Raw genomic sequence first — 288,024 nt, forward strand, 5'->3', positions numbered from 1 at the left:
GGTTTCTTGAACATGACAATGAGTTCACTGTACAAAAATGGCCCCCACAGTCACCAGAGCATCTTTGGGATGTGGTGGAACGGGAGCTTCATGCCCTGGATGTGCATCCCTCAAATCTCCATCAACTGCAAGATGCTATCCTATCAATATGGGCCAACATTTCTAAAGAATGCTATCAGCACCTTGTTGAATCAATGCCACGTAGAATTAAGGCAGTTCTGAAGGCAAAAGTGGGTCCAACACCGTATTAGTATGGTGTTCCTAATAATTCTTTAGGTGAGTGTATATTTTTTATATGGAAATCTGGAAGGGAAGAGATGGACAAATTTTTTGAGGAGATCAATTTGAACACTTTTAACCTTAGATTTTCGGGAGCCATAACTAATGAAAGACTGGAGTTTTTAGATCTAAATATTTTGGTGGAGACTAATAAGTTAAAATGTTGTACATACACTAAACCCTCGACTAGAAACAGTTATATCTTATACAGCAGCTGTCATCTCCCGAGTTGGCTCATTAATATACCTCAGGGCCAGTTTCGAAGGATAGAACGCAACTGCACTCTAAATGACCAGTTCGAAAAGGAAGTAGAAGGAATGAAAAAAGAATTTTTAGAGAAAGATTACCGCATGGAGCTTTTAGATGGAGCACTTAGTAAAGTAAGAGACATGAAAAGGGAAAACTTCTTTAAGGAAGGGGAGGAAGTGGATAAAGAACAGAAGGAAGGAGAATTACGTATAATCTTACCTTTTAATAGTGAATACAAAAGGATTCAAAGGATAATACACAAATAGTGGCACCTAATAAAAAAAGACAAAACATTGGGCCCTATTATCTCAACAAACTCCCTTATCACATTCACAAAAGCATCGTGTTTAAGCGGCCCCAACGATTAAGAAAGAAGTTAATCAGATATGTTCAGTCCAAAGTTGGGCGAACATTAATGTTTTTTTTCAATGCGGACAATGTGGAAATTGTAAGATTACAGATTTTCCACGTAGAACTAATAAAATCATTTCTACCACAAATAAGCATAAACACACGATAAGAGAGTTCTTATCGTGTAACTCGATAGATGTGATCTACATCATAGAATGTCCCTGTGGTAGACAATATGTGGGGAGGACAAAAAGGATATTGAAAAAAACGCATCTTGGAACATGTCAAGATTACAAACACAACGTATTTTTTAACTGAAAAGAGCAACAATATAAATGTGTCTGTAGTATTTATAAGAAGAATCGCAACGGAACTGCAGCAATACTGCATAGGTTCTGATGCGTTTTTTAGTGTGACAGAACCAATAGGTAATGATACAAAGAGATATATTAGGATTTTTAAATATAGAGTTGCGTTAATGTTTTTAATAATTTTTTATAGTTTTTTATGATATGTATATGCATTATAAGTAGATTGTACTTAACATGGCTTTCAAATTAATATTAGAAATAGATAAGGTATTGTAGTACGAAGATTTGATCGTGAAGCTTTGGAAAATAATAATAAATGGAAGGATAAGACATTTGCCCAAAAAAGATCCACGTCAGGTTTTTTGGATTACCTTACTCACTATATAAGAAAGGAGTCTATGGGGGACTGGTAGCTACTGAGGAAGGGGGTGACCGGATACGCATCTAGCTAGAACAGAACCCCCAAGTCTGTAACCACTTGAGAAGCTTGAATATCTTGCCGGATTCGCACAGAGATATTGTCCGATATTGCCGCGCGAATCATAGTCTTGAAAAATACTGAGCAAGACCTGAAACCATAGTGAAGGTCTGGCTGCACGTGCCAAACATTTGCCAGCGTGGGAAGTCAGGACGAACACCGCTCGTAGAATATTGGTCTCTACACACACAGGACCACCTTACAGAGTGACTTTGTGATGCGAACAAGTGATGAGGTAAGACCGTTCGAATTTTTTTCCGGCAGAACTTTTATAAAACTCGCAGTGAAAATATTCCAGTGGGATGCCGCTGGTATTTGTATATAGCGGGACGCCGCTACTTCTTGCTTGCACATACTTTACTATTGTGGGACATAGAAACATTTGATTTTATATTTACCAATATATCGCATTGGGCATATTTCAGGACATTGCTAATATTGCTGCTACTATTTATCTTCGGGACTATTTTGCATTGGAATTTAGGAACACGATCCACTTTAATCGATGCCAGCCTAATAGACTGTGATATCGACCTTCCATTTATACATTGTACCTACTGTAGTCCATTTTATGCTGATTATTTGAGTGATTACTGCTTCATGGTATAACCACTAGTCTATGTATATTAGCTGCGCCATTTTTCATCTTAGGTTGTGTATATGCTACTATTTTATTGATTGCTATTGATTTAGATTTTTTTATATATTGCACCATTGAACTATATATTTCAATATGTGTTAATACATTTCCGTATGATTCAGATATCGTTAGAGTGCCCAGTTCTTTTTTGATATACTCAGTTTCTATTTTGGAGTGGACAGGGTGAGTTCGCTTTACTGAATGCACCTCTACTGGTTATTAGTTACTCCTGTGCGCCACATTAACTACTTGTAATTGATTTTTCCAACTCTAGCCTCCTTCCAACCTTATTTCTTTCCCGTGGCCCCCATTCAGAGTGTGCGTGGTTATCCATTCACTGGGAAGCATGGCCACTTCTCTGTTCACGCTACTTTGCTGTTTTTTTATTTTCTTTCCTTCTGTGATTTCTTTTTTCATTTATGTTTTCATTTCTCAGTCACTTTTTTGTTTTCTTCACTTCTCACTTCCCTCTGCAGCCACCTAGTCACATGCCATGGCCCCCCATTTACTCTATTTTCACCTTTGTCCCCCTTGGAATATCCTGGAACCCACAGGGGGCCATATGCCCCCTGGTTTAGATATGTTGGCCTAGACAACCTAATTGAAGTACAGTAGTCCCTTATGTTACAATATTTATTGGTTTCAGGATGACCATTGTATATTGAAACCAGTTGAGTATTCAGTTCCAAAGCCCCAAAACGTCACCCAAGATAAGAGAAAATGAAGATTTAAGAAAAATAAGCTGATAACTAAGACATATAAAACAAATCCTTACATGTAAAGCTGTCACGGCCAATTTAGGTTTGACCGTGACGCTGTTGCGTGCAGACTGGTTGCCGGGGCAACGTGTAGGTTTCTGTTTGCACATACACTTTTCCTTTATTTGGTGCTTTTCCCGTTTTTGGTTGTCACAGGGTTAATTTAGGTGTGTCTGCTAGGTGTGGTGGGTGTGACCTCAGGCCTCTTTATAAGATGGTGTGTTGGAGCCTGTGGTCATTCTTATTTTGTTGTCTGCCTGTGTAGGAGCTCTGCTCCCTGGCAGTATGTCTTTGTGTCTGTGTGAGTCACCCTTATTTATTATATTGTTTCCTTACCCTGGCTGTGTGTCCCCTCCGGTGTGTCTCTGTTTTCCTCCCCCACCTGGTGTATGTTGTATTGGTGTGGTTGGTGTATGGAGGTTTTCTGGTGGTGTCTCTGCTCCGGAAGGGGCGTGCTTTCCCGGAGGGGTTAAGCGAATGCAAGACCGTGGGTTTCCCAGCCTGGAGCCTCCGTCCATCTTGGCTGCGGCAGGTAAGAGTAGATAACATTGTTATTTTGCTGTGTGACTTACCTGCCGTACTGCTTTACCCATGTTCTTGTCTCCTATCTGCCACTGGGTCTCTGGAGACACCTTTTCATCCATTGTGTAGGATGAATGGGTGGTCTCTGCCCTGTCATCAGGCCTAGGGCGTAGCAGGGATAGCAGGGTCCTAGGTTGGTGAGCATGAGCCCCCTTACCTTATGAGGCGGCTCATGTGCTAGGAGTCTAGGGAGAGCGTTTAGGGTTACGTGAGGAGGTGACCTGCTCCCTGTTCCCTGCTATCTGGCGTAGCAGCCTCAGCAATTGCACGGTGGGGGGTTTTCACCACTCCCCGCCGTGACATTATAATAAATAAAGGCTCCGCAGTCGCAGAGCCTTCGGAAGAGGGTGCAGCATGTATGGCCTGCCGTTTGGGGCATACATGCGCGTTCTCCGGAGGGAGAGCGTTATAGGGGATCACCGTTAACGGCACGGTTGGTGGCTTTTTCCCCGCCACCTAGCTAACCGTTGTCCGTGTTGGTGACCCCTCATCCCTCTCAGGGTTCCTATCTCTGGTCGTCTGCTGGCAGCTTTCCTTTGGTGTTCCGGCGGTGTGCTGGTTGGGGAGTGGCTGCTGGCAGCGACCTGGAGTGGGAGCGTTCCCCGAGTCGGATGCGGTGTCCAGTGTTCCTCCTCCAGACTGCTTTGTTGGCTGGCGGCCTGGGACTGTTGTGTACGGTCCAGGTTTGTTGGCGGCAGTTCTGGAGGGAGATACGGTCACCTGTCTGGCAGTGCCTCCAGTTGTTCTTCTCTTCCAGTCTGCTTTGTTGGCTGGCGACCTGGGACTGTTGTGTACGGTCCAGGTTTGTTGGCGGCAGTTCTGGAGGGAGACACTGGTGGTAATCAGGCATTGCCCCTCCCCCCCTCCCTGTTGTTTGGCCCCACCAGCTTCCCCTTTTCGGTTGGAGGGGGCTTTGAGGGGTGGGAGTGTCACGGCCAATTTAGGTTTGACCGTGACGCTGTTGCGTGCAGACTGGTTGCCGGGGCAACGTGTAGGTTTCTGTTTGCACATACACTTTTCCTTTATTTGGTGCTTTCCCCGTTTTGGTTGTCACAGGGTTAATTTAGGTGTGTCTGCTAGGTGTGGTGGGTGTGACCTCAGGCCTCTTTATAAGATGGTGTGTTGGAGCCTGTGGTCATTCTTATTTTGTTGTCTGCCTGTGTAGGAGCTCTGCTCCCTGGCAGTATGTCTTTGTGTCTGTGTGAGTCACCCTTATTTATTATATTGTTTCCTTACCCTGGCTGTGTGTCCCCTCCGGTGTGTCTCTGTTTTCCTCCCCCACCTGGTGTATGTTGTATTGGTGTGGTTGGTGTATGGAGGTTTTCTGGTGGTGTCTCTGCTCCGGAAGGGGCGTGCTTTCCCGGAGGGGTTAAGCGAAGGCAAGACCGTGGGTTTCCCAGCCTGGAGCCTCCGTCCATCTTGGCTGCGGCAGGTAAGAGTAGATAACATTGTTATTTTGCTGTGTGACTTACCTGCCGTACTGCTTTACCCATGTTCTTGTCTCCTATCTGCCACTGGGTCTCTGGAGACACCTTTTCATCCGTTGTGTAGGATGAATGGGTGGTCTCTGCCCTGTCATCAGGCCTAGGGCGTAGCAGGGATAGCAGGGTCCTAGGTTGGTGACCATGAGCCCCCTTACCTTATGAGGCGGCTCATGCGCTAGGAGTCTAGGGAGAGCGTTTAGGGTTACGTGAGGAGGTGACCTGCTCCCTGTTCCCTGCTATCTGGCGTAGCAGCCTCAGCAATTGCACGGTGGGGGGTTTTCCCCAATCCCCGCCGTGACAAAAGCCTCTTGCACATGAACGTTGTGTGCCCGTGGCCGTATTGTGGGTCGGCAATCACAGAGATGCGGAATGGAAGCATGGATCGGCGCCCCATGGAAGCACTACAGAGTGGGGTTTCTGTCCGTGCCTCCGCATGGGTCTTGATCCATCCCAGCCTTAGGCCTCTTGCACAACGTTTGTGTGCAAGAGGCCTAAGGCTGAGTTCACATCAGCGTTCAGCCTTTCTGTTCTTCTGCTCCGTTATAAGGCAGGAGAACGGAAAGGATGGATTCGGCACATAACTGAGCTGAACGTAGCCTATGGACCTCATAGACTATAATGGGGTTCGTTAGGTTTCCGCTCAGAGGAAGATTTTTGAAGCGGAGACAAAAGTTGTGCGTGCAGAACTTTTGTCTCCACTTCAAAAATCTTCCTCTGACCTTGAGAAAGGTTCCATGGAGTGAACCAAAAGGTTGCGCCTAATTGGTGAATAAAGCATGTCACTTTATTGGCGGTGCCGCCGTATCTTTTATTTTTTACTGTATGTACGAGTGGTGGGACCGCCGCCTTAACCGCTGGCACTCCGACTTCACCTCGGTTCGGTAGTACTGCCCAGGAGCTTTCATTTTTTAGCATCTAATACAGCTACTTTACCAGAGAAGTGGCCTTGATTGGATCTGAGACTGAGGCATTGCATGTTGAGTTCAACTTACGATGGGTCAGAAAAGACCATTGTATAATGAAAATATTGTATCCTGAAGGATCATTGTAACTGCATTTCTGACTCTGGAGATTCTAAATGAATTAACATTTTAATTCATTACTTCTGCTTATGATTTTTTGGGGATTTTTCTTCTGGTTTCCCATAGTGCAAATACAAATAATGTAATGCTTGTGTGGTTGATATCATATATCTTGTGTTTGTTGTACATTTTTTGTGACTGTTGTTGCACTGGATTGAAGAGTCTTGAGAACGACAAGTGTGTGACGATCAAGCCCTCTGACAAGGGGGGCAACATCGTGGTCCTCGACACCCCACAGTATCGGGAGATGTGTCTGAGACTTCTATCGGATCGTGAAACCTACGAAAAGTTGAAGTATAACCCAACCCAAAAGTATCAGACACAACTCCATCTGATACTGAGGGAAGCGAGAGATCAAGATCTTATTTCCCTAGATGAACTGGCTTTTTTGAAATGTCGACACCCACAAGTCGCTACATTCTATTCCTTACCAAAAATTCATAAGGGTACTGTGCCCCTGAAGGGACGCCCCATTGTTTCTGGTAATAATAGTCTTAACCAGAATGTGGGTGTGTACGTGGACCGGATGTTGGCCCCCTTTGTCAGAGCGCTGCCGTCGTACACAAGAGACACCAGCGACCTTCTAGGTAGACTAGAAGGTATCACTTTGGAGGATGATTGCCTCCTAGGCTCCATTGACGTGGAGGCCTTGTATTCATCCATTCCACATGGTCTTGGTATGGGGGCAGTATCAGAATTCTTGGCCACGAGAGGCTGTCAGTTCTCCAAACATAATGCCTTTGTTATGAAGCTATTGCAGTTCACATTGACCTGCAACTATTTCGTCTTTGACGGGTCCTTTTACCACCAGCTCAGGGGCACCGCAATGGGGAGTCCTTGTGCCCCATCGTATGCTAACCTGTTCCTGGGCTGGTGGGAGAGGGAACTGGTGTTCACCGCCCCCCCTAGCCCGCTCACCACACCTGTGGTGATGTGGGCCAGATATATTGATGATATGTTTATTATCTGGCGGGGGTCGGAGGGCACCTTCCGAGATCTGGTGGACACTCTCAATGTTAACCACCTTGGATTACGGTTCACATATGAGATGTCCCCCGGCTCCCTGCCTTTCCTTGACATTCGGATCGATAAGGGACCGGAGGGTGAACTCCTCACACAGACCTACAGAAAACCCACGGCTACAAACTCCTTATTGGAGTGGGAGAGTTTTCACCCCGGCCCTTTGAAGCGAGGTATCCCTACAGGTCAATACCTGAGGATGCGAAGGAACTGTTCCTCCATCCGGCAGTTCAAGGAACAGGCGGGGGACCTCCGCAAAATATTTTTGGATAAGGGGTTTCCTGACTACGTCCTGAGAAAAGCCTACCAGAGGGCACTTGCCTCTGATCGTACAGGGCTGCTACATCCACAGAGATCTAGAAGTGATGACAAAATGATACGGTTGATAGGTACCTTCGACATGGGGGCGGAAGAGGTAAAGGAGATTCTCAAGAAAAACTGGAGTACTCTCCTGCTCGACCCAGATATTGAAAAAATGGTGGCCCCATTTGCCCAAGTCACGTATCGTAGGGGGCGCAACATCAAAGATCATGTGGTACGTAGCCATTACTCGGGTGCCGGCACCGCATCGATTGGATGGCTGAGAGCCCCAATTGGCTCCTACCATTGCAGTGGGTGTCCCACCCCCAAATAGGGAAGGCAATTGGGACCAAAAGATCCTACAAAGAGAGACCTGGTGGATCTTTCAATTAAAAACTGTTCACCCACAGGGTCTGAATGAGCAGCTTTCATTCAGCTGTTTCATCTGAGTTTATCTCCTACCTCCTGCGCAGTCTTATTTATCTCTTATTTATCTCTGCTCACTATTAGGGTCATATACTGTCACTATGTGACCCGCTGGACATTATGTCATATACTTCAGGGACGTTACTCTGAACCACTATATGGGTAACTGGAGTATATGGGGGTCCAAAATTATGGACATATGTTTATTACATCTCTTCTGGCCAAAATACTCTAAGAAGTGACGCTGCGCCACTTGGTTTGTGGTTTATAGCTGCGCACTATTCATCTGAATGAACATGGAATTTCATTCACTATGGTGGGGACTCCCCTATCCCTGTAGGGCACCCCCACACAATTTCTCCGTCCCAGACTTATGGACTCAATTCTAGTTACCCCATGAGGTCTAAATACAGTGGGTTAGCGATTGTGTTTGACATACAGTAAGCACACTTGTATACTTTAAAAACCAGCTGTTGATGTCGCCCCATCTCACTATGGTCGCAGGACCTGCGATCATGTGATGCCCCACGTGACCATGATGTTGCGGTCACGTGATGGGTCACATGACGGCGCAGATGGGCGGAGCTTAGATGACGCCGATGGCTCAAATGGTGCAGCTGAGCCGGCGTCTCTTGCTGCACTGCCACACGCGGGATCCAGCACACAGACTGTGTAGGAATAGGAACCAGTCTGCATCGCAGGGACAGGTCCACTGACCGGTGACTCCTGACGAGCTAAGTACCTCCTTTCACTCCCATTTGTGACTGCGGCTTGTTGTTATAATGCCACACTATGGGTTTTTTTTTGAAAGAAACATGATACATATCAGCTGTTAATAACCGTTGCTGTCTACAATTTAATTGTCATTTGGTGAACTGTCCCAACTGGTGGACAAGTCACCCCTACTGTTGCTGATATCCTTTTCTTTGGGCCCCTGACGAACTGTAATACAACAGGAAAACGCGTCGGGCCATTCATGGTTATTGAGCTTCTCAGCATCATCAATAATTTATATGTGTGGGGTGTTCAACCTTGACACCCACACATACATTGTTTTCAGGACACTTATCCTCACAGGTCAAGTGTACCATTGGCGATCGCCTCCAGGGACCTGGTGGCGTATCTGCAGGTGGTGGTGTACAACAATTACGTCTAGGGAAATCCTCCCCCCTCACTTGCTCCTTGTCAGGACGAAGCTGGGCAGTCAGAGCACTGCTTAGGGAGAACTGAGGGTTTTTGTTAGGAGGCTGTGGAGTACGGGAATAGGGCTCCTTTCAATAGGGCGCTATTAGGGGCTGAGACCCAGCATCCCTTCCCCCCCTTCCTCCCTCCCTCCCTAGAGTTTTAGTATACTCACCAAGAGTAGGGTGGATTTCCACCCTGCTCCTATATTTTTTCTGCACCTTATCTTAGGGCATTTATTTTATCACTAATACTATTAAAAGTTATATATTAAAGGTGACCATTATTCCAAATTTGCTTACCCTGGCTGTGTGTCCCCTCCGGTGTGTCTCTGTTTTCCTCCCCCACCTGGTGTATGTTGTATTGGTGTGGTTGGTGTATGGAGGTTTTCTGGTGGTGTCTCTGCTCCGGAAGGGGCGTGCTTTCCCGGAGGGGTTAAGCGAAGGCAAGACCGTGGGTTTCCCAGCCTGGAGCCTCCGTCCATCTTGGCTGCGGCAGGTAAGAGTAGATAACATTGTTATTTTGCTGTGTGACTTACCTGCCGTACTGCTTTACCCATGTTCTTGTCTCCTATCTGCCACTGGGTCTCTGGAGACACCTTTTCATCCGTTGTGTAGGATGAATGGGTGGTCTCTGCCCTGTCATCAGGCCTAGGGCGTAGCAGGGATAGCAGGGTCCTAGGTTGGTGACCATGAGCCCCCTTACCTTATGAGGCGGCTCATGCGCTAGGAGTCTAGGGAGAGCGTTTAGGGTTACGTGAGGAGGTGACCTGCTCCCTGTTCCCTGCTATCTGGCGTAGCAGCCTCAGCAATTGCACGGTGGGGGGTTTTCCCCACTCCCCGCCGTGACAAAAGCCTCTTGCACATGAACGTTGTGTGCCCGTGGCCGTATTGCGGGTTGGCAATCACAGAGATGCGGACTGGAAGCATGGATCGGCGCCCCATGGAAGCACTACAGAGTGGGGTTTCTGTCCGTGCCTCCGCATGGGTCTTGATCCATCGCAGCCTTAGGCCTCTTGCACAACGTTTGTGTGCAAGAGGCCTAAGGCTGAGTTCACATCAGCGTTCAGCCTTTCTGTTCTTCTGCTCCGTTATAAGGCAGGAGAACGGAAAGGATGGATTCGGCACATAACTGAGCTGAACGTAGCCTATGGACCTCATAGACTATAATGGGGTTCGTTAGGTTTCCGCTCAGAGGAAGATTTTTGAAGCGGAGACAAAAGTTGTGCGTGCAGAACTTTTGTCTCCACTTCAAAAATCTTCCTCTGACCTTGAGAAAGGTTCCATGGAGTGAACCAAAAGGTTGCGCCTAATTGGTGAATAAAGCATGTCACTTTATTGGAGGTGCCGCCGTATCTTTTATTTTTTACTGTATGTACGAGTGGTGGGACCGCCGCCTTAACCGCTGGCACTCCGACTTCACCTCGGTTCGGTAGTACTGCCCAGGAGCTTTCATTTTTTAGCATCTAATACAGCTACTTTACCAGAGAAGTGGCCTTGATTGGATCTGAGACTGAGGCATTGCATGTTGAGTTCAACTTACGATGGGTCAGAAAAGACCATTGTATAATGAAAATATTGTATCCTGAAGGATCATTGTAACTACATTTCTGACTCTGGAGATTCTAAATGAATTAACATTTTAATTCATTACTTCTGCTTATGATTTTTTGGGGATTTTTCTTCTGGTTTCCCATAGTGCAAATACAAATAATGTAATGCTTGTGTGGTTGATATCATATATCTTGTGTTTGTTGTACATTTTTTGTGACTGTTGTTGCACTGGATATAGTTTCACTTCCAGGTGACTGTGGTAACATCTTAAGGACATGGCTAATTTTAATTTTTCGTTTTATTTTGTTCCTCCCCACCTTCCAAGAGCCATAACTTTTTTTAAATTTCCATTCACATATTCATATTCACCATATGAAGGCTTATTTTTTGCAAGACAAGATTGATTTTGTTGTAATGGCAACATTTAATTAACTATACCTTGTACTGAAAAATGGGAAATAAATTATTTGTAGGGTGAAATTACAAAACAAACCACAATTCTGCCATTGTTTTTTGGGTTTTGTATTTAGTGTTCACTGTGCTTGAAACATGACATGACAGCCCTATTCTCCAAGTCAGTATGACTACGTGATACCAAATTTATATACTATAGTTTTATTATATTTTACTAATTCCATTTTTTTTTACCTTTCAATGTTTCCCGTGATCTGTAACAGACTTGGCTGAGCTGGTATTATCACTAATGTCAGCTGCCAATACACTACCCACAGTGTCTGGAGCTGGAATGGCAGAAGTGGAAGCATGCATTGTCAACTGCTGATTTTGTTATTTTGTTTTTTTGTTTTTATAAATTATGCAAAAAAATATATAAACAAATTAGGCATTGATTCTGCTCTGTTTACAAGCTTCCTTGGCTCCATGATAAATGTGCTGAATATTGGTGAATCATGAACGTTAAAGGAAATGTCTTTTCTTTTTTTTTGGGGTATTTGTGTCATGTGGTACAAAAGCATTGTGTTTAAAAATAAAAATAAATAAAATATCAGCAATGTTTTGAAGATATAAATAAATAAGTGCCCTACTGGGGGCTTCCACATCTAAAGGCACCTGGTGTAGTGTGTCACTGCATGACACACACACAGATGCGGTACAGCACAGAAAGTCCATGGACAAATGACGACCCTATATTCTAACATTGGGCTCAACTATCTCTGACCTGCGCATTCTCTTTGTCATGCGCAGTATACTGTAATGTATACTGAATGTTCCCTCACTACTAAATGTCTACTGTACACTGATTGTCCCTTCACTGCTGAATGTCTACTGTACGTTCCCTCACTGCTGACTGTATACTTCACGTCCCCTCACTACTATATAATGTATAATGTGTTTGCAACTGATGGTGAGAATTTCGCACCCATGAAAACTCCAGATATTTGGAGAGAAAAAAAATCTCCATTAAACATAAAAAAATAATGCTTTAATAAAAAATCAAGTGCCACACAAAGAAAATCCTGTAGTTCATTGCTATAATTACTGTAGGTAGCCAAAAACCAGCGCATGGACTCAACTGCAAAATGATGAGGAATATTGGTGTAAAGTGATACAATATCAGCCGTAATCCAAACATGTTCCCTGGTCCATGTGAAGCCTTCAAAGGACTGTAACACAGTCCGTGTGTCCCTTAAAAAGCCTGGCATATGAGGGACCAGTTGTTGGAGTGAATCCACCCACTCCGATAGCCGTTCAGAAAATGAGCCAGTTGCCACCCGTACGGGAATGACCTGGACAGTCCGGGTTTGTAATCCTGTGCCCGGGTACAAGCCTTTCTCGGACTGATATCCTGTCTGCTTGGCCCATTCCTCAGTTACAGCTTGCGCTCCACAGCTGGACCCACTTCCGGCCTGTGGAACGCAACATCCGGTGTTCCACCCGTGTTCGGGTTTGGCTAGAAGAAAAGGTGGCAACCCTAGTCCCAGTGCTGGACACGCCAACAGGAGACCTCCATACAACCTCTATAACTGACAGACCTGTAGACCTCTACCTATGTCACCTGTCAGCTTTCTTATGAATCCATCAAGGATTCATTGCAGCATGTTCCATCAGACGCTGAACTAGACATATTGTGTGCTCTAAGGATTTCTTCTGTAATGCGGCGTCCAAGGACTGCATGTGGCCATTTACAGCCTCCAGGACATACAGTCCCTCTGCCAAGTGCACAAAGTCTTCACTGTAAAACTGTATTATCCAATAACCACAGTGGTGGTGGCAATTTTGTGGCATGAGATAGGGCAAGGGGTCATGGAAGACAAACTCCCCTTTATTGCAAGATCAAGCATAACACAAAATGACAGCCTCTAGATCAGGGATCAGCAACCTCTGGCACTCCAGCTGTTCTGAAACTACAACTCCCAGTATCCTCCTTTCACTTCTTGGGAGTTACAAGAACACCTGAACAAGTGTGCATGATGAGAGTTGTAGTTTCACAGCAGAGCTGGAGTGCCAAAGGTTGCTACACCCTAGATCAGTGATTATTACTGCATGATGGCATCATCCAGATCCACAACATGTGACTGTGGCGGTGCAAGGTATGTGCCCGGGTCTTTCGCTTGTTCCCTTGGCACCAGCATTCACCACCATCCATTATGCCTGTGTCCTGCTCTGCCAGTGCCTCAGGTCTCTTCAGAGTCTACCAACAGCCCCGGTGGCACGACATACCCACCTGAGAGCTCATCTACAAGGATGTAACTTTGGTGGGCAGCAATGGCCACGTGATGGATGGCATACCCCAGTGACCAGCGGCACAGAAACAGCAGCATAAATGTAAGGGATTGTCCCAAGATCAACACTATTTACCTATCCATACTTGACCCAGAGACACTAGAACATGGTAACCAAGGTGGGACCCCCAGCGATCATGTACTTGAAGTGACATGTCTGTTTTAGTAGTGACTTGCATTTCCCATGCAATAACAATTCTGGGGAGTCAATTATTGTGACTATATTGTAATTCCTCTACTATTCCTACTAGAACTTATGAACGAATTGCTAGTAGTATGCAATAAAGGTCCAGCTGGCTGGTTGTTACCAGTTGACAGCACTGATTGAATAGTGTCAGGTTGTGCAGGGATACCACCATCTGGACCTTCACTGCAAACTGCCAGAAAGTCATTTATTACTAATAACAGGAATAGAAACATAGAATGTGTCGGCAGATAAGAACCATTTGGCCCATCTAGTCTGCCCAATATACTAAGTACTATGGATAGCCCCTGGCCCTATCTTATATGAAGGATGGCCTTATGCCTATCCCATGCATGCTTAAACTCCTCCACTGTATTTGCAGCTACCACTTCTGCAGGAAGGCTATTCCATGCATCCACTACTCTCTCAGTAAAGTAATACTTCCTGATATTACTTTTAACCCTATGTCCTCTTGTAGCAGTTTTTCTTCTTTTAAATATTCTCTCCTCTTTTACCTTGTTGATTCCCTTTATGTATTTAAAAGTTTCTATCATATCCCCTCTGTCTCGTCTTTCTTCCAAGCTATACATGTTAAGGTCCTTTCATCTTTCCTGGTAAGTTTTATCCTGCAATCCATGTACCAGTTTAGTAGCTCTTCTCTGCTCTCTCTAAAGTATCAATATCCTTCTGGAGATATGGTCTCCAGTACTGCGCACAATACTCCAAATGAGGTCTAACTAGTGCTCTGTAGAGCGGCATGAGCACCTCCATCTTTCTACTGGTAATGGCTCTCCCTATACACCCAAGCATTCTGCTAGCATTTCCTGCTGCTCTGACATTGTCTGCCTACCTTTAAGTCTTCTGAATAACAGAGGAATTGTGCAACATAAGGTCATAAGAATAGATGCTCCAGGATTGTTATTACATGGGGAGGGGGCAAGTAGTTACCAAAACAGACAAATCAGGAGAGGTGAGGGGTCGACAGGTTAAAAATATCGATCGACAAACCCTTTAAACCTCATAAAATCACTGCAACGGTGACCTTAGTGGTGCCGACCCCTCAGCGCAACAGTGACCTCAGTAGTACTGACCCCCTCAAAGCAACCGTGACCTTAGTGGTGCCGACCCCTCAGCGCAACAGTGACCTCAGTGGTACCGACCCCCTCAGAGCAACAGTGACCTCAGTGGTACCGACCCCCTCAGAGCAACAGTGACCTCAGTAGTACCGACCCCCTCAGAGCAACAGTGACCTCAGTGGTACCGACCCCCTCAGAGCAACAGTGACTTCAGAGGTGCCGACCCCTCAGAGCAACAGTGACCTCAATGGTGCCGACCCCCCTCAGAGCAAAAGTGACCTCAGTGGTACCGACCCCCTCAGAGCAACAGTGACCTCAGTGGTGCCGACCACTCAGAACAACAATGACCTCAGTGGTACCGAATCCCTCAGAGCAACAGTGACCTCAGTGGTGACGACACCTCAGAGCAACAGTGACCTCAGTTGGTACCGACCCCCTCAGAGCAACAGTGACTTCAGTGGTACCGACCCCCTCAGATTAACCTTAGTGATACCGACCCCCTCAGAGCAACAGTAACCTCAGTGGTGCTGACCCCCTCAGAGCAACAGTGACCTCAGTGGTACTGAACTCCTCAGAGCAACAGTGACCTCAGTGGTACAGACCCCTCAGTGTAATAGTGACCTCAGTGGTACTGAACTCCTCAGAGCAACAGTGACCTCAGTGGTGCCGACCCCTCAGAGCAGCAGTGATCTCAGTGGTACCGACACCCTCAGAGCAACAGTGACCTCAGTGGTGCCGACCCCTCAGAGCAGCAGTGACCTCAGTGGTGCCGACCCCTCAGAGCAGCAGTGACCTCAGTGGTACTGAACTCCTCAGAGCAACAGTGACCTCAGTGGTACAGACCCCTCAGTGTAATAGTGACCTCAGTGGTACTGAACTCCTCAGAGCAACAGTGACCTCAGTGGTGCCGACCCCTCAGAGCAGCAGTGATCTCAGTGGTACCGACACCCTCAGAGCAACAGTGACCTCAGTGGTGCCGACCCCTCAGAGCAGCAGTGATCTCAGTGGTACCGACCCCCTCAGAGCAACAGTGACCTCAGTGGTGCCGACCCCTCAGAGCAGCAGTGACCTCAGTGGTGCCGACCCCTCAGAGCAGCAGTGACCTCAGTGGTACCGACCCCTCAGAGCAACAGTGACCTCAGTGGTGCCGACCCCTCAGAGCAGCAGTGATCTCAGTGGTACCGACCCCCTCAGAGCAACAGTGACCTCAGTGGTACCGACCCCTCAAAGCAGCAGTGATCTCAGTGGTACTGAACTCCTCAAAGCAACAGTGATCTCAGCTAAATTTAAAATTGTCTAAATTTGCTATTTATGCATGGAAGACAGTTCTAGAGTACTAGTAATGGTTTCCCTGCATGAATAGCAACCCCTTAATGTTATGTAGGCCTTCGTATTAACTATTTGAATTACTGTAACTTTCGTACTCATCGGCTAAAAATACCCTTCAAATTGGTAAGAGGAGTATTTTTACTCTTCCAGAAAAAATGTAGCGCGACCTCTGCTCACTACTAACAGTATACTGTGCACTCAACGTCCCCTCACTGACTGTATACTGAAAGTCTCCACACTACTGACTGTAAACTAAACGTCCCCTCACTACTGACTATACTTATACACTATATGTATACTTATGTTTTTATAGTGTTTATTTATAAAAAGCATTTTAACTTTACAAAACTTCTCTAAATTCCAAAAGGGATACAGAAACAAAGACAGCCAGACAACAAGTCTGAAGACCCGTACTCATACAAGAAGTACCTCAGAATAAGTCAATGACAAAATGTTGCTAAACAAATGAGGAGTCCCGTAATACATCATGGCATATTTACGAGTACAGGACCCAACAACCATTCACACACACACTTATTCATCCTGGAGTCCCAGAACCTGGCACCTAAGCTCAAATAGTACCCTGTGTTCATAACCAGGGTCCCCAAATCTAATCGAATCTGTCAGGATTCCCCCTTGCTGCAAAAGTCAGTTTGTACATCTGCAGGTCGGCGTTTATCAGTTGGATCCAAGAACCAAGGGTAGGGGTCTTTGGTGGTTTCCAATGCAAAAGGATTATTTTCCTCCCATAAAACATAAGTAAATGGAGCAACTTCCTTCTATATTTAGTAGGATCTATTTCTGACACTAACCCTAATAGGCACACTATAGGAGAGAGTATCCCCGGGAGTCCCAGCTTTGAGGAGATAAAATCACAAATCTCACTCCAGAACTTCCGCACAACAGGACAAGTTCATACCATAAGATGTAAGGAACCTCTCGGCTCTCCACACCTAGTACAAGAGGGGTCTGGGAGCCTACGCATATGATGCAGATGCACTGGAGTGAGATAAACCCTGTGTACCCACTTAAGTTGAATGAGCTGGTCACGAGAGCTTATTACTGTGTTCTTCCAGAGAGAGCTCAGTTCCTCCAGGTGAGACGCCTCCAGATCTGGGATATCAACCATCCAACGCTCAAAGGAGCGACAGAGCGGCGAATCCTGCATTTTCATAATTTCTATATAGAATTATGAAATAGGTTTATAAGGTTGTTTCACCCGAGCCACAGATTCAATGGGGACACATTTGAAAGACAAGGATAAGGATTTAAATTGGGCCTCACAGGCGTGTCTCAGCTGGAGGTACCGATTGAAACACGTACGGGGCAAATTTTATTCACTACGAAGGCTCTCAAATGAACAGAAGACCCCAATCACATACAATTGAGTGAGGTATTTCACACCCCTCTGAGGCCAAAATTCATAATCAGATAAGTGAAGCAGATCTTGCAGCTGCTTATTGCGCCACAATGCTATGTACGGAGACCAAGTATCACATCCCTCACTCTCAATGTGTGTCACCACAAACTGCTTCCAAGCCATTGCTTCAGTGTAATGCAAGACTGAAGTTGCTCCCTCCCGATATACTAAGTTGGCCAATGCCTCATAGGAGCCCACCAGAGCCGCCTCTAATACCACTGCCAGGTCTTATCTGCCCTAATCCACCAAGAGGCATACACTAATTGGGCAGCGATGTAGTACACATACATGTCTGGTAGTCTCAACCCCCCCTGATTATATAAGGCTTTCAAAGACTTCCTAGCAATGTGAGGGGACTGATGCTTCCACAAAAAGGGGAAACAATCTTATCTAAGGAGCTAAAGTGGATATGGGGGATCTTTATAGGAGCTGCTCTGTAAAGATATAGATTTTTTTATCATAATGTATACTAAATGTCCTCTGACTGCTGACTGTATACTGAACGTTCTCTCACTACTGACTATATACTGTATAGTGAACATCCCCTCACTAATGACTGTATACTGTACGTCCTCTCACTACTGACTGTATATTGTATACTGTAAATCCCCTCACTACTGACTGTACACTGTATAATGTAAATCCCCTCACTACTGAGTGTATACTGTATGTCCCTTAACTACTGACTGTACACTGTATAATGTAAATCCCCTCACTAATGAGTGTATACTATATGTCCCCTCACTACTGACTGTACACTGTATAATGTAAATCCCCAAACTACTGACTGTATACTATATGTCCCCTCACTACTGACTGTATAATGTAAATCCCCTCACTACTGACTGTATACTGTATGTCCCCTCACTACTGACTGTACACTGTATAATGGAAGTACCCGTACATTATGGAGGGGGACGCATGGCCATACTGGCATTGCCTGATGGCTGTCTTGTCCCTGGGGTTGAGATAGTTTCTGCCCGGTGATAAGAAGATTATTTCAGGAGCTGAATTTTGGAGGGAAAAGGTTTCCCGCTCTTGTGGGATCACTGGGCAGAAGTTTAATTCTGCCCGGTGATTTGCCCTCAATTGGCTGGGCAGGTGGCCTATGATGTCCCCAGGGTCTCGGGTAAGGTTACTCGAGCCCTGGAGACAGTAGATGATTGGTGGATGTGGGAGGTTTTAGGGCTATAAGTGTCCGAGCTCCACAGGCTGGGCTTGCCTTTGATCTGCACCTTGCCTATGGAGCCGGATTCTTTGTGCCCGCATCACCTGGATTCGCTGCTGTACCGTATTATGGATGTCCTGATGGATGAACTCTCCTCCCGTGTTTCTGAAGTTGGTGCCCGGCGTGGTTCCAGGAATGCCTACTTCAACTTTGTGCCCCCCTTTTCCATCCGGCGGATGTTCCATCGGATACAACAATCGGGTTGCCCCAGGATGTTGGAGAAGCTGTTGGCGGTGTCCCGGTAGGAGCAGTGCTGAGCGGAGGTCCGGAGGTCGCATGGAGGTAGTGACATCGGGATCCCGCAAGAGAAGCCGAAGACAGAGGAACCAGAAGAGGAAGGTCGGGTCAAGGTTCAGCAGCTGAAGGGGACATCAGGAGGAACAGTGCACCGGTTTCTGACCCCTCCCTGCGGACCTGTGGTATTGGGTCGCAGGGCTTGGGGGGGACCGATTGGACATGATGGGAGCATTCTTCAGGGACATCAAGATTTCTCGTCCGGATCGTGGGATGGAGCTTCTTCAACTGCTGCTGCAGCACCTCAGCCTGGACCGGTTCCTATGTCGGGTGAGAGGTCGGCTGCACAGCTTGCCCCTGTAATGTCTTCTTTGTCTAAAGTTTTGTCCTTGCTTGAGCTGCTCAGGTCTCTGCTTCTGAGCCTGTTCTGCATAATGTTGCTTCTGCTTGGCTCACAGCTGAGGGGGCTGGGGGTGGGGAGGCTGACAGCATTATTGAGCCGCTTTCAGTACAATGTTTACCAGTTTTAGCAGTTTTAGACAAAGTAAAAGGTATTGCTGAGAACTGTTTTAAAGAAGTTCTACCTTGTGCCGTGTCTCCGGTTTTCATTTATCTGCAGCTGTCAAAGAGAAAATCTGGAATAGTGATTATGTCAATATCTTATCTCTCCTCCCGGCCTCTAAGGAATTTGTTTTAAAATTGGAGTGCAAGGATGAGAGATTGGAGGAGGATAGGCGCCGTCCGATTCCTCGCTCTTTTAATAACTAGCTGCAAGAATTCCGTATTTTTGCAGGTGTTTTAGGAGAGCGATGTCCTGAGAAATGCTCTGGGCTTTTTCAGCACATGGATATAGTGTTAGAAGCTTATCGGAGTTTTTGAGTTTTAGGTTTCAGTGTGACTGGAATTTCAGGCAGAAATTGGCGGTTTATCCGCAGTTACAATGGGGCACCAAGGATGTTGGCTTGTGGCTGAATCTATTGATGCCCCAGAAGCTGCCGGTGGCCAGTCAAAGAGTGTCTCCTGCTGGTCGTGCCATGAAAAGGGGTACTGCCAACAACAACCCCTCCGATTTCCCCCAGAGGACTCCGAGGCTGAGGCACCCCCGGACCCTCCACGAAAGGGCTGAGGACCCCCCCTCGGCGCCACCATCAACCGCATCCACAGACCAATATCCTTGTGGTCCCAACGAATGCTAGGCCTGACCACCTTCCGCTGCCGGAACTGCTCGTCATACCGAAGCCACGCCACACCCCCATACGTCCGATGCGCCTCACCAATAGCATCCATATAACAGAAGAGAGCAGAGCAGTGCTCAGGCGCCTTCTCCCCAACCACACTGGCCAAAATTGCAAAGGTTTGAAGCCAATTTTGAAAGGTACGCAGAATCAGCCTATACTGCCTCCTCTCCTCTTCCTCCTTCCTACTCTTGTCCGGCTTACCCCTTTCCAAATTAAACTTTTCCAATGGAAGCAACGAAAAAATTTCCACATACTCGTCCTTCCATATCTTTTCTCTAATCTCCTGCTTCAAGTGAGCCCCCAGCGGCCCCTCAAAACACACATAAATCTCCCCTTTAGCCGTATCCGCCAACCGCACACCATGTGCAGCATACGGGTAGGCTACCCGACACTGCTAGATTGGAATGTGTATTTCCCTTTAAGCCAGTCAGGCCGGTTACCGGCAATCCTTGTCACAGCCAGCAGAAGGAGCCCCCAGTTCAGTATAAATAGGCTAGGGCCTAGCTCAGGAAGGCAGAAGTTTCTAGACTCAGTGCTGAGAGGGTAGAGTAAGCCCTGTAACCGGATTCCAGATCCGAGGAGAAGGTTCCCCTCCTGAGTCTGTATTCGTAGAAGCAAGAAGGGCATAGTTAAACAGCCTGAAGACCCAGAATAAAACAGAAGGCGAGTCTAATCAGCAAGAGGTACTCAAGGTAACAGAGGAGGTACTTGATAAAGACAGATTCAAGGATACGCCAGAGCTAGGGCATCAGACCTTGGAGAATAAGTCACATGTTTCAGGATCAGTCAGGAATAGAGTGCAAGCCTCCTGTACTACAAGTCCTGTGTTTAACCCTCTGAAAATCACCTTGCTATTTCCGGCCTGTCTGTAACTTATGCAAACCCACTGTCTTCATATGCAAATCAACTGTCTTCCATGGAACTGCGTTTCCACCTATGTCCATGCATGATTACTACTGAAAACCAGTAAAGTTCCAGTTTTGGTTGGCTATCACATGGTTACTCCATTATTCCACATAACATTACACGGCGGCATACCTAAAGCTACACTACTGACCCCCTGGGACACTGCATCGCTCTTTTTGGCGTCACGAACAGGATCCGCATACTTCTGAAGTGCAGAGAAGTGTGAACTGTGTGCTTTAACTATTCCACCACCGTATTGCGAGGACTGTACCCTTTATTTCCAAGTCGGTGGATTACAATTGTGCCTGGGAGAAATCGGAGGCGCTGTGCTGTGTTGCGCTACCCCCAGGAAAAGAAAATCGTGGTTGTGGATTATAATTCATTAACTCCTCAACAACCCTGCTTGCTGTCAGGGAATGGTGATCAAGATGGCCACCGGCCGCCTGGAGTAAAGTTTCCCGCGCTGCTAAGGACCTTTGTGGGCGGATCCCTTCAAAGACACCGAAAATCCCGCCCCTCTTCATCATCGCACCGCCGCGGCCCTGTTTCCTCTACGTCACCGCGGTCGCAGGAAGTCCGGAGTCTCTCGAGATTTGGCCTGCTTCACACCCGGCGATACCGGTAAGAACTTGTATCCGGAGGGAAGGGGATTGTTCTGGCCCTTTTAGTCGCCAGCGGCCGCATCTTATTAAACTAACATGTCAGATCCGGGAGTTGCCGAGCGGCCGGACCCGGGAGAGCTTGCGGCTCCTAATCATCCTATAGCCCCCAGCGTGATGCCCTTTACCATGCCTTACTATTTTGGGGCCCCATGGTTTCCCCGCTATAACGGAGAGGCCCATACCCTAAGAGACTTTAAAGAAAAGTTGCTGGCCTTATTCAAACTGTACCCCATAAATGCCGATCAGCAAATGGAAATCTTGCTAGCGCAACTGGAAGGGGCTTCCCGCAGAGAGGTATTATCCTGGCCTGCTGCGGAACGGAGTACTCTAGAGCAGATATTCACCCGCCTCAGGGCCACTTTTGAAACGAGGACTGCCTCAGAGATAAAGATGCACTTCTTTGGCAAGAAACAGAAGTCCGGTGAGTCCCTCCGTGACTATGCCCTATCACTTCAGGAGGCTTTGGGGGCTGTAATCCAGATAGATCCCAAGGAAGCTGATAACCAGGATCAGACCCTGAGGGAAAAATTTATTACCGGAGTGTCTAGTGAGCAAATAAGGACCCAATTAAAGATGCTGTCCGCCCAACACCCTAACAGTACCTTTCTGGACTTTAAAGAACTGGCTATAAAAATTCTGGGGTCAGCAATATCTACAGAGTTGAGCACACCACCTGAGTTATCAGCCTGCAGGTCAAAACCGTTTATCATTAACCGAGCTGAGGCCGGTCAAGCTGTTCAAGCTACAGCTACCGATACTATCGCCATGCTGACAGAGCAAGTAAATCACCTCACTAAAAGCCTAGAGAGAGTGTGCAGAAGAATGGAGGAATGGGAAAAACCTATGATGTCAGAAGAAGAGTTCCTGTCACCTCCTAAGCCGTTCCCACCTCCATACCAAGAGACTCACCCCAGGGATCCTGGGAGGCGCAATAGGGATCGCAAGCGGCCCGTGTGTACATACTGCAAAAAGGTGGGACACACAGAATCCACGTGCTGGCAGTTAAACGGGCAACCCCTGAGGCTGAGGACCACCCCTCGGGAGGTAGAACACTAGGTCCAAAAGATCCAAATTGGATGCCACGGTATGTAGGATCCCATCCTAAAATCAATGTAGAGATTAACGGGGTCCCCTTTGAAGCCCTATTAGATACTGGGTCTCAGGTCACTACTATTCAGCTGCCCGCCTTTGAAAGATTCTGGGACACCAACCAATTGACCCAGCCGCCTGAATCCTGGGTAGAGATTATCGCCAGCAATGGCAAACCGGTAAAGATTCATGGATACTGGGAACCCACCCTGCAGGTGGGAGAAGTAACCTTGCCTCAACAGGGGGTGATAGTAGTACAGGCCGGCGACAGAGGAGGACATCCTGTCATTCTAGGCACCAATGTCTTCAAAAACTGTTATGCAGAAATACTTGCCGTATTACACCAGACTCTGCCCACCGCTTCCTCTGCATCCAAGAGGGTGATTCAAAAGCTATCACTGTGTTAAGTGCCCAGCAGAGGTTTGCTAACGGGAAAGGAGAAATTTGTACTGCCAGGATTCGTGATAATAAGCCTGTGACTTTGCCTCCTAATTCCCAAACTCTGTTATGGTGTCGTGCTGTCCTGGGAGTCCAAGGCCGAGATTATCCGGCCCTGGTGGAACCAATCCAGATGGAGAATTACCCTTATGTGAGAGCTGCCAAGTGCCTGGTGAACGTCTCCCAAGGTAAAGTACCTGTCCGTCTGATTAACCTGAGTGACCATCCTGTTGCGCTTCCTAAGCATTACCCTGTTGCCCAGCTTTCTCAGGTGTTCTTCCAAGACATCATCCGTCTTCCAGTGACAGAAAAGCCGCCAGCTGCAGTCAGCGGATGTCCGCCGGTGCCCCAGTCACAAGTACCCTGGTGGGAAGAGCTACATGTCGGGGACGAGACTACCCCCCAACGTCAACAAGAAGGGATACTACAGCTTGTCAAAGAGCACCACCAGGCCTTCAGTAAACATGCTACTGATTATGGAGAGGTTAGTGCCATACAACACACCATACCTACTGGCTCTCATCCTCCTATCAAGGAGAGATACAGACCCTTACCGCCTACTTCATATCAGACTGTAAAAGAAATGATCCAAGAGATGAAAGACTCTAATGTAATCCGGGACAGTCGTAGCCCGTGAGCAGCACTCCTGGTCCTTGTAAAGAAGAAGGATGGTGGTATCCGTTTCTGCGTGGACTATAGAAAAATTAATCAAATAACCCACAAAGACGCGTACCCACTGCCCCGCATTGAGGAGTCACTAACTGCTCTGGGCTCCGCTGCCTATTTCTCCACATTGGACTTGACCAGTGGCTACTGGCAAGTACCCATGGCCCCGGCAGATAGGGAAAAGACTGCTTTCACCACTCCCATGGGCCTGTTCGAATTCAATTGTATGCCGTTCGGGTTATGTAATGCCCCAGGAACTTTCCAGAGACTAATGGAGCGGTGTTTGGGTCACAAAAACTTCGAAACAGTGCTGCTGTATCTAGATGACGTCATTGTGTACTCAAAAACATATGAAGACCATCTGAAACACTTAGCAGAGGTCTTTGAAATCCTTATCAAATATGGCCTGAAGGTAAAGCCATCCAAGTGCCACTTGCTCAAACCTGCGGTAAAATACCTGGGGCATGTGGTAAGCGGAGAGGGCGTACAACCTGACCCTGATAAATTAGCGGCTGTCCGTAACTGGCCGGTCCCCACTACCGTCAAAGAGGTGAGGGGTTTCCTTGGTTTTGCCGGCTACTATAGACGTTTTATCCCCCATTTTGCTCAAATAGCCGATCCTATCCAGGAACTCTTGAGGGGGCAGCCCAAGAAAAGTCCTAGAACTCCAGTGCCCATTGAGTGGAATGAAGAAAGAGAGATAGCGTTCCAGTTGTTAAAAAATAAACTGACCGAGCCTCCCGTGTTAGGTTATCCAGACTACAGCAAGCCCTTCCATCTGTATACTGATGCTAGCAAGCGAGGCCTGGGGGCTGTGTTAGCCCAGATCCAAGAGGGAAAAGAAAGAGTGATAGCTTATGCAAGCCGCTCCCTGAAAGGAGCTGAGAAAAATGACCAGAATTATAGTTCCTTCAAACTAGAGTTCCTGGCATTAGTGTGGGCAGTGACGGAGAAATTCAAAGATTATCTAGCCGCTACCCCATTCATTGCATTCACTGATAATAACCCTCTGGCACATCTAAATACAGCTAAATTGGGGGCTTTGGAGCAAAGATGGGCCTCTTGCCTCGCCAACTATGATTTCTCTGTAAAATATCGTGCTGGACGTACTAATGACAATGCTGATGCTTTATCCAGGCTTCCCACAGAGACAGCTCCTGATGATGTGCGAGATGCTTGGGAAGATGTAGAAATGCCGGCCTTCTACCATAAATTTGCTCAACAGGATCAGGCTCGGGCTACCAGTGACAGAGCTGCAGTTCCTTCACCCTCCAGTAGGCCTGAACTCAAAGAAGAAAGGTGGGTGAAACTACAGTCTGAAAGTAGAGTGCTGGGTGAATTGTTGGACTTCATTACCAGTGGCAGAGCCCCTGAGAGGATTCGGCGTAAGAGTACAGATCCTGAGCTCATCAAACTGTGGAGACAGCGCCATCAGCTCTTCATACAAAAGGGCCTGTTGCTACGGAGAAGCCTAGACCCAGTGTCCAATGAAAGAGTGCATCAGATTCTCATACCTCGACGAGATGCAGGTATGGTGTTGGAGATGTACCACAATCAATCCGGTCACTTTGGGGTCCAAAAGACTGAGGCAAATATCCGCCAGCGGTTTTACTGGGTGGGCATGAGAGAAGACATGGAGAAGTGGTGTCAGGAGTGTGTAGCCTGTGCCTTGAAACGAGGTGAACACCATGATCAGAGGGCACCACTGACACCCATTGTAAGTACTCGTCCTCTTGAACTTGTCGCCATCGACCATGTGAAACTGGAGCCTAGTCGCTCAGGGTATGTGTACGCTATGACTATTATTGACCATTTCACTAAGTTTGTTGTAGCGGTGCCTGTGAGAGACCAGATGGCCAAGACTACAGCCGAACTGTTCTGGAAACACTTCCTCCTGCCCTACAGTTGTCCAGAAAAGATCCTCACCGATCAAGGTCCTGCTTTTGAGTCCCATCTGTTCCATGAACTGTGCCGCCTGCACAACTGTAAGAAGATCCGGACGACGGCCTACCATCCGCAAGGTAATGGATTATGTGAAAAAATGAATCAGACCTTGATAGAGATGCTGAGGACCGTGCCTCCTGAAACCAGGGGAGATTGGCCGAATCTGTTGCCACAGCTCATGTTCACGTACAATCATACCATACACTGTTCCACCGGGTATACCCCCTTTTATTTGATGTTTGGGCGCCAAGGGTTATTGCCTGCTGATCACTCCTTGGACGTACTCGTACCTGATTGCATCAACCCATTACCTAATACCGACTGGGTTGCTGAACACCAAAGGCGATTGAATACGGCCCAAGCTATTGTTCAGGAACGTATGGACTATGCTAGAGACCGGCAGCAGAGAGACTATGACCAAGCAGCCCATGCAGAACCCTTGACAATAGGGGCTGTGGTATGGTTAAAAAATAACCGCCGTACCAGTAAACTGGACAGTAAATGGGAGCAAAGTCCCTATGTTGTCACTGCAATCCAAAATGTTGGAACTCACACTTATGAGATCACCCGGGAATGCAGGGTATCCCAAATTGTACACCGAAACCGGTTAAAGCTCTGCCTGACACCAGAACCCAGTGCCGAGAGTTCTATATCTGAACCCCCTGTGTCAGAGTCATCAATACAGCCCGAGGATCCTATGCAGGCTGTCCGTAATCTAAGGTATGACGCTGATCCCATGCATTGGCTTCTGACACCATGGTTGAACTTGTTGGTGCCCGCTCCGGCACCTACTGTACCTCTACTTCCAGAAGAGCCGGTTCAAGATGCCCCGGATCCAGTTCCCCCTCAAGGTCTCACGGATGGAGATCCTCCTGTTGCTACTCTCTCTTCTACCTCGGTGCTAAGGGAAGAGGAAACCCCTGTGTTGAGAAGGTCCACCCGGATGACCAGGGGACGTCCGCCAGTCCATTTAGGAGACTTTGACTATGCTGGTGGTGTCTCCTCCCGAACAGTTGTTACTAGAAATAGCCTGCTTGACGTGTGTGCGCAAGAATGGACTCCTCCACGTGAGCCCTTGCCTGTTCTACACCCGCAGGAAAATCCTGTGTAGTTCTTTATTATACTTCAGTCAAGGAAAAAAAATAGACTAACCTGGTTCACCTTAAGTCCGCTGTGCCAGGTCAGCGGCCGTGCCTAAGAAGAAAGAAGACGCCCTTTTTCTTGCGTCATTTGTTCATCAAGTCGAAAATGTTATATTTTTGTGTGAAATAGTTGTTTATCATATTTATAATGTAATGTTTAAATTATGCATCAGCTTATGTTGGTTCAGGCCTGTGTGTGAGTACGAGGCCTTACTCACTTTAAAGTCTGGGGGTGTGCAGCATACGGGTAGGCTACCCGACACTGCTAGATTGGAATGTGTATTTCCCTTTAAGCCAGTCAGGCCGGTTACCGGCAATCCTTGTCACAGCCAGCAGAAGGAGCCCCCAGTTCAGTATAAATAGGCTAGGGCCTAGCTCAGGAAGGCAGAAGTTTCTAGACTCAGTGCTGAGAGGGTAGAGTAAGCCCTGTAACCGGATTCCAGATCCGAGGAGAAGGTTCCCCTCCTGAGTCTGTATTCGTAGAAGCAAGAAGGGCATAGTTAAACAGCCTGAAGACCCAGAATAAAACAGAAGGCGAGTCTAATCAGCAAGAGGTACTCAAGGTAACAGAGGAGGTACTTGATAAAGACAGATTCAAGGATACGCCAGAGCTAGGGCATCAGACCTTGGAGAATAAGTCACATGTTTCAGGATCAGTCAGGAATAGAGTGCAAGCCTCCTGTACTACAAGTCCTGTGTTTAACCCTCTGAAAATCACCTTGCTATTTCCGGCCTGTCTGTAACTTATGCAAACCCACTGTCTTCATATGCAAATCAACTGTCTTCCATGGAACTGCGTTTCCACCTATGTCCATGCATGATTACTACTGAAAACCAGTAAAGTTCCAGTTTTGGTTGGCTATCACATGGTTACTCCATTATTCCACATAACATTACACGGCGTGTCACCGTTCAATTGACACTGGCGTCACGAACATTTATGAACTGCCTGTTCCAGTCGCTGCCCAGATTGAAGACGACAGTGAATCCCAGGTTAGTGGGTTGCCCTGCACTACAAAGCCCAGCATACCTAAAGCTACACTACTGACCCCCTGGGACACTGCAGATCACCCACATCACCCCCAACACTTGCCGCTACCCCCGACCGCGCAGCCCGGGTACCCCCCACAATGCCATCCTCACCAGCCCCCACAAAACCCCGCGCCGACCCCCATTCTTGCGCCAATGCCGGTACCAGAGCCCAGACTGGCACCGGAGACGCAGCGGACCCAGCACCCAACTGTGACAACAAGGACAACATTCCCGACAATACATCCCGCACCAAAACATCAGCTCCTCCCAGTCGTCCTCAGAGGCGTAGTCAATCTGCACGGCACAGCTTCATTCCCCAGAGGGACGTCCATAGCGTCTGCCGCAGAATCATCACAAGGCTCGACCTCCCCTTCCTCCAATGGTGAAAGCTCCCCGTCACCCTGCAAATGCAGGAGACCCTCATCCAGCAATTCTCCAGCCACACCGGCCTCCACACAGGGCCGCACACTCGCTCCCTCCAACATCCTAATCAACCCAGGCTCTCCAGCATGGGTGCTGCAAGCCGCGTCAGGCTGTAATATGTCAGGGGGCGGAGCCACTGCCACAGTCTCTTCCACACTGCTATGTCGCCGGCCCACTGCCAGGGGCCGCGACGCACTCACTTCCCCTCCATCTCTTCTGCGCTCAGCAGTCCCAGAGCGCTTGAGCCGCCGACCGTAAGCCGCCGGCCGCGGCGCAGGAGACCTCGCCTCCCTGCTTGCTGGAAGACCCAGGCTGCCAGACAGCCCGACCGCACTGCCCCTCCGATCCGAAGGTAAGGCCGCAAGGGTTCGCTCCCCACACCTGCCCGCCCTGGGGGAGACACCCGCAGACGCACGATCCCTGCCTCTAGCCGCCCGGGAGACGGGACCGGGGATAGTCCGGCCCATGCTCCTGCACTGCAGCCCTGACCGCAACCAAAAGCTCCTCCAGCGACAACATCTTGCCCCTAAAACACACTGCCTTCCACTGACGACTGCCTCACAAACCACTCCCCCAAACCCTATATACTGCCCGCGAAAATACTACTCCCCCCAGCAAGCTTCCTGAACTTAACCCCTTCCTAGCCTGAGGTCTTCCCCCCCAAGTCAATGCGCACTCCACTATGTCTGCGCCTCGCTCCGTTGCTGTTAGGATTTTTTGTAGGCAGTTGGCTTTGAAGGATTGCGGAATCCATGTTTACACATAACGCTGGACAGGAGGTTAAAGGATGATTTATTAGTTTGGTTGAGTTTTTTGCAGGAGTTTATTGGTAGGTTGCTGTGGCAGGAGGAGTTTGTGGATGCGGCCCATTTGAATCTGTTTACGGACACGGCAGGAAGTGTGGGTTTTGGCGCATTCTGGGACGGTCATTGGTGTGCAGAGGAGTGGCATGAGTCATGGGTTGCAAACTCTGTGTTGTTTAATTTAGTTTTGCTAGAACTTTTTCCAGTAGTGGTAGCATTGGTGCTTTGGGGGCATTTTTTTCAGAACAGAAGCATTTGCTTGCATACGGATAACAAGGCTCTCAACTGTTTATCTTCAATGTGTCGGTTACTGATCAAATTATTGAAGCATTTAGTATTGTTGTGTTTGAAGATGAATGTTTGGATCAAGGCGGTTCATATCCCGGGGATTAATAATGATGTGGCTGATGCTTTGTCCCGTTTGCAGATGTTTCACAGTTTGGCGCCATCGGCCGACGCTTTCGAAACTTCTTATCCGGAGCACCTGTGGGGGCTGATCTGGAGTTAACTCTGAACCTGCTGAGTCGTTCTGTGGCAGCTTCAACATGGCAAGGTTACCTGTCTGCGTGGCTGCATTGGGAACGGTTTGCATTGGGCCTATCGGTATCATCGCTGGCGTTGTTGTTTTGTTTGCACTTGTTTGAGGAGAAATTGGCGCACAGCTCGGTGTGTCGGATTTTGGCAAGTGTGTTGTTTTTTATTAAATTGTTTTGGACAGGGTCTTTTTCAGATTACTTCCTGATTAAGCAGTTTCTGAAGGGTTATAGGTCATTGGGTCATTTGCCTGATGGGAGGTGTCCCATTTCCCCAGAATTGCTAGTGAGGTTGTGTGGGGCTACGAAGTCAGTTTGTTTTTCGCAGTTTGAGGCGTCCCTAATTTGTACAGCGTTTATTGTGTTATTTTTTGGGTCTTTGCGGATCGGTGAGTTGTTACCTCGTTCTCGTTGGGCAAAAGCGGGTTTAGCTTTGAGGCAGTGTCGTTATTTATTGAGAGATCTATTGGGGGATAAGAGGATCTGTCCGGTGGCAGCAGTGTTACAGTATTGGGCTATTCGCCCTGAGGGGAATGTGGATTGTTTTCTTGCTCATCATGACTTGTCCCCCCTGTCGCAGTTTCAGTTTAGAGCGGTGCTAGCTAAATGGTTGGATGAATTGGGTCTAAGTGCAAAGTTCTTTTCTTCCCATTCGTTCCAGATCGGAGCTGCGACTGCATTAGCTTATAGCAGTGATAGGCAAACTGCGGCTCTCCAGCTGTTGCAAAACTACAACTCCCACCATGCCCTGCTGTAGGCTGAAAGCTGTAGGCAGTCTTTGCATGCTGGGAGTTGTAGTTCTGCAACAGCTGGAGAGCCGCAGTTTGCCTATCACTGGCTTATAGCATTAGCAATGCGCCGCACAGACCTATGAGAAGAAGGAGCGCCCGGCGGCCACGGCGCACGTGAGTATAATGCTGCTCACTAACATACAATGATTAATACTGGGGAGGGGGGCGCACTGCCCACTGCCACCAATGCAGAGACTGAAGAACATTACCGGCACCCGACCTCTGAGAGGACGCTGTGATCCGCGCAATTAACCCCTAAGGTGCCACACCTGAGGGGTTAATTGCGCGGATCACAGTGTCCTCTCAGAGGTTGGGTGCCGGTAATGCGAGTCACAGAATTCCTTTCCCCACGCCGAACTGCTGAGAGCGCCGCCGCAAGCGGCCAGCAGGTATCGGCAGTGGTATCGGGGACATTTGCACGAGTACAAGTACTCGTGCAAATGTCCAGTATCGGTCCCGATATCAATACTGGTATCGGTATCGGGACATCCCTAGATGTAAGGATAGTCATCCCGTGATGGGATGGACTCTGATTGATATAATTATGGTTATTGGAGTCTGAGTTTATGACTAGACTCTTAAATGTTTTCAGTAAGGTTGTATTGGTTGGTTTTAATAAATCAGGCCTTGGCCGTTTTACCTCCACTCTTTAGTCGGTGTCTTTTATTAAGGGTATACATGTATTATTGTGTTTGTTGTAAGGTAGGCATAATATGCCATGTATTGCCATGTAAATCTCCTCACTACTGACTGTATATTGTATACTGTAAATCCCCTCACTACTGACTGTATACTGTATATCCCCTCACTACTGACTGTACACTGTATAATGTAAATCCCCTCACTACTGACTGTATACTGAACGTTCTCTCACTACTGACTGTATACTGTACATTCCCTCACTACAGACAGTACACTGAATGTCCCCTCACTGCTGACTGCATACTGTATAATGTAAATCCCCTAACTACTGACTGTATACTATATGTCCCCTCACTACTGACTGTACACTGTATAATGTAAATCCCCTAACTACTGACTGTATACTATATGTCCCCTCACTACTGACTGTATAATGTAAATCCCCTCACTACTGACTGCATACTGAACGTTCTCTCACTACTGACTGTATACTGTACATTCCCTCACTACAGACAGTACACTGAATGTCCCCTCACTGCTGACTGTATACTGTATAATATAAATCCCCTCACTACTGACTGTATACTATATGTCCCCTCACTACTGACTGTACACTGTATAATGTAAATCCCCTAACTACTGACTCTATACTATATGTCCCCTCACTACTGACTGTATACTGTAAATCCCCTCACTACTGACTGTATACTGTATGTCCCCTCACTACTGACTGTACACTGTATAATGTAAATCCCCTCACTACTGACTGCATACTGAACGTTCTCTCACTACTGACTGTATACTGTACATTCCCTCACTACAGACAGTACACTGAATGTCCCCTCACTGCTGACTGCATACTGTATAATGTAAATCCCCTAACTACTGACTGTATACTATATGTCCCCTCACTACTGACTGTACACTGTATAATGTAAATCCCCTAACTACTGACTGTATACTATATGTCCCCTCACTACTGACTGTATACTGTAAATCCCCTCACTACTGACTGTATGTCCCCTCACTACTGACTGTACACTGTATAATGTAAATCCCCTAACTACTGACTCTATACTATATGTCCCCTCACTACTGACTGTATACTGTAAATCCCCTCACTACTGACTGTATACTGTATGTCCCCTCACTACTGACTGTACACTGTATAATGTAAATCCCCTCACTACTGACTGTATACTGAACGTTCTCTCACTACTGACTGTATACTGTACATTCCCTCACTACAGACAGTACACTGAATGTCCCCTCACTGCTGACTGCATACTGTATAATGTAAATCCCCTAACTACTGACTGTATACTATATGTCCCCTCACTACTGACTGTACACTGTATAATGTAAATCCCCTAACTACTGACTCTATACTATATGTCCCCTCACTACTGACTGTATACTGTAAATCCCCTCACTACTGACTGTATGTCCCCTCACTACTGACTGTACACTGTATAATGTAAATCCCCTAACTACTGACTCTATACTATATGTCCCCTCACTACTGACTGTATACTGTAAATCCCCTCACTACTGACTGTATACTGTATGTCCCCTCACTACTGACTGTACACTGTATAATGTAAATCCCCTCACTACTGACTGCATACTGAACGTTCTCTCACTACTGACTGTATACTGTACATTCCCTCACTACAGACAGTACACTGAATGTCCCCTCACTGCTGACTGCATACTGTATAATGTAAATCCCCTAACTACTGACTGTATACTATATGTCCCCTCACTACTGACTGTACACTGTATAATGTAAATCCCCTAACTACTGACTGTATACTATATGTCCCCTCACTACTGACTGTATACTGTAAATCCCCTCACTACTGACTGTATGTCCCCTCACTACTGACTGTACACTGTATAATGTAAATCCCCTAACTACTGACTCTATACTATATGTCCCCTCACTACTGACTGTATACTGTAAATCCCCTCACTACTGACTGTATACTGTATGTCCCCTCACTACTGACTGTACACTGTATAATGTAAATCCCCTCACTACTGACTGTATACTGAACGTTCTCTCACTACTGACTGTATACTGTACATTCCCTCACTACAGACAGTACACTGAATGTCCCCTCACTGCTGACTGCATACTGTATAATGTAAATCCCCTAACTACTGACTGTATACTATATGTCCCCTCACTACTGACTGTACACTGTATAATGTAAATCCCCTAACTACTGACTCTATACTATATGTCCCCTCACTACTGACTGTATACTGTAAATCCCCTCACTACTGACTGTATGTCCCCTCACTACTGACTGTACACTGTATAATGTAAATCCCCTAACTACTGACTCTATACTATATGTCCCCTCACTACTGACTGTATACTGTAAATCCCCTCACTACTGACTGTATACTGTATGTCCCCTCACTACTGACTGTACACTGTATAATGTAAATCCCCTCACTACTGACTGCATACTGAACGTTCTCTCACTACTGACTGTATACTGTACATTCCCTCACTACAGACAGTACACTGAATGTCCCCTCACTGCTGACTGCATACTGTATAATGTAAATCCCCTAACTACTGACTGTATACTATATGTCCCCTCACTACTGACTGTACACTGTATAATGTAAATCCCCTAACTACTGACTGTATACTATATGTCCCCTCACTACTGACTGTATACTGTAAATCCCCTCACTACTGACTGTATGTCCCCTCACTACTGACTGTACACTGTATAATGTAAATCCCCTAACTACTGACTCTATACTATATGTCCCCTCACTACTGACTGTATACTGTAAATCCCCTCACTACTGACTGTATACTGTATGTCCCCTCACTACTGACTGTACACTGTATAATGTAAATCCCCTCACTACTGACTGCATACTGAACGTTCTCTCACTACTGACTGTATACTGTACATTCCCTCACTACAGACAGTACACTGAATGTCCCCTCACTGCTGACTGCATACTGTATAATGTAAATCCCCTAACTACTGACTGTATACTATATGTCCCCTCACTACTGACTGTACACTGTATAATGTAAATCCCCTAACTACTGACTGTATACTATATGTCCCCTCACTACTGACTGTATACTGTAAATCCCCTCACTACTGACTGTATGTCCCCTCACTACTGACTGTACACTGTATAATGTAAATCCCCTAACTACTGACTCTATACTATATGTCCCCTCACTACTGACTGTATACTGTAAATCCCCTCACTACTGACTGTATACTGTATGTCCCCTCACTACTGACTGTACACTGTATAATGTAAATCCCCTCACTACTGACTGTATACTGAACGTTCTCTCACTACTGACTGTATACTGTACATTCCCTCACTACAGACAGTACACTGAATGTCCCCTCACTGCTGACTGCATACTGTATAATGTAAATCCCCTAACTACTGACTGTATACTATATGTCCCCTCACTACTGACTGTACACTGTATAATGTAAATCCCCTAACTACTGACTGTATACTATATGTCCCCTCACTACTGACTGTATACTGTAAATCCCCTCACTACTGACTGTATGTCCCCTCACTACTGACTGTACACTGTATAATGTAAATCCCCTAACTACTGACTCTATACTATATGTCCCCTCACTACTGACTGTATACTGTAAATCCCCTCACTACTGACTGTATGTCCCCTCACTACTGACTGTACACTGTATAATGTAAATCCCCTCACTACTGACTGCATACTGAACGTTCTCTCACTACTGACTGTATACTGTACATTCCCTCACTACAGACAGTACACTGAATGTCCCCTCACTGCTGACTGCATACTGTATAATGTAAATCCCCTAACTACTGACTGTATACTATATGTCCCCTCACTACTGACTGTACACTGTATAATGTAAATCCCCTAACTACTGACTGTATACTATATGTCCCCTCACTACTGACTGTATAATGTAAATCCCCTCACTACTGACTGTATACTGTATGTCCCCTCACTACTGACTGTACACTGTATAATGTAAATCCCCTCACTACTGACTGTATACTGTACATTCTTTCACTACAAACAGTACACTGAATGTCCCCTCACTGCTGACTGTATACTGTACGTCCCTATACTGTACGTTGCTATAGCTACTAGAGATGGGTCGTCTTGGAATGTAATAATATTACAGGCTATAGCTACTAGAGAGGGGTCGTTGATCCAGGGAGTTATTCTGATTGCCTGATTGGAGTTGGGAAGGAATTTTTTCCCCCTTTTTCCCCCTTATCATGTGGATATTTGATTATAATCTAACTAATTATATACAATCATTAACTACTAAAAAGTACCTTGGATGTATTCACTTACTGGTGTGACAGATGGTTACCTCATAATATACACACAGAGGCAGGGGCGTAGCTATGGGCTCATGGGCCCTGGTGCTAGAGTTCAGCTTGGGCCCCCCCTTCCCTCAGTGCTTTGTGGCCAGGGGCAGGGAAGCACATAGCCTTCGTGCTGCCTGAGGCTAAAACCTCACCCTTACCCCTGACATGCCAAATTCTTGGCCTAACCCCTTCCCTCCAGCCAGAGGGGTAACTTGACCAGCATGCACTTTCTATAATGCCAGTGTCTTTTTATGCGGCATAAGGGTCTTTGGGCCCCTTCAGGCTCCTTGGCCCGGTAGCGACTGCTACCTCTGCACCCCCTATAGCTACGCCCCTGCACAGAGGTGCTCAGAAAGTCAGAGCTGCTTCAAAATGCGGAAATTCACATTTTTGTACCATAGTTTGTAAACGCTATAACTTTTACCCAAACCATTTTTTTTACCCAAACATTTTTTTTATCAAAGACATGTAGAACAATAAATTTAGATAGAAATGTAGTTTTATTTGAAAAATTTTACAACTGAAAGTGAAAGTCATTTTTTTGCAAAAAAACCCAGTAAATTTCGATTAATAACAAAAAATTTAAAAATGTCAGCAGCACTGAAATACCACCAAATTAAATCTCTATTAGTGAGAAGAAAAGGAGGTAAAATTCATTTGGGTGGTAAGTTGTATGACCGAGCAATAAACCGTGAAAGTAGTGTAGTGCAGAAGTGTAAAAAGTGGTCTGGTCATTAAGGGGGTTTAAGCTAGGGAGCTGAGGTGGTTAAAGAAAGTGACCCAGCATTTTGCTAAGAGAATCAGTCACTTATTTATGTTGCCCTTAATTAGGACACCATAAAACTGGTGACAGGTTCCCTTTAAGTGGGGAAAATTGGCTTCTACTTCACAGTTTTTATTTTGCCTTCCCCTGGATCAACTTGCAGGATAACAGGCCGAACTGGATAGACAGATGTCTTTTTTCGGCCTTATATACCATGTTACTTTGTCTTCTCACTACTGACTGTATACTGAACTTCCCCTCACAGCTGACTGTATGCTATACAGCTCACTACTGACTAAACTGTACATTCTGTCACTACTGACTGTATACTGTATGTCCTCTCACTAATGACTGTATACTGTACGCCCCACCACTACTGACTGTATACTGAATGTCCCCTTACAACTTACTGTATACTGAACGTCCTCTCACAACTGACTGTATACTGTATATCTCACTACTAACTGTATACTGTACACTGAAAGTCCCCTCACTGCTGACTGTATACTGTACGTGCCATTACTACTGACTGTATACTGAACGTCCTCTCATAACTGACTGTATACTGTACATCCCCTCACTACCTAAAGAAGACCTTTCATCTGTTTTACTCATAGGAGCTAAATACCTGTACTTGCGGGGTACCCCACGCTGATGCTGCCATCCGTTTTATTTTATTTTTTTAAACATCACCCACGCCCCCTGCCCCCTCCTGAAGTTTTCATGCTCAGTATGTAAATACTGAGCATCAGTACAGGGAGAAAGAGACGCCAGGGTTTTTCAATGGGCGTCTCCGTCTCCCACTGGGAAACCCTCCTCTCTGTTTCGATGCTCAGTATTTACATACTGAACACGAAAACATCAGGCGAGTGCGTAGGGGCGATGTTTAAAACAAAAAACGGGTGGCAGAATCACCGGGGGGTACCCCGCAAGTACAGGTATTTAGCTCCTATAAGTAAAACAGATGAAAGGTCCTCTTAATGTATAATGTACACTAAATGTCCCCTTCCTATTTACTGTATACTGTACATCCCCCCACTCCTCACTGTGTAATGAACGTCCCCTCACTTTTGACTATAAACTGTATAATGTACGTCTCCTCACTATTGACTAGGAGAAGGGGCCAAGCCAATTTTGCAGCAACTAGATTATAATGACTGTGTCACTTATTCAACACTTTTTCTTGCTATCTCCCTCTGCTGGTCACCAGTGGGAAATACAAAATATTATTTAATTTTTCATTATTCTGGACAAGTGGGGGAAAAAAAACATTTGGAAAAATATCAGTTGTGACGGTAGTTAATTTGGGCAGAACGGGATTAGGGCAGCCCAGGGCCTATAGACTACTTAATCCGCCACTGAGAATAGAGATGATATCAGCAATTGTTCCACTAATCTCTTAGCAGGCACAGATCGTAGTCTGTTCTTAGCACTGCATTGGCAAATGGGGGCCTCAATGGTTGCTTTGCATAATGCCCACACGTCCATGTTTAGTGCATCTGTCCAAAATAGGTGCATTATGTTCAGAGAGTTTATGAGAAAATGCATTTGTGAAGCATCTTTATTTTAAAACTTCCAAGCCAAAGGCTTTACATGTCTATGTACAGTATACAAGTGAAAGCAGGAAATTAAACAGCTCTTTACGTGCAGCCTTTAAATCCGGATATGAAATGTGCTGAAATAAAAAAACAAAAATATTGGATCAATTATATTTACAATTTATATTACAAAATCAGTAAAAAGGCTTTGCTCACAATACTGTAATACTTTCTGTGATTAACAGAGTAATTCATCATGGTTTAATGTTTAAGGGGATTCCAAGGAATCAGAAGGATCCAACTGATGTACTGTGTAATGAGGATCATTAGGTTTCCAATGTGCTTGATCAGTGTCGGACTGGGGTACCTAGGGCCCACCAATTAAATTTATTTTGGGGGCCCACCGTACGGACACATTCAAATATAATAAATAATTTAACAAGTTTTTTACATGAACATAGGCTGGTTGAGGTGCTGTACGTTGAATATACTGTATGTATGTAGTGCAGTAAGTCTACTGTGTTATGTGCCACTTGTGCAGGGGGCAGGAGACTAGGGGCCCACCTTGCTCAGGGGCCCACCGGGGGTTTCCCCTGTACCCTGGTGGGCCAGTCCGAGCCTGTGCTTGATGGCAAGACTGACAGAAGACTATACTGTGCAGCATAGTTACGAACATGCTATTTGTCAATGTACAGGCTTCCCCTGCACAAATAACAGCAACAATAATAATGAATAGTGATGAGCGGCATAGGCAATATTTGAATTTGCGATATTTTGCAAATTTTTGGCTGAATATTCGCCATAAATTCGTGAATTCGAGATCTCCAGTCATTGTTTATTTGATTGCGAAAATCGGCAATGTAATATATTCATGATAAATTCGCTATAAATTTGCAATTAGAATATTTAACACTATTCGCAAATACGAATATATAGCACTATAGTCTAAATATTAGCAAATTCTCGAAGTGGAGATATTCGCGATTAAAATTAGCGATTCCAATATTCACGCTCAACACTAATAATGAATAGAATAGACTGAGCTATAAAGCCAGGCCTCCATGCTCTATTTTTCTGAATGTATGTATGTATGACAATCTGGGGTGTCTCCGAGCCCAGAAAAATTATGTGAAGATCTTTTAAAGCAAAAATCCTGAAGAGATGCATAGTGATATCATTTCAGGTTTTATAAACTGATGGATAAAAGTGGAGTAAAGTTTAATACAAACAATTTATGTCATTTAGAATTTGAAGTCCTAGAAACTTTAGGAATTGGGGTGGTCATTTGAAAGGAATTTTAAATTGTATTTGCTTAATTAGATGTGAAGGCTTCAAAGGCAGATTTTTCTAGATGAATTTTAACCCCTTACCGCTCAGTGCTGTAACAGTGATGGTGCAGGCTCAGCTGTATTATACAGCTGGCACCCTGCACTCATTGCTTGAATTGTTAATAACTCTGATCCTGGCAGTTTAACTCCTCAGATGCTGCTGTAAATAGCCACTGTGACATCTGAGCAGTTAGACAGAGGGGACTCCCTCTGTCCTCCGATCAGCACCTTTGAAACACAATCATGGGGTGCTGAGCAGTTATTATGGATCCAGGTGCTTTCTAAAGTCCCCCAGTCCTGCTACGTTACTGCCTTTTTTATACCTTGCCTCTTCTGGGATGTAACAGGATCCAGGTCAAAATCCCTATACACTGTAAGACAGAAGGTGTTGCACTATACATCTATTAAACTCATAATTGTACAACACGTCTAGTGTGATTTCTGGTACCTGAGAAAGTCTGGTGCTCTCACGATCATGTGCTGGAAATCTTCCAATGATAGCTTTCCATCATTATCTACATCAGCCTCATCTATCACCTTCTCACAAACTAGACACACTTCCTCTGGTGTTAACTCATTCCGGGTGAGCTTATTCAGTGTTTTTTCCAGGTCTGATTTACATATATAATCATCATTATTGAAATCTAGGAAAATAGATTGGAAACAAAAAGAAATGTAATGGAGAAGTTGAAACAAAATGAAAATTACATTTTGACAGCAGAGAGATTCAACTTATGCTGTGGATTTCATAATTTGCATTGCAAATTTGTAGCAAAATCTGCATTAAAAACAGGCAATTCCACAGCAAAACGACAATCTTAAATCGGTTGTGCAGTGGCTTAATGACTAATCTATCGATCTCATATCTATCTGCAGTACCCCAGAACATGGTACTTACAAAATATTTTACATTATGTAATGTTGTTTAATATGTTAATGCCTTGTAATGTACCAGCATATCTCTGTATGGATCAGTTGGGGTTAATAATACTGCACCTGCATGAAGTTAGGAGATGGTCTTGGATCTGCCCATAGCTCAGTTAGTTGTGTGTTAGTGAGGAAGTGATAGGGCTCACTTCTCAGACAACTAGACCTGGACTCCAGAGAACCACTATCTCTGGGAGATATACCATCTATATTTGAAAGTATTCCAGAAAAAAGGGAAAAGAATTAGAAGGTCCAGAATCTGCAGTCAGTCAGTATAAGTATTTGAGTTAGGGTCCATTCACACGTCTGCAAAATGGGTCCGCATCCGTTCCGCAATTTTGCGGAACCGGTGTGGACCCATTCATTTTCAAAGGGGCCGGAATGTGCTGTCCGTATCCGCATTTGCGGATCCGCACTTCCAGATCCACACTGTTCCGCCTAAAAATTTAACATGTCCTATTCTTGCAGTCAAGAATAGGCATTTTCTATGAGACTGCCAGTGAAATGTGTTGCACAAAATGTGGAACGCCCATTGCTGGTGTCTGTGTTTTGCGGATCCGCAAAACACATACAGACGTGTGAATGGACCCTTAGTCTGTAAGGTATTTACTATTAGGCTAATAGAGACTTTACTGCAGTAAGAGTGACATTGCTAATACACCCTTTACACTTGGACACTGTCTGGGCCACCGTATCTTACTCCTGTACCCCTCAGCTGGGAGTTACAGCCACATTATGCAGAAAGAGACTTTGGAGAGATAGAGGGAAGGAGTACTATAATCCCCATCCTGGTCTATATGCATACATTGCTATCTGGGAAGATTTGAACAGAGAATTGTTTGGAACTGTGTTTTGATACCTTTGGATGTACTACAACTTCCATTCTACGCTTTAGTAAAGGGAGATGTTTATCTTCTACAACTGGCCTGGTTACTGACTCCAGCACCATCCACATCTCCAACCTTGTACCTGCACCAAACCCACAACACAAGAGCACCCCAACTAGAACCAGACAGGAGCCCTAACATGAGGATGTGCTCTGAAAGGAAAAAGGGTGCACTCTGCTATCATTGCCCGGGCCAAAGGGAGCATCAGTGTGAGGATTGCCCCTGTGATTAACTGTTGCATCCAGAGCCAGTACTACTACCATCCTCCCCTTCTCCATGGCTTGTGGCATATCTGTCTATCTACTACTAACCAAGTAAACAAATAGAATGATTCACACCAATTTTCAATAGCAAAGGCGGACACGGACAGCCCCGTGCAATAAGCATGTTTGAGAGCATCATACCTCCGATGGAAAAGCTAGAAAAAGAAAAAAATCCATACATAAACACACATTATAAAGAAGCCACCCACACATAGGACACATGACGCACAAAAGCCACTGACACACAGGACACATGACATGCACACTCCAATTGTATATAAGAGAGGTAACGCATACACACCACTCACATATAGGACACATGAAACAAAAATACAGTAATATATGATCTCTGGCACGGAATGTTCTCCTGTTCAGATCTTCCCATTTATAGTCATTCAAGGAGTTGGCCATTATCTATCACTAGCTGTACATGTGTTGGGAACAACACATACATGCAGCTTGTAAGAACATGGAGCTTGAGAGGACTTTGTCTGAGAGGCAGAGTAATCCAATGAGGAGTGCAACATATTATAATATGTTCTTATTTGTTTATCTCTCTGTTCATGAGAAAGGGATCATCCCAATCCTTTTTTGACAATTATCTTATGACATGAATATAGTTACATACCTGAAAGTGAAAGAATGCGTGTGGTACCACATCTATTAAACATGTTTGGTCTTATCACTGTTCAGCACAATGCACAATGCACCCTCAACTACTCCCTCGTATATTGTAAATTAGATGAGAGTGCCCCCCAAACCGAAAAAGTGAAGTAATGAGTATTTGGGGTTTAGACATAAATGTTGTAGTGTCTTGGTCCATGTTCTCCATGCTGTCATAATAAGGGGATTTACTTTAAAGGTCTTCTGGAGTATCTGACTATAGAGTATGCGGAAGACAGGTCAGTGAAGTATCTGGGAAGAACTGTTGCTCAAGAAGGTAGTCTGTGAAACTAGAACTGTTATCCCCACCACCCTAAGTTGGGCTGTCTAATTGTACAAACTAAGGTATCAGAGGAAATTCTCCTTAGTACAATGTTGTTGCAAGACACTTGGGGCTGCCAATAGCTCCATGTGACACCAGTGGTTGAAAGACCAGTAATATGCTTAACATCTCATAAATATGTAAGTAAAGATTGCAGTAAATATAAACAAGTTGGAAAGACTATCATTTTCAAAAGGTTCACAATTCTCAAGGAATGTGTAGAAGTGGTATTTCAGGTATGTCACAAATGGACATATTATGCCTATAAAGATGAGGGGCCCTTCAGAAACAAGGCTTCCAATTTGTTCTAATTGACCTGAATACCTGACCAGGGGCCATACTGCATGATAGGAAGGAGAAAAATGGGAGATATATATATTGTAAGAAGGTACTTGCAATCATCGTGGATGGAAGGTATGTGTCACCGAGGTTCTTGGCCTCTGTGAAGTAAGGTATTTTATGTGTCAGCAGCAGCTATTGCTAATTGACACTGTGAGATTTAGCATGGCTAATCCGGGACGATTCTTACTGGGAGTAGTCAAAGTGCTGGGTGGGTGACTATTCCCCATATTCCAGGCCGGGTTTTGTCAGGCATAAAAGCCAGCCAGCACTGCCAGGTGTGGTGAATTTACCTCCCCTGGACAGTGGGGCTCAGGAGTCTGTGTGCTGTGAACTGAGGACTGTGCTGAGATTTGAGGTTTGAGCCGGGCTGGAGGACTTGGGCCCCTCTAAAGGTAAACAGGCTGCCTATGGACTTGATGAGGCTGAACTGCTAACAGGGTGTGAATTAACATCCAGGAGAAAAGGTGACTTTTATTGTTTATGGACTTGTGTGTGAACAAACACCAAGCCACCTGCGTTTTGTGATACACCTTATCTACATTTTGTTATACACCAATATGTGAATAAACACCGCTGTTTGATTCAAGAACTGTGAACTTTGCCTCTATACTGCATCCGCTAGTCCTAACTACTAGAGTGAATCCCCACAATATATATATATATATATATATATATATATATATGTATAGATGAAAACGGACAGCACATCCAGTAGAAAAAAGGTAGAAATTTATTCAACCACGGTGGCACAGTGAGGCGACGTTTCGGCTCAAAACACAGAGCCTTTGTTTTGAGCTGAAACATTGCCTCACTGTGCCACCGTGGTTAAATAAATTTCTACCTTTTTTCTACTGGATGTGCTGTCCGTTTTCATCTACATTTTCATGGGTAAGCAGTGACAACCCTGGACATAGCACCCGCTACGCCTTTTTGTGAATTGGTGCTGCCACACTTTTCCTTATTATATATATATATATATATATATATATATATATAGAGAGAGAGAGAGAGAGAGAGAGAGAGGGGGAGAGAGAGAGGGGGAGAGAGAGAGAGAGAGAGAGAGAGAGAAAGAAAGACAGTAAAACATCATCCACAAATGTGTATAATTTAAGCTGTTAAGACCCAATTTGAATCATTGATAGGGGCTTATAAGCTGCACATGTTGGAGATAAAGATCCAGGGTCAAATTAAAAAACAAGATGAGACAAGTTCACTGAGCAATAGAAATAGGAGAGGAGTTAAGCCCATTAATTGAAATAGACTACTCTGAGGAGAGACCATCAGGTTTTGGTGTCTTGTTATTAGGTAATTCTGCAAAGATCTGCCTCACCTCCATCTTCATATCCCTAACAGATCTCTCTCCACTAGAGGTTGTCCCAGTAAGTTTAGGTTAGACAAGAAAGTCTAATGGGGTCATTTATCAAACTGGTGTAAAGTAGAACTGGTTTAGTTGCCCATAGCAACCAGATTCCACCTTTCATTTTTGTCAGCTCCTTTGGAAAATGAAAGGTGGAATCTAATTTGTTGCTATGCGCAACTAAGCCAGTTCTACTTTACACCAGTTTGTTAAATGACCCCATACGTTTTCACTGAGTCATGTGGAGCAGCTCAATAAAAAGAACTGCTTATGTTCAGAGGATCAAAAATATGCTTCTATTTAGTGGGATGTGTCCAATTAATAGCCTCATGAGAGGAGCAATTTGGCTTGTGTATCCTAGCAATTAGGGTACCAAATCTGCTACTCCACCTACATTATTACATGATTTACTTCTCATTGGGCTTGTTCCTGTATGTATGTGTGCAATACAGATTTTGCTGTTGCAGTACCCCTGAGAAGGGGTTATCTGCAAATGGTTCTTTGATGTAATGTTATTAACTATCATGCTTTGTAATGTTCTGCCATGCATTGCAAACACTATAGCCATGCATGGATGGAATAGCCAAGAGTTAATAATCCTTGCTTAGCCCTTCCAAGTTGTTAGGTGGTGGCTGGCTCCACACCTACCTCTAGGGAGTGTACAGTCAGTTTAGACTGGAGTTCAGAAAGGAAGGAAGCAGTGACCTATGCTCCCTCTTTTTAGGCCCCAAAAAACTACAGAGAGTAACAGATCTCTGCAAAAAGAGAGAGAAGACAGAAAGAGATGGAGAGAGAATGAGGAGAACTTGGAATCAGCATAAGAGTCAGTAAGGTAATCTACTGTACCCTACTGCTGTTAAGCACACAGTTAAAACACCTTTTGCACCTGGACACGTGCTGGCCAGACTTGCCTTAAAAACCCTGTATTCTGCAGTAGATAATACAGCCATTATGGCCAAGGTATTGTTGCCTAAATCCATATATTGATTACCGGGAGAGAATTGCACTGTGAACAGTTAGTACTGTGTTTTTGTATAGTTGGATGTACTAAAACTCCCATTTGGCACTACAGTGAAGAGATGTTTATTATTTTACCTCTGGCCTGGTTTTCTGACTGCTACACCTTACACTGGAAATTGCACTCTACACACCCTTGCACCCATTCAAACATCTAAGATCAAGGGCAAAACAGCTACCAACAGACAGGAGCCCTAGAATCAGGGTGTGCAACAAGGTTAGAAAGGTTGCTCCCTCCTTTCAATGCACGGCCCTAGGGAGCAACGGTGTGAGGACACCCACCGTGATTGACTGTGACAGCCAGAGCCACTGGTCAGCATCAAAGGGAACCTGTCATCGGGATTTTGGGTATAGAGCTGAGGACTTGGTTTGCTAGATGTCGGCTAGCACATCCGCAATACCCAGTCCCCATAGTTCTGTGTGCTTTTATTGTGTAAAAATAAGATTTTATACATATGCAAATTAACCTGAGATGAGTCCTGTACGTGAGATGAGTCAGGGACAGGACTCATCTCAGGTTAATTTGCATATGTATCAAATCGTGTTTTTTTTACACAATAGAAGCACACAGAGCTATGGGGACTGGGTATTGCGGGTGTGCTAGCGGACATCTAGACAGGTTCCCTTTAAGATCCTGAAATCATTTCTGGTATTCCTTTTTCTTGTATTTGATATAAGAGATTACATGACCTCTCATCATGTCCTTAGGTGGAAGCCATCTACAGCTCCCAAATGATTTATATTGTCACCAGTATATTGGGACCAATTTGTAGACAAATGGTTACAAAAAAACTCTGTAGTGGACTGATGCCAGAAATTGACTGATGTTTCTCCTATTTACACTATAGTTTTTTAATGTGAGCACAATCAGGGGCTTTCTTTTTTGCAGTGTCAGAAAAATGGAGTGTGGTTTTGTAGTCACATGAAGTGTACTCTGTATGGAAAATAAATTCTAGGCCAGTATGAGTAAAATATACTCATACTGAACCCAAGACACATTCAAAGAAACCTTACTTATATTACTGCAAATTGTATTCCATGAAAACATTTTCTCTATGATTTGTTCCTAGCGATATGCTGACAATGTGTAAGATGGTCTAACCCCTTTAACCGCCTCCGGACCGCCTAACGCAGATGTGCGGTCCGGAGGCGGCAACGCTGCGCACAACGACGCATATACGCGTCATCTCGCGAGACGCGAGATGACGCGCTATGCGGCCCGCGCATGCGCAGTTCGGGCCGGCATTTCGTCAGGGACCATTTCGTCATCAGCTTGCCAGCCAATGATCGCAGCTGGCAAGCTGATGATTTTAAAAAAAAACAATCACAGAGCCATATATCAGATCATATTTGTAAATATGATCTGTTATATGGCTGCCTGCTCCTCTGCTGGTTCTTTTCGTCGGTTGGATCCAGCAGAGGAGCAGGCTACACAGTGAGTACACCAAACAGCACACTTTAGCCCCAGATCACCCCCCTGAACCCCAATTAACCCTTTGATCACCCCTGTCAATCACAAGTGAAAGGAAAAAAGTGATCAGTGTAAACTGTCACTTTTTTTTTCACTGGTATTGACCGTTAGGTTTTAGGTATAGTTTAGGCCCCTTGGTTAGGTAGTTAGCGATCAGTTAGCGCCCAGCCCACCGCACCGCAGTCCGTTATTCGCTGATTAGCGTATCGCTAATCAGCATTTGTACTTTTATAGTATCTGGAAGTGATCAAAACTGATCACGGTCAGATCTATAATTGTATTAGTGTCACTTTAGTTCGCCCTCCACCCAAAACGCAGTGTTTGCCCAATCAGGCCTGATCGGTCGCCCACACGTGCGTTCACCCACGCCCGCCCCACCGCAGTGACAAAAAAAATTTTTTTTTTGATCACTGCACAATCACTTTACACACACTGCGGCGATAAAAAAATCAGTTTTGATATTTTTTATCAACCGCAGCAGCCTCCGGTACTTCGCTAGCCTCCCATTTGTAAGACAGGCTTGCTTTTTTTTTCTTGGGTAGTCTCAGGGAATACCCCGAAATTTAGTTGCCCACATGTCTAACAGGGGGTATTCTTCTGAAGAGGCCTACAGGCTTCTGACCCAGTCGGATGAGGAGTGGGAACCCTCATCTGATGAATCCAGCGGGTCAGAATACGAACCTGTAGAAAGCAGTGGCTCTCTGACCCAAAGTTCGGACGAGGAGGCTGAGGTCCCTGATACCACCAGGCGTACCCGGCCCCGTGTCGCTAGACCACAGGTTGCGCAGGATCCGCTTCAAGAGCAGCAGAGTGGGGCTGGTGCTGTCGGATTACGTGGTGAGGCATACACCAGCAGCCCAGCCCTCCCTGGACCTAGTACCAGCACTGCCGTACAACCTGGTGAAGTAGCGAGCACCAGAAGGGCAGTTGAAGCTGGTACGGTGGCACGTGCAGTAGTGACCCCGTCGCAGCCACCGCAAAGACGTGCCCGTGGAGCCCCTAGAATCCCTGAGGTGCTGGCAAACCCTGATTGGCAGTCCCCAACTTCAGCCGCACCTGTAGTTTTCCCTTTCACTGCCCAGTCTGGAGTTCGGGTTGAGACAGCTCAGATCGGTTCGGCCCTGGGATTTTTTGAGCTGTTCTTGACTGCGGAGCTCTTAGACATAGTTGTGGCCGAAACAAACAGGTATGCCACACAATTTATCACCGCTAACCCAAGAAGCTTTTATGCCCAGCCTTTCCGGTGGAAACCAGTCCAAGTTTCCGAAATTAAAACTTTTCTGGGCCTCCTCCTCAACATGGGCCTGACAAAAAAGCATGAATTGCGGTCATATTGGTCCACGAACCCAATTCATCACATGCCCATGTTCTCTGCTGCTATGTCCAGGGCACGTTTTGAGGCCATCCTGCGTTTCCTGCACTTTAGTGACAACACTGCCTCCCGTCCCAGAGGCCACCCTGCTTTTGACCGGCTCCACAAAATTCGGCCCCTCATAGACCATTTCAACCAGAAATTTGCAGATTTGTATACCCCAGAGCAAAACATCTGCGTAGACGAGTCCCTGATACATTTTACCGGGCGCCTTGGCTTCAAACAATACATCCCAAGCAAGCGCGCCCGGTATGGGGTCAAATTGTATAAGCTCTGTGAAAGGGCCACAGGCTATACCCACAAATTTCGGATCTATGAGGGAAAAGATCAGACCCTGGAGCCGGTCGGTTGCCCTGACTACCTGGGGAGCAGTGGGAAGACAGTTTGGGACTTGGTGTCACCCTTATTCGGCAAGGGGTACCATCTTTATGTGGACAATTTTTACACAAGTGTGGCCCTCTTTAGGCATTTGTTTCTAGAACGGATTGGCGCCTGCGGGCTTCCCCCAACGGCTCATTACCACCCGTCTTGCAAGGGGGCAGAGGGCCGCACTGTGTAACGAAGAACTGCTCGCGGTGAAATGGAGAGACAAGCGTGACGTTTACATGCTCTCCTCCATTCACGCAGACACGACAATACAAATTGAGCGAGCAACCCGTGTCATTGAAAAGCCCCTCTCAGTCCACGACTATAACCTTCACATGACCAGATGTTGTCTCCGTATTTAGTTTCCCGCAGAACCAGACGCTGGTATAAGAAGGTGTCTGTATATTTAATTCAATTGGCTCTGTATAATAGTTTTGTTCTCTACAGTAAGGCTGGGAGAACTGGATCCTTGCTCAAATTTCAGGAAGAGATCATCGAGAACCTCCTGTACCCAGGAGGTTCCGTGGCCCCATCCACCAGTGTAGTTAGCCGTCTACACGAGCGACATTTCCCCAATGTCGTTCCTGGTACCTCAACCCAACCGTCACCCCGAAAAAGATGTCGTATCTGTAGCAGGAGTGGAATAAGGCGTGACACCCGCTATTTCTGTCCTGACTGTCCTGACCACCCTGCCCTATGCTTTGGAGAGTGTTTCCGGAAGTACCACTCACAGGTACACTATTAGCATAGGGATCATCTCACCAGGACAGGCACACAGGGCTATTAGGGCCCATTCACTCACACAGCTGCTGCAAACGTCTCCTTTCACATGGGACAAAGTGCATAACGCACTTCGCCACATCTTTGGGCGATTTGCGATTTGCACATTGACCCATGGGGAAGGAGAGGTTTGTTCTATAAAGGTAAAAAAAAAAAAAAAAAACACCAGTAAGCAAAAAGGTTAATGTTCAGTTAAAAAAGTTAAAGTTTATATGTTCTGTTGCAAAGTTAATAAAATTATTGCGTTGCGGCCTGGTTTTTTAATTTTTTTTTTTTTCTTTTTTTACCTTCCAGGTGGACCAACCGATCGATTAGCTGCAGCACTGATGTGCATTCTGACAGAAGCATTGCGCTGCTGTCAGATTACACGCAAGTCGGTGTATGCGGCGCTGCAAGACCAGATTTCTCCTCTGCAGTAACAGATACGTTTGCCGAGGCATACGAGCTGAGGAGGAGGCGGCGTTCCTATGCTTTGGCAAACACTTTGTATATATATAAAAAAAATAAAAAATCCCGGCAATGATTTATTCATCCACATCGATTGATGTGAATGGAGAAATCTGGTTTGCCAGGGCATACGAGCTAAGTGGGTATGGATGTAGGGCGGAGCTCCTATGTCCTGGCAGACGCCTTTCCCCTCCATTTTTTTTTTTGGCAGAGATTTTTTAATCCACATTGATCGATGCGAATGAAGAAATCTGTGCCGTTCATTTTTTTCTTTCAGCCCAGAGGCTGAATGGAAAAAAAAATCTCATTACCTGTATGCTCAATATAAGGAGAATAGCAGAAACTCCTAATGCTGGCCATACATGTAATGATTGCGGAGACCCTCAAATGCCAGGGCAGTACAAACACCCCACAACTGACCCCATTTTGGAAAGAAGACACCCCAAGGTATTTGCTGAGGGGCATATTGAGTCCATGAAAGATTTAAATTTTTAATCAATTTCCGCTAACTTATGCGAAAAAATTTTTTTCGATGAACTTGCCAGGCCCCTCATTGGATACCTTGGGGTGTCTTCTTTCCAAAGTGGGGTCACATGTTGGGTATTTATACTGCCCTGGCTTTTTAGGGGCCCTAAAGCGTGAGAAGAAGTCTGGGATCCAAATGTCTAAAAATGCCCTCCTAAAAGGAATTTGGGCACCTTTGCGCATCTAGGCTGCAAAAAAGTGTCACACATCTGGTATCGCCGTACTCAGGAGAAGTTGGGGAATGTGTTTTGGGGTGTCATTTTACATATACCCATGCTGGGTGAGATAAACATCTTGATCAAATGCCAACTTTGTATAAAAAAATTGGAAAAGTTGTCTTTTGCCAGGATATTTCTCTCACCCAGCATGGGTATATGTAAAATGACACCCCAAAACACATTCCCCAACTTCTCCTGAGTATGGCGATACCAGATGTGTGACACTTTTTTGATGCCAAGGTGGGCAAAGGGGCACATATTCCAAAGTGCACCTTTCGGATTTAACCGGTCATTTTTTTACAGATTTTGATTGCAAAGTACTTCTCACACATATGGGCCCCTAAATTGCCAGGGCAGTATAACTACGCCACAAGTGACCCCATTTTGGAAAGAAGACACCCCAAGGTATTCCGTGAGGGGCATGGCGAGTTCCTAGAATTTTTTTCTATTTTTTGTCGCAAGTTAGTGGAATATGAGACTTTGTAAGGAAAAAAGAGGAAAAAAAAATCATCATTTTCCGCTAATTTGTGACAAAAATAAATAAATTCTAGGAACTCGCAGTGCCCCTCACGGAATACCTTGGGGTGTCTTCTTTCCAAAATGGGGTCACTTGTGGCGTAGTTATACTGCCCTGGCAATTTAGGGGCCCAAATGTGTGAGAAGTACCTTGCAATCAAAATGCGTAAAAAATGGCCTGCAAAATCCGAAAGGTGCACTTTGGAATATGTGCCCCTTTGCCCACCTTGGCAGCAAAAAAGTGTGACACATCTGGTATCGCCGTACTCAGGAGAAGTTGGGGAATGTGTTTTGGGGTGTCATTTTACATATACCCATGCTGGGTGAGAAAAATATCTTGGTCAAATGCCAACTTTGTATAAAAAAATGGGAAAAGTTGTCTTTTGCCAAGATATTTCTCTCACCCAGCATGGGTATATGTAAAATGACACCCCAAAACACATTCCCCAACTTCTCCTGAGTACGGCGATACCAGATGTGTCACACTTTTTTGCTGCCAAGGTGGGCAAAGGGGCACATATTCCAAAGTGCACCTTTCGGATTTCACCGGTCATTTTTTACACATTTTGATTGCAAAGTTCTTCTCACACATTTGGGCCCCTAAATTGCCAGGGCAGTATAACTACCCCACAAGTGACCCCATTTTGGAAAGAAGACACCCCAAGGTATTCTGTGAGGGGCATGGTGAGTTCCTAGAATTTTTAATTTTTTGTCGCAAGTTAGTGGAATATGAGACTTTGTAAGAAAAAAAAAAAAAAAAAAAATCATCATCATTTTCCGCTAACTTGTGACAAAAAATAAAAAGTTCTATGAACTCACTATGCCCATCAGCGAATACCTTAGGGTGTTTACTTTCTGAAATGGGGTCATTTGTGGGGTTTTTCTACTGTTTGGGCATTGTAGAACCTCAGGAATCATGACAGGTGCTCAGAAAATCAGAGCTGTTTCAAAAAGCGGAAATTCACATTTTTGTACCATAGTGTGTAAACGCTATAACTTTTGCCCAAACATTTTTTTTATCAAAGACATGTAGAACAATAAATTTGGCGAAAAATTTATATATAGATGTCGGTTTTTTTGCAAAATTTTACAGCTGAAAGTGAAAAATGTCATTTTTTTTGCAAAAAAATCGTTACATTTTGATTAATAACAAAAAAAGTAAAAATGTCAGCAGCAATAAAATACCACCAAATGAAAGCTCTATTAGTGAGAAGAAAAGGAGGTAAAATTCATTTGGGTGGTAAGTTGCATGACCGAGCGATAAACGGTGAAAGGAGTGTAGTGCCGAAGTGTAAAAAGTGCTCTGGTCATGAAGGGGGTTTCACCTAGCGGGGCTGAAGTGGTTAAATATAGATATCTAAAAACAGTGGTCTGTGGCTAGCAAAATTCTTCCCTCAAAATGACAAACAAAGTAGGCCCAGCAGAGTCCAAAGGCCTGGCAAAGTCTCTGGATGCCAAATTTCCACCAAAACTGTAAACCTAATCCCTTATTCACAGATCAGTGTTTTGGCCAGTGATTTCCATCAGTGATTGTGAGCCAAAACCAGGACTGGAGCCTCCATAGACATAAGGTACAGTCCTGATCAAAAGTTTAAGACCACTTGAAAAATGGCAAAAAATCATATTTAGCATGGCTGGATCTTAACAAGGTTCCAAGTAGAGCTTCAACATGCAACAAGAAGAAATGGGAGTGAGACAAAACATTTTTGAGCATTCAATTTAATGAAAACAACGAATAAACTGAAACAGGCTGTTTTTCAGCTGATCAAAAATTTAGGACCACATACCTTTAAAAGGCCAAATCTGTGCAAAGATGTGAATTCATTGTCATTCTCTGTCAGGTAGTCACACGTTGTGATGGCAAAGGCAAAAAACTCTCCCTTTTTTAACGTGGTCGGGTTGTTGAACTGCATAAGCAGGGTCTCTCACAGCGCGCCATCGCTGCTGAGGTGGGACGCAGTAAGACAGTCATTTGGAATTTCTTAAATGATTCTGAGGGTTATGGAACAAAAAAGTCAAGTGGAAGACACCAAAAAATTTCATCAGCACTGAGCTGGAGGATCCAATTGGCTGTCCGTCAAGACACTGGACGATCCTCCACCCAAATTAAGGCCCTTACTGGTGCTGACTGCAGCCCCATAACCATCAGACGGCATCTGAGACTGAAGGGCTTCAAAAACAAAAAACCTCTTCAAAGACCTCGTCTCCTTGAACGCCACAGAACTGCTTGTTTGGACTTTGCAAGAGAGTACCAAACATGGGACATTCAAAGGTGGAAGAAAGTTTTATTCTCTGATGAGAAAAAATTTAACCTTGATGGTCCTGATGGTTTCCAACGTTACTGGCATGACAAGCAGATCCCACCTAAAATGTTTTCTACGCGCCACAGTGGAGGGGGCGCCATAATGTTCTGGGGTGCTTTTTCCTTCAGTGGAACAATGGAGCGTCAGGAAGTGCAGGGGCGTCAAACGGCCGCTGGCTATGTCCAGATGTTGCAGAGAGCATTTCTCATGACTGAGGGCCCTCGTCTGTGTGGCAACGACTGGGTTTTTTAACAGGACAACGCTACAGTACACAATGCCCGCAGGACAAGGGACTTCTTCCAGGAGAACAACATCACTCTTTTGGCCCATCCTGCGTGTTCCCCTGATCTAAATCCAATTGAGAACCTTTGGAGATGGATGGCAAGGGAAGTTTACAAAAATGGACAACAGTTCCAGACAGTAGATGGCCTTCGTGCGGCCGTCTTCACCACTTGGAGAAATGTACCCACTCACCTCATGGAAACGCTTGCATCAAGCATGCCGAAACAAATTTTTGAAGTGATAAACAATAAAAGCGGAGCTCCTCATTACTGAATTCATGTTTGGAAGTTGGATTTGTGTTTTGGGGGGGCTTATTTTTTTTTTTTTTGTGGTCCTAAACTTTTGATCAGCTGAAAAACAGTCTGTTTCAGTTTATTCATCCTTTTCATTAAATTGAATGCTCAAAAAATGTTTTGTCTCACTCCCATTTCTCCTTGTTGCATGTTGAAGCTCTACTTGGAACCTTGTTAAGATCCAGCCATGCTAAATATGATTTTTTGCCATTTTTCAAGTGGTCTTAAACTTTTGATCAGGACTGTATAAGGGAAAGATATGCACCTGTTCTGTGTTTAAAGCTGCACCTGGTTTTGGCTCTAAATCACTGACCAAAACACTGACATGTGAATGAGGCATAAGTCTGGCCTAAATCTCGATGCTTAAAAAATAGGGGGGAATTTATCATTTGGTCTACTTTGATTAAAATACACTGAGGATTGTGACTGCAAAAGTCACACATAATAAATGCGCCATAAAATAGATCTAAACACAAGTGGCAAAGTGTGGCATAGGTGGGTTAACATCACAGGTTATTGCCCAAAAAATGTGCACCAAAACACTTGATAAAAGAGTCGCACTAAGATTGATACGTGACCCCCACAGTTTTTAGAAAGTGGTGTCAACATAGTGCACTCCAAAATCCCAAACATCCTTCTCAAGAAACCCATACCCAGTGCTGCCTACAATAACCAAGTTGTCCTGCTTCTAAAAGTAAAAAAAAAAAAGACATTAAAGGGAACCTGTCATCATCTTTATGCTGCCCATACTAACGGCAGAATAAAGTAGAGACAGGTGAGTTGATTTCAGCGGTCTGTCATTTATAAGTTAAAAGTAAGTCGTTGTCAAGAACCAACATCACAATCATTGCAGACTGGGCCTGGAAAAGTCACGGCCACCTGAGAAGCGTCATGGTTATTCATGAATTCCTACTCTCCCTGTGCACCTGCTGATGACTGACAGTCTTCTACCTAGTTTTCTCTCTTTCTGTCTAGGAGAGAACTGCCAATCATCAGCAGATGGGTGAGAGTGCAGGAGATTATGAATAACCAGGACTCTTCTCAGGTAGATTTGACTCTTTTCAAGGTCTGTGATGCAATGATTATGATGCTGGTTCTCACCAACCACTTACTTTTAGCTCATGAGTAACATACCGCTGAAATCAGCATTTCTGTCACTATTTTATGCTGCCCTCAATGTATACAGAAAATATTGGTTCAAAATATTACTATACCCAAAAAACTAACTGGCGAGCCAAAAAATAATAAAATTAGACACTGCCTTCCATTTCACTGGGCCACTGTATATAACAGGGCAAGTCTAGGTCTACCCCTTTTCCGAATAAGATTGGTAAGAAGAGTGTCTAATGTCTTCAATGTCTTTAAAGGAATCTATACCGGACTATTAGCACAGAAAATGAGAGGAAGAACGTTAAGATGGATGTACTGCCTAACATCTCGTGAACACCTAATCAGGTGACCAAAGGATCAATAATCCTGAAGAGGGTGTGTAGAGAGCGGGGGCCAGAGCAAAACATCATGTTAATCACAGGAAAAATGGAAAATGTAGAGCAAGAATATAAATATTTGACTTACCCTCAACCATTAATAAAACTTACCATATATTTTGAATGCATAGTAAGCTTTAAGATCACGAGGAGCCATTTCACTGAGTACTGAAAACATGTCTAAAAAATCATCCAAAGTCATGTTTCCATCCCCATCTTCAGAAAACACTTCAGCTATTCTTTGTCGGAAGGGATTATCCTGAAACAGATTTAATTGGTTAGCTCGCAAAATCAATATTAAACCATCGATAATTTATATGCAAATCATATTTCCCCATGAAGAATGCTGACGGGCACTGCATATGTGCATGTTGTAAACAGCACTGTGATTATGCTCCCATCTGCTGGCTAAGTGTGTTATTTCTATTGGATGTGCACAGAAACACTGCTTTTGGAGACAGATCCAGCCATAGTCTGCTAGGATGTGGATGTGTTAGGTATTAGTCATAAAGGTACTCCACCCCAGAGCAGATAGGGCCACAGATCAACTGAGCATCGCAGTGTCTCTGACTGCTTCAGTGTGTGGGAGCTAGGAAGTGCAAATCAGATACTCCTGTTCCAGTCTCTCCCTCGCTACTGCGATGCCCAGATGCTCTATGCCTTTAGATGGTTCACTCTTATGAATAGTACCTCACACTTCCACTTAATAGCTAACTAAAATGCAAAAGTTTGACTGGATCTGTCTCCAGCTGCAGCCTTTCCCCAGCACACACTTTAGGGGCCATTTATTATACTGAAATACGAGTATTTCAGGCGCAGATGGCGGCGCAACGGTTAGTTGCACCTCTACTTGCAACTTCTCCCCACTCATGCCAAGTCTAAAATTGTGGGCATGACGTGGGCGGGGACGGGCCAGTAGGCCCGTCTTATTCATTATTTTCTGCGCCTGTTTTAGGCATGGAAAATGGTCTACATGTAAGACAGCTAGAAAGCTGTCGTACATTTAGAACTGGTGCTGGATACGCCGCAGTTATGGAGAGGTCTGCACCTCTTCATAAATTCGGCGGATCCTTCATCAGCTTTTGGTTTTATTAAGACCAGTGTCTAAAACACTGGTCTAAATAAATGCCCCTTTCTCTCTGTCTGCATAGTACTGACATAAGGTCTGCAGGGTACTATTTATGATCTCATGAGTACTCAGGACAGATAAAAAACTGAGAACTCCTTCAAGCTTGTTGCCCCATGTGAGATTGCAATCACTAAGCCTGATGCCTTTAATATGACTGTAGTAACCGCCAAACTTGTTGCCTCAACTGTGATCAGTAAAAGCTGTTGCCAGGTCATCAGTATAAGGCCTCTTTCACACTACAGTATGTTGCATTCAGTGTTTTGCGTTCCGTTTTTCACGGATCCGTTGTTCCGTTTTTTGCTTCCGTTGTGGTTCCGTATCCGTTCCGTTGTTCCGTTCCGTTTTTCCGTATGGCAAATACAGTATACAGTAATTTCATATTAAAAATTGGGCTGGGCATAACATTTTCAATTGATGGTTCCGCAAAAAACGGAACGGATACGGAAGACATACGGATGCATTTCCGTATGTGTTCCGTTTTTTTTGCGGCCCCATTGACTTGAATGGAGCCACGGACTGTGATTCTCGGCCAAATATAGGACATGTTCTATCTTTTCAACGGAACGGAAAAACGGAAATACGGAAACGGAATGCATACGGAACACATTCCGTTTTTTTGCGGAACCATTGAAATGTATGGTTCCGTATACGGACCGTATACGGAACGCAAAAAACGGACCGTATACGGAACGCAAAAAACTGTAGTGTGAAAGAGGCCTAAAAGTCTTGGAAAACCCTTTTAAAGGCATGTGTAGAGCACAGACTGATAACATGCAAGAAGCATATCCCTTATGGTTAAGATTAGATATGAGTAAAGTTTTCAAAAATTTGATTCGGTCAATTCGTCAAATTTTTCCTAAAAAATCATTTGTCATGAAACATGTTAAATCAGGTCTATCCTGGCCTGCAGTTAAACTTTAAGGAGACTGTATTGTGGTGTACATCACTACGCAGTGCAGCAACATGCACAGCTGGTCCATTCTGGTAGCGAAACAGTTAGGGCTAATGCACACAACCGTATGTATTTTGCGGTCCGTAAAAAACGGATCCACAAAAGAAATCGGATGATGACCATGTCCATTCCGTATTATGCTAAACGGAACAGCTTGCCCCTAATAGAACAGTCCTATCCTTATCCGTAATGCAGACAATAATAAAAAAAGTTTTATTTTTCTGCGGAATGGACATATTTTTTTTTTGCAGACCCATTGAAATAAATGGTTCCGCATACAGTCCGCCAAAAAACTAAAAATAAACTGTCCGTCACAGGCAGGTAACATATGGATGCGCGCATCACCTGGCAGGCCACCAACATTCCTAGCTCACCCCTAGCTAAACAAAAAAATAAAAATTAGGACATGGAGGCAGTGCCAAAAAACGGAAACATGTATACATTTCAATAATCAAATAAAGTTGTTTGGATTTCTTTTAAAAAATAAAAATAAAAATTTGCTATGTGTTTCCAGGAACGGATTCCGCAAAAAACGGAAGACATACGGAATGACATCCGAATGTCTTCCGTTTTTTGCGGAACCATTGACTTTGCATTGTACCAGGATCCGATTTTTCAGGAACATAATAGGACATGTTTTATATTTAAACGGACATGCGGAACGGAACAACGGAAACGGACAGCACACATTGTGCTGTCCGATTTTTTCCAGGACCCATTGAAAATGAATGGGTCCTGATCTGGTCCTGATCTGTTCCGCAAAAAACGGAACAGATCAGGAAAGAAAAAACCGACGTGTGAATGGACCCTTACCCTAAGTTCACACTTGAGCGTTTTACAGCGCGTTCCTACGCGCTGTAAAACGCGCAACACATGAAAACCAATGCTTCCCTATGGGGCTGGTTCACATTTTCGCATTTTACAGCGCGTTTGAACGCGCTGTAAAACGCCCGACGCTCAAACAAGTACAGGAGCTTTTTTCGGCTCGTTTGACGCGTGTTTGGGCCATAGACTCTTTGGACAACACTGCTGTCAATCACCTAAACGCGCGTCAAACGCGCGTTCACTATTACAAAAAACGCGCATAAAAACGCGCGACAAAAACGCGCATAGAAACGCGCGTTTCAGAAATGCTTAGGTGTGAAACCAGGGTTAGGCCTCATGCACACGACCGTGGTGTGTTTTGCGGTCCACAAATCGCAGATCCACAAAACATGGATGGCGTCCGTGTGCGTTTTGCAATTTGCGGAACGGCACGGACAGCCTTTAATATAAATGCCTAAGAATAGGACATTTTATATTTTTTTTGCGGGGCCAGGGAACGGAGCAACGGATGCGGACAGCACACGGAGTGCTGTCCGCATCTTTTGCGGCCCTATTGAAGTGAATGGGTCGTATCCGTGCCGCCAAAACGGCGGCTCGGATGCGGACCCAAACAACGGCCGTGTGCATGAGGCCTTAAATGTAGAATGACTGGTTCACACTTCACTTATTTGGTCAATTATTGTCAGCCCAAAGCAGGTGCGGGTGAAACCCCCCCAAAAAAAGGGACAGATCTATTTATGATACCTAATCCGAGAGAAGGCTTGGCTCTTAAATTTACCTCTCAATAAGTGATGGAAATAACTGACCAATGTTAGCATCAGGTCTAATTTATCAGCGTGGACTTAACCGTGCAGTAGCCCAAAATTCAAGTAGCGGCCCCATGCCAGTGGGGAGGCCGTCAGCAGTACATATTTGCATGTAGGTCCAGCAAATAATATTTTCTCTGCCACAACCAACGGAAACTGCTGAACTGAAGGCAAATTCTTTACCATCACGCATCCCTGTCCAGAGAAAGGAGGCAACACAAATCCCTCAGCGAAACCCTTGGTTACCAAATCAGCTATCTGCCGATTTGGGAACATGCTTAGCCAGGGAAGCATTCTGAGCCTGTTCTGCACAGATGATATACATACAAAAAACAACACATACACCCTACCCTATCATATAGGGCCTATTGGTGGGCTGTGTATACACCCCTAGTGCTGAGGTAATACAGCTACCTAGGTACACAGTACACCATCAGATATACGTCATTCAAAATACCCCGACGCGTTTCCCCCACTTTATGGGATCATCAGGGGGTCAGTAGGATTTGGGTGACGGATATCAGTATGGATAGTGAGATATCCATAGTTATATATATATATGATACCCAGAAGATAGAGAAGGGGACCATTTGTCAGTGGCTGGAGGGGATCTCAATCACTCTGACTCAGTACAGACAGTTTAGTTAGAACACCAGGACCGTTGTATAGTTTAGCCGGAGTTCATTGCAGGCATCTGTGGAAGAGAAATATGTGGTAGAGGACAAATCATATCCTGTACAAAGCCTCCACCAATGCCCAAAACAGTAGAATAGAACTCACAGTCTCTGTACATTCACTTCAAACATCATAGGTCCAGTGGTTAATGAGTAGCTTCAATGAGCATAGATGACCCGTACTGCAGAGAACAAATGCTCATGATCAACAATCGTGGTCATGTTAGTAAAGACAAAAGGGAAGTGAATTCCCCAACTTACAGTCTGTTGTCCGTCTCAGGATCCGATCGTCCCAAGCTCCTTATTCAGCCCATCCCTGTGTTCACCAGGTGCGACCTATTTATATGCTCACCACATTCAAATTTACCACCATGCATCGATGAGACGCGACTACGTCATTTCCGTGGTTATGTCACTTCCAGTCAGCAGATGTATTCATTTCCGGCTGGTGGAATGCAACTCAGCGCTCAATTAAGAGCGCGCAGTTCTGGTCACATGCTTCTGGCCGGTGGAACGCAGGCACGTGATCGGATCAAGACGGTTTCTATGCCATCTGAGACATATAACGGAAGGACAGGATGCCACAATTCGCTACATAGTACTCTCTGTCTGCATGTTCGCCAACCTCCTATATAGGTCAGACCTCTAGGGGCTCAGAGTGTATACGGACAAATGTATGATCGCAATTAACCCAACAGGGTGAGGCATATAGATACCCAATTAGAGCATCCAGAGATGATTACATAACTATGGGTAGAAGGATACATGGTGGGAAAGAGACTAAAATATATTGATGAGATGTGGTGATTTTTTAAACCTTCACCACATACCATCAAAACAGCCTAGAAATTATATAAAGGATGTTTATATTATCCAAGGAAAATGTCATATTAATTGGTTATAATGATATTAAAAATCAGATGCTTCCTGCATCTGGCCAGTTAAAGGGTATTGAAAATTACATCGGGCCCGACAATATATGACAGAGGACATTCCAAAAAAAGGCACCAATTAATAAAACCATGGCAATCAAAGGAAACAAGAAAATGTCAATCTCTCATTAATCCCGAGGGGGGACAGGGATCGGAACCGATGTATTCATTCACATTCCTTCTGAAGGATCTTCCTATACCAGTCACCCCCCGGGGGGAGGGTGGCAGCAGCTCCAGAATTGAAAACCTCAAGCATCTCGGGTATCCCCCATGAAATTCATTGACATGTAATGCCACTGGTGTGACATTCTTTTTAACTACATCATTAATATGTTCACAGACCCTGTCCTAACCTCTCTCACTGTTTTCCCTATGTAGTCCATTGGACACGTACACTGGTAGATGTAGATTGCACCTTTACTTCTACAGTTTACAAAGTCTCTGACCTGAAAGATCTGTTTGGTTACAGAACACGTGATGGCCTTGGAGGTTGAAATATATTCACATGCCTTACACGAACCACATTTAAAGGGAACCTGTCACCAGGATTTTGGGTATAGAGCTGAGGCCATGGGTTGCTAGATGGCCGCTAGCACATCTGCAATACCCAGTCCCCATAGCTCTATGTGCTTTTATTGTGGGAAAAAAAAAAGATTTTATACATATGCAAATTAACCTAAAAGAGTCATATCTTACTTGTGTTACCAGAGAAGAGTCATATTTTCAAGCTCTGACTCATCTTAGGTTAATTTGCATATGTATCAAATCGTTTTTTATACACAATAAAAGCACACAGAGCTATAGGGACTGGGTATTGCGGATGTGCTAGCGGCGATCTAGCAACCCATGTCCTCAGCTCTATACCCAAAATCCGAGTGACAGGTTCCCTTTAAAGACACCTATAGGTTTACGGTCCAGCCATGTGCCCATCTTTACTGGAGGTGTAAAATGGCTATGGACTAGACGGTCCTTTATACTTTTCCCGCGACGGTAAGTGACAGTAGGATAATCAGTAAGAATATTGGAAAAATCAGAGTTCATACGCAATATAGGCCAATATCTCTTCAAGACAGTCATCACTTGATGATTGGCTGCATCGAAGGTAGAGATGATCCGCAGAGGTTGATGTTTATCTACAGCCCTACGTCTCGGTATACACTATATAGCAGGTTGGCAAATATGCGGACGGAGAGTAATATGTAGCGAATTGTGGCATCCTGTACTTCCGTTATATGTCTTAGATGGCATAGAAACCTTCTTGATCCGATCACGTGACTGCGTTCCAGTGCGTTCCACCGGCCAGAAGCATGTGACCGGAACTGCGCGCTCTTAATTGAGCGCTGAGTTGCATTCCACCGGCCGGAAATGAATACATCTGATGACCGGAAGTGACAGAACCACAGAAATGACGTAGTCGCGTCTCATCGTGGTGGTAAATTTGAATGTGGTGAGCATATAAATAGGGGGCACCTGGGGAACACGGGGATGGGCTGAATGAGGAGCTTGGGACGATCAGATCCTGAGACGGACAACAGACTAAGTTGGGGAATTCACTTCCCTTTTGTCTTTACTAACATGACCGCGATTGTTGATCATGAGCATTTGTTCTCTGCAGTATGGGTCATCTATGCTCATTGAAGCTACTCATTAACCACTGGACCTATGATGTTTGAAGTGAATGTACAGAGACTGTGAGTTCTATTCTACTGTTTTGGGCATTGGTGGAGGCTTTGTACAGGATATGATTTGTCCTCTACCACATAGTTCTCTTCCACAGATGCCTGCAATGAACTCCGGCTAAACTATACAATGGTCCTGGTGTTTTAACTAAACTGTCTGTACTGAGTCAGAGTGATTGAGATCCCCTCCAGCCACTGACAAATGGTCCCCTTCTCTATCTTCTGGGTATCATATATATATATAACTATGGATATCTCACTATCCATACTGATATCCGTCACCCAAATCCTACTGACCCCCTGATGACCCCATAAAGTGGGGGAAACGCATTGGAGTATTTTGAATGACGTACTGCATACCTAGGTAGCTGTATTACCTCAGCACTAGGGGTGTATACAAAGCCCATTAATAGGCCCTATATGATAGGGTAAGGTGTATGTGTTGTTTTTTGTATGTATATCATCTGTCTATCTTTAAGCACCTATCTAGGATATCATATATTTTCATACCCTCTAATACCACCCTGCTAGGGTTGTGTGAGGGCTGGAATAGCCTAGGTTCGAGGACAGGGAGTCCCCACTATCAGGGGTCGTCCCTGGGTTGAGGAATAGACCAGGTTGAGACAACAAAGACAGTTTCCCAACATCCCCTGGTACCTTAAAGGTGCTTACTGTGGACTTATCTGAGTGGACCCTCAGTGATTACCGTTCGTTCTTTTTGTTTATTGACTTTTCGATTTTAAAGGTTTGAAATTAAATATATGAATTTTAAGGGTTATATTATTTGCTGGACCTAGATTTATGTTGATTAACCCAGAGAGACGTTATTTACCTAACTGCTGGATTAGTAGTACATATTTGCATGTCTTGTGTTTTGGACCCACTTCTGCTCCATGGCTTCCAAATCATGATCAAATCCTGATGCAAAATACTGACTGTGTGATAGAGGCCTTATGCTCAATTTGCATGAGTTTTGGCCATTATTCGAAATCGGCCCTATTCAGATGGAAATGTAGTCCTCAATGCAGGACTTTAATGTCCTCTATCACACGGTCAGTATTTGATCAGTTTTTTGCATCAGTATTTCATCATTATTGGTAAGGCTAAAACAGGAGTGGGTCCAAATCATAGATAACATGTGATGGAAATATTTGCATGTGTTCTGTATCTTGGACCCACTCCTGTGTTCGGATTCCAAACCATGATCAAATCCAGATGCAAAGTACTGACCGTGTGATAGAGACTGGGTGTACAAACGACAGAACATTTTGTTTTTCTGTTCCTCTGATGGACGGTGATGTCAACATGGCCAAGCAGGGACAGTAGACTGGAAAGGGTGAAAACAGCATGAAGATTCACAATAGTGGCCCCGAGACAGTGTAGGGAAGGAAAGCAACAGCAGTGGCAGTAACAGCACAAGATGGTGAGAGATCACAGTAGGGGCAGATGGCAGTAGAACTAACTTGCGACAAAAAATAAAAAATTCTAGGAACTCGCCATGCCCCTCACGGAATACCTTGGGGTGTCTTCTTTCCAAAATGGGGTCACTTGTGGCGTAGTTATACTGCCCTGGCAATTTAGGGGCCCATATGTGTGAGAAGTACTTTGCAATCAAAATCTGTAAAAAATGACCAGTGAAATCCGAAAGGTGCACTTTGGAATATGTGCCCCTTTGCCCACCTTGGCATCAAAAAAGTGTCACACATCTGGTATCGCCGTACTCAGGAGAAGTTGGGGAATGTGTTTTGGGGTGTCATTTTACATATACCCATGCTGGGTGAGAGAAATATCTTGGCAAAAGACAACTTTTCCCATTTTTTTATACAAAGTTGGCATTTGACCAAGATATTTTTCTCACCCAGCATGGGTATATGTAAAATGACACCCCAAAACACATTGCCCAACTTCTCCTGAGTACGGCGATACCAGATGTGTCACACTTTTTTGCTGCCAAGGTGGGCAAAGGGGCACATATTCCAAAGTGCACCTTTCGGATTTTGCAGGGCATTTTTTACACATTTTGATTGCAAAGTTCTTCTCACACATTTGGGCCCCTAAATTGCCAGGGCAGTATAACTACGCCACAAGTGACCCCATTTTGGAAAGAAGACACCCCAAGGTATTCCGTGAGGGGCATGGCGAGTTCCTAGAATTTTTTGTCGCAAGTTAGTGGAATATGAGACTTTGTAAGGAAAAAAGAAAAAAAAAGAAAAATCATCATTTTCCGCTAACTTGTGACAAAAAATAAAAAATTCTAGGAACTCGCCGTGCCCCTCACGGAATACCTTGGGGTGTCTTCTTTCCAAAATGGGGTCACTTGTGGCGTAGTTATACTGCCCTGGCAATTTAGGGGCCCAAATGTGTAAGAAGTACCTTGCAATCAAAATGTGTAAAAAATGGCCTGTGAAATCCGAAAGGTGCACTTTGGAATATGTGCCCCTTTGCCCACCTTGGCTGCAAAAAAGTGTCACACATGTGGTATCGCCGTACTCAGGAGAAGTTGGGCAATGTGTTTTGGGGGGTCATTTTACATATACCCATGCTGGGTGAGAGAAATATCTTGGCAAAAGACAACTTTTCCCATTTTTTTATACAAAGTTGGCATTTGACCAAGATATTTTTCTCACCCAGCATGGGTATATGTAAAATGACACCCCAAAACACATTCCCCAACTTCTCCTGAGTACGGCGATACCACATGTGTGACACTTTTTTGCAGCCTAGATGCGCAAAGGGGCCCAAATTCCTTTTAGGAGGGCATTTTTAGACATTTGGATCCCAGACTTCTTCTCACACTTTCGGGCCCCTAAAAAGCCAGGGCAGTATAAATACCCCACATGTGACCCCACTTTGGAAAGAAGACACCCCAAGGTATTTAATGAGGGTCATGGCGAGTTCCTAGAATTTTTTTTTTTTTTGCATAAGTTAGCGGATATTGTTTTTTTTTTGTTTTTTTCTCACAAAGTCTCACTTTCCGCTAACTTAGGACAAAAATTTCAATCTTTCATGGACTCAATATGCCCCTCACGGAATACATTGGGGTGTCTTCTTTCCGAAATGGGGTCACATGTGGGGTATTTATACTGCCCTGGCTTTTTAGGGGCCCTAAAGCGTGAGAAGAAGTCTGGAATATAAATGTCTAAAAATGTTTACGCATTTGGATTCCGTGAGGGGTATTGTGCGTCCATGTGAGATTTTATTTTTTGACACAAGTTAGTAGAATATGAGACTTTGTAATAAAAAATAAAAAATAAAACAAACAAAAAATTTCCGCTAACTTGTGCCAAATAAAATGTCTGAATGGAGCCTTACCGGGGGGGTGATCAATGACAGGGGGGTGATCAATGACAGGGGGGTGATCAATGACAGGGGGGTGATCACCCATATAGACTCCCTGATCACCCCCCTGTCATTGATCACCCCCCTGTAAGGCTCCATTCAGACGTCCGTATAATTTTTACGGATCCATGGATCGGATCCGCAAAACACATGCGGACGTCTGAATGGAGCCTTACAGGGGGGTTATCAATGACAGGGGGTGTTCAGGGTGATCACCCCCCTGTCACTGATCACCCCCCCTGTAAGGCTCCATTCATACATCCGCATGATTTTTACGGATCCATGGATACATGGATCGGATCCACAAAACACATGCGGACGTCTGAATGGAGCCTTACAGGGGGGGTTATCTATGACAGGGGGTGATATGGGTGATCACCCCCCTGTCACTGATCACCCCCCCTGTAAGGCTCCATTCAGACATCCGCATGATTTTTTACGGATCCATGGATACATGGATCGGATCCACAAAACACATGCGGACGTCTGAATGGAGCCTTACAGGGGGGTTATCAATGACAGGGGGTGATCAGGGTGATCACCCCCCTGTCAATGATCACCCCCCCTGTAAGGTTCCATTCAGACATCCGCATGATTTTTTACGGATCCATGGATACATGGATCGGATCCACAAAACACATGCGGATGTCTGAATGGAGCCTTACAGGGGGGTTATCAATGACAGGGGGTGATCAGGGTGATCACCCCCCTGTCACTGATCACCCCCCCTGTAAGGCTCCATTCAGACATCCGCATGATTTTTTACGGATCCATGTATACATGGATCGGATCCACAAAACACATGCGGACGTCTGAATGGAGCCTTACAGGGGGGTTATCAATGACAGGGGGTGATCAGGGTGATCACCCCCCTGTCAATGATCACCCCCCCTGTAAGGCTCCATTCAGACATCCGCATGATTTTTTACGGATCCATGGATACATGGATCGGATCCACAAAACACATGCGGACGTCTGAATGGAGCCTTACAGGGGGGTTATCAATGACAGGGGGTGATCAGGGTGATCAGGGTGATCACCCCCCTGTCACTGATCACCCCCCTGTAAGGCTCCATTCAGACATCCGCATGATTTTTTACGGATCCATGGATACATGGATCGGATCCACAAAACACATGCGGACGTCTGAATGGAGCCTTACAGGGGGGTTATCAATGACAGGGGGTGATCAGGGTGATCACCCCCCTGTCACTGATCACACCCCCTGTAAGGCTCCATTCAGACATCCGCATGATTTTTTACGGATCCATGGATACATGGATCGGATCCACAAAACACATGCGGACGTCTGAATGGAGCCTTACAGGGGGGTTATCAATGACAGGGGGTGATCAGGGTGATCACCCCCCTGTCACTGATCACCCCCCCTGTAAGGCTCCATTCAGACATCCGCATGATTTTTACGGATCCATGGATAGGATCCACAAAAGACATGCGGACGTCTGAATGGAGCCTTACAGGGGGGTGATCAGGGAGTGTATATGGGTGATCACCCGCCTGTCATTGATCACCCCCTGTAAGGCTCCATTCAGACGTCCACATGTGTTTTGCGGATCCGATCCATGTATCCATGGATCCGTAAAAATCATGCGGACGTCTGAATGGAGCCTTACAGGGGGGTGATCAATGACAGGGGGGTGATCAATGACAGGGGGTGATCAGGGAGTGTATATGGGTGATCACCCGCCTGTCATTGATCACCCCCCTGTAAGGCTCCATTCAGACGTCCGCATGATTTTTACGGATCCATGGATACATGGATCGGATCCACAAAACACATGCGGACGTCTGAATGGAGCCTTACAGGGGGGTTATCAATGACAGGGGGGTGATCAGGGAGTGTATATGGGTGATCACCCGCCTGTCATTGATCACCCCCTGTAAGGCTCCATTCAGACGTCCGCATGTGTTTTGCGGATCTGATCCATGTATCCGTAAAAATCATGCGGACGTCTGAATGGAGCCTTACAGGGGGGTGATCAATGACAGGGGGGTGATCAATGACAGGGGGTGATCAGGGAGTGTATATGGGTGATCACCCGCCTGTCATTGATCACCCCCCTGTAAGGCTCCATTCAGACGTCCGTATGCTTTTTGCGGATCCGATCCATGTATCCGTGGATCCGTAAAAATCATACGGACGTCTGAACGGAGCCTGACAGGGGGGTGATCAATGACAGGGCGGTGATCAATGACAGGGGGGTGATCAGGGAGTTTATATGGGGTGATCATGGGTGATCAGGGGTTTATAAGGGGTTAATAAGTGACGGGGGGGGTGTAGTGTAGTGTGGTGTTTGGTGCGACTGTACTGACCTACCTGAGTCCTCTGGTGGTCGATCCTAACAAAAGGGACCACCAGAGCACCAGGTAGGAGGTATATTAGACGCTGTTATGAAAACAGCGTCTAATATACCTGTTAGGGGTTACAAAATTCGGATCTCCAGCCTGCCAGCGAGCGATCGCCGCTGGCAGGCTGGAGATCCAGTCGCTTACCTTCCGTTCCTGTGAGCGCGCGCGCCTGTGTGCGCGCGTTCACAGGAAATCTCGCGTCTCGCGAGATGACGCGTATATGCGTCCAGGAGGAGTAAAGCAACCACCTCCCGGACGCATATCTGCGTACAGCGGTCGGGAGGTGGTTAATATCAAAGCTGAATATTTTTGGAAGTAGTTTTTAGTTTGTTTTTAGTTTTAGCTATTTTAGGGGGATATCTGTGTGTGCAGGTGACTATTACTGTACATAATTATTAGGCAACTTAACAAAAAATAAATATATACCCATTTCAATTATTTATTTTTACCAGTGAAACCAATATAACATCTCAACATTCACAAATATACATTTCTGACATTGAAAAACAAAACAAAAACAAATCAGTGACCAATATAGCCACCTTTCTTTGCAAGGACACTCAAAAGCCTGCCATCCATGGATTCTGTCAGTGTTTTGATCTGTTCACCATCAACATTGCGTGCAGCAGCAACCACAGCCTCCCAGACACTGTTCAGAGAGGTGTACTGTTTTCCCTCCTTGTAAATCTCACATTTGATGATGGACCACAGGTTCTCAATGGGGTTCAGATCAGGTGAACAAGGAGGCCATGTCATTAGATTTTCTTCTTTTATACCCTTTCTTGCCAGCCACGTTGTGGAGTACTTGGACGCGTGTGATGGAGCATTGTCCTGCATGAAAATCATGTTTTTCTTACCTTGCAGACTTCTTCCTGTACCACTGCTTGAAGAAGGTGTCTTCCAGAAACTGGCAGTAGGACTGGGAGTTGAGCTTGACTCCATCCTCAACCCGAAAAGGCCCCACAAGCTCAGCTTTGATGATACCAGCCCAAACCAGTACTCCACCTCCACCTTGCTGGCGTCTGAGTCGGACTGGAGCTCTCTGCCCTTTACCAATCCAGCCATCTGGCCCATCAAGACTCACTCTCATTTCATCAGTCCATAAAACCTTAGAAAAATCAGTCTTGAGATATTTCTTGGCCCAGTCTTGACGTTTCAGCTTGTGTGTCTTGTTCAGTGGTGGTCGTCTTTCAGCCTTTCTTACCTTGGCCATGTCTCTGAGTATTGCACACCTTGTGCTTTTGGGCACTCCAGTGATGTTGCAGCTCTGAAATATGGCCAAACTGGTGGCAAGTGGCATCTTGGCAGCTGCACGCTTGACTTTTCTCAGTTCATGGGCAGTTATTTTGCGCCTTGGTTTTTCCACATGCTTCTTGCGACCCTGTTGACTATTTTGAATGAAACGCTTGATTGTTCGATGATCACGCTTCAGAAGCTTTGCAATTTTAAGAGTGCTGCATCCCTCTGCAAGATATCTCACTATTTTTGACTTTTCTGAGCCTGTCAAGTCCTTTTTTTGACCCATTTTGCCAAAGGAAAGGAAGTTGCCTAATAATTATGCACACCTGATATAGGGTGTTGATGTCATTAGACCACACCCCTTCTCATTACAGAGATGCACATCACCTAATATGCTTAATTGGTAGTAGGCTTTCGAGCCTATACAGCTTGGAGTAAGACAACATGCATAAAGAGGATGATGTGGTCAAAATACTCATTTGCCTAATAATTCTGCACGTAGTGTATACAGTATTATTCCAAAGTTTTGAACGAAGCAACTTCAGATTAAGTATCCGAAACTTGCTTTGCTCAACTCAAGCAGTGACCAAAAGACTAAAAAAGGATGTCTCAATAGTAGTTGAGTTTTTCATCCCTTTCATAAAGTGTTAAAAAGGCCCCCATTTTGGACCAGTAGTGAGAGTCTAACATTGTGGAGAGCTAGTAGTCATCCCTCTGCCGAATGGTCATAATGCGGCTGTCACTACGCAAGCAATTAAGGATCCATCTGGCCATTTTCTCTCTCCGTCTATCTCCACTGCATACTGCCACGGTCTGTCGGGGTTGCTGCACTGTCGCCCTGTACTTCCTCCTGCTCCCGTTGCTTGGGCAGATAAACCACCTAGTTCTGTATAAAATTCCTAGGCGTTTATGTCTTCCTCCTTTTGTGCCAGTTCAGCCTCCACAGGCTCAGATGGCCATAAAATGTAGGCGCCGCGTCTTCTGTCCCCTCGACAGTCAGATTTATCAGCATCCCCTCCAGAACGTGAAGGAGTGGAATGACATCACTCATACTATAGTCCTGGTGACTGACAAATAAAGAGGCCTCCTGAGCAAACAGCAGGTGTCATGCATGAGCTGCCACTGTCTAACATCAAAGTTACACTGGGCAGTAGTCCTGCCCATCTGCATCATCAAGAAATCGGTCACGGGTTTCCTTTGCTCATACAGTCGGTCCAACATTTGGAGGGTGCAGTTCCAACGTGTACAAACGTTGCATATGAGGCAATGCAGGGGAACACCATTCTGCTGGCAAAGTTTCTGGTGTGCCTGGGCCAGAACCATTTACCCAGTGGGCTATAAAGGACATATATTGCCCTTGCTTATAGTTACAGCTCCACACTGAATTGTAAAGTGGTAGGACTATGTTCTCATCACGGGCATCTATGCCCCTTTTGATGCAACCCATTATCTTATTGGCCTTGGCAGCAGCTGCCTGACACTTTATTGCTTAGTTTGCTGTTTATTTAAATTCCTAGGTCCTTTTCCATGTCAGTGTTACCGAGTGTTTTACCATTTAGTATGGACAAGTGATTTGCATTATTCCTTCCCATGTGCATAACCTTACATTTGTCAGTGTTAAACCTCATCTGCCACTTCTCTGCCCAAGCCTCTAATCTATCCAGATTCATCTGTAGCAGTGTATTGTCCTCTTAAGTGTTAATTTAGTTTAGTGTCATTGGCAAAAATTTATATTTTACTGTGCAAGCCTTCTACAAGATAATTAATAAATATATTGAAGAGAATAGGGCCCAATACTGACCCCTGAGGTACTCCACTAGTGACAGTGGCCCAATCTGAGTGTGTACCGTTAATAACCATCCTCTGTTTGCTATCACTGATCCTGTTACTTACCCATATACAGACATTTTCACCCAGTCGGAGCATTCTCATTTTATATATGTGTGCAGGGCTGGTACAGCTTTTTTAGAGAAGTAATGACGGCTTGGGATTCTCCACCTTTGGTTTCCTGACAGGTAGGCTCCCCCCGAGATTATAGTGAGAGAGTGGGCGACGCTCCGTTCGCACCCTGTGGCCTGGTTAACTTCTCCCGCACTGTATGGAGAGAAGAAACTCCCAGGGAGAAACAGGGCAGACTCCTCCCTGGTGTTCCAATAGTAGCAATTACCATACAACGCAGAAGAAGGTAACGGGGCCACAGCGGGCAAACGGAGCGGCGCCCAGGGATAATAGTAAGTGCAGTGAGATCCCTGGGAGCCATGCTATATATACAGATAGTTATCTTACAATGTTTGAACCCATTAAAGGTCCTCTTTAATCTTACTGCCGGCCAGCCAGAATCAAGCCGGCGTAGTTCTAATTTGGCCCGACCACCAAGTTCTGGGCACGGGAACTGGAAGTCCGGAACAGAGGAGTGCTGCGCGGGAGTCCGGACAGGGACGTGACCTCACGGGTTGTGGACAAATGCGGCAGTGCCAGTGACAGTCTGTGCCCCTCCCAAGACCAGGCTCTGGGTCCGCCACTGCCCCAGATAATGATGATGCCCCCTTTTGACTCGGCTCTCACATGCGATCGGCTACATATTCATCCACTACTGTCAGTTCGTCACTTACGGGTCACCACCAGATCTTTGAGAAGTTCTGATAGATGCTCTTCAGTACCTCCTGCATGATGTTCTTTTGTTTTGCTTTCGTTTTGACATCTCTCCTCCCTCTCCCAGCTGTCATCTATTAGCAGTGATTGCCTCCCTATATATCTCCTCCCCATACTGCCTCACCTTGCGGTTTATACAACTTCCTGGAGTGTGCTCATGCTGAAAACTGCAACTGATGCTTCTACAGATAGGTCTGTTCATTTATTTGTGTTTTCCTGTTGCCTTGATCCTATGTGACCCTGACTCCCTCCGTATTAAGTGTAGGGAGCCGGTGGTCATGCCCCCTCACTATTATAGGGTGTTCAGGTGTCATACAGTCGAGGCACGAGGGCATGCAATTTTCTATCATAGAGATCTTTGCTTGGGCTGAGAAGACAGGGAGAGTTTCAGGGCTTAAATAGGGGTCACCCTATTGTTCCTTAGTTTCGGATCAAGCCAGTCGGATCCTTATTTGTAACTTCTTGTTTTCTGTTACACCATCCGTGACATTATGTCTCCCTAACCAGTCTCATGGCCACGTCCCTGACCGCTCGCAACATGTGCTTTCACCGGACCGTCATCATAGTAATTAGTTGCACGGCTAAGGGAGGACGCAGCAGACCTCTCCTCCAAGTCTGTGCTGGCAACTTTCCTCATCCTCGCTGAAAAGCAGAGCAGAGCCAGCAGCATGCATTATTTCCTGAGCAGAAAAAGAGAGAGACAGGTGAGGGTATGGAGGTGGTTCCTGCGCCATGGCAACTAAGTGTGGTGTCAGAGGAACCCACCGATGCCTGGCTCAATGTATCTGCTAACACCTGAGATGATGTTGAAGAGCAAGTCAACCATTCTGGTACAGCTGGATTGTTGTTCAAAACACGACCGCTGTGTCATCAGGTGGGTAGGAATGCAGCAACCAACTTTTGCATGGAACTACACAAACTGTCTTTGTTTTATTTATTGTGCACACATTCTGGCTTTTAATTAATTTTGAGTTAGGAGTCAGGAAAATCAATTTAAATGAGACTAGTGTTCCTTAAGTAACATTACAGCAGGGGGGGCCCTGTGGCGGCTGCAGCACGGCAAACATGCGGCCGGAATAAAACTAGATGTCGTAGTTTTAATCCAGCCGCCTCTCTGCATGTTTTCCGTGCTGTGACTGGACCTCGTGCACTTGCGGCAGCACGGTGCACTGTGACCGCGTGCACTAGCGGCAGCACGGATTCAGCAGGCTGTTCACCCACTGGAACAGCCTGCAGATAATGTGAAAGTAGACTAAGAAAGTTTCACATGTGTGGCTGTCCTCTCTGAAAGGCTGTTCCATGTAGTGGTTTTTGCCTGGCCAATATTTGCTAGCTAATGCCGGGCAAGTGGCAGTATCCAGCAATGCCTGGCACTAGTGTAAAGATATTCTACCATCTTTATCATCTTTAGTTTCGGCCAAAAAGGACAGCACACACAAAGCGTGCAAGGAGGATAAAAAAAAAATATATATTTTAAAGCAGCAATTAGTGATCCACAGCCAAATTTATTCATGACAAAACGCGTTAAACAGCTATTTCCTGGCTGCTGACACCCTATGTAGCAGTATAGAACACTGTGCATTGCAGAAACATGCATAGGGAGTCCACTGTGCTAGTGAAACAGTACTGTAATACAGTATGACACACAAATGGCAGGCGTCACTCTTAGAATCACTTCCCACTTCACCTATTTGGTCAGTTATGGGGCCAAAACTCACCAAATAACTTGTGTGAACTCAGCCTTACAGGTCAATGTTAGCGTCAGGTATAAAGACCAGTGCAGTGGCCCAAGATTCTACTATAGAGTGAAAGAGCGCACCCCTTTTACACCATCATCAGCTGATTCCACACTGTCAGGAGTAAGTTTGTGTTGACGTCACTATTTTGCCTTTCTTCTCATTTGTCAAAAGAACAACCTTCAAAAAACGGATCCTGTTTTTTGAGCATCCTCCTTTGCATTTGGTCAGTAATCCATTGTTATTGCTAAGAAAAAAAAAGGAAAAAAAAAGAAAGAAAAAGGGAGTGGATCCAAAACAGAGATGACACGTGAATGGAATATTTGCAAGTCTTCTTTGTTTTGTACCCACTCTTGCTTTTGGCTTCCAAATCATGATCCAATCCTGATGCAAGATAGGGACCATGTGATACAGGTCTTACAGCTGCTCCAAAGACAGGATCTGTTGTGGTTCTCATTTGTCCGTCCTTCTGACAGATCAGAAGAACGGTAAAATAAATGGTGATGTCAACAAGGCCAAACAAACAATAGCAGCCCCGTCATAGAGTGGTGATGTGGCAACAGCATGAGGAGTCAACACACTGGCAATAACAGCACAATGGTGGGCGGCAGTAGGAGCACAGGGATGAAGGTGTGTGGCAACATACGAATAGTGGCTGAAGCAGGTGGCCAGAAGAAACGGGGTTCTTTTGACAAAGTTTGGTGTGGCACTCAGATGTAATGACCGGTGTCACGCACAGGGAGGAAAACAGGGAAAGCCCTGCCTAAGGGAGAGGGAAAGGTGGTGACCCCTAACTCACCTTGCGGCTGGCACCTGACTGCCCTGACGTCCCTAGACGGGTTCCTCACCCGTGCGGCGATCACGTGTCTAAACCCTGGCTTTCCCTGAAATGAGCCCTAGATAGTGAACGGGCCGGTGGGATTGCTAGTCCTCACCACTGCACTAAGAGGGAAACACCAGGGAGAGGACAGACAAACACAGACAAACACAAACACCCAGGTGGACGACAACAACTGTCCACAAAGGTCCAACAGGGATCCGGAGGGTAGCGTTCTGAATCAACAGTCAGAGAACGCAGCAACACAGCTCCAGTGGGTCAGGATAGATGTCCAGGCAGGAAGCTCTATCTCTGGCAACCAGAGAAGTGTGAGAGAGGAATATAAGGAGGTTTGGGAGGGCTGGACAAGGAACAGCTGAGGAGAAGGAGCTACGGATCCCTGAGTGAGCCAAAAGGGTTTGCAAAGCAAACCCAGAAAGCTACCATAAGGAAAAAAGCCCTATCTTAAATAGAGCGTGCAGCCAACCGCTGCGACTTCCTGACCCCGGGTATAACGGAGTCAGGCGTGGTTCTCGATACCCTCGTGACATCAGAATAATCTAGTCTGATGCATCAGGCACTGGCGTGTGGAAATCCTGGCTGATCCATGCCTGATTCATCTTGTCAAAGGTCAGTCTCTCCACATTTTGGGTGGAAAGGAGAGTTCTCCTTGGGGTAACTATGCCCCAGCTGCACTAAACACCCGCTCTGATGCCACACTACTGGCCAGGCATGAAAGTTTGTCCATGGCAAACTCGGCCAGTTGCGGCTACAAATCAAGTTTGTCTGACCAGTAGTCTAAGGGATCTTCCATGTGGGATGGCATGGTGCAGTTCATGTATGCCACCACCTGCTGGTTCAGGTTCTGCTCTATGTCTTGCTGCTGCTGGGTGGTTTCTTCACTAGGCAGGTGAAGAAAGGTGCTCATCAGAGACTTTAGACTTAAGTTGGTGCTGATGGAACTGTCACGGTGGAGAGTGGGGGCAACCCCCCCACCGTACAATATCAGGGAATTTGGGAAAGCAACTAGGCCTGGATGCTGGGATCAGGGGAAGGTCACCTCCTATAGCGTCCCTAATCCTCGCCCTAACTCCTCACCGTATGAGCGGACCTGGATGGTAGGACGGCTAATACCACGTAAACCTAGGGCCCTGAGTTGCCCTGACAATCCCTCACATAGGAGCAGGGGAGAGACAACCTGTTCTTCCAAGACACGGATGAACAGGAGTCTCAACCGGCCTAGTAGCAGTGAAAAGTAGAAACCATATACAGCAACTGGATCGTCAGGTAAGAAGACCAGACACACTTACCTGCCGCCACGACTGGAACCCATGCATACGTACAGGAGCCCACACACCAAACACATACATGAGTCCAGCACACCAGTTACTGCCTAGACCCCCATGCAGAAAGATGCACGGCAGCCCCAGGCAGCGCTGCATACAGGCATGTGGAAAACCAGGAGACTTGCCTTCATGCTGGACAAACCACACCAAAATACCAGACATGAAACAACAAATGTACTGTACACCACACTCAGAACATAAACCCACACCAAACTTAAACACAGGTAAGGTAGAAAACATGGATGAAACAAGGAAGACATCGATGTCCCACTAGGTGGCCCACACACTGCAAGATCGAAAATCCAGACCAAGAGCATAACTCCAGCATACACCAAGGCTGGAGTACAACTGACTCCTGGTCTTTAGCCACAGGTATAAGAAGCACCTAGTGACCACACCCAGCAAGGTAATTAACCCCTCCAGCACCAGACAGAGGAGGACCCAGGAGAAGGGGAGGAAAGCACATGCTGACAACCATGCATTGCCCCTGGCAACCGGCATGTATGGCAAACATGTCACAGCGCACAACACAGAGGCCGTGACACTCCCACCGCTCAAAGCCCCACCAACTGAAAAACAGGAAACTAAACGGAACACCCAAACAGGGTAAAAAAAAAAAGTTATAGATCAGAGTCAGCACCAACAAGTCTCCCTAAGACTGCCGCCATCACACCCGAACCAACGACAAGGAAACAGGCAGCCAGCCAACAAACAGCACAGAGAGACCGCACTGAACTCTGCATCCACACTCAGGCACAGTTTAGACACCAGGTAGCAGCCAGCAAACATCCCCGAACCAGCATACACCACAGCCAGTACAACTGGAATGCAGCCAGCCACCACAGCACCAGCAACATGAACCACTAAAAAGTGGACGAGGGGACATACAAACACGAGTAACGGTCCACACACTGCAACACTGTCACAGAGAACCGCACTGTTAACAGAAGCCCCCTTTCACCCTCCCTCCGGAGGACATGCGCACCAGGAATGGCAGGAGGTAAATGCTGGAACCTCTTTCGAAGGTGCAGACAGAGGAGCCCAAATGGGACATACTGTCACAATGGAGAGTGGGGGAAACCCCCCACCATGTAATGTCAGGGAATTTGCGAAAGCAACTATGCCTGGATGCCGGGATCAGGTAGCAGGTCACCTCCTATAGCGTCCCTAATCCTCGCCCTAACTCCTCACCGTATGAGCAGACCTGGATGGTATTACAGCTCCTAATCCGGAAACCTAGGGCCCTGAATCGCCCTGATAATCCCTCACATAGGAGCAGGGGAGAGATGACCTGTTCTTCCAAGACACGGATGAACAGGAGTCTTAACCAGCCTAGTAGCAGTGAAAAGTAGAAACCATATACAGCAACTGAATCGGTAGGTAAGAACACCGGACAACACACTTATCTTCCGCTGCCGCCACGACTGGAACCCGTGCATACGTACAGGAGCCCACACACCAAACAGGACACCATACAAACAATAACACATACAGGAATCCAGCACAACAGTTATTGCCTGGACCCCCATGCAGAAAGATGCATGGCGGCCCCAGGCAGTGCTGCATACAGGCATGTGGTTCACCCCTCCGGAAAACCATGAGACCCCTTCCGGAGGCCACAACAGACAGGGAAACGACTTGCATTCATGCTGGACAAACCACACCAAAATATCAGACATGAAACAACAAGACGTACACCACACCCAGATCATAAACCAGACGCCTTTAAAGAGGGACAGCTAATTTAACCCTAGAACCTTTAATGGACAGACAACTCAGATCTATAAAAAAAAACAGCTCCACCAGTATCAGCTGATGGATATTCTTGTCATTCAATGGTGCATAACGCCTACACTAGAATTTACTATTTCCTTACCCCACATGTCAACCTAGAAAAAGTTCTCTTATGGTAGTATACATCAGATCATGCACCTATGTTCCTAGAATTGATTTTAGAAGACCAACAGACAAACCGAGGTTCTTGGTGTCTCAATGACTCACTACTGAAACTAGATAAGGACATTGACTATATAGGTAATCATATTAGGCAGTTTTTTCAATCAAGAAAACCTGAATGGAATGTCATGCAATGCGAAACTGTGGAAAACGCATAAAGCAGTGGTAAGGGGTCTGTTAATTCAACTTGGAGTTAGGAAAAAAAGGAAAGAAAAGAAAAATTATCTAAAATTACATCCATTTTACAGAAATGTAGGCGGCTTGAGACTGCACAAAGTCACTCAACAAAACAAAAACATGCCAGAATTAACATCTTTAAGGGGTGAGCTGGGGAAACTTTTGAATGAGAAACTTGAGAGATTTTTCTTTATGAACCACTACAAGAATGATCTAGAAGCTAATGTGTGGAATGAGATTAACGAGGCTAGAACAAAATAGGAGAAACAAAGTACACATATCTAAAATAAAAGATGAACATAACAGAGCATTTTAAAACAAAAGACATAGCTTCAACTGTCACGGTCCCTCAGGTGACTGATGTCAGGAAATCAAGGAGATTGGCTGAGCGTGGAGGAATCTAACAGCCTCCTTGATTTCTCTTGATTCAGTGTTGATAGGGTTAATGACCACTTCCCTTTTCTCAGCTGTTGCTCAGTGGTCATCACTTCTACCCTTTATAGTATGACCCCACCCTTCTGACTATGCAGTAGATAGCTTCATTTGGGTTTGGCTGAGCTTGTGTGAGGTCATCTCTGGTGTTCTTGTTCTTCCATCTCTACAGAAGTTAAGTGTCGCGTTTGTTTGTATTTGTCATATTCCCTGTTGTTGTATCTGGGCCTGAGACAGAGACTTCCATTCGTCCATCTTGAGAGGAATGGGTTGTCTCTGGTCCTAAACCTATTCCAGGGCCTTATAGGGAAATCAGGGCCTAGGTATTCTGTATATGAATATTCCTACCTTCAAGGTCTATTCATATTGATAGGTAGTCAGGGCTCGGATGTGGGTTGTCTAGGAGGTGACCTGTTTCTTCCCTAGTTTCCAGGCCCAGTTACTGTTCCCCTTCCCTCATGTGTTCAGTGTCCCCCCCCACTGATTATGACATCAATGTTCTGTAGATTTTATAAAAGACTATATAACATTGAAAATACCCTCGCAGACAAAGCTATTCTAAAGAGGAACATTAAACACTACCTTAACAGGGTTAATATACCTAGTCTTGCAGCATCACAGAAACCAATGCTAGAAAAACCTTCTACTAAGGAAGAGATTCAAGAAGCGTTAAAGCAGATACCGAGTAAATACCCTGGCCCTGATGGACTTTCTATTATTATAAAAAATGTGCAAACATTTTGACCCTCACTTGACTGAATACTTGATGATATTAAGATATACACCAAGGTAATCGCAATTAGATTACAGCCTATTGTACCCAAATTAATTCATGAGGCTAAGGTAGGATTTATTCCCGGAAGGGAGGGTAAAAACAACGTAATTAGAGCCCTTCATGCTATGTTTTTGTCACGAGGGTGTCAAGAGCCACGTCTGACTCCGTTATACCCGGGGTCAGGAAGTCGCAGCGGGTGGCTGCGCGCTCTATGTCTAAAGATCACGTTGTTTCTTAATGATAGTTTTCTGTTTTTGCCTTGCAATCCTTTTTGTCTCACTCAGGGATCCGTAGCTTCTCCTCCGGATCCCTGTTGGGCTTTTTGTTGTCTTCTGTTGTCGCCCACCTGGGATTATATGTTTAGTCTGTATTGTCTGTCCTCCCCTTGGTGTTTTCCTTTAGAGCTAGTGGTGCGGACTAGTGTTCCCACCTTCCTATTCACTATCTAGGGCTCATCTAAGGGAAAGCCAGGGTTTTAGGCACGTGATCGGCGTACGGGTGAGGAACCCGTCTAGGGACGTCAGGTGCCAGCCTCAAGGTGAGATAGGGGTCACCACCTTTCCCTCTCCCTTGGACAGGGCCTTCCTCTTTCCCTCCCTCTGTGTCACGTATGTGATAGGCACGCTGGTCGTGATAGTTTTATGCCAATAAGTCCAACTTAGTCTGTTTTCGTGTCAACAGACACGGAAAAAGCATTTGACAGACTAGGATTGCCTTTTCTAGAGGCAATGCTATATATAATTTAGAAATACTGCCGTGAGCGGCAGGGCCCAGTGTAAGAGTACAGTGACTGCACCGGGCCCCGCCGCAAGTTCCTGGACTCCAGCCCCTCCTCCCTCCTGCAGCATTGCAGACTGCGATGTAAAATGGCAGCATTCGCCCCCCGACGCTCACAGGAGCACATTTATAAACTAATCAGTAACTTTAATAATTTAATCATTGACATTGCTGATCTCTTTACTTGGATTGGATTTGGATATCTTACTCTGTCTTAGCTCTGGCAACGGTAACAGCAGGCGGTGCGGGCGGGCGGCGCTCACTCACTGACATCACGCGCCTGCGCCGCCTAGTGGGAGGATCAAGCGCGTGACGTCAGTGAGTGAGCGCCGCCTGCCTGCACTGCCTGCTGTTACCGTTGCCGGAGCTAAGACAGAGTAAGATATCCAAATCCAATCCAAGTAAAGAGATCATCATCAGCGATGTCAATGATTAAATTAAAGTTACTGATTAGTTTATAAATGTGCTCCTGTGAGCGGCGTGGCCCTGTATATTCTAACCCCCAGGCAAGCGTCCCTGTCACCATGGGAACGCTCTCACTGAGAGCAAGAAAACTCAGATCCGATGGTATATTCTAACCAGGCAAGCGAACCTGTCACCATGGGGGTTAGAATATGATCGGATCTTCTGAGTTACTCAGTGGCCTGGCTGGAGCCTCCCCAGCCTCTGTGGCGGCCCGGCCCTGCGTGCGCCCTGCTCCAGTCCTAACTCCTTCTCCCCAGCCAGGCCCAAGCCGCGGACCGCCCGCTCCCCGCCCACTACACTAGTGTAGTCGGCGGGTGGTCCACGGCTCGGGCCTGGCTGCCTGTGAGTGTGTGTAAATAAAATTAACCACTGCTATGGTTGCTATGGCGATCCCTACGCCACTGCAGAGGAGGTTTGTAACTCTGCAGTCAGCAGAACATTGGTGACTTTTAAGCACTATGCAACTTATGTTACATTTCATGGCTGAGCAGCTATGGCTCCTAAATACTTCCACTTTGTAATAATATGACTCACAGCTGATCATAGACATGTTGAAACTTTGGTATCCTATTCCAGTACTATGCTCAAATTCATTGAGTTCTTCAGAACGACCCATTCTTTCACAAATGTATGACAAGGGGCTGAATTCTATACACCTGTGGCAATGGGTTTGAAACAAACACCTGAGTTCAATGATTAAGACGTGAGTCCCAATATTTTGTCTATATGGTGTAGTGAACAATTAGGAGACATGAGGTGTTTTTACAGAAGACAATTCTGATTACTTAGACTGAAGTGCTGGCTCCACTTGGGTTAAATGATCGCAATGACATGAATGGATTTTTATTGTACATGGTATTCCATTACACTGTAAACTAGAGATGGGATGGGGGATTCGTCGAATCCACGAATCCCTCTAATCTTGCTGAATTTGTGGACTCGAATCCCGACGTAATTTACCGGATACGAATCCGACGAATCCCGGTGGGGCCCAGACTGGTGGCGGCAGGGCACAGCAGGAGATGAGCGCTTCGCTGCTGTGGCAGGGGAGGGAGAGGTGTCTCCTTTCCCTTTTCCTCTGATAGGCTGCTGGCACAAGGCCCGCAGCCTAGCAGAGGCTGGTGCAGGTGGCGCAATGAAGTCATTGCACCGCCTGAGCCGTACAGTGTGGGACACAGGCCAGAAGAGGCCTGCATCGCAGCGAAGGTAAGTAAAAGTGTTTTTTTATCTGTTACTGGCACATTGGGGGGGGGGAGGCACTATGATACTACTGGCACGTTGGGGGAGGCACTATGATACTACTGGCACATTGGGGGGGAGGCACTATGATACTGGCACATTGGGGGGGAGAAGGCACTATGATACTGGCACATTGGGGGGGAGATTGTACTATGATACTGGCACATTATGGGAGGAGATGGCACTATAATACTGGCACATTGGGGGGGAGATGGCACTATGATACTGGCACATTGGGGGGGGAGATGGCATTATGATACTGCCACATTATGGGAGGAAATGGCACTATGATACTGGCACATTATGGGGGAGATGTCACTATGATACTGGCACATTATGGAGAGGAGATGGCACTATAATACTAGCACATTATGGGGGGAGATGGCACTATAATACTGGCACATTGGGGGTGGAGATGGCACTATTATACTGGCACATTGGGGGGAGATGGCACTATGATACTGGCACATTATGGGGGGAGATGGCACTATGATACTGGCACATTGGGGGGTGGCACTATGATACTGGCACATTATGGCGGAGATGACACTATGATACTGGCACATTGGGGTGGAGATGGCACTATGATACTACAAACCGGATTCCAAAAAAGTTGGGACATTATACAAATCGTGAATAAAAACTGAATGCAATGATGTGGAGGTGCTATTTTATTCAGAATAGAACATAAATCACGGAACAAAAGTTTTAACTGAGAAAATGTACCATTTTAAGGGAAAAATATGTTGAATCAGAATTTGATGGTGTCAACAAATCCCAAAAAAGTTGGGACAAGGCCATTTTGACCACTGTGTGGCATCTCCCCTTCTTCTTACAACACTCAACAGACGTCTGGGGACCGAGGAGACCAGTTTCTCAAGTTTAGAAATAGGAATGCTCTCCCATTCTTGTCTAATACAGACCTCTAACTGTTCAATCGTCTTGGGCCTTCTTTGTTGCACCTTCCTCTTTATGATGCGCCAAATGTTCTCTATAGGTGAAAGATCTGGACTGCAGACTGGCCATTTCAGTACCCAGATCCTTCTACTACGCAGCCATATTGTTGTGATTGATGCAGATTGTGGTCTGGCATTATCTTGTTGAAAAATGCAGGGTCTTCCCTGAAAGATATGAGAGTCTGGATGAGAGCATATGTTGTTCTAGAACCTGAATATATTTTTCTGCATTGATGGTGCCTTTCCAGACATGCAAGCTGCCCATGCCACACGCACTCATGCAACCCCATACCATCAGAGATGCAGGCTTCGGAACTGAGCGTTGATAACAACTTGGGTTATCCTTGTCCTCTTTGGTCCGGATGACATGGCGTCCCAGAATTCCAAAAAGAACTTCGAATCATGACTCGTCTGACCACAGAACAGAACAGTCTTCCATTTTGCCACACTCCATTTTAAATGATCCCTGGCCCAGTGAAAACGCCTGAGCTTGTGAATCTTGCTTAGAAATGGCTTCTTCTTTGCACTGTAGAGTTTCAGCTGGCAACGGCGGATGGCACGGTGGATTGTGTTCACTGACAATGGTTTCTGTAAGTATTCCTGAGCCCATTCTGTGATTTCCTTTACAGTAGCATTCCTGTTTGTGGTGCAGTGTCGTTTAAGGGCCCGGAGATCACGGGCATCCAATATGGTTTTACGGCCTTGACCCTACGCACAGAGATTGTTCCAGATTCTCTGAATGTTCGGATGATGTTATGCACAGTTGATGATGATAGATGCAAAGTCTTTGCAATTTTTCGCTGGGTAACACCTTTCTGATATTGCTCCACTATCTTTCTGCGCAACATTGTGGGAATTGGTGCTCCTCTACCCATCTTGGCTTCTAAGAGACACTGCCACTCTGAGAAGCTCTTTTTATACCCAATCATGTTGCCAATTGACCTAATTAGTGTTAATTGGTCTTCCAGCTCTTCGTTATGCTCAAATTTACTTTTTCCAGCCTCTTATTGCTACTTGTGGCAACTTTTTGGGGATTTGTTGACACCGTGAAAATTTGAATCAACATATTTTTCCTTTAAAATGATACATTTACTCGGATTAAACGTTTGATCTGTCATCTACGTTCTATTACAAATAAAATATTGACATTTGCCATCTCCACATCATTGCATTCAGTTTTTATTCACAATTTGTTTAGTGTCCCAACTTTTTTGGAATCCGGTTTGTAGCACATTATGAGGGGAGATGGCACCATAATACTGGCACATTGAGGGGGGGGGGGACTATGATACTGGCACATTGGGGGGGGGAGATGGCACTATGATACTGGCACATTATGGGGGGAGATGGCACTATGATACTGGCACATTATGGGGGGAAATGACACTATGATACTGGCATATTGGGGTGGAGATGGCACTATGATACTGGCACATTGGGGGGGGAGATGGCACTATGATACCAGCACATGGGGGGGGAGGAGAGAGGCACTCCGCACTTGGTACTGCCACATGTGGGGGGGGGAGAGAGGCACTTGATACTGGCACACTATGGGGGCATCTATTGAGGCCACAAAGAAGGGGTATTTTATATGGGGGTCTCTGTGTGGTACTAGTATTATCAGGGGTATTATCTGTTTCTGCAGTATAGTATTGGGGAGCACAGCGGCACAGTATTGGGGGTGGTAGGATGATTTGTCCAGAAGATGGGAGGATGATGGAAAACTAGTAAATTAAGATTTTTTTGGGGTCAAACTGCAGAGACGAAAAATGACTGAAAAATGGTGGTCTGGTCTGAAGGTCTGAAAGGAGAAGATGTGGAAAGAGACCATGTACATCAAAGGAGACGTCACTGGATGTAAGAGGTATGGGGTGCTGTATTACCCTGTATTTCTGTAGTGATAGGAGTAGGGGCGTAATGATCGCTGTCATAGAGGGTGCAACCGTGACTGGGGGGTGGAGGCAGAGGTTCAGACAAACGCAGTCTGACTTTGTTTCTTACACCATTCACACAATTCTTATGCACATGATTTGTAGGATTCGAGATTCGAAAGATTTGATATATTCAAGAACCTTTTCGGATTCGGATTTGAAAAAAATTGGATTTGTCCCACCTCTACTGTAAACTATAATTAGACCGTTGTTTTTAAATTTGTACAATTGCTGCTGTTTCTCTTTATATTAGTCTAAGGGCTCATTCACATGACTATATGATCACCATGCTAGTGCTGGGACCGCAAATAGTGGCCCGCAATGCCCGGGCACCAGCCATGTGAATGCGTGCTGTGGATGTGGACCCATTGGTCCGCAGCATGGCGTTCACATTGCCGGTGCCCATGTTTTGAAGACCCGCTGTTTGCAGTCTGCAACACAGGTATGGTGACCATATGGTTGTGTAAAAGAGCCCTACATAATAGATCACCTGAGGCACCTAAATGATATGTAAACGTTGTGATGGGTCTTGGAGAGGCTATAGCCCTATTGATTTAAAGTGCCTTATGATTTATGGATTCATGTGAATAAAGGAATTAAGAAGGGTGATGAATGCCGTGTTGATACATATTTCCGGACAAAATATAATAAATTGAGTGTTTACTGTGCATAATAACACTGAGCACCACAGGCACTAAACCTGTTGATCGCTGGAACCACATACACTCACTCACTCACTATGCCTGCTCTGTGGTACCAGTATGGGAAGATGTATTTTTTATTTCAGAGTGTTTGCTACTGTACTTAACATCAGGTCAGTTATTACTTTGTATTGTATGTAATTTCGAACAATTAACATTGTTTGGTTTCACTCTGAGAGGTGAAGCAGAGTGCAGTTTAGCTCAAAATGCGTAACTGAGAGGGACTTAAAGAACTTTGATCTTTGCTGTGTATTATGTTAGGCATCAGTTATCTTCCAAGTCCTGCCAATTAGCACATGATAAATTATGAATGAAGAATTGGATTAGAGTGACACCTGGCAAGCTTTGCAGGTATTCCTTCTTTTATGCTTTACCTTGAGTTCTGGCATGCTGCCTATGAGCTCATAAGGAATCCTCACATCTGGTTTATTTGTGTAATCATCTGGAACAAGTTGTGGTGCCAGGTCTCTATATCTATGGAAAAGCCTGGAAGGTAAAAAAAAAATAACATTTTCAATTCAAATTTAATATATAAAAATAGGTTTTACATTTTAAACATATCAATCTTAATTTCTTTACTTGACCATTACTGGCCATTTCTGTATTAAGACGCACAAGAAAAAAGTGATGATGTAAGAGGGGTAGCAGTTGCAACAGGGCTTCTTAAGGTACTATTGCACGGAGCGAATATCGTACAGATTCTCGTGCATGTGAGCAAAAATGGATGGGAATCCATTGTCCATTGTGATATTTCAGCATGCTATAAAATTATCATTCGTCGTAAATCCGTTCGTATAATATGTAGTCGTCTAGTTGCTAATGATCCACTGCATGGCTTGGGGGAGTAGCAATAGGAGTATCTTTGAAATGTACATGTTTTTTTTCCATTGGCTACTTTAAAACAGAAATATCTTACTGGATGGGGAATGGGACATACAGTGGATGGTACAGTAGGTAACATCTTGACCAAACGTCTGTCCACCAACGAACGATTTAAAAGCGAACAAGGGACAACCACAGGTCCGAAACGATTATCAATGCATATAATGAAACAAAAGTTTTGTTGCTAATAAGTCACTACATCTTCAATCGTTTATCGTGATCTGTAGGACATTGGCTAGTGTAACAGTACCTTTACTGGGGAGGTATGGGCTGAATGAACTGGATCAAGTCTGGCTGCTGGGGCTGTCGGGATGGGGCTGCCATGGGCTGCTTGGCTGCTGCTCCAGGCTCTGCTGCGCCAGGCCCTCTCTCATGCGCAATGTCTGGACTTCAAGCCCCCGTTCCGCCTGTCGCACACTCTCACCTTCTGTGTCCAGTACAAGGATCGTGGCTGCTGCGACTCTTGTGATCCCGTGAGACCCAGAGCTGAGGTCACGGGTCTCGCAGGATCATCTCAGCAAGAGGCGCAGGGTATGGGTGAGGGTGGGGCGCTGCCTGCCTGGACTGGCCATAAAATCACCTGCCGGGCCCGATGGCGGTCGCACCCTCTGAGACTGTGATTGTTACGCCCCTGATCATATGCCTTTTGTATTATGTACTGATTTTTAGAATAAAGGAGGATTTAGACGAGCCAAGGAGCAGCAGATTGTCACAAAGGAAGCATTCCTGCCCAACAGTAGGCTGCTAATTAAGTGGAGATGAAGCTCCTCATTTACATGCAGTGAACAGCTCCACAGTAAGAGAACGAGCGGTCAGTATTGCGAAAGCTCATCCTCATACAGCTGCACTGTTTATGGGCAGAAGATCACTGTTTAGACAGTATGGTCTGCTGCCCAGAAACTATAATTTAGGTGTCTACTCGAACGACTGTTTCACTCAATAAACGGGAGTTTCGTTTGTTCATCGGATGGTTGGCTGCACCTTTAGACGAGCAGATTGTCCGGAACGAGTGTTTGCGGGAACGTTCGTTCCCGATTATTGCCCTGTCTAAATCTACCTTAACAGTGCTATTATGTCTGGAAAACTGTGTGGGGAATACACATTCCCTGGTGTAATCCAATTAGACTCAGACTGTTAAAGGCGAGCTACTGTAAGCGAAGGAGCCTCATTTTTGAACTGCTAAATGAGATGCATCCTGTTCTTTATACTCAAACCCATAGGAATGCATGAAACCTTAGACACAGTGGCTGTAGGCCCCAGTGGGTGGTCTAGGAGTAATTAGATTACAAACAAGAATATGAGTAAATGTATCATAAACTGTAGCTCCTTTCTGATAAAACCTACAGATTAATAACTTTAATCATTGTACTTGTCATAATGTGGTCATCACAGGAAGTCTAAACATCCCACATTTGGCAACTTGCTTGCCCACGTTAAGAAGAATATTCTGGGACACATACATTTATTACCTAAACGGCTGGCATAATGGAACATGAATTATGAAAACAGACTATTCTGTTTTTATCTATTTTTTATTTTCATAACTCTTGTGCACCTGTCTGTATACTCCTTTTTTTGTAGCTAAGTACTGTAAATTTTTCCACAGTACATTAAAGTCTAACTTTAATGGTTTCCCTTGTGCTCTTACCAACTTAGCAGTTGTTGGGGTTCTTATTGGCCCCTAATTCATGTTATTAATTTGCATGTAATAGGTTGTTGGCAGTGTGTTTTGGGGTGCATGGAAGAGTGTGCTGAGGTGTGGTTTATCTTCAATTTGCCGTCTGTGTGTCAGGGCATGCAATATTGAGTGTTGAATAAATCAACACATGGCAGTTGCACCCGGTCACATGACAGGGTGGTTAAGTACGTAACACCTCTATATTCGAACCAGACCATCATAGGATCCCAAACAGAACCTGTATTCCTCACTAAAGATGATACGGTTCCAGTCCACAGCAGTCCAGGTTTCTTGTCCACAACACCAAATGAAGGCTGCGGTTACTGGCAGTCAATGGAACTATACGTAATGGGTGCTATGAGACCAAATTTACTTCTGCTAAAGGCCTCAAAATGGTCAGAGCAGAGATGGGTCTGTAATGAAGATGCCACTTGTGTCTTGATGGTGGGCAACATAACAGTGGGAGCTGCTTTTTCTTGATCAAACAATCCTCTCTACTGGTGGTCAGTCTGGGCCACATAGAGCCCATCTGCTGTGTGTGCACGTGCCCTCATGGAACCACCTCCTGACAGCTAGGTCAGAAAAGTCTATATGGCGGGGAATCCGTGCATCCTACTTCTCAGGCCAATGATGTGCCCCCGTCAGTCAACTGGGCAAAATGTCTTTGAGTGCATAACAAAAAAGTGTGAAACAACTGAAAATATGTCATATTCTAGGTTCTTCAAAGTAGCCACCTTTTGCTTTGATGACTGCTTTGCACACTCTTGGCATTCTCTTGATGAGCTTCAAGAGGTAGTCACCTGAAATGGTCTTCCAAAAGTCTTGAAGGAGTTCCCAGAGATGCTTAGCACTTGTTGGCGCTTTTACCTTCACTCTGCGGTCCAGCTCACCCCAAACCATCTCGATTGGGTTCAGGTCCGGTGACTGTGGAGGCCAGGTCATCTGGCACAGCACCCCATCACTCTCCTTCATGGTCAAATACTCCTTACACAGCCTGGAGGTGTGTTTGGGGTCGTTGTTCTGTTGAAAAATAAATGATGGTCCAACTAAACGCAAACCGGATGGAATAGCATGCCGCTGCAAGATGCTGTGGTAGCCATGCTGGTTCAGTATGCCTTCAATTTTGAATAAATCCCCAACAGTGTCAACAGAAAAGCACCCCCACAACATCACACCTCCTCCTCCATGCTTCACGGTGGGAACCAGGCATGTAGAGTCCATCCGTTCACCTTTTCTGCGTCGCACAAAGACACGGTGGTTGGAACCAAAGATCTCAAATTTGGACTCATCGGACCAAAGCACAGATTTCCACTGGTCTAATGTCCATTCCTTGTGTTCTTTAACCCAAACAAGTCTCTTCTGCTTGTTGCCTGTCCTTAGCAGTGTTTTCCTAGCAGATATTCTACCATGATGGCCTGATTCACACAGTCTCCTCTTAACAGTTGTTCTAGAGAGGTGTCTGCTGCTAGAACTCTGTGTGGCATTGACCTGGTCTCTAATCTGAGCTGCTGTTAACCTGCGATTTCTGAGGCTGGTGACTCAGATGAACTTATCCTCTGCAGCAGAGGTGACTCTTGGTCTTCCTTTCCTGGGGCGGTCCGCATGTGAGCCAGTTTCTTTGTAGCGCTTGATGGGTTTTGTGACTGCACTTGGGACACTTTCAAAGTTTTCCCAATTTTTCGGACTGACTGACCTTCATTTCTTAAAGTAATGATGGCCACTCGTTTTTATTTACTTAGCTGCTTTTTTCTTGCCATAATACAAATTCTAACAGTCTATTCAGTAGGACTATCAGCTGTGTATCCACCTGACTTCTCCACAACGCAACTGATGGTCCCAAACCCATTTATAAGGCAAGAAATCCCACTTATTAAACCTGACAGGGCACACCTGTGAAGTGAAAACCATTTCAGGTGACTACCTCTTGAAGCTCATCAAGGGAATGCCAAGAGTGTGCAAAGCAGTAATCAAAGCAAAAGGTGGCTATTTTGAAGAACCTAGAATATGACATATTTTCAGTTGTTTCACACTTTTTTGTTATGTATATAATCCCACATGTGTTAATTCATAGTTTTGATGCCTTCAGTGTGAATCTACAATTTTCATAGTCATGAAAATAAAGAAAACTCTTTGAATGAGAAGGTGTGTCCAACCTTTTGGTCTGTACTGTATATATATATTATTTTTTTTTAAATATGATAGCCATCATCTAATGGAGCTAAACAAAGGTCTAAGGTTTCCCGAGAAAAATAATATCAAATACATGTAGTTTGGCTTAGAAATGAATCAGTTATTTGCAGTTAGATAGACGCATTGCTACAACTGAAAAAATTGTCTGGTTAGAAGGGGGATAAACACTTCGGTTATGAAGTGGTTAATAGAGGATGGATCATCTATATATAGTGAGCTACCCTTGGCGGTGGCTGCAAGCAGCCAGAATTTTTTGATTTATAGTGATTTGGGCAGCAAAGGCTTTCCCCTTAACTTACAGGCAAATCAATGCCATGCACTGAAGAAGCCAGTTATCTGGCGAAACATTTTGGGGGGCAGATTTTTAAGCCAGTAATCCACTCCACTGACAATTGGCTAATAGTAGTCCGGCTGGCCTACTTATCAAGGGTTGAATAGATCAGCAGTGCGATACGGCACTGAAAACGTTATATGCCACATGCGATGTGCACCATTTTAGAGATAGACAAATAGTAATAGGTGTATGGTGCCGTCAAGGTGATGCGCATACCTATTTAGTAGGATGAACGCATCCAGTTTCCCTAATTCAGTTCAGTTGTAGGCACAATCGCATGCGTCATATAGGCATTGATTTGCCTGTAAGTTAAGGGGAGAGAGTTAGTGCACGGATTTTCCCTCCTTACTAATCAGTATCAATCGATTGCTCATAGGAGTGGTTATTGTATTTTCTAAATTTTGTATTTTGGTTCGCAAAAATTTAAAATTAAACAAATAAAGTTATATAAAGCACATTTTTAAATTAAAACTAATAAAAGTGAAGTATTAAAAATTTCTATCTGGGGCAAGATAGGTTCCACACCTGTTTAGGCATCTGTAAATAAATTAAATATTTGATAAACCTTACCCAGGATAGGTCCTGTTATGTTTAATAATTTGCCAAAAAGCGCATTAACTGGCCTAACGAGACATTTTGTGGACTGATGAAAGTAAGATTGGGCCCGTGCAAACTACTGGCACCGGCTTCAACGAGTCAACAGTGCATGCGCCGGCTCTCTGCGCACTACGCTGGCACCGGAAAAGGGAGCCAGCGCATGCACAGTTGACTAGTCGAAGGCGGTGCCAGTAGTCCGCACGGGTGCAGACTACAGTGTCCACTGTGCCTGTGCAAGACTACGACACTGAGTAGAAATTATGTCGGGGCAAGTGGAGTGAATAAATTAAGTGGTATGCGGTGCTGGGCTCCGGATCAATGTGTGCGGCTGGGCTCCAACAGATGTGGGACAACCCCTTGGGCTCCTGACCAAGGCAATTTACATATCAATAAGATAGTTTTTTATAAGAATCTAACACACACAGAGCAGTAACAGTGGGATCATTTTAAACACAGCAAGGAGACTGATAGGCACATATAAATATCACTATAGCGTTAATCCTGGTGACAGAATCCCTTTAAGTGATTCAAAGGAAAGCAAAATCTTCAAACATTTTTCAGTTTATATAGTGAATGTTTGCATTTGTAAAGAATAATACAAAAATTTTTTTAGAGGAGCAACACAAATTTGATATATTTTTCTCCATGTTTTGATTTGGAATAGAATGTGTAGTGTTCCCAATGCATTTGTGTGTATGGAAATAAAAGCTATTAGAAGGATTTTGAGCTTTATTCACTTTTTTAAACACACTGCTATTATTTTAAACACAACTGTACAGGTCTGCAGTGTTCCAGTAAGGACCATGGCTGCATCATTATTTACCCAGGAACACTAAAGTAAATCAAAGTAAAAGGGGCTGAGCTGCGCCCAGGACATGTGACATAGTGGTGACACAACTGAAAGTGCCGCTGCCTTCTCAAACAGTTGATCATGGGGGTCATTAGTGTCGGATCCCGACTGATCAGATACTGATGACCTATCCAAAGGATAGATTATCAGTAAGAAAAAAAAAAGTAAAGGACCCCTTTAAAAATGAAGGACTAGCATCTTGCTGGACTACAGCAGCCTGCTTCTTATCCTTTCCTTTTTCTGCTTTCCTGGTATCCTGGTGTCTTCCAGAGCAGTGTTGGATGGCATCTTTATTTGACATCACCCTTCTGTAGCTGCCGAGCAGGGTATTTGCTTAGCACAGTCTCTGCTTGGGGTTCCAATCCTGACACACTTCCGGCATGCGGCCAATTGTGCACACATAATTTTCAGGGGGTGAGTGACCCCAAATCAAGGCCTATTTAATTTGGGCTGAGGAGCCTGACCACAGGACTTTTTGCCTGAGCAGCCTTTTTCTTGACCTTATACGGTACTTATTTATGTTGCTTGATCATACCTCTTATTCTGCATGTTTTGGCTGATTGTTGTTCATCTGGATCTGAAAATATTCTTTATATTTGAGACCTAATGAGTGTTTTTCTTGCAGATATTAAGCCACTCTAGAATCCTTGAGAAAAGGAAGCAAAACTCAGGAATAGAAGCCTAATCTGCCAGCAACCATTACCTGATGACACGCTAGCAGATATTTGTGCTCTTTCTGAGGTGAATTCATATGGGAAGTAGGAGATGTCAATCCATCAAAAAGAAAAGTCTGCTCATATGAAACACTGGTATATAGTGTATTCAACTGCTCTCTGGTGACAACTCCTCTGACACAGGAAAGACTGTGCACCTCCAGATGAAAATGTACTACTTAAGCAGCAAACATTAACATTTTTAAACAGTTAAAGTTGAATAAATCCTTATCCTCTAAGTCATCTGATTTTCAGACTCTTCTGCTTTTGAAGTGTCTATTTTAGAGTAAAACTTCCTTTTAAAAAAAATAGAACGCTGAGATATTGAATAAGGAAGTCAAGAAAATTATGGAGTCTACAAACTGAAGACATCTACTCGAGATAGAGAAAGTGTGTTTTACTTCATCATCAGGAAAGCAAAAGCTATGCGGGTTCATCATGTCTTAAATTATATCATGGACAAGGAGCGGAAGGCTCCTGTTAAAAATAGACATTGGTTCCAGATTCAAAACAGTTTGCAGGCTTGACCCTATAGAATTGGAAGTATGGGAAGAGACAGCTAAATCAACAAGATGTTCATATTTTCCATCAGATGATTTTACGCTTTTAAAAGAATCCATGGACAGAAAGGCTGACTCTTTGTTAAAAATATCATATAAAAACCTGTCAGCTCTCAATAAAGCAGCCGTGGCCTCTGCACTGATGTCCAGGCCTGGAAAGTCTGGGTCATGACATTAAAGAGGGAGTCCCAAAAGAGAACTTGTTGAATAACCTGTCTCTTCTCAAACTGGCTGCAGAGTTTTTATGTGATTTTTTTATGTGATTAGATGTTTCAATACTTGTCTCCAAAAATCTGGCTTTCACTAACTATATGATACATGCAGTTTGACCTGCGGTATGGCTGTTTGAAACACGTTTAGATAAAATACTTAAAGCTAATAAAGTTGGGAAGGGGCTTGTCTTTCCCCAGTTTCTCAAAATTATCCAAGCACATTTTGTTGTTGTAGAGAAGCAATTCCTATTTCAGGCATTACAATAGAAAATGGGTCAGAAGAAGAAATCGTGGGTCAGAAGAAGAAAAGTGGAGGTTTTGAGGACAAAATGAAAGGAAAACACAATGGAAGTCCTGTTAAAGTTCTGACTTTCATAGATTAAAAGCTCTGCTTTTCCCTGCTACATTAAATGGGCTTGTTCCATTACAACCACTTATTCCATATCCACAGGATAGGGTATAGGTGATTGATCGACAGGGTTCTGACCGCCTGGGCCCCTGCCGATCACTATGCTCCCCAGAATTAATGGACTGGCAGACATGCATAGACGCTAAGGGACCACTGGCAATAACTGAGTACAAGTACCAGGGATATGGTCCCTGGTGCATGTCCCTGTTATTTTTTTGTACAACACATTAAAATCAATGGGTACATGTGCCATCCATGGAAAATGCAGATAGAAAATGTCACAATTTTTTTTTTATGTGAATGAGGCTTAATACGGCTCTGTGATTGAAAAACTAAAAATGTTATAGCTCTTGGAAGGCGGGAAGTAAAAACTAAAGCACAAAAATGAAAATTGATTCAGTCTTTATGGGGTTTAATACATTTAATGACTTACCTTAGTATTTCTTTTCTTGTAAAGAACGTGCAGTCCTGAAAATAAATATTGCATAATGACTTATTAGACAGCTTGACAAATCAGGCAAAATTTTATTAAAACAAGCTTGATCAACTTTGCAGGCTGTACTGTATCGATGGGTGTCTTCTTTAAGCCTTATAAGCTATGTTACTATGTTACAGAATTTTCAGGGTTCCAGCTTCCTGTAATGACAATAAAGTATTTGGGAAACCCTCGTATGTAATCTGAAATATTAAATTCACATATAGAGATTGCGGAGTAGGATTTGTTATTAAAAGGGGTTTCAGTATCTAAGGAATGTCTGATTTCTAGGAATCCCACTGAAGCCAAACACTGTCACCAGGGGCGTAGCTAAAGGCTCATAGACCCTGGTGCAAGAGTTCAGCCTGAGCCCCCCTTTCCCTTAGTGCTTTGTGGCAAGTGGCAGGGGTGCACCTCTCCTTTCTGCTGCCTGAGGCAAAGATTGTAATGGCATAATGGCACCCCCCATGTGAAATTCTTGACCTAACATAACCCCTTCCCGACCGCCATTTGGCCATTTACGTCGGCAGTCGGGACTTTAAAGATGAGCGGAGCTATGGTTGCAGGGTGCCTGCTATTTCATACAGCAGGCACCCTTGGCTAACCCTAAAGATGCTGTGGTCAATCCTGACCCTGGGCATCTGAATACTGAATATGCGCACGCTTCCAGGTTTGCTTTGGCTCCCACCAGCAGGGATCGGGGGAGCCGGAGTGCGTTGTCAGCAGCCCGTCCTCCTGTGAGACAGGAGACTGCTGCTTAGTAATTTGTATGGAGCCCTTGTCTGTAGCAGATGCATTGGAGTCTATGAGAAAAGCAATCCAATGATTCCCTAAAAACTTTTTTTTCAAGTATTTTTATTATTTTTTTCAGTATAAAAATGCTATAAAAAATATACATATGTGATATTGCTGGATTTCTACTAACCTGGAGAATGAAAGTAACTGGTCAGTTTTATGTTATAGGGAACACCGTAAAAACAAAACCCAACAAACTGTTGTGCAATTGCACTTCCCACAACATTGTATGCAACTGTAAATAGTGCCATTAGAAAGGGCATCTTGTCCCGCAAAAAAAACAAGCCCTCATACAGCTATGTGAACAGAAAAATAAAAAAGTTATGGCTTTGGAATGGCTGGGAGTAAAAAAACTAAAACACAGAAAATTGCCAGGTCATGAAAGGGTTAAAGACATTGTGAGGCCTGTAATTGTGTGGCCTGTAATCGTACCATGTAATTTGTCTATTGGGTACTTTTCGTGGGTTTGGTGTCTGGAGATAATTAAGTTATACAGTGTCTGGACTAATTATCTCCAGGCAGACAAAGGGGGAGACCTGTATGAGGTATGCATATTGTGTGGCCTGTAATTGTACCATGTAATTTGTCTATGGGGTAATTTTCATGGGTTTATTGTCTGGAGACAATAAGTGGCAATTTTCTAAAACACAGAAAATTGCCAGGTCATGAAAGGGTTAAAGACATTGTGAAGATATGCGTATTGTGTGGCCTGTAATCGTACCATGTAATTTGTCTATTGGGTACTTTCGTGGGTTTGGTGTCTGGAGATAATTAAGTTATACAGTGTCTGGACTAATTATCTCCAGGCAGACAAAGGGGGAGACCTGTATGAGGTATGCATATTGTGTGGCCTGTAATTGTACCATGTAATTTGTCTATGGGGTAATTTTCATGGGTTTATGAAAACCCCCTTTTCAGGGGGGTACAGTATAAATACAAGTTCGGGTCAATAAAAACAGACTCTTCTTACACCCTTCATCACGTTTCGGCTGTTGTTTGGGTACCTGTGATGTGTGTGGGAGTGATATCGCTGGCAGTTACACCTTGGGAATCTACCGAACCAGCACCGAATGGAGGGCTATACTCACTGCGTGCTTCTCCGTTCAGGTAAACCAGACGAAACAGACGCTACTACTAACGGGGTTTGTTACAATTGGTGGCAAGCAGAGGGATGTCGTATCCCGAAGGGACGTCCCGGACAGGAGAATAAGTGAATGGCTCAGCAGTACGAGCTACTAAAGAGAACCACATTAAAAGACCTGCTGGAAGCTCGAGGCATTGCGGCAAGTAACAAGTCGAAAGCTACACTAATTGCCGAACTAACGCAGAGTGACGGAGCCAGCAATATGGAGAGAGTGAATACGGAACCAGATGAGCTGGAAAAGAAACTGCAGATGTTTATTCGTCTGCTAGGACCAAATCCCTCGGAAGGGGCTGTGGTACAGGTGATTGCGGATGCCCACAGTGCACATATAGCGCAGCAATCCAGAACCGGGTCAATGCTAGGGGACTCGCTACATTCCCCTGGATTTACAAATGGATAAAGGTAAATCATGCTGCTTTTAAAAATTTGGATGACAGCGGAGCAGATATTGACGGCTTTTTAAAAGACTTTGAACGCCAATGCATGTTAGAGGGAATGAAGGAAGAAAGATGGGTCTCAGTAGTCAGCAGCAAGTTAACTGGGCGGGCAGCAGAGGCTTATAGAGCAGTAACGGACGAGGACATTCAGAATTATTAAAAGATAAAGAAGGTACTGTTGTCCCAATTTTCCGTCACCCCAGAGGCGTATCGCCTGAAATTCAGAGAATTTCAGCAGGTTAAAGAGGGCAGCACACAACTGGCTGCAGGGATCCCAAGCTTCAGCATTGGAGGATGCTTTGCAGCTCCTCACGTTGGAACAATTCTATGATGATCTGGAGAAGGATCTCAGACATTGGATGAGAGAGTAAAAAAAACAGTAGAAGAAGCAGCAAAATTGGTGGATGAGTATCAGGACACCAGATGGTCGGAAGTCAAAGAGGTACGAGCCAGCTCCAAACAGTTTGTCCCTTTTTCCCCAATACAAAAGCCCGTACCCTACCAAGCAACTACAAACCCCAGGCATCAACCCAAAGTGTGTTTTCTGTGCAACCAACCTGGGCACATAAAGCCCCATTGTCCACTCAGAAACAGAGGGGGCTCACCAGCTGCACATCCTTACAAGGCCACCGCTCACTGTTATCAGCATGAGCCTAATGTCCACCCTGTGTCCAGTGAAGAACAGTGGAACATTTTGTACGAGGCCAATACGGCACAGGCGGAAACTGACAACCGGAATCATCACCGACAGTGGGTTACCGTAGATGGGGAGGAGGCCGAAGCTCTACAAGACACTGGGGCCACAATTACACTCATTCAGCCGCACAAAATTTGGCAGTCTGCCCGCACCAACCGCACTGTGGCAGTTTGAGTAGCAGGGGGAGCTATCCACAAGCTTCCTACATCGAGGGTGCTTTTGAATTGGGGCACTGGCAGTAAACAGATGGATGTGGGCATTATGCAAACTTTGCCGGCCAAAGTATTGTTGGGGAATGATGTGGGTTGACTTACATCCCATTTGGCTGGCCAATCTCCAATTGAAGGGTTACCCGTTACTACCAGTGCTCAAGCATGGAGGGGAGAACCTGCGCACCCGGAGGAACCTCAGGTAGGACATTCGTCCCTATTGCCCCCCTTGACCCCTACTCCCTTTTGGGATACCCCAGCAGGGTTTGAGCAGGCTCAGAGGGGGGATTCCACCTTAGCAGGTTACAGGAGGGAGGCAGAGAAACCCATGGAAGAGCAGGGGGAAGAATGGTTTAGTTGGGAAAAGGGGCTGTTGTATAGGATAATGGGGGGAGTCGGGAAGGGAGATACCCAAGTAGTTAAGCGACAACTAGTAGTACCCTGGAAGTATAGAGCAGAACTGTTAAAGCTTAGCCACGATATTCCATTGGCTGGGCATTTAGGAGTGACCAAAACGAAGGATCGGTTAACGCAGACCTTCTTTTGGCCCAAAATTTCTCAAGACATTAAACTATACTGTAGGACATGTGAGATATGTCAGCGGACAGGTAGGAGGGTGGATCGCCAGAGGGCTAAACTTCACCCTTTCCCTATGATTAAAGAACCCTTTAGCAGGGTAGCCATTGATTTAGTAGGGCCGCTCCACAAATAGGCCACATCTGGAAAGAGCTACATCCTCACGGAGGTAGATTTTGATACTCGGTATCCGGAGGCTGTGGCTCTGTCCAATATAGAGGCTGAAACCGTGGCAGAAGCTCTAGTAAGGATCTTCACCCGAGTAGGATTCCCGAGGAAAATTCTATCGGACAGAGGGACGCAATTCACGTCCCATCTGACCCAACAATTATGGAAAAGTTGTGGCGTGAAACTCCTGTTCAGTACACCCTATCACACGCAGACGAATGGACTCTGTGAACGGTTCAATGGCACTCTGAAACAGATGCTACGAACCTTCACAGCGTCCAATCCTCACTGGGAAAGATTCCTACCTCACCTTCTGTTTGCTTACCGGGAAGTGCCCCAGGCATCCATGGGGTTCTCCCCCCTCGAACTTCTTTATGGAAGAAGAGTCCGAGGACCCCTGGATCTCATACGGGAGCACTGGGAGGGCAATACGGGGGAGGAGGGGGTACCGATCGTCCACTATGTGCTGGAGTTTCGGGATCGGCTGCGGGCGCTAACCGAATCTGTACGGGAACACCTGCAGATGGCTCAGACACGCCAAAAGAGATGGTACGATAGGGGTGCCAGAGATAGGGTCTTTGACATAGGTCAGCAAGTCTGGGCTCTGAAGCCGGTTAAGCAGGACAAGTTACAGGCATCTTGGCAAGGCCCTTTTAAGGTAGTATAGAAGCTAAGCGACACTACGTACATAGTGTGCAAGAGTTCAGATGAGAGGTTCAGACTTGCCTTTCATGTGAACATGTTAAAACCCTATTACGAACGGGCAGAGGATATAGCAGCGGTGTGTGCGCCAGCAGGGGAAGATAGTGAAAACCTACCCCTGCCAGATTTACTCACCACTGACCCTATCTCTATAGATCAAGTGCAAATAGGCGAGGGGTTAAACCCAGAGGAGAAACAGACAGCCTCTCAATTTCTACAGGGATACAAGGAGATGTCTTCTGCTGTCCCAGGGTATACCTCTGCTGCAGTCCACCGAGTAGAGACTCAGGGAGACACCCCCCTGCGACAGCAGCCTTACCGTATCCCTGTAGCCGTTCGAGATAATATGTTAGCGGAGATACAAGAGATGCTGCAGCTAGGGGTGATAGAGCCATCCTAAAGTCCTTGGGCCTCTCCGGTAGTACTGGTGCCAAAGTGAGACGGTACAACTCGATTTTGCGTAGACTACCGGAAGCTCAACGACCGCACTATAACAGACGCATACCCCATGCCTAGAATTGACGAGTTACTGGATAAGATGGCTGGGGGTCATTACCTAACCACGCTAGATTTATGCAAAGGCTACTGGCAAATCCCTCTGGAGCCAGCAGCCATTCCCAAGTCGGCATTCGTCACTCCATTCGGGCTATACTAATTCAAGGTTATGCCCTTTGGAATGAAGAATGCGCCGGCTACCTTTCAGAGAATGGCTGACAGACTTCTGGAGGGGTTTTCAGGACTTCACATGTGCGTACTTGGATGACATTGCCATTTATAGTCGCACATGGGAATCCCATCTAGAACACGTAGCCAGGGTCTTAGATCGCCTCCAGACCGCCGAACTAACGTTGAAACCGGACAAATGCCATCTAGGAATGGCAGAGGTCCAATATTTAGGGCATAGAGTGGGGACAGGTAAGCAGCGTCCCGAGCCGGCCAAAGTAGAGGCCATTGATAATTGGCCCCATCCTACTACCAAGACTCAAGTATTAGCGTTCTTAGGGACATTGGGGTATTACCGGAAATTTGTCCCAGAATATAGTGCCCTGGCCAAACCCCTGACCGACCTAACAAAAAAATCCCTTCCCAAGTTCGTAACCTGGTCTCCGGAGTGCGCAGAAGCGTTCCAGCAACTAAAGTTAGCCCTCAGCAAGGCACCTGTGCTGGCAGCACCAGACTATAACAAAACCTTTCTTGTGCACACAGATGCCTCCATGTATGGACTGGGAGCTGTGCTGAGCCAGGTGGGAGAAGATGGTTTGGAGCACCCAGTGACGTATCTCAGCAGGAAACTGTTACCCCGGGAGGTCAGCTACGCCACTGTGGAAAAAGAATGCTTAGCTATGGTGTGGGCCTTAAAGAGGCTCCAAGCCTATTTGTATGGTTGCCCCTTTACGTTAATGACGGACCACAATCCGCTTGTCTGGTTGAACCGCGTCTCAGGGGACAATCCAAGACTATTACGCTGGAGCCTTGCCTTACAACCGTACAATTTTACTATGCAGTACAGGCCAGGCAAACAACATGGGAATGCGGACGGATTGTCCCGTCAACCGGACTTGGACACATAAAAACTTTCGTTCTTCGGACATCTCTGAGCCAACCCGACAGGGTCTAGGCGGATATGCCGACCCATGGACTTAGGGGGAGCCATGTGAAGATATGCGTATTGTGTGGCCTGTAATTGTACCATGTAATTTGTCTATTGGGTACTTTTCGTGGGTTTGGTGTCTGGAGATAATTAAGTTATACAGTGTCTGGACTAATTATCTCCAGGCAGACAAAGGGGGAGACCTGTGAAGGTATGCATATTGTGTGGCCTGTAATTGTACCATGTAATTTGTCTATGGGGTAATTTTCATGGGTTTATTGTCTGGAGATAGTTAGTTTATACAGTGTCTGGACTAATTGTTTCCAGGCAAACAAAGGGAGGAACCAAACTGTAACGCATGTACTATTGGTTGTTTCTTGCCTCCCCCGGGAAGGCTCCCTTCCTTTTCAGGGGGTACAGTATAAATACAAGTTCAGGTCGATAAAAACAGACTCTTCTTACACCCTTCATCACATTTCGGCTGTTATTTGGGTACCTGTGATGTGTGTGGGAGTGATACCGCTGGCAGTTACACCTTGGGAATCTACCGAACCAGCACCGAACAGAGGGCTATACTCACTGTGTGCTTCTCCGTTCGGGTAAACCAGACGAACTAGACGCTACTACTAACGGGGTTAGTTACAGACATACTTAGAAAACATTACATACAGCGCTACAAAACATACAGGGTAATACAGTGCCACATACCTCTTACATCCAGTGATGTCTCATCTGATGTCCCCATTCTAATACTGTGATCACTGTGCTCCCCAATACTATACTGCAGAAACAGTCCCCCTGAAAATACTAATACCACACAGATAGTGCCCCTTCAATAATTATTGAGCCCTAAGTAAAGAGTAATAGCAATTAGTGTCCCTGACCCTAAAAGTATAAACATAATGTCCCCCAAAAATAAATGTGCTAAGCTGATACTGGGGCAGGGTGCCTCCACAGTTTTAGTGCTCTTCAAAGTCCAATATAAATAATTATCTGCTAGAGTGCATAATGTTAACAGTGCCCCCAATAGTAATAATGCCCCCATTGTGCCCATACTAGTAATCATTTTCTCTGTGATTCCCCAGTAGTAACAATACGCTTTATAATGTGTGCCTGTCAGTCTGTATTGAAGCCATTTGAGAGCTGGATTCATACAAGCAGGCAAACGTGAGTTTGTGAGCGTTAGCGTGTATGATTTAAAGTGTGTGCATTAAGTGTGTGACTTTAGATTAAGCGACTTCAGATTCAGGGACTTTAGGAGGGGACTACAGTAAATCAGTTTCTTATCACTGCATTGTATTTTTCTCTTTTCTTGCGTAATCCTCATTAGTCCAGCAGTCTAGTGCACATCTTGTGTAAGGCTACTTTCACACTAGCGTTTTTGCTGGATCCGGCAGGGTTCAGCAAAAACGCTTCCGTTACTGAAAATACAACCATCTGCATCTGTTATGAACAGATCCGGTTGTATTATCTTTAACATTCCTAAGACGGATCATTCATGAACTCCATTGAAAGTCAATGGGGGACGGATCCGTTTTCTATTGTGTCTGAGAAAACTGATCCATGCTGCATGCTGCAGTTTGCTCTCTAGTATCATAATGGAACGGAATGCGTTTTGGAGCATTCGGTTCTGTTCAGTTACGTTTTGTCCCCCTTGACAATGAATGGGGACAAAACGGATACTTTTTTCCCGGTTTTTAGACCCTATGACAGGTCTCAGTACCGGAAAATATTAACGCTAGTGTGAAAGTAACCTAATGTATGCAGTCCTGGAACAACTTTTGTTCAAAATGTGAGCAAATTACCCGTTTGGAATCGCACATCGTGTATCTAACCGGGCAAGTTTCAACACTGAGAAACTTTGGTAAATTGGAACAGAGTTTGCTGCTCACTGAGCAAGCACCATATGGGGTAGATGTGGAGGAGAGTGGTAGCATGGTGGCTCAGGTAAGTGAGGTAGTTAGCTGGGTAACAGAAAGTGGGGTAGAGGGAAGAGTACCAGGTAGGCTAGCTCTGATCTGACACGCCCCAACAAGTTTGCAAGGTTGGCAGATGAGGGGAATGTCAGTCCAGGGACGGCACTGCTGCAGCCGGACACTTTCTCTGCCATTCAGGGGAATGTCAGCTCCAGTAAACAGGGGACCGGGAGTGCAGGGCAGGCAAGACAGGTTCTAGTAGTGGGAGAATTATTACGGGTAGAGAAAGGGCGATCTGTCACAAAGACCGGGATCGTTGAACAGTGTGTTGTCTTCATGGCGCTCAAGTTCGACACATCGCGGATCGGGTTGACAGATTACTGGGAGGGGCTGGAGAAGATCCAGCAGTCATGGTCCATATCGGAACCAGTGGCAAAGTTAGAGGTAGGTGGAGTGTCCTTAAAAATTATTTTAGGGATTTAGGTCACAAGCTAATGGCAAAGACCTCAAAGGTATGGTTTACCTAAATACTACCTGTACCACGAGCCACACAAGAAAGGCAGAGGGAGATTAGGGAGGTAACAAGTGGCTCAAGAATTTGTGTAGGAAGGAGGGCTTTGGGTTCCTGGAGAACTGGTCCGACTTCTCTGTCGGCTACAAGGCTCTATCGTAGGGATGGGCTGCAGCTTAATGGGGAAGGGGCAGCCATCTTGGGGGAGAAGATGGCTAGAAGGTTGGAGGAGTGTTTAAACTAGGGACTGGGGGGGTAAATATTGAAGGCTGCTTGCAGCCTGTAATTGTGGGAGGAGCGCACTTACCCTATTTAAACCCCCTCCTACAAGCAGGAGGGCGCCCGTTTCCAGCATCAGCGCCTGACGTCACTTCCGGTCACGTCTTCCGTCGTTTCGTCACCCCGCATCCCGGTTCGTGCAGCCAGCCGCGTCGCCTCCTGTAAGTATTACCGCTCTGCAGCCCGGGCGGACGCGTCTGCCACCGGCACCTCGTGTTCCCCGATTCAGGCCGGCCTGAAGCTCCGCTGGGTCCCGCCGTCGCGACTACTGCCGGAGCGTGCATATAGCGACGCCTCCCCCCCTCAAGGTACCGGGCCCTCTGGCGCATGCGCCGCAAGTTGGGGCGGCGTGCCTCACTGAGAGTGAAGGGGGCAAGCGGGGACGGCTCCATAAGCATGCATATCGGGCCATGGTTCATTCAAGCCAAGGGGTGTTCACATTTTATTTATGTTAGCAACGCAACCATCCATGCCGTCTTCCTGCCATTTTCCCAGTGCGGGGGTCCCGAGCGCCAGGACTAGCAGCGCAGCAGCCCTGCCTCCAGGGGGCACCGTTCTCCTATGAACGAGTCGCCGGCTGACTGCCGGCTGTTGGCCTGCTGCCCGTTAACCCCCGCACTTCTGTGATAAAAAGAAAAGAAAGGGAATCTTTGATTTGATGCCAGGCTGGGCTCCTGCCAGCCACGCCATTACTTCACCCCCTGGGTGACTGAGGGCAGTCGTTCCTTGAGGTCAGGGGTCTGCTACCTGGGCCTCGCGGCTGGTGCGGCTGCCCTTAAGTCACCCAGGGGTTCTGCTTTCCCTGATTCGCTCAGGTTAACGTCATTCGTGGTACCGCCCCTGAATCGCTCAGGTACAATGTCCAAGTATGACATGTTTCCCGATCCGCACAGTTGTCATGTCATCCCTGCAACCACCAGGTGTCATTTGTTCCCTGAATCGCTCAGGTGTAATGTCATCCCCAAATTCGCCCAGGTATAATGTACTCCCTGAATCGCTCAGGTATAAGTAGTCCCTGATTCGCTCGAATGAAATGATGTCCCCAACCGCTCTATTGCAATGTTTCCCTATATCATCCAGGTGTCATGTCTTCCCTGAATCGCTCAGGTGTGAGGGTCTCCCCTGAAACGCTCAGGTGTAAATGACTTCCTGATTCTCACTGGTGTAAATGTCTTCCCTGAATCGCTCAGGTATAATGTCTTCCCTGAATCGCTCAGGTATAATGTCTTCCCTGAATCGCTCAGGTATAATGTCTTCCCTGAATCGCTCAAGTGTAATGTCTTCCCTGAATCGCTCAGGTGTAATGTCTCCCTGAATCGCTCAGGTGTAATGTCTCCCTGAATCGCTCAGGTGTAATGCCTCCCTGAATCGCTCAGGTGTAATGCCTCCCTGAATCGCTCAGGTGTAATGTCTCCCTTAATCACCCAGGTGTAATGTCTCCCTGAAACGCTCAGGTGTAATGTCTTCTCTGGTTCTCTCAGGTGTAGTTCTGCCCTGAATCGCTCAGGTGTAATGTCTCCCTGATTCGCTCAGGTGTAATGTCTTCCCTGAATCGCTCTGGCGTTAATGTCTTCCCTGAATCGCTCTGGCGTTAATGTCTTGTTTTCCCTCAAGTCGTTCAGGTGCGATGTCCGCCCGGCTTCATGTGGTGTTACGTGTTCACTGGGTCACTCGGGGGTCATGTGTCCCTTGTTCATTCGGGGGACATGTGTTCCCTGTTCGCTCGGGTACCATGGGTCCCCTTGGTTGGCCGGGCATCTTGGGTTTCCTGTGCATTCAGGGGTCATGGGTTCCCTGTTCATTCAGGGGTCATGTGTTCCCCGTGTTGGTCAGGTGTCATGTGCAATGTAAACCCGGGTGTCATGTGTTCCCTGAATCACTCAGGCATGGTATTCCCTGAGTCACTCGGGCACGGTTCCGGTCCAGGTTCGCATGGGTCAGGGTCACGCACCCTTTCGCTGCATGAGGGACTAGCTGGTCGCATCCCTCGCCGGGTATCGGTCGAAACACAGCTTATTTCTTCATGTAAACAGGCCTTGGCCACCAGAGCTGCAAGCAAGCCACTATCGTTGCGCCAAGTTCCTCCTTGTCCAGGTAAGATCCAGCCACGAGGCTGCTGTTACACCCTGTCCCTGAGTTAAGTATTTGTCTTCACGAGCTCCCGTTCATAGGTCTTCATCTCACTGCAGAAGTCAGTAGCGTGGTTCGTTTCATTCCAGGTAAGTAGCGAACCTCTCTATGCGGTCAAACCCGTCCTCCTGCAGCTCTTGTTCGGTCGTCTGGGGGGAGGGGGAAGAAAATCTCATCTGTTGCCTTCATACCTCCTCCATGCAGCTTGAAGATGTCGCAGGCCCCGGAATCGGATGATAGCCTGTCTTTACCCGGGACCTCCGTGTCAGGGCGCGCCAGCAACCCCTCTCTGCGGAGCTGGACCGTCCCGAAGCTCGTTGCAGAGCTCAACAGGAGAGGAATTCGCTATCCTGCCTCCGCGAGAAAAGCGGAGCTGTATCGTCTCTTAATGACGGAGCCCTCGTGCTCAAGTGACCAGCCCTCTCTCTCCTCAATCCAGCTATCCCTGCTGCAGTTGCAGGCCACCATCGGCAGTCTGGCAGGGTCGGTAGCGGATATCCAAACCAGGATGGGGGAATTGGAGTCCTGGCCTCCGGTGGCACCACCTTCCCCAGCCCTTCCGGCCTTACCTTCTACGTCCCAGGATGCGGCGCCAGGATATCCTGGCGGGGAGGGACGTCAACCTGGCGTCCATTCTCATTGCGTCGCAGGACGTATCTGAGAACAAGGTTGTTAATTGCGGGGAGGTCTCGGTGGTTCTTCGGGCCAAGGATGCCCGCCTGAACCGTAAGCTGTCGATCCCCGAGTTTGTCCTTGCGTTCAGCCTCTACCGGGATACCATCTGCGGCGTCCAGCCACACAGGCGTGAGGAGCTGGACTACTATTTGTACCGGGTCACCGACTTAGGATACAAGTACGGCGGAACCAACTTCTATGATTATCATCGGTCATTTTTGGCCAAGGTGGCCGCCACCCTCGCCCAGTTCCAATTCATCACGGACTGGGCGAACCTGGACATGGAGCTGTTCTGTCGCCATTTGCCGGGTTGCAGGCTCCCACGTGCGCAGCGTGTCAGTCCATACAGCACACGGCCGACTGATGTCCCAACCTCCCCACCCCGGCCTGGGAGGGCCCCCTGCCAGGCCCCTCTGGCACACAGCGGTTCCAAGGTTCCACCGACAAGCTGGGCAGGCCCATTACTTACTTAGGGCAGAGTCAAGTCTGCAACAACTTCAACGCCGGGGGTTTTGGTTTCAATAGTTGTAGAGCCTTGCATGTTTGCTCCCTCTGCTTCAGGGCCCACCCCCGCTCCAGCTGCCCAAAGAGACAACGTAAGAATCTATGACTAGCCGACATTAACATCGAGCTCTTGGACGTCCTGTTGCGAGACCACCCAGATCGCCAGTCAGTAGAGTTCCTTCTCACCGGATTCGAGGGGGGCTTCAATACAGGCTTCGTTGCCCTCCCTCAAGTGTCCTGGGAGGGAAGGAACCTACAGTCGGCTAGTCAGGACCCGGAGGCGGTAGCCACCCTGTTGCAGGACGAGGTTCGAAAGGGATTCCTGCTGGGCCCGTTCAAATCGATCCCCTTTGCCACTTGGAGGATAAATCCCATCGGTCTGGTCTCCAAGCAGGCCTCTAATAAAAAATGTCTGATATACGACTTGTCGGCTCCACACATGTCGCCGATCCCCAGCCTTAACTCCCTGATCCCGTCAGAGGAATTCTCAATGTCCTACGCGTCCATCGACGAGGCCATCCAGTACATCCTGCTGGCCGGAGAGGGGGGCTTGGTTGGCCAAGGCCGACATCGCGGACGCCTTCAAGCTGCTCCCCATCCTTCCCCGGTTATGGCAATATTATGGGTTGCATTGGGCGGACGGGTTCTATTTTGCTAACCGGCTCACCTTTGGGTCAAAAAGCAGCCCGTGGCTGTTCGACAGGTTCGCCTGTGTGCTGCACTGGATCCTTGTCCATCATGGGGGTCTGGACATGGTCATACATTATTTGGATGACTTCCTGATCGTCGAGAGGCCCCCCCTCGGGGTTGGCGAGCTTGCTCCAGCTGTTCGCCGGTCTCGAGGTCCCCGTTGCGTCCGCCAAGACAGAGGGTCCAGGCACCGGGGTTACCTTCTTGGGCATCACCCTGGATTCGGTCCGCATGGAGGCCAGCCTCCCCGCGGCCAAGCTGGCTAAGATCAAGGCCGCCGTTTCCTCCGCGGCCTCTTCCGGAGTCTTGTCCAAGCGGGAGCTCCAGTCCCTGCTAGGGTTCCTTACCTGTGCGTTCAAAATCATGCCACAGGGCAGGTCCTTCACTTCCCGGCTCCTCAATCTCCTCCCGGCTGCTCCGGATCAGGACTCCACCGTCCGGCTGGACGGTCACGCCATGGCGGATCTTCAGATGTGGCAAGCTTTCCTGACCGGGTGGAATGGCATCTCCTTGTTTGTACCATCCCCGGATGCAGCATCCCCCACGGTTTTCACCGACGCCGCGGCCTCCCGCGGGTTTGCAGCCATCTTCTATCCGCACTGGTTGGTCGGCAGTTGGCCGGTGGAGCTCCTGTCCGAGGCTGAGGCTATGAGGTCCTCGCCGCTCTTGGAGTTATACCCCATAGTGGCGGCTGCCCACGTTTGGGGTCCGCTCTGGGTGAACAAGTCAGTCATCTTCAGGACGGACAGTCAGGTCCTGGTAGAGGTAATCTCCAAGGGGAGGGCCAAATCTCTCAGGATCATGTCCCTGCTACGTAAGCTTGTCTGGCTGTCCTTAAAGTTCAACTTCCATGTCTTCGCTTTCCATATCCAGTGAGCACAGAACGTGGCGGCCGACGCCCTGTCTCGTTTTACAAGGTACATTCCGAATCCACGGGCTGAGATATCCAGAGCCTTTTGTTCTTTGGCATTGTAGGTCACACAATGCTTCAATAAATGCTTCATACCTTGCAACGTGCCAGTTCTCTTTTTGCCCACTTATTCAGGCCTTACCTCGTCACTGGCGCCGGGCACACTCCAGCCAGTTAGGTCAGGACAGTACGTAGGCATGCCTATTCTGTTCCTCGCTCAGCTTCTCCCACAAATATTGAAGGCTGCTTGCAGCCTGTAATTGTGGGAGGAGCGCACTTACCCCATTTAAACCCCCTCCTACAAGCAGGAGGGCGCCCGTTTCTTGCCCCTCCCATCCCCTTTCTCATGCTCTCCTCCTGGGTGGCCCACTTATTCAGGCCTTACCTCGTCACTGGCGCCGGGCACACTCCAGCCAGTTAGGTCAGGACAGTACGTAGGCATGCCTATTCTGTTCCTCGCTCAGCTCCTCCCACAATTACATTATAGGAGGGGAAGATAGTGCAAATAGAGACTTTTGGCGAGGAAATGGAACTGGGAAGGAATATAAGGAGGGACTAGAACAGTTCAGAAGGAAAGGTGTAGGGTAAAAAAAATACACAAGCCTCTCAATTGTATGTATACTACTGCCAGAATCCTGACTAATAAAACTGGTGAAATAAGTGATGTGTGAGGAGAACTATGACATAGTGGGAATAACTGAGACATGGCTGGATGATAGCTATATACAAATGATGGCTGGTACTCTACTGAGTATATTTTTCTTCAGTGCTCAATGATGGAGATTATCCCCGCAACAGTATTATAAATTAATTCACGTATAAATTAATTCATGTTTTGCCCGTATGTGGATGTGTAAATGTTTTCCCTTTCATAACATGAGTACATTGTGTCTTAATGGAATTCTCTCGGGGCCAATATCTGCTTTTATAAGGGTGTCATGTAAGTTTCTTGGGCGTTTATAGTACATCCTGACGGGACTATTAAATTCCCTTATTTCTGGATAAAATCTACCTAGTAGCGGCCAATTTTTCTGTATAATACATTGGATTTTTGGTACAAAAGGGTGATATGTCACCACTAGTGGTAGTCTAGGTGAGGATTGTTGCAGTTGTAGGGATTTCGGTTTGAGTTTGCCCTGAGTGATCAAGTTGATCTCTTTTTGCAAGAGGCCCCGTGGATAACCACGTGCTTCAAACTTATCAGACATTTCCATCAATCGTTGTTGTTTTACTATGGGGTCGCTTACAATTCTTGATACCCTATCGAATTGTGACCGAGGTAATGATATTTTAGTATTCTTAGGGTGGCAACTGGAATATAGAAGTAACGTATTCCGATCCGTCGGTTTTGTATAAATGTCTATTTTAAGGGAGCCAATAGAGTCCTTGGACAGCGAAGTATCAAGGAAATTAATAGTGGTGTCATCAATATTGGCAGTAAACTGTAAGTCATCAATCACATGATTAAGATATGTATAGAAGTTGTGAAAAGATTTCCTATTTCCTGTCCAGATACAAAAAAACGTTGTCGATAAATCTACGCCATGTTGGTGCATAGGCTCAAAATAATGGATGTGGGTATATGTAGTCCTCTTCAAACTGTGCCATGAAGAGATTGGCATATGGGGGGCCACATTTGCCCCCATCGTTTTCTAAAGTTTTTTCAGATGTCTATTACTGGACATCTGGCCGTTTTTCGACCTGTGTATTGTGGTCATAATCTGGCTATAAACTCTGATATCTTTTGACTCCTTTTGATCACTTTATGATAACCCCAATGTTTTTCTGCTTTGCTATCTTTATAGTTATTCCTATGGTGACTACCCCATGATCAGAATATGTATCTTTACATTTGTATGCAGACGGAGATATAGTATATTGTGTATATATGTACATATCTATATATTTGCCTCTATATGGTTTTGTTTTATTTTTGATGTTCTGTCTTATATTTATTTAGTGTTATTATAATTAACAGGCCGTGAATAAGGTCCGGGAGGACCAAAACGTTGGTTAAATAAACTGACAACTACTGGTGGCATTTCAAATAAAAACCATTAACTTTATTCGCATCAACTTGAGTGCCGTGAATTAATTTATAATATGGATGATTGCTATGACTGGGCAGTTAACGTACAGTGTTACAGTTTGTTTAGAAAGGATAGTCAAAACCGGAGAGAGGGAAGGGTTTGCCTTTATGTAAAGTCCTGTCTAAAGCCCACACTCCAGCAAGATATAAGTGAGGGACATGAACAGGTGGAGTCACTGTGGGTAGAAATACATGAAAAAAATATATATATACTATTAGTCCACAGAAAATCTTCTTCTAAATGAAATAGAAGAGGTGGAAAATCATAATGAGTTCGTTATTATGGGGGACTTCAACTACCCAGATATAGACTGATAAACTGAAACCTGTACATCTCATAAAGGAAACAGGTTTATGGCAATAACCAAAGAAAATTACCTTTCCCAACTGGTTCAGGACCCGACTAGAGGGATGGCCACACTGGACTTAGTATTAACCATTAGACCTGACAGAACAGATGTGCAGGTGGGGGGACACCTGGGAAATAGTAATCATAAAGTACTGACCTTCCAATTGTCATTCAAAGGAGTGTTTCTTCAGGGAGGAACAAAAATACCAAATGTCAATAAAGCAAAATTTAGCCAACTAAGAGAGGCCATAGGACTAACTAACTGGGACAAAGTCCTCAAAAATAAAAATACAGCTACAAAATGGGATATTTTTAAAAGTATCCAAAAATCTAATTGTAAGAGGTACATACTTTATGGGAATAAAAGGTTACGGAACAAGAAAAAAAAAAACAATGTTGATAAATAGAAATGTAAAGAAATCAATAAATGACAGTAAGGAAGCATTGAAAAACTATAAGAAAAAAAATATGTAAAAGAAATAAAAGCTGCCAACTTAGATACTGAGAGATTAATTGCCAAAGAGTAAAACTAACCCTAAAATGTTCTTCAAATATATAAATGGTAAAAAGTTAAAATCTGAAGGTATCGGCCCTTTACAGAGTAATGAGGGGGGAGTTGCAGAGAGCGATGAGAAGAAACAAAAGCTATAAAACATTTTTTCTACACTGTATTCACTGAAGAAAATAAACTGTCAAATGAAATGCAGAATGTAAAAGTAAATTCTCCATTAAAAGTGCCCTGTCTGACCCAGGAAGAAGTACAGCGATGTCTTGAAAAAATAAAATAGACAAATTGCCAGGACCAGATGGCATACACCTCCGTATCCTAAAAGAATTAAGTAATGTCATAGCCAGACCTTTATTTCGGATATTTAAAGGGAACCTGTCACCTCCCAAAACCATCCCAAGCTGCCAGCAGTGTGTTTCTGATGATGCATTTCTTCCTGAAGGCAGATGCAGCAAAAGTACTAAAAACGCTGTTTTATCCCCTACCGGCGCGCTTCTCCAAACATGCTTGAAGTAAAGGAGGCAGCGGCCAACTTGCTTGAAGTCACGGTAACCACACCCCCTTCCCTGCCCCTTCGCTATGACTGACAGCCGGCAGTTCGACTGGCTGTGCCGAACTCTCTGCATAAGCGTTGTCAGTCACAGCGAAGGGGCAGGGAAAGGGGCGTGGTTACTGTGACTTGAAGCAAGGAGGCCGCTGCCTTCTTGACTTCAAGCATGTGTATAGAAGCGCACCGGCAGGGGATAAAACAACGTTTTTAGTACTATTGCTGCATCTGCGTTCAGGAAGAAAGGCATCATCAAAAAATTGTGACTTATCAGAGGACTCCTGACGACTGTTATTTAAAGCAAACTCAGCAAGGGACAAAAAAGAACACCAATCCTCCTGATTCTCCGCCACAAAACAGCGCAGATATGTCTCCAGATTCTGATTGACGCGCTCTGTCTGGCCATTCGACTGCGGGTGGAAAGCAGAAGAGAATAACAACCGAACCCCCAAGCGAGAACAGAAAGCCTTCCAGAATCTGGAAACAAACTGCGTGCCCCTATCAGAGACTATGTCTGAAGGAATACCATGCAATTTGACAATGGGATCAATAAATGCCTGCGCCAGCGTCTTAGCATTGGGCAAGCCAGGAAAAGGGATGAAATGCACCATTTTGCTAAAAAGGTCCACCACCACCAGAATCACAGTCTTCCCCGAGGAACGAGGCAGGACGTAATGAAGTCCATGGACAGATGTGTCCAAGGACGGGAAGGAATGGGTAAGGGAAGGAGAGGACCTGATGGCCGAGAATGAGGGACTTTGGCACGAGCGCAGGTCTCGCAGGCTGCCACAAAACCCTCAACCGACTTACGAAGCGCAGGCCACCAGAATCTCCGAGCGATGAGATCCACTGTGGCTCTTGCCCCCAGGTGCCCAGCAAGGACAGTATCGTGGTGTTCCTTAAAAATCTTGTGTCTTAAAGCGAGAGGCACAAACAACCTCCCAGGAGGACAAAGATCAGGAGCCTCTGACTGGGCTACCTGAACCTCTGCCTCCAATTCAGGATAAAGAGCAGAGACCACCACACCTTCAGCCAAAATGGGACCCGGGTCTTCAAAATTCCCACCTCCCGGAAAACAACGTGACAGGGCATCCGCCTTCACATTCTTAACACCAGGGCGGAACGTGACAACAAAATTAAACCTGGAAAAGAACAAAGACCATCTGGCCTGTCTCGGGTTCAGACGCTTGGCTGACTCCAAGTAGGCCAGATTCTTATGGTCCGTAAACACGGTAATAGGGTGTCTGGCTCCCTCTAGCCAATGGCGCCATTCCTCAAAAGCCAACTTAATGGCCAACAACTCCCTATCTCCCACATCGTAATTTCTCTCCGCAGAGGAGAGTTTCTTCGAGAAAAAGGCACACGGTCGCTATTTGGCAGGAGAGGGACCCTGAGACAAGACCGCACCCACACCCACCTCAGAAGCATCAACCTCAACTATGAAGGGTAGGGAAATATCAGGTTGTACCAAGATAGGAGCGGAAGCAAAACTCTCCTTGATATTAGAAAAGGCCTTACGCGCCTCTACCGACCAGGAGGAAAAATCTACCCCCTTTCTAGTCATATCAGTGAGTTGTTTAACAACAGAGGAATAATTCAAAATAAACTTCCTGTAATAATTGGCAAAGCCCAAAAAACGCATCAGCGCCTTCTGATTCTCAGGAAGCTCCCACTCAAGCACAGCGCGGACCTTCTCGGGATCCATGCGAAAACCAGAAGCGGAGAGAAGAAACCCCAGAAATTGAATTTCTGGAACTGCAAACACACATTTTTCGTTTTCAGTTTAGCGTACAATTTATTCTCCCGCAAGATGAGCAAGACCTGACGTAAGTGTTCCTTATGAGTTTTGAAATCAGGAGAAAAAATCTAAATGTCATCTAGATACACTAATACAAATTTCCCCATTAAATGATAAAAAATGCTGTTCACAAAATGCTGAAAAACGGCTGGAGCATTCATCAAAACAAAAGGCATAACCAAATTCTCAAAATGGCCCTCAGGGGTATTGAAGGCCGTCTTCCATTCGTCTCCTTCTCTGACCCTGACCAGGTTGTATGCCCCTCTTAGATCGAACTTGGAAAAAACTTTAGCCCCAACAATCTGGTTAAACAGGTCCGGGATCAGAGGAAGCGGATAAGGGTCACGAATTGTGATACTGTTCAGCTCCCTGAAATCCAGACATGGTCTTAAAGAACCATCTTTTTTCTTAACAAAGAAAAAACCAGCGGCAACAGGTGACTTCGAGAGACGTATGTGTCCCTTTCTCAGACTCTCAGAGATATAAGCACGCATAGCGACCCTTTCAGGTTGGGAGAGATTGTATAAACGAGATTTAGGCAGCTTGGCGCCTGGGGTGAGATTAATAGGGCAATCGTACTCCCTGTGCGGGGGCAAGTCCTGAACACCACTCTTAGAGAAGACATCCGAAAATTCAGAGAGAAAAGATGGTACAGTCTTAGTAGAAACCTCAGAAACAGATGTCTCTGCAAAAGTCACTCCAACCATTTATTTGCCTCGCTTGCCAATCAATGGTGGGGTTATGTTTAGTGAGCCAGGGTAGCCCCAACACTAGAGGGGTAGGCAAACCGCTAAGGACGAAACATGACACATCCTCAACATGAGTATCACTCACAATCAAACGGATATTGTGAACTATGCCCTTTAACGATTTCTGAGAAAGTGGAGCGGAATCAATAGCAAAAACAGGTATATCCTTTCCCAAAGTGCATACCTGGAAACCATGAGTTATAGCAAACTGATTATCAATGAGATTGACAGCTGCTCCACTATCTACAAAAATCTCACAAAAAATGTTCTTGCTCTCTAGCACCACCCTGGCAGGTAGGACAAAACAGGAACTACAAGCAAACAGAAAACCTTCAATTTCCGCATCAACCTTGCCAATAGTAACAGATGGAACGTTTTTAGAGGATTTTTTCCTTTTTGTTACTTTATTACTCTAAAAAAACTGTCTGAATCTCCTAGAGGGACAAACATTTGCCAAATGATTTATACCCCCACAACAGAAACAAACCTTCCTATGAGGACTGAATCTTCCACTGTCAGAGGCAATCAAACCGAGCTGCATGGGCTCCTGCTCAGAAGGGATTGAGAGCGAATGAGACCACCGCACTGTCCTGGGACTGAGTATGACAGGAAGGAGTGATCTCTCCTCTCTCTCTAAGACGCCTGTCAATACGAACGGCCCGAGACATGGCAGAGTCCAAGGAGGTAGGTCTCTCATGAAAGGCAAATGTATCTTTCAATCCCTCTGAAAGACCATGGCAAAATTGACTTCGGAGTGCAGCATCATTCCAACCAGTATCAGCAGCCCATCTCTGAAATTCTGAGCAGTATATCTCTGCGGATTGTTTACCCTGACATAAAAGACGTAGTCTAGACTCAGCCAGAGCAATACGATCCGGATCATCATATATCTGACCCAGGGCTAAAAAGAATTCATCCACTGAATGGAGGGGCCGTGCCCCCACCGGCAGCAAAAAGGGCCAGGACTGAGCGTTATCCCTGAGCAGCGAGATGATGATCCCCACCCTCCGTTCCTCATCACCAGAGGAATGGGGAAGTAGGCGAAAATGGAGTTTGCAAGCCTCTCTAAAACAAACAAAATTCTCACTACCCCCAGAGAACGTATCCGGGAGCGAGATCTTAGGCTCAGAACAAACTCCATGAACGCAAGCAGAAACGGTCACCTCAAACTGAGAGACAGTTTTCCGGAGATCTGCTACCTCCAGTGAAAGACCCTGCATGCGGTCAATCAAGGTTGAAACCGGATTCATGCTTGAGACGGTTTTGGCGGTTTATAATGTCACGGGAGGTGTGCAGGAAACTAGAAAACACAAAATGAATATACGACTGACTGGATCCAAAACTAAGGAACAAAAAGGGAGAGTCCTGCATCAGACCTGGCTCTCTCCCTGGCTGCTCAGCCTATGCGAAAATCCCAATGATAGAGAATCGCATATCCTCGTACCTCGACTGTATAACACCTGAACACCCTATAATAGTGAGGGGACACGACCACCGGCTCCCTACACTAGATACGGAGGGAGTCAGGGTCACCTGGGATCCAGCAAACAGAAAAACACAAATGAATGAACAAAACTTATCTTGTAGAAGACTCAGAAGTAGGAACAGCATGCACACACTCCAGGAAGGAATATAAACCGCAAAGTGATGCACTATGGGAAAGGATTTAAAGGGATGCAATCAGTGCAACTACATGACAGCTGAGAGAGGCTAACGAGATGAGAAAATGAAAGCAAAAACAAATGAACCTCAAGGAGGAGGTTGTAGACGTCTGTCAGAGCTTCTCAGATGTCTGGTGGTGACAGAAACACACTGCAGGCTACTAGCAGGTACTGCTGGCGGCTTGGGAGGGTTTCGGGAAGTGACAGGTTCCCTTTAAGGACTCTATACTGACAGAGAGTGTTCCACAGGATTGGCGCATAGCTAATATGGTGGCAATATTCAAAAATGGTCCAAAAACAGAGCCCAGAAACAATAGGCTGGTAAGTTTTACATCGGTCGTGGGTAAACTGTTTGAAGGTTTTCGAAGAGATGCTATCTTGGAGTACCTCAGTGAAAATAAGCAAATAACATCATATCAGCATGGCTTCATGAGGGATAGGTCATGTCCCACTAATTTAATTAGTTTCTATGAGGAGGTAAGTTCTCGACTTGACTGCGGCGAATGAATTGATGTCGTATATCTGGACTTCTCCAAAGCATTTGACACTGTACCACAAAAAAGGTTAGTATATAAAATGAGAATGCTTGGACTGGGGAAAAATTTCTGAATGTGGGTAAGTAACTGTCTCAGATTGGGTCACTGTCACTAGTGGGGTACCACAGGGGTCAGTATTGGATCCTATTCTCTTCAATATATTTATTAATGATCTTGTAGAAGGCTTGTACAGTAAAATATCAATTTTTGCAGATGACACTAAATTGTGTAAAGTAATTAACACAGAAGAGGGTAGTATACTGCTACAGATTGATCTGGATAAATTGGAGGCTTGGGCAGAGAAGTGGCAGATGAGGATTATCACTGACAAATGTAAGGTTATGCACATGGGAAGGAATAATGCAAGTCACCAGTACATACCAAATGGTAAAACACCGGGTAACACTGACATGAAAAAAAGACTTAGGGATTTTAGTGAAAAGAAAACTAAGCTGCGGAAACCAGTGTCAGACAGCTGCTGCCAAGGCCAATAAGATAATGGGTTGCATCAAAAGGGGCATAGATGACCGTGATGAGAACATAGTCCCACCACTTTACAAATCACTAACACACAAAAAAAATAATTAACTACGGCTCCACCATGTAAGTAAATAGAAAATGCTTTATTCAATAAACATTAGACAGACGTTATGATATGTAAAATCAGCAGTAAAAAGACATACTTCAGTGAGGAATAAAAAACCTTTAGAGGGGACTGGGGGATCGACACACAATGGCATCCAGAGTCAAAAGAAAAAGCCACACATAGAACAAACAAGGAAACAAGTGGCCCCCGGACATGAAGGTTCAAATAAGGATGTTGGTAAACTAAATGTGGAAGAACAAGCAATGGTAAATACCCCAAGAGTGCGCACCGATCTATCAGCCGTCTCCTACCAACATCGTTTCGCCAGTGGACTGGCTTCTTCAAGGGATCACTAGTCAAACCACACATGGAAAATTGTGTACAGTTCTGGACTCCTGTGAACAAGGCAGACATAGTAGCGCTGGAGAGGGTTCAGAGGAGAGCAACTAAAGTAATAACTGGAATGGGTGGACTACAGTACCCAGAAAGATTAACACAATTAGGGTTATTTATTTTCAAAAAAAGACGGCTCTATGTATAATTATAACTACCTACAAAGCAATACCAGACTGCTTACAAATCAATATACATTTCATTACATGATTCAATACATAATTGAAAAACATTAGTGCAGGGAAAAGCGACATCAACTGGAGGAAGACACAGCGGATACGAAGTTCAAAAAGTGTCCACATACTTATATAAAGAAACAATAGAATAAAGTGCAAGTGCAAAAATTGTATCAAACACATACAAAGGACCAAGAACAATTACCCATGCTGTGTCTCCACCGAGATGGTGCCAGCCCCGACGCACATTTCGGCGAACCTTTGTCTGAAGAAGATTCTTTATGGTAAGAGCAGTGAGACTATGGAACTCTCTGCCTGAGGAGGTGGTGATGGTGAGTTTTCTAAAAAGAGTTCAAGAGAGGCCTGATGTATTTCTGGAGTGTAATAATATTACAGGTTACAGTTACTAGAGATGGGTTGTTGATCAAGCACCAAAGTGCTCGGGTCGGACACCTCAGCACAATGGAAGTCAATAGAAGAACCCGAGCATTAAACCAGGCACCCCCTGCTCTGAAGAGGGCAGGGTGTCTGGTTCATGGGAAAAGGTCAGAAATTGATGGAAACACAACCAAAATGGTTCTGGAACCGCATTGGGGGGAATGTCTGGATGCATCTTGGACTCCCAGGCCGCTGTTGGGAATAATGTCGTCCGAGTAGTTGTACACCACTTTTACAGACTGACAATAATACGCACAAAACCAAAGATAAAATCGATTTTAGAGGAAAAATTGTTAGAAAACATGCTTTCCTGTATATTTACTTGTATATAAAGTGCAAGTGCTGCCAATGATAACAAGGAAGAGACACTCCGATACAACCTGTATATCACATAATGGAGGGCCTCATTCACATTGTGCTACAATTTTTCAGGTAGTGGGACTCCAACACTTATAAAGCCTATGCACTAAGTGAAAGGGCTTCCAAAAATTTCAAGGAACCAGCACTCCAATACACCCTTTATTACACATAAAGGAGGGCATTATACACCCTTAAAAAATTATGATTGATGGCCTGCTGGTGACCATCTAAAAAATTACTGGTGTGGGCCTGCTGCTGAGCTGACCATCTAAAACATTAAGGGTGAGGGTCTGCTGCAGAGCTGACTCTCTAAAACATTAGGGGCGAGTGCCTGCTGCTGATCTGAGCATCGAAAAAATTATGGGCAACTGCCTGCTGCTTAGCTGTGATCTGACCCTGTAAAACATTATGGTTGAAGGCCTGCTGGTGAGCAGACCCTAAAAACATTATATGCGAGGGCCTGCAGGTGAGCTGACCCTATTAGGAGCGAGGGCAGACTAATAAGCATGTTGATATAATGGAAGAGAAGGTGGAGGACAAGAAAAGGAAGATTGAACCATATACCCTTTTTTTGTGGTGGACATTTAAAGTGCCTTTATGTTCAGCCACTTTCCTCTGGTGGAGTAGAGAAGTCAGGGCAATCCAGGCCTTGTTCATTTTTATAAGAGTCAACCTGTCAGCATTTTCAGTTGACAGGCAGAGGCGCTTATCAGTTATTATGCCCCCAGCAGCACTAAATACCTGCTTTGACAAAATGCTGGCGGCATGGCAGGCCAGCACCTCCAAGGCGTAGAGTGCCACGTGTCCAGGTTGGACACCCAGTAGTTGTAAGGCACAGAGGGATCATGGAGGACGCTGGCACGGTCTGCTACGTACTCCTTCACCATCTTCCAAAAATTTTCCCTCCTTGTGACACTAGGCCACGCATCAGGGTGAAGGTGCTGGGGGGTGTCATGAAACTGTCACTGGCTTTGGAGAGTGTTGCCCTGCCTCTGTTGGAACTGCTGTGTGTTCCCCTTGTCTCCCCTCCTCGGTTGCCCAAGGAACTACGTACTCTGCCGCCAACGTTGTCAGCTGGTAATTTTTGGAGCAATTTTTCCACAAGTACCTTCTGGTATTGCACCATTTTACTCGTCCTCTCTGCCACAAGAATGAGAGATGAGAGGTTCTCTTTGTAGCGGGGGTCGAGAAGGGTGAACAACCAGTAATCGGTGTTGTCCAAAATGCATAAAACGCGTGGGTTACCAGAAAAGCAGCCTAACATAAAGTCAGCCATGTGTGCCAGAGTCCCAACAGGCAAGACTTCGCTGTCATCATCAGGAGGATGACTCTAAATCTCCTCATCCTCTTCCTCCTCTTCTGCCCATCCACGCTGAACAGATGGAATTAAACTTCCATGGGTACTACCCACTGTAGTGGAGGCAACCGTCTCCTGCTCCTCCTCATCATCCAATTTGCGCTGAGAAGACAAACTGACGGTGGTCTGGCTATCAGCCTGTGTAATGTCTTCCCCCATTTCCACCTCTTCCACATACAAAGCGTCGGCCTTAATTGAGAGAAGTGAGCGTTTGAGTAGACACAGAAGTGGGATGATGACGCTGATAATAGCGTTATCACCGCTCACTATCTGTGTTGATTCTTTAAAGTTGCGTAAAACCTCATAGAGGTCAGACATCCATGCTCACTCCTCGCTTGTAAAGAGCGGAAGCTGACTGGAAAGGCGACGACCAAGTTGCAGCTGGTATTCCACTACTGCCCTCTGTTGCTCACAAAGCCTGGCCAACATGTGAAACGTCGAGTTCCAGTGCGTTCTCACGTTGCACAACAGTCGGTGAGCTGGCAATTATAAGTGCTACTGCAGCGTTGACAGGCTGGCGGAAGCTGTCGATGACTTGCAGAAATGGGCACACACGCGGCGCACCTTCACAAGTAGCTCAGGCAAATTGGGGTAGGTCTTGAGAAACCGCTGAACCACTAAGTTGAAGACGTGGGCTAGGCATAGGATGTGTGTGAGCTTGCCGAGCTCCAAAGCCGCCACCAAGTTACACCCATTATCAGACACAACCATGCCTGGTTCTAGGTTAAGTGGCGAGAGCCACAGCTCAGTCTGGTCTCTTATCTCCTGCCACAGCTCTGTGGCGGTGTTCTGTTTGTCACCTAAGAAGATCAACGGCCTGTTGACGCTTCCCCACTGCAGTGCTACACTGCTTCCAGCTACCGACTGATGGCTGACTGGTGCTGCAAGAGGATAATTCTGAGGTGGAAGTGGAGGAGAAGGCGGAGGAGGAGAAGTGGGGGTTGGAACCACTAACGTAAGTAGTGGCGGAAACCCTGATGGAATTAGGGCCCGCAATCCTTGGCGTCGGTAGCACCTGTGCTGTCCCAGGGTAGGACTCACTCCCGGCCTCCACGTTTACTCAGTGTGCCATCAGGGAAATGTAGTGTCCCTGGCTGAAAGCACTTGTCCATGTGTCAGTGGTTAAGTGAATCTTCCCAGTAACTGCGGTGGTCAGGGCACGGGCGATGTTACAGGACACATGCTGGTGTAAGGCGGGCACGGCACACCGTGAAAAATAGTGGTGGCTGAGGACTGCGTAACAAGGGACGGCTGCCGACATCAGGCTGCGGAAGGCCTCAGTGTCCACAAGCCTAAATGGCAACATTTCCAGGGCCAGTAATTTGAAAAGTTGTGCATTTAGTGCTATGGCCTGTGGGTGGGTGGCTGGGTTTTTGCGCTTGCGTTCAAATGCCTGGGGTAAGGACATTTGTACACTGCACTGGGACACGGAAGTGGATGTGATCGCTGATGGTGCTTGCGGAGGTCCTGGTGCAGGGCGGGAGGCATCCGGTGCTGCGCCTTCAACAGGGGATTGACCAGCACGTAACACAGGGGAAGAGGAGGCAGTGGTGTGACCTGCAGACACAGGTTGTGGACCCAGGCGTTCGGCCCACCTATTACGATGCTTTGATGCCATGTGGCGGATCATGCTGGTGGTGGTGCGGTTGCTAGTGTTAACGTCCCTGCTCATTTTTGTATGGCACAGGTTGGAAATTACAATTATTTTGTTGTCCGCACTTTCCTCAAAAAAGCACCAGACTGCGGACTGCGGAACACCTACTCCGTGGCTAGGGAGATAGGGAGATTTCCGCAAGGGTGTGCTCCAAGGAACAGTGGTGGGCCTGTTTGGTGTGGCCCGCCTTCTCCCTTTTGCCACCCTACTGCCTTTTCCAGCCTGTTGCGGTGCTGCGGATCCCTCCCCCTCTGTACTGCTGTCCTTGCTCGGCTTGCCACCTTCCCAGGTTGGGTCAGTGACTTCATCGACTACCACCTCCACTTCCACTTCCTCATTCTGCTCATCCTCCTGACTTGTTGACCTAACAACAACCTCAGTTATTGACAACTGTGTCTCATCCTCATCATCAACCACTTAAGACACTAATTGACGTTGACTTTTTGGCAACTGTCTCATCATCATCATCCACCTCGTGAAACACTAATTGCCGTTCCCCACCGTCATCTTCTTGTGACTGTGGATGCTCAAGTGTTTGGGAATTAGGGCAAAAGATCTCATGTCCCCCTTCAAGTGAACTTGTCGAGAGGCCCAAATGAAGGAATGTCGCTGAAAATAGCTTCTTGGAATATCCGAGTGTGGGATCACTTGTTTCGCAAGACTCTCCAAGGTGGGAGGAAGGAGGATCAGGGTGAGGATTGTGTTGACCAGACTCTTGGCTACTGAGACTGGACTTGGTGGAAGACAGGGTCGTGACTTTAAGAGCATTGTCCTGCGCCACCCTGCAAACATGAAGCTAGGTTTCGTAGATGATTGTTTTTCTTGTGCTCTGGCAGCAGGCACAGTTTCAAAACGCCCAGGGCCACGGCCTCTGTGTGCACCATCAGCACCACAGCCACTTCCCTGTCCCTTTCTGTTTGCCTTCTTTATATTAAATCTTATATATGCTTGAATGTATGTTACACGTACAGTAGCGTAGGATTTGTAAGTGTATGCGCAAAAAAAATTAAAAAAGTATTTGGGATGTGGAAACGTCACACAGGAGATAATACTGCAGATAATGTCGCTGATATCAGCAGCAGCTAATATAAAATGACTGGGAATGTCACAGGTATTTGGGATCTGGAAATGCTACACAGCAGATATACCGCAGATAATGTCGCTGATGTCACCAGCAGCTGATAAAAAATTACAGGGAATGTCACAGGTATTTGGGATGTGGAAACGTTCCACAGGAGATATACCGATGATAATGTCAATGCTGTCACCAGCAGCTAATGAAAAATTACAGGTAATGTCACAGGTATGTGGGATGTGGAAACGTTACAGGGGAGAAATACTGCAGATAATGTTGCTGATGTCAGCAGCGGCTAATATAAGTTACAAGGAATGTCACAGATATTTGGTATGTGGAAACGTTACACAGGAGAAATACCGCAGATAATGTCGCTGATGTCACCAGCGGCTGATAAAAAATTACAGGGAATGTCACAGGTATTTGGGATGTGGAAACGTTCCACAGGAGATATACCGATGATAATGTCAATGCTGTCACCAGCGGCTAATGAAAAATTACAGGGAATGTCACAGGTATTTGGGATGTGGAAATGTTACACAGGAGAAATACCGCAGATAATGTCGCTGATGTCAGCAGCGACTAATATAAAATTACAGGGAATGTCACAGGTATTTGGGATGTGGAAACGTTACACAGGAGAAATACTGCAGATAATGTCGCTGATGTCACAGCGGCTAATAAAAAATTACAGGGAATGTCACAGGTATTTGGGATGTGGAAACGTTGCACAGGAGATATACCTCAGGTAACGTCACTGTCCGCAGCGGACACCGTCTCCGGAGAAAGTACACTGGATGTCATTGATATCTTTTGGATGTGCACACGTTACACGGGAGATGTAGTGCAGCTAATGTCACTGTCCGCAGCGGACACCATCTACGGAAAAAGTACACTGGATGTCACAGATATTTTTGGGATGCGCAGGCATTAAACAGTAGATGTAGCACAGATAATGTCGATGACAGCAGGTGCCTAACTATTGCATGCTATTTTTATAAAAATATATATTGCTGCCACACACAATAGTCCTTAAAAGGACTTTTGGGTCTGTAAAGTTTTAGCAATTTAGCACAGGTTGCGCTAAAACGATATATTGCTGCTGCCACACACAACAATAGTCCTTAAAAGGACTTTGGGGTCTCTGACAAGTTTTTCAAGTCCCTACACTATCTTTCCCTTCTTCAGCACAGCTCTCCCTGACTAACACTGTGCCGAACACGTGTCTCGTGTCATCGATGACGAATTCCGGCCAGCCAATCACTGTAATGCCAGTAACCAACATGACTATGGCATTACAGTGAAGGGCAGTACTTACCTGCATGTTTATTGGCTGCGTAGCAGCCAACAAACATGCGGGGAGGAGACTCGAGCATTGCGCTCGAGCACATGTGGCATTCGGCCGAATACTGCCATGTGCAGAGCATCGAGATGCTCGAGCCAAACTGGTGTTCGGCCGAGCATGCTCGATCAACACTTCTAGGGAGTTATTCTGATTGCCTGAGAAGAGTCGGGAAGGAATTTTTTTCCACTAAAGTGGGGAAAATTGGCTTCTACCCCACAGTTTTTTTTTTTGCCTGTCTCTGGATCAACTTGCAGGATAAGAAGCTGAACTGAATGGATAGATGTCTTTTTCAGCCTTAAGAACTATGTTACTAGATGAGGCCTAACAGCCACTCTATCCATTTCCTACAGTGCCACTGTATATAATGTAATTGTATAATACAGTTGAGGCGGCCAGACAAAATCTTGTAGTCCTCCTCCTGTATTGGCCCCTTCTGATTTTGGGCCCTAAAGCATCAGCTTTCTCTGCTTTCCCTATAGCTACGCCCCTGTTGCTAGCAAACAAATACCCCCTCATAATGTGCACCATTACAAAATATACCACCATACAATGTGTGCCAGTACAAAAAATACCACCTTATGTGTGCCCTGTCAGTGGCAGTGCATTTCTGTGGGCGCCCCCTGGCTTAGAGGCCAGGTTGCAATTGCGACCGCTGCGACCTCTATGGCTACACCACTGACTGTCACTCTCAATTAAACAGGATGAGAGATACAAAAATATAAAAACAGACAAGTAGAAAATAGGGTTGAGCGAACCCTTTCAGTAAAAGTTTGGGTTCGGGTTCGGTGTTCGGCGCTTTCTTGGCGCTTTTTGAAAGGCTGCAGAGCAGCCAATCAACAAGCAGTTAACTGTCTGACCTTAGAAGCCATCACAGCCATGCCTACTAATGGCATTGCTGTGATTGGCCAGTGTAGCACGTGACCCAGCCCCTATATAAGCTGCTGCTGGTGATTTCAGGGAGAGAATAGGACTGAATCTTTGCTCACAATCTGAATCTAACTCAGCGATCTACATACATTGTGTTTTGTGGGTGCAGGGCACAATTTTTTTATCCTGCCCTGAGCCCAGTGACTGAAAAAAAATAACTTTAATAAGTCAGTTAGGTGGGCGGCGGCGGCGGCCATTTTATGCAAGCTCCGTGCACTAGCACTGCATCTGAGCTTTTGGGACATTGAAAATCCCAATTTTTTGGGCAATTTACAACATCTAATGCATTTGCAGGCTTAGTCAGTGTTCAATTTAAGCTAGAAATACAGCCATCATTTTCTGGGTTTTTGAAAACACACTCTTTGTGCCAAAAAACACTATTTTCCAGATCTGCAAGTGTTAAATTCAAGTTTAATATATACAGCTTTCATATTCTGTTACCAAAAAAAAAAAAAACTTTTTTGCCAAAAACCACTATTTTCCAGATCTGCAAGTGTTAAATTTAAGTTTAATATATACAGATTTTATATTCTGTTACCAAAAAAATACACTTTTTTGGCAATATACATCTGGATTAGTCAGTGTGCAATTTAAGCTAGAAATACAGCCATCATTTTCTTGATTTTTAAAAACTTTTTTTTTTTTGCCAGATTCCACTATTCTTCAGGTCTTGCAGCATCAGCACATGTGAAATTCCAGGGTTACGGTATATACTGCTGTCAAATTCAGTTATTAAACAAACAGCCATTTGGGAAAAAAAAAAATAGTTGGCAGCCTTTGCTGCAGATGTCATTGTGAGATACCGCCTTTACATACTGTCTTTCTATTCAGTTATTTGAAATACAGCCATTTTGGGCACAATTCTTTGATAGCGTCCTAGTGTGGATCAGGGCGTGTGAGATACACCCTTTAAATACAGGGGTTCTATTCACGTATTTGAAATACAACCATTTTGGGCCAACAAATTTAATTGCGGCCTAGTGTGGATCAGGGAGTGTAAGATACACCCTGTATATACAGGGGTTATATTCAGATATTTGAAATACCGCCATTTGGTGCACAAATTTTTAATTCAGGCCTACTGTGGGTCAGGCCGTGTGAGATACACCCTGTATATACAGGGCTTTTATTCTTTTATTAATAAAACACCTTTTTGGAGGCAAAATACACAATATTTCAGGCCTTGCAGCATCTTGATGTTTGAAATTCCAGGGTTATATACTGCTGTCATATTCAGTTATTAAACAAACACCAATTTGGGCAAAAAAAGTTTATTTGGCAGCCTTTGCTGCATATGTCATTGTGAGATACACCCTTTAAACATTTGGGTTATATTCCGATATTTGAAATACCGCCATTTGGTGCACAAATCTTTAATTCAGGTCTACTGTGGGTCAGGCCGTGAGAGATACACCCTTTAAATACAGGGGTTTGATTCAGGTATTTGAAATACAGCCATTTTTGGCAAACAAATCTTTAATTGAGGCCTAGTCTGGTCCAGGCAGTGTGAGATACACCCTTTACATACAGGGTTTTGATTTAGGTATTTGAAATACAGCCATTTGGGGCAAACAAATCTGTAATTGAGGCCTAGTATGGTTCAGGCCATGTGAGATACACCCATTACATACTGTTGTTCTATTCTACTATTAATTAAACACCCATTTAGGGCAAGATCCTAAATTCGAGAAATATGAGTAGAGCGTCAAATAAGGGACGTGGCCCAGGTCATGGTGCTGCTGGTGGAGCTTCTGTTGCAGGGAGAGGACGTGGTCGATCTGTGCGAGCTACACGCACAAGTGAAAACTCTTCCTCAGGTGCGAGTAGGTGACAGAACCTGCAGCGGTATTTGGTCGGGCCTAATGCGGCTCTACGAATGGTGAGGCCTGAACAAGTACAGGGGATAGTAGATTGGGTTGCTGACAGTGGATCCAGTTCCGTCACATTGTCTCCCACCCAGTCTCCTGCTGAAAGACCACAGTTGGCACCTGCAGCCGATGTCCATCAGTCTTTCACCTCACCCCCTTGCAAATCAGCCAAGCAGTCTGAGCCCCAAGTCATGCAGCAGTCTCTTCTGCTTTTTGATGACTCTGTTAGCAGGGTTTCCCAGGGCCATCCACCTAGCCCTGCCCCAAAAGTGGAAGAGATTGAGTGCACCGATGCCCAACCACTTATCTTTCAAGATGAGTACATGGGAGGACCATCGCAGCACGTCTCGGATGATGACGAAACACAGGTGCCAACACTGGGGCTTTCGAAAGTGTGCAGACCGACATGGAAGGCAGGGGTGAAGACTGGGTGGAAGATAATGTGGAGGACAATCAGGTCCTCGACCCCACATGGAATCAAGGTCATGTGAGTATATATATAGTTCAGAGGAAGAGGTGGTGGTCGCACAGAGCCACCAGCACAGCAGATGAGGGAAAAGGGTGCAAAAGCGGAGAGGCCGTCCTCTAGACAGTACGCCTGCTACTGCCCACCACAGCAAGTGACCGAGAACACCAAAGCCAGCTCCAAGGAGTTCCCTGGTGTGGCAGTTCTTCAGACAATGTGCTGACAAGACACGAGTGGTTTGCACGCTGTGCAATCAGAGCCTTAAGCGAGGCATAAACGTTCTCAACCTGAGCACAACCTGCATGACCAGGCATTTAAGTGTAAAGCACGAGCTGCAGTGGAGTAGACACCTCAAAAACCAAGAAAGGTCTCTGGCTCCTCCTGCTTCCTCTTCTGCTGCAGTCTCGGCCTCTTCATCCACCTCTGGAGTGACAGTGCCACCTGCCACCCCGCAAACAGAGGATCTGCCAGCAACACCAACACCTGGGTCACCAAGCATCTCCACAATGTCCCACGGAAGCGTTCAGCTCTCCCAAACGCTGGAGAGGAAGAGGAAGTACCCCCCTACCCACCTGCGATCGCTAGCCCTGAATGCCAGCATTTCTTAATTACTGGCCTTTGAAATGCTGTCATTCTGTCTGGTAGAGACGGATAGTTTTATAGGCCTTATGGCGGTGGCTGTTTCAGAGTACGTCGTGCCCAGCCGCCACTACTTTTCCAGGAGAGCCACCCCTTTCCTGCACAACCAAGTAGGAGACAAAATCAGGTGTGCACTGCGCAAATGCCATCTGTGGCAAGGTGCATCTCACTACGGATACGTGGACCAGTAAACACAGTCAGGGACGTTATATCTCCATAACAGCACACTGGATAAATGCAGTGGCGGCTGGGCCTGAGGCGGCTAGCAGTTTGGCGCATGTCCTTCCACCACCGAGGATTGCAGGGCGCTTCAGTTTGCCTCCTGTTGCTTCCTCCTCCTACTCTGCTTCCTCATCCTCTACCAGCATCTCATCCGGTCAGCGTAACACCTTCACCACCAACTTCAGCACAGCCAGGGGTAAACAACAGCAGGCAGTTTCAAAACGTATCTGTTTGGGGGACAAACCCCACACCGCACAGGAGCTGTGGACGGGCCTTGAACAACAGACCGATGAGTAGTTTGTGCCAGTCAGGATCAAGCCCAACCTGGTGGTGTGCGATAATGGTCGAAATCTCGGAGCAGCTCTGGGACTAGCCGGTATGACGCACATCCCTTGCCGGGGTGGCACCCAGACCAGCTTATGGTCATCACTGGTGCGTGGCTGGGGGGATACAGAGGACACAGACGATACACCTCCCACAGAGGACAGCTTTTCGTTGCCTCTGGGCAGCCTGGCACACATGAGCGATTACATGCTGCAGTGTCTCCGCAACGACCGCCAAGTTGCCCACATTCTAACTTGTGCTGATTACTGGGTGGCCACGTTGCTGGATCCCCGTTACAAGGACAACATACCGTCCTTAATTCCCTCACTGGAGCGTAATCGTAAGATGCGCGAGTACAAGCGCATGCTGGTAGACGCGCTGCTGGTGGCATTCCCACCTGACAGCGGGGGCACAGTGGAAGCACAAGGCGAAGGCAGAGGAAGAGGTCGCCAACGCAGCTGGGGCATGGCCGAAATGTGGGAAAGCTTTGTCAGCACGCCACAACAACCAGCACCACAAGCTGATATGGAACGTCTTAGCAGAAGGCAGCATTTTACCAACATGGTGTGGCAGTATGTGTGCACACGCCTACACGTACTGAATGACGGGTCTGCCCACTTCAACTTCTGGGTCTCAAAATTGGGCACATGTCCTGAGCTTGCCCTTTACGCCTTGGAGGTGCTGGCCTGCCCTACAGCCAGTGTATTATCTGAACGTGTGTTTAGCACGGCAGGGGGCATCATCACAGACAAGCGCAGCCAATGTGAACCAGCTCACGTTTATTAAAATGAACCAGGCATGGATCCCTCGGGACTTGTCCGTACCTTGTGCAGAATAGACATGTATACCGGCACTAACCATCCATTGTAATACTGCAGCGCAATTGCTCATTCCCTTATTTTGGATATTTTACACTCTTTCAGAGAGTACCCTAATTTAAAAAAATTAAATTCAAACCAAAAACCTGTGTTGGCTACCTCGTCCTCCTCCACCGCCGCTTCCACCTACACCGCTACGTCCACCGCCTCCTCAAACTCCTACTCCATATGGAACTCCACCTCATAAATCAATATATATATTTTTTATTGTACGTATTTTATTTTATATCATTTCACTACTTTGTCAGTTACATTTTCTGGTAAATTCACCAATTTTTGGGTGTATAGTACCACTGCTATATACCTAGTAAACAGGTAAAAAATAATAATTCAAATTGTCATTTACATTTTCTGGTGAAATTCACCAATTTTTGGGTGTGAAGTACCACTGCTATACCTAGTAGACAGGTTAAACAATAAAATAAATTGTCAGTTACATTTTCAGTTGAAATTCAAAAATTTTTGGGTGTGAAGCACCACTGCTATACCTAGTAGACCAGTAAAAAAAAAAAAAAAAAACATTTGTCAGTTACATTTTAGGGTCAAATTCACCAATTTTTGGGTGTAATATACCCCTCCTCTACCTAGTTGACAGCTTAATAAATTTCAATAATTTTCATTTTACATTTTCGGGTGACAATAAAAAAAATTTTCTGTCATAGACCCCTGCTCTACCAAGTAGACAGGTTAATACATCTCTGTAATTTTTCTGTTACATTCTTGGGTTGACACTATACAATTTTAGACGTGAATAAACCCCTGCTCTGCATAGGTGACAGGGAATAAAATTTCTGAAATGCTTCTTTAACCGCCACCGGACCGCCTAACGCAGGATCGCGGTCCGGAGGCCGCAGTCTCAGGCAGAGTTACGCATATACGCGTCATCTCGCAAGACGCGAGATGACGCTCACAACCGGCCCGCGCATGCGTATCGCGGGCCGGCAAAAGTTCGAGGGGGGTTACATCATCAGCCTGCCAGCCAATGATCATCACTGGCAGGCTGATGATTTTTTTTAAAACTAATCACAGGCCATTTAACACTTTATATTTATAAATATAAGGTGTTAAATGGCTGCTGTGCTCCTCTGCTGATTCTTTTCGTCGGTTGGTCTCAGCAGAGGAGCACAGTTCACAGTGAGTACAACAAACACTTCACTTAGCCCCCAGATCACCTCCATCACCCCAATTAATCCCTTGATCGCCCCTGTCAATCACCTAGTGAAAGGGAAAAAAGTGATCAGTGTAAACTGTCACTTTTTTTTTTCACTGGTATTGACTGATAGGTTTTAGGATAGTTTAGGCCCCTTGGTTAGGTACTTAGCAATTGGTTACGCCCAGCCCACCGCACCGCAGTCACTGATTCGCTGATTAGCGTATCGCTAATCAGCATTTGTACTTTTATAGTATCTGGAGGGATCAAAACTGATCACAGTCAGATCTATAATAGTATTAGTGTCACTTTAGCTCGCCCTCCACCCAAAACGCAGTGTTTGCCCGATCAGGCCTGATCAGTCGCCCACACGTGCGTTCACCCAAACCCGCCCCGCCGCAGTGATAAAAATGTATTTATTTTTTTATCACTGCACAATCACTTTCCAAGCGCTGCGGCGATAAAAAAAATCAGTTTTGATATTTTTTATCAATCGCAGCGGCCTCCGGTACTTCGCTAGCCTCCCATTTGTAAGACAGGCTTGCTTTTTTTCTTGGGTAGTCTCAGGGAATAACCCCTAAATTTAGTAGTCCAAATGTCAAACAAGGGGTATTCTTCTGAAGAGGCCTACAGGATTCTGACCAGTCGGATGAGGAATGGGAACCCTCATCTGACGAATCCAGCGGGTCAGAATATGAACCTGTAGAGAGCAGTGGCAGTCTGACCCAAAGTTCGGACTAGGAGGTTGAGGTCCCTGATACCAACAGGCGTACCCGGCCCCGTGTTGCTACACCACAGGTTGCGCAGGATCCGCTTCAAGGGCAGCAGAGTGGGGCTGACTCTGTCGGATTACGTGGTGAGGCATACACCAGCAGCGCAGCCCACTTTGGACCTAGTACCAGCACTGCTGTACAACATGGTGAAGTGGCGAGCACCAGAAGGGCAGTTGAAGCTGGTACGGTGGCACATGCAATAGTTACCCCGGTGCACAGACAGGCCCGTAGATCCCCTAGAGTCCCTGAGGTGCTGGCAAACCCTGATTGGCAGTCCCCAACTTCAGCCGCACCATTAGTTCCCCCTTTCACCACCCAGTCTGGAGTTCGGGTTGAGACAGTTCAGATCGGTTCGGCCCTGGGATTTTTTGAGCTGTTCTTGACTGCGGAGCTCTTGGACATAGTCGTGGCAGAAACAAATCGGTATGCCACTCAATTTATAGCCGCCAACCCGGGAAGCTATTATGCCCAGCCTTTCCAGTGGAAACCTGTCCAAGTTTCCGAATAAAAAAAAAATTCTGGGCCTTCTCCTCAACATGGGTCTAACCAAAAAACATGAATTGCGGTCATATTGGTCCACGAACCCAATTCATCACATGCCCATGTTCTCTGCTGCCATGTCCAGGGCACGATTTGAGGCCAGCCTGCGTTTCCTGCACTTTAGCGATAACACCACCTCCCGTCCCAGAGGCCACCCAGCTTTTGACCGGCTCCACAAAATTCAGCCCCTCATAGACCACTTCAACAACAAATTTGCAGATTTGTATACCCCTGAGCAAAACAGCTGCGTAGACGAGTCCCTTATACATTTTACTGGGCGCCTTGGCTTCAAACAATACATCCCAAACAAGCGCGCCCGGTATGGGGTCAAATTGTATAAGCTCTGTGAAAGGGCCACAGGCTATACACACAAATTTCGGATCTATGAGGGTAAAGATCAGACCCTGGAGCTGGTCGGTTGCCCTGACTACCTGGGGAGCAGTGGGAAGACAGTCTGGGACTTGGTGTCACCCTTATTTGGCAAGGGGTACCATCTTTATGTGGACAATTTCTACACAAGTGTGCCCCTCTTCAGGCATTTGTTCCTAGAATAGATTGGCTGCTGTGGCACCGTGCGACCTAGTCGCAGGGGCTTCCCCCAACTGCTCGTTACCACCCGTCTTGCAAGGGGGGAGAGGGCTGCCTTGTGTAATGAAGAACTGCTCGCGGTGAAATGGAGAGACAAGGGTGACGTTTACATGCTCTCCTTTTTTCACGCAGACACGACAATACAAATTGAATGAGCAACCAGTGTCATTGAAAAGCCCCTCTGTGTCCACGACTATAATTCGCTCATGGGAGGGGTGGACTTCAATGACCAGATGTTGGCTCCCTATTTAGTTTCCCGACGCACCAGACACTGGTATAAGAAGGTGTCTGTATATTTAATTCAATTGGCTGCATATAATAGTTTTGTTCTCTACAGTAAGGCTGGGAGAACAGGATCCTTCCTCAAATTTCAGGAAGAGATCATCGAGAACCTCCTGTATCCAGGAGGTTCTGTGGCCCCATCCACCAGTGTATTGAGCCGTCTACACGAGCGACATTTCCCCAATGTCGTTGCTGGTACCTCAACCCAACCGTCACCCCGAAAAAGATGTTGTGTCTGTAGCAGGAGTGGACTAAGGTGTGACACCCTCTATTTCTGTCCTGACTGCCCTGACCACCCTGCCCTATGCTTTGGGGAGTGTTTCCGGAAGTACCACACACAGGTACACTTAGCATAGGGATTGCATCTCACAGGACAGGCACACAGGGCTATTAGGGCCCATTCACACAGAGCTGCTGCAAACCTCTCCTTTCACCTGGGACAAAGTGCATAATGTACTTCACCACATCTTTGGGCGATTTGCGCTTTGCACATTGTCCCATGGGGAAGGAGAGGTTTGTCCTATAAACATTTTTTTTTTTATCAAAGACATGCAGAACAATAAATTTAGCGAAAAATGTATATACAGTATATACAATATATTTGTTAAATTTCGATTAATAACAAATAAAGTAAAAATGTCAGCAGCAATGAAATACCACCAAATGAAAGCTCTATTAGTGAGAAGAAAAGGATGTAAAATTCATTTGGGTGATAAGTTGCATGACCGAGCAATAAATGGTGAAAGTAGTGTAGTGCAGAATTGTAAAAAGTGGTCTGGTCATTAAGGGTGTTTAAGCTAGGGGGGCTGAGGTGGTTAATTAATGCGCGCCACCTCGTTTGATTCAATGCTTAAACTTAAACAAGTTGAACCACATATGCACTTCAATAATTTGTCCCACATTTCCGCTCTATAATTTAAAATTTAAAAAAATTAATCCTCCCTTGGATGTGGTCTCTCTTTCTCACGCTCCCTCTCCGGCCTGGAACCCTGATTCCCCGCCACCCGTGATCACCATGGTAGGCGCATAAAAGAACATCGAAAGTTGATAGAGCAGATATCAAATTGGATCGTGAACATCATGGGGACGTGCGACATGGTGGGGCAGTAAGTGTGCTCATGCCTACACAAACTGACTGACAAGGGTCAGCACCTGCAACTTCTGGGTCTCCAAATTGGGCACATGGCCTGAGCTTGCCCTTTACCCCTTGGAGGTGCTGGCCTGCCATGCAGCCAGTGTATTGTCTGAACGTGTATTTAGCACGACTAGAGGGTTATATTTCCCAATGTTTTAGGGTGTACCCTAATTAAAAAAAATATAAATAAATTTTAAACCAAAAAGCAGTGTAGGATACCTCCTCCTCCTCCACCGCCACTTCCACCTACACCACCACATTCAACGCCTCCTCAACCTCCTACTCCATATGGACCTCGTCCTCCTAGATCAAGATTTTTTATTTATTTTTTACGTATTTTATGTTATTTAAAGTCATTTCCCTATCCACATTTGTTTGCAGAGCACTTGTGTCACGAGGGTGTCAAGAACCACGCCTGACTCCGTTATACCCGGGGTCAGGAAGTCGCAGCGGTTGGCTGCACGCTCTATGTAAGATAGGGCTGTTTCCTTATGGTAGCTTTCTGGGTTTAATTTGCAACCCTTTTTGGCTCACTCAGGGATCCATAGCTCCTTCTCCTCAGCACTCCCAACCTCCTTATATTCTCCTCTCACACTTCTCTGGTTGCCAGATATAGAGCTTTCTGCCTGGACTTCTATACTGACCCACTGGAGCTGTGTTGCTGCGTTCTCTGGTTGTTGGTCCAGAACGTTTCCCTCCGGATCCCTGTTGGACCTTTGTGGTCTGCTGTGGTCGCCCACCTGGGTCTATGTGTTTGTCTGTATTGCCTGTCCTCTCCCTGGTGTTTCCCTCTTAGTGTCAGTGGTGCGGACTAGCGATCCCACCGGCCCATTCACTATCTAGGGCTCATTTTAGGGAAAGCCAGGGTTTAGGCACGTGATCGCCGCACGGGTGAGGAACCCGTCTAGGGACGTCAGGGCAGTCAGGTGCCAGCCGCAAGGTGAGTCAGGGGTCACCACCTTTCCCTCTCCCTTGGGCAGGGCTTTCCCTTTTCCCTCCCTGTGCGTGACGCCGGTCATTACATTATATCTGGCCCTTATTTTGTGTAGGTAAAAAAAAATTAAAAAAAATATTTTTTTTTACCTACTTAGAATCCAGTATGGATCCAATTGCTGCTCTGTCCAAACAATTTCATGGCCTGTCTTTGGAGGTGGCAGGATTAAAGGCGTCGGTCCTCCAGCAACAGCAGCAATTACAACTGACCGCAAGCCCAGAGGTTGCTACTGGTAACCAGGTTGTTACAGAACCCAAGGTCCCTCTCCCTGACAGATTTTCTGGGGGAAGGGACAGGTTTTTGACATTCCCTGAGGCCTGTAAATTATATTTTAAACTGCGCCCTTACTCCTCTGGTTCCCAGGCTCTCCGGTCAGTGGATGAGTTTTTCGGGGCCTTGGGTCTCATATATGACAACCCTGACCGAGTTGCACTGGCTGAATCAAGTTACGGAGACTCCTATAAGGAGAGCGGCCGGTAGAGGAGTATTGCTCTGACTTCCGTAGAGGGGTCAATTCATTAATGTCTGTCCTTCTTTCCTCAGAAACAAAAGACCGTCGGAAAACTACTAACCCCAGGTTGTGTAGAGGATGTCAGCCGGGGGGGAATATGTTTCCTCCATACGTACATCGCAATTTGTGTTGCCAGCGGTTATTGTTTTTGGTGTTAAGACGGAGACTATTTCTTTCTTTCTAGACAGTGGAGCAGGGGTAAATTTGATATATGGCCATTTTGCCCGCACTATGGGTTTGTCTCTCTGTACGCTACAGAGACCTATTCCCATATTCGCTATTGATTCTGCTCCTCTGTCTCAGAGAAACCTCACCCACATTGTTCATAATTTACACCTTCGGGTAGGGGACCACCATAACTAGATGCTTTCATGTTATGTTCTGGAGGGGCTTCCCACTCCAGTAGTGCTGGGCCTTCCCTGGTTGGTAGCACACAATCCAGTGGTGGATTGGCAGGCCAGGGAGATATCGGAGTGAAGTGAGCATTGCAGAGAAAATTGCTTAAATAGCAATTGCTTAGTCGCCTCCATAACTACCCTACCTACATTTATTTCGGATTTTGAGGACGTTTTTTTCTGAAAAGGGTTGTCAGAAGTTACCACCTCACCTTCCTTATGATTGCCCGGTTAACCTTATTCCCGGCGCAAAATTACCCAAGACCAGGTTATATAATCTTTCGGGTCCAGAGAGACAAGCCATGAAAGATTATATCTCCGAGAGCTTGGCTAAGGGACACATCAGACCCTCTTCTTCACCCGTGGCTGCAGGGTTTTTCTTCGTTAAAAAGAAAGATGGGGGTCTGCGTCCTTGCCTAGATTTTCGCGAATTAAATCGGATAACCATCCGAGACCCATACCCTCTTCCTCTCATTCCTGACCTGTTTAACCAGATTGCGGGTGCTAGGTGGTTCTCCAAACTTGATCTTAGGGGGGCCTACAATCTGATTCGTATCAAGGAGAGGGATGAGTGGAAGACAGCTTTTAACACCCCTGAGGGGCATTATGAAAATCTAGTTATGCCTTTCGGTCTGACCAATGCTCCCGCTGTCTTTCAACATTTCGTTAATGAAATTTTTAGTCATCTAATCGGCAGGTTTGTGGTAATATACCTAGATGATATTTTAATTTATTTGTCTGATCTGAGAACACATGAGGTGCATGTAAGACAAGTACTGCAGGTCCTACGGACGAATAAATTATATGCTAAAATTGAAAAGTGTGTCTTCGCCGTTCAGGAGATACAATTCCTAGGTTATTTTTTATCTGCTTCAGGTTTCCGTATGGATCCTAGGAAGGTCCAGGCAATTTTAGATTGGGATCTTCCTGAGAACCTCAAAGCACTGCAACGGTTCTTGGGCTTCGCGAATTTCTATAGGAAATTCATTAAAAATTATTCAGTTATTCCATAAAAAGGGTAGAGAGCATAGAATTCTGAGATCCATGCACAATACATGGTGGAAAGCCAGAGAGATTCTAGGCATAAAAGGGTATTCGGATCTTACTCATATCTGGCCGAACTTTATGTATAGGGAAGTGGACAAAGTTGATGGAGTTCAGGTGTGGGAGGCAAAGGGGCTTAAATACATGAGGCAGCTGTTCGATAATAATACCCTTAAGGAATTCAGTCAATTACAGCAGGAATTTGGATTGCTAAAGTCGCAATTCTACTTATATCTGCAACTCAGACATGCACTGCGGGCTCAAGGACAGGAAGAGGTGGTGGGACCTGCAAAGAAAAACTCAGTAATAGATCTGGTGAAAACCAGTGGGGGTACAACGGGGTGATATCACTAAATTATGCTTGCCTTATGGAAGCGCAGTTTAAAAAACAGGATTTCCCACTGTATGAGAAATGGAGGAAGGACGCTCCGGATCTTACAGAGGAGCAGTGGGATACTGTCTTAGAGGATTTTACTAAGGTGGCGGTGAGTGAAGCCCATAGAGTGTCTCAATTCCTGTTACTGCATCAGGTATATAAGACACCGGTCCTGTTAAAGAAGATGGGGTACAGAATAGACGACTGTTGCCCAAGGTGCGACGTGGCAAACGCTGATCTTGTACACCTAATGTGGAATTGCCCCAGGTTGAGGAGATATTAGAGGGGAGTAGAGGAGATAATAAAGAATATATTGCTCTTGCCTTGAAGGGGAATGTTGGAGGGGTGGTTTGGGCGTGATGACACCTATTGTATTGTATTGAAAAATTGCAAATAAAAATGATCTGATTTAAAAAAAAAAATGTATTCAGTTATTGTAAAAACCCCTTACTGACATGACTAGGAAGGGGACTGATTTTTCTAAATGGTCTGACGCAGCTAAAGTAGCTTTTTCCTCTCTAAAAGAGAGGTTTACCTTGGCACCTGTACTAGTCCAACCTGATGTCTCTCAGCCTTTTATTGTTGAAGTCGATGCGTCAGAGGTGGGAGTGGGGGCGGTGCTGTCTCAGGGTCCGTTTCCTGGCAAATGGCGTCCTTGTGCTTTCTTTTCTAAAAAACTATCTGCAGCAGAAAAGAACTACGATATTGGCAATAGGAAACTATTAGCTATTAAACTAGCATTTGAAGAATGGCGTCACTATTTTGGAGGGGGCAGTCCACCCCGTCACTGTGATTACGGACCACAAAAATCTTCTGTACCTCGAATCAGCTAAGCGTCTCACTCCTAGACAAGCTAGGTGGTCGCTATTTTTTACCAGGTTTAACTTTGTTTTTACCTATCGTCCTGGGGCAAAAAATACCATGGCTGATGCACTATCTCGTTGTTTCCCTGGAGGGGGTAATGTGAGTGATCCGGTATCCATTCTTCAAAGAGGAGTGGTTGTTTCTGCGGTACACTCTGCTCTGGAGGGGAAGGTGTTAGAGGCCCAGGGGGACGCCCCGGTCTCTTGCCCCTCAGAGAAATTGTTTGTACCGTTGAACCTGCGTTTCGAATTATTAAAGGAACATCATAATTCGGCACTTGCTGGGCACCCGGGTAGTAAAGCAACCTTGGAGCTATTGTCTCGTCGTTTTTGGTGGCCAAGGTTGCGTCAGGATGTATTGGATTTTGTGTCTTCTTGTTCTACCTGTGCGCGTGCAAAAATTTTGCATACACGTCCTGCAGGGTCTCTATTACCACTCGTCATTCCCAATAGACCATGGACACATCTGTCAATGGATTTTATCACTGACTTACCTTTGTCTGCGGGTAAAACAGTTATTTTGGTAGTAGTGGACAGGTTTAGCAAAATGGTACACTTCATTGCGTTACCCGCACTACCTAATGCTAAGACTCTTGCTCAGGTATTCATCAGTGAAATCGTGAAGCTTCACGGGGTCCCTTCCGATGTTGTTTCGGATCGGGGTACCCAGTTTATTTCTAAATTTTGGAAAGCTTTTTGTTCCCGTTTGGGGGTACACTTGTCGTTTTCCTCAGCTTTCCATCCTCAGTCAAATGGACAGACTGAGCGTACCAACGAAAACCTTGAGACATATCTAAGATGTTTTGTGTCTGAAAACCAAGAGTTGTGGTCATCATATTTACCGTTAGCTGAGTTTGCCATAAATAATCGTCGTCAGGAATCCACTGGCAAGTCACCATTTCTTGGTGCATATGGTTTTCATCCCCAATTCTGTACTTTCAAAGAGGGGGGGTCTTCTGGGGTTCCCGAAGAGGAACGGTTTTCGTCATCTCTTTCATCGGTATGGCAGAAGGTGCAAGCTAACTTGAAAAATATGGGAGGTAAATACAAATGCATGGCTGATAAGAGACGGTCGCCAGGTCCAGACCTAGGAGTGAATGACTATGTGTGGTTGTCTACTAGGAATATTAAATTAAAGGTTCCCTCTTGGAAACTGGGTCCTAGGTTCATTGGCCCTTACAAAATTGTAGCCATCATCAACCCCGTGGCTTTTCGCCTGGAGCTACCTCAGACTTTTAAAATCCATAACGTCTTTCATAAGTCGTTACTCAAAAAATATGTTCCACCTCTAGAACCGTCACCGCTGCCACCCCCTCCTGTTGTTGTGGATGGCAATCTAGAGTTTCAGATATCCAAAATTGTCAATTCTCGTCGGGTCCGCCGCTCTCTTCAATATCTGGTGCAGAGGTTACGGTCCAGAGGAAAGAATGTGGGTTCCTGCGTCTGAGGTAAACGCCGACAGGCTAGTTCGGGCTTTTCATGCCTCTCATCCTGAGAGACCTGGTCCTGAGTTTCCGGAGGCCCCTCGTAGAGAGGGGGGTACTGTCACGAGGGTGTCAAGAACCACGCCTGACTCCGTTATACCCGGGGTCAGGAAGTCGCAGCGGTTGGCTGCGCGCTCTATGTAAGATAGGGCTGTTTCCTTATGGTAGCTTTCTGGGTTTGCTTTGCAACCCTTTTTGGCTCACTCAGGGATCCGTAGCTCCTTCTCCTCAGCTGTTCCTTGTCCAGCACTCCCAACCTCCTTATATTCCCCTCTCACACTTCTCTGGTTGCTAGATATAGAGCTTTCTACCTGGACTTCTATACTGACCCACTGGAGCTGTGTTGCTGCGTTCTCTGGTTGTTGGTCCAGAACGTTTCCCTCCGGATCCCTGTTGGACCTTTGTGGTCTGCTGTGGTCGCCCACCTGGGTCTATGTGTTTGTCTGTATTGCCTGTCCTCTCCCTGGTGTTTCCCTCTTAGTGTCAGTGGTGCGGACTAGCGATCCCACCGGCCCGTTCACTATCTAGGGCTCATTTTAGGGAAAGCCAGGGTTTAGGCACGTGATCGCCGCACGGGTGAGGAACCCGTCTAGGGACGTCAGGGCAGTCGGGTGCCAGCCGCAAGGTAGGACGTCAGGGCAGTCAGGGGTCACCACCTTTCCCTCTCCCTTGGGCAGGGCTTTCCCTTTTCCCTCCCTGTGCGTGACGCCGGTCATTACAACTTGCCATGCTTTTAACCACATTTTGATTACATTTTTACAGCCATTTTAGTGCTCAAAAGTTTGGATCCCCATTGACTTCAATAGGGTTTGGGTTCGAGGTCAAGTTCGGGTCCCGAACTCGAACTTTTTTCTGAAGTTCGGCCGAACCCATCAAACTCGAACATCCAGGTGTCCGCTCAACTCTAGTAGAAAACATGAGTTCTGCCAAATGACAACGATCACTATAGTTGCCAATCTCAGCTCAGCTATATTATATCTGTTAACGATTTCTTCAAAATGTTCTCTTTTCTACAATGTTGTCTTTAGTACTATATGAAGGTTGGAGTGAAGTGCATTATAAAAAATTACTTTATGATAATGAGAAGGCAGCCACGATGTCTAAGTAAGGCATCAGGCTGCCTTTCCTGCCATCAGGCCCCCGTCACAGCAGCGAGGAGACCCGATGGACACCCTGCACCTGGCAGGATACGGCACGTGCCGTGGTCAGCACCGACCACGGCAGTGCAATGGTTAATGCGCCGTGATCTGTGTTTTTAACTATGCCGGCATATGCAGCAGGGACCAGGCTGTCAGTGACTGCCAGGTCCATACCGCTGATCGGGCGGGCGCAACTGCCCGATCAGCATGACGTACATGTACGTCACTGGACCTTAAGTCACATCCAGATATTTCAGGTCCTTAAGGGGTTAATTCTAAAAATGAAATCTGTACATTGCACTGTAACTATGGGATCTATACTTTACATGCTCAAAAATCAAAGTCATGCAGTGCCAATGAAAGCTGAAGAAGCAGTGCTTCTACCCCTTTGCGTCTTTTTTTTTTAAACAAAGGTTTGGGTACGCTTTAAAGGCCTGTATAATGTGTAAATAACATATTAAAGGAGTAATCTAACAAATGTAAAACTTTTTTAAATTAATTAGGCCTCCTGCACACGACTGTAGGTGTCCCGTTGCCGTATTGCGGACCTCATTTGTGGATCCGCAATAAACGTGCACCGTTCCACGTGCATTCCGCATCACGGAATGGTGTGGAACGGAAGCACGGAACGGAATCCCACGGAAGCATTATGGAGTGCTTCCGTGGGGTTTCGTCCCATACTTCCGTTCCGCAAAAAGACAGAACATGGATGACTTTATCCGCTTTAAAGAGTCATGCAAGCTGTATCCAATCATATCCCTGCTTAAAGGGGACGCACAATCCTGGACCTTTTCTCTGCTGTCCGGTTCTCTGGCCCTCCGGTCGGTGGAAGAATTTTTTAAAGCCTCGGGATTCATTTATGATGGTCCAGATCGGGTCTCGGAGGAATCTAAATTGCGTAATTTATTACAAGGTGAACATACTGCAGAGGCTTACTGCGTTGAGTTTAGGAGATGGGCTACTGAGTCAGAGTGGAATGACCCCGCATTACGTAGTCAGTTTTATCAGAGGTTATCTAAGAGATTGTTGCTTTTCATGAGTCCCAGGATACATTGGAGAATGCTATGTCTTTGGCAGTACGGTTAGATAGACGTATTAGAGAGAGGTGTAAGGTTCCCTCCAAGGGATCCCTTCTGTGAGTGGTTTCATCTCACCTGCTCCCCAGGGTGATATGACATGTAACTCTGGGGTAGGGGAGGAACCCATGCAGCTGGGTCAGATGTCTATCCGTTCAGGTAGTAGGAACTTTAGGAGGTTGCATAAACTATGTTATTACTGTGGGAAAAGTGGTAATTTTATTTTTGCTTGTCCTTTTGTTAAACGCATGTTGCTGAGAAAGAATAACAAAAAGGTTTACTTAAAGAAAAAGAAAAAAACATCTCTGACTCCCTGTAATACTCGTTTTCTCCTTCCAGCTATGGTGGCGCTAGACTCAAGAAAATGTATTATTGAAGTATTCATTGACTGTGGTGCTGGGGTAAACCTTATTGATTTTCTTTTCCTTAAAAATCTGGGTCTTGCACTTTAGAAAGAGAGATTCCGGTTTTCGCAATTGATTCTTCCCCTCTTTCTCAAAGGAGTCTCACTCATATTGCTCATGGTATTCAGTTAAGGGTGGGTGATTCACATGTTGAGATCATGTCTTGTTTTGTCATGAAGGACTTGCCGACTCCTATAGTCTTAGGTTTACCGTGGTTGACAAAACATAACTCAATCATAGATTGGCAAGCATGACAGATCATTGGTTGGAGTGAATTTTGTTCGGACAATTGTCTTGGCACATCTATCTCTGGTGTGTCTACTACGGCTTTGCCTCAGTATCTCTCAGATTTTGCGGATGTCTTTTCGGAGGGTGGGGCTCAGGAATTGCCCCCTCATCGTGACTATGATTGTCCAGTTAATCTCATCCCAGGGGCTAAATTGCCAAAGTCTCGGCTTTACAATCTTTCTTAACCTGAAAGAGAGGTTATGCGGAAGTATATTGCCGAGAGTTTGGCAAAAGGTCATATTAGGCCATCTAAGTTTCCGGTTGCAGTTGGTTTATTTTTTGTAAAGAAAAAGGATGGATCGCTGAGACCTTGTTTGGATTTACGGGAATTGAACCGTATTACGGTCCGTGATCCGTATCCCCTTCCTTTGATCTCCGATCTTTTTGATCAAATTGTTGGAGCCAAGGTGTTCTCTAAGTTGGATTTAAGAGGGGCCTACAATCTGATAATAATTAAGGAAGGGGATGAGTGGAAAACGGCCTTCAACACGCACGAGGGTCATTTCGAGAATCTGGTTATGCCTTTTGGGTTAACTAACGCGCCAGCGGTATTTCAGTGATTCGTCAATGACATTTTCCATCATTTTGTGGGGAGGTTTGTGTTAGTTTACTTGGATGACATTCTAATTTACTCTCCTGATCTGAAGACCCATCAGGATCACGTGAGACAGGTTCTGTCGATCCTTCGGGAGAATAAATTATATGCCAAATTGGAGAAATGTGTGTGTTTTCTGTGCAGGAGCTTCCGTTTCTGGGATATCTGCTTTCTGACTCTGGTTTTCGTATGGACCCCGAAAAGGTCCGGGCGGTTCTGGAATGGGACCGACCGGAGAATCAGAAAGCTTTGATGCGGTTTTTGGGGTTTACTAATTATTATAGAAAATTTATCTTGAACTATTCTACCATTGTAAAACCTCTGACCGATATGACTAAGAAGGGCGTCGACGTCTCTGTCTGGTCGGATGAGGCATTGCAGGCCTTTTCGGCTATTAAGGAATTTTTTGCGTCTACTCCCATTCTGGTGCAGCCCGATGTGTCTCAGCCATTCGTGGTGGAGGTTGATGCATTAGAAGTGGGGGTTGGAGCAGTGCTGTCGCAGGGTTCATCTCCTGGCAAATGGGTTCCGTGTGCTTTTTTTTCCAAGAAGCTCTCGGAACTATGATGTAGGAGATAGGGAATTGCTGGCCATCAAATTGGCCTTTGAGGAATGGCGTCACTGGTTGGAGGGTGCGTCTCATCCCATTACGGTATATACTGATCATAAGAATTTGGCTAACCTGCAATCTGCCAAGCATCTGAATACTAGACAGGCTAGATGGTCACTGTTCTTTACCAGGTTCAATTTTGTGGTTACTTTTCGCCCGGGGGTTAAAAACGTCAAGGCAGATGCGTTGTCTCGCAGTTTTCCTGGGGGATGTGATTCAGAGGATCCTGCTCCGATTTTGGCTGATGGGGTGGTGGTCTCCGCTCTGTACCCCGAGTTGGAGATGGAGGTGTTGGGAGCCCAGGAGGGGGCTCCTGGTTCTTGTCCCCCAGGGAGGTTGTTTGTTCCTGGTGGACTGCGATACAAGGTATTCAAGGAATATCACGATACTGTCCTTGCTGGACATCTTGGTGGTAAGTCCACCTTTTGATCTTGTGTCCCGGAGGTTCAGGTTGCCCGGGTTACGTAAGAGTGTTGAGGATTACGTAGCAGCTTGTGAAAACTGTGCACGGTCAAAGGTTGCTCACACTCGACCTTCTGGTTCACTTCTTCCTTTGTCTATTCCGTCTCGTCCTTGGACACACTTGTCTATGGACTTTATTACGGATCTGCCGAGTTCCTCCGGGAAAACAGTAATTTTAGCGGTTGTTGACTGTTTTAGTAAAATGGCTCACTTTGTATCGTTAGCTAGTCTGCCCAATGCCAAGACACTTGCTCAAAATTTTGTTGATAATATTGTGAAATTACATGGCATTCCCTCGGATGTGGTTTCTGATAGGGGCACGCAGTTTGTCTCCAGGTTTTGGAGGGCGTTCTGCTCTCGGCTTGGCATTCAACTTTCGTTCTCTTCGGCTTTTTATCCACAGTCGAATGGCCAGACAGAGCGTACTAATCAAAACCTGGAGACCTACTTGAGGTGCTTTGTGGCTGAGAATCAGGAGGACTGGTCCTCATTCTTATCCCTAGCAGAGTTTGCTTTGAATAACCATAGGCAGGAGTCCACGGGTAAGTCACCATTTTTTGGCGCATACGGTTTTCATCCTCAGTTTGGTACCGTTTCTGGGACTAGTTCCTCTGGGATGCCAGAGGAGGAGAGATTTTCTTCTGCCTTGTCTTCTATCTGGTGGAGGATCCAAGTGAATTTGGAGAAGATGGGTGAGCGGTATAAGCGAATGGCTGACAAGAGATGTATGACTGGTCCGGACCTGTGTGTGGGTGATCTGGTGTGGTTATCTACTAAAAATATTGTCCAGCGTGACAAGTGTACCGCAGAGGATTTTGAGCCCGTGATTCGTGACTTTGTTGGCCATTGAGGAATCCAGATTCCCACAGTGGGCTTCACTGAATATGACTTTTTTAGTTTTTTTTTCAGTGACCATTTTGTGAATCTGATGGTAGAGCAAACATACTTGTTCACCCAACAGTTCATTGCTCAACACCCAGGCTTCATTTTGGCTAGGTACGGTGGCTGGACTCCAGTCAGTGCAGCCCCGAGATGAGGACCTTTTGGGGCCTTGTGCTACACATGGGCCTAGTCAAAAAACCCAGTGTCAGGCAGTACTGGAGTGGGGACGTCCTCTACCAGACCCCACTCTACTGTATGGCAATGACACGTTCCCGTTTTGAGGCTATTCGGAAATGCCTGCATTATGCAGATAATGCAGCATGTCGGGGCTACATTTTTGGAGGCCTATGTACCTGGAAGGTAGGTCGCTGCTGATGAGTCTCTCATTGCTTTCAAGGGGAGACTCATTTTCCGCCAGTATATTCCCTCTAAGTGGCGAGGTATGGCGTGAAGCTGTACAAACTTTGTGAGAGTACCTCAGGGTACACTTACAAGTTTTGTGTGTACGAGGGGCGAGATTCCCGTATTCAACACCCAGAATGTCCCCCCACTCTGGATATTAGCGGGAAACTTGTGTGGGACCTTATGCACCCACTGCTAGATAAGGGTTACCACCTGTACGTGGATAACTTTTATACTAGTATCCCCTTGTTCCAGTCTCTCGCCGCCAGATCCACGTCCGCTTGTGGGACCATGTGGAAAAATCAAGGCGGCCTCCCTACCCACCCCCTCAAGGTACCTATCCCCAGGGGTGAGACCCATGCCCTTACCAGTGGAAACCTGTTGTTGGTCAGATATAAGGACAAGAGGGATGTCCTTGTACTGTCCACAATTCACAGTAACGGCATCACCCCTGTCCCTGTGCGAGGTACCGCGGTAATAATCCTCAAGCCTGATTGTATCGTGGACTACAATCGGTATATGGGAGGAGTTGATCTCTCTGATCAAATCCTCAAGCCATATAACGCCATGCGCAAAACCCGGGCATGGTGCAAAAAAGTTGCGGTCTACTTGGTACAGGTTGCCTTGTACAACTCTTTTGTGCTGTCCCAGAGTGCTGGCAACACAGGGAACTTAGTGCGGTTCTAGTTGAGGCAGTCCTCAAGGCCCTGACTGGGAAAAAGCAGGCCGCAGTACCTCGGGAACTGGAGGCGCCTTGCTCGTCCCTGGCCAACACTTTCCAGGTGTGATCCCCCATACTGGAAAGAAGGGACGGTCCCCAAAAAAGTGCAGAGTTTGTCCCAGGAGGGGGATATGGAAGGACACCACCACTCAGTGTGACACGTGCCTCGATCATCAGGCCTCTGCATTGACGGTTGCTTCAGGGAGTACCACACTTTCATGAAGTACTACATTTATAATCCCCCTCTCCAATTTTATTTCTATTTGGCCACAGACAATTGCCCAGAAAAAAATAAAAACTATGGCTCTCAGACTTTGGAGACACTAAAAAAAATAAAACAAAATAAAAAATGATATTATTTTGTAAAACTAAAATAAATAAAAAAAAGTATACATATTAGGTACTGCCATGTCCGTAAGAAACTGAACTATAAAAATACCCCATGACCTAACCGCTCAGATGAACACAGTCAAAAAAATAAAATAAAAACGGTGTAAATAATGGCTTTTTTCATGCCGTTTTTGTTAAATTCTTTTGACTGTGTTCATCTGAGGGGTTATGTCATGTGGTATTTTTATAGAGCAGATTCTTACAGACGTGGCAATATCTAATATTTTTACATGTATTTAGGTTTTACACTATAATACCCTTTTTAAACAAAAAAAAACATTTTTGTATCTCCATAGTCCTTTCATCCCACAAAAAATGAGTCCCTACCTAAGACAATCGGCAAAAAAATAAAATAGAGATACTATAATGTTTTTTATTTTTGTTTAAAAAAGGATAATATCTGCTCTATGAATATAACACATGACCTAACCCCTTAAATGAACACAGTAAAAAAAAAAAAAAAACTGTGCCAAAACAGCTATTTTTTGCCAAATTTTTATCCATTTTTTCTGTTAACAAAGCAAGGGTTAACAGTCAAACAAAACTCTATATTTATTGCCCTGACTCTGTAGTTTTCAGAAACACCCCATATGTGGTCATAAAATAACTGTATGTCCAAATGGCAGGGTGCACAAGGAAAGGAGCTCCATATGGCTTTTGAAGGCAGATTTAGCTGGACTGTTTTTTTGACACCATGTCCCATTTTAAGCCCCCCTGATGCACCCCTAGAGTAGAAACTCCATAAAAGTGACTCCATCTAAGAAACTACGCCCCTCAAGGTATTCAAAACTGATTTTACAAACTTTGGTAACCCTTTAGGTTGTTCCACAAGAGTTATTGGCAAATAGATATAACATTTCAGAATTTCAATTTTTTGCAACCAAAAATCATATATACCCTAAAAAAAAGTCTGAACAAAACTGCCATCTTATCCCGTAGTTTCCAAAATGGGGTCACTTTTGGGGAGTTTCTACTCTAGGGTTGCATCAGGGGGGCTTCAAATGGGACATGGTGTAAATAAACCAGTCCAGCAAAATCTGCCTTCCAGAAACCATATGGTGTTCCTTTCCTTCTGCGCCCTGCCGCGTGCCCGTGCAGTAGTTTACGACCACATATGGGGTTTTTCTATAAACTACAGAATCAGGGCAATAAATATTGAGTTTTGTTTGGCTGTTAACTGTTGCTTTGTTACTGAAAAAAAAATTGACTAATATGGAAAATTTGCCAAAAAATAGAAATTCTGAAATTTCAGCTCCATTTGCCAAACACTTTTGTGGAACACCTAAAGGGTTAACAAAGTTTGTAAAATAAATAAATATAGTAAATGGCGGCTCACCCTACACAACTAGTGGACCCAGGTGCTCTTGTGCCAGGACTGCGCCACAGTCCTTTAACCCCTTCAGGACACAGCCTTATTTCACCTTAAGGACCAGGCCATTTTTTGCAAATCTGACCAGTGTCAGATAGTGCTGATAACTTTAAAACGCTTTGACTTAACCAGGCCATTCTGGGATTGTTTTTCGTCACATATTGTACTTCATGACACTGGTAAAATGAAGTTAAAAAAAAAAACCATTTTTATTTATAAAAAAATACCAAATTTATAAAAAAAAAAAAAAAATAGCAAATTTCCAAGTTTCAATTTCTCTCCTTCTATAATACATAGTAATACCTCCAAAAATAGTTATTACTTTACATTCCCCATATGTCTACTTCATGTTTGGATCATTTAGAAACGACCCAGAAATTACCCCATTCTAGAAACTACACTCCTCAAGGTAGTTTTAGTGTTTCCATAGTCTGAGAGACATAATTTTTTCAGTTTTTGGGCGATTACCTTGGGTAGGGTATGATTTTTGCCGGATGAGATGACGGTTTTATTGGCACTATTTTGGGGTGCATATGACTTTTTGATCTCTTGCTATAACACTTTTTGTGATGTAAGGTGACAAAAAATGGTTTATTTAGCACAGTTTTAATTTTTACAGTGTTCATCTGAGGGATTAGGTCATGTGATATATTTATAGAGCTGGTCGATACGGACGCGGCGATACCTAATATGTATACTTTTTTTTATTTATGTAAGTTTTACACAATAACAGCTTTTTTAAAACAAAAAAAAATATGTTTTAGTGTCTCCATATTCTAAGCCATATTTTTTTTTTTTTTTTGGGCGATTGTCTCAGGTAGGGGCTAAGTTTTTGTGGGATGAGGTAACGGTTAGATTGGTACTATTTTGGTGGGCAAATGCCTTTTTGATCGCTTGCTGTTACACTTTTTGTGATGTAAGGTAACCCAAAAATTGTTTATTTAGCACATATATTTTTTTTACGGTGTACGGTGGGAAAAAATACATTTTTGTTTATTTTTACTTGCAACTTTTCATTTTTTGGGGGAAAAGTTTATTTTTTCAACTTTATTTTTTCACTTTATTTTTTGTCCCACTTTGGGACTTGAACTTTTGGGGATCTAATCCTTTACAATGCATTTCAATACTTCTGTATTGGAATGCATTGGCTGTATGAGTAATACTGTGTGTATTACTCATACAGCTTCCGGCCTGTGAGATCCAGGGGGCTGGATCTCACAGGCATATCACAGGAAGGCAGCGGCGATGCCTCAGGAAGGCATCGCGCTGCCTTCCATGCCATCGGGTCCCCCCTACAGCCGCATGGGGACCCGATGGCACGCCAGATCGCCGCCGCAAACCGCAGGTAAAGCCGCAAACTGCAGGTAAAGCCGGTTTGCAGCGATCGCCGACACGGGGGGGGGGGGGGGGGGACGCATTTAGCCGAGGTGCCTGCTCAATTATTTGAGCAGGCATCGGGTTCCGATCACCGCCTGCCGGAAATACACAGGACATACCCGTACACCCTGTGTCCTTAAGTACCAGGACATCAGGGCGTACCGGTACGCCCTGTGTCCTGAAGAGGTTAAGGAGATATATCAGGTAAGTGTATGAGGTGGAACAGGCAAAGTTTGTAAAATCAGTTTTGAATACCTTGAGGGGGTGTAGTTTCCTAAATGGGGTCATTTTGGGGTAGTTTCTATTATGTAAGCCTCACAAAGTGAATTCAGACCTGAACTAGTCCTTAAAAAGTGGGTTTGGGAAAATTTCAGAAAAATTTCAAGATTTGCTTCTAAACTTCTAAGCCTTGTAACGTCCCCAAAAAATAAAATGGCGTTCCCAAAATGATTCAAACATGAAGTAGACATATGGGGAATGTAAATTAGTAACTATTTTTGGAGGTATTACTATGTATTATAGAAGTAGAGAAATTGAAACTTGGAAATTTTCCAAATTTTCCAAATTTTTGGTAAATTTGGTCTTTTTTTTATTAATAAAATGAATCATTTTGACTCCATTTTAACGGTGAATATAAAGTCCAAAAGGTCAGCACTGCTGGTTAGGTAGTTTGTGGTGCTCGCATCCTAGGATTGGCATCCCATAAAGCAAGAACAGTAAGGATCGTCACTCACTGAAATAGTCTGCAAAACTCTTGTTTATTGTCACATAATCAAATATCCTGTGACGCGTTTCGACACTCGCAGGTGTCTTTGTCAAACAGCAATACACATATTACAAAAAAAACACCATTAAATAGCCCAGCCCCTCATTAAGGTGTGCATATCACATGATCGTGATGTCGTAAGACACAGCTCATAAAAATAGGTGTAGACACACACTTTAAACAAATATTCATTTAAACAAAATAATACATCTCAGCTTGAATCTGGTCTTCTCCTGTTTGTATCCTTAACCCTAAGTTCACACCTGAGCGTTTTACAGCGCGTTCAAACGCGCTGTAAAACGCTCAACACATGAAAACCAATGCTTCCCTATGGGAATGGTTCTCACCTGGGCGTTTTACAGCGCGTACGATCGCGCTGTAAAACGCCTGACGCATAATCAAGTACTTGAGCTTCTTTGGGGCGTTTTGACGCGCGTTTGTGGCCATAGGACACTGCAGTCAATCACACAAACGCGCGTCAAACGCGCGTTTACTATTACAAAAAACGCGCATAAAAACGCGCGACAAAAACTTGCGGAAAACGCGCGTTTGAGAAACGCTCAGGTGTGAACCCAGGGTAAAGGGATTCTGTCATCAGAAATGAGCTCTATAAGCTAAACATATGGCGATGTCCCTTGTAAAACACAGAATCCTAAAGTGAGAAAGGTGCCCGGCTGCAGCCATGTCGTTTAGGTGCCCAGCACCGCCTTCTGTAGTGAAATAGCCGTCCTCCCTTTCATGTGATCCGCCTACCTCACGTCATCACTGCTTCTCTAACCACCGCTCGCTTCATCCAGATCCCGCACGTGCGCACTAGGTATATCCTGATGCGCCCATGCGGACTACTGGCAGCGGCCTCGTATAGCGAAGTGCTCATGTGCCGGCCGGCGCACTTCGCTCAAACCTCCACTGACTTCCCTATTACAGCCCATCCCAGCCATCCAACCTAGTGCGCACGAGCGGGATCTGGATGAAGCGAGCGGTGGTTAGAGAAGCAGTGATGACGTGAGGTAGGCTGATCGCATGAAAGGGAGGGGGGCTATTTGACTACAGAAGGCGGCGCTGGGCACCTAAACGACATGGCTGCAGCCGGGCACCTTTCACCAGGAGGCGTCCCCTTGGACACATTTTGAATTGATTGGCAGGTAATATAAACGTCTTTTTTATGACTATAGAGCCACAGGGGCATTAGATAAAGTCACTTTAGGATTCTGTGTTTTACAAGGGACATTGCCATATGTTTAGCTTATAGGGCTCATTTCTGATGACAGAATCCCATTAACCACCTCCGGACCGCCTAACGCAGATGTGCGGTCCGGAGGTGGCAGCGCTGCGCACAGTCACGCATATACGCGTCATCTCGCGAGACGCGAGATGACGCGACTATGCGCGCGCGCATGCGCAGTTCGCGCCGGCATTTCGCACAGAAGTATTTCGTCAGCAACCTGCCAGCCAATGATCGTGGCTGGCAGGTTGCTGATTTTTAAAAAATCCAATCAAAGTGCCAGATATCAGATCATATTAGTAAATATGATCTGTTATATGGCTGCCTGCTCCTCTGCTGGTTCTTTTCGTCGGTTGGATCCAGCAGAGGAGCAGGCTTCACAGTGAGTACACCAAACACTACACTATAGCCCCTGATCACCCCCCTGAACCCCAATACCTTAACCCTTTGATCACCCCTTTGATCACCCCTGTCAATCACAAGTGAAAAGAAAAAAGTGATCAGTGCAAACTGTCACTTTTTTTTTTCACTGTTATTGACCGTTAGGTTTTAGGTATAGTTTAGGTCCCTTGGTTAGGTAGTTAGCGATCAGTTAGCGCCCAGCCCACCGCACTGCAGTCCGTTATTCGCTGATTAGCGTATCGCTAATCAGCATTTGTACTTTTATAGTATCTGGAAGTGATCAAAACTGATCACGGTCAGATCTATAATAGTACTAGTGTCACTTTAGTTCGCCCTCCACCCAAAACGCAGTGTTTGCCCGATCAGGCCTGATCGCTCGCCCACACGTGCGTTCGCCCACACCCGCCCCACCGCAGTGACAAAAAAAATTTTTTTTTTGATCACTGCACATTCACTTTACACGCACTGCGGCGATAAAAAAATCAGTTTTGATATTTTTTATCAACCGCAGCGGCCTCCGGTACTTCGCTAGCCTCCCCTTTGTAAGACAGGCTTGCTTTTTTTTTTCTTGGGTAGTCTCAGGGAATACCCCTAAATTTAGTTGCCCACATGTCTAAAGGGCTTTTGTCAAGCCCCAAACATCAATTTTCATTTTTTGACTTAATATATTTGCTAATATTTACAGATTCGATATATACCCCTCTTACCTCAGGCTGTGGTGTAATTTCAGTAAAAATCGGACTTTAGTGATATGTAAATTTCTTCACTACCAGCAAGTTGGGCGGATTTGCTGGTAGCCGCCGCATCCTCTGTTTGAAAAAAACGCCCCCTCCTCCACTTGATTGACAGGGCCAGCGAGCGCTCTCATCCTCCAGCTGGCCCTTGCTGCAGCTCAAATCCCACGCCGGCGCCGTACCAGTCGTCATTCGGCGCAGGCGCTCTGAGAGAAGGATGCTCGCTTGGCTGCTTCTTCCTCAGTGCGCCTGCGCCGATGACGTCAGCCCTACACCCAGAAAAGAAGACTTCCTCTGAATCATATCAGAGCATACTATTCACTGATAATATGCCAATAGTGATTCTCAATAAATCCTACTATGTTGCAGAGATTATGAAACAATTACAGAGTGGGGACACATACCGTGCCTTACAGTCAGATCCCACAGGACATATTAAACGCATGCTCTTACAGGTTGTGGAACAATATAGAGAGAATGGAACGATAGACACCAAATTGGCCGAATTTTTAATTAATCAACATCCGATCACTGGTGTTTTATACGTTGCCTAAAGTTCATAAATCTATGACTCATCCACCAGGTCGCCCCATTGTGGCTGCTACCGATTCGATTCCCTCTGCCCCAGCTATGCTCTAAGATAAGGTACTAACTCCCCTGATCAGAACAGCACCTTCATATTTGCGGGATACTCAACACTTTTTGTCTGAGGTAAAATCAATACAGCTTGATGCGGATTGCATCTTGGCTACATTCGATGTCTATAGTCTTTACACGTCGATCACACATACAAAAGGTTTGGATGCAGTGCGGGATATACTAGAGGGTAGCACATACAAAAAAGAAGAAAGGGATTTTTTTTGTCTCTCTCCTCACTATAGTATTGGAACAGAATAATTTTTTGTTCCAAGACACATTTTACCAACAGAAATGCAGTACTGCGATGGGGTCGAATGTCGCAACGCCATATGCAAATTGCTGTATGGTGCGATTTGAACGCAATTTTATTTATTCGCATTCATTATATATACAGCATTGCATTTTTGGGCGTCGATTTATCGACGATGTGTTTTGTATATGGCGGTGCGACATATCGACTATTAAGCAATTTTCTGAGTCCATCAATTCAGTGTGGCCTGAACTTCAATTTACTTTACAATTTGATGGTAGCAGGATCTCCTTCCTGGATACGTGGGTGATTAAAAATGCTGAAAATAGGATTGTAACTGACCTATATACAAAGGACACAGATCGCAATAGTTGTTTTACACCAGCAATCATCCCACTAATACAAAAAGGGCATTACCTTATTCTCAGTACCAACGGGTGAGACGTATTGTGGGGGATCCCGAACAATGTGAAATCAGACTAAATGAAATGTCAGCCAGGTTTGCAGAAAGAGGATATCCCTCACATTTACTTAAACAACAAAAAATAGAATCCCACAGACTAAAGAAGGGAAAATAAAAAAGCCGTTTATCCCTTTAGTGGTAAAGTATCATCCATGGACACAGAAAGTTCACACTATAGTGAATAAGCATTGGCATATTATCAATGAATCGTATCCTCTGATAGAGGAATTCCAACAACGGCCGATGGTATGTTATAAAAGAACAAAAAATATTTGCGATAAAATATAATGTAAGGGCCGACATTGGGAGTGATGAAAGGGAGCTGAAACAGAAGACGCTTGCGTCTCCAAGACAGGGTACTTTTCCTTGCCTAGGGTGTGTACACTGTTCGAGTGTCATCAAAAGCCCTTACATCACTCATCCTAGATCAGGGGAGCATATCCCTATTAAAGGCTTCTTTACATGCGATAAAAATTACGTCTTATACATTTTAAAATGTCCATGCGGTCTTTTGTATGTAGGGGAAACGTCCACAAGAGTGAAAGATCGATTCAGTAAGCACAAGTCTACGATCAGGAAGGCTAATCTGCTACTACCAATACCACGCCATTTTCATCAAGCGAAACACAATATATCGAAGTTGCGATTTCAGATCATTGAGGGGTTAAACAACCCAGGAGAGGTGGTGACAGAAACTTAATATTGAGAAAAAGGGAGGCTTATTGGATCCATAGGCTCCAAACTTTGGAACCTATGGGTCTAAACCGTGACTATGAACTAAACAGCTTTTTATGAAAGGATTGTCTTTGAATAGATGTTTTTTTCTTTAGTTTTTTTTCAACAGTTCTCATATTTTCGTATGTGGTCTTGCGATTTAAAATGATCGAATTGAGCTGCTACCAATATTCGCATGAAAATATGGATGAATTCTATGATGATCATATTGATACATGCTTCTCTGTAGGTGAGAGGATGCGATGTTATGTGGCAACTTATGGATACGAACAGGAGAAGACCAGATTCAACCTGAGATGTATTATTTTGTTTAAATGAATATTTGTTTAAAGTGCGTGTCTACACCTGTTTTTAGGAGGTGTGTCTTACGACATCACGATCATGTGATGTGTACACCTTAATGAGGGGCTGGGCTATTTAATGGTGTTTTAAAAAAAAATATGTATATAGCTGTTTGACAAAGACACCTGCGAGTGTCGAAACGCGTCACAGGATATTTGATTATGTGACAATAAACAAGAGTTTTGCAGATGACTTCAGTGAGTGCCGATCCTTACTGTTCTTTCTTCCATTTTAACAGTGTCATAAAGTACAATATGAACGAAAAAACAATCTCAGAATGGCCTGGATAAGTAAAAGCATTACAAACATAAAGTGACACTGGTCAGATTTGCAAAATATGGAATGGTTCTGAAAGTGAAAATGAGTCCGGTCCTTAAAGGGTTAAGGGGTTTGATATAACTGCTTCCACCAAATATTGATTTAGGCCTGCGATATATCTGATACCACAAAATACTGATTAAGGGGATTGATGTACCTGCTTCCACCAAATATCGATTGATGCCTGCGAGATACCTGCTTTCATAAAATACTGAGCAAGGGGTTTGATATACCTGTTTCCACCAAATACTGATTGAGTCCTACGATATACCTGCTTGCACAAAATGCTGAGTAAGGGGTTTGCTATACCTGCTTCCACAAAATACTGATTGAAACCTGCGATAAACCTGCTTCCACCAAATACTGATTAAGGGGCTTGATATACCTGCTTCCACCAAATACTGATTGAGGCCTGCAATACACCTGCTTCCACAAAATACTGATTAAGGGGCTTGATATACTTGCTTACACCAAATATTGATTGACGCCTGCGATACACCTGCTTCCACAAAATACTGATTAAGGGGTTTGATATACCTGCTTCCACCAAATATTGATTGAGGCCTGTGAGATACCTGCTTTCACAAAATACTGAAAAGGGGACTGATATACCTGCTTCCACAAAATATTGATTGAAGCCTGCAATGCACCTGCTACCACAAAATAATGATTAAGAGGTTTGATATACCTGCTTCCAGAAAATACTGATTGAAACCTGCGATAAACCTGCTTCAACAAAATACTGATTAAGGGGATTGATATACCTGCTTTCACCAAATATTGATTGATGCCTGCAATACACCTGCTTCCACAAAATACTGAGTAAGGGGTTTGATATACCTGCTTCCACCAAATACTGATTAAGGGGTTTGATATACCCGCTTCCACCAAATACTCATTGAGGGTTTTGATATACTTGCTTCCACCAAATATTGATTGAGGCCTGTGATACACCTACTTCCACAAAATACTGATTAAGGGGATTGATATACCTGCTTCCACCAAATATTGAATGAGGCCTGCAATACACCTGCTTCTACAAAATACTGTGTAAGGGGTTTGATATACCTGCTTCCATCAAATACTGATTAAGGGGTTTGATATACCTGCTTCCACCAAATATTGATTGACGCATGTGATACACTTGCTTCCACAAAATACTGATTAAAGGGTTTTATATACCTGCTTCTACCAAATAATGATTGAGGCCTGTGATATACCTGCTTCCACAAAATACAGATTAAAGGGTTCGATATACCTACTTTCACCAAATATTGATTGACGCCTGCGATACACCTGCTTCCACAAAATACTGATTAAGGGGATTGATATACCTGCTTCCACAAAATACTGAGTAAGGGGTTTAATATAACTGCTTCCACCAAATATTGATTGAGGCCTGCGATATACCTGCTTCCACAAAATACTGAGTAAGGGTTTTGATATACCTGCTTCCATCAAATACTCATTAAGGAGTTTGATATACCCGCTTCCATCAAATACTCATTAAGGGTTTTGATATACCTGCTTCCACCAAATATTGATTGAGGCCTGCGATACACCTGCTTCCACAAAATAATGATGAAGGAGATTGATATATCTCTTCCACCAAATATTGATTGATGCCTGCAATACACTTGCTTCCACAAAATACTGAGTAAGTGGTTTGATATACCTGCTTCAGCCAAATACTGATTAAGGGGCTTGATATACCTGCTTCCACCAAATACTGATTAAGGGGCTTGATATACCTGCTTCCACCAAATACTGATTAAGGGGTTTGATATACCTGTTTCCACCAAATACTAATTAAGGGGATTGATATACCTCTTCCACCAAATATTGATTGATGCCTGCAATACACCTGCTTCCACCAAATACTAAGGGGTTTTATATAACTGCTTCCACCAAATAATGATTGACGCCTGTGATATACCTGCTTCCACATAATACTGATTAAAGGGTTCGATATACCTGCTTCCACCAAATATTGATTGACGCCTACGATACACTTGCTTCCACAAAATACTGATTAAAGGGATTGATATACCTGCTTCCACCAAATATTGATTGACGCCTGCTATACACCTGCTTCCACAAAATACTGAGTAAGGGGTTTGTCATACCTGCTTCCACCAAATACTGATTAAGGGGTTTGATATAACTGCTTCCACCAAATATTGATTGAGGCCTGCGATACACCTGCTACCACAAAATAGTGACTAAGGAGATTGATATACCTCTTCCACCAAATATTGATTGATGCCTGCAATACACTTGCTTCCACAAAATACTAAGTAAGTGGTTTGATATACCTGCTTCCACCAAATACTGATTAAGGGATTGATATACCTGCTTTCACCAAATATTGATTGATGCCTGCAATACACCTGCTTCCACAAAATACTGAGTAAGGGGTTTTATAATAACTGCTTCCACCAAATAATGATTGAGGCCTGTGATATACCTGCTTCCACAAAATACTGATTAAAGGGTTCGATATACCTGCTTCCACCAAATATTGATTGACGCCTACGATACACCTGCTTCCACAAAATACTGAGTAAGGGGTTTGATATACCTGCCTCCACAAAATACTGAGTAAGGGGTTTGATATAACTGCTTCCACCAAATATTGATTGAGGCCTGCGATACACCTGCTACCACAAAATACTTATTATGGGGTTTAGATATACCTGCTTCCACCAAATACTGATTAAGGGGTTTGATATACCTGCTTTGACAAAATAGTGATTAAGGAGATTGATATACCTCTTCCACCAAATATTGATTGATGTCTGCAATACACCTGCTTCCACAAAATACTGATTAAGGGGTTTTATATACCTGCTTCCACCAAATACTGATTAAGGCCTGCGATATATCTGCTTCCACAAAATACTGATTAAGGGGTTCCATATGCCTGTTTCCACCAAATATTGAGAGTAAAAAGTTGATGACGCTGGATAACCCTCTTGCCCAACGGCTGACCGCTGGCTTGTCGGAACCGCTAGACCTGCCAACTACCGCCATATAAACTGGTGGACTTGGAGGCCTTTAGAAAATTTGTGGCCATTGGCACACCGCAATGGAAGGTCCCCGGAAGGAAATATTTCTCCCAGAAGGGCCTCCCAGAGCTATATGGCCACGTTCAGCAGCAAGTGAATATATATCTGGCACACAGTGTCTGTGCCAAGAATTATCTGACCACAGACATGTGATCTAGCAAACACGGGCAGGAAAGGTACATAACATTTACTGCCCCCTGAGTGAACCTTCTGACGGCCGTCAAGCATGTAACTCGTGGCTCCCGTGTGAATTTTGTGTTGCCGCCACAGATTGCATGCAGGCATGCCTCTTCTTCTCCTCCACCTACTCCATCCTCTGTCTCCTCCTCAGAAAATAGGGCATGTAATATGCGCGTATTTGCATATGAGCAATTCTGGCTTATCCTAGTTTTGCTACCTTTTTCAAACTGCGGGAAGCTTGCAGAGAATGGAAAAGATGGTGGGCAGCAATTTTTCGCGACGGTGAGGAAGAACTCATGATCACTGTAAGTAATGTTACATTACAGCACTGTATTTGATTACATTTCGCATGCATTGCAGAACAATGGCTTTATATGCAGATAGAGTGTTCCAAAATATTTGTGATATTGTATTTGCAATACATACAACATCACATTTTATCAGGTCTGACTACATATTACTGATTGGTGCACTAATTATTGTTGTGACATCACAGCACTATGTCTGTAGCATGTATGTATGGACAGCAGAGAAATATCTCTCAAATTCACATTGCACATCCATTTTCCTGCCACACACTATATACCACACACACACACACACAGTCTATAGATTAGAGTTTGTGTCCTGTTGGTCAGGAGAAGCTTTCTTTGTCTGACTGCCAGTATTTTCTGGTTTATTTAGCGTTACCCAGGGTGCACCACAGGGAGGTGAAACAGCTGTATACGCCATTCCATACCGTCACTTCACTACACAAGTACATCTCTGCTTAGCTGGCCAATATCCGATTGCTCAGACCCCACACACATACAATTGCAATACAATCCGATCTTATAACTTAACATTAAATCTAATATTTCCCCTTCAAACACTTAAATTGTTTTGGCTGCGTTGTTGATGACATTATTTTCAATACTTGTATTAAAAAAATTTGGGATTATATGCTTGCATCTTTATCCTGCAGTGCATGTTGGGGGGGGGGGGGGGTACGACAGGAAGCAGGTCAAGGATAAAAAAACAGCAGATCGTGAGGGATCTAAGGAAGGAGCTTAGGAGGGAGTATAAAAAGCATAGTGCGATTGCCATCATAAAACATTGGTCAGATTTGAAGAGGAGGCACATTGGCTGGATCACAGAGATCCGCAACAAAAAATGCCCAGGTACAATGCTTACATTACTTTTGTATCTCTCGCCTACACTCTGTAATGTATATATACAGTTATGCAAATAAGCATTTCATCCCTTTACAAATGATTATTTAGTACCTGGTGTGACACGTAGCAAATCAGTAGTTTACATCATACATCTCTACATCGCTGTGAGTGTATTGTAAGGGGGCAGCAGGTAAAGTGTTAAATGACGTATATATTCCACCTAGGTTTCTCACCTATACATGGTGAGGGGCTCTGTTCCTAGCCCTGGAACAACTTAGGCTACTTTCACACCTGTGTTCAGTGCGGATCTGTCTTGTATCTGCACAGACAGATCCGCACCGATAATGCAAACGCTTGTATCCGTTGTAAGGGATCGTTTACTTTTAGGGGGTTACTTCACCAGACAAGGGTAGAATGTCCAAATTCGTGTTTTATTCCAGACGTTTTAGCAAAACAGGTTATGAAGTCGCAGCTTCAACTTATTACGTGTGACATCCACACAAAATAACAAACCCTTGCCCGGCTAGGCTCTAACTAAACACATAAGCGCATCCCTGACTCACCTAGAGAGCCCTGTTCACACATGGAACATAAATGCGGCTTTACTCAGCTATTCAGTCCAGCAACCTCCAGGCTGTGACACTTCAAAACCTTTTGGGGGATTGTGGCCCAGTAGTCCTCCCGACTCTGGCCTCGTGATCCTTGTTTCACAGGCATCACCGTATCCCCCAAAGTTCGGGCTATCGCCTAGTCTCGTGGCCCCTCAGCCCACCCGGCTGAGACCACTCACACAGAGCCTCACCAGGACTCTGCTTCACCAAACACTCCCGAGTGAGCCACACCCAAGATCCAGTAGCAGGATTAAATTGGATCTCTGGACATGAGCATGTCCTAAGTCCCAGACTGGAGCATAGGGAACAGGCATCCATCCCACACATTGCCTGTTCCCAGTAAAAGCCCGCCCTGAAATAGCTGAACCAGCTACACTATCTATATGGTGTCCACCAACTACTTTAGTGGACACCTGAACTAGGGCTTTTACTCCACCAAGGGCCCCTTGGTGACACGCCTCCAGTGCACACAACACCCCTTTTATCCTGCTTCCCTGGGACTTTACTGCACACCGCGATGTTCACATTGCTACACCGTTCAGAACAGATCCGTTTGCATTATTCTTTTAAAAAAAAAGTCAAAATGGATCCGTCCTGACATTGTCACGACTGTCACGGCTGAGGATGGGGGAAACCTTCAGCCGCATGATGCCAGATGATGTTATGGCTACTCGGCCATAAGAACAGGATAGGGAGCAGGTCACCTCCTCAAGCATCCCTAACCTGACCCTAACTCCTACCTGCATGGGCCAACCTTTAAGGTAGGAGGACCCATGCGCAGGAACCTCGGAGCCCTGACTTACCCTCCGCAGATCCCTGAGCTAGGAGCTGGATAAGACGACCTACTCCTCCAAAGTACGGAGGAGCAGGAGTCTCCATGGTCAAGCTGCTGGGACAAGGGGAACTCATACAGCCTTACGGGAATGACAGGCGAACTATTAGTTCCACCAACATGCCACAGCCTTGCTGACTGGATCCCTGCGCAAACAGGAATCCAGAACCGTAAGCTGCACCAAAACACATAAGAAGGTCCCAACAGAACATAACATACAACATCACACACAGCAAGACATAAACATAACGACAATATCTTTATGACCACAGGGGTGGCTCTCACTGGCAGGTAATATGCACAGGAGGCTGCTCCAGCCAAGCATGACTGAAGCAACCTACTGAGCCATGCCAAACACCAAGGTTATATAGGCCAAGAAGCCACACCCCACAGTCAGACACACCCAGTGACAACATACACACACTGGGAAGGGAGTTAACCCTTCCAGCACCACAGAAGGGAAACACACATAAAAGGAAAAGTGTCCAACAGTAGCACACACTGTGGTTGTTGCCGCTGGCAACGACATGGGTGTCAACCGTGTCCTGGGAGATGGCCCAGAGGCCGGGACACTGCCACCACATGTACAGACAGCCAAACGTTGCCACGGGCAACCACAGTGCAGGAAGAGTGTCAGTGCACACCACACATACTACACAGTGAACACAATACTCACACACACCTAACATAGAGGTTGCTAGGTGCAACCGCATGCACAGCAGGGAAGCTGCCACATACATCGCGTTGTCAGCGGCAACCACAGGTGAGGCAAATACCACTGCCCTCACCTGTGATTGACAACAAAACCAAACCGCTGACAATTGCATGCGGTTGAAGAGTCACGGTCATAGCCATGGCCGTGACAGACATACATTGAAAGTCAATGGGGGACGGATCGGTTTTCAATTGCATATTGTGTCAGTGAAAACGGATCCGTCCCAATTGACTTACTGTCACAACCAGACAGCTGAGAAGCTCTGACAGAAGCCTTTCAGAACCTCCTCCTTGAGTTTTCCTTGTTGTGGTGTTCAGTTCCTCATCTCGTTAGCCTCTCTCAGCTGTCATGTAGTTGGACTGATTGCTTCCCTTTAAATTCCTCCCCATAATGCATTACTGGGCGGCTTATACTTCTTCCTGGAGTGTGTGTGCATGCTGATCCTATTTCCCAGTCTGCTACTAAGTTAAGTGCTATACATTTATCTGTTATTTTCTGTTTGCTGGATCCCAGGTGACCCTGACTCCCTCCGTGTCTGGTGTAGGGAGCCGGTGGTCGTGTCCCCTCACTATTGTAGGGTGTTCAGGTGTTATATAGTCGAGGTACGTGGATATGCAACCATCCACCTTTGGGATTTTTGCATAGGCTGAGCAGCCAGGGAAAGTGCCAGGTCTTGTGCAGGGGTCTCCCTTTTGGTTCCTTAGCTTTGGATCCAGTGAGTCATACAGTGGCGGAAATAATTATTTGACCCCTCACTGATTTTGTAAGTTTGTCCAATGACAAAGAAATGAAAAGTCTCAGAACAGTATCATTTCAATGGTAGGTTTATTGTAACAGTGGCAGATAGCACATCAAAAGGAAAATCGAAAAAATAACTTTAAATAAAAGATAGCAACTGATTTGCATTTCATTGAGTGAAATAAGTATTTGAACCCCTACCAACCATTAAGAGTTCTGGCTCCCACAGAGTGGTTAGACACTTCTACTCAATTAGTCACCCTCATTAAGGACACCTGTCTTAACTAGTCACCTGTATAAAAGACACCTGTCCACAGAATCAATCAATCAAGCAGACTCCAAACTCTCCAACATGGGAAAGACCAAAGAGCTGTCCAAGGATGTCAGAGACAAAATTGTAGACCTGCACAAGGCTGGAATGGGCTACAAAACCATTAGCAAGAAGCTGGGAGAGAAGGTGACAACTGTTGGTGCGATTGTTCGAAAATGGAAGGAGCACCAAATGACCATCAATCGACCTCGCTCTGGGGCTCCACGCAAGATCTCACCTCGTGGGGTGTCAATGGTTCTGAGAAAGGTGAAAAAGCATCCTAGAACTACACGGGAGGAGTTAGTTAATGACCTCAAATTAGCAGGGACCACAGTCACCAAGAAAACCATTGGAAACACATTACACCGCAATGGATTAAAATCCTGCAGGGCTCGCAAGGTCCCCCTGCTCAGGAAGGCACATGTGCAGGCCCGTCTGAAGTTTGCCAATGAACACCTGAATGATTCAGAGAGTGACTGGGAGAAGGTGCTGTGGTCTGATGAGACCAAAATAGAGCTCTTTGGCATTAACTCAACTCGCTGTGTTTGGAGGAAGAAAAATGCTGCCTATGACCCCCAAAACACCGTCCCCACCGTCAAGCATGGGGGTGGAAACATTTTGCTTTGGGTGTGATTTTCTGCTAAGGGCACAGGACAACTTATTCGCATAAACGGGAAAATGGACGGAGCCATGTATCGTGAAATCCTGAGCGACAACCTCCTTCCCTCTGCCAGGAAACTGAAAATGGGTCGTGGATGGGTGTTCCAGCACGACAATGACCCAAAACATACAGCAAAGGCAACAAAGGAGTGGCTCAAGAAGAAGCACATTAAGGTCATGGAGTGGCCTAGTCAGTCTCCGGACCTTAATCCAATCGAAAACCTATGGAGGGAGCTCAAGCTCAGAGTTGCACAGAGACAGCCTCGAAACCTTAGGGATTTAGAGATGATCTGCAAAGAGGAGTGGACCAACATTCCTCCTAAAATGTGCGCAAACTTGGTCATCAATTACAAGAAACGTTTGACCTCTGTGCTTGCAAACAAGGGTTTTTCCACCAAGTATTAAGTCTTTTTTTGTTAGAGGGTTCAAATACTTATTTCACTCAATGAAATGCAAATCAGTTGCTATCTTTTATTTAAAGTTATTTTTTCGATTTTCCTTTTGATGTGCTATCTGCCACTGTTACAATAAACCTACCATTGAAATGATACTGTTCTGACTTTTCATTTCTTTGTCATTGGACAAACTTACAAAATCAGTGAGGGGTCAAATAATTATTTCCTCCACTGTATATGCATGTTGCATTGTCTTGTTTCCTGTACACCGTCCGTGACATTATAAGCCGCCAAAACCGTCTCAAGCATGGATCCGGTTTCACTTTTGGCTGAACGCTTCCAGGGTCTTTCATTGGAGGTAGCTGATCTCCGTTAGACTCTTTCTCAGTTTCAAGTGACCGGTTCAGCTTGCATTCATGGAGTTTGTTCTGAGCCTAAGATCTCGCTCCCGGATACGTTCTCCGGGGGTAGTGACAATTTTGTGCGTTTTAGAGAGGCTTGCAAACTCCATTTTCGCCTTTTTCCCCATTCCTCTGGTGATGAGGAACGGAGGGTGGGGATCATTATATCGCTGCTCAGGGGTAACGCTCAGTCTTGGGCCTTTTCACTGCCGGAGGGGGCACGGCCTCTCCGTTCAGTGGATGAATTCTTTTTAGCCCTGGGTCAGATATATGATGATCCGGATCGTATTGCTCTGGCTGAGTCTAGACTACGTCTATTATGCCAGGGTAAACAATCCGCAGAGATTTACTGCTCAGAATTTCAGAGATGGGCAGCTGATACTGGTTGGAATGATGCTGCACTCCGAAGTCAATTTTGCCATGGTCTTTCAGAGGGATTGAAAGATGCATTTTCCTTTCATGAGAGGCCTATTTCCTTAGACTCTGCTATGTCTCAGGCCGTTCGTATTGACAGGCGTCTTAGAGAGAGAGGAGAGATATCTCCTTCCTGTCATACTCAGTCCCAGGACAGTGCAGCAGTCTCATTCTGTGCGCAGGGGTCTCGGTCGCTGTCAGCCCCTTCTGAGCAGGAGCCCATGCAGCTGGGGTTGATTGCTTCTGACAATAGAAGATTCAGCTCGCATGGGAGGGTTTGTTTTTGTTGTGGAGGTATAAATCATTTGGCAAATGTCCCTCTAGGAGATTCAGGCAGTTTTCTGGGAGTAATAAAGAAACAAACAGGAAAAAATATTTTAAAAATGTTCCGTCTGTTACTATTGGCAGGGTTGAGGCGGAAATTGAAGGTTTTCCGTTTGCTTGTAGTTCCCGTTTTGTCCTGCCTGCTAGGGTGGCGCTAGAGAGCAAGCGCATTTTTTGTGAGATTTTTGTGGATAGTGGAGCAGCTGTCAATCTCATTGATAATCAATTTGCAATAACTCATGGTTTCCAGGTGCGCACTTTGGGAAAGGATATTCCTGTTTTTGCTATTGATTCCGCTCCACTTTCTCAGAAATCATTAAAGGGCATAGTTCACAATATCCGTTTAATTGTGAGTGATGCTCATGTTGAGGATGTGTCTTGTTTCGTCCTTAGTGGTTTGCCTAATCCTCTAGTGTTGGGGCTACCCTGGCTCACTAAACATAACCCCACCATTGATTGGCAAGCGAGGCAAATAAATGGTTGGAGTGACTTTTGCAGAGAGAATTGCCTCACGACATCTGTTTCTGAGGTTGCTACTAAGACTGTACCATCTTTTCTCTCAGAATTTTCGGATGTCTTCTCTGAGAGTGGAGTTCAGGATTTGCCCCCGCACAGGGAGTACGATTGCCCTATTAATCTCATCCCAGGCGCCAAGCTGCCTAAATCTTGTTTATACAATCTTTCCCAACCTGAGAGGATCGCTATGCGTGCTTATATCTCTGAGAGTCTGAGAAAAGGACACATACGACCCTCGAAGTCACCTGTTGCCGCTGTTTTTTTCTTTGTTAAGAAAAAAGATGGTTCTTTAAGACCTTGTCTGGATTTCAGGGAGCTGAACAGTATCACTATTCGTGACCCTTATCCGCTTCCTCTGATCCCGGACCTGTTTAACCAGGTTGTTGGGGCTAAAGTCTATTCCAAATTAGATCTAAGAGGGGCATACAACCTGGTCAGGGTCAGAGAAGGAGACGAATGGAAGACGGCCTTCAATACCCCTGAGGGCCATTTTGAGAATTTGGTTATGCCTTTTGGTTTGATGAATGCCCCAGCCGTTTTTCAGCATTTCGTGAACAGCATTTTTTATCATTTGATGGGAAAATTTGTATTAGTGTATTTGGATGACATTTTGATTTTTTCTCCTGATTTCAAAACTCATGAGGAACATTTACGTCAGGTCTTGCTCATCCTGCGGGAGAATAAATTATATGCGAAACTGGAAAAATGTGTGTTTGCGGTTCCAGAAATTCAATTTCTGGGGTTTCTTCTCTCCGCTTCTGGTTTTCGCATGGACCCCGAGAAGGTCCGCGCTGTGCTTGAGTGGGAGCTTCCTGAGAATCAGAAGGCCCTGATGCGTTTTTTGGGCTTTGCCAATTATTACAGGAAGTTTATTTTGAATTATTCCTCTATTGTTAAACCACTCACTAATATGACCAGAAAGGGGGTAGATTTTTCTTCTTGGTCAGTAGAGGCGCGTAAGGCTTTTTCTAATATCAAGGAGAGTTTTGCTTCCGCTCCCATCTTTGTGCAACCTGATATTTCTTTACCCTTCATAGTTGAGGTTGATGCTTCTGAGGTGGGTGTGGGGGCGGTCTTGTCTCAGGGTTCCTCTCCTGCCAAATGGCGACCATGTGCCTTTTTCTCGAAAAAACTCTCCTCCGCAGAGAGAAATTACGATGTGGGAGATAGGGAATTGTTGGCCATCAAGTTGGCTTTTGAGGAATGGCGCCATTGGCTAGAGGGAGCCAGACACCCTATTACCGTATTTACTGACCATAAAAATCTGGCCTACTCGGAGTCAGCCAAGCGTCTGAACCCGAGACAGGTCAGATGGTCTTTGTTCTTTTCTAGGTTTAATTTTGTTGTCACGTTCCGCCCTGGAGTTAAGAATATGAAGGCAGATGCCCTGTCACGTTGTTTTCCGGGAGGCGGGAATTTTGAAGACCCGGGTCCCATTTTGGCTGAAGGTGTGGTGGTCTCTGCTCTTTTTTCTGAATTGGAGGCAGAGTTGCAGGCAGCCCAGTCAGAGGCTCCTGATCTTTGTCCTTCTGGGAGGTTGTTTGTGCCTCTCGCTTTAAGATTTTTAAGGAACACCACGATACGGTCCTTGCTGGGCACCCGGGGGCAAGAGCCACACTGGATCTCATCGCTCAGAGATTCTGGTGGCCTGCGCTTCATAAGTCGGTTGAGGGTTTTGTGGCAGCCTGCGAGACTTGCGCTCGTGCCAAAGTCCCTCATTCAAGGCCATCAGGTCCTCTCCTTCCCTTACCCATTCCTTCCCGTCCTTGGACACATCTGTCCATGGACTTCATAATGGACCTGCCTCGTTCCTCGGGGAAGACTGTGATTCTGGTGGTGGTGGACCGTTTTAGCAAAATGGTGCATTTCATCCCTTTTCCTGGTTTGCCCAATGCTAAGACGCTGGCGCAGGCATTTATTGATCACATTGTCAAATTGCACGGTATTCCTTCAGACATAGTCTCTGATAGGGGCACGCAGTTTGTTTCCAGATTCTGGAAGGCTTTCTGTTCTCGCTTGGGGGTTCGGTTGTCATTCTCTTCTGCTTTCCACCCGCAGTCGAATGGCCAGACAGAGCGCGTCAATCAGAATCTGGAGACTTATCTGCGCTGTTTTGTGGCGGAGAATCAAGAGGATTGGTGTTCTTTTTTGTCCCTTGCTGAGTTTGCTTTAAATAACTGTCGTCAGGAGTCCTCTGATAAGTCACCATTTTTTGGTGCATATGGGTTTCATCCACAGTTTGGGACTTTCTCGGGAGAGGGGTCTTCTGGTTTACCTGATGAGGACAGATTCTCCTCGTCTTTGTCATCTATTTGGCAAAAGATTCAGGATAATCTAAAGAGCATGAGTGAGAGATATAAGCGTGTGGCAGATAAGAGACGTGTGCTTGGTCCGGACCTGAATGTTGGTGATCTGGTGTGGTTGTCTACCAAGAATATCAAATTGAAGGTTTCCTCCTGGAAGTTGGGTCCTAGGTTTATTGGGCCTTACAAAATCCTGTCTGTCATCAATCCTGTTGCCTATCGTCTTGATCTTCCTCCGACTTGGAAGATCCATAATGTTTTTCATAAGTCCTTATTGAAACCTTATGTTCAACCCATTGTACCCTCGCCTTTGCCTCCTCCTCCGATTATGGTTGATGGGAATCTTGAATTTCAGGTCTCTAGGATTGTGGATTCTCGTCTTGTCCACGGTTCTCTTCAGTACCTTGTTCATTGGGAGGGTTATGGTCCTGAGGAGAGGATGTGGGTCCCAGTGACGGACATTAAGGCCTCTCGTCTCATCAGGGCTTTCCATAGGTCCCATCCTGAGAAGGTGGGCTCTGAGTGTCCGGAGTCCACTCGTAGAGGGAGGGGTACTGTCACAACCAGTCAGCTGAGAAGCTCTGACAGAGGCCTTTCAGAACCTCCTCCTTGAGTTTTCTTTGTTGTGGTGTTCAGTTCCTCATCTCGTTAGCCTCTCTCAGCTGTCATGTAGTTGGACTGATGGCTTCCCTTTAAATTCCTCCCCATAATGTATTACTGGGCGGCTTATACTTCTTCCTGGAGTGTGTGTGCATGCTGATCCTATTTCCCAGTCTGCTACTAAGTTAAGTGCTATACATTTATCTGTTATTTTCTGTTTGCTGGATCCCAGGTGACCCTGACTCCCTCCGTGTCTGGTGTAGGGAGCCGGTGGTCGTGTCCCCTCACTATTGTAGGGTGTTCAGGTGTTATATAGTCGAGGTACGTGGATATGCAACCATCCACCTTTGGGATTTTTGCATAGGCTGAGCAGCCAGGGAAAGTGCCAGGTCTTGTGCAGGGTTCTCCCTTTTGGTTCCTTATCTTTGGATCCAGTGAGTCATATATGCATGTTGCATTGTCTTGTTTCCTGTACACCGTCCGTGACACTTACATTGTAAGTCAGGAAGGATCTGTTTGACTCCGTATCGTCAGGCGGACACCAAAACGCTGCAAGCAGCGTTTTGGTGTCCACCTCCAGAAGGAATGGAGGTAGAACGGAGCCAACTGATGCATTCTGAATGGATCCTTATCCATTCAGAATGCATTGGGGCTGAACTGATCAGTTTTGGGCCGCTTGTGAGAGCCCTAAAACGGATCTCACAAGCGGACCCAGAAACGCCAGTGTGAAAGTAGCCTTAGGCCGAATGCACATGGCCGTGTTACACGGCCGTGTACGGTCCGTGGTATGCCGGCCTGGATTGGTTGCTATGACGCTGTGCGCTTCATGCCGCCACTGCACTACAGTAATACACTCGTATGATCTATACAAGTGTATTACTGTAGTGCAAAGGCGGCATGAAGCGCACGGCGTCATAACAACCAATGACGCCGTGCACTCCTGCTGTCAGCAGGAATCCAGGTCGGCATACCACGGACCGCTCACGGCTGCGTGCATTCGGCCTTACTCTGCAGCCACTTGATTAATGCAGCTGGGCTGAGACCTACTTAAAAGAGCCAGACTGCATTATGTGAGAGAGAGACAAACAGGGTGGTTGCTCTGTGTGAGCAGAAGGTACAGGTTGCTGTTACTCTGTGTTATTTGGGACAGTCAGGTACATTACTGTCTTTTTTTTATATATAAACATACTGTCTATGTTTTCTTTTTGAACCGTGCATCCTGTACATGTGCTGCCTGTTTACGCTGACAATAAATGCTGGAAAGGACCGCGCTTTAAAACCTTAAAGCGAACCTTTCACCTCATTTTCACTATATAAACTAGCAACAGTACCTTATAGATTATCTTCAGTGTGTTCTTCTACATGTTAGAGCCGCTTTCCTGCGCTGTTTATTCTTGTAAAAATCGACTTATAAAGTTCTCATTTCCTGCTCCTGAAGTCACGCTACAAGTCAAGGGGGTTGCCCTTCCCTCACCTCTGGCCGTACCTCCCCTGCCCTAACGCCGCCTCTATGCGCTGTAATTGACAGCCGGCACAGTCGCCGGGACCGCGCTTGTGAATCCTGCGCATGCGCCGTCCTCCTCCTTCGCCGTCCGCGATCCCTGCCTGTCTGCTCTCCTGTCTGCGCTCCCTCTCATGCTCGCGCTCCGCTATCTTCAGGCTCCAAGTGGCGAAGGAGGAGGACGGCGCATGCGCAGGATTCACAAGCGCGGTCCCGGCGACTGTGCCGGCTGTCAATTACAGCGCATAGAGGCGGCGTTAGGGCAGGGGAGGTACGGCCAGAGGTGAGGGAAGGGCTACCCCCTTGACTTGTAGCGTGACTTCAGGAGCAGGAAATGAGAACTTTATAAGTCGATTTTTACAAGAATAAACAGCGCAGGAAAGCGGCTCTAACATGTAGAAGAGCACACTGAAGATAATCTATAAGGTACTGTTGCTAGTTTATATAGTGAAAATGAGGTGAAAGGTTCGCTTTAAAGTTTTTCTGGGTCTCTATAGCATTGGACTTGCTCGGACCAGTGAGCTAACTAAAAAAGTCCACAGTACAGGTCCTTCTCAAAAAATTAGCATATTGTGATAAAGTTCATTATTTTCTGTAATGTACTGATAAACATTAGACTTTCATATATTTTAGATTCATTACACACCAACTGAAGTAGTTCAAGCCTTTTATTGTTTTAATATTGATGATTTTGGCATACAGCTCATGAAAACCCAAATTTACTATCTCAAAAAATTAGCATATTTCATCCGACCAATAAAAGAAAAGTGTTTTTAATACAAAAAAAGTCAACCTTCAAATAATTATGTTCAGTTATGCACTCAATACTTGGTCGGGAATCCTTTTGCAGAAATGACTGCTTCAATGCGGCGTGGCATGGAGGCAATCAGCCTGTGGCACTGCTGAGGTGTTATGGAGGCCCAGGATGCTTCGATAGCGGCCTTAAGCTCATCCAGAGTGTTGGGTCTTGCGTCTCTCAACTTTCTCTTCCCAATATCCCACAGATTCTCTATGGGGTTCAGGTCAGGAGAGTTGGCAGGCCAATTGAGCACAGTAATACCATGGTCAGTAAACCATTTACCAGTGGTTTTGGCACTGTGAGCAGGTCCCAGGTCGTGCTGAAAAATGAAATCTTCATCTCCATAAAGCTTTTCAGCAGAAGGAAGCATGAAGTGCTCCAAAATCTCCTGATAGCTAGCTGCATTGACCCTGCCCTTGATAAAACACAGTGGACCAACACCAGCAGCTGACATGGCACCCCAGACCATCACTGACTGTGGGTACTTGACACTGGACTTCAGGCATTTTGGCATTTCCCTCTCCCCAGTCTTCCTCCAGACTCTGGCACCTTGATTTCCGAATGACATGCAAAATTTGCTTTCATCCGAAAAAAGTACAGGTCAGGCGCTTCTGCCGCTGTTTCTGGTTCAAAAGTGGCTTGACCTGGGGAATGTGGCACCTGTAGCCCATTTCCTGCACACGCCTGTACACGGTGGCTCTGGATGTTTCTACTCCAGACTCAGTCCACTGCTTCCTCAGGTCCCCCAAGGTCTGGAATCGGTCCTTCTCCACAATCTTCCTCAGGGTCCGGTCACCTCTTCTCGTTGTGCAGCGTTTTCTGCCACACTTTTTCCTTCCCACAGACTTCCCACTGAGGTGCCTTGATACAGCACTCTGGGAACAGCCTATTCGTTCAGAAATTTCTTTCTGTGTCTTACCCTCTTGCTTGAGGGTGTCAATGATGGCCTTCTGGACAGCAGTCAGGTCGGCAGTCTTACCCATGATTGCGGTTTTGAGTAATGAACTAGGCTGGGAGTTTTTAAAAGCCTCAGGAATCTTTTGCAGGTGTTTAGAGTTAATTAGTTGATTCAGATGATTAGGTTAATAGCTCGTTTAGAGAACCTTTTCATTATATGCTAATTTTTTGAGATAGGAATTTTGGGTTTTCATGAGCTGTATGCCAAAATCATCAATATTAAAACAATAAAAGGCTTGAACTACTTCAGTTGGTGTGTAATGAATCTAAAATATATGAAAGTCTAATGTTTATCAGTACATTACAGAAAATAATGAACTTTATCACAATATGCTAATTTTTTGAGAAGGACCTGTATATACAGTCAGGTCCATAAATATTGGGACATCGACACAATTCTAAAATTTCTGGCTCTATACACCACCACAATGGATTTGAAATTAAATGAACAAGATGTGCTTTAACTGCAGACTGGCAGCTTTAATTTGAGGGTATTTACATCCAAATCAGGTGAACGGTGTAGGAATTACAACACTTTGCATATATGCCTCCCGCTTCTTAAGGGACCAAAAGTAATGGAACAGAATAATAATCATAAATCAAACTTTCACTTTTTAATACTTGGTTGCAAATCCTTTGCAGTCAATTACAGCCTGAAGTCTGGAATGCATAGACATCACCAGATGCTGGGTTTCATCCCTGGTGATGCTCTGCCAGGCCTCTACTGCAACTGTCTTCAGTTCCTGCTTGTTCTTGGGGCATTTTCCCTTCAGTTTTGTCTTCAGCAAGTGAAATGCATGGTCAATCGGATTCAGGTCAGGTGATTGACTTGGCCATTGCATAACATTCCACTTCTTTCCCTTAAAAAACTCTTTGGTTGCTTTTGCAGTATGCTTTGGGTCATTGTCCAACTGCACTGTGAAGCTCCGTCCAATGAGTTCTGATAAGCATTTGGCTGAACATGAGCAGATAATATTGCCTGAAACACTCCAGAATTCATCCTGCTGCTTTTGTCAGCAGTCACATCATCAATAAATACAAGAGAACCAGTTCCATTGGCAGCCATACATGCCCACACCATGACACTACCACCACCATGCTTCACTGATGAGGTGGTATGCTTAGGATCATGAGCAGTTCCTTTCCTTCTCCATACTCTTCTCTTCCCATCACTCTAGTACAAGTTGATCTTGGTCTCATCTGTCCATAGGATGTTGTTCCAGAACTGTGAAGGCTTTTTTAGAGGTCATTTGGCAAACTGTAATCTGGCCTTCCTGTTTTTGAGGCTCACCAATGGTTTACATCCTGTGGTGAATCCTCTGCATTCACTCTGGTGAAGTCTTCTCTTGATTGTTGACTTTGACACACATACACCTACCTCATGGAGAGTATTCTTGATCTGGCCAACTGTTGTGAAGGGTGTTTTCTTCACCAGGGAAATAATTCTACCACACTTGTTTTCGGTGGTCTTCCGGGTCTTTTGGTGTTGCTGAGCTCACGATGCGTTCCTTCTTTTTAAGAATGTTCCAAACAGTTGTTTTGGCCACACCTAATGTTTTTGCTATCTCTCTGATAGGTTTGTTTTTGTTTTTTTCAGCCTAATGATGGCTTGCTTCACTGATAGTGACAGCTCTTTGGATCTCATCTTGAGAGTTGACAGCAACAGATTCCAAATGCAAATAGCACACTTGAAAATAACTCTGGACCTTTTATCTGCTCATTGTAATTGGGATAATGAGGGGATAACACACACCTGGCCATGGAACAGCTGAGAAGCCAATTGTCCCATTACTTTTGGTCCCTTAACAAGTGGGAGGCACATATGCAAACTGTTGTAATTCCTACACCGTTCACCTGACAGTCTGCAGTTAAAGCATATCTTGTTAGTTTCATTTCAAATCCATTGTGGTGGTGTATAGAGCCAAAAAATTTTGAATTTTGTCAATGTTCCAATATTTATGGAGCTGACTGTATATGTATATTATACACACAACGAGGTAGGCATGTATGATATAACCGGCTGATTTTGCACATTTCACACACACAGAAATATATATATATATGTGTGTGTGTATATATACATAAGCTGCAATGATCATTCTGTATTCCAGTAAAAGGCCCATCCATCATTACATTAGATACATCCCCCACTTAATTTGTTATGAGTTCTGAGTTGTTTGTCAAAATTATGAAAATTGTATGATTACAGCAGTTCCCGTTCCCTCAGTCCGCCGCAGCCGTTCCACAAAGGATTTGGAGGTGGTGGAAGTCTCCGTAGAGGAGGAGGGAGAGCTGGCAGGACCCTCCAAGAATGTGGATGCCTCTCCCACACCTGACGTTGGCGAAGTGGTGGAGGTGGCGGAAGAGGCCGGACCCTCACATCAGCCGGATTTCCCCCCCAGCTCATGATGAGGATGTCACCAGCCCCCGCCAGGAGGATAAATATGTGCACACAGCAATATAATTCTGTACACAACATATTCAGAAACATTAACCCTTTCTACCCCAGGCCAGTTTTCAACTTCCTGCTCAGGACATTTTTTGCAAATCTGACAGGTCACTTTATGTGGTAATAACTTATAAAAGCTTTTACTTATCCAGGCCATTGTGAGATTTTCTCATCACATATTGTAATTCATGATAGTGATAAAATTGATAAAAATAAAAAAAATTGTATTCATGAAATAATACCTAATTTCAATTTCTCTTCTTTTATAATAGATAGTGATACCTCCAAAAATAGTTATTACTTTACATTTTTTGGGGGACGTTAGAAGGCTTGGAAGTTTTGAATCAAATTTTAAAATTTTTAAGAACTGTTCCAAACCCCAATTTTTTTCAGGACCAGTTCAGTTATGAAATCACTTTCTGGGGCTTACATTGTGGAAACCACCCATAAATCACCCCATTTTAAAAATGACACCCCTCAAGCTAATCAAAACTGATTCTACATACTTTGTTAACCTTTTATGTGGCCCACGAGAATGAAATAAAAATGGGAATGAAATAAAAAAAAACACTTATTTTAGCAGATTTAAAATTTTAATCGATTTTTCTGAAACACATCAAGGGTTAACAGCCAAACAAAACTCAAAATCTATTACCCTGAATCTGGAGTTTACAAAAACACCCCATGTGTGCTCAAAAACTGATGCATGGCCGCACAGCAGGCTTCAGAGTGGAAGGAGCACCATATGGCGTTAGGAGAGAGGATTTAGCTGGAATGGTAATTGGGAGCTATGTCACATGTGAAGACACCCTGAGGTGGTCCTACAGTGGCAAACCCCAAAAAGTGACTCTATTCCGGAAACTACACCCCTCAAGGAATATACTGAGCACTTTGACCCATCAGGCATTTCACAGAATTAGGAAAGCTTGGCTGTAAAAAATAAAAATACATTTTTTTTCCATTTCTTTTCTGTCAGGTGAATGCCTAATTTTTGGGGCCTGTATTCCAGTGGCATACAGTAAAAACAATTACCGATGCCCGCCTAATGTACCTCCAGGCACATCATCACAAGTTCTTTTCTGTCAGGTGAATGCCTCATTTTTGTGGGCTGTACTCCTGTGGCCTAAGGGGTGGCCTAAGATAAAAAATTTCTAGGCTCCAGTAGGGCACGTTTTTGAGAGTTTCCCTTTAAGACGCATAAAAATGGCCCCTGATTAAAATACATATTTTTTGTGGGAATTTTTGCCAATGATCCCCCTCTGGTATGTTACTGTCCATGTTGTCAGTAATCCAAATCAACAGCTCACGTTCCTATTTCGGCTACACGGGAAAAGGGGAAGGATCCCCACACAAAATCCAATAAAAAAAATTCCCAGCTGCCTTGCTTGCTTTAATCTTGTATCTTTATTTATCAAACAGTAGTCCTCTAACAGGACGCGTTTCGGCACATATTGCCTTCCTCAGCCAAGGCAATATGTGCCTAAACGCGTCTCGTTAGAGGACTACTGTTTGATAAATAAAAATACAAGATTGACGCAAGCAAGGCAGCTGGGAATTTTTGGAACTGTCCATGTTGTGGGATTTTTTTTGTGCACTTCTAGTAAGTATTTGGTGGCTGCAAATATGACCTGAAGGTTTTTCAGGTTCGTCTGCCATTAAAGTGAATGGGGTCCGCTGCGAAAGCCGATGTTTGTCCATCACTACTTAGCATGGCTTTCTTTTTAGTTCAGTATCATAAGTGTCTCTCAGTGCATAACTCAATACTAATGAGATTTGGCTGGCTCTGATTGGCTTGCTAATGCCATAATGACTGATTGAAGCATCAGTATCTAAATAATGCGTACAAACTAGTAAATGGAAACGCATAACAAAATACCCATCAGCAGAAGCTAGTCTGCTTATTGATGTTCATGTAGCAAGAAGTTGCATAACTTATTACACTTTACCTAGATTTTTAAACTCCACTGACGAAGGCCTTGTGCATGTGGCCAGGTCTGATTTTCCATAGGTAAGAAACTTTTCAGCTTTTGTGTGAAGTCACTTTTTTGTCTGACTCCCATCAGTAGAAGGGGCTGTCTTGAAGGGCAAAAACGGACAAAAGGATCTGTTGTGAGATTTTTGGACTGAGCACACGGATGTGTGAATAGCCCTATTCAATCAGATCCATCTGTTTAAAAAAAAAAATATCGTACACTGAAGTAATATCCAGTTGTGTAAATAACTTGAGGATGAACTGCATGAACTTTTACAATAATATGTAAAAATAGCAATATAGACAATAAAGGTATAAAACAAAGATGCTAGATCTTACATTTACAATCTATAAAAATTAATCACAGGAGGCGTTTCACTATGCTAAAACATGAAACTTCAGGAAAACGGGGGTATACACACATTTTATGTTCAGGACATATACATTAAACTGTCTAGAATGGTGTACAGTAATATATTTAAATTACTTAAGTAAAAAACAGCTTTTAATTGGGTGTTGCCACCATCGTAGTTTTGCATATCAATAAGATATTCCATAAATGCGTGATCGGTTAGAGTCCACTTGCTGAGACCGCCACTGATCCTGTGCCCCCAACCTCCCGTTTGCGGAGGTGAGCTAGACGCACATGTGGTTATACTTTATCAGAAATAAACAGATGGTGAATAATTTACTTTCTTCTAATTTGCAATTGTTTTACCAGTTCTTTATGCTTTTGCTGAAATAATAATTGGAACTAAATGTTTTGTCCTATGTTAAGTAACATCTTCTGCATCTTTTGAAAAGCATAGGCACTTGTTTAAGGGGATTAAAAGCGAAGAGTCTACAGAATATTAAGGTCGATCATCATCTGCCTAGAAAAATGTCCTCATATTAAAACCAAATGTGTCCTTGACTAATATAAAATTGTATCTTTGAGGTATCACAGAATCCTAATATAGAGAACACATATAGTAATGTTGAAGATAAATATCATGCAGGTATAGAACTGGCAAGGACAAAAAAGGTTCAAGCATATGATATTCTCTTGTAAAAATGAATGGTGTCGTTTTGAATTTTTTTTAGATGTACGATACTATAAAAGTAGAGACCTCTGGAGTGTGGACATAAACTATGCACACTTCTCTGCACAATCAGTTTGTTATACGTTGCAGGACTTTTTGACAATATATCATTACATTCTATTCCGATCACTAATAAAACAGTACATAAGGCTTTTCTTTGCCACAGTCATATATAAAATACAAGTTTTCAAAAGGGTTCATGCACTACTGTCCTACAGATTCAAATCAGAATTGAGTGACTGAGATAAATAATATCTGTGTATTGACTGCTTAAAAATACAGATACAATTATATTACAATCCCTATAGGAATTTAGCAAAAAGATATTGTCATCTGCCTAGATATGACCATGGCTTGCAACTTACTTGATATGTATCAAGCTGTTCTGGAGTAAAAATTGTTTGCTTGTTTCCCATGGCTGTAGGTGTCTTCTGCTTCAAGCCTCCCTGACATCCTTTTGTTTGCAAGCTTTTATACCAACTCTGAATATTGTGATATTAAAAGCTGCGGGAACATCGGGGTCAGGCACAGGGGAGGATCACATGTCACCATCCCATTCTTCCAGTATTTCAGATTCATAATAGGAGCATTTCATCAAATCTTTGATCTGAATAAAGAAGTCTGGCACATGTAGCTTCCATTCAGCATCATTCATGAGCATATAAATAAGCTGCTATAATTACACCACTTGTTTCATGTCCAACATATACTCATATTACACCATTTAGCATGTCTACTGCTAAAGAAGTCATTTGTTTGTTTTCAAAGGTGAGTTACAGGCAAACCCGCATTGGGTTAAATGCTTATATGTACAAAAGCAAGTGTTATTTTTCAAGTTAACAATAATTTAGTTGTTTCCTCACTAACTTAAACCTTATATTAAAAAATAATTATTTTAGACAAATAAAATAGCTAAAGAAAATTTCTAGCAAACAACTGAAATTTTACCATCCGCCCTCCGTGCCCCTAGTCTAATTCTTCCCCAAGACAAACCTTTTCAATTGAACCCCATTTTAACCTCACTCCTAGCTGCCATATTACTTGCAAAACTTGTCTACAGGAAAGAGACATGGTTGTTAATAGCCATGTTATCAACAAGCAGCAGATCACACTGTGTTATGGAGATGCCAAGGCACACATCTTAATCCTAAAACCAGAAGTCATACTGGCTTCTGACACTGAATGAAAGCGTGAAAGCTTAGTATCCCTTTGAGGCTGGGTTCAAACCTGAGCGTTCGCGATGGAGCGCTCTGTATGCGCGATTGTATGGGCGTTTGCAATCGCGCATACAGAGACAAGCAAACGCCCATTGTCACGCGTTCCCGCTGAAGTCTATGTACGGGAACGCGCGACAAGACGCCCCAAAGAAGCTCATGTACTTCTTGGGGCGTCGGGCGTTTTACAGCGCGATCGTACGCGCTGTAAAACGCTCCGGTGAGAACCATTCTCATAGTAAATCATTGTATCCTGCCTGTTGAGCGTTTTACAGCGCGTAGGAACGCTCTGTAAAACGCTCAGGTGTGAATCCAGCCTAAGGCAATATACACTGTTTGCTCCACCAGCTATAAACATGAATAGGTTTAAAGGGGTAGTCCAGCAAAGTCCATGGCCTGCATATGGTGAAAAATAATAACAAAACCCACATTTACCTCACTCATTCGCTGCCACTGCTATTTTGATAGTCCTGGGTTTCCTGCTACACTATACTTCCTGCTGATGTTTTGACACAGCAGGAAATGGCTGTGAATATTACTCAGCCAGTCAGTGATCAACCCCCTCCCCCTTCAACTAGTGATTGGCTGAAAAAATATGGTGCATCTCAGGTTCAAAGGTTCATGCACCAAAAACTGAACTCTATGCCAGGTAGGAGCTATATACGTTTCAGGTGTAATTTATGTCAAAATACAATGCAACAGCACTCTGCAAAACAAATAAAGTACAAAAAAGTGTTCTAATGCTATGCTTATTATGTAAATTAGAGATGCTTGGCAACTATATTTTGTACAAGGCGATCTCTGTAAGATGAGAACCTAACACTAAATTCTACCTGTTATGTGCCATGATGGCTACCATACAATTCAGGGAGTGTAGGTTCTTCAGCTATGGCAGCGTGCTCCTGCGCATTGGGATGTGCTGACTGACCCCCTTTTTCTTTGCAGTTTGTAATGGAGGTGTGGCGGACACTTCAGTCGTGCACTCCCGACCAGCCTGTCCGCCCCATAGGCTGATTTGAATTAGTGTGAGTATAAAGCTTGGCTTGCTCGCCCTCACTCACTGGAAGCCATTTGGCACCAGGAGAGGTATAGGGTGGACTCTCATTGCATTTAATGGTGGCCATTTGGCACCAGGAGAGGTGTGAAGTGGGCTCAGCATGCATGTTGGTAACTGCATTCCCTGGATTTAACGGATGCCATTTTGGCACCAAAGATGACAAAAATTATGGTGGGCCCAGCATGCATGTGGAACCTACAGTCCCTGAATTGTATGGTAGCCGTCATGGCACATAACAAGTAGAATTTAGTGTTAGGTTCCCGTCTTGCAGAGATCGCCTTGACGTATGGCAGACGGGCCCAAATAATTTTGTACAAAATGTCTTTGCCAAGCATCTCTAAATTACATAATAAGCATAGCATTAGAATTCTTTTTTTGTACTTTATTTGGTTTGCAGATAGCTGTTGCATTGTATTTTTTACTTTGTGTTTTCAGCCAAGGCAGCGTGCACCTGCGCATTGGGATGTGCTGACTGACCCCCCCTTTTTTTCTTTGCAGTTTGTATTGGAGGTGTGGCTGACACTTCAGTCGTGCACTCTTGACCAGCCTGTTTGCCCCATAGGCTGATTTTAACCTCTTCCGGACACATGACGTACTTAAGGACACATGATGTACCGGTACGTCATGTATAGTTCCGATCACCGCCAAATCATTGAGCAGGCACCATTTGAACTCCCCACCCCCCCCCATGTCGGCGATCGCCGCAAACCGCAGGTCAATTCAGACCTGCGGTTTGCGGCTCTTACCTGTGGTTGCAGCGGTGATCGGGCATGCCATCGGGTCCCCATGCGGCTGCATAGAAGGCAGCGCGATGCCTTCCTTAGGCATCTGCGCTGCCTTCCAGAGACGATCTTGTGAGATCCAGCCCCCTGGATCTTACAGGCAGGAAGCTGTATGAGTAATATACACTGCATTACTCATACAACCAAAACATTCCAATACAGAAGTATTTTCATTGCATTGTAAAAGGATTAGACCCCCAAAAGTTGAAGTCTCAAAGTGGGAAAAAAATAAAGTGAAAAGAAAAGTTGAAAAAATAAAATTGGTTTCCCCCCCAAAAAAATTAAAGTTTCAAGTAAAAATAAACAAAAACTTAATTTTCCGCAAATAAAGTTTTAAAAAATTGGTACAAAATAAGGGGGGAAAAAAAGTATACATATTAGGTATCGCCGCGTCCTTATCGACCGGCTCTAAAAAACTTCTCACATGACCTAACCCCTCAGATGAACACCATAAAAAATAAAAACTGTGCTAAATAAACCTTTTTTTGTCACCTTACATCACAAAAGGTACAACAGCAAGCGATCAAAAAGGCGTTTGCCCACCAAAATAGTACCAATCTAACCGTCACCTCATCCCGCAAAAAATGAACCCCTACCTGAGACAATCGCCCAAAAAATAAAAATAAATGGCTCAGAATATGGAGACACTAAAACATTTTTATATTTTTTTTAAAAGCTGTTATTGTGAAAAACTTACATTAAAAAAAGATGCATATTAGGTATCGCCGCGTCCGTATCGACTGGCTTTATAAAAATATCACATCACCTAACCCCTCAGATGAACACTGTAAAAAGTAAAAAATAAAAACTGTGCTAAGTAAACTATTTTTTGTCACCTTACATCACAAAAAGTGTAATAGCAAGCGATCAAAAAGTCATATGTACCCCAAAATAGTGCCAATCAAACCATCATCTCATCCCGCAAAAAATGAGACCCTATCTGAGACAATCGCCCAAAAACTGAAAACCTATGGCTCTCAGAATATGGAGACACTAAAACATGATTTATTTATTTTTGTTTCAAAAATGATATTATTGTGTAAAACTTACATAAATAAAAATATATACATATTAGGTATCGCCGCGTCTGTATCGACCGGCTCTATAAAAATATCACATGACCTTACCCCTCAGATGAACACCGTAAATTTTTTAAAATAAAAACTGTGCTAAATAAACAATTTTTTGTCACCTTACATCACAAAAAGTGTAATAGCAAGCGATCAAAAAGTCACACGCACCCCAAAATAGTGCCAAACCGTCATCTCATACCGCAAAAATCATACCCTAACCAAGATAATCGCCAAAACTGAAAAAATTATGGCTCTCAGACTATGGATACACTAAAATATGATTTTTTTTGCTCCAAAAATGAAATCATTGTGTAAAACTTACATAAATAAAAGAAAAGTATACATATTAGGTATCGCCGTGTCTGTGACAACCTGGTCTATAAAAATATCACATGATCTAACCTGTCAGATGAATGTTGCAAATAACAAAAAATTCAAACGGTACCAAAACAGCTATTTCTTGTTACCTTGCCTCACAAAAAGTGTAATATAGAGCAACCAACAATCATATGTACCCTAAACTAGTACCAACAAAACTGCCTCCCTATCCCGTAGTTTCTAAAATGTTTTTTTTTTTAGTTTCTACTTTTGGGGTGCATCAGGGGGGCTTCAAATGGGACATGGTGTAAATAAACCAGTCCAGCAAAATCTGCCTTCCAAATCACACGCCGTACCTTTCCCTCTACGCCATACCGTATGCCCGTACAGCAGTTTTCGACCACATATCAGGTGTTTCTGTAAACTACAGAATCAGGGCCATAAATATTGAGTTTTGTTTGGCTGTTAATCCTTGCTTTGCAACTGGAAAAAAAAAATATTGAAATGGAAAATCTGCCAAAAAAGTTACATTTTGAAATTGTATCTCTATTTTCCATGAATTCTTGTAGAACACCTAAAGGGTTAACAAAGTTTGTAAAATCAGTTTTGAATACCTTGAGGGGTGTAGTTTCTAGAATAGGGTGGGCATTTTTGGGTGATTTCTATTATGTAAGCCTCACAAAGTGACTTCAGACCTGAAATGGTCCATAAAAAGTTGTTTTTTGAAAATTTCAGAGAAATTTCAAGATTTGCTTCTAAACTTCTAAGCCTTGTAACGTCCCCCAAAAATAAAATGTAATTCCCAAAATGATCCTAACATGAAGTAGACGTATGGGGAATGTAAAGGAATAACTTTTTGTAGGTATTACTATGTATTATAGAAGTAGAGAAATTGAAACTTGGAAATTTGCAAATTTTTCAAACTTTTTGGCAAATTTGGTATTTTTTTAATAAATAAAATTGAATTTTTGGGACTCCATTTTACCAGTGTCATGAAGTACAATATGTGACAAAAAAAACTATCTCAGAATGGCCTGGATAAGTCAAAGCGTTTTAAAGTTATCACCACATAAAGTGACACTGGTCAGATTTGCAAAAAATGGCCTGGTCACTAAGTGGTTAAGTGCACAAATAGGCAGGCCCATTCCCCACTTGCTTCCTCTGCCAGCCCCTCCCTCTTGATTGACAGGGTCAAGCGGGATGACCACGCAAAACCTGGTCCTGTCAATCAAAAAGGAGAGGGAGGTGATGGTAGAGTAAGGGATCATGCATACGACCATATTTTCTTTCTGTGTCCAATCTGTTTGTTTTTTTTTGCAGCCTGTGCTTGGAACCATTCACTTCACTGGGCCCACAAAAAAGCCGGAAATGACTCCACAAGTCCATTGCATTAAAAAATAGAACGCGTCCTATTCTTGTCTGTTTTGCGGACAAAGACAGGCATAGTCACAGTGGACCTGCATGAGCCCTAAGGAAGAGGATCAAGGCTTGAGCCCACTCAGTGCACTTAACTGCTCATTTGCATATGGAATAAAAGTACTTTTTCTTGAAAATGACGCTATGGACTGCTGTTAAATGTATCATTACATTCGGCTGAGCTAGCGCTACAAGGCATTGTGCTTGGTTTACTAGTGACTTTCCTGGTGACAGATTTGCTTTAAACTATTTTTTTTTATGTCATATTTAAACTATACAGTATATAGTAACAAGGATTTTCATTTCTCAATTTCTCTTAAAGCCAAATCACCTTAAACAAAACATAGCCAAATGTTTCAAGAATAAGTGAAAGGACGTCAATGTAAATGACATAGTGCACAATATAAATGACATAGTGCATTAATAATTTAAAGCATTATTGTAGGGAAAAAGTGAAACAAAGGTTAGGAGCAGAATGCCAGACATCAGGATGCAATGAGGAGAGGTCAGACTAATGGCGATCAGCAGACCATAGCTGGTTTACAGATGCCTGTTTTCCTGACTAACATTACATAGACTTGGAACACAAAACGCTCATTGAACTCCACCTCAATGTCATCAGTAGCATTTATATGTGCAGACCTATCTATATCAACACTTCCGTTTTGTCTCCATTCATTGCCAATGGGGACAAAACGTAACTGAACAGAATGGAATGCTCCAAAATGCATTCCGTTCCGTTCTCATACCGGAGAGCAAACCACAGCATGCTGCAGCTTGCTTTCTGTTCTGGGATGCGGAACAAGACGGATTCGTCATGACCCACAATGCAAGTCAATGGGGACGGATCTGTTTTCTCTGACACAATAGAAAACAGATCTATCCTCCATTGACTTTTAATGGAGTTCATGACGGATCCGTCTTGGCTTTTTCAAAGATAATACAACCGTATCCGTTCATATCGGATGCAGATTTTTGTATTATCAGCGTTTTTGCTGAACCCTGAAAATCGCTAGCGTGAAAGTAGCCTATGTCGGTCTACAGTGGCTTCTCTGCATAAATAAACTTTCAGGTGCTGCACATCTCGGATCTTCACAGCATATGCGATATGAGATGTGCAGCACCTGAAACTACGGATACTGGAAGCCTGTGCTAGCATTTCTCCTGCGGTGTTGCTATCGGTGTGTGAAGAGTGGGAGAAGAGGGTTGCATTGACAATCCAACACAATGGGCAGCACATTGAACACATTTTATAAGTGGTCAGAAACTTGTAAATAACTCATGAAAGAATAAAGTTGCGTTAATACCAAGCACACATTGTTTTTCTTGTGAAATTCCAAATAAGTTTGATGTGTCACATGACCCTCTTCCTATTGAAAAAACAAAAGTTGAATTCAAAATGGCCGCCATGGTCCCCACCCATCTTGAAAAGTTTCCCCCCTCACATATACTAATGTGTCACAAACAGGAAGTTAATATAACCAACCATTCCCGTTTTATTAAGGTGTATCCATATAAATGGCCCACCCTGTACAATGCACTGGCACCTTTCTATCATAGCCAGCATTAACTTTACAGTAGCACTTCTGTGGAATCACTCCAAATGGAATATCCTTTGCTCCCCACCCAAAATCAATGAGCTTTGGACACTGGAGCACTTGATAGGTATCAATCACTGCTTTGTAGAAATTCAATGGACAAAGACTAAATTAACTCACTACCATGCTGGGTTCTCATCTGTTTAAGCAGTGTATAGAGTTTTTACATGATGTACCGAAATGGTCTCCAGCACCATATACCAATCAAATCCAAACTTAAATAGACCGTTGTATCTTACACCTATCACTAAATACACTACCACAGCCAGACTATGCATTGGCCACACTGGTTAGCAGAATCTAAGGGACCACAGGCATATACCCTTTAACCCCTATAGAAGGATTAGGACTTCGCTTTTGCAATTCCCCAGGTTGTGTCTGCAGAGTAGTCGCCAACTGGTGTAGCAAACAGAGTGTAGTGTAATCACACCAAGCCATGCGTCAACTTTAGGAAAAAAAACATCAAAGCTAGATGGAATCCAAATAGAGACTCTGGGGTCTAGCAGAGCCAAACTACAAGTGACAAAAGGGCGTGCAAAAGTCCAAGTAAACACCAGTAGTGGTAAGGAAGGGTCCACAAGAGTAGTCTATGGAAGCCGGGCCAGAAAACAGAAATCCAATATAAATAAAAATCTTCACAGGCGCACCTATCCCACAAAACGTGTAGTGCAGTACAGCAACCTGTGGAATCAGAAAAGGTTACTGAAATAATGTTGGCGATGCGGTTCTCTCTTTGCTACTACACCTTAGGCCTCATGCACACGACCGTTGTGTGCATCCGTGGCCGTTGTTCCGTTCGACGTGTTTTTCTGCGGTTCCATTGACTTTCAATGGGTCCGTTGAAAACTCGGCTTCTACACCGTTTTTACACCGCGCCCGTGACCCGTGTTTCCTGGCCGTGAAAAAAATATAACCTGTCCTATTTTTTTCACAGCTAACGGTTCGCGGCCCTATTCAAGTCAATGGGGCCGTTAAAAACGCGGTTGCACACCCGTTCGACATCCGCGTCCGCGGCCGTTTTATTTCTTTCATTTGCCATGGGCAATCTGTCTGGCAAAAGTTGTGCCAATAAATTGAAAAAAAAATATATGTACAGGAAGTTTAGGGTCACAGGTTATGCTAATTTCTAGCCACCTGTGTCTGGAAGCTTCTGTGTGTGGTGAGGCAGCCATTACATTCATTTTCCAGCCAAAATGCCTAGGTGGAACGTGGATAAATTAATAACCCTGGTCCAGGAGAGGCCAGAGATCTGGATTACCCGCAGTAATCTATATTTGGACCGTGCCAGAAAGGATGCTGCGTGGGAGCAGCTGGCCCGTAGCCTGCGCAGAAACGAATGGGCCAAAGCAGATAGCAGAGGCCGTGCCGAATTAGGTAAGTGAGAGCAATGTAGTTGTGCTGTCCGTGCCCTCTGGGTGGCAACCAGATGTGTTTTTTTTATCCCTGAGTTCCCAATAGTGTTTTTTTGGTGGTCCAGCTTTATTTTCCATAAAGGGCTGAACATGGTTTGTTAAAGTGACGTCTATTACATACCATACAACACCATTTCTATATCTAAATGGCTGTCCCTCCCTTTGCTCCAGCATACAGTTCTCATGTTTATGATCACATGTTTGTGCCCTTTTTTTTTCCAGACACATGTCCTTGTATTTGAGTATCTTAGAGTTGTCACCTACACATATTGTTTTTTTTTTAAGGCCACAGGGCTTACACGACTAGTCTCCTCCATCTTGTTCGTCTGCATTAGTATCCAGACACCTGCTGGACTGTACCATGTGCTGTTTATTCTGTCCTTTTTTGTTGGTAACTTGTTTTTCCCTTTTTGTTCCCTTTTTTGTAAAATGTCATTTTTAGTATTTTTATTCGGGTCCTTTTTAATTTGGTGCACAATTAGTTTTTTTGTCATTTATGAACAGTGAAACAAACTAAAACACGGTGGGCCAGTTGCCGGGACCAATTTCGTCGTGAGGTGTCCAGTAAGGGCCGTAGTGGAGAGGGTACCTCCAGGAAGAGACCATACATATACACTGCACAGTTGCAGTTTTTAAAACCCGTTATGGACTTGATGCCGTAAGTAAATTTTGATTTGTTGTTCCATTTCTCATTGTCCTTAAACTTACGTTTGTCTATGGCTCACCTAATGTGTACAGGAAAGTAATGGGTTCATTTGTGTTGTACTATTGAAGGCATATACTTTTTGGGGGCCTGCCATGTACAAAATGACTCAATCCTGTTTTTTTTTTAGTTAAACGCCAAGCATGCCTGAATAGCTGTAAGTTAACCACTCCTGCTTGGAGTTGTCGTTGTGCATCAGATGGTGGGCAACAGTTTGTACATGCCTGGTGTTGGTTGTGTCCATCATTTTATTATGTGGAAGAGTCACACCAGTCAATCCCGCTGATGAGCTGTATGATGAGACGACACGTGTAGTGCGCATATAGCACACCCCCCCCCCCCCCCCCCCCCTCTGTTTTGTTCCTGCTGCACCAATTTTGGGCCGGTCCAGGAACATAAAGATGTTTTCAATCTGAAACACGTGCACGTATTATCTCATCATACAGATGTTCTGCGTGTTTGTCGCCTGTTGGTCATACACCAAGAAAATCTTTGGAACATTTCATAGGGATAGGTCATTTCTACCTCAAAATGTGCATGTCTCCCGTTTTTATGGGAGTCCAGATTAGTATATCATTTTTGCCTTTAGCGGGTGCTGTTATAGTTCCCATATAGATACCTTTTTTTTTTATGACGAGTAGGAATTTGATACCCATTCGGTATTGCCCATGTCATTTATATTGGTTTAAATGTATGGCACCAGGCACAACATTGATTCCTTGGATTGTTCGTCTAAAATGACAAACACAGAATCCTATGATAATGGTTTTAAATTATGTTCCTTCTAGGCTTGACCAGCCGTCTCAGAACGACTACTCTCATCATGCTCAATTGGGGCCCAGTACATGTTAATTGTTAGCCGTAAAAGAAGTTCAACAAGTTAAACACTACGTCTTGTATGTTGGTATGGTTGAAGCAGGCCAGATACTGGTGAGATGGCGTCAATATCCGCACTGGTTTGGGGCCTGGAATGAGTATTCCTCTTCTGTCGCAGGACAGCTCCAACCAGCAAACAATGTTTTACCATTACATTACCATTAGCCCTTTACCAGTTTTGACCCATCTTGCCATTTATATTGGAATTACATTAGGAATTGCACTCTTCACATAGATGCTTGTGTTTATTGTGTAATCTCTTTTTTTATGTGGTATGGAGCCACTCCGTATATATATTGTATGTACACGGCTGATAACACCTAATATCAATGTTGAAATTCAGAAAAGTTTAAAATGAAATATCTAATTGAGTTTTTTTTATTCTTTGCAAAACAGTACTGTGGACAGTCTGGAACCCTCTGAGGAGTCTGATTCGGCTGGAAGTGAAACTCCGGCTGTTTTTTCTCCCGAAAGAAGTCCTGCACCGACGCCGGCAGAGGACCCTGAGGATTCTTCACAGGCCTGGCCCCACAACCACTCTTCAGTACACCCCGTGTAATCCAGCCGAAGCCAAGACGACGACGCCAAGTCCCTCCCTCCACCTCTGTGCCAGAGAGTCGTGAGGTTATTGACCCACGCGTCATTGATTTTCTTGCCCAGAGGTGGAGTGATGGAGTTGAGGAAAAGATGCTCAGGGGATTAGGGCTCCTGATGAAGAAAGTGCCAGAAAATGAGCACAATGAATGCGTGGCTTCCATTGCGGTCGTCATGAAGATGTTCGCGCTGCCTAATCATGGGGACATTCTGGGGAAATTAAATACCTGAAAGAAGGATCTTGAAAGTGAGGGGCAGCCCCAAATACCAGGACACTTTGCATTAGAAAGGCAACCTACCCATGCGCCTTCTTTTGCACCACACCCCCAGTACGGCCCACTCCCTGCCCAAATACAAGGTGCAGCACAGGGCATTTACCCGGGCAGTTTGCAAACTGTCCCACCACAGCACGCTCAGGGAAGGCCACGGTCCTCCTTTCCTACGGGGTCTTTTACTCAGGACCTTCTTGATTTGTGAATTGTGTGTTTTGTTTTTGTTTTTAAGTGTTAAAATTGTTTGTTGTGTCATGGGCAAAGCAATGTCCTACCTTACCTTTTTTGGTGCAGAATAGTTATGTAAAAAATTCATTTGTGCACCCAAAATGTGTCTGCTTTTTATTTTCGACATTCCACAAAACATTTACCTTATAAAATTGTCTTCTATGCAAAAAAACACACGCACAGTATCTCCCAAAGCAACACTTTATTATAATGCACCACACCTTTAATTTTCAATACTTTCATGATGAGGTATTAGAAAATTTTATGGACAAAAGACTAGAAGTCTAAAGATGTTATAGTCTAATTACATTTAGACAAAAGCATCATTTAAATTAATTTGTAGATAGAATAAAATATGTGATGTCCACAAAATCTCAGCCCGCAAGCCCACGTCAAGGGTCCTCATTATCTTGAGAGTCCCTACACTCCACTAATACAATAAATTCAAGTAATCTATCTATAAAATAACAAAAAACTAAAGAGCCCAGAAGATTTCAAAAACTGCCACGAATAGCGTCCCTCTGCCATGGCAAGGACCCTTCTGGGCTGTGAAAGTAGTCTGCATAGAGTTCACAAACTGAAATGCCTGCAGTCCCTGGTCGTCTATGCAGGGTCCTTTCCAAGCCCAAATCTGAAGACGTTGGAAGATCTTCCAAGTCTACAGAAGAGGAAGCCTTGTGAATCCTGGTGAAGTTGTGCAGAACAACACAAGCTTTAATCACCAGGGCAGCATTCTCCGGATCCATCTGTATGGATGACAAAAACACCCTCCACTTGCTAGAGAGTATCCCGAAAGCGCACTCCACATACCAACGGGCACAAGTCAACCGGTAGTTGAAGATACGCCTCCTGACATCCAAACCATGCTTTGGAAAGGGCCGCATAACATGTGGAGTCAATGCACTTCATCCGCCACAATGACAAATGGAGCCGGCGGACCTGCATATCCGGGCAGTCTTCTGGACTCGGGCAGGGCAAGCTGGTTGGCATGAAGCCGCTCATCCATTCTAGAAGCACTAAAGATGCGTGCATCCGCAGTGCTTCCATAGGCGCCGATATCTACCATTATAAACCAGTAATGACTGTCAGCAACTGCCATCAGCACTACCGAAAAATATTGTTTATAATTGAAGTACCGGCTCCCAGAGTGTGGCGGCTTGTTCACACGGATGTGCTTGCCATCCATTGCCCCAATGCAGTTTGGGAACTGCGCAGAATTTTGGAAGCCCTCAGCGATCCAAAGCCAATCGTCCACCTTGGGCTGCGGCATCACCGTCTCTCGGAGTTGCTGCCACAAGACATGGCAAGTGTGTCGTACAATTCTCGAGATCGTTGAGGTTCCTAATAGAAACTCAAAATGCAGGGATGCAAAAGAGTTCCCAGTGGCAAGGAATCTGTGGAGAAAAAATATAAAAAAAGTAAGGGAACAACAGAGTCTGGATTCATGAACAATGTTCTATACACTACATGATTGTAACCACACTATGTCTAGTGGTGCGTAACCTATGGGACAGGTGCCAGAGGCGGCACTCAAGGCCCTCTGTGTGTGCGCCCACACCCATTGTAAATTCGAGGGTTAACAAATATACACCCTTGACTTTACAGAGCATTCATCAGCAGAAGGCACACAATTCAAACGACAGGCAGCATGGAATTGAATCACACATTGGCTACCAAATGCTTAAAAACGAAAAGGCACAACTATATTGTACTACAGTATTCCTGCAAAATTGTCTTGTGTGCATTTTGCAGTAAACTAGACAAATGTGGGATGACCAGTCGCAACTCTGTCTGAAAACGGCTTGCCATCACTGCACCATGTCCATGGTTGATTAAACTAAATAAAATATGAAAAGGTGAATACAAACCATACAAAAACATCATTTGGGGTGGGGTCAGTACTAAAACAACTTTTTAACTAAAACTGTGTTTAGACCCTTTGAAAAATGCAGATAGTCATGTGCAAAGTTAAAAATCTGAGAGCAATAGGCATTATGAGGACGTTATACGGAAATCTCAGGGGTTGGCAGCAGCACAATCCCCCAAAAAAGTGAACAGACTGGGATATAGACTTCTAATAGGGTGGTACACGCCGATAGAGAACTGGACAGAGTGACCCAATTCTTTCACACACTCCAAAACACAAACGCATACACCTGTAATTGAGGATAATTGCCAAAAAAAACAAAAAAGACAGGCATGTTACAGCCTGCAGTAACATGGCTGACTGACTGAATAAAAACAACATTTTAACCAAACTACAACCGAATGCAGAGGAATCATGGAGTGTCTGGAGCCCCTTAGATGAACACACGTTTTAAACAAGCCAAAATAAACAAAACAAAAAAAAAATGAATCATATGTTGCAGGTATTCAAGAGGTAAAACAAAAAACAACACACCCCAATAAAAAAATATAATAAAAATTAGGTTACTTCAGGAAACAGTAGCACATGTTTCACAGCAGCCATTTTCAAGCACATGTTACTCCGGACACAAGCAGTGCACATTACTGGTGAAACTTTACAAGTACTATACTGCTTACCTCAACGTGACGATGAGCCTTTCCTCAGGAGTAATGCTGCGCCTCATATTGGTGTCCATAAAGGTAAGGACAGTACGTAGAGATGACAGCAAGCGATCAAATGTACCCACTGACATCCGACAGAAGGAAAAGAACTTCTCTGGATGCTGCCGAAGATCTTGGTGTAGGGTATGGAAGTGTCCTTTCCGGTAGCGTTGCGAAACAATCAGATGGACCCAAAAACGTTGCCTTCTAGTCGGTTCCTCATTCAACAAAGGAGGGCGCGGACCCCATTGCCGAGAAACGAGCCAATGCAGTAAGACCTCTTCCTCTGAATCAGACATGGTGATACAGCAAAGAGAAGCAGCCAAAATAACCTCTGTACTCTGGAAAGACTACAGAAAATGGCTACAAAACCAAACTCAGGTGCCCTTCATTTATACCAGTATCCTTGGTGGAGATATTAAAATGCCATTTTTTTTAACCATTCCAGGATTTCTGACGGGCCGCAAAAAAAATGGAAACACGGACACACGGAAGCACAACGGAAGCAAAAACGGCCACGGATCACGGAACAACGGAACCACGTTAAAAAATACTGTTGTGTGCATGAGGCCTTATACAGATGCCTCTGTGCCTTACAAAGGAGGAACTACAATGGATATTCATAAGTAAAGCTATCCCAACACTTCAAAAGCCAAATAGTCCCAACTCTATTCAAGCCATCTATTCCTGACTGTTATGTGCAAGGACCTGCTTTATCTAGCTTAGCTATCTGCTTATTTTTTAAATCTTTATTTTCTCTTAATTTGGGATGACAATTTTGAGTTTTGGAACCAACTGTCAGTGGTTGTCCCGGAACCAATGAATATTGTAACTTCAGGGACCACTGGATAGGGAAAATTTAAACCGCTCCAAATTGCCTTACGTATATACAGGTCCTTCTAAAAAAATTAGCATATTGTGATAAAGTTCATTATTTTCTGTAATGTACTGATAAACATTAGACTTTCATATATTTTAGATTCATTACACACCAACTGAAGTAGTTCAAGCCTTTTATTGTTTTAATATTATTGATTTTGGCATACAGCTCATGAAAACCCAAATTTCCTATCTAAAAAAATTAGCATATTTCATCCAACCAATAAAAGAAAAGTGTTTTTAATACAAAAAAGAGTCAACCTTCAAATAATTATGTTCAGTTATGCACTCAGTACTTGGTCGGGAATCCTTTTGCAGAAATGACTGCTTCAATGCGGCGTGGCATGGAGGCAATCAGCCTGTGGCACTGCTGAGGTGTTATGGAGGCCCAGGATGCTTCGATAGCGGCCTTAAGCTCATCCAGAGTGTTGGGTCTTGCGTCTCTCAACTTTCTCTTCCCAATATCCCACAGATTCTCTATGGGGTTCAGGTCAGGAGAGTTGGCAGGCCAATTGAGCACAGTAATACCATGGTCAGTAAACCATTTACCAGTGGTTTTGGCACTGTGAGCAGGTGCCAGGTCGTGCTGAAAAATGAAATCTTCATCTCCATAAAGCTTTTCAGCAGATGGAAGCATGAAGTGCTCCAAAATCTCCTGATAGCTAGCTGCATTGACCCTGCCCTTGATAAAACACAGTGGACCAACACCAGCAGCTGACATGGCACCCCAGACCATCACTGACTGTGGGTACTTGACACTAGACTTCAGGCATTTTGGCATTTCACTCTCCCCAGTCTTCCTCCAGACTCTGGCACCTTGATTTCCGAATGACATGCAACAGTCCAGTGCTGCTTCTCTGTAGCCAAGGTCAGGCGCTTCTGCTGCTGTTTCTGGTTCAAAAGTGGCTTGACCTGGGGAATGCGGCACCTGTAGCCCATATCCTGCACACGCCTGTACACGGTGGCTCTGGATGTTTCTACTCCAGACTCAGTCCACTGCTTCCGCAGGTCCCCCAAGGTCTGGAATCGGTCCTTCTCCACAATCTACCTCAGGGTCCGGTCACCTCTTCTCGTTGTGCAGCGTTTTCTGCCACACTTTTTCCTTCCCACAGACTTCCCACTGAGGTGCCTTGATACAGCACTCTGGGAACAGCCTATTCGTTCAGAAATTTCTTTCTGTGTCTTACCCTCTTGCTTGAGGGTGTCAATGATGGCCTTCTGGACTTCAGAGTAATGAACCAGGCTGGGAGTTTTTAAAAGCCTCAGGAATCTTTTGCAGGTGATTAGAGTTAATTAGTTGATTCAGATGATTAGGTTAATAGCTCGTTTAGAGAACCTTTACATGATATGCTAATTTTTTTAGATAGGAATTTTGGGTTTTCATGAGCTGTATGCCAAAATCATCAATATTAAAACAATAAAAGGCTTGAACTACTTCAGTTGGTGTATAATGAATCTAAAATATATGAAAGTCTAATGTTTATCAGTACATTACAGAAAATAATGAACTTTATCACAATATGCCAATTTTTTTAGAAGGACCTGTATACACTGCCGGCATATATGGTGTCCGCTCGCACTTGCATAGCCGCTGGGCGCCTGCTGTATACAACTGGCGGTAATGCTGATCATGAACTTTCAACCCTTCAGATGCCGTGGTCAAATGTGACCGCGGTATCTGGAGGTGCAAAAACCGGGAAGCACATGCAGCAGCCCCTGTCTTCCTTTGTGATAGGGTGCTGCTGCACATTTGTGCTCGGATCGGCTATCAGAAAGGTGTCCCTAACCTATCTAACCCTATCTTGCAACAAGCAGTAGAATTGTGCCATAACTGCTGCGATAGGGCAGCCTAAAGGGGGCCGCCCCTATATGAAGTGACTGTAAGATGGCGTGGGTGGGTGGGTGAAATCAGCTGAATCGTCATCAGCCTAGGCCTGCAGGAGCCTATAAATAGCCTAGTACCCACCCAGCCTGGCCTCACAGGTGCAAGTAAGTAGCCGTGTAATCAGCCTCTCCTCTCACAAATACAGCAAAATACTTTTGCTTAACACTTGTTCCTATGAAGCTCCTGCCTGTGACAGGGCTCTATAGGAACATAGTATATTTTTCATAAACGTCAATGCTAATGCTTTGGACTCTTGCTATAGTGTTAAAAAATAAAAATAAATTATATATTCAAATCACCCTCTTTTTCCCAAAATTAAAAGTACAGATCCCCCCGAAAAAAAATTATCCCTCACACAGCTCCATATACAAAAATAAAAAGTTATGGGGGTAAGAATATGGTGATGCAAAGAAAAAAATTGTTTTTTCCATTTTTTTTTTTAGCAGTATTAAAATACAAGAAAACTAAACATGTTGGGTTTCGTTGTAATCATACTGACCCAGAGAATGAAAGTTACATGTCAGTTTTACTGTATATGAAACACTGTAAAAACAAAAGCCATAAAACTGTGGCAAAATTGTGTTTAAAAAAAATAAATAAATCACACCCCATTTGGAATTTGTTTTCCCGCGTCCCACTACATTGGTGCTATTAGAACATACAACTTGTCCTGCAAAAAACAAGCCCTCATATGGCTATGTGAATGGAAAAAATGAAAAAAGTTATGGCTTTGAGTAAAAAAAAAAAAATGGAAAAAAAAAAGATACAAATTTATATTTCCCGGTCATTGTTGTGACCGGTCATCACAACTGCCCCTTAATTTATCCACTGACTGACCAGCCAGCAGGACCAACTGATTGGATGAACAACTGAGTGTTACTGTTGACCTGGCTATGCATTTTGGATCACTCAACAAAGATCCTTATTCAAAGCAGAATCTGAAGGCAACTTATACTAGTATGCCCCTTTAACAAAGAGGTTTTGAGTCCTACTTACCTACTGTAATTAAAAAGGTTATCCCTCAAAAACTATTACTATGCAATGGATGGAGGACTGTAAACCCTTCCTGGCATCCGTCATACATGCACGGTGGATGCCAAGACTGTGCTTCAGAAAGGAGTTTACCTCATCCCGTACCCGGAGACCGAAGGGTAGGAATGAGGACCAGACGCGTTGTTGTGGGGGAAGAGCATCATTAGAAAACACTTCAGCCTGCGTGTACGGGATGAGGGAAACTCTTTTCTGAAGCACAGGGACACAGCGGAGCAGTTATATATACAGCTTCACAGTGCTGAGACCGGCAGACTTTACATAGGGTTCTGTTCTCTGCTTTCTCAAACCGGCTGTCCTGCAGTGTCATGAGAAGGACGGATTTTATGATCATAAATCCAAGAGCTGCCATTTTAGCTACTTGACTGATTGTTCCCTAGACTAAAGGAGCCATTATAAATAAAGACATTTAAGAGTTTATTTATAATTACATGTTTTTTCAGTATTTTCATTATCATCTTTCTCGGAGAACCCCTTTAATAGAAACCATAAACTGCCCCTGGGAGGGGCTAAAATGTAATTTAATTTTTTAATATAAAAAATAAGCAAAAAGAATTGAACTTTCAAATCACCCCATTTTACATATAAAATAAACAATAAAAATAAACAATTGTTGTCACTACGTCTGACAGCATTATTACAATAATGCACACGACCGAATGTATTTTGCAGTCTACAAAACACGGATCCACAAAAAATACGGATGACGTCCGTGTGCATTCCACATTTTGCAGAACGGAACAGCTGTCCCCTAATCGAACAGTCCTATCCTTGTCTGTAATGCAGACAATAATAGGAAATGTTCTGATTTTTTGCAGAACAAACATACAGACTGTAAAGGGGGAATATTAATCACCAATATTTATGCAAATATTGATAATTAATATTCATAAATAGGAGGAGCCGTTTATTGATGACTCCGCCTATTTATACCTTTATATTAATAACACTACTTTCACTTTGCCTTACACTAATCACTAACTAGCTGAGTGCGCCTTACTGAACTGACTATCGCCAATAACTACACGTTACACAGATAGTTGCAAGTAAAACAAGATATTATTTATTAATACCTAGTACACAACACACGCAATGCACTAACAATACAGCACTAAATATACAGTACTAAACTACACTACACGGTTCCCAAATTCCACCCACAAACTACCTATACAATACACTCAGACAAACATTAGCAGCCCACCCCCCTGGCTACTTACTGTCCCTATGGGGTACGACGAGGGTTAACGGTGGCGCTGCAGGGACGAATGCAGGCCACAGACACAGATCCAGTAATGCAAGTGATAGGGGATACAGAGAGGGGGAGTAAATAGGCAGGTTGTGGGTGTTAGGGGTGAGGTACAGTGGGGGTGTTTAGGGCTGTACAGCAATGCAAGGGTTAATACCCTGCAAGTGTACAGAGAGGGGGTATGTTGTTGGTGGGATAGTGGTAGGGGATCAGGGGTACAAATAACAGGGATGATGTGGGTAGGTACAATCAGGGGATCAGGGTTTATGGGGGGAGTAGGGGTTTGGAATACAGGGGTTTAAGGGTTAAATAGGGGGGAAATCGTTGATGGTATAGCAGTAGGGGATCAGGGGTGTCAGGGTTAACAAGGGGGGAAATCGTTGGTGGGGTAGAAGGGTTAAATAAGGGGAGATACTCAGGCTTAGTTGCTCGTTCGTCCAGGGGTTTGCTAGTTCATCCAAGGGTGGTCTTCTTATGGGGGCGGCACGGCTCTTACTTCCCCAGTACAGGGGCCGCCGGATATTTATGTCCGGCGGCCTGCACACCATCAGAGACATCGGGCCGCGCTATATGCTAACAGGCGGGAGAACCCTTTGATCTCCCGCCTGTAGCATTTGCCATTCCGGACAGCGTGATGGTAATCGCGCTGCCGGAATGCGCATAATAGAAGGAGGGGAGGCTTCTTCCTTCCTTCTATCATGCATAATTATCTCCAGCAGCGCTGGAGATAATTACAACAAAGAGCCCAGATTCTGTTGAATCTGAGTCCTTTGTAGTCATCAGGATGACCGTCCGGTCATTCTGAGGCAATCAACCAGATTGCATCTGTGTGAATGCTTGGGGCACATTCACACCGATGCACCTGGTTTCAGGTATATGGGGGGATATATTATACATATTATAAGGCACAGATGATGTTATATATATATATATATATATATATCATAGAGGGGGCACAGCTATATATTCTAAGGGGGCACAGTCTAAAGTGGGCACAGATGATTATATATATATATAGATTATCATAAGGGGCCACAGCTATATTCTAAGGGGGCACAGTCTAAAGGAGGCACATATTTCCCACAGGGGCCACCATGAGCCCCTGTGGGCCACCATGGGCAGACGTGCGCAGATGCTGGGCACATCTGCGCACATCATCCCATGATATGGTGGTCAATGTATGCATATATACCATACATGCATGCACGTGTTTGCATGCATGTGTGGATATATATGCATACGTCTCAACCCTTCCTCAACATAGACATACAGAAACGGAATGCACATGGAGTAACTTTTTTTTGCAAACCCATTGAAATAAATGGTTCTGCACATGGCAGAAAAAAAATAAAAATGGAACGGACATGGAAATAAAATCCGTTCGTTTGCATGAGCCTTAACAGGAAAAAAATCAAGATGGCCAAATCCTTTTTTTGAACAAAAAAATCATACATACCCCACAATGGTATCAATACAAACTTTATTTTTTCCAATTCCTCCCCGTTTTTGTTATACTTTGGGTTTCTTTTTCCTCTGTTACCTCTTGTAAAAATTAAACATTTGAAGCTAAACTAAATATAATTTAAAAAAAATGTCATGTCCCAATTTAAAGGGAACCTGTCATCAACTTTATGCTGACCTCACTGAGGGCACCATAAATTAGTGAAATAAATGCTGATTTCAGCGGTGTGTTACTCATGAGCTAAAAGTAAGTGGTTGCTGAGAACCAGCATCATAATCATTACAGCCCAGGCCTTGAAAAGAGTCAAATCTACTTGAGAAGAGTCATGGTTATTCATAATCTCCTGCACTCTCACCCATCTGCTGATGAATAGCAGTTCTCTCCTAGAGAGAAAGAGAGAAAACTAGGTAGAAGACTGTCAATCATCAGCAGGTGGGCAGGGAGAGCAGGGATTTATAAATAACCATGACTCTTCTGAGGTGGCCTTGACTCTTTTCCAGGCCTAGTCTGCAATGATTGTGATGTTGATTCTTGGCAACCACTTACTTTTAACTTTGAAATAACTGAAATCAACTCACCTGTCTCTACTTTATGCTGCCGTTAGTATGGGCAGCATAAAGGTGATGACAGGTTTCCTTTAAAAAAAAAAAAAATCTATGAAATACACATGGGGTCAAAGTGCTCACTACATCCCTAGATACATTCCTCGAGGGATGTAGATTCCAAAATGGTGTCACTATTCCAGTGAAATCTGCCCTCCAAAAGCCAAAAAGCCAAATGGCTCTTCTTCCCTTCTGAGCCCTGCTGTGTGCCGTATTCAGGAGGAAATGGGTAAGAAATTCTGGTATTTTTTCCTATGCTTTTGGAAAAAATATATCATTTTTCATTTTCATAGCTCCCTAGCCAAAGTGTTTCTAAATTATATTAAACTCCAGTTGGGTCAAAGCGCTCACTTTACTTCTCTAAAAAATACTTGAGGGGTGTAGTTTCCAGAATGTGGTCACATTTTTAGGGTTTTCACTGTAGGGGTACCTCAGGGTCTCTTCAAATACAACAGGGCGCCTGAAAATCTTTACAGAAAAGCCAGCTGGTGCTCCTTCCCAGTCTTATGTGCCCATATAACAGTTTACTACTAGTGCTGTGTGCGAATATTCAAATCGCGAATTTTAATTGCAAATATCGCCACTTCGAGAATTCACGAAGATTTAAAACATAGTGCTATATATTCGTAATCGGAAATATTCTAGATTTTTATTTCATCAGTAAGCTCCCTTCTTGCTTGTGGGCCAATGAGAAGGCTGCAATGTCTTTGTCTGAGCTTAGCAATATATCCCTAGCAACCAATAGGAAAGTTGCCTACCCCTTACTTTATAAGAACCTCCCCAGTAGCCATTTTCTGTAGTTTTATGGAGTTCTGAGAGAGATAGCAGTGTCATTGCTGTGCTCTGTGCTTTACTGTTCAATTACATTAGATAGTTAGTTAGCTTATATATATAATACAGATAGTTAGGGGGAGATAGTCAGTGTAGGTTAGATCGTGAAAAAGTGTAGCTGATAGGTTCCAGTGCAGGGTGCTAGGTAGTGTGATAGGTTCTGCTGTCCATACATACATGCTACAAACATAGTGCTGTGATGTCACAAGTTCACAACAATACTTAGTGCGCCAATCAGTAATATGTAGTCAGACCTGCTAAAATGTGAAGTTGCACGTATTGGGCAAAAATATGCACATCATTAATTGCCGATTTGTGCAATCGCAAATATATTGGAGAACTCTATCTGCATATAAAGCTATTGTAATGTTTTCCGTGGCAACCATTTTCTCCAGTCTCAGGAAACTTCTAGCAGCTTAAAAAAGGAAGCAACAGTGACCCTCGCCTGTATTGCGTGCGCAATACGCGCATATTACACAAATGGGGTGTTTCTATAAACTGCAGGATCACAGTAATAAATATTGAGGTTTGTTTTGCTGTTAACCCTTGCTCTGTTACAGGGAAAACCATGGATTACAAAGGAAATTCTGCACAAAAAAAAAGTTAAATTTCACATCCATTTAGCTTCAATTCTTGTGGAACACCTAAAGGGTTAACAAAGCATGTATGGGATTTTTTTTTTTACACTTACTGGTAATTGGATTTTCCAGAACCCATGACAGCACCATAGAGAGATGGATCTGCCCCCACAATTGGACAGGAAGCCTCAGAGCAATCAAAAAGGGAACACCCACTTCCTCCCTCAGTGTTGATTCCAGAGTAGATCAGTAGGAGCGGTACAAATATAATTCCTATAACGTCATTCTTCCTTCTTCTTATTATTTTTTACTTGAAAGACAGAAACAATTCACATCAACCATAAGCACCAGGGAGGGAATTAGAGGGGTGCTGTCATGGGTTCTGGAAAATCCAATTACCGGTAAGTGTAATTATCATTTTTATACTATAAAGGCAATCCTTAAATCATATGAATGTAAATAAAACATAACTTTTACTAATGGTAATCAATTAATAGAAATGGCCCTTAAGATCATAATAAATAACAAACAAAAAGACAGAGGAGATGTGGTAAGGATTATGGTGCACGGCGGCACCCATCAGAAAATAGATATAATAAACTGTTTGTCCTACCACTCCCCCAGTATGTTCCGGGAATCTTTGATCGTCCAACAAGTAGCAGGAAAAAATGTCCCCCGAATTATGTGGCAAAGATATAAATGTGAAGTAAATAACACCGCCTACTCATATCCATAAATAAATAGTTTGGCCAAAAAAAGACTAAACTAAGAACTAGATTTAAGATATAAATGTAGTTCTATAAGGTGGAGGGTGGTGGCGGATCCATGCCCCACTCCTCCATCCACAGGGGCCTGATGTAGCCTGCAAGCAGATGATGGCCTAATAAGACCATTGTGCCCACTTGTATTTGAACGCTGAGCCGCCTCAGAACGAGCCCTGGCTCATGGCGTCATGACGCTGATGATGTCATCCCGTCAAAATGTGCGAGGTGAGAGCGCAGACCTGGGAAACAGCGTTGCCGGGCAACTGGGATGCATTCCCGGCTCTTGTAACCAGCAAGGTTCTGGATAGAGGGCCTCACCGACAAAGCAATAGCATTATTGGCGCAACTTTTTTTTTTAAATCAAAGTTTATTTATCATTTTCTTCTTCTCATTAAAACAAGAAAAACATAGATAAGAGAATAGCCATTACAAAAAGCACAGATATACATCCTCATATTTAACAAGAGCATACCCTAACAGCTTTTCCCCCTTCTTATTAATTATACCATAATCCTAAAAAAAGAAAGAAAGCTTTCCCCCTCCCCTCCCATCCCCACACCCACCCTCCCCTCCCTCCTCCCCCCTACCCACTTGGTTGTCTTGGGAGTGTCCTCAGGGTATTTTGTTTCAATGGCCTCTTTTCTAATAACTTATATCTATATTTCCCCCTCCTTACTCCTCATTTAATTACCCATCAGTTTCACCTGCCTGGCTTTCTCATAGCTCGTCACTCTTTCATATAGATTTTTCCATTCTACCACTCTTGGCGGGCGGTCCGCTCCCCATCCTCTGGCCAACACAACACGTGCCAGCATTAGCCCTTTTTCCCATTTCCTTTTGCTTTCTCTATCTCCCCCCATTATTCTAATGTCTCCCAAGACTGCCGTACTAATCCCCAGAGGTACAGGTCTCCCTGTTTCTCTCTCAAGGTCCTCAAAAACTTTAACCCAATACCCCTGTACAGTCGGGCAGGACCAAATCAGATGCACAAAATCAGCCCTTTCCTCTCCACATTTCCAACATTTTGCCTCTCCTGTTCTGTACATCTTACTCAATACCATGGGGGTAATATAGGTCCGGTGAAGGATAAAAAACTGCGTCAGTCGGAAGCCACTGGAGATTGTACTCCTTTTAACATTTTTATATATACTTCTCCAATCTAAAATTGCGGGTTCGACCTCTCGTGCCCATTTTTTTTCACTATTAAATCTAATCACCCCTCCCAGTCCCTTCTTTATTTTTTTATAAATCTGTGAGATTGACACTTTACTCCCTATTCCCTGATAACAAAATTCAACAAAATCTGAGTGCTTCGTGATAAAGTATTCTCTATTCTCCGTTTTATCGAAAGCATGTTTTAATCTAGCATATCTAAACCATGTGAGACAGTCTTTATCTATATTAAGACCCATTTCCTCTGGTGTCTTCAACTTTCCTTCCACCACCATCTGGTGCACAAACCTAATACCCTTTTTATCCCAAAATACAAAGTCTTCAAACTTCCAAAATTCCTTCAAATTTATGTTTCCCCAAATGGGGGAAATCTCTAGTGAGTGATTTATTCCTAGTAATTTTTTAACATTAACCCAAATTAAGTGTATCATATTATTGATTGGGCACTGCCTACCCTTTATTTTTATCATTCCTGTTTCTAAAGTACTAATGATATTATATTGGAGACCCTTCAGTTCCCCCTCCAAAAAGCGGCGCAGTCTGTCATCCTCCATCATTAACCACTGAAGCTGGGATGCAAAGTAATAACCCCTAAAGCATGGGACGGACAGGCCGCCATCTTCCTCATCTAGCCATAAATATTTTTGTTTCAGTCTGACCCTTTTTTTCCCCCAGATAAGGTCATTTATCACTCCTTCTAGTGCATTAAAAAAGTGATCCCCTATCCAGACTGGGCAGGATGATATAATATACAAGATCTGTGGTAATAAGACCATCTTTATTATTGCTATTCGGTCCGCTTGTCGTATCAGCAATTTTTGCCAGGTACTTGTTTTTTCCTTGACTCTTTTTAAAAGAGGCTCAATATTAAGTTCTAAATACTCCTGTATCCTTGAGCTAACTTTAATGCCCAGGTATTCAAACGACTCCGTGGGTTTCAGAATTTTGACCTTAATTTCCTCTGGCCCAATTTCCTGGCCAATTGGAAGTAATACCGACTTTGTCCAGTTCACCCTAAGGCCGGAGATAAGGCCGAACTGATTTACTATTTCCATCAAGTACAGTACCATTGGTACCCCTCCATCCACAAAAAACAGAATATCATCAGCATAGAGGCATATTTTATCTAATACACCATTTCCCCCAAACCCCCTTATTTTTTCATCTGCCCGGACCTTACAGGCCAATGGTTCCACAAATATGGCAAACAATAATGGGGAGAGAGGGCACCCCTGACGAGTACCCCTCTGCAAAGGTATTGGCTCTGAAATTTCTCCATTAATTTTTATCCTAACTTTCGAGTTCTTATATAAAAGCTGTACCCATTTGATAAATTTTTCTCCCAAATTAAACTCGTACATGACCTTCCATAGGTATGCCCATTCCACCCTGTCAAACGCTTTCTCAGCGTCCAAGGACAGGATGGAATGGGCACCCTCTCCTCCCATCTGCATGTTCAGTAATGTCCGTCGAATGTTGGTCTGAGCCTGGCGTTTGGGTATAAACCCTGATTGGTCTGGGTGTATTAACTTCACGATAACTTTTCCTAGGCGGTTTGCAAGTAATTTAGCACATATTTTAAAATCGGTGTTGAGAAGAGAGATGGGGCGATACGAATCCACCTTTTTCTCGTCCTTACCCTTTTTACCTATTAAACTTATTACCGCTTCCGAGAGGGAGGGCGGGAGTTCGCCTCTATCCATTGACTCGTTTAGGACCAGGATTATTGGCGCAACTTAATTGAGTATATTCTCAAGAGGTAACCCTAAAACTGAAGATTACTGCTGAACACCAATTACTTTACAGAATATATTGTGAGACAGATGCTTTGATCCAAGATCCACTGGAGGCCCTTTGTTACATTTTCAAGAAGAACTTCAGACGACAAAATCTAAAAATTTCCTCGCAATCTGGCATCCATGACGGATCCGTCTTCAAAATGATTTCAGTGTTACTATGGCAGCCAAGACACTATTAAAGTCCTGGTTGCCATAGTAGTAGTGGGGAGCGGGGGAGCGGTATACTTACAGTCCGTGCGGCTCCCGGGGCGCTCCAGAATGACGTTAGAGCGCCCCATGCGCATGGATGACGTGCCATGCGATCACGTGATCCATGCGCTTGGGGCGCCCTGACGTCACTCTGGAGCGCCCCGGGAGCCACACGGACGGTAAGTATACTGCTCCCCCGCTCCCCACTACACTTTACCATGGCTGCCAGGACTTTAGCGTCCCGGAAGCCATGGTAACCATTCAGAAAAAGCTAAACGTCGGATCAGGCAATGCGCCGAAACGACGTTTAGCTTAAGGCCGGATCCGGATTGTTACGCTGAGCGCTCAGGGTCCCCTGCTGGCCTCGGAGCGCTCACAGCGTATGCCCCCAGGCAGCACTCCAGCGTCTCGGCGTGTGCGTCCTCGCTCTCTAGGGCGCGTGCGCGCCGGGACTCCTAGATTCAAAGGGCCAGTGCACCAGTGATTGGTGCCTGGTCCAAAGGGGTTATTAAGGGTTAAGGTTTATGAGAGGCAGTGCTGACTTAATTAGGCTGCACCTGTGCACTGCCCATATATACTGTCACAACCAGACAGCTGAGAAGCTCTGACAGAGGCCTTTCAGAACCTCCTCCTTGAGTTTTCTTTGTTGTGGTATTCAGTTCCTCATCTCGTTAGCCTCTCTCAGCTGTCATGTAGTTGGACTGATTGCTTCCCTTTAAATTCCTCCCCATGATGCATTACTGGGCGGCTTATACTTCTTCCTGGAGTGTGTGTGCATGCTGATCCTATTTCCCCGTCTGCTACTAAGTTAAGTGCTGTACATTTATCTGTTATTTTCTGTTTGCTGGATCCCAGGTGACCCTGACTCCCTCCGTGTCTGCTGTAGGGAGCCGGTGGTCGTGTCCCCTCACTATTGTAGGGTGTTCAGGTGTTATATAGTTGAGGTACGTGGATATGCAACCATCCACCTTTGGGATTTTTGCATAGGCTGAGCAGCCAGGGAAAGTGCCAGCTCTTGTGCAGGGGTCTCCCTTTTGGTTCCTTAGCTTTGGATCCAGTGAGCCATATATGCATGTTGCATTGTCTTGTTTCCTGTACACCGTCCGTGACATATACCTTCTCCTCCCACAGCTTTCTGCCGGATCTTTGTGCCTTGTGCCTCAGAGAAAGCGTTCCCTACTGTGTTAGTTTGCCTTGCCTGTTGCCGAACCCGTTGCTACCGTCTATTCGCCTTTGAACCTTTGCCGCCTGCCCTGACCTCTGCTACGTCCGACTACGCTCTTGCCTTCTCCCTGTGTACCACGCCTTATCAGCTGCCAGAGAGGTCGAGTTGTTACTAGGGGACACGACCTGGTAGTTACCGCCGCAGCAAATCCATCCCGCTTTGCGGCGGGCTCTGGTGAAGGCCAGTAACTGCTTAGAACCGGTCTTTTAGTACAACCCGCGCCATCGCCTCTCTGGTCCAGAGGATCCACTACCTGTCCTGCCGGTACGTGACACGGATCAATGCCTTTCAATGGGCATTCATTCCGGATCCGGCCTTGCGGCAAGTCTTCAGGACTTTTGGCCGGAGCAAAAAGCGCAGCATGCTGCGGTATTTTCTCCGGCCAAAAAACGTTCCGGTCCGGAACTGAAGACATCCTGATGCATCCTTAACGGATTTCTCTCCATTCAGAATGCATTAGGATAAAACTGATCAGGATTCTTCCGGCATAGAGCCCCGACGACGGAACTCTATGCCGGAAGAAAAGAACGCAGGTTTGAAAGAGCCCTAAGCTAGCTAAACTACGGTTATGTACTGTTATGAAATTATTGGCTGCATTTGATGCACCCGCTGCTAAGGGGTTAATTATGCAATTAACGTGTTCAAGCAGTCTTGTTTTAAATTTCCTGCTGGAACTCCCCATATACATAAGATCACACATTGCACATTCAATGACATAAATAATGCCCATTATATTGCAATTACATTAATATAGATTTTTTTCAGGAATATTTCCATATGTGTGGAATTACGAAAATGTCTTGTAGGTCGCATATCTGCACGTTTTACATGGGTGTCCTCCATATTTTATCCAGGTACCTGATGATTTATTTGTGAGGGGGAGAGAACACTAGCCAATGTACTGGGTTTGCCTTGATACTATTCTGTCTAAAGACATTTCCTGATAGCTTGTTGGATTTGTGTGAACTGGTGGCTGTATGTAAGGACAAGTGTAGGTTGTTCTGAATCTGTTGTATCCTTTTTAATTATATTAGTCCTTTTAGATTTGAACAGTAATTCAGTTCTAAATTTGTTTGCCGCTATATTCAAAGTTCTAATTAACATCCAATCTGGATAACCACTTTGGAGCAAGCGCGTCCGAATAAACTGACATTCGCTTCTAGACGCAACATTTGTACTGCAATTTCTGCGGGCCCAGATAAATTCTCCTACTGGAATGGCTTTCAAAGTGGCTATTGGCTTTTAATATTGTATTCCCTGACACTTTTTTACGGAACTATTTGTGGGAGATGGAGGTCAGTGTATTAAATGTAGCTTACAGGGTTAAATAGAAGAGGTTATATGCAGATAATAATGTCATAAAAAGGGTCAAAAAGTCAGTTTATGTGTGTTGATTGCACCCACACACCCCTCCCCACATTTTCCTCTCTAGCAGAGCTATCAGTCTGAGTCTCTGGAAGTGCGGGGGGGGGGGGGGGGGGAGAGGAATGGAAACATATCTATGGTCTTATAAGGTCTTGTATGTTCTTGTGATTTATATCTTGTAACTGCAAATGTCATGTTTATCATGTGATGGTCTTTTATTCTGTTTGAAGCACATATATTGTGAGCTTGTCTTTAAAATAAAGAGAGAAATCTGATACAATTACATCCAATGTATGTGTCAGTTTCCCCGAGTGCTCGTATCCCTTTTAATTTGGATTCCAACAATTATAGGTGAAGGGATATTTCCCTAACAATTTCTGTATAGATAGTCTGATTCTGATAACCCAGCAATTTTAAATCCCCAAAATGTATAGTATATCAATCAACTAAATGAGTAAACCTTTAATTGTACAGGTTATTATTTGCATAAGCAATAAAGGCTGGTATGGCAGACACATCACCGCCCCATAATAGGAGCAGATCATCGATGTATCTTCCATACCAGACCACCTCACACAAAAAAGGGTTATTTCTAGAAAAAAATATCGCTCCTCCCAATATGCCATAGTTAAAGGGGTTTTCTCATCTCAGACAATGGGGGCATATCGCTACGGAGACCCAAAAGTTAAAGAGAGCGCACTTCGCATGCGCAGCCGCCCTCCATTCATTTCTATGGGGGCGCCGAAAATAGCCGAGCGCTGGCTCGGCTATTGCCGTCTGCCCCATAGAAATGAACAGGAGCATGGGCCACGCATGCGCGGCACGCTCCTATTCACTTCTATGGGAGAGGCGGGGATTAGCGCTTGGTGGTGGAAGGACCCTGGGGAATTTGGGGTCCTCCAGCCACAGCGCTCCCTGCTCGGTTCTCAATATAGGTGCGGGTCCCAGCACCTACCAGACAATGGGGGCATATCCTAGCGATATGCCCCCTTGTCTAAGATGGGAATACCCCTCATTTGCTAATGAAGGTGAGAATTTCGCACCCATAGACACACCTCTTGTTTGAACAAAAAATTTATTGTCAAAGAAAAAATAATTATGTGTCATAAGAAAGGATGTCACCTCCAAGATATAGTCAATAAACTCCACTGAATGTTTGCTATACCTGTGGAGGTGAAACTCTAATGCAAGAATAGCTACATTGTAAGGAATAGAAGGATAAAGCAAAACAATGTGAAGAGTCAACAATCTATATACTGTCTGTGCCACTGTTTGTCATATAAACTTCTGAGTACATCAGTAGTATCTCGAATATAACCCGGTACCCTTTTAAAGGGTTTCTACCACTTCGTTTTCACATAATTAGCTTTCAGACACTAGCGATCCGCTAGTGTCTGCTCTGCCAAACAATCCTAATATAATAGAGGATCGGTCTACCTTCACAAAATGCCGCGTCCCTCCAGCCCGCTCATCTCCTCCGGAATGCGATCAAGTGGACGAATTCTCGCGCATGCGCCGTGCGCGTCTGTATTCGGCGCATGCGCAGTTAATGTCCAACCGCTTCCCTGCTCAGACATCTCCACTGCGCCTGTTCCTCTGAGCACTATGACGTCATCGGCGCAGGCGCAGTGGAGATGTCTGAGCAGGGAAGAGGTCGGACATTCACTGCGCATGCACCGAATACAGACACGCACGGCGCATGCGCGAGAATTCGTCCGCTTGATCGCATTCCGGAGGAAGATGGGCGGGCTAGAGGGATGCGCTGGGCAGCGGCATTTTGTGAAGGTAGACCGATCCTCTAGGTGCTAATGACGCCCCCATAGCACCTAGAGGGTCATTAGCATATCAATATAAGTTATTTTTTTAGCGAAACGGCTGCCCCAAAAGCTATTATATTAGGATTGTTTGGCAGAGCAGACACTAGCGGATCGCTAGTGTCTGAAAGCTAATTATGTGAAAACAAAGTGGTAGAAACCCTTTAACAAGTGCTTGCAAAAGGAAGTCCAGCCAATCTCCCATCCTTTCCATCAGAGAGCCAGTACCTAAAACAATAGGGGGCAGACGGGGAGGAGTCACATTTTTGTGAACTTTTGGTAATGTGTGTATTATGGGTGTCCCTTCACATTCAGGAAATATTGTCTGTGGTTAATAAAGCCCTGATCTATCCCTTTATTGAGGATTAGAGTATATTCTTTTTGATATTCAGATAAAGGATTTCTATCCAATTTCTGATATGTGGAAGCATTGGACAGTAAATCCATAATTTGTTGGTAATATGTTTCCTTATTTAAAACCACCACCGAACCCCCTTTGTCTGCCATTTTAATTATGTTAGTTTTACCTTCCAGCTCCCTCAAAGCATTTCTTTGTTTCCTATTTAGATTATAATTTTTATTGCTATTATGAGATATTTGGTTATGTATTGAGGTAAGTTCTTTTTGAATTTTGAAATACGTTCGTGTGCGTGACCCCTAAATATGGGTCGTATAGATCACCTCATCCACTTGTTCGCGCAGCCGGCATCGTCTTCTTTCTTCTTCTTTCAGGACCTGCAAAAGGACCTTTTTACGTAATCGTGCTCACCACGTGGTGAGCGTGACGTCAGCGCAGGTCTGCTGAATGAAGATAGAAGGATCTTCTATCTTCATTCAGCAGGACCTGCGCTGATGTCACCACACTCACTACGTGGTGAGCGCGATTACGTCATCAAAGGTCCTTTTGCAGGTCCTGAAAGAAGACGATGCCGGCTGCGCGAACAAGAGGATGAGGTGAGTTAATTTTATTTTTTAACACCTCAAGGCTTATTTTAGTAAGCATTCTGTATTAAGAATGCTATTATTTTTCTTTATAACCATGTCATAAGGGAACATAATAAAATAAATAGAACACCTAACCCAAACCCGAACTTCAGTGAAGAACTCTGGGTTCGGGTCTGGGTACCAGAATCATTTTTTTCTCACATGTGTGCAAAACGCATTGCACTCGAGCGGAAAAAAAAGAACATCGGACGCACTCACAGTCAAAACTGACTGCAATTGGGTGCCTACTCGCGTGGTTTTATAATACATTTTTATATTATATAATGCCATTCGCCCATCTGTGCAGCCACAGGTAGAGAGTGCCTACCAACATATATATTTTTTTACATTCCCGATAAAAATCGATATTAATTGCAATACAATGGGCATTATTTATGTCATTCAATGTGCAATGTGTGATCTTATGTATATAGGGAGTTCCAGCAGGAAATTTAAAACAAGACTGCTTGAACACGTTAATTGCATAATTAACCCCTTAGCAGCGGGTGCATCAAATGCAGCCAATAATTTCATAACAGTACATAACCATAGTTTAGCTAACTTCCACACTTATGCGATTGAAAAAGTAGTTGTTCCTCTGAGAGGTGATGATGTGAAGAAGAAGGTTTTGCAGCGGGAGGCATATTGGATATTCAGACTGAATACCAGATATCCTCAGTGTCTCAATCTGAGGAAAGAACTGATGTATTTTTATTAATACTATTGTAATCCAACATGCATAATCGAATAATAGCCATTATTGTGTTTCACCGATAGTTACATGAGGATGTCCTAGTAATTTAGATGTCTTCTTATTTTTATATCTATTTTTCATGTTTGCCCTTTTATCCCTTTCACACTATGCAGTTTTTCTGGGCGAAAATATTTGAAGCTAGAGTTCTAATTCAGGACAAGTGCTGTAGATCATGCCCTGGAAATGTGCTGTTGTATTTTGTATCATGTATTTTATACTTTGTATCCTGTGGGATATAAACAGTGGGATGCGAAAGTTTGGGCAACCTTGTTAATCATCATGATTTTCCTGTATAAATCGATGGTTGTTACGATAAAAAATGTCAGTTAAATATATCATATAGGAGACACACACAGTGATTTTTGAGAAGTGAAATGAAGTTTATTGGATTTACAGAAAGCGTGCTATAATTGTTTAAACAAAATTAGGCAGGTGCATAAATTTGGGCACCACAAAAATAAATGAAATCAATATTTAGTAGATCCTCCTTTTGCAGAAATTACAGCCTCTAAACGCTTCCTGTAGGTTCCAATGAGAGTCTGGATTCTGGTTGAAGGTATTTTGGACCATTCCTCTTTACAAAACATCTTTAGTTCATTCAGGTTTGATGGCTTCCAAGCATGGACAGCTCTCTTTAAGTCACAACACAGATTTTCAATTATATTCAGGTCTGGGGACTGAGATGGCCATTCCAGAACGTTGTACTTGTTCCTCTGCATATATGCCTTAGTGGATTTTGAGAAGTGTTTAGGGTCGTTGTCTTGTTGAAAGATCCAGCCCCGGCGCAGCTTCAGCTTTGTCACTGATTCCTGGACATTGGTCTCCAGAATCTGCTGATACTGAGTGGAATCCATGCATCCCTCAACTTTGACAAGATTCCCAGTCCCTGCACTGGCCCCACAGCATGATGAAACCACTGCCATATTTTACTGTAGGTAGGAGGTGTTTTTCTCAGAATCCTATGTTCTTTTTTCCTCCATGCATAACCCCCCCTTGTTATGGCCAAATAACTAAATTTTAGTTTCATCAGTCCACAGCACCTTATTCCAAAATGAAGCTGGCTTGTCCAAATGTGCTTTAGCCCACCTCAAGCGGCACTTTTTGTGCTGTGGGCGGAGAAAAGGCTTCCTCTGCATCACTCTCGCATACAGCATCTCCTTGTGTAAAGTGCGCAGAATGGTTGAACGATGCACAGTGACTCCATCTGCAGCAAGATGATGTTGTAGGTCTTGGGTTGACTCTGACTGTTCTCACCATTCGTCGCTTCTGTCTATCCAAGATTTTTCTTGGTCTGCCACTTCGAGCCTTAACTTGAACTGAGCCTGTGGTCTTCCATTTCCTCAATATGTTCCTAACTGTGGAAACAGACAGCTGAAATCTCTGAGACAGCTTTCTGTATCCTTCCCCTAAACCATGATGGTGAACAATCTTTGTCTTCAGGTCATTTGAGAGTTGTTTTGAGACCCCCACATTGCTACTCTTCAGAGAAAATTAAAAGAGGAGGGAAACTTACAATTGACCCCTTTAAATACTCTGTGTATGTAGGTCAGGGGTCACTGAGCTTACCAAGCCAATTAGAGTTCCAATAATTAGTTCTAAAGGTTTTGGAATCAATAAAATGACAACAGTGCCCATTATGCACCTGCCTAATTTTGTTCAAACAATTATAGCACACTTTCTGTAAATCCAATAAACTTAATTTCACTTCTCAAATATCACTGTGTGTGTCTCCTATATGATATATTTAACTGACATTTTTTATTGTAACAACCAACGATTTATACAGGAAAATCATGACGATTAACAAGGTTGCCCAAACTTTCGCATCCTAATGTATATACACATGTATTTTTTATGCTGTTAAATGCAGATCACAGGTGTAGCACATGACAGAATTTTGGAGTGTCCTGCCTCTGGGAAGTGGTTCCCCTCCCCCCCTTTTGTTGGTCGGGGGAGTAGATCTACTTAACCGCCTCCGGACCGCCTAACGCAGATTCGCGGTCCGGAGGCGGCAGCTGCAGGCAGAGTGACACATTGGCGCGTCATCTCGCGAGACGCGAGATGACGCGCTCAGCCGGCCCGCACATGCGCATCGCGGGCAGGCATTTCTTCCAGGGGGGTCGCGTCATCAGCTTGTCAGCCAATGATCGTGGCTGGCAAGCTGATGATTTTTAAAAAATCCCATCAAAAGCCAGTTAACACATCATATTAGTAAATATGATGTGTTAAATGGCTTCCCTGCTCCTCTGCTGGTCCTTTTGGTCGGTTGGTTCCAGCAGAGGAGCAGGCTTCACAGTGAGTACACCAAACACCACACACTTTAGCCCCAGATCACCCCCCTGCACCCCAATTAACCCTTTGATCACCCCTTGATCGTCCCTGTCAATCACCTAGTGAAAGGAAAAAAGTGATCAGTGTAAACTGTCACTTTTTTTTTTCACTGGTATTGACCGTTAGGTTTTAGGATAGTTTAGGTCCCTTGGTTAGGTAGTTTAGCGATCGGTTAGCGCCCAGCCCACCGCACCGCAGTCACTGATTCGCTGATTAGCGTATCGCTAATCAGCATTTGTACTTTTATAGTATCTGTAAGTGATCAAAAATCACAGTCAGATCTATAATTGTATTAGTGTCACCTTAGTTCGCCCTCCACCCAAAACGCTGTGTTTGCCCGATCAGGCCTGATCGGTCGCCCACACGTGCGTTCACCCACGCCCGCCCCGCCGCAGTGACAAAAAAAATTTTTTTTTGATCACTGCACATTCACTTTACACTCGCTGCGGCAATAAAAAAATCTGTTTTGATATTTTTTATCAACCGCAGTGGCCTCCGGTACTTCGCTAGCCTCCCATTTGTAAGACAGGCTTGCTTTTTTTCTTGGGTAGTCTCAGGGAATACCCCTAAATTTAGTTGCCCAAATGTCAAACAGGGGTATTCTTCTGAAGAGGCCTACAGGCTTCTGACCCAGTCGGATGAGGAATGGGAACCCTCATCTGACGAATCCAGCGTGTCAGAATATGAACCTGTAGAAAGCAGTGGCAGTCTGACTCAAAGTTCGGACGAGGGGGTTGAGGTCCCTGATAGCACCAGGCGTACCCGGCCCCGTGTCGCTAGACCACAGGTTGCGCAGGATCCGCTTCAAGGGCAGCAGAGTGGGGCTGGCGCTGTTGGATTACACGGTGAGGCATACACCAGCAGCGCAGCCCTCCCTGGACCTAGTACCAGCACTGCCGTACAACATGGTGAAGTGGCGAGCACTAGAAGGGCAGTCGAAGCTGGTACGGTGGCACGTGCAGTAGTTACCCCGTCGCAGCCACCGCACAGACAGGCCCGTAGACCCCCTAGAATCCCTGAGGTGCTGGCAAATCCTGATTGGCAGTCCCCAACTTCAGCAGCACCTGTAGTTCCCCCTTTCACCGCCCAGTCTGGAGTTCGGGTTGAGACAGCTCAGATCGGTTCGGCCCTGGGATTTTCTGAGCTGTTCTTGACTGCGGAGCTCTTGGACATAGTCGTTGCAGAAACAAACCGGTATGCCACACAATTTATAACCGCCAACCCGGGAAGCTATTATGCCCAGCCTTTCCGGTGGAAACCCGTCCAAGTTTCCGAAATTAAAACTTTTCTGGGCCTTCTCCTCAACATGGGTCTAACCAAAAAGCATGAATTGCGGTCATATTGGTCCACGAACCCAATTCATCACATGCCCATGTTCTCTGCTGCCATGTCCAGGGCACGATTTGAGGCCATCCTGCGTTTCCTGCACTTTAGCAACACCACCTCCCGTCCCAGAGGCCACCCAGCTTTTGACCGGCTCCACAAAATTCGGCCCCTCATAGACCACTTCAACCTGAAATTTGCAGATTTGTATACCCCAGAGCAAAACATCTGGGTAGACGAGTCCCTAATACATTTTACCGGGCGCCTTGGCTTCAAACAATACATCCCAAGCAAGCGCGTCCGGTTTGGGGTCAAATTGTATAAGCTCTGTCAAAGGGCCACAGGCTATACCCACAAATTTAGGATGTATGAGGGAAAAGATCAGACCCTGGAGCCGGTCGGTTGCTCTGACTACCTGGGGAGCAGTGGGAAGACAGTCTGGGACTTGGTGTCACCCTTATTTGGCAAGGGGTAGCATCTTTATGTGGACAATTTCTACACAAGTGTGGCCCTCTTCAGGCATTTGTTTCTAGAACAGATTGGCTGCTGTGGCACCGCGCGAACTAGTCGCGCGGGCTTCCCCCAACGGCTCATTACCACCCGTCTTGCAAGGGGGGAGAGGGCTGCCTTGTGTAACGAAGAACTGCTCGCGGTGAAATGGAGAGACAAGCGTGACGTTTACATGCTCTCCTCCATTCACGCAGACACGACAACCCAAATTGAGCGAGCAACCCGTGTCATTGAAAAGCCCCTCTCAGTCCACGACTATAACCTTCACATGGGAGGGGTGGAATTCAATGACCAGATGTTGTCTCCGTATTTTCCCAATGTCGTTGCCGATACCTCAACCCAACCGTCACCCCGAAAAAGATGTCGTGTCTGTAGCAGGAGTGGAATAAGGCGTGACACCCGCTATTTCTGTCCTGACTGCCCTGACTACCCTGCCCTATGCTTAGGGGAGTGTTTCCGGAAGTACCACATACAGGTACACCTAGCATAGGGATCATATCTCACCAGGACAGGCACACAGGGCTATTAGGGCCCATTCACACAGAGCTGCTGCAAACCTCTCCTTTCACCTGGGACAAAGTGCATAACACACTTCGCCACATCTTTGGGCGATTTGCGCTTTGCACATTGTCCCATGGGGAAGGAGAGGTTTGTCCTATAAAGGTAAAAAAATAAAAAAATAAAAAAATAAAAATAAATCACCAGTAAGCAAAAAGGTTAATGTTCAGTTCAAAAAGTTAAAGTTTATATGTCCTTTTTTTTATTGGCAGAGATTTTTTCATCCACATTGATCGATGCGAATGAAGAAATCTGGAGCAACACTGGAAAATGCCGCGCTCTTCCACAGGAAACCAGGAGCCCGGACCTCGCCCTGAACCTTGGGCGCACAACGGATCCCAAAAGAAAGAAAGATGGTCCAGCTTCACTGAAAAATACTTGAGGCTTTATTCAATCCCGTGCAGATAAAAACCAACATACAGCAATGCAGAAAATCAAATTGCTGTATGTTGGTTTTTATCTGCACGGGATTGAATAAAGCCTCAAGTATTTTTCAGTGAAGCTGGACCATCTTTCTTTCTTTTGGAATGAAGAAATCTGTGCCGTTCATTTTTTTCTTTCAGCCCAGAGGCTGAACGGAAAAAGAAATCTAATTACCTGTATGCTCAATATAAGGAGAATAGCAGAAACTCCTAATGCTGGCCATACATGTAATGATTGCGGAGACCCTCAAATGCCAGGGCAGTACAAACACCCCACAAATGACCCCATTTTGGAAAGAAGACACCCCAAGGTATTCGCTGAGGGACATATTGAGTCCATGAAAGATTGAAATTTTTGTCCCAAGTTTGCGGAAAGTGAGACTTTGTGAGAAAAAAAATAAATAAATCAATTTCCGCTAACTTATGCCCAAAAAAAAATAATTCTATGAACTCGCCAGGCCCCTCATTGAATACCTTGGGGTGTCTTCTTTGCAAAGTGGGGTCACATGTTGGGTATTTATACTGCCCTGGCTTTTTAGGAGCCCTAAAGCGTGAGAAGAAGTCTGGGATCCAAATGTCTAAAAATGCCCTCCTAAAAGAAATTTGGGCACCTTTGCGCATCTAGGCTGCAAAAAAGTGTCACACATTTTTTCCTTACAAAGTCTCATATTCCACTAACTTGCGCGAAAAAATAAAAAATTCTAGGACCTCGCCATGCCCCTCACGGAATACCTTGGGGTGTCTTCTTTCCAAAATGGGGTCACTTGTGGGGTAGTTATACTGCCCTGGCATTTTAGGGGCCCATATGCGTGAGAAGTAGTCTGCAATCAAAATGTGTAAAAAATGGCCTGTGAAATCCGAAAGGTGCTCTTTGGAATGTGTGCCCCTTTGCCCACCTTGGCTGCAAAAAAGTGTCACACATGTGGTATCGCCGTACTCAGGAGATGTTGGGGAATGTGTTTTGGGGTGTCATTTTACATATACCCATGCTGGGTAAGATAAATATCTTGGTCAAATGCCAACTTTGTATAAAAAAAATTCAAAAGTTGTCTTTTGCCAAAATATTTCTCTCACCCAGCATGGGTATATGTAAAATGACACCCCAAAACACATTCCCCAACATCTCCTGAGTACGGCGATACCACATGTGTGACACTTTTTTGCAGCCAAGGTGGGCAAAGGGGCACACATTCCAAAGAGCACCTTTCGGATTTCACAGGCCATTTTTTACACATTTTGATTGCAGACTACTTCTCACGCATATGGGCCCCTAAAATGCCAGGGCAGTATAACTACCCCACAAGTGACCCCATTTTGGAAAGAAGACACCCCAAGGTATTTTGTGATGGGCATAGTGAGTTCATGGAAGTTTTTATTTTTTGTCACAAGTTAGTGGAATATGAGACTTTGTAAGAAAAAAATAAATCATCATTTTCCGCTAACTTGTGACAAAAAATAAAAAGTTCTATGAACTCACTATGCCCATCAGCGAATACGTTAGGGTGTCTACTTTCCGAAATGGGGTCATTTGTGGGGGTTTTCTACTGTCTGGGCATTGTAGAACCTCAGAAAACATGACGGGTGCTCAGAAAGTCAGAGCTGCTTCAAAAAGCGGAAATTTTTTGTACCATAGTTTGTAAACGCTATATCTTTTACCCAAACCATTTTTTTTTTTGCCCAAACATTTTTTTTTATCAAAGACATGTAGAACAATAAATTTTGCGAAAAATGTATATATGGATGTATTTTTTTTTTCAAAATTTTACAACTGAAAGTGAAAAATTTCATTTTTTTGCAAAAAAATCGTTAAATTTCGATTAATAACAAAAAAAAAATGTCAGCAGCAATGAAATACCACCAAATGAAAGCTCTATTAGTGAGAAGAAAAGGAGGTAAAATTCATTTGGGTGGTAAATTGTATGACGTGCAATAAACGGTGAAAGTAGTGTAGTGCAGAAGTGTAAAAAGTGGCCTGGGGGGTTTCAGCTAGGGGGGTTAAAGTGGTTAAGGCCTCTTGCACACTACCATATGCCTTTTTCAGTATTTTGCGGTCCGCAAAAAACGGATCCGCAAAAAATACGGATGACGTCTGTGTGCATTCAGTTTTTTGCGGAACAGAACAGCTGGCCCCTGATAGATTAGTTCTATCCTTGTCCGTTATGCGGACAATAATAGGACATGTTTTATCTTTGAACGAAACGGAAAAACGGAAATACGGAAACGGAAGGCATACGGAGTACCTTCCATTTTATTTTTGCAGATCAATCGAAATGAATGGATCCGTATGCGATCCGTATACAGAAAGCAAAAAAGGGAACGTAAACGGGAAAAAAAAACGTTTGTGTGCAAGAGGCCTAAACCTGGAGGTTTGTCATTCTATACGGTTACGACTAAGAACGCTACAATTCGAAACGTGTCACTTGTGCGGTGGTGTTAGGTGGGGTCCACATGCTGTAATTTGTTACCGAAAATAAAGACGAAGCAACAAAACGATTTACAAGTGCTGGAACTTTCTTTACGTTGTTCTCTTCAAACAGCTGATCGGCAGGTGTGCTGGAAGTCGGGCCCCACCGACCTGATATTGATGAACTATCCTGGTCATTAAGGCTCCTTTCACACAGCGAGTCCCACGCAATAGACTTGCAGCGTGTCTCTTGGAGAGCTCCCGTCCTGAACTCCAAGCACTGCCAGGGACACATAGCATTATATTGATTTATGATGCTATGTTTACAGTTCTGGGATGTATTGGATAACACTGACAGCATCTATACGATCTATACGAGTGTATTACTGTAGTGCAGCGGCGGCATGAAGCGCACGGCGTCATAGCAAACAATGATGCCATGCGCTCTTGCTGTCAGCAGGATGCCAGGCCGGGATACCACAGACCGCTCACGTCCGTGTTCCATGGCCGTGTGCATTCGGCCTTATCCAATAAATTCCAGAACTCTAAGGCCTCAATAGTAAGGGATCCGTGCCCGTGCTGCGGACAGCAAATTGCTGTCCACAATGCACGGACACCGACCGTGGGGCAGCCACATGCAAATTATTCACTTGAATGGGGTCCGCGATCTGTCCGTTCCGCAAAAAGATAGAACAAGTTATATTTTTTTGCGCAAAAGACGCACAGAACGGAACACCGCGGAAGCACTCCACGGCTGGTGACCAGTGTATTGCGGAACCGCCGTATGCGGTCCGCAGCACGGGCATGGAGCCCTTACGTTTGTGGGCAAGAGGCCTACGGTTCTCGCTTATGTGAAAAGGGGATTATGGGGGTTAAAACATCTGCCATATACCAAGAATTTATTCCAGCTGCATACTTGCAAATAGGTGACTGAAAAGATGTCTACCCAGATCATACCTCCCAAGTGTCTCTCTTTTGGAGGGACAGTCCCTCTTGTGGACCCAAGTCTTTCTGTCCCTCTTTGATCCTTAAATGTCTCTTTTTTTGACCTGAGGAATTAATTAATAAATGTGCATTTAGTAAATTGCTCCTTACTAAACTATTTGTATGGTTTCTACCTGTATATTATACTATAACGTCATTATTTTGTGCAATTTGGACCTTAAAATATCTATAATCAGATGATTTATATGCTAATATTGAAATGGGTACTGAAGTGCAAGAAAAAAATTGTCCCAGGGGCTCCACATGCTGCATAAAAATAAAGGAATTTATACTCAACTAGGGTTGCCACCTGGCCGCTATCTCACCAGTAAGACTGGTAATTTAATGGTCCTGCCGATGCCGGCAATTTTTTTGTACAGCAGTATTTTCCTTTGCAGACTGCTACTAATGAGCGCTTCCATTGCAGCGCTTATTAGTGCAGCCTTTACCTAACCCCCCTCCCTGACTGGATGTGCAGGACAGGACCTGTGAGACGTCATCACTCCTGAGCGCAGGTCCTGCCCTGAGCTTCCGGTCAGCAGAGAGTGGCCACCGCAGAGCGAGCAAATGGAGGAGGTGAGTGCTTTTTTTTTTTTTTTTTTTTTTTTTTATAGACGCAAACTGGGGGCACTAATGGGGGTATTATTCTAACTGGGGGCACTAATGGGTGACATTATTCTTCCTGGGGGCACTAATGGTGCCATTACTCCTTCCTACTGGAAGGCACTAATAAAGGGCATTCATTCTGGGGTGCACTAATGCTATTACTGGGGGCACTAATGGGGGCATTATTAATTCTGGGCAGCACTAATGGGGGCATTATTAATTCTGGGCAGCACTAATGGGGGCATTATTAATTCTGGGCAGCACTAATGAGGCATTATTAATTCTGGGCAGCACTAATGGGGGCATTAATATTACTGGGGACACTAATGTGGACAGTATTAATTCTGGGGGCACTAATGGAGGCATTACTATTACTGGTGGCACAAATGTAGGCATTTTTAATTCTGGGGGCATTAATATTATTGGGAGCCACGATATGATAGCGACCAGGGCCGATGCAACCATACAGGGAGTGCAGAATTATTAGGCAAGTTGTATTTTTGAGGATTAATTTTATTATTGAACAACAACCATGTTCTCAATGAACCCAAAAAACTCATTAATATCAAAGCTGAATATTTTTGGAAGTAGTTTTTAGTTTGTTTTTAGTTTTAGCTATTTTAGGGGGATATCTGTGTGTGCAGGTGACTATTACTGTGCATAATTATTAGACAACCTAACAAAAAACAAATATATACCCATTTCAATTATTTATTTTTACCAGTGAAACCAATATAACATCTCAACATTCACAAATATACATTTCTGACATTCAAAAACAAAACAAAAACAAATCAGTGACCAATATAGCCACCTTTCTTTGCAAGGACACTTAAAAGCCTGCCATCCATGGATTCTGTCAGTGTTTTGATCTGTTCACCATCAACATTGCGTGCAGCAGCAACCACAGCCTCCCAGACACTGTTCAGAGAAGTGTACTGTTTTCCCTCCTTGTAAATCTCACATTTGATGATGGACCACAGGTTCTCAATGGGGTTCAGATCAGGTGAACAAGGAGGCCATGTCATTAGATTTTCTTCTTTTATACCCTTTCTTGCCAGCCACGCTGTGGAGTACTTGGACGCGTGTGATGGAGCATTGTCCTGCATGAAAATCATGTTTTTCTTGAAGGATGCAGACTTCTTCCTGTACCACTGCTTGAAGAAGGTGTCTTCCAGAAACTGGCAGTAGGACTGGGAGTTGAGCTTGACTCCATCCTCAACCCGAAAAGGCCCCACAAGCTCATCTTTGATGATACCAGCCCAAACCAGTACTCCACCTCCACCTTGCTGGCGTCTGAGTCAGACTGGAGCTCTCTGCCCTTTACCAATCCAGCCACGGGCCCATCCATCTGGCCCATCAAGACTCACTCTCATTTCATCAGTCCATAAAACCTTAGAAAAATCAGTCTTGAGATATTTCTTGGCCCAGTCTTGACGTTTCAGCTTGTGTGTCTTGTTCAGTGGTGGTCGTCTTTCAGCCTTTCTTACCTTGGCCATGTCTCTGAGTATTGCACACCTTGTGCTTTTGGGCACTCCAGTGATGTTGCAGCTCTGAAATATGGCCAAACTGGTGGCAAGTGGCATCTTGGCAGCTGCACGCTTGACTTTTCTCAGTTCATGGGCAGTTATTTTGCGCCTTGGTTTTTCCACACGCTTCTTGCGACCCTGTTGACTATTTTGAATGAAACGCTTGATTGTTTGATGATCACGTTTCAGAAGCTTTGCAATTTTAAGAGTGCTGCATCCCTCTGCAAGATATCTCACTATTTCTGACTTTTCTGAGCCTGTCAAGTCCTTCTTTTGACCCGTTTTGCCAAAGGAAAGGAAGTTGCCTAATAATTATGCACACCTGATATAGGGTGTTGATGTCATTAGACCACACCCCTTCTCATTACAGAGATGCACATCACCTAATATGCTTAATTGGTAGTAGGCTTTCAAGCCTATACAGCTTGGAGTAAGACAACATGCATAAAGAGGATGATGTGGTCAAAATACTCATTTGCCTAATATTTCTGCACTCCCTGTATAGGCAAACCAGGTGTTCGCCTAGGGCGGTCAGCAGAGAGTGGCCACCGCAGAGCGAGCAAATGGAGGAGGTGAGTGCTTTTTTTTTTTTTTTTTTTATAGACGCAAACTGGGGGCACTAATAGGGGTATTATTCTAACTGGGGGCACTAATGGGTGACATTATTCTTCCTGGGGGCACTAATGGTGCCATTACTCCTTCCTACTGGAAGGCACTAATAAAGGGCATTCATTCTGGGGTGCACTAATGCTATTACTGGGGGCACTAATGGGGGCATTATTAATTCTGGGCAGCACTAATGGGGGCATTATTAATTCTGGGCAGCACTAATGGGGGCATTATTAATTCTGGGCAGCACTAATGGGGGCATTATTAATTCTGGGCAGCACTAATGAGGCATTATTAATTCTTGGCAGCACTAATGGGGGCATTAATATTACTGGGGACACTAATGTGGACAGTATTAATTCTGGGGGCATTAATATTATTGGGAGCCACAGTATGATAGCGACCAGGGCCGATGCAACCATACAGGGAGTGCAGAATTATTAGGCAAGTTGTATTTTTGAGGATTAATTTTATTATTGAACAACAACCATGTTCTCAATGAACCCAAAAAACTCATTAATATCAAAGCTGAATATTTTTGGAAGTAGTTTTTAGTTTGTTTTTAGTTTTAGCTATTTTAGGGGGATATCTGTGTGTGCAGGTAACTATTACTGTGCATAATTATTAGGCAACTTAACAAAAAACAAATATATACCCATTTCAATTATTTTTTTTTACCAGTGAAACCAATATAACATCTCAACATTCACAAATATACATTTCTGACATTCAAAAACAAAACAAAAACAAATCAGTGACCAATATAGCCACCTTTCTTTGCAAGGACACTCAAAAGCCTGCCATCCATGGATTCTGTCAGTGTTTTGATCTGTTCACCATCAACATTGCGTGCAGCAGCAACAACAGCCTCCCAGACACTGTTCAGAGAGGTGCACTGTTTTCCCTCCTTGTAAATCTCACATTTGATGATGGACCACAGGTTCTCAATGGGGTTCAGATCAGGTGAACAAGGAGGCCATGTCATTAGATTTTCTTCTTTTATACCCTTTCTTGCCAGCCACGCTGTGGAGACTTGGACGCGTGTGATGGAGCATTGTCCTGCATGAAAATCATGTTTTTCTTGAAGGATGCAGACTTCTTCCTGTACCACTGCTTGAAGAAGGTGTCTTCCAGAAACTGGCAGTAGGACTGGGAGTTGAGCTTGACTCCATCCTCAACCCGAAAAGGCCCCACAAGCTCATCTTTGATGATACCAGCCCAAACCAGTACTCCACCTCCACCTTGCTGGCGTCTGAGTCGGACTGGAGCTCTCTGCCCTTTACCAATCCAGCCACGGGCCCATCCATCTGGCCCATCAAGACTCACTCTCATTTCATCAGTCCATAAAACCTTTGAAAAATCAGTCTTGAGATATTTCTTGGCCCAGTCTTGACGTTTCAGCTTGTGTGTCTTGTTCAGTGGTGGTCGTCTTTCAGCCTTTCTTACCTTGGCCATGTCTCTGAGTATTGCACACCTTGTGCTTTTGGGCACTCCAGTGATGTTGCAGCTCTGAAATATGGCCAAACTGGTGGCAAGTGGCATCTTGGCAGCTGCACGCTTGACTTTTTTCTCAGTTCATGGGCAGTTATTTTGCACCTTGGTTTTTCCACACGCTTCTTGCGACCCTGTTGACTATTTTGAATGAAACGCTTGATTGTTCGATGATCACGCTTCAGAAGCTTTGCAATTTTAAGAGTGCTGCATCCCTCTGCAAGATATCTCACTATTTCTGACTTTTCTGAGCCTGTCAAGTCCTTCTTTTGACCCATTTTGCCAAAGGAAAGGAAGTTGCCTAATAATTATGCACACCCGATATAGGGTGTTGATGTCATTAGACCACACCCCTTCTCATTACAGAGATGCACATCACCTAATATGCTTAATTGGTAGTAGGCTTTCAAGCCTATACAGCTTGGAGTAAGACAACATGCATAAAGAGGATGATGTGGTCAAAATACTAATTTGCCTAATAATTCTGCACTCCCTGTATAGGCAAACCAGGCGTTCGCCTAGGGCGCTGGCCTGCTGGGGGCGCCCTGGTGGGCTCCCCCTGACTGGGGCTGCAGCCCTGGGCGAGCAGCTCTTGAGCCGCCCCCAGCGCTGTTACAGGGGGGCCAGGAGGTGGAGATCCTTCTTAAATATGGCAGAGCAGGCATCTGCTTACCCCGATGGCAGGTGCCTGCTCTGCCAGTAAATTACCGGAAGAGAGGAGGCGGGCAGCAAGAGAAGGCTGTTCTAGCAGCTCCCCACTCCTCTCTCGTGCGCCCTCTGTGATGCCGGAATTACGTCATTCCGGCCCCGGCATACTAAACGGTGCGCTGGAGGACTGAGGAGCTACACCACACTGGACCCCAGGAAGGTGAGTGTTTAAGTGTTTGACTGAGTGAGTGTCTGCCTGTGTATTTATGTCAGTTAGTGTGTATGTATGTCTGTCTTTCTGTCAGTAAATGTGTGTGTGTCTGTCATTGAGTGTCTGTGTGTGTATGTCAGTAAGTGTGGATGTCTGTCGGTCAGTAAGTGTGTGTGTGTTTGTCAGTGAGTATATGTGTGTGTGTGTTTGTCTGCCAGTGAGTTTCTGTGTGTGTGTTTCAGTGGGTAGGTGTATGTCTGTCAGTGAGTGTCTGTCAGTAAGTGTATGTCTGTCTGTCAGTGAGTTTCTGTGTACGTCATTCAGTGAGTGTCTGAGTGCGTGTCTGTCTGTCAGTGAGTTTCTGCGTACGTCATTCAGTGAGTGTATGTCTGTCAGTGAGTGTATGTCTGTCTGTCAGTGAGTTTCTGTGTACGTCATTCAGTGAGTGTCTGAGTGCATGTCTGTCTGTCAGTGAGTTTCTGTGTACGTCATTGAGTGAATGTCTGTCAGTGAGTGTATGTCTGTCTGTCAGTGAGTTTCTGTGTACGTCAGTGAGTGTATGTCTGTCTGTCAGTGAGTTTCTGTGTATGTCATTCATAGAGCGTCTGAGTGTGAGTCTGTCTGTCTGTCAGTGAGTTTCTGTGTACGTCATTCAGTGAGTGTCTGAGTGCATGTCTGTGTGTGTGTGCCTGTCAGTGAGTGAGTGACATGAGGGGGCAGCAAAATGGATCTTTGCCTAGGGCGGCAAAAATCCTTGCACCGGCCCTGATAGCGACTTAACACCTGTGTTAAGCCACACCCTCACACTAACTTGGCCGTATTTTCGTTGGTAAACGTGGCAACTCTATACTCAACTAACCGATCTTTGCTGCAGTTGTGACGGAGCCAATAATTCGGCTTTGGGCAGATTTAGAGGAGTGGTCTAGTATAAAAAACGTCTGTGTGTGCGCCCCACATATTGTCCCTCTGCGTATTCATAATGTGGGAGGTAAGACCTAGATAGCCTAACTGTACAAATAATAAACTGCTGTTCAAGCCTCTGCCACAAGATGTCATTCCCAGCGCAGGGCTCATAGCACGCGCAGGTCACATGCGCTCAGTACGTCCTCGCCACGTTTCTGTGCGTGTTGTTTTTTTTTACAATTACTTCCGGTTTTCTAAAAGCGCCATTTTGTGAAATGATCACTGAAACCCTACCTCGTTACGTCACAGCCAGCTTGTAACACGTGACTGTGTGATATCACGTGACTCTCTGACGGCTCTTCCGGAGAGGGGGAATTACCGGTTGTTGACGTCGGACTCGGAAGGTCCTTCCCGTTCATGGGATTTAGCCTTTACCCGTTGTTGCGAAGTGACTAGAGTAGGAGAAGCTGAGGTTCCAGCGAGATGTCGGCGTATGAGAGCGCTCAGAAGGGGGCCCTGCGACTCAAAGGAATCGGGGGTATCAGTGAGGGGAAAAAGTAAGGGAAGAAAAGGATTCTATCTTCTGTCAGGAGATCATCACACTATGTATCAGGGGGCTTGTGCCGACTATGTGTGATCACCAGGACCTGGCATTAGGTCCTGTTCACACACTGTGGTTTCATATGCACATTCCACTGGTAATTCTTGTGCATGCGCTCTTCTATACCAGGCATACTGACCCCCAGCCTTGCCAGTGTTACCAGTAGGAGGCTGGTGCCGCCACTTAACTTACTGACCTTTTTTATCGACGTCTTCTAAGAGCTATAGCTTTTATTTTTCTGTCTACTTGGCCGTATGAGGGCTTGTATTTTACAGGTCAAGTTGTACTTTTAAATAGCGCCATTGTGGGGTACACATCACTTACTAATTTTATTAACTTTTTCTGTGAGGGAGATGGAAAAACAGCAATATTGCCACAGTGTTTTTACGTTATACATTTTGTGGCGTTAATTTTTCTGTATAAATAACATCTTTATTTTCCAGGTCAATACGATTACAGCGATACCAAACACATTATTTTATTATTTTACGTTTTACTATTTTTTACATTTTATAATTGTTTTATAAAAAAAAGGTGGAAAATATTTTTGCATCGCTGCTTCCCAAGACCCATAACCGTTTTAATTTTCTTTCTATGGAGTTGTGTGAGGGCTTGATTTTTACAGGATGACTTGTAGTTTTCATTAGTATAATTTTGTGGTAAATTCCACTTTATCACTCGTTATAAATTTTTTTAAAAAAATTGGTGGCGTGGTGACAATTATCGATTGTGCCATTTTTTTAAAATAAATTTTATGGTGTTCACTGTGCAGGTCATTATAGGTATAGTGATCCCAGACATGTAGGGAGATTATAATTTTTTTATTTTCAATGGAATTTTTTTTTATTTTTTTAACCACTTAATAGTCCCACAAGGGTACTATAACAGGCAATCTGTTGATTGCTTTTAAAATACAATGCACTATTTCAAATGTGCATTGCATTTTAATGTCAGTGCTGTACTGACATTCACCAGCAGTCTGCGCCAGAGAGGCACAGCCTTCTGAAAAACACTCAAGGCTGGCTTGGGGCCTATACTAGACCCCAGCCAGCCTTTACACACATCGGCACCCAGAAATCACATTTGAGCGGTGCCGATGGGAGACAGAGGGAGTCCACACCCTCTGTCACTGCTTACATGTGGTGGGCGTCATTGCCTGTGGCATGTAAGGGTGTAAACTGCATAGATTATCAGGAGTGTGGCTCTCATGTGAGAGCCGAGCCCTGCTCTCTGGTGCACGAGGACCCATGAAAAGGTGACGGCCCAGCCTAAGGGTTCGTTCACACATATGTGTGAAGCCCGTTGCCGTATTGCGGACTGCATTTGCTGATACGCAATACACGGGCACCGTTCTGTGGCTATTTTGCATCACTGATGCGGACCCATTCATTTCAATGGGTCCAGAAATCTGGAGATGCGGAACGGAACACTACAGAGTGCTTTCTGGGGTCCCGTTCCGTGCTTCAGCACAGCAAAAAGATAGAACTTGCGCTATCTTTTTGCGGGTCGGAAGGATTGCGGACCCATTCAAGTGAATTGATCTGCGATCCCCATTCGCTTGCCCCACAGACGGTGCCCGTGCATTGCGGACCGCAATTTACTCCTTTGTGACTTATTCCTTATTTGGCCAAGGAGTTATAAGATACCTCCTTGCTCCTAAAGGCTATATCTCGGGCTGTATAGCTTCATCTTTCTCTGTAATTACATGATCCCAGCAGAGGGGTAAGGCTGGGTTCACATCAGCGTTTTTATTGCCATTGTTTGACTCCATTACAGGAACGGAACAGTGAAAATAATGGCAGCGGTGTTTCTGCCAAATTGATGTAGATGAAGACTACTTGATTATTATGGGATCTGGTTTCCATTAGAAAACCTGACATTTTACCAGACAAGAAAGCTAACCATGCTGTTTTGTCTTGAGTGTCACAGCCTTCTTTCTGCATAGCGGTATGCTGTGCTTTGTATCGCGCTCAGCCCAATGCGAGATAAACATGTAGTCAGAAGGCAGTGGTACTACTGTGAGCGATGGTGCCTTCTCAAACAGCTGATCAGCAGAGGTCCCGGGTGCAGGACCCCACCGATCAGATAGGTCTTCAGTTATAAAACTAATTATTTTATATCTTTCCTCTGTCTGTTTACCTGTACAACATGTACTTGGTTCTTAGATTTTCTTTACTCTTTGTAGTCATTATTTGTAATATACCATTTTGTGTTTCAGGAAGAAAAAGAAAGATAAAGATAAAAATAAGATGATGCAACAGATTTTGACCAACACAAAAAATGAAGAGGAAAAGAAGAAGCCAGCTTTAGATAAAAGAACGCCAGCACAGATTGCATTTGAAAAGATGCAGGAGAAAAGAGTAAGTAAAATTACAGTTCAGTTCCTGGAGTCAATAATCTCCGATTTTGGAAATTGTGATGGGAGCTTGAAATGATTAAATCCACAGTTTAGAAACTTTCATGTTGCATGATTACCTTTCCTGTCAATGGTCCTAGTGAATATCCCCAGTAATAATGTGTTTAAAGTGACTAAATCAGAACTAGACTTGCTACTCCAAGCAAAGCTGCGTTCACATCTCCTTTAGAGAAGATCCGACCAGACAAAAACTGTTGCATACATTTATGACAGAAAGCGTCTGGATCCCATTATAGTCAGTAGGGATTTGTTGAATCCAGCAGTGCCAGATCCGGTTAACTCCACATGGCTGTTCCCATCACAGGTAATATACTTACCCTGTTCCCGCCGCTGCTTCTCCCTGTACACGGATGGGGGGGGGATGCTAGGGAGGCCCATACCCGTCTGCCATTGGCTTCTCCTCCCCTGACACCGGATATTTTCATCTGTGTACAGGGAGAAGCGGCGGTGCGGGGATCAGAAGGGAAGCGGGGTAAGTATATTACCTGTGAGGGGCCTGGTATATGGGGGTCTGTTTGAGAAATTGGCTAACCCATTTAAAGTGCTATTCCTTTAACTTATGTTATACCCTATGCACTGGATAGAAGTTACTAACTGATTGGTAAGGGTCCTGTTCCCCCATACTGATGGAGCATGCGCCCTGTCATTCCATTCATTCTCTGGGACTGCTGGAGATACCACAGTAAAATGCTCATCTATTTACAGAACTCCCATAGAGAATGAATGGAGCATTAGGTCGCATGCTTAGTCTTCTGCTCCCTCAGTACTGGGGCACAGGAGCGCTATTTAGCGGTCAGACTTTCATGATCTATTAGTTATTCCATATCTAGTATATTGAGGAGAACATTGTTGACAGAATACCCCTTAAAGGGCTCCTTTTAACAACTGTATCTGTTTTGCGGTCTGATTTTTGCAGAACGGCCAGTCCTATGATAAAAGTACCTATTCTTGTCCACAATTCCGGACAAGAATAGGACATGCTCCATCTTTTTTGCGGGGCCACGGAACGGAAGTACACAATGTGCTCTCTGCATCTTTTGGGTCCCCATTGAAATTAATGGGCCTGCATCTGTTCTGTAAAATTGCGTAATGGATGCAGACACAAGTATATGGTTGTCTGAATGAGCCCTTAAGCTCACAGATCTATTTTGAGGTGAGATGTTAATAAATGTCAGCTCCCCAAACTGTTCTTATTAATTTAAGTGAAAATGAGAACAATAAAGATATTTTTTTCACCCCTAGTTTTCTGGTTTTGACCCTTCACTATTGACGACCCTTGTCTCAGCATATGATTTGCACTGTGATTACAGTTTGTTTACATTGTGTTCAAATAATGCTTATATTTTAATTTTTTTAGCAAATGGAAAGAATTTTAAAGAAGGCTTCAAAAACACATAAACAGAGAGTTGAGGCAAGTAATATTTTAATGCAATTGAATATGTACACAGTCGAGTCACATTATGACCACTTTATTTCACATGCTCAGAGTCTACTTGCAAGATAAAAACTTCAGGTTCAGCATATAAAATCCATAATACCCAACCGGTTTTGCCATGCGACTTTATCAAGGGCATCACATTACATAGTGGCCTCGACATCTAAGAGGTGTCACCCTTGGTCTCTAAGGTAGCCAGGTGCCTAACAGTGTCCTCTCTGTCTGCCATGTATGTAAGCTTATTAAACCGTTCTAGGGGCAGTGTCTGAGAGGCTGTCAGTGTAACATGACAGGCATGATTCGCCTCCATACCCTATATAAGTATTGCAGTGATTAATCAAACAATCTCATGTTCAAGTCCCCTTCTGGGACTAGAAGAAGAAGAAAAAAAGACTCTCGTCACCTTAGACTATACTCATAAGCCACAGTAGTGGATGAATAGTATACAGGACACTGAGCTCACATCAGTAATTTTTATATTTATTCTCATATGATAATAAATTACCGGTGCTATTTAAAGGGGTTATCCAAGACTATAAAATGCTCTTTCATACTGGGCCCCTCACAATAAATATACTTACCTGGCTCCCCGATCCCTGCGTCGCTCCTAGACCCCGCACAAGCGCTGCAGCTTCTCCCCATGTGCGGATAAAAACATCCTGGGTTTGCGGGGTTGGGAGAAGCCAATGGTAGGCGTTAACGAGGACGAGCCTCCCTAGAATTGCGGGTGACGCTATGGAGGCTCATCCCCGCCTGCCATTGGCAGTTCTACCCCCGACACTGGATGTTTTTATCCGTGCATGGGGAGAAACAGCAGAGCGGGGTAAGTATATTCATTGCGAGGGGCCCAGCGTATGGGGGGGCATTTTCTAGTCTTGGATAACCCCTTTAACTATCATGTTACTTATTCTGCATGGTAAACAGCCATAAAAAATAAATAAAAAAAATTGTTCATCCACTCTCCAATACATAGTAAAAAAACTAAACAAAATGTCACATAAGCCCTACCCTACAATACATTTCTATCATTTATACCGCACAGTGAACACCATAATATCCCTAATAAAACAATACCAGGTTTGCATTTTTTATTTTTTTATTTAATTCATCCTGCCTACTAAAAAGGAATGAAGAGCGATCAAAAGATTGTATGTACCCCAAAATTGTACCTATAGACTACAGCTCATCCCTAAACAAAAAAACATAAAACTGTCATCTTTGAATGCGGTGACACAAACTGGAGAGAGTGCTATGACAGAGCATTTTTTTAAATAAGTCTGACACATAGGCATATATCAAAAGTTATTTTTATTTTTTAAGTTAGTGACACTTTAATTCTGACAGACTACTGTTAATGTTTTGTCTTTGTTTTTTTCAGGATTTTAATCGACATTTGGACACCCTTACTGAACATTATGACATTCCTAAAGTCAGCTGGACCAAATAATCCTATTTATACCTTCATGGACATGATACATTCATGACATAATATATATATTTTTTTTTTAAACTTGGTGTGTGTCATTAAAAAAAACTTGTGAACAACTGTTCGTCTTCTAAACTAGGAATTCACAGACTGAACATAACCCTGTTCATGGGATTATAATAGAATTAGGTCATAACATACGGGGGTATCACAGTGAAACCGTAAATTCTAAAACATGACTTTTAATATATTCAATTAAAATATTTTGACCCTTTTGATACATAAATAAACAATAAACAAAAACCAAAAATTAAAGCATAAGCTACAAATCACTTGTTTCCAATACGGAGGAGAACAAGTGGATAGTCTATAGGGAAAATCACCCTAGTGTTGCCCTTTAAATGTTAAGGCCCTGCCTATAAACGGAATGGCCGCCCTGGTAAGGGCGATCCCGTGCCTCCTATATACCCCTGCAGGACCCTATTACGGGTGGCGGGTGGAGCTAGTCCTAATGGAAGGCTGTTGCTGATCTACAGGTTGCCAAAAACAAAAAAGGGTTAATTAGAATAGAGGAACACCCAAAACCCATATAATGGGAGTAGAATTTAGAAAAAGCAGTAGATAGTTATGACTGAAAAAGACGTCCCGACGCGTTTCGCCCAGTTGATGTTGGGCTCCTCAGGGGACCAAAAATCAAAGAAATGCAGAGTGTCCAAAACCACAGATAAACAATCAAAAAAACAACACAGATGACACATATGTGACCACAATAGGTGTAGCTTAAACTTAAGGTCACCAATTGTATCTAGATGTCTATAAATATATAAGACCCCTAGTCCTTGATATAGGATACTATTTGGGTCTTAGTGTATCAGACTCCAGCTATATGAAGAGAAAGTAATATAGGAATGGTAATATTGATCCAATCGTCAGGTTATTACCATATCATCATAATACGCCCTCCCACTTCGAGGGCGTGTAAAAATCAACATACTGTACAGTAGACAGTCAGTACACAATGGCCGCCACAATCTCTGTAGAGAGAATATATATATATATAATACAGTAGAACCAATGGTCTGAAATGTCTATTCTCTGATGATACAGAGGTACTTGCGTATCCAGGTAGGTCACCAACGCTGTTCAGTCACTGTGGAAGATGTCCACATAGATAGGAAACTGTAGGTGCTATGGCTCGAATGTCCCGGCGTGACCGCTGTCTGGATGGAGACGCAGCCGCGACTAAAGAAACGCCAGCTGCGCTATTTAAGCCCAGCTTCCGGGTGTGACGTCAGATCACGTGATCGCGTTGCGGTCACGTGACCTATACTGGCGTCCTGGATACAGGGCCCATAGCTGCCGGGTGTGACGTCAGATCACGTGATCGTGTGTTGCGGTCACGTGACCTATAGTGGCGTCCTGGATACCGGGCCTATGTTATCTCTTAACCGCTCATCTGGGGCGGCTGCTCCGAGATCATGTTATGTTCGCCGTCTTGAGGTAGTCAGATGTTTGTATAGTGACGTGCTGATGAACTAAAACGTATATAGGGGTAGGTATCCAGACAAATTAGATATCGTGGCTGAGCTTAGGGCAAGTTATGATGTTTACAAGTTGTAGGGCATATAGATGGCCAATTTAATCTCATTCACATTATATGGTGAGCTTGTTCTTATATTTAAAAAATTCTGGAGCCGATTAGTTTGTCAGGTCAATAGGTAGATTAATTGAATTATCAGATATTGATGAGTATAGAGAGAATCAGTCTCTATATATTTAACTGGCGTAATACCACTGGTGTAACAGTCACCATTGCTCAGATATATTGATGGTCAACTCATAAAAAACACGCAAAGTCGATATGTTCATTGAGTCCAGATGGTGTAGTAGTGTTAAGCCTAAAGATCCATTTGGACTCTTTTTGTTTTAAGAGCTTGTCTACGTCCCCTTTTCTAGTTGTAGGTTTTAATACCTCGATTACCGCGAATCGAACTGCCTCAGCAGAGCCAGCATGTTTAATTAAAACATGGCGGGCAAGTGGTTTGTCACGTTTATTGCGAATATCCCCAATGTGCTCCAGGACCCTTATTTTGAAAGGTCTTTTTGTCTTGCCTATATATTTAAGGCCACAGATGCACGTGGCCATATAGATTACACCCATGGTGTTGCAATTGGCAAAGCTAAAGACCCGGAATGTTCTATCCTCAGAGCTGTTTTGAAACGTGTTACCTGGGGATAAAAAGTTGCACGCTTTGCACCTACCACATCTAAATGTGCCCACTTGTCTATTCATTAGCCATGTATTTGATGTCGGGGGATCAAAGTGGCTATGGACCAACGTGTCCCCTATGCTGCGGCCTCGTCTAAATGTAATGGACGGGTTTTCGGGTAGAACTCCCGTCAGGTCTGAATCTGTTTTAATTAGGGACCAGTATCGGGTAAGAATGTCACGGACCTGTTGGGATTCCGAGTCATAGGTACCAATTATACGGATTGGCCCTGGAGTACTCGTCACTTCCTTTTTAGACGTCTGTAGGAGGGAGGAACGATCCTTTGATTTGGCCCAGTTCCAGGCCTCATAGAGACATTGATTAGGGTAGCCCCTTTCTTTGAAACGATGGAATAGTTTCATGGACTCCCATCCGTATAATTGGTACCTATGACTCGGAATCCCAACAGGTCCGTGACATTCTTACCCGATACTGGTCCCTAATTAAAACAGATTCAGACCTGACGGGAGTTCTACCCGAAAACCCGTCCATTACATTTAGACGAGGCCGCAGCATAGGGGACACGTTGGTCCATAGCCACTTTGATCCCCCGACATCAAATACATGGCTAATGAATAGACAAGTGGGCACATTTAGATGTGGTAGGTGCAAAGCGTGCAACTTTTTATCCCCAGGTAACACGTTTCAAAACAGCTCTGAGGATAGAACATTCCGGGTCTTTAGCTTTGCCAATTGCAACACCATGGGTGTAATCTATATGGCCACGTGCATCTGTGGCCTTAAATATATAGGCAAGACAAAAAGACCTTTCAAAATAAGGGTCCTGGAGCACATTGGGGATATTCGCAATAAACGTGACAAACCACTTGCCCGCCATGTTTTAATTAAACATGCTGGCTCTGCTGAGGCAGTTCGATTCGCGGTAATCGAGGTATTAAAACCTACAACTAGAAAAGGGGACGTAGACAAGCTCTTAAAACAAAAAGAGTCCAAATGGATCTTTAGGCTTAACACTACTACACCATCTGGACTCAATGAACATATCGACTTTGCGTGTTTTTTATGAGTTGACCATCAATATATCTGAGCAATGGTGACTGTTACACCAGTGGTATTACGCCAGTTAAATATATAGAGACTGATTCTCTCTATACTCATCAATATCTGATAATTCAATTAATCTACCTATTGACCTGACAAACTAATCGGCTCCAGAATTTTTTAAATATAAGAACAAGCTCACCATATAATGTGAATGAGATTAAATTGGCCATCTATATGCCCTACAACTTGTAAACATCATAACTTGCCCTAAGCTCAGCCACGATATCTAATTTGTCTGGATACCTACCCCTATATACGTTTTAGTTCATCAGCACGTCACTATACAAACATCTGACTACCTCAAGACGGCGAACATAACATGATCTCGGAGCAGCCGCCCCAGATGAGCGGTTAAGAGATAACATAGGCCCGGTATCCAGGACGCCACTATAGGTCACGTGACCGCAACACACGATCACGTGATCTGACGTCACACCCGGCAGCTATGGGCCCTGTATCCAGGACGCCAGTATAGGTCACGTGACCGCAACGCGATCACGTGATCTGACGTCACACCCGGAAGCTGGGCTTAAATAGCGCAGCTGGCGTTTCTTTAGTCGCGGCTGCGTCTCCATCCAGACAGCGGTCACGCCGGGACATTCGAGCCATAGCACCTACAGTTTCCTATCTATGTGGACATCTTCCACAGTGACTGAACAGCGTTGGTGACCTACCTGGATACGCAAGTACCTCTGTATCATCAGAGAATAGACATTTCAGACCATTGGTTCTACTGTATTATATATATATATATTCTCTCTACAGAGATTGTGGCGGCCATTGTGTACTGACTGTCTACTGTACAGTATGTTGATTTTTACACGCCCTCGAAGTGGGAGGGCGTATTATGATGATATGGTAATAACCTGACGATTGGATCAATATTACCATTCCTATATTACTTTCTCTTCATATAGCTGGAGTCTGATACACTAAGACCCAAATAGTATCCTATATCAAGGACTAGGGGTCTTATATATTTATAGACATCTAGATACAATTGGTGACCTTAAGTTTAAGCTACACCTATTGTGGTCACATATGTGTCATCTGTGTTGTTTTTTTGATTGTTTATCTGTGGTTTTGGACACTCTGCATTTCTTTGATTTTTGGTCCCCTGAGGAGCCCAACATCAACTGGGCGAAACGCGTCGGGACGTCTTTTTCAGTCATAACTATCTACTGCTTTTTCTAAATTCTACTCCCATTATATGGGTTTTGGGTGTTCCTCTATTCTAATTAACCCTTTTTTGTTTTTGGCAACCTGTAGATCAGCAACAGCCTTCCATTAGGACTAGCTCCACCCGCCACCCGTAATAGGGTCCTGCAGGGGTATATAGGAGGCACGAGACACGGGATCGCCCTTACCAGGGCGGCCATTCCGTTTATAGGCAGGGCCTTAACATTTAAAGGGCAACACTAGGGTGATTTTCCCTATAGACTATCCACTTGTTCTCCTCCGTATTGGAAACAAGTGATTTGTAGCTTATGCTTTAATTTTTGGTTTTTGTTTATTGTTTATTTATGTATCAAAAGGGTCAAAATATTTTAATTGAATATATTAAAAGTCATGTTTTAGAATTTACGGTTTCACTGTGATACCCCCGTCTTCTAAACTAATTAGTTAATTCATTTGAGTATTTGGCACTGGTAGACATTTTTGTAATAGGCTTTTATTAACCTGTGTTGTACAATTTGGCTTCTATAGTGCCTATATATTTGACACTATATATGTTTTGTGATAAATCCACCAGCCTCACCGTCTGATGGATCTCTGGCATCCCCCTTAACTTTGCTGAACGCTAAACTCTCTTCTATGCTGCTTTACAACCAAATGAAAGTGCAGCCTGGATTTGGGCATAAATCCACCTAGAAGAAAGTTTAGCAGAGCTTAGAGGGGTTCAGGAGAACAAGCCATCATACAGCTAATATGACAGATTTATCACAGAACAGCATCCAGCAGCTGCTATATAGTGTGAAATATAAGAGCTGTAGAATGGGGGGCGTGGTTTGCCAGCCGGGAGAGATGGCCGCTTGAGCAGTGAGGTCCCGAGCCCTATACAGCGACTACCAAGCTACAGCAAGCTGACACTGGTATTCCCAGACTGAAACCCACACAAAGATTCCCCTCTTTATACCCAAGATGGTTAGAGGGTCGAGATCAGTCAAGAAACAGGGAAAGCTGGATTTTTTCGTGGAGAGAATAAAAGACCAAGATGGCGCCGGCTCACCGGCCTCCACGCGCTCCTCGCGATCTGCAGAGCAAATCTCTCCTACGTCTACTCCAGCACAGCGGAGAAGCCCACAAGCCTCTCAACCCTCCTCCTCCCACTCTTCTCCAGTGGTCGAGTCCCCCTCACCCCGACCTGAGACGCGCTTACCTGACCGGAGTGATCCTCCCGGCTCCCGGGAACATACAGACATCTCCCCCTGCCAAAGCCCGCAGAAGCAGAGACCGCGGCTACATGAAGACGCACAAGGACCTGCAGGGGTGAGTGACCGGAGCGCTCTGTCCCTAGTAGACTACCCCACTACAGATGATCTAGCGACTGGCAGTATGATAAAAGAAATGTTGGTAGCGTTCAGTCGCTCTATGCATACGGAAATAGCGGCCTTGCTATCTCCCCTGCACGCCTCCATCACTGAGGCGGACAAGCGGATCACTCATGTTGAATCTAAAATGGGGGATTTTGCCGCATCGCATAACCAGCTTGTAGATGCGCATGAAGAGCTTACAGCTGAAGTGGAGAGGCTCAAAAACAAGGTGGTGGACCTGGAGGACAGGTCCCGCCGTAATAACATCAAGCTGAGGGGCATACCTGAGGATATCCCGCCCAAGGAGCTGGAGGCCTACATTCTTGACCTAATGAGGTCGCTTCTGATAAACATGAATGATAAAGATCTCACTCTAGATAGGGCACACAGAGTGGCCCGGCCTAAACATCTTCCCGATTCGGTTCCTAGGGACGTCCTAGCTAGGGTCCATTTTTTCCATGTAAAGGAACTACTGATGACTGCGGCTAGGAAGATGGGTCCGTTACCTGCCCCATACGAAGGGATCAAAATCTTTGCTGATTTGTCTGCTCCAACCCTTCAACAGAGGAGAGCATTGGCCCCCTTCACTGCGGCCTTACGCGATCATAATATACCTTACCGTTGGGGCTTCCCCACTAAAGTTCTGATTCAGCACCAAGGAACTCTGCACGCAGTGCTCTCCCTGGACTCAGGAAAAAAGTTACTGGAGGGGTGGAACATCTCCATTAAGGATCCTCCTGCCATTCCAACGAAAGGCCCGGAACGGCAGACTGTCCCGACCAGGCGTAGACCGCATCATTGTTATAGTTTTATCTTTCTTTTCTGTTTATTCCCTATGCCAAATTTTTGTTGTTCTTTCACAATTCCTCTATATTTGCTATTTGAAAGTATTCCGACGGGTCGAGGGGGTAGGATCACTCTGATAAGAGACCTGACTCTGATTTATTCTGTCTTGTTCGCCATACATATGACTCGCCTTGCAGACCTCCCATTCCCTCCTGCAACATGGTTCTAAAAATCGCTGCTTTAAACGTCAAGGGACTGAATAGCCCTTTTAAGAGATCCATGTTGTGGAAGGAAATTCGTGAGCTGAAATGCGATATCTTTTACGCCACAGAAACTCATTTACTCCAATCGGATGGTCACAGGATACACCACCCTAGGTTCCCTCATATTTACCAGTCACACTTTTGCAAGAAACAAAGAGGAGTTCTAGTGGCCATAAGCCAATCGGTGGCCTTTTCTTTGAAGTCTTCAGTTATACACCCTAATGGCAGGTATATCATTTTAGTCTGCACTGTTAATAACGTTGACTACACAATGGTTTTTATTTATGCCCCCAACAGATATCAATGTTCCTTTTTTCGCCGACTAGCTGCTAAAGTGGGTGGGGTGCGGTCTGGCCATGTGATCTGGTGCGGTGACTTTAACACTATTCTAGACCCAGAAGTAGATACCACAACTCCCTCCAGAGAGACCCCTGGAGCCATTAATTCCCTCTTCCTACAGGAAGACCTGTATGACATCTGGAGGATACAACATGGTTCTGAAAGAGACTATTCCTTCTTCTCACCGGCTTGCCAATCCTACTCCAGAATTGACATGTTCTTAACTGGCAGGTCAGTAATTGCAAACACGATCTCATCGTCCATACCCACGATTACATGGTCAGATCACGCCCCGGTCTCCCTACTCCTGAAAGAATCTCATGTTTCCAAACCTTACTCTCCATGGAGAAATAATACGTATGTTATAGACCACCCTGAATTGTCTCAAGAGCTCAAATCCGAATTAACAGAATTCTTCCGCTTAAATGTTGGTTCAGTCAGTAATCCCTCTACTCTGTGATGCGCCCACAAGGCGTTCATAAGGGGTGTTTTTATTAAAATAGGTAGTAGACTTCAGAGGGAACGTAAAGAGAAGATAAACAAGCTGCTGAATGAGATACGGAGAGTAGAGACCCTTAACAAGTCCCTGGTTTCCCCTATACACTCAGACAGTCTCAAATCATTGAGGTCCCAACTCTCCGCGTGCCTTCTACATAAATATGAATTTAGCCTAAAAAGAATGCAGGCCAAATTTTATTCTCAAGATAACAAGGCGGGACGCCTACTGGCTAAGCGCCTAAAACAAAGAGCGGCTAAAGCTAAGATCCCCTATCTCCTAGACCCTTCATCGGGGAAGAAGATAATATCTCCAATAGGAATAGCGGATGCTTTGGGGGACTTTTACGCCTCCCTTTATAATCTAGCCCCCCAAGGACGAGCCTCACCTCCAGAAGCGGCTCACATCGAAGCCTTTTTGGATAAGTTGGGCCTCGCACAACTGACCTCGGCTCAGTTACAGACTCTCAACGCCCCAATGACCATTGACGAGCTTAGAGCCATTATCAAAAAACTCCCCCCGCATAAAGCCCCAGGCCCAGATGGCCTATCTAACTCCTATTATAAAGCCTTCTTTGATCAGCTCTCCAATCACTTGTTACTCTCTTTCCAATCCGCCAGAGAGCTAGGATCCTTCCCCAAAGAGATGCTCGAAGCCTTGATAGTGACTATACCAAAACCTAATAAACCGACAGATGACCCAAAAAATTTCCGTCCCATATCCCTCCTTAATACGGATATAAAAATATTTGCCAGGATCCTGTCATCCAGACTAGCCCCCCTCATTCCTTTATTGGTGAATCCTGACCAGGTTGGTTTTGTCAAAGGCCGCCAAATACAAGAAAACTCTAGGAGGGTGCTAAATCTTCTCTCCCATATTCAAAAACACAAAACCCCGGCGCTTTTTGTCACACTAGATGCCGAAAAGGCGTTCGACCGCATTTGCTGGTCCTTTTCGTTCGCGGTTTTGTCCAAAATGGGGATTGCGGGTCCTATCCTTGCCTCTATCCAGGCCTTATATAAAGATCCATCTGCTAGAGTCTGGGTAAACGGGTCCCTGTCTAAGCCATTTTCCATTTCCAATGGAACCAGACAGGGATGCCCCTTCTCTCCCCTAATGTTTATTTTATCTATTGAACCCCTTGCCCAGGCCCTGAGGATGGAGAGTAAAGTATCAGGCGTAAATATAGCAGATCGCGATCATAAACTAAGCTTGTACGCTGATGACGTAATACTCACGCTTACGGATCCAACATCCTCCCTGTCCTCAGCCCTAGACACTATCACTAATTTTGGCCAACTATCTTATTACAAGCTTAACTCATCTAAATCCCAAGCCCTACCCATTAACTTGTCCCCCCAAACGGTCCAACTCCTTCGAGATAAATTCACCTTAGATTGGCAGCCTAACCAAATTCAATATTTAGGTATCAACCTTACCTCCTCGACTCATAAACTTTTTCTAGCTAATTACCCCTCATTGCTATCTAATATTAAAAAAGAACTTGATCAGTATGATAAGTTTGAGGTGTCCTGGATTGGTAGACTGGCTACCTTTCAAATGTTCGCACTACCCAAACTCCTCTATTTGTTTAGAGTCCTACCCATCAAACTCCCTATGTCATATTTCTCGCAATGTAACAAGGTACTAAATGCCTTCCTGTGGCACGGCAAAAAGCCTAGAATTGCATCCAAAATCCTACAAGTCAGGAAACAAATGGGAGGCATCAGTCTACCAAACATTCATGATTATTATTTAGCGACACAAGTAGGCTCCCTTGAGAGTTGGTGGAAAATGGACTTTTCCAAACAATGGACCCACATTGACTCCACAGAGGTGGCAGGAGGTAACCTTAAGGCCTTACTCATAGCCTCGCTATCAGGAAAGTTTATTAAGCCAAAACTGTCCTTCCTTGCTTCCAATGCCCTAAATTGCTGGATAACTTACCACTCCCTCACTAACAAGGACCCCCTCGTCGAGGCGGACCCAACCCCACGGGCGGCTCTTGACCATCTTATTCCTGATCTAGGTGTCAGTACGTGGAAAAGATATAACCTGACAGAGATTACCCAACTTTTTCAGACTGATGGTCTGAGATCCTTTTAATGCCTTCATAGCACATCTAAGGTCCCCAATACTGAATTTTATAAATATCTTAGGGTCAGGCATTTCCTGACCGAAAACCCCACTTTACCATCCATTAACAGACAGATACTAGAGATATGGTCATTGCCTACTCAATCCCCGAAAACCCTTCGCCCCTTATACGCCCAGCTCAGTAATAAGGACAACTTTCATAAATCTGCACCGCTGATGTCCTGGGAAACGGATTTAAAGTCTGAATTCTCTCCGCTACAATGGAAATCAGCCTTCAAATACATTTCAAAGAACATAACGTGCGTAACACAATATGAGTCATATGTAAAGACCGTCTTGAGGTGGTATTTCACCCCGGAAAGGCTACACATCATTTACCCATCGGTTTCCCCATTATGCTAAAGGAACTGTGGTAATAAGGGCACGTTGTTTCACATTCTATGGGACTGCCCAATAATTAAGCCTTTTTGGGTTGAAGTTTTCTCCATAATCTCCCAGCTCCCGAATGCAGAGCCAACCCTGTGCTCTCCATCCCCCTCTTTAGGATTGTTACTGATAGATATAATGGATATACATAATTCACTCAGGGGTGTGGTTTGTCATATCCTCCTCTCAGCCAAGTTGGCTATTACCTCAAAATGGAAATCTCCATACCCGCCCACTAGTCTGGAAGTCACTCAAAAGGTCAACAAAACTTGCCTCTATGAACAAATCATGGCCTCAGCTTCCAACACCATAGCCTGTAACACAAAGAAATATGAAAGAACGTGGAATGTGTGGAAGTCGTCTAGTTACATGCTCCCCCCCTGATCTCCCTTGCTAAATGTTGGAGGATGATCCTCACTCTCATATGTTTTCTCAACACCCTCCCCCCCCCCCCCTGTTTCTCTTCGTACACTCTGAGGAATTGTGAATGTGAATTTTATGTTTTTTCTTTACTGTTAGATTTGATTTTATATATATTATTTCTGCATCACTTGTGGTATTACCTTTATACCTCTGTAGTCTTATGCTTTCATGCCCTCTGTAGGGCATTTATTTGTCCCTCTTAGACTGCGCTCACCTGCGTGTGTTGAGCAGTCCTAGCTACACCATATACATATATGTATGGGTATGAAAATACATATCTCTGTTCATCCAGATATTTCAATAAAAAATATTTGACTTTAAAAGAGTTGTAGAATGGAGAACTTTTTTTATTTTTTTTTAAAAAACCTAATACTAGTCCCAAAACATGTAAATGAATAATTTAAAAAATTGTCTCAAAGTGTTCCTAACCTTTAAACAAAGTATAAGTCATTCATTTTATTATGTTTAGAAATGTTAGTTTGCAGTAGACTTTATATGCCTATGTGGCCTATGTATCAAGATTTGAAAACTGGTCACATGAACCTGTCCTGTACAATAGTGTGTCTCATCTGTCTTTGGGTCCAGAGAGTTACCACCATGAATGACCAGTAGGCTGTGCCAGAATCCTCACAGTCATGGCACATGTGCTCTTTACAGGGGACCCATAGCCAAAATCATTTTAAAAGGGGTTTTCCAGTACTTGCATATGGATGGCCTATCCTTGGGGTAGGTCTTCAGTCTAAGATTGGTGGGGATCCAATATCCGGCAGCCTTACAGATCAGCTGTTGGAGGCAGCTGCTACTGCTGCCAGAGATTTTGCCATGGATGGAAGGAACCAGCGTATTGTGGCTCAGCTCCTATTCATTTAAACATAGCAGCTGTACAGTGGCCAGAACCTTGTGCTTCTGGCCATGTCCACTGTACGGTTCCGGTAGCTGCCCAAAACAGCTGACTAGGTGGGGGTCTAACACCTGGCACGATCACCTAATACTGTTTACCTACCGTAAGGTTAGGCCATAAATATCTAGGTATTGGAAAACCCTTTAAAGTGGACCTGTCCCCTCTCCTGACATGTCTGTTTTAGTAACTACTTGCATTCCCCATATAATAACAATTCTGGAGCATCTATTGGTATGAAATTTTGTAAGTAAGCGACTGGCACTCACTATATGGGTCACAACTACAGCATTTATTGACATAAAATAATAAAATATAAAAACATCACAATTTACACAAAAATTGTTGCAAAAAATATCCCCCTAAACATATATAAAAAAGAATGGGCCATCCACTGGAAATATCTCTCTAAACTTTGTATAAAAAAAAATGGGAAAAGTTGACTTTTAGAGAGATATTTCTCTCACCCAGCATGGGTATATGTAAAGCTACACCCCAAAAAACATTGCCCTACTTCTGAGTACGGCGATACCACATGTGTGACACTTTTTTGCAGCCTAGGTGGGCAAAGGGGCCCAAATTGTAAAGAGCACCTTTAGGATTTCACAGGGCATTTTTTACACATTTGGATTTCAAACTACTTCTCACGCATTAGGGCCCCTAAAATGCCAGGGCAGTATAAATACCCCACAAGTGACCTCATTTTGGAAAGAAGACACCCCAAGGTATTTCGTGATGGGCATAGTGAGTTCATGGACGTTTTTATTTTTTGTCACAAGTTAGTGGAATATAAGACTTTGTTAAAAAAAAAAAAAACATTTTCCGCTAACTTGTGACAAAAAATAAAAACTACTATGAACTCACTATGCCCATCAGCGAATACCTTAGGGTGTCTACTTTCCGAAATGGGGTCATTTTTGGGGTGTTTCTACTGTCTGGGCATTGTAGAACCTTAGGAAACATGACAGGTGCTCAGAAAGTCAGAGCTGCTTCAAAATGTGGAAATTCACATTTCCAGGACCTCCCTCCATGACAGTACCCACTGGAGGATGTCCTATTGGATCTCTGTAGGGACAGGAAGCGTGAGAGGTTAAAAGGCCCCTCCCCCGCTTTCCCACCAGTGTTCTTCCTGTCCCTACAGGAATAGGAGCAGTGAGAAGGAATCCCTGCTTAGAAGTAGGGAACATCACTAGGCCGAGGCTGGTCGGGGGGCTCATGCCTCTCCTCTTCAGCCTCTGTCACGGCCTAAAAAAAAAGCCAGCACCCCTCTGGGAAGGGGTCCCCGAGCTCTCCTGGTACCTTTCTCTGCTGCAGGCCGCAGTACCAGGACGCTGTTGCTGCTTCTCCGGTGGAGCTCTGCGCACAGCAGCGGCTCCATCGCTCCTCTGTTGACGCGGTCCAGGTCACTTCCTGTGCGACCGGAAGTGACGCGTTGAAGATGGCGGCGCGCATCCATGCTGGAGGCCTCGCATGAGGGGTCGATTCTTCTTAGGAATGAGTCCCCCGGAAGAGGAGGCGGATCCGTGAGGCAATGAGGGCAGGGCCAATAAGGTAGGACCTTTAAAAACGCAGTGATGTTAGCTACAGGCTGTTGCATCATGGAGGCCCAGGCTTTGAGCAAGCTAGATGCTGTTGCTGACCCCCTCATCCAGAATATTGTAAGTAGTATCCTGCGGGTTAGGTAAATTTCCTACTGGACCGGTTTTATATCTCCTTCTCCCCCTGTTAACCACTTCAACTCCGCTAGCTGAAACCCCCTTAATGACCAGGCCACTTTTTACACTTCTGCACTACACTACTTTCACCGTTTATTGCTCGGTCATGCAACTTACCACCCAAATGAATTTTACCTCCTTTTCTTCTCACTAATAGAGCTTTCATTTGGTGGTATTTCATTGCTGCTGACATTTTTACTTTTTTTGTTATTAATCAAAATTTAACGGGTTTTTTTTGCAAAAAAATGACATTTTTCACTTTCAGTTGTAAAATTTTGCAAAAAAAACGACATCCATATATAAATTTTTCGCTAAATTTATTGTTCTACATGTCTGATTAAAAAAAAAATGGTTTGGGTAAAAGTTATAGCGTTTACAAACTATGATACAAAAATGTGAATTTCCGCTTTTTGAAGCAGCTCTGACTTTCTGAGCACCTGTCATGTTTCCTGAGGTTCTACAATGCCCAGACAGTAGAAACACCCCACAAATGACCCCATTTCGGAAAGTAGACACCCTAAGGTATTCACTAATGGGCATAGTGAGTTCATCACAAAATATATTGGTCAAATGCCAACTTTGTATAAAAAAAAATGGGAAAAGTTGTCTTTTGCCAAGATATTTCTCTCACCCAGCATGGGTATATGTAAAATGACACCCCAAAACACATTCCCCAACTTCTCCTGAGTACGGCGATACCAGATGTGTGACACTTTTTTGCAGCCAAGGTGGGCAAAGGGGCACACATTCCAGAGAGCACCTTTCGGATTTCACAGGCCATTTTTTACACATTTTGATTGCAAACTACTTGCCACACATTAGGGCCCCTAGAATGCCAGGGCAGTATAACTACGCCACAAGTGACCCCATTTTGGAAAGAAGACACCCCAAGGTATTCCGTGAGGGGCATGGCGAGTTCCTCGAATTTTTTATTTTTTGTCACAAGTTAGCGGAAAATGATGAATTTTTTTTTTTCTTACAAAGTCTCATATTCCACTAACTTGTGACAAAAAATAAAAACTTCCATGAACTCACTATGCCCATCACAAAATACCTTGGGGTGTCTTCTTTCCAAAATAGGGTCACTTGTGGGGTAGTTATACTGCCCTGGCATTCTAGGGGCCGAGATGTGTGAGAAGAAGTTTGCAATCAAAATCTGTAAAAAATGACCGGTGAAATCCGAAAGGTGCACTTTGGAATGTGTGCCCCTTTGACCACCTAGGCTGCAAAAAAGTGTCACACATCTGGTAGGGCCGTACTCAGGAGAAGTTGGGGAATGTGTTTTGGGGTGTCATTTTACATATACCCATGCTGGGTGAGAGAAATATCTTGGCAAAAGACAACTTTTCCCATTTTTTTATACAAAGTTGGCATTTGACCAAGATATTTATCTCACCCAGCATGGGTATATGTAAAATGACACCCCAAAACACATTCTCCAACTTCTCCTGAGTACGGCGATACCACATGTGTGACACTTTTTTGCAGCCTAGATGCGCAAAGCGGCCCAAATTCCTTTTAGGAGGGCATTTTTAGACATTTGGATCCCAGACTACTTCTCACACTTTAGGGCCCCTAAAAAGCCAGGGCAGTATAAATACCCCACATGTGACCTCACTTTAGAAAGAAGACACCCCAAGGTATTCAATGAGGGGCCTGGCGAGTTCATAGAAATTTTTTTCTTTTGGCATAAGTTAGCGGAAATTGATTTTTTTTTTGTTTTTTCTCACAAAGTCTCACTTTCCGCTAACTTGGGACAAAAATTTCAATCATTCATGGACTCAATATGCCCCTCACGGAATACCTTGGGGTGTCTTCTTTCCAAAATGGGGTCATTTGTGGGGTGTTTGAACTGCCCTGGCATTTGAGGGTCTCTGCAATCATTACATGTATGGCCAGCATTAGGAGTTTCTGCTATTCTCCTTATATTGAGCATACAGGTAATGAGATTTTTTTTTTCCGTTCAGCCTCTGGGATGAAAGAAAAAAAATGAACGGCACAGATTTCTTCATTCGCATCGGTCAATGTGGATGAAAAAATCTCTGCCCAAAAAAAGGGGAAAGGCATCTGCCAGGACATAGGAGCTCCGTCCAACATCCATACCCACTTAGCTCATATGCCCTGGCAAACGAGATTTCTACATTCACATCGATCGATGTGGATGAATAAATCATTGCCGGGATTTTCTTTTTTATATACAAAGTGTTTGCCAAAGCATAAGAACACCGCCACCTCCTCAGCTCATATGCCTCAGCAAACGTATCTTTTACTGCAGAGGAGAAATCTGGTCTTGCAGCGCCGCATACACCGACTTGTGTGTAATCTGACAGCAGCGCAATGCTTCTGTCAGAATGCACATCAGTGCTGCAGCTAGTCGTTCGGTTGGTCCACCTGGAAGGTTAAAAAAAATATATGAAAAAACCAGGCCGCAACGCAACAATTTTATTAACTTTTGAACAGAACATATAAACTTAAACTTTTTGAACTGAACAACCTTTTTGCTTACTGGTGATTTTTTTTTTTTTTTTTTTTTTTTTTTTTTTTACCTTTAAAGGACAAACCTCTCCTTCCCCATGGGACAATGTGCAAAGCGCAAATCGCCCAAAGATGTGGCGAAGTACATTATGCACTGAACTGAACAACCTTTTTGCTTACTGGTGATTTTTTTTTTTTTTTTTTTTTACCTTTAACCCCTTAAGGACTCAGCCCTATTTCACCTTAAGGACTTGGCCATTTTTTGCAAATCTGACCAGTGTCCCTTTAAGTGCTCATAACTTTAAAACGCTTTGACTTACCCAGGCCGTTCTGAGATTGTTTTTTCGTCACATATTGTACTTCATGACACTGCTAAAATTGGGTCAAAAAAGTTAATTTTTTTGCACAAAAAAATAAAATTTTTACAATTTTTTTTGAAAAATTAGCAAATTTCAAAGTTTCAGTTTCTCTACTTCTGTAATACATAGTAATACCCCCAAAAATTGTGATGGCTTTACATTCCCCATATGTCTACTTCATGTGTGTAGCATTTTGGGAATGATATTTTATTTTTTGGGGATGTTACAAGGCTTAGAAGTTTAGAAGCAAATTTTGAAATTTTTCAGAAATCTTCAAAATCCCACTTTTTATGGACCAGTTCAGGTTTGCAGTCATATTGTGAGGCTTAGATAATAGAAACCTCCCAAAAATGACCCCATTCTAGAAACTACACCCCTCAAGGTATTCAAAACAGTTTTTTCAAACTTTATTAACCCTTTAGGTCTTCCACAAGAGTTAATGGCAGATGGAGAAACAATTTAGAAATTTCTATTTTTGGGAAAATTTTCCAATATAATCAATTTTTTCCAGGAGTAAAACAAGGGTTAACTGCCAAACAAAACTCAAAATGGGTTGCCCTGATTCTGTAGTTTGCAGAAACACCCCATATGTGGTCGTAAACTACTGTTTGGCCAAACGGCAGGACATAGAAGGAGGGGAACACCATATGGGTTTTGGAAGGCAGATTTTGCAGGACTGGTTTTGTTTATACCATGTCCCATTTGAAGCCCCCTGTTGCACCCCTAGAATAGAAATTTCAAAAAAGTGACTCCATCTAAGAAAGTACACCCCTCAAGGTATTCAAAACTGGGTTTACAAACTTTGTTAACCCTTTAGGTGTTCCACAAGAGTTAATGGCAGATGGAGAAACAATTTAGAAATTTCTATTTTTTGGAAAATTTTCCAATATAATCAATTTTTTTCCAGGAGTAAAACAAGGGTTAACTGCCAAACAAAACTCAAAATGGGTTGCCCTGATTCTGTAGTTTGCAGAAACACCCCATATGTGGTCGTAAACTACTGTTTGGCCAAACGGGAGGACATAGAAGGAGGGGAACGCCATATGGGTTTTGGAAGGCAGATTTTGCAGGACTGGTTTTGTTTATACCATGTCCCATTTGAAGCCCCCTGTTGCACCCCTAGAATAGAAATTTCAAAAAAGTGACTCCATCTAAGAAAGTACACCCCTCAAGGTATTCAAAACTGGGTTTACAAACTTTGTTAACCCTTTAGGTGTTCCACAAGAGTTAATGGCAGATGGAGAAACAATTTAGAAATTTCTATTTTTTGGAAAATTTTCCAATATAATCAATTTTTTCCAGGAGTAAAACAAGGGTTAACTGCCAAACAAAACTCAAAATGGGTTGCCCTGATTCTGTAGTTTGCAGAAACACCCCATATGTGGTCGTAAACTACTGTTTGGCCAAACGGGAGGACATAGAAGGAGGGGAACACCATATGGGTTTTGGAAGGCACATTTTGCAGGACTGGTTTTGTTTATACCATGTCCCATTTGAAGCCCCCTGTTGCACCCCTAGAATAGAAATTTCAAAAAAGTGACTCCATCTAAGAAAGTACACCCCTCAAGGTATTCAAAACTGGGTTTACAAACTTTGTTAACCCTTTAGGTGTTCCACAAGAGTTAATGGCAGATGGAGAAACAATTTAGAAATTTCTATTTTTTGGAAAATTTTCCAATATAATCAATTTTTTCCAGGAGTAAAACAAGGGTTAACTGCCAAACAAAACTCAAAATGGGTTGCCCTGATTCTGTAGTTTGCAGAAACACCCCATATGTGGTCGTAAACTACTGTTTGGCCAAACGGGAGGACATAGAAGGAGGGGAACACCATATGGGTTTTGGAAGGCAGATTTTGCAGGACTGGTTTTGTTTATACCATGTCCCATTTGAAGCCCCCTGTTGCACCCCTAGAATAGAAATTTCAAAAAAGTGACTCCATCTAAGAAAGTACACCCCTCAAGGTATTCAAAACTGGGTTTACAAACTTTGTTAACCCTTTAGGTGTTCCACAAGAGTTAATGGCAGATGGAGAAACAATTTAGAAATTTCTATTTTTTGGAAAATTTTCCAATATAATCAATTTTTTCCAGGAGTAAAACAAGGGTTAACTGCCAAACAAAACTCAAAATGGGTTGCCCTGATTCTGTAGTTTGCAGAAACACCCCATATGTGGTCGTAAACTACTGTTTGGCCAAACGGCAGGACATAGAAGGAGGGGAACGTCATATGGTTTTTGGAAGGCAGATTTTGCTGGACTGGTTTATTTACACCATGTACCCTTTCAAGCCCCCTGATGCACCCCTAGAGTAGAAACTCCATAAAAGTGACCCCATCTAGGAAACTACAGGATAAGGTGGTTGTTGTTTTGGGACTATTTTAGGGGTAAATATGATTTTTGGTTGCTCTATATTACTCTTTTTTGAGGCAATGTAACAAAAAAATTTAATTCTAAAAAATGTTCTACATTCGCTATTTAGTTTTGTGGAACACCTAAAGGGTTAACATAGTTTGTAAAGTAACTTTTGAATACCTTGAGGGGTGTAGTTTCTTAGATGGGGTCACTTTTTTGGAGTTTCTAGTCTAGGCTACATCAGGGGGGGCTTCTAATGGGACATGGTGTCAAAAAAAAAAACTGTCCATCAAAATCTGCCTTCCAGAAACCGTATGGAGTTCCCTTCGTTCTATGCCCTGCCGTGCGGCTATATAGCCATTTACGACCACATATGGGGTGTTTCTGCAAACTACAGAATCAGGGCCATAAATATTGAGTTTTGTTTGGCTGTTAACCCTTGCTTTATTACCGGCAAAAGGGATTCAAATTGAAATTTTGCCCAAAAATGGGTGTTTTGGCACCGTTTTTGTTTTATATTTTTAACACCGTTCATTCGAGGCGTTTGGTCAAATGTTATTTTTATAGCGACGACTTTTACGCACGCGACGATGCCCAATATGTATGGCTCTCAGACTTTGGAGACACTAAGCAGGCATCCTAAAAACTGCGGCCCTCCAGATGTTGTAAAACTACAATTCCCACCATGCCCTGCTGATGGCTGTAGGTTGTCTGGGCATGCTGGGAGTTATAGTTTTACAACATCTGGAGGGCCGCAGTTTGAGGATGCCTGCTCTAAAACTAATATTTTTTTGGGGAAAAAAAATTGTTTCTGTGTCTCCAAAGTCTAAGAGCCATAGTGTTTTATGTTCTCTAGTGGACTGTTGGGGATTATAAAAATTTAGTACTCCATGGAAGTGTGATACTCCCTGAAGCAATCGATAACGCAGAGGCCCGGATGATCGGGGCACGTGTCACATTGAGTGGTGGTGTCCTTCCGTATCCCCCTCTTGTGACACACTCTGCATCTTTTTTGGGTTCGTCCCTTCTTTCCAGTATGGGGGACCACACCTGGAAAGTGTTGGCCAGGGACGATCCGGGCGCCTCCAGTTCCCGAGGTACTCCGGCCTGCTCTTTCCCGGTCCGAAAAGATCAGGTCTTTGAGGACTGCCTCATAGAATTGGAGGAATGTCCCTGTGCTGCCAGCGCTTCGGGATAGTACAAAAGAGTTGTACATGGCAACCTGCACCATGTAGACCGTAACTTTTTTGTACCATGCCCGGGTTTTGCGCATGGCATTATATGGCGTGAGGACTTGATCAGAGAGATCAACTCCTCCCATATACCGATTGTAGTCGACGATACAATCGGGCTTGAGGACCGTTGCCGCGGTACCTCGCACAGGGACTGGGGTGGTGCTGTTACCGTGGATTGTGGACAGCATAAGGACATCCCTCTTGTCCTTATACCTGACCAGCAACAGGTTTCCACTGGTAAGGGCACGGGTCTCACCCCTGGGGATAGGTACCTGGAGGGGGTGGGCAGGGAGGCCGCGCTGATTTTTCCGCACGGTCCCACAAGCGAACGTGGATCTGGCGGCAAGGGACCTGAACAAGGGAATGCTGGTATAAAAGTTATCCACGTACAAGTGGTAACCCTTATCCAGCAGTGGGTGCATAAGGTCCCACACGAGTTTCCCGCTAACACCCAGAGTGGGGGGACATTCTGGGGGTTGAATACGGGAATCTCGCCCCTCGTACACACGAAATTTGTAAGTGTACCCTGAGGTACTCTCACAAATTTTGTATAGCTTCACGCCATACCTCGCCCGCTTTGTGGGAATGTATTGGCGGAAACTGAGTCTCCCCTTGAACGCAACGAGAGACTCATCAACCGCGACCTCCCTTCCAGGTACGTAGGCCTGCTGAAATGTGGCCCCAAAGTGATCGATGACCGGCCGTATCTTATACAGCCGGTCATAGGCAGGATCACCTCGGGGTGGACATGCTGCATTATCGGAATAATGCAGACATTTCCGGATGGCCTCAAACCGGGGACGTGTCATGACCATACTGTACAGTGGGGTCTGGTATAGGACGTCCCCACTCCAGTATTGCCTGACACTGGGTTTTTGGACTAGACCCATATGCAGCACGAGGCCCCAAAATGTCCTCATTTCGGCTGCACTGACCGGCGTCCAGCCACCGGGTCTAGCCAAAAATGAGCCTGGGTTTTGAGCGACGAACTGTTGGGCGTACAGATTCGTCTGCTCCACCATCAAATTCACCAGTGGGTTACTGAAAAAAAAACTAAAAAAGTCTATTTCAGTAAACCCCACTGTGGGAATCTGGATTCCAGGATTGCCAGCGAAATCCGGAATCTCAGGCTCAAAGTCCACTGGGGGACACCAGCTAAGTTCATCGGCAGGGGGCTCCGGTGAACTTATTTGGTGGGCCGGGAAACCAGTACGAACCCCAGGGCGGCTCGTACTAGGGTGGGCCACAGGATCCCTAGCATGTGTGGCCCCTGGCTCCGCCTGGCGGCGTCTCCGCCGCCTTGGTGGCTCATCGTCATCCGATGATGATGAGGAGGATGCGGATGACAGAAGGAATGTGGGGTCATCCTCATCCTCACTGGGGCTCTCGGAGTCGGAGGCAATCTGGGCGTATGCCTCCTCGGCCGAGAACACCCGGCGGGCCATGGGTGTGTGTGCGTGTAGGTGTGCGTGTGTGGAAACCTTTATTATATGTGCGTGTGTGTGGGGGCAACGGGTGTTCGCGTACTAAAAAAGGAAAATAAAGGGGCAAGTGTTAGGAAAAAAAAAAAAAAAAAGTTCAAAGTTGCTGATCAGCGGTACAACGCTGATCAGCGGTGGGGCAGGCGATGCGCTAACAGTGGACGGACGCTAAAGTGCCGACCAGTCAGCGAACGCAGAAAAATAAAAAAAAAGTGGTGGTAAGGGGGCTAGTGGTGAGGGGGGGGGGCTGGGGGAGGGCTGGTGGGGGGATGGGTGGGGGGGGGGTGGGGGGGGCTGGTGGTGGTGGGGGGCTGGTAGGGGGGGGCAAGTGGCAGGGGGGGCTCTGGGGTCTGATAGATGGATCAAAAAAGTTTTGTGTAAAAGTTCTTTTTTTTTTTTTTTTTTCCTAACTAACTTTTCCCTTCTTTCCCTTCCTAATGGTGCCTCTCCCTCACTGACCCTAACCTACCTGAGTGGCGATGGGTGCAGGAGGGTGATGGATGCCGATTAGGGGGACACAGGAGCTGGTGCTGGACGATGCTGCACGGTCAGGGTGCTGGACAGGAAGAGGAGGGGAGAGAGGAGCGCAGGAAGTTTGAATCTCGCGCCTCTCTCCCCTGCACCAATCAGCACCCTGGACAGCAGTGTTCAGCACCAGGGCCAGCACCGCCTCCTCAAATCCTCGGACTGCGATTGGTGGTGTAAAATTACGCCACCGATCGCAGTCTTTTTCCGGTTCATCGGGTCACAGCACACCCGAATGGACCGGAAACGCAGAAAACCGCAGGTCTGAATGGACCTGCGGTTTTCTGCGATCGTCTATACGGGGGGGTCAAATGACCCCCCCCTGCGTTGTTACGGGATGCCGGCTGAATGATTTCAGCCGGCATCCCGTTCCGATTAACCCCCGCGGCGCCGGAATCGCGAATTAAAGCCATGACGTACCGGTACGTCATGGGTCCTTAAGGATTCGGGAAACATGCCGTACCGATACGTCATGGGTCCCTAAGGGGTTAAAGGACAAACCTCTCCTTCCCCATGGGACAATGTGCAAAGCGCAAATCGCCCAAAGATGTGGCGAAGTACATTATGCACTTTATCCCAGGTGAAAGGAGAGGTTTGCAGCAGCTGTATGTGAATGGGCCCTAATAGCCCAGTGTGCCTGTCCTGGTGAGATGTGATCCCTATGCTAAGTGTACCTGTGTGTGGTACTTCCGGAAACACTCCCCTAAGCATAGGGCAGGGTGGTCAGGACAGTCAGGACAGAAATAGCGGGTGTCACGCCTTATTTCACTCCTGCTACAGACACGACATCTTTTTCGGGGTGACGGTTGGGTTGAGGTACCGGCAACGACATTGGGGAAATGTCTCTCGTGTAGACGGCTAACTACACTGGTGGATGGGGCCACGGAACCTCCTGGGTACAGGAGGCTCTCGATGATCTCTTCCTGAAATTTGAGGAAGGATCGTGTTCTCCCAGCCTTACTGTAGAGAACAAAGCTATTATACAGAGCCAATTGAATTAGGTATACAGACACCTTCTTATACCAGCGTCTGGTTCTGCGGGACACTAAATACGGAGACAACATCTGGTCATTGAAGTCCACCCCTCCCATGTGAAGGTTATAGTCGTGGACTGAGAGGGGCTTTTCAATGACAGGGGTTGCTCGCTCAATTTGGATTGTCGTGTCTGCGTGAATGGAGGAGAGCATGTAAACGTCACGCTTGTCTCTCCATTTCTCCGCAAGCAGTTCTTCGTTACACAAGGCAGCCCTCTCCCCCCTTGCAAGACGGGTGGTAACGAGCCGTTAGGGGAAGCCCGTGCGACTAGTTCGCGCGGTGCCACAGGCGCCAATCTGTTCTAAAAACAAATGCCTAAAGAGGGCCACACTTGTGTAGAAATTGTCCACATAAAGATGCTACCCCTTGCCGAATAAGGGTGACACCAAGTCCCAGACTGTCTTCCCACTGCTCCCCAGGTAGTCAGGGCAACCGACCGGCTCCAGGGTCTGATCTTTTCCGTCATAGACACGAAATTTGTGGGTATAGCCTGTGGCCCTTTCACAGAGCTTATACAATTTGACCCCATACCGGGCGTGCTTGCTTGGGATGTATTGTTTGAAGCCAAGGCGCCCGGTAAAATGTATTAGGGACTCGTCTACCCAGATGTTTTGCTCTGGGGCATACAAATCTGCAAATTTCTGGTTGAAATGGTCTATGAGGGGCCGAATTTTGTGGAGCCAGTCAAAAGCTGGGTGGCCTCTGGGACAGGAGGTGGTGTTGTCGCTAAAGTGCAGGAAACGCAGGATGGTCTCAAATCGTGTCCTGGACATAGCAGCAGAGAACATGGGCATGTGATGAATTGGGTTCGTGGACCAATATGACCGCAATTCATGCTATTTAGTTAGACCCATGTTGAGGAGAAGGCCCAGAAAAATTTTAATTTCGGAAACTTGGACTGGTTTCCACCGGAAAGGCTGGGCATAAAAGCTTCCCGGGTTGGCGGTTATAAATTGTGAGGCATACCGATTTGTTTCTGCCACAACTAAGTCTAAGAGCTCCACAGTCAAGAACAGCTCAAAAAATCCCAGGGCCGAACCGATCTGAGCTGTCTCAACCCGAACTCCAGATTGGGCGGTGAAAGGGGGAACTACAGGTGCGGCTGAAGTTGGGGACTGCCAATCAGGGTTTGCCAGCACCTCAGGGATTCTAGGGGGTCTACGGGCCCGTCTTTGCGGTGGCTGCGACGGGGTAACTACTGCTCGTGCCACCGTACCAGCTTCAACTGCCCTTCTGGTGCTCGCCACTTCACCAGGTTGTACGGCAGTGCTGGTACTAGGTCCAGGGAGGGCTGCGCTGCTGGTGTATGCCTCACCACGTAATCCGACAGCGCCAGCCCCACTCTGCTGCCCTTGAAGCGGATCCTGCGCAACCTGTGGTCTAGCGACACGGGGCCGGGTACGCCTGGTGCTATCAGGGACCTCAGCCTCCTCGTCCGAACTTTGGGTCAGAGAGCCACTGCTTTCTACAGGTTCATATTCTGACCCGCTAGATTCGTCAGATGAGGGTTCCCATTCCTCATCCGACTGGGTCAGAAGCCTGTAGGCCTCTTCAGAAGAATACCCCCTGTTTGACATTTGGGCAACTAAATTTAGGGGTATTCCCTGTCTTACAAATGGGAGGCTAGCGAAGTACCGGAGGCCGCTGCGGTTGATAAAAAAATATCAAAACTGATTTTTTTATCGCCGCAGCGCGTGTAAAGTGAATGTGCAGTGATCAAAAAATATTTTTTTTTTGTCACTGCGGTGGGGCGGGTGTGGGCGAACGCACGTGTGGGCGACTGATCAGGCCTGATCGGGCAAACACTGCGTTTTGGGTGGAGGGCGAACTAAAGTGACACTAATACAATTATAGATCTGACCGTGATCAGTTTTGATCACTTCCAGATACTATAAAAGTACAAATGCTGATTAGCGATACGCTAATCAGCGAATCAGTGACTGCGGTGCGGTGGGCTGGGCGCTAACCGATCCCTAAACTACCTAACCAAGGGGCCTAAACTATCCCTAAAACCTAACAGTCAATACCAGTGAAAAAAAAAATGTGACAGTTTGCACTGATCACTTTTTTCCTTTCACTAGTGATTGACAGGGGCGATCAAAGGGTTAATTGGGGTGCAGGGGGTGATCTGGGGCTAAAGTGTGGTGTTGGTGCTACTCACTGTGAAGCCTGCTCCTCTGCTGGATCCAACCGACCAAAAGGACCAGCAGAGGAGCAGGGCAGCCATATAACAGATCATATTTACTAATATGATCTGTTATCTGGCACTTGATTGTTTTTTTTTTTAAATCATCAGATTGCCAGCCGCGATCAAGGGGGGTCACGTCATCAGCTTGCCAGCCGCGATCATTGGCTGGCAAGCTGATGACGTGACCCCCCCTTGACGAAATGCCGGCCCGCATGCGCGTGCCGGCTAAGCGCGTCATCTCGCGTCTCGCGAGATGACGCCTATATGCGTCAGTCTGCGCAGCGCTGCCGCCTCCGGACCGCAGATCTGCGTTAGGCGGTCCGAAGGCGGTTAAAGCAAACTCAGCAAGAGACAAAAAAGAACACCAATCCTCCTGATTCTCCGCCACAAAACAGCGCAGATATGTCTCCAGATTCTGATTGACGCGCTCTGTCTGGCCATTCGACTGCGGGTGGAAAGCAGAAGAGAATGACCACCGAACCCCCAAGCGAGAACAGAAAGCCTTCCAGAATCTGGAAGCAAACTGCGTGCCCCTATCAGAGACTATGTCTGAAGGAATACCATGCAATTTGACAATGTGATCAATAAATGCCTGCGCCAGCGTCTTAGCATTGGGCAAGCCAGGAAAAGGGATGAAATGCACAATTTTTTCTAAAATGGTCCACCACCACCAGAATCGCAGTCTTCCCCGAGGAACGAGGCAGGTCTGTAATGAAGTCCATATGTAGGTCTTACCTCACGTGAACTGAAACGTCGAACTAGGGAACATGTTCTGAGGATACAGTCTGCTCTAAATGAAGAAGATGATACCTGTCTGAAGGCTTTCAAGGCTCCCTCTTGAAGGTGAGAGGGATGGATAGAGTCTTTATAGGTAATAGGGTGGGAATTGGAAATGCCTTTTGGCTCAACGTGAGGCCAAATGGATTTTCGAGCTCAACACCATTACCCCCCATGGTCTAAATGAGGGTCTTAGCTTTGCGTCTTTTCTCTAAGTGTTTCACCATTAAATTATCCCTTCCTATACTTATTATTTTCTTGCTATTGAGGGATTCTTTATTTTTATTATTTTTGCTCATTGTGTTCCTTTGTATGTTGATAGATATGTATGTCTTATATATGTATGTTTGTATGTTTACCTGATATAATTATTTATTTATATTTATGCTGTCTATGTGTATATACAGTACAGACCAAGTTTGGACACACCTTCTCATTCAAAGAGTTTTCTTTATTTTCATGACTATGAAAATTGTAGATTCACACTGAAGGCATCAAAACTATGAATTAATCCATGTGGAATTATGTACATAACAAACAAGTGTGAAACAACTGAAAATATGTCATATTCTAGGTTCTTCAAAGTAGCCACCTTTTGCTTTGATTACTGCTTTCCACACTCTTGGCATTCTCTTGATGAGCTTCAAGAGGTAGTCCCCTGAAATGGTTTTCACTTCACAGGTGTGCCCTGCCAGGTTTAATAAGTGGGATTTCTTGCCTTATAGATGGGGTTGGGACCATCAGTGGCGTTGAGGAGAAGTCAGGTGGATACACAGCTGATAGTCCTACTGAATAGACTGTTAGAATTTGTATTAGGCCTCATGCACACGACAGTATTTTTTCACGGTCCGCAAAAACGGGGTCCGTAGGTCCGTGATCCATGACCGTTTTTTCGTTCGTGGGTCTTCCTTGATTTTTGGAGGATCCACGAACATGAAAAAAAAAGTCGTTTTGGTGTCCGCCTGGCCGTGCGGAGCCAAACGGATCCGTCCTGAATTACAATGCAAGTCAATGGGGACTGATCCGTTTGACGTTGAGACAATATGGTGCAATTTCAAACGGATCCGTCCCCATTGACTTTCAATGTAAAGTCAGGAGTCCCTTTTATACCATCGGATCAGAGTTTTCTCCAATCCGATGGTATATTTTAACTCGAAGCGTCCCCATCACCATAGGAACGCCTTTATGTTAGAATATACTGTCGGATATGAGCTAGATCGTGAAACTCAGATCCGACAGTATATTCTAACACAGAGGCGTTCCCATGGTGATGGGGATGCTTCAGGTTAGAATATACTGAAAAACTGTGTACATGACTGCCCCCTGCTGCCTGGCAGCACCCAGGACCCCCCCCCTGTTTTTAACTCATTGGTGGCCAGTGCGGCCGCCCCCCCTCCCTCCCCTGTAGTTAACTCATTGGCGGCCAGTGGGTCCCCCCTCCCTCCCCTGTAGTTAACTCATTGGTGGCCAGTGGGCCCCCCTCCCTCCTCTGTAGTTAACTCATTGGTGGCCAGTGGGCCCCCCTCCCTCCCCTGTAGTTAACTTGTTGGTAGCCAGCCCCCCCTCCCTCCCCTGTAGTTAACTCATTGGTGGCCAGTGGGCCCCCCTCCCTCCCCTGTAGTTAACTCATTGGTGGCCAGTGGGCCCCCCTCCCTCCGCTGTATTTAACTTGTTGGTAGCCTGCCCCCCCTCCCTCCCCTGTAGTTAACTCATTGGTGTCCAGTGGGCCCCCCCCCTCCCTCCGCTGTAGTTAACTCGTTGGTGGCCAGTGGGCCCTCTCCCCTCCCTCCCCCTCCTAATTAAAATCTCCCCCCCTATCATTGGTGGCAGTGGAGAGTACCGATCGGAGTCCCAGTGTAATCGCTGGGGCTCCGATCGGTAACCATGGCAACCGGGACGCTACTGCAGTCCCGGTTGCCATGGTTACTTAGCAATTTGTAGAAGCTTCATACTTACCTGCGAGCTGCGATGTCTGTGTCCGGCCGGGAGCTCCTCCTACTGGTAAGTGTCAGATCATTAGGCCATGTACCGCACAGACCTGTCACTTACCAGTAGGAGGAGCTCCCGGCCGGTCACAGACATCGCTGCTCGCAGGTAAGTATGATGCTTCTACAAATTGCTAAGTAACCATGGCAACCGGGACTGCAGTAGCGTCCCGGTTGCCATGGTTACTGATCGGAGCCCCAGCGATTAAACTGGGACTCCGATCGGTACTCTCCACTGCCACTAATGATAGGGGGGCGATTTTAATCAGGAGGGGGAGGGAGGGGAGAGGGCCCACTGGCCACCAACGAGTTATCTACAGCGGAGGGAGGGGGGGCCCACTGGACACCAATGAGTTAACTACAGGGGAGGGAGGGGGGGGGCTGGCTACCAACAAGTTAACTACAGGGGAGGGAGGGGGGCCCACTGGCCACCAATGAGTTAACTACAGGGGAGGGAGGGGGGCTGGCTACCAACAGGTTAACTACAGGGGAGGGAGGGGGGGCCCACTGGCCACCAATAAGTTAACTACAGGGGAGGGAGGGGGGGCCGGCCGCACTGGCCACCAATGAGTTAACTACAGGGGAGGGGGGGGGGGGCGGCCACACTGGCCACCAATGAGTTAAAAACAGGGGGGGGGGGGTCTGCCCCCTGCTGCCTGGCAGCACCTGCCAGGCAGCAGTGGGAAGTCATGTACACAGTTTTTCTGTATATTCTAACCTGAAGCGTCCCCATCACCATGGGAACGCCTCTGTGTTAGAATATACTGTCGGATCTGAGTTTTCACGAAGTGAAAACTCACCTCTGAAAAAGCTTTTATGCAGACGGATTTTATGCAGAAAGTAACCTACGGCCACGGATCGCGGACACGGATGCCAATCTTGTGTGCATTCGTGTTCTTTCACGGACCCATTGACTTGAATGGGTCCGTGAACCGTTGTCCGTCAAAAAAATAGGACAGGTCATATTTTTTTGACGAACAGGAAACACGGATCACGGTCTCGGCTGCAAAACGGTGCATTTTCCGATTTTTCCACGGACCCATTGAAAGTCAATGGGTCTGCGAAAAAAAACGGAAAACGGCACAACGGCCACGGATGCACACAACGGTCGTGTGCATGAGGCCTTATGGCAAGAAAAAAGCAGCTAAGTAAAGAAAAACGAGTGGCAATCATTACTTTAAGAAATGAAGGTCAGTCAGTCGAAAAATTGGGAAAACTTTGAAAGTAAGGGCTATTTGACCATGAAGGAGAGTGATGGGGTGCTGCGCCAGATGACCTGGCCTCCACAGTCACCGGACCTGAACCCAATCGAGATGGTTTGGGGTGAGCTGGACCGCAGAGTGAAGGCAAAAGGGCCAACAAGTGCTAAGCATCTCTGGGAACTCCTTCAAGACTGTTGGAAGACCATTTCAGGGGACTACCTCTTGAAGCTCATCAAGAGAATGCCAAGAGTGTGCAAAGCAGAAATCAAAGCAAAAAGTGGCTACTTTGAAGAACCTAGAATATGACATATTATCAGTTGTTTCACACTTATTGTTATGTATATAATTCCACATGTGTTAATTCATAGTTTTGATGCCTTCATAGTCTTGATGCCTTCAAAGAAAACTCTTTGAATGAGAAGGTGTGTCCAAACTTTTGGTCTGTACTGTAGATATATATATATATATATATATATACACACATACATACATATACAGTTGCTTTTACGTTTAATTATTTGGGGGTAGGAGTTTTGGGCAGGTTGGTCCTGCTCCCATCTATAGGTGTCCCTCTGGATATATAGTTACATACATTTGATTTTATTTTAAAAAACTATTTTAACTGATTTTTAATTATGTGTTTTGTTAATTATTAGGCGTGGCTGCCCTGTTCGTGTTATTTACCTTCTCTCTCAGAAGTCTTATGGATGAATTCATATACAGAACCATCAACAAGTTTTTTTATTAATTTTTTCCTCCCTCACATCTATGCACTTATCCTTTTATTCCATTCCTTCCCCATCACATAATCCTTTTTCACCCATTACTCACACCTCTTATCATCACATCATATTTTCCTTTTTTTTTTCGCTTTTTGTTTTTTTATTTCATTTTTCATCATTTTGATATATATATATATTTCATTATATATATATTTTTTTATCATTTTTCCATCCATTTCCATCTACTCTTTTTACACTGGTATATTTTTTACACACACTCACCTTCCCCTCCCACCTCTCCCCCCCCCCCCCCGCCCCCCGCCCTCCCATTTTTTCTTTTTCCTGTTCTTTCTTTCTTCATTCTATTTCACATTTATTTTTTTATACACACATTTATGGGGGTGGTTACACGTCTCCCCTCTGGGTTGTCATGCTCCAGACTCTTGTTATTATTATATGGACATAGACACACATCGTTTTGTTCACATCATCTTTCTCTTTACACACATTTCTTATTTTCTTTATAATTTTTTTGCGATTATGTATATTCATGCACAAATTATGCACTTTTTCATAAGGGTGCATGAATGATTGCATTATACATATATTCTTTTATGCCTGATGTCTGTTGTGGCACTCAGATTTCTGGACTGTAGATGTATGTGTTCAGGGGAGCACCCAGGAATTTTGTCTAGGTGGGGTCCGAAAGGCAAAAAAAAGTGGCATGTGTAGTGTGCTGTGCTAATTCAATTTTTCAAAGCCCCCTTTATATTTAAAACTGCAGGGACGGGGGGTGTAGCGTGTTGCGCTGATTCTTTTACTTGGCGATTCTAAAAGCTCTGCAGGAAAAGAACAATGCGGCGCGCAAAGCGAAATTTTTGGGCCCCGCCCGTTATTAAAAGCCCCTCCTACATATAATAGGCCACTCCCAACAAACACTGTACAGCTGACATTCTATAGTTGCGGCCTGTCTCTACACATCATACTGAGAGAGGGGGGGTCTGTCCTGGCTGCACTGCCTGCTTCACATCATACAATAGACAGCCGGCTGCAGCCAGGAAGCTCCTCCTCCGCTCTCCTCCCTCCCCCGATCCTGCTCAAGGCCTGTGGTTCCCCCCACCATCTGCCTGCTGCCCCCTTTGGCTGTCCTCACCCAGCTCTGAATCCTCCTTCTGCAAATGGCAGGGGAGGAGCCGGAGCATCTTCTCTCCTACATAGCGCCCCATACCTCTTACATCCAGTGATGTCACCTTTGTTGTAGACGTTCTCTTTCCTCATCTTCTCCACTCAGACCAGACCGCCATGATGATTTTTCAGCCATCTCCCGTCTCTGCAGAGATTAACAAACAGACATTAGTTTCCCACATTTCCATCATCTTCACATCTTCTGAACCCCCTTTCCTGCCACCCCCAATACTGTGCCCGCTGTGCCCCCAATACTATACTGCTGAAACAGTCCCCCTGGAAATACTACTACCACACAGATAGTGCCCGCTGTGCCCCCAATACTATACTGCAGAAACAGTCCCCCTGGAAATACTGCTACCACACAGATAGTGCCCCAATACTGTGCCCGCTGTGCCCCCAATACTATACTGCAGAAACAGCCCCCCTGGAAATACTGCTACCACACAGATAGTGCCCCAATACTGTGCCCACTGTGCCCCCAATACTATACTGCAGAAACAGCCCCCCTGGAAATACTGCTACCACACAGATAGTGCCCCAATACTGTGCCTACTGTGCCCCCAATACTATACTGCAGAAACAGCCCCCCTGGAAATACTGCTACCACACAGATAGTGCCCCCATCAACAATTATTGGCACACAGTGCTCTAAAAAAATAACTGCGCCCAGACACTAATAGTATAAAGATAATGTCCCCCAAAAATTATTGCACCCCCGCTTAGTACCCGCTGTTGAGCTAATGTCCCCATAATGTATGCCAGTATAAAATACCCCTATATAGTGCCCCAGTAAATGCCCTCATAGTGCTCCTCTCCCCTTCCCCATAGTGTCGCCCATAATATGCCAGTAAAAAATGTCCCTTCTAAGTGCCACCATATGCCCCAATAGTGCTCCTTTCCCCCATAGTGCCTACCATAATGTGCCAGTAAAAAAAATGCCCCCTTAGTGCCACCAGATGCAATAATGCCCCCATAATGTGCCAATAAGAATAAAGAACCCTTTAGAGCCCCCACTTCCCCTTAGTGCCCCCAAATAATGCCCCTATAGTGCCACCAGATGCCCCATAGTGCCATTCTCCCCTATAGTGCCCCCCATAATGTGTAAAAAAAAAAAGCCCTTTTAGAGCCCCCATAGTGCTCCTCTCCCCCATGGTGCCCCCCAAATAATGCCCCCATAGTGCCGTTCTCCCCTTTAGTGCCCCCATAGTGCCGCTCTCCCCTTTAGTGCCCCCCATAGTGCCGTTCTCCCCTTTACTGCCCCCCCATAGTGCCGTTCTCCCCTTTACTGCCCCCCATAGTGCCGTTCTCCCCTTTACTGCCCCCCATAGTGCCGTTCTCCCCTTTACTGCCCCCCATAGTGCCGTTCCCCCCTTTACTGCTCCCATAGTGCCGTTCTCCCCTTTACTGCCCCCCATAGTGCCGTTCTCCCCTTTACTGCCCCCCATAGTGCCGTTCTCCCCTTTACTGCTCCCATAGTGCCGTTCTCCCCTTACTGCTCCCATAGTGCCGTTCTCCCCTTTACTGCCCCCCATAGTGCCGTTCTCCCCTTTACTGCTCCCATAGTGCCGTTCTCCCCTTTAGTGCCCCCATAGTGCAGTTCTCCCCTTTAGTGCCCCCATAGTGCAGTTCTCCCCTTTAGTGCCCCCATAGTGCAGTTCTCCCCTTTTTTTGTGCCCCCATAGTGCAGTTCTCCCCTTTTTTTGTGCCCCCATAGTGCAGTTCTCCCCTTTTTTTGTGCCCCCATAGTGCAGTTCTCCCCTTTTTTTGTGCCCCCATAGTGCAGTTCTCCCCTTTTATAGTGCCTCCCATAGTGCAGTTCTCCCCTTTTATAGTGCCCCCCATAGTGCAGTTCTCCCCTTTTATAGTGCCCCCCATAGTGCAGTTCTCCCCTTTTATAGTGCCCCCCATAGTGCAGTTCTCCCCTTTTATAGTGCCCCCCATAGTGCAGTTCTCCCCTTTTATAGTGCCCCCCATAGTGCAGTTCTCCCCTTTTATAGTGCCCCCCATAGTACAGTTCTCCCCTTTTTTAGTGCCCACATAGTGCCAGCTCCCCCCCCTCAAAAAAAATAAAAAAATAAAAAAAAATACACCGATACTTACCAGCAGCGATGCGATGCAGCCTTTTCCGGCCCGTGTCCCTGCTGTGTGCTGCCCGGCTCAGGCAGCGCGATGATGACGTCATCGCGCCGCCAGAGCCGGCCTCTGATAGGCTGCAGGCATTAGTGCCTGCGGCCTATCAGAAGAACAGGGGAGGGACACACCTCTCCCTCCCCTGCCGCAGCACAGATATGGAGATGAGCGCTTCCACAATGGAAGCGCTCATCTCCTACTGCCCCTACCTCCAGCCCCCCCCCGCCGCCGCTGCCGCTACAATTACATCCAGGGCCGCGCCGCCTGTGGTGATCGGTGGTGCGGCCCTGAAGGATAAAAAAAATAAAATTTTGCCTGGTTGTTCTAGGGGGGGGGTCCAGACCCGCTGGACCCCCCCCTGTAGGTGCGCCACTGTATGTGTTCCACAGGCCATGTGATCGGCTTTTGGCATTCCACATTCATCTCGTCATATCTGGCATAATTCCTGCTTGTCTCGGCATGGCCTTTGGAACACATCATCTCCGATCGGCCCACATGTTTTTATTTTTTCTCTTTCTATCCTTGTTGGATTAGTATTAGGAGACAACATCTGATTATATACAGTTGAATTGGTTCGGTCCGCATTTCTTCTCCTTTGTACCGGAAGTGACGTAGTGGCCACACACGAGTGTGTTTTCCCTTTCCCTCGGCTGCTAATTGTTAATTTAGATATTGTCATACCCCACTCTGACGATGTGCGGAGGTCGGCCAGGATAGCAGCACGAGTTTAGTGTTTGTTTTGGTGCCGTGCTGGATCCGCCTCTCATCAGGTGCACTGGGTGGAGTCATTAGTTTAAATGGCCTCCAGCCAAGTGTTCTGAGTGGATTATACTAATCATTGTGGTCTGGGAAGCTTGGAGGGAAGGTTGGCTGTCTGTTCCTGTTCTGGAAGATGAGTGTAACTTCTAGTTTGGTTGTTTGTGTCATTTATCCCATCCAGGTTCTGTGCGAGCAGGCTGCTCCTATTTCCCCACTTCACCATCTCAGGGAATTCAGGGTTTTGTCAGCCCAGGCTGGAGGACACATCACACCTACCTTCAAGGTCTGCATGTGGGCTGAGCAGTGCAGGGAAAGAGGTCAGGGATTAGCTAGGAGGTGACCCTTCCCCTGTCTCTCGTCCAGAGCCTGGTTTGTGCGTTATCTGTTATACTTAGTGCACGTCCGCCGTGACAGATATCTGATATATAAAAGGCACCTTCTTAGACATCACTTGCACATACACCCCCTGGGGAAGCTTACGCGAAACGCGCGTTGGGGCTCTTTTGGATCACTATTTGGGTATTTATGTAATTTTTTCTATTCAATTATATTGTTCATTTTATTGTCCATGTACATTATATTTTTTGCACTTGGAACTTTAACTTATGTACTGTATTTGGCTCCAATATCTTGTTCACATTTTTGGTGAGGTCATTGTAATATGTACTCCATTTGGGTATTCATACATTTTTTTAGTATCCCCTTGACCTCTCCATGTATTGTTTTTACATGTCGTCCATCTTGTGATCTTTTCCCACCCTGTGTGTCTCTCGTCCACCTATGTATTGTCTTTTATTGTATTTTATCGGATTTTCCCCTGTTTTTGGGAACCATAATAAAGTTTACATATATTGTTAGTCGTGCTTGTCCTTTTTCTCTTTTTTGGTGTTGATACTTGGTGTACAGGCCTAGTACGCATACTCACTTCGTGAGTTTTCTATTATTGGTGTCTTCTTACTAACCTACTCAAACCTGATATCTCCCTCTCAGTGTGCGGCACCATCCTTCTATGCAGCATGCCCGCTATCTCAATGTTATGTTTGACACTGATCTTTCCTTTACCCCTATATTCAGTCTCTTGCCCGCTTATGTCACCTGTACCTCAAAAACTTCTCTAGAATCTGCCCCTTTCTCACTATGGAAACAACAATAACTCTGATTGTCGCCCTGATCCATTCCCGCCACGATTACTGTAACTCACTATTAATTGGCCTCCCCCTAACCAGACTCTCCCCTCTCCGATCTATCCAAAATGCAGGGTCGCCTATCTGTCTAAACCGCTACTCTGATGTCTCCCCTCTGTGACAGTCATTGCACTGGTTGCCCATACAGTATAGAATCCAAGTTAAACTGCTTGTTCTCACCCACAAAGCTCTCCACAGGGCTGCACCCCCTACATCTCTTCCCTAATCTCCGTCGACCACCCTTCCTGTGCTCTTTGCTCTGTAAATGATTTATGACTGACATCCACCATAATCAGAATCTCTCACTCCCGGCTCCAAGACTTCGGAGCTGCACCAGTTCTCTGGAATGTCCTACCCCAAGAAATTAGGTTAAACCACAATATACACAGTTTTATACACTCCCTAAAAACACATCTTTTTAGGGTGGCCTATCACATCCCCTGATCTAACTCCTCTCCATATATAGCCCTTTTATCATTTCCTGAACCTGATCTTCCACCAAACTCTCCACAGCACCCATGAACCCAGAAGCACTTCATATACAGTTGTGTTTAAAATAATAGCAGTGTGTTTAAAAAAGTGAATAAAGCTCAAAATCCTTATAATGGCTTTTATTTCCATACACACAAATGCATTGGGAATACTACACATTATATTCCAAATCAAAACATGAAGAAAAATATATCACATTTGTGTTGTTCCTCTATAAAATGGAATATTAGACTGTTAAAAAAAATAGCAGTGTTTCTATTCTTCTTTGCAAACTCAAACATTCACTATATACAGTCAGGTCCATAAATATTAGGACATCAACACAATTCTAACATTTTTGGCTCTATACACCACCACACTGGATTTGAAATGAAACGAACAAGATGTGTTTTACCTGCAGACTGTCAGCTTTAATTTGAGGGTATTTACATCCAAATCAGGTGAACGGTGTAGGAATTATAACAGTTTGCATATGTGCCTCCCACTTGTTAAGGGACCAAAAGTAATAGGACAATTGGCTTATCAGCTGTTCCATGGCCAGGTGTGTGTTATTCCCTCATTATCCCAATTTCAATGAGCAGATAAAAGGTCTAGAGTTCATTTCAAGTGTGCTATTTGCATTTGAAATCTGTTGCTGTCAACTCTCAAGATAAGATCCAAAGAGCTGTCACTATCAGTGAAGCAAGCCATCATTAGGCTGAAAGAAACAAAACAAACCCTTCAGAGAGATGACAAAAACATCAGGCGTGGCCGAAACAACTGTTTAGAACATTCTTAAAAAGAAGGAAGGAGATGGCTTGAAGGTATTTCGGCCGGGGGATATCTGCGAACAGTTTGCTCAATTCTATACCGACTTGTATAGTTCTAAAACTAGTTCGACCCTGGAAGAGATCCGTTCATTCCTTCAATCTATCCCCCTTACACCTTTGGCTAGGGCAGATAGGACGTATTTAGAGGGATCTATAGATGAAGGGGAGATCAAGGCTGAGGGCACGGCTTGAGGGATTGTTGGACTGTTCTACCCAAGCGTGGAATGAGTGGGTTCTGGTGTCAATCTTATGACGACAGTGATATTTTGCATTAAAGTCACTCTTATGTCTCCTACTTACAATATTTAAATATTGGACCTGACCGGAATTGCTTATGCTGGTGATTGTGCTACGTTAATTGTTCCCTTTCCCTTTGGGAATGTTGTACTTAATGCAAAAGTGTTAAATAAACGCTATAAAACGCTATAAAAAAAGAGAAAAAAAAGAAGGAAAGCACCGGTGAGCTCTGCAACACCAAAAAAAACGGAAGACCACGGAAAACAACTGTGGTGGATGACCGAAGAATTCTTTCCCTGGTGAAGAAAACACCCTTCACAACAGTTGGCCAGATCAAGAACACTCTCCAGGAGGTAGGGGTATGTGTGTCAAAGTCAACAATCAAGAGAAGACTTCACCAGAGTGAATACAGAGGGTTCACCACAAGATGTAAACCATTGGTGAGCCTCAAAAACAGGAAGGCCAGATTACAGTTTGCCAAACGACATCTAAAAAAGCCTTCACAGTTCTGGAACAACATCCTATGGACAGATGAGACCAAGATCAACTTGTACCAGGGTGATGGGAAGAGAAGAGTATGGAGAAGGAAAGGAACTGCTCATGATCCTAAGCCTACCACCTTATAAGTGAAGCATGGTGGTGGTAGTGTAATGGTGTGGGCATGTATGGCTGCAAATGGAACTGGTTCTCTTGTATTTATTGATGATGCGACTGCTGACAAAAGCAGCAGGATGAATTCTGAAGTGTTTCGGGCAATATTATCTGCTCATATTTAGCCAAATGCTTCAGAACTCATTCGACGGCCCTTCACAATGCAGATGGACAATGACCCAAAGCATACTGCAAAACCAACCAAAGAGTTTTTAAGGGAAAGCAGTGGAATGTTATGCAATGGCCAAGTCAATCACCTGACCTGAATCCGATTGAGCATGCATTCCACTTGCTGAAGAGAAAACTGAAGGGAAAATGCCCCAAGAACAGACAGTTGCAGTAGAGGCCTGGCAGAGCATCACCAGGGATGCAACCCAGCGTCTGGTAATGTCTATGCATTCCAGACTTCAGGCTGTAATTGACTGCAAAGGATTTGCAACCAAGTATTAAAAAGTGAAAGTTTGATTTATGATTATTATTTTGTCCCATTACTTTTGGTCCCTTAACAAGTGAGAGGCACATATGCAAACTTTTGTAATTCCTACACCGTTCACCTGATTTGGATGTAAATACCCTCAAATTAAAGCTGACAGTCTGCAGTTAAAGCACATTTTGTTTGTTTCCTTTCAAATTCATTGTGGTGGTGTATAGAGCCAAAAATGTTAGAATTGTGTCGATGTCCTAATATTTATGGACCTGACTGTAAACTGAAAAATGTTTGAAGATTTTGCCTTCCTTTGAATCACTTAACTAATATTTAGTTGTATAACCATTATTTCGGAGAACTGCACAGTACATCTGTGTTGCATGGAGTCAACCAACTTCTGGCACCTGTGAACAGGTATTCCAGCCCAGGAGGATTGGACTACATTCCACAGTTCTTCTCTATTTCTTGGTTCTGCATTTTTGATGTCACCCCACAAGTTTTCTATTGGATTAAGATCCGGGGATTGGGCTGGCCACTCCATAATGGCAATCTTGTTGGTCTGGAACCAAGATGTTGCACGTTTACTGGTGTGTTTGGGCTCGTTGTCTTGTTGGAACACCCATGTCAAGGGCATTTCCTCTTCAGCATAAGGCAGCATTACCTCTTTAAGTATTGTGATGTATTCAAACTGATCCATGGTATGCGATAAATAGGACCAACACCGTAGTATGAGAAACATCCTCATATCATGATGCTTGCACCACCATGCTTCACTGTCTTCACAGTGTACTGTGGCTTGAATTCAGTGTTTGGGGGTCATCTGACAAACTGTCTCCGGCCACTAGACCCAAAAAGAACCATCTTACTTTCATCAGTCCACAAAATGTCTCTTTAGGCCAGTCAATGTGCTCTTTGGCAAATTGTAACCTCTTCAGCAAGTCTTTTTTTCAACAGTGGGACTTTGCGGGGGCTTCTTGCAGATAGCTTGGCTTCACATGGGCATCTTCTAATTGTAACAGTATACCTTCTTCTATAAACTTTATACCTTCTTTGATTTTCCTGGAGCTGATTGTCCTTGCCATTTTGGCTATTCTTCTATACATTCAAATGGTAGTCTTTCGCTTTCTTCCACACCTTTCAGGTTTTGGTTGCAATTTTAAAGCATTTGCGATCATTTTAGCTGAGCAGCCTATCATTTTCTGAACTTCATTATATGTTTTCCCCTCTCCAATCAACTTTTTAATCAAGGTACGCTGAACAATGTCTGAAACTACCCAATTTCCTCCAAATTTCTGAGAGAAATGCACTGTAACCAGCATGTACAACATTTGCTGTCCCCATTGACTTGCATTGGGGGTAATGCCGGATCCGTCTTGCATCCGCATTCCCAGGATGGAAAGCAAAATATAACATGTTGCGGTTTGCTCTCTAGTTTGGGAACGCAACTAAACGGAACGGAATGCATTTTGGAGTATTCTGTTCTGTTCAGTTCAGTTTTGTCCCCATTGACAATGAATGGGGACAAAACGGAAGCGTTTTTTTCTGGTATTGAGCCCCTATGACGAAACTCCATACCGGAAAACTTAAACGCTAGTGTGAAAGTAGCCTAATTAGAGGAGAATTTATCAAGCGCTACTATCCAGAATTCTCACTTCAAATAGTCTTAAAATAGGGCTTTGTGGTTTTTGGGGCTTATTGCCTCCAACATTTTTTGATATTTTGCAATGTTTACTCCAGTCGCACCAGTTTTGAAAAGGGGTTGGAAAGTGAGTGTGGTTAGCCTGTAAAGCTTATTTAAGCCAGATTTATCAACTGAGAAAAGTCTAAAAAATTGTCTCTATCTTACTCCAGAAATGGGGTGACATAGAAAGTGGTGTAATATCTCAAGACACAAATGTTAGATGCAAAGATACAACAAATGTATTGAACATCATGCAACATTTGATAAATTTGGCCCAAATTACGACAATGTGTACCCTTGCAAAGCTAACATTCCTCTCCTAATAAATTCTGTAAGGTTTGTGTGTATAGTTATATTTTAGCAGCTACGGCCGTGTGCATGAGGCCTTATAAATCTTTATAATACCGTGTGACCCTGTAAAAAAAATCAGTGCCCACAACGGGAAATCCTGCTCCTACATGGAGTGTGTTTTCCGCACTGAGGCTTTGCTGAAAGAGGCTTTACTCATTCTTCTTTTAAAATGACCATATGGCGTTGTCACAACCAGACAGCTGAGAAGCTCTGACAGAAGCCTTTCAGAACCTCCTCCTTGAGTTTTCTTTGTTGTGGTGTTCAGTTCCTCATCTCATTAGCCTCTCTCAGCTGTCATGTAGTTGGACTGATTGCATCCCTTTAAATTCCGCCCCATAATGCATTACTGGGCGGCTTATACTTCTTCCTGGAGTGTTTGTGCATGCTGATCCTATTTCCCAGTCTGCTACTAAGTTAAGTGCTGTACATTTATCTGTTATTTTCTGTTTGCTGGATCCCAGGTGACCCTGACTCCCTCCGTGTCTGGTGTAGGGAGCCGGTGGTCGTGTCCCCTCACTATTGTAGGGTGTTCAGGTGTTATATAGTCCAGGTACGTGGATATGCAACCATCCACCTTTGGGATTTTTGCATAGGCTGAGCAGCCAGAGAAAGTGCCAGGTCTTGTGCAGGGGTCTCCCTCTTGGTTCCTTAGCTTTGGATCCAGTGAGTCATATATGCATGTTGCATTGTCTTGTTTCCTGTACACCGTCCGTGACAGGCGTAGAGAATTTGCTGACACTTCCTCTTGGTATCTTATTGAAAATGTAATTTTCTAAATATTGAATTTCCCACTATCACTATATGTGGTCTCTAAGACTGGGTTTTTTCATGCAGTTTTTCAGCCAAAGCCAGGAATGGATAATAGACAGAGGACACATATAATATTAAGACTAGGGGGGTAATTTTCCATGTCAGTTTTTTTTAAGTCTGTCTAAGGGTACTTTCACACTAGCGTTATTCTTTTCCGGTATTTAAATCTGTTAAAGGGTCTCAATACCGGAAAAAAACGCATCAGTTTTGTCCCAATGCATTCTAAATGGAAAGAATCAGTATGCGTCCCTTGTATGGTATTTGACCGGACAAAATACCGCAGCATGCAGATAAATTTTTTCCGGACAAAATCCCGGTACACTACCGCACTTAACAGATCCGACATTAATTTCTACTGAAATGTATTAATGCTGGATCCGGTACCAATTGTTCCAAGACTTGCGGCATCGCCGGATCCGGCTTTCCGGTCTGCGCATGCGCAGTTCTTTCTAGCTTTAAAAAAAATGAAATACCGGATCCGTTATTCCGGAAGATAATGGAAAGACGGATCTGGTATTTCAATGCAAAAGTCTAACGGATCCGGAAAAAAAAAGATATCCGATTGCATACGGATTTCTGAATCGGCAGGCAGTTCTGGCAATGGAACTGCCTGCCGAAATCTTCTAACGCTAGTGTGAAAGTACCCTTAGAATAGTTCCCACCAAATTTACTAAATGTTTGATAAATTTGTTGCATCTTTAACCACCTCCGGACCGCCTAACGCAGATGTGCGGTCCGGAGGTGGCAGCCCTGCGCTCAACGACGCATATACGCGTCATCTCGCGAGGGCCGGGATTTCCTGTGAACGCGCGCACACAGGCGCGCGCGCGCTCACAGGAACGGAAGGTAAGCGAGTGGATCTCCAGCCTGCCAGCGGCGATCGCTCGCTGGCAGGCTGGAGATCCGAATTTTTTAACCCCTAACAGGTATATTAGACGCTGTTTTCATAACAGCGTCTAATATACCTCCTACCTGGTCCTCTGGTGGTCCCTTTTGTTAGGATCGACCACCAGAGGACTCAGGTTGGTCAGTACAGTCGCACCAAACACCACACTACACTACACCCCCCCCCCCCCCCGTCACTTATTAACCCCTTATAAACCCCTGATCACCCATGATCACCCCATATAAACTCCCTGATCACCCCCCTGTCATTGATCACCGCCCTGTCATTGATCACCCCCCTGTCAGGCTCCGTTCAGACGTCCGTATGATTTTTACGGATCCACGGATACATGGATCGGATCCGCAAAAAGCATACGGACGTCTGAATGGAGCCTTACAGGGGGGTGATCAATGACAGGCGGGTGATCACCCATATACACTCCCTGATCACCCCCTGTCATTGATCACCCCCCTGTCATTGATCACCCCCCTGTAAGGCTCCATTCAGACGTCCGCATGATTTTTACGGATCCATGGATACATGGATCGGATTCGCAAAACACATGCGGACGTCTGAATGGAGCCTTACAGGGGGTGATCAATGACAGGCGGGTGATCACCCATATACACTCCCTGATCACCCCCTGTCATTGATCACCCCCCTGTCATTGATCACCCCCCCTGTAAGGCTCCATTCAGACGTCCGCATGATTTTTACGGATCCATGGATACATGGATCGGATCCGCAAAACACATGCGGATGTTTGAATGGAGCCTTACAGGGGGGGTGATCATTGACAGGGGGGTGATCACCCTGATCACCCCCTGTCATTGATAACCCCCCTGTAAGGCTCCATTCAGACGTCCGCATGTGTTTTGTGGATCCGATCCATGTATCCATGGATCCGTAAAAAATCATGCGGATGTCTGAATGGAGCCTTACAGGGGGGGGTGATCAGTGACAGGGGGGTGATCACCCTGATTACCCTGATCACCCCCTGTCATTGATAACCCCCCTGTAAGGCTCCATTCAGACGTCCGCATGTGTTTTGTGGATCCGATCCATGTATCCAGGGATCCGTAAAAAATCATGCGGATGTCTGAATGGAGCCTTACAGGGGGGGTGATCAATGACAGGGGGTGATCACCCTGATCACCCCCTGTCATTGATAACCCCTCTGTAAGGCTCCATTCAGACGTCCGCATGTGTTTTGTGGATCCGATCCATGTATCCATGGATCCGTAAAAAATCATGCGGATGTCTGAATGGAGCCTTACAGGGGGGGGTGATCAGTGACAGGGGGGTGATCACCCTGATCACCCCCTGTCATTGATAACCCCCCTGTAAGGCTCCATTCAGACGTCCGCATGTGTTTTGTGGATCCGATCCATGTATCCATGGATCCGTAAAAAATCATGCGGATGTCTGAATGGAGCCTTACAGGGGGGGTGATCAGTGACAGGGGGTGATCACCCTGATCACCCCCTGTCATTGATAACCCCCCTGTAAGGCTCCATTCAGACGTCCGCATGTGTTTTGTGGATCCGATCCATGTATCCATGGTTCCGTAAAAAATCATGCGGATGTCTGAATGGAGCCTTACAGGGGGGGTGATCATTGACAGGGGGGTGATCACCCTGATCACCCCCTGTCATTGATAACCCCCCCTGTAAGGCTCCATTCAGACGTCCGCATGTGTTTTGTGGATCCGATCCATGTATCCATGGATCCGTAAAAAATCATACGGATGTCTGAATGGAGCCTTACAAGGGGGGTGATCAGTGACAGGGGGTGATCACCCTGATCACCCTGATCACCCCCTGTCATTGATAACCCCCCTGTAAGGCTCCATTCAGACGTCCGCATGTGTTTTGTGGATCCGATCCATGTATCCATGGATCCGTAAAAAATCATGCGGATGTCTGAATGGAGCCTTACAGGGGGGGTGATCAGTGACAGGGGGGTGATCACCCTGATCACCCTGATCACCCCCTGTCATTGATAACCCCCCTGTAAGGCTCCATTCAGACGTCCGCATGTGTTTTGTGGATCCGATCCATGTATCCATGGATCCGTAAAAAATCATGCGGATGTCTGAATGGAGCCTTACGGGGGGGTGATCAGTGACAGGGGGGTGATCACCCTGATCACCCCCTGTCATTGATAACCCCCCTGTAAGGCTCCATTCAGACGTCCGCATGTGTTTTGTGGATCCGATCCATGTATCCATGGATCCGTAAAAAATCATGCGGATGTCTGAATGGAGCCTTACAGGGGGGGTGATCATTGACAGGGGGGTGATCACCCTGATCACCCCCTGTCATTGATAACCCCCCCTGTAAGGCTCCATTCAGACGTCCGCATGTGTTTTGTGGATCCGATCCATGTATCCATGGATCCGTAAAAAATCATGCGGATGTCTGAATGGAGCCTTACAAGGGGGGTGATCAGTGACAGGGGGGTGATCACCCCCTGTCATTGATAACCCCCCTGTAAGGCTCCATTCAGACGTCCGCATGTGTTTTGTGGATCCGATCCATGTATCCATGGATCCGTAAAAAATCATGCGGATGTCTGAATGGAGCCTTACAGGGGGGGTGATCATTGACAGGGGGGTGATCACCCTGATCACCCCCTGTCATTGATAACCCACCTGTAAGGCTCCATTCAGACGTCCGCATGTGTTTTGTGGATCCGATCCATGTATCCATGGATCCGTAAAAAATCATGCGGATGTCTGAATGGAGCCTTACAGGGGGGGTGATCATTGACAGGGGGGTGATCACCCTGATCACCCCCTGTCATTGATAACCCCCCTGTAAGGCTCCATTCAGACGTCCGCATGTGTTTTGTGGATCCGATCCATCTATCCATGGATCCGTAAAAAATCATGCGGATGTCTGAATGGAGCCTTACAGGGGGGGTGATCATTGACAGGGGGGTGATCACCCTGATCACCCCCTGTCATTGATAACCCCCCCCTGTAAGGCTCCATTCAGACGTCCGCATGTGTTTTGTGGATCCGATCCATGTATCCGTAAAAAATCATGCGGATGTCTGAATGGAGCCTTACAGGGGGGGTGATCAGTGACAGGGGGGTGATCACCCTGATCACCCTGATCACCCCCTGTCATTGATAACCCCCCTGTAAGGCTCCATTCAGACGTCCGCATGTGTTTTGCGGATCCGATCCATGGATCCGTAAAAATTATACGGACGTCTGAATGGAGCCTTACAGGGGGGTGATCAATGACAGGGGGGTGATCAGGGAGTCTATATGGGTGATCACCCCCCTGTCATTGATCACCCCCCCCCGGTAAGGCTCCATTCAGACATTTTTTTGGGCACAAGTTAGCGGAAATTTTTGTTTGTTTTTGTTTTTGTTTTTTCTTACAAAGTCTCATATTCTACTAACTTGTGTCAAAAAATAAAATCTCACATGGACTCGCCATACCCCTCACGGAATCCAAATGCGTAAACATTTTTAGACATTTATATTCCAGACTTCTTCTCACGCTTTAGGGCCCCTAAAAAGCCAGGGCAGTATAAATACCCCACATGTGACCCCATTTCGGAAAGAAGACACCCCAAGGTATTCCGTGAGGGGCATATTGAGTCCATGAAAGATTGAAATTTTTGTCCTAAGTTAGCGGAAAGTGAGACTTTGTGAGAAAAATAAAAATCAATATCCGCTAACTTATGCAAAAAAATAAAAAATTCTAGGAACTCGCCATGCCCCTCATTGAATACCTTGGGGTGTCTTCTTTCCAAAGTGGGGTCACATGTGGGGTATTTATACTGCCCTGGCTTTTTAGGGGCCCGAAAGTGTGAGAAGAAGTCTGGGATCCAAATGTCTAAAAATGCCCTCCTAAAAGGAATTTGGGCCCCTTTGCGCATCTAGGCTGCAAAAAAGTGTCACACATGTGGTATCGCCGTACTCAGGAGAAGTTGGGGAATGTGTTTTGGGGTGTCATTTTACATATACCCATGCTGGGTGAGAAAAATATCTTGGTCAAATGCCAACTTTGTATAAAAAAATGGGAAAAGTTGTCTTTTGCCAAGATATTTCTCTCACCCAGCATGGGTATATGTAAAATGACCCCCCAAAACACATTGCCCAACTTCTCCTGAGTACGGCGATACCACATGTGTGACACTTTTTTGCAGCCAAGGTGGGCAAAGGGGCACATATTCCAAAGTGCACCTTTCGGATTTCGCAGGCCATTTTTTACACATTTTGATTGCAAGGTACTTCTTACACATTTGGGCCCCTAAATTGCCAGGGCAGTATAACTACGCCACAATTGACCCCATTTTGGAAAGAAGACACCCCAAGGTATTCCGTGAGGGGCACGGCGAGTTCCTAGAATTTTTAATTTTTTGTCACAAGTTAGCGGAAAATGATGATTTTTCTTTTTTTTTTCTTTTTTCCTTACAAAGTCTCATATTCCACTAACTTGCGACAAAAAATAAAAAATTCTAGGAACTCGCCATGCCCCTCACGGAATACCTTGGGGTGTCTTCTTTCCAAAATGGGGTCACTTGTGGCGTTGTTATACTGCCCTGGCAATTTAGGGGCCCAAATGTGTGAGAAGAACTTTGCAATCAAAATGTGTAAAAAATGCCCTGCAAAATCCGAAAGGTGCACTTTGGAATATGAGCCCCTTTGCCCACCTTGGCAGCAAAAAAGTGTGACACATCTGGTATCGCCGTACTCAGGAGAAGTTGGGCAATGTGTTTTGGGGTGTCATTTTACATATACCCATGCTGGGTGAGAAAAATATCTTGGTCAAATGCCAACTTTGTATAGAAAAATGGGAAAAGTTGTCTTTTGCCAAGATATTTCTCTCACCCAGCATGGGTATATGTAAAATGACACCCCAAAACACATTCCCCAACTTCTCCTGAGTACGGCGATACCAGATGTGTGACACTTTTTTGATGCCAAGGTGGGCAAAGGGGCACATATTCCAAAGTGCACCTTTCGGATTTCACCGGTCATTTTTTACAGATTTTGATTGCAAAGTACTTCTCACACATTTGGGCCCCTAAATTGCCAGGGCAGTATAACTACGCCACAAGTGACCCCATTTTGGAAAGAAGACACCCCAAGGTATTCCGTGAGGGGCATGGCGAGTTCCTAGAATTTTTTATTTTTTGTCACAAGTTAGCGGAAAATGATGATTTTTTTTTTTTCTCTTTTTTCCTTACAAAGTCTCATATTCCACTAACTTGCGACAAAAAATAAAAAATTCTAGGAACTCGCCATGCCCCTCACGGAATACCTTGGGGTGTCTTCTTTCCAAAATGGGGTCACTTGTGGCGTAGTTATACTGCCCTGGCAATTTAGGGGCCCAAATGTGTGAGAAGTACTTTGCAATCAAAATCTGTAAAAAAATGACCGGTGAAATCCGAAAGGTGCACTTTGGAATATGTGCCCCTTTGCCCACCTTGGCATCAAAAAAGTGTCACACATCTGGTATCGCCGTACTCAGGAGAAGTTGGGGAATGTGTTTTGGGGTGTCATTTTACATATACCCATGCTGGGTGAGAGAAATATCTTGGCAAAAGACAACTTTTCCCATTTTTTTATACAAAGTTGGCATTTGACCAAGATATTTTTCTCACCCAGCATGGGTATATGTAAAATGACACCCCAAAACACATTCCCCAACTTCTCCTGAGTACGGCGATACCAGATGTGTCACACTTTTTTGCTGCCAAGGTGGGCAAAGGGGCACATATTCCAAAGTGCACCTTTTGGATTTCACCCGTCATTTTTTACACATTTTGATTGCAAAGTTCTTCTCACACATTTGGGCCCCTAAATTGCCAGGGCAGTATAACTACCCCACAAGTGACCCCATTTTGGAAAGAAGACACCCCAAGGTATTCCGTGAGGGGCATGGCAAGTTCCTAGAATTTTTTATTTTTTGTCACAAGTTAGTGGAATATGAGACTTTGTAAGAAAAAAATAAAAATAAAAAATCATCATCATTTTCCGCTAACTTGTGAGAAAAAATAAAAAGTTCTATGAACTCACTATGCCCATCAGCGAATACCTTAGGGTGTCTACTTTCCGAAATGGGGTCATTTGTGGGGGTTTTCTACTGTTTGGGCATTGTAGAACCTCAGGAATCATGACAGGTGCTCAGAAAGTCAGAGCTGTTTCAAAAAGCGGAAATTCACATTTTTGTATTATAGTTTGTAAATGCTATAACTTTTACCCAAACCATTTTTTTTTTGCCCAAACATTTTTTTTTTATCAAAGACATGTAGAACAATAAATTTGGCGAAAAATTTATATATGGATGTCGTTTTTTTTGCAAAATTTTACAGCTGAAAGTGAAAAATGTCATTTTTTTGCAAAAAAATCGTTACATTTTGATTAATAACAAAAAAAGTAAAAATGTCAGCAGCAATAAAATACCACCAAATGAAAGCTCTATTAGTGAGAAGAAAAGGAGGTAAAATTCATTTGGGTGGTAAGTTGCATGACCGAGCGATAAACGGTGAAAGGAGTGTAGTGCCGAAGTGTAAAAAGTGCTCTGGTCATGAAGGGGGTTTCACCTAGCGGGGCTGAAGTGGTTAAACAGGACACTTTTGTCTAGATACGTTACTCCACTTTTTCTCTGCCACCCTCTACTGGAGTGAGTTTGTGACTTTTTTGCTACTTCAAGAAAAGAAATGACAGTGACTCTGGAGTGAAACTAATGCAGCATGCATGGCCATTTTATGTGCATCTTAGTGCTTTGTGCCATTTTGACAATCTGCCAAGTGTCTATATTTTCATTAAATATATGGGTATAGAGGTATAGCATCTTTTTTTTACCTTATAATTCAGATTTTATTTCATGTCAAAAGAATCTGATTGCCCATGTCAGCGAAAGAATTAACTACTGAGCAGTGAGATTAGATTACCGTAGATCATTTTATCAAGACTTATCCTTTGGCAATTAAAATTCCAGATCTCATTTGTCAGAAGCTGCAACTGCTCTACTTTTAATACATTTCCCCCAGGGTGTATGGGCAACTTTACTCTTATCATCCCTGCTTTTCTTGTAAAATACTGTTAGGCTGGGTCCACCGTTTAGGTTCCCGTTCTACTAATCTATCAGAAGAACAGGAATTTTTTTTTTAAAAGCATGCTTTATTTTGAGCATCCATTGTGCTCACATTACATCCATTTTTGTCAATTCCATCAGACTTTTTCTCCTGTCTAAAATAACTGATCTTAGAACAACGGATAACGGATGCTTAAAACATAAAATCCTTTTTTTTTCTGTTCTTGTGATGGATCAGAAGAATAGAAAACTAAAAGGTAATGTGAACATGGCCTTCATGTTTGGAGTTTGTATGGCCTCAAATCATTAGTAATGCGCTGGAAAGTTTTAACAGAAAATAAACTTTTTAGGGGCACTTTAACAGGGGCCGAGGCTGTAGACAATCAAAGCGCCATTTATATGTGATATCTGCCAGAAAATACGCAGGTTTGGATTTTTACTTGTAGATTAGGATACAGATTTTTTTTTGTGAATTTTGCTGCAGATTTCTGTGTGGATTACATCCAACATTGAAATGTATAGAGACATTCTGCTTCAGAAAAGCCGCAACACATTATTTACACTGCGGAACGTTATTCCAAAGCAGAACACAGGACAGGGATTGGCACCTTTAAACCCCATAGGATAACATCAGGGAAGTGATGATGAATTTGGATGGGGATAAATGATTGTAAGGCTTCACACACACACAACCATATTCTTCATCCATGCAGTGGATGCAGTTGTATATAATGATAGATATAAGGGCATTCTAAACAGGGGTGCCTTAGGCAGCCCCAGGTAGGGGCAAGAGAGGGGCACCCGAAGGGCCATGGGCTGAAGGGAAGGGGGTAGGTTAAGAAATTGACATTGGGTAGGGAGGGGCGCCATTTCAGTTTTTGCCTCAGGCAGCAGAAAGGCTTGATGCACCCCTGATTCTGTAAGATAGATATTTTATAAGGTGATGGATATTATATATCTTACAGAATCAGGGGTGCATCAAGCCTTTCTGCTGCCTGAGGCGAAAACTGAAATGGCGCCCCTCCCTCCCCAATGTCAATTTCTTAACCTAACCCCTTTCGCCCATGGCCCTTCGGGTGCCCCTCTCTTGCCCCTACCTGGGGCTGCCTAAGGCACCCCTGTTTAGAATGCCCTTATATTATATCTATCATTATATACAACAACCTTATATAATATCCATCATATAGAGTGCCCTTATACTGTATAATATCCATCATGATATAAAACACCCTTAAATAATATCTATCATATAGAATGCACTTATATAATACCCATCAAATAGCACGCCTTTATATATCCATCATATAGAATGCCCTTATATAATACCCGTCAAATAGAATGCCCTTATATAATACCCGTCAAATAGAATGCCCTTATATAATACCCATCATATAGGACACCCTTATATAATGTCCATCATATAGCGCACCCTTATATAATATCTATCATCATACAGATTACTCTTATATAATATCCATCATCATATACAAGCCCTTATATAATATCCATTATAGCACTGGGGTCTTAGGTTCAAACCCAACCAAGAACAACATCTGCATGGAGTTTGTATCTTCTCCCCGTGTTTGCAGCGTTTCCTCTAAACACATACCGATAGGGAACGACGGCATGATGCTAATGTTTGTTAGGGCTCTTTCACATCTGCGTTATAGTCTTCCGGCATAGAGTTCCGTCGTCGGGGCTCTATGCCGGAAGAATACTGATCAGGATTTTCCTAATGCATTCTGAATGGACAGTCCGTCCTTCAGGATGCATCAGGATGTCTTCCGTTCCGTTCCGGAACGTTTTTTGGCCGCAGCAAATAGCGCAGCATGCTGCGCTTTTTGCTCCGGCCAAAAATCCGGAACACTTGCCGCAAGGCCGGATCCGGAATGAATGCCCATTGAAAGGCATTGATCCGGATCCGGCCTTAAGCTAAACGTCGTTTCGGCGCATTGCCGGATGCAACGTTTAGCTTTTTCTCAATGGTTACCATGGCTGCCGGGACGCTAAAGTCCTGGCAGCCATGGTAAAGTGCAGTGGGGAGCGGGGAGCAGTATACTTACCATCTGTGTGGCTCCCGGGGCGCTCCAGAGTGACGTCAGGGCGCCCCAAGCGCATGGATCACGTGATCGCATGGACACGTCATCCATGCGCATGGGGCGCTCTGACGTCATTCTGGAGCGCCCCGGGAGCCGCACGGATGGTAAGTATGCTGCTCCCCCGCTCCCCACTACTACTATGGCAACCAGGACTTTAATAGCGTCCTGGGTGCCATAGTAACACTGAAAGCATTTTGAAGACGGATCCGTCTTCAAATGCTTTCAGTACACTTGCGTTTTTCCGGATCCGGCGTGTAATTCCGGCAAGTGGAGTACACGCCGGATCCGGACAACGCAAGTGTGAAAGAGGCCTTAGGGTACTTTCACACTAGCGTTTTTCTTTTCCGGCATAGAGTTCCGTCACAGGGGCTCTATACCGGAAAATAACTGATCAGTTTTATCCCCATGCATTCAGAATGGAGAGTAATCCGTTCAGTTTGCATCAGGATGTCTTCAGTTCAGTCGTTTTGAGAGTCAATACTTTGTAGGACCACCTTTCGCTGCAATTACAGCTACAAGTCTTTTGGGGTATGTCTTTACCAGCTTTGCACATCTAGAGGCTGAAATTTTAGCCCATTCTTTGCAAAATAGCTCAAGCTCAGTCAGATTGGATGGAGAGTGTTGGTGAACAGCAATTTTCTAGTCTTGCCACAGACTCTGAATGGGATTTAGGTCTGGACTTTGACTGGGTCATTCAGTACATGAATATTGCTTAATCTAAACCATTGCATTGTTGCTCTGACTGTATGTTTAAGGTCGTTGTCCTGCTGGAATGTGAACCTCTGCCCCAGTCTTAAGTTTTTTGCAGCCTCTAACAGGTTTTCCCCCAGGATTGCCGTGTATTTAGTTCCTTATCTTCTCAACTCTGACCAGCTTCCCTGTCCCTGCTTAAGAAAAGGATTCCCACAGCTTCCACCATCATGTTTAATGGTGGGGATGGTGTATTCAGGGTGATGTGCAGTGTTAGTTTTCCGCCACATATAGGGCCAGATTTATCATGACTGACAGCTCACTCCACTTTCACATATGGCTAAAGTCAGTTTTAGCCAAGTCAGATTTATGATCGGCCCTTTAAGACGGTAATAAATGTGGCTTGACTATCCGTCAGTAAGCAGCTTTACAAAAGTCGCACATCTTTATGAAAAAGTTGCATGTTCATGAAAAAGTCGCATGTTCTATTAAAAAGTCTCATAAGATAAGCATGGTCCTCACTGGAGTGAAATTGCGACTTTTTAAATAGTCCCAATAGAAAATCTGTCTAAAGATTCATTTGCATAAGAAAACACGCCCACTTTCAGAAAACTGGCGAGCATAGTGCAGAGCAGAAAAAAGTCACAAATTTGTGCGCAGTTTTAGTGTTTGGGACTTTTTCACAACATTATTCTGACCTGAGCTAATGATAAATCTGGCCCATAGTGTTTTGCATTCAGGCCAAAAAGTTCAAGTTTGGTCCCATCAACCAGAGCACCTTCTTCCACTTGTTTGTTTTGTCCCCTACGTGGCAAACTGCAAACGAGAATTCTAATGGCTGTGGAGTACACAACTAATAGTTGTTCTGTACACAGATCACTCCTCCGGTGACCATGGGCCTCTTGGCTGCTTCTCTAATTTGTGCTTTCCTTGCCTGAGCTGCTAGTTTAGGTGGACGGCCATGTCTTGGTAGGTTTGCAGTTGTTTCATACTTCTTCCATTTTTGGATGATGGATTGAAAAGTGCTCCGTGAGATGTTCAGAACTTGGGATATATTTTTTTATAACCTAAACCTGCTTTACACTGCTCCACTACCTTATCCCTGACCTGTCTGGTGTGTTCCTTGATTTTTATGATCACTAAAAAACCTCTGAGGCCTTCACAGAACAGCTGTAACTGAGAAGAAATTACACAAAAGGTGGACTATTTACTAATTAGGTGACTTCTGGAGGCAATTGTTCACATTGTTTTTTATTTAAGGTCATCAAAGGCGACCATAACATTGCCAACTACATTCATAACCCATATTGCCATCCGTAGTCAGAGCCCACATCACGGGCGGACTGGGAGCTTAAAAGGGCCCTGGAAAAAAACTAAAAGTGGCTTCATGTTGTAGGTGGGTCCAAACTGACATAAGGAGTAAGCGGGCCAGCAATACTGTTGTGCAGAACCAAATACCAAAGTGCAGTCCAAAATACTGACGCCCATGTCACAGTATGAAGCTGTATCCTGAGGACGGCAATATGATTTCAGAAGGACACTTGTGGCCACTGGCCAGGTGCATAAGTGCCTGATACGTCTACATTAATTAATGCTAAGTGCATCAGATCTTTATGTATCTTGATGACAGCCAAGGGAATGGCTTGGAAAGCCCTCTGAGCATCAGTCTACTGGGAAATTTCCCTGAGGGTCTATGGCCAGTCCCCATGGCACACATAACATCATTGTTAGCCATACACAGGTTGAGACTGAATGGCGACCATGCTGGAGACCTGAACTGCACGCAGGCCTGGCTGCTGCTTCTCTCGCAGTCACTAGAGTGACATCCCGCTCTCTGAGTGGTTGAGTGTGATGACACAAGCTATGCACTTACTGCTGGATTGGCTCAGCAGAGAGTGAATATATTTTGCCAGAGTCACAACACTTCAGTCACATCATTGGGAGGCTGGCCGGCTCTAGTGACTGAGCGTGAGCTAGCCTCAGTCAGTGTGTGGCTGTGGCGCTGGCTCGGCCCCATAGAAATGAATGGGAGCAGTTGCTGCGCAAGTGCGGTGCGCTCCTGTTCACTTCTGTGAGGAGAACGCTTGGCAGTTGCCAGACCCCCGGGTCCTCCGGCCACCACCTTCCCCGCTCCGTTCTCAGTGTAGGTGCGAGTCCCAGAAGTAGGGTAACCAGAGGTCCGATTTTAGGCTGGACACTCCAGTTTTCATACTCCCTGTCCTCCGTCTGGAGCAGGGCCTGGACGAACGCAGAGATGTCCCTTTGAACAGCTCACGCTCAGACAGCAATCCCAGTTGGCTGTAGAGTGGGAGGGGTGTGGCCTAAACAGGGGCATGGCTTAGCAGAGCCATGAGCGGGGTTTTACCGTCCGTCTTTTGAGGGTGGCCACCCTACCCAGAAGTGATATAGCGATATGCCCCCATTGTCTGAGATGGGAATACCTCTTTAACCACCTCCGGACCGCCTAACGCAGATGTGAGGTCCGGAGGTGGCAGCCCTGCGCAGAGTCACGCATATATGCGTCATCTCGCGAGGGCCGGGATTTCCTGTGAACGCGCGCAGGCGCGCGCGCGCTCACAGGAACGGAAGGTAAGCGAGTGGATCTCCAGCCTACCAGCGGCGATCGCTCGCTGGCAGGCTGGAGATCTGATTTTTTTTTAACCCCTAACAGGTATATTAGACGCTGTTTTGATAACAGCGTCTAATATACCTGCTACCTGGTCCTCTGGTGGTCCCTTTTGTTAGGATCGACCACCAGAGGACACAGGCAGCTCAGTAAAGTCGCACCAAACACCACACTACACTACACCCCCCCCGTCACTTATTAACCCCTTATGAACCCATGATCACCCCATATAAACTCCCCGATCACCCCCCCTGTCATTGATCACCCCCCCGTCAGGCTCCGTTCAGACGTCCGTATGATTTTTACGGATCCACGGATACATGGATCGGATCCGCAAAACACATGCGGACGTCTGAATGGAGCCTTACAGGGGGGTGATCAATGACAAGGGGGTGATCACCCATATACACTCCCTGATCACCCCCTGTAAGGCTCCATTCAGACGTCCGCATGATTTTTACGGATCCATGGATCGGATCCGCAAAACACATGCGGACGTCTGAATGGAGCCTTACAGGGGGGTGATCAATGACAGGGGGGTGATCACCCATATACACTCCCTGATCACCCCCTGTCATTGATCACCCCCTGTAAGGCTCCATTCAGACGTCCGCATGATTTTTACGGATACATGGATCAGATCCGCAAAACACATGCGGACGTCTGAATGGAGCCTTACAGGGGGGTGATCAATGACAGAGGGGTGATCACCCATATACACTCCCTGATCACCCCCTGTCATTGATCACCCCCTGTAAGGCTCCATTCAGACATCCGCATGATTTTTACGGATCCATGGATACATGGATCAGATCCGCAAAACACATGCGGACGTCTGAATGGAGCCTTACAGGGGGGTGATCAATGACAAAAAGGGTGATCACCCATATACACTCCCTGATCACCCCCTGTAAGGCTCCATTCAGACGTCTGCATGATTTTTACGGATCCATGGATCGGATCCGCAAAACACATGCGGACGTCTGAATGGAGCCTTACAGGGGGGTGATCAATAACAGAGGGGTGATCACCCATATACACTCCCTGATCACCCCCTGTCATTGATCACCCCCTGTAAGGCTCCATTCAGACGTCCGCATGATTTTTACGGATCCATGGATCGGATCCGCAAAACACATGCGGACGTCTGAATGGAGCCTTACAGGGGGGTGATCAATAACAGAGGGGTGATCACCCATATACACTCCCTGATCACCCCCTGTCATTGATCACCCCCTGTAAGGCTCCATTCAGACGTCCGCATGATTTTTACGGATCCATGGATCGGATCCGCAAAACACATGCGGACGTCTGAATGGAGCCTTACAGGGGGGTGATCACCCATATACACTCCCTGATCACCCCCTGTCATTGATCACCCCCCTGTAAGGCTCCATTCAGACGTCCGCATGTGTTTTGCGGATCCGATCCATGTATCCGTAAAAATCATACGGACGTCTGAATGGAGCCTTACAGGGGGGGTATCACCCATATACACTCCCTGATCACCCCCTGTCATTGATCACCCCCCTGTAAGGCTCCATTCAGACGTCTGCATGTGTTTTGCGGATCCGATCCATGGATCCGTAAAAATCATACGGACGTCTAAATGGAGCCTTACAGGGGGGGTGATCAATGACAGGGGGATGATCACCCTGATCACCCCCTGTCATTGATCACCCCCCTGTAAGGCTCCATTCAGACGTCCGCATGTGTTTTGCGGATCCGATCCATGTATCCGTAAAAATCATACGGACGTCTGAATGGAGCCTTACAGGGGGGGTATCACCCATATACACTCCCTGATCACCCCCTGTCATTGATCACCCCCCTGTAAGGCTCCATTCAGACGTCCGCATGTGTTTTGCGGATCCGATCCATGGATCCGTAAAAATCATACGGACGTCTAAATGGAGCCTTACAGGGGGGGTGATCAATGACAGGGGGATGATCACCCTGATCACCCCCTGTCATTGATCACCCCCCTGTAAGGCTCCATTCAGACGTCCGCATGTGTTTTGCGGATCCGATCCATGTATCCGTAAAAATCATACGGACGTCTGAATGGAGCCTTACAGGGGGGGGGTGATCAATGACAGGGGGGTGATCAGGGAGTCTATATGGGTGATCACCCCCCTGTCATTGATCACCCCCCTGTAAGGCTCCATTCAGACATTTTTTGGGCCCAAGTTAGTGGAAATATATAATTTTTTTTTTGTTTGTTTTTTCTTACAAAGTCTCATATTCCACTAACTTGTGTCAAAAAATAAAATCTCACATGAACTCACCATACCCCTCACGGAATCCAAATGCATTTTTAGACATTTATATTCCAGACTTCTTATCACGCTTTAGGGCCCCTAAAAAGACAGGGCAGTATAAATACCCCACATGTGACCCCATTTTGGAAAGAAGACACCCCAAGGTATTCCGTGAGGGGCATATTGAGTCCATGAAAGATTGTAATTTTTGTCCTAAGTTAGCGGAAAGTGAGACTTTGTGAGAAAAAAAACAAAAAAATCAATTTCCGCTAACTTATGCAAAAAAAAAAAAAAATTCTATGAACTCGCCATGCCCCTCATTGAATACCTTGGGGTGTCTTCTTTCCAAAGTGGGGTCACATGTGGGGTATTTATACTGCCCTGGCTTTTTAGGGGCCCTAAAGCGTGAGAAGAAGTCTGGGATCCAAATGTCTAAAAATGCCCTCCTAAAAGGAATTTGGGCACCTTTGCGCATCTAGGCTGCAAAAAAGTGTCACACATCTGGTATCGCCATACTCAGGAGAAGTTGGGCAATGTGTTTTGGGGTGTCATTTTACATATACCCATGCTGAGTGAGAAAAATATCTTGGTCAAATGCCAACATTGTATAAAAAAATGGGAAAAGTTATCTTTTGCCAAGATATTTCTCTCACCCAGCATGGTTATATGTAAAATGGCACCCCAAAACACATTCCCCAACTTCTCCTGAGTACGGCGATACCACATGTGTGACACTTTTTTGCAGCCAAGGTGGGCAAAGGGGCACATATTCCAAAGTGCACCTTTCGGATTTCACAGGCCATTTTTTACAGATTTTGATTGCAAGGTACTTCTCACACATTTGGGCCCCTAAATTGCCAGGGCAGTATAACTACGCCACAAGTTACCCCATTTTGGAAAGAAGACACCCCAAGGTATTCCGTGAGGGGCACGGCAAGTTCCTAGAACTTTTAATTTTTTGTCACAAGTTAGCGGAAAATGATGATTTTTCTTTTTTCCTTACAAAGTCTCATATTCCACTAACTTGCGACAAAAAATAAAAAATTCTAGGAACTCGCCATTCCCCTCACGGAATACCTTGGGGTGTCTTCTTTCCAAAATGGGATCACTTGTGGGGTAGTTATACTGCCCTGACAATTTAGGGGCCCAAATGTGTGAGAAGAACTTTGCAATCAAAATGTGTAAAAAATGGCCTGCGAAATCCGAAAGGTGCACTTTGGAATATGTGCCCCTTTGCCCACCTTGGCTGCAAAAAAGTGTCACACATCTGGTATCGCCGTACTCAGGAGAAGTTGGGGAATGTGTTTTGGGGTGTCATTTTACATATACCCATGCTGGGTGAGAAAAATATCTTGGTCAAATGCCAACTTTGTATAAAAAAATGGGAAAAGTTGTCTTTTGCCAAGATATTTCTCTCACCCAGCATGGGTATATGTAAAATGACACCCCAAAACACATTCCCCAACTTCTCCTGAGTACGGCGATACCAGATGTGTCACACTTTTTTGCAGCCAAGGTGGGCAAAGGGGCACATATTCCAAAGTGCACCTTTCGGATTTCGCAGGCCATTTTTTACACATTTTGATTGCAAAGTTCTTCTCACACATTTGGGCCCCTAAATTGCCAGGGCAGTATAACTACCCCACAAGTGACCCCATTTTGGAAAGAAGACACCCCAAGGTATTCCGTGAGGGGCATGGCGAGTTCCTAGAATTTTTTGTCGCAAGTTAGTGGAATATGAGACTTTGTAAGAAAAAAAAAATTTTAAATAAAAATCATCATTTTCCGCTAACTTGTGACAAAAAATAAAAAGTTCTATGAACTCACTATGCCCATCAGCGAATACCTTAGGGTGTCTACTTTCCGAAATGGGGTCATTTGTGGGGTTTTTCTACTGTCTGGGCATTGTAGAACCTCAGGAAACATGACAGGTGCTCAGAAAGTCAGAGCTGCTTCAAAAAGCGGAAATTCACATTTTTGTACCATAGTTTGTAAACGCTATAACTTTTACCCAAACCATTTTTTTTTTGCCCAAACATTTTTTTTTTATCAAAGACATGTAGAACAATAAATTTAGCGAAAAATTTATATATGGATGTCGTTTTTTTTGCAAAATTTTACAGCTGAAAGTGAAAAATGTCATTTTTTTGCAAAAATTTCGATTAATAACAGAAAAAGTAAAAATGTCAGCAGCAATAAAATACCACCAAATGAAAGCTCTATTAGTGAGAAGAAAAGGAGGTAAAATTCATTTGGGTGGTAAGTTGCATGACTGAGCGATAAACGGTGAAAGTAGTGTAGTGCAGAAGTGTAAAAAGTGGCCTGGTCATGAAGGGGGTTTCAGCTAGAGGGGTTGAAGTGGTTAAGTAATGCTGAGCATCAGATACTTATGTACCTGGCAACATCAGCCATGAGGAAGGTTCAGGCAGCCCAGGTCTATGGCCGGTCT

The 288,024-nt window shown here is 44.9% G+C and overlaps 1 protein-coding gene and 1 pseudogene across 1 annotated transcript; one reads left to right on the plus strand and one right to left on the minus strand.

Moving 5' to 3' along the window:
• Positions 1-38,021: 38,021 nt before the first annotated feature.
• On the minus strand, positions 38,022-177,040 carry LOC122929375 (annotated as a pseudogene).
• Positions 177,041-224,038: 46,998 nt separating this feature from the next.
• FAM32A (family with sequence similarity 32 member A) lies at positions 224,039-229,701 on the plus strand. Its single transcript, XM_044282966.1, has 4 exons — positions 224,039-224,261; positions 226,524-226,665; positions 228,079-228,132; positions 229,535-229,701. The coding sequence occupies exons 1-4, from the start codon at positions 224,188-224,190 to the stop codon at positions 229,601-229,603; spliced, it is 339 nt and encodes a 112-aa protein (XP_044138901.1). The 5' UTR covers positions 224,039-224,187; the 3' UTR covers positions 229,604-229,701.
• The last annotated feature ends 58,323 nt before the right edge of the window (positions 229,702-288,024 follow it).

Source organism: Bufo gargarizans, chromosome 1 (assembly GCF_014858855.1).
Source record: "Bufo gargarizans isolate SCDJY-AF-19 chromosome 1, ASM1485885v1, whole genome shotgun sequence".
NCBI lineage: Eukaryota > Metazoa > Chordata > Amphibia > Anura > Bufonidae > Bufo > Bufo gargarizans.

Excerpts from the sequence above, each read along its gene's own strand:
- FAM32A (XM_044282966.1), top strand. The coding sequence starts at position 224,188 with ATGTCGGCGTATGAGAGCGCTCAGAAGGGGGCCCTGCGACTCAAAGGA. Across the intron at positions 224,262-226,523 it reads GGTATCAGTGAGGGGAAAAA|GAAGAAAAAGAAAGATAAAG; the intron begins GTAAGGGAAGAA and ends TTTGTGTTTCAG. Across the intron at positions 228,133-229,534 it reads CACATAAACAGAGAGTTGAG|GATTTTAATCGACATTTGGA; the intron begins GCAAGTAATATT and ends TGTTTTTTTCAG.